Source organism: Oryctolagus cuniculus, chromosome 6, assembly GCF_051225735.1.
Source record: "Oryctolagus cuniculus isolate XC-2025 breed Fujian yellow rabbit chromosome 6, ASM5122573v1, whole genome shotgun sequence".
Taxonomy (NCBI): Eukaryota; Metazoa; Chordata; class Mammalia; order Lagomorpha; family Leporidae; genus Oryctolagus; species Oryctolagus cuniculus.
The window spans coordinates 30,127,434-30,395,817 of record NC_142872.1 but is presented as its reverse complement, the minus strand read 5'-3'; the positions used below and the strand labels follow the sequence as shown (position 1 = coordinate 30,395,817).

Sequence of the window (268,384 nt, the reverse complement as noted above, 5' to 3'; positions counted from 1 at the left end):
TTTCTCCTAACAACGTTCGAAAGATTGTGTCCTGTATGATGGTTCTGCCTAATACTTTGGTGTTTCCGTCATCCCCCAGCATTTCTGTTTACTTGGAAGGTTAATTGTGGCCCTGGTGATGAAAATTAAGTGCACTTTGGAGCATTTCTTCCTACTTACTCTTCCCATCAAGTTAGCATTTTTAGACAATTACTGTTTTTCCCCTAAGTGATCTGGTGAAGCAGGCTGCACTTTGTTCTGTTGAGGAGTCTAACAGATTGCTAGGCACCTTTGGTGGCCCCTGGTGTGATAAATCTATGTATCTAGGAATGCAAGAGCGTGATGCTCAGGCTGTGCTGTCGCCCTTTCAGCTAGCAAAATGGCCTTTCTTTTAAGAGAACCTTGATCTTCCATGCTAATGTCCAGCACCAGAAGTTGCTATCACTCGCTTAGTTAAAATACTGTGATGGTGGGGCCAGCGCTGTGGCATAGTAGGTTAAGCCTCCGACTGTGGTGCAGCATCCCATAAGGGTGCCAGTTTTCATCATATTGCCTTATTTTCTTGGTAAATGTAATTCCCTGCTATTTGTTATTCATCCTCATCTCCAAGATAGCGTTTTCATCACTGTAGAGGCCTCAGGCAGGTCATTATTTTATTACATTGATTTATTTGTTACAAGATGATTTTTCATCTAATTATTTTAATTATGTGGTTAAAAACATCACCTCTTCAGACAGCATGATGAGTGATAACTGATGTCCTGAGTACAATAACTTCTTTGTAGGTTTATCCCTTCTGTCCAGAAGCTTTTTGGACTTGTAAGATTCAAAAGCTAATTGCTGACTCCTCGTCGTTACGCACTGGACGTGGGGAGCATTAGGTCTGTTAAAGTATGAAGTAAATTATGGCAGCTGCAGGCATCGTCAGAACAGTCCTCTGAGTGCATGACAGCAGCAGTTTAGAAAGAACTCTGACTAAAATTAAGTAAAATTTTGTCCAAAAGCTGAGAATTTAATTTTGAAAAATAAAAGTATTCTAGTTAGGATTTGTTTGAGTTTAGGTCTCAAGGCTTGTAATGTTGTCCCAGAACTGCTGGCAACAACAGGTAGTCCCTTTTGAATCACTTTCTTGCTTCAGACTTCAACAGGAGACTATTGTGGGGAGTCTTTTCCTTAAGGACCCAAGGGGCTTTTTCATTTTGCCTGCAATTCTTTTCTGTCCACCAGGGGGCACTCACCCAATTTGAGCTTCACTAATGCAAGTAATCTTTAAAGCTTTTGCAGCTTAACCTTTAAAATCAAAATTTTGTGGCAGCTCAGTGAGTCTCTTGGCAGAAAGATATCTGTCCCATCAATTCCTTATTTCTTCCAAGTGTATAGGATTAAGACCAGGTGTGCTATTCAAATAAACATTTGTTGAGTTTGTTGTCTTTCTGTAATTTATTAAAGATTTGAAAAGTTAAGTGCCAGAGAGAGAGGGGGACTGATACAAAAGAGAGAGATCTTCCATATGCTGGTTCACTCCCCAGATGCCTGCAACAGCTAGACAAGGGCCAGGCTAAAGCCAGGAGCCAGGAGTTCCATCCCGGTCTTCCATGTGGGTGACAGGGGCACAAGCACTTGGACCATCCTCTGCTGCCTTCTCAGTCACATTAGCAGGAAGCTGAATCAGAACAGAACAGCTGGGACTCGAAATGGTGCTCTGTTATAGGATGCTGGCATCGTGGGTGACTGCTTTAACAGCATCACAACACTGGTCCCAAAATTGTGGTCTTTATTTATTGACTTATCTTGGGTTTTGAGTAAGATTAGATTGCTAGTATAAAGCATTTAGGAAGGGCCTTGTGATTTAGTTATACATCTACACCCTCAACTAGGTTTATAAGGAGTCTTGCCCATGGAATAAGTAACATGCCTCCTTCAGGTCATGTCTCTATCAGCGGGGGTGTAAAAAAGGAACCTAAACTACCCTCACCTACTCCTCTACACCCCAAGCTTGCCCTTGCTGCCTGCCATCAGTCCACTGAATTTTACTGTGCCACTGTCCTCAGTTTATGTCACACACTGCAGGATTTATTATTATGGATTGTATTTAATATTGTGCCATTTATCTTGATTTATATCATTCATGACAGGAAGCCCCAGACACCCAGATCACTCTGTCTTCCATACTTTAACCTTCAGAAGGTTCTGTGTATTTTCTGTTCTTTCTCTTCTCATCCCACCTAAGCTCTGGAAACCATTCCACTGTGCCTCTGGAATTCATGGTCCGTTACTAGCAGAATCTCCTATATTGCCAGCTCTGCCTTGTTCCTAACAGGAACCTGGCTTTCCCTCAACACAGTTTTCCGTTTTGCTCTCTCATGTTGTTGTTTTTCTTTGCTCCTGGTAAGCCTCACCCCAGTGGGCCTGATGTTGGGATAGATGGCCTTCCAAAAAGCCAACAGTTTGTCTCATGACATCAAAATTCTTTGTGCTCTCATCCAGTAACACCCCAAAGTACTCCTTATTTTTTAGCCAGTTCAGCTCCTGGCTTATAGCCACTGTCTCTAATACTCCATTGCTACTTCTGACTTAATTTTCAGCAGTTTCTGTCCAGAAGGGTAAAACCGTACCAATATTCTGGCCTCATAATGCTTCTCTTTATCTTTCTTATACCCTGCCTCACACATTCCCTTCTATGTTCATCAATAACAGCCGCCCTGCCATGATGTTTCATACCATGCTTGTTCTTACTGTCTTTTATCTCCCTGTCTTTAGTATTCTGACCCCAGCATTTATCTATCCTGCTGGAATTTCAGATCCATTTTTCCTATCATGTTTTCCACTATCTTTTATCCATTGATGGGACTTCACTTTTCTCAGCCAAAATTCCATGATTAGCCATGATGATAATCATTCCGTTGACTTTTGTTCTATTAACTCGCTCTACTTTTACCACATTTGATTGACAGCACCACAATCCTGATTATGTCCGTCTGTGTGTCCACCTGTACCTACGTGTGTCCCACCTGCACCTACGTCCGGGCGGTTAAACATGGCTCGAAAAAGCTGCCTCGCTGACTTTCTCTTTGATATACTCGACTTTCAGACAGCAGACACCGTTGGTTTTCCTCCTGTCGCTGGCTCCTTTCTTCCTAGGCTCTCCTCTGCAGTTTGCCATACTGTTTGGCCCTTGATGCTGACAGGGAATCGTATTTTAAGCACTTTGAATGCATTTATTGCCTTAGTCCCCCAAGTGATCATTGCACACCTTTTCTGTCCCCAAAGGCTCAGCATCTCCCCCAGCTGCATTCTCAGTTGAGGATGTTTTTTTCTTCTTCATTGAGAAAATGGAAACAATCAGAAGAGGAACTTTAAAGGTTTTAACTGTTACTTTCCAACTTCTCTGTTACTGTGTCCTGTCCAAAGCCAGCATGATAGCCTCATTTCAACACATATATAGAAAACACAAAGTAAAAAAGTCTGCTACCTTTCTCCAGAGTAAGCATGGTTAATGTTAACTATGCCTTTTATATGTGTGTATTTCTAATCAAGAAGTGATGCTTTTCTCCTTTAGATCAGATGAGAAAATGTGGAAAATCATCACATAGCACCTTTGCATACTTGTGTTTCTACACAGCAACTTTTTTTTTCTCCCCAAAGAGACTTATTTATTTACTTGAAAATTAGACGTAAAGAGAGAGCTCTGCCATCCACAGATTCACTCCTCAGATGGCTGCAATGTCCAGGGCTGGGTGAGGTGGAAGCCAGGAGCTTCATCCAGGTCTCCCACATGGATGGCAGGGACCCAAACACTTGCGCTATCTTCTGCTTTTCTCAGGCCATTAGCAGGGAGGTAGATAGGAAGTAGAGCAGCTAGGACTTGAATTGGTGCTGATAGGGGATGCTGGCATTGCAGGTGGCAGCTTAAGCCACTGCACCACAATGCTGGCTCCTTTTGTACAATAAATTCTTCAGATTGCTGGGTATAGGATTGTACCAACTTAGACTTCTGCCAGAAATTTTAGTCTGACCAGTAGTGAGAGTGCTTCATACCCTATTTGCTTATCTGTAAATTAAAATGAACCCAAAGATAAACTTCCCGTCCTAAACTTCTAGTTATCTTATTTTTTCTTTGCACTAAGCCTGTCTTTGGTGTTATTTGACAGCTTTCCAAGCTTTTTAGCTACTTGGTTTGTTTTAGTTTGAGTTTTGTTCAATTACTCTGTGCACCCAGGGTCCAGGCATTCAAAGCTGCTGCTTTCTGACAGACATGCTTTTTTATTTTTTATTTTTTTCTTAGGGTATTGAGCTCAACTGTGGCAAAACTTTTGAAGGTTGCTAATGTAGTTTCCACAGAAGATTTACCTGTGGAGATTTAAGGGACAGTATCATCAGATAAAGATAATTAAACTTTAATTCCCTCTAAACTGGAGTAATCAGATCTTTTATCTGCAGCCATGTGCTCTTCTCCTTTTCGCCACCAGATGGCACATGGATCTCTTGTATTTCAAATGTGTCGTTGCTACGCTGGGCTGTGATGCAATCACGTTAGAGAGAGGCAGCCTCTGTTGCTTTCAGATACAAACTGCTTAGCATACTGCCCTCTACCTGTCAGGAAGTTTATGTGGAGGACTGACAGCAGTAAAATTACAGCAGGAAGCTACAGCTTGCTCTTTTACAAAAAGATCTTGTCATGGTGCTGCTGGTGTTTTTTAAAGAACATTATTACTGTTTTGTTAGGGACTCAGGCTGGAGAATTTTTTTTCTTCATTCAGAGCTTCATAGCTTCATGAAATCATAGCCTTCCTTTCAAGACAGTTTAAAGTGGATTGCGTTTTACCATCTTGATACTTCATTACATACATGTTTGTAATCCCATGATAGCACTTTCTTAATCCCATCTGTCTTAGTTTCTGCTGAAGGGCTATTTCAGGCATATAATAAATTATAATCAGTATGCTGATTATATATTGATAACTAGCCAGAGATTCTATGCTGTATCCATTTCCTGAAAGAATTCCATGGCCCAACTAGAATAGAATATGCTGGTACAGAAAGGTTATACAGTCTTCTGTTGTGTTCACTCCTTATTTCAAGATAACCACATTTGGAGAGCTTTCTAGCCATCCAAATTCTGGTGTGTACCTGCACTATTACTATTTTAGACATACATAGACCAAGACTATTTTTTTTTTTTTTACATTTATCTTATTTGAGAGGCATAATGAGAGAAAGGAAAAGACAGAATTCCCATTTAACTACCTGATCTAAAATGGTCACTGACAGTCCCTGGGTAGGGCCAAAGCCAGTAGCCAGGAACCCAGTCCAGATCTCTTGTGGGAAGCAGGGATCCAGTCACCTGAGCCATCATCTGCTGCCTCTCAGGGCATCCCATCAGCATAAAGCTGTAATGAGAAGCAGAGCGAGGACTCAAACCCAGGCACTGTGGTACTGAGTGCAGGCATCCCAACCAACAGCCTAACTGCTAGGCCAGACACCTGCCTCCTGACTGTATCTTTTATTTTTTTTTATTTTTTTTATTATTTTTTTTTTAATTTTTTTTTGACAGGCAGAGTGGACAGTGAGAGAGAGAGAGAGAGAGAAAGGTCTTCCTTTGCCGTTGGTTCACCCTCCAATGGCCGCCGCGGCCGGCGCGCTGCGGCCGGCGCACCGCGCTGATCCGATGGCAGGAGCCAGGAGCCAGGTGCTTTTCCTGGTCTCCAATGGGGTGCAGGGCCCAAGCACCTGGGCCATCCTCCACTGCACTCCCTGGCCACAGCAGAGGGCTGGCCTGGAAGAGGGGCAACCGGGACAGAATCCGGCGCCCCGACCGGGACTAGAACCCGGTGTGCCGGCGCCGCTAGGCGGAGGATTAGCCTAGTGAGCCGCGGCGCCGGCCCAGACTGTATCTTTTAAACATACAGTGCCATCTACCGTTACTTATAAATTCAAGATAGTTTTGTTTTACAAAATATCGTTGAGATTTATTTACACCATGTAGTAAGGGGGTCAGTATTGCCTAAACTACTGTCACCTTGGTGCAGTGAGACAGATGGGTGCACATACTTAAATACCTGTCTGTAGCAGTGACTCCAGCCTTCAGTATGTGCATGGATTATGCGAGGAACATGTTAACGGTGTAAATCCCTGAGCTCTGCCTCCACAGAGTGCTAAGTTACAAGGACTGTAGAAAGGAACTTTTTTTTTTTTTTTTTTTTTTTTAGATTTAATTATTTGAAAAAGTTACACAGAGAGAAAAGGAGATGCAGAGAGAGAGAGAGAGAGGTCTCCCATCCTCCGGTTCACTCCCCAGTTGGCTGCAATGGCCAGAGCTGTGCTGATCTGAAGCCAGGAGCCAGTAGCTTCTTTCAGATCTCCCATGCGGGTGCAGGGGCCCAAGGACTCGGGCCGTCTTTGCTTTTGAAGGGTACATTTCTAACAAGTACCCCCTGGTAATTTTATTATAGATATGATTGTGTATTTTGAGTTGTTGCTTCACTGTTTATTTTTCTTCTTTCTGTCCTTCCACATTGCTGCAGCCTAGGAGCTGCTTTCTATTTTTTCTCTTCATAATATTTTGATGTCTTGGTCCAACTAGATATTGTGCAAGGATTATCCCTGTTCTTAGGGAGGATGTGTGAGATTGATTAAGAAGCAATTCAATGTATTCATTCTTTTTTTTTTTTTTTTTTTAAGATTTATTTTGTTTATTTGAAAGGAGGATAGGCTGAAGCCAGGAGCTTCTTCTGGATCTCTCACATGGGTGCAGGGGCCCAAAGACTTGGGCTATCTTCTGCTTTCCCAGGTGCATTAGCAGGGAGCTGATTGGAAGTGGAGCAGCAGGACTCATGCTGATGCTGTGGATGGTGGCTTTACCTGCTGTGCCACAGTGCCGGCCCCCAAAATCCTTCTTTTGTCATCTTCTCAGCCAGATTTTATTAGGCATCTTAGAAGGATAGTTTAAAGAAATTCTGTGGTGGTCACTTAGAGGCTGAGTAGGCTGAGAACGGGAAAGGAGGGCCAAGTATTGTGCCTGACTGAGGCTGTACAACGAAGATGGAGTTGAGAAGGTCAAGGAGGTTGTGGTCAGGAGGAAAGTTGCTGCTGTGGGCAGACGTGAGTCCTGTTGAAGGTCAATTACTCTGTTGCCTTGAAGACTTGGAGTTGGAGATCAGAGGGGTGTTTAGGAGGAGGAGGAATGCAGTCCCCAGAAGTGTTGGAGTACGGCTAGACCTTGGGATGTATGGAAGAGTGATGTAGGTTCTCTTGCAACCTAGCAGAGCCCAGAGCTGCTGGCAGAAGGAAAATACAGGGTTCTCAGGATCCCTGAACTTTACTTACCTTTTTTTTTTAAGACTTAAATTATTTATTTGAAAGGCAGAGTTGGAGGGAGAGAGCGAGCTCTTTTGTCCCCTGGTTCACTCCCCAAATGGCTGCAGTGGTTGGGGCAGGCCAAAGCCTGGAGCCATGAGTTTCTTCCCCGTCTCCTTCATGGATGCAGGGGCTTACCCAGGCTACTTTCCCAGCTACATTAGCAGGGAGCTGGGTTGGAAGTGGAGTGACCAGTGGACTTTACGTAGTTGGAATATTGCTGGATCTGATTTGCTGCTGCTTGCCAGGTCTTCTTTCAAACATAAGGCTACAGGAGTCTGCTTGGCAAGGAGTACTGTGGGAGTCTCTATCATAGTGTTTCCTCTGGGGCCTTTCTTTACTATTATTTATTTTTTTGCTTAGATAACATAGGTAGAGTTCAAAATTCAAGACAATATAAAAAGCCTCAATGCTTACCGTACTATTCATCCATCCCATCCTTCTCCTTCCCTTACCCTCTGAAACTATTTTTTATTATCCTTTTAATTTTTTAAAAGGCAATTTAAGAAAATACTAATGTAGTTTCTGTCATCCCTCCCTTTACCAGATCTTTTATGTCTTACTTGTATATCCTAAAGATTCTTCATATTAGTATGTAGAGATCTTCCTTATTTGAAAAAAAATTCTAATTTTTCAGTAAATGTGCATTATATATATATTTATAAAACAAAAATATAGTGATAAAATAATGTGTCCTTTTCTGAAACAACAGCCACAATAGCCTGTACTCTGACTGTGTCTTAGCATGCGTGTGTCCTTCAGTCTTCTGTACGCTCTCTCAGGTAACGAGGGACTGGAGAGGTGGTACCCACTGCAGCTCTACACATGTGTGGCAACTCCTCCTAAAGCCTGACAGCCGTGGTAGTGTGGGAGACAGAGCTTCGGGAAGGTCTGCTAAGGGGACTTGCAGGCATAGCTGCGTCACTGAACCTGACCCTCCAGAGTAGGAGGCAAGGTCTGTGACGCTCATGGAGGGACACTACTCCCCAGTGCTGTCTCAGTTTTTGTTATGGAGAGTCACAGCTCTGAGACTCAGTGTCCTGTGACTGTCCCCTGCCTGAGAACTCTTACCCATGTGTTCTGGAGCTATCTGGAAGAATGCTTGTGATATAGGAGTAGATGGGGAGAGCAGACAGCAAATTGTGAACATCCCTATTACAGTTGTGTTTTACAGAAAAAAATGCAGAAGTAAAAAATTAGAAAGGACTGTACTGGGATACGGTATGGTGCCAGATGTTTTTCCTTTGTCTATAATGGGGTTTCATTATTTTTATAATGAGAAGGACAAGAGGGCTTAGAGGAAATTTGCCAGTGTCTAGGCTGTGGAGAAGGGGCTTCTAGAAGTACTTGGACCTAATTATCTGCAAAGCAAGTGCTGGTATCCAATTCTGGAGAGCAAGTAATTGCACCCTTTGACTTTTCATAGTGATGGCAGCCTACTTTAAGAATTACTATCTCTTTGAAAAATAGGTTCCAGTATAAAAGGCTCTTGGGTTTCTTCCTAAGCTCCTTTGGACAAGGAAGCCTTGTTTTTACAAGGGGCATCTGCAACTTCATTTCTGCTTGCTGGGATGGAATGATGCTTGCTCAGTCTATGGTATTCCCAACTCTGTTCTGAGAATCAGTGATTTCTTTGTATCTATTAAATTAGCAGGTATGTGTATGTGTGTGTTTTTACATTTCTTTTGGCAAGAAAAAAACTGCAAAAATCCTTCCAAGAAACTGTCCTTTTTTCCCCTGTTTGGCTTGCATTTTTCTTTTCAGCCACGGGGTGTGCGCAGTTGAGCTACTTTGGCTCAGGTTCCAGATTGTGAGGTCAGAGACTAGAGATTGGAGGAGAAGATCAGGTGACTTTCAGTAACGGTGATGACGGGCCTGCCCGGTCCCCACCCCTCCTCCCCCCTCATTCCCCACCCTTTCCTGGCTTCCACCTCAGGAACAAAGAAGGGAAAAAAACAGCACTATGACAAAAAGCAGCAGCTGCCTCTGCAGACTCAGGCTGGGGGCTGGGTGTTTCTTCCATCTGTCCTCCTTGTTTACACTTTTAACCCTGCTAGTTCCCTCGCCCTGTTTCAGATGGAAGGTATATTTATAGAAATATATATTTTAGAAATCTGCAGTTTATTCATTATTTAGTTGGGTATAACAGGAGTGAGACAGCAGAGATAAAAATTGCTCTGGAGGACCTAAAAAAAGATGATAATCTTGTCATTGCATTTTATTCATGAATGTCTATTTAATGTCAAATATGTGATAGTGGGATTATTGTTTCTAATTGTTAAACATTTCTATAATATCTCATAGGAACTGGCTATGTTTTATCACCAGGAAGTAGGAAGAACAGAATTAATATGTCCTTTGCTTATTAGGTTCTCACAGTAAATAAATACAAAACAAGATTTTGAGCCCAGAGCTATGTGAGTCTAGCACTTGGTGAAATGGAGTGGCGAGGAGGCAGCCTGTTAGCAAAACCTGAGCTGCCTGCCTCCAGGGGCTGTGTCGTGCCCCCGTGCCAGCCCCCCTCGCTTTTCACTAGTGAACAGTGTCCTGATTTCTTCACTAAATACTTTCCTGGGGGAAATGAGATGGAAGGGAATGTACAGATAAGAGAATTTTAAAAATGTCAGCTTGTGCTGTGCATTATTTTTTTCATGATTTCACAAGCTAAAACAACACATGACATTTGAGACAGCTGGAAAGTGGTGTGATAATAGTATTATGGGCTTTTAAAAATTTTCTTTCAAATATGCACACTGAAATAATTATAGGTGATATTATAAAGTGTTTGGAATTTATAAGTGGGTAGCAACATAGGGAAAATACAGTTGGCTCTGATCTGATGGTTTTTGTAGCTGGGTGATGAAAAAGTGGGGTATCTACAGACTTACTCTGTTTCTGCATGTTTAATTTTTCCCATAATAAAGTATTATAGGAAAGGAAGAGTTACGTGCTAGTCCCTTGAGACCCTTCCTCCTGCCCTGTAGTCTACTGTTCCTTTGTGTAGACCTACCTTGTTCCTTTGCTGAAATACCTGAGTGTTTGCCTGGCCAATGCCTTTCCCTCCCCTCCCCACCCACCTACATCCCAGCGGCAGATCTGCTCTTAGCACTCCCTGAGTCACCATCCTGGGTGTGCTGGGAAACTCTGTGAGAAACTCAATGACTAGATTGTCTTAATGGCCAAATGCTTTGTCAGGTGCCCAGATTTTTAATACCACTTTCCTGCTACCCCTTCACACCTCCATTTGTCCCCTTCTTCCTAACTCTCAGTGCCTGGTTCCTATGGCTTTGGGATTCTTTCTTAGGTTTGTTCTTGTTCAAGTTCAACCATTTCTGCCAGTTTGCCCTGTCCCTCCTTACAGCTGTCATGGCCACGACAGTCTGGTTCTGTGGTATTTAGCACATGGATCTACCCATATGTTTTGGTCAAGAGGTCAGCGAGCCCTCTGGGCAGGGACGGGGAACTGCTGTGCAGTTGCATTGTTTTCTGGGATCTGTGCATGTATCTATGAACAACTCACAAGTGCTGAATATGTCCTTTGTGTGTTTTACAACCACCAGGAATATAAACTGGAAATCTACATGGACAGCCTCTGTTTTAGCACATGATAAGACTGTCTTGGTCCTTCATCTTGGAGAATTTCATGGTTTGTGTAGAGCTTAAGAAACGTGCCATACAGTTTGCTGTGTGGACTTGGTGGTTGTATAACCTTGTTACAGAAAGGTAGATGTTACCGCCCAGAGAAAACACTAAATGCTCAGATTTCTCAACTCTGTCTGAAAGATTGTTTCTTCGCCAGACCTGTATTTCCTCAGAGAGAACTCTGGTGGTACCAGAGGCCACCTTGTTTTTAACTTCCCATTGTGATTCTGTGCTCATGGGTTATATGTTCTGCCATTGTGACCCTTTGGGGACACTGGGTAAACTGGCATATCTGCTGCTTCGCGTTAGCAGAAAATATTAGTGACTAGAAAGTTTTTCCAAATGTTGCTGCGTTTTCTCCTGCGCTCCCTTTTAGTTGTAAGGTACTCAGCTTACTCAAGGGAGAGGTAGCAGAGGATTATGAAGGGTGTTTCCTGTAGTATAAGGACAAATGCTTTATCTTGGGCAGAGCAAGTCATGTTTTGATGCTGAGTAAGTGAGTGAGCATTAATGTTAGGTGGAGTTGCCTGAGCCTTGAAGCCCTGCGGATATAAGAGGCCTCAGAGCCATTCTGTGGTCTCGGGTGTTTTCCCAAGTCCTTTTCCTGATTTATCCCACTTACTCATTCCCACCTGCAGTTCTTAAGAACTTAGTTTCCAGGATGTCAGGCAGCTCCCCACTCCTCCGTATCCTGTTTGGGATTTTCATTGAGAGAAGCCTGTGACAGGAATTCCTGGGGAAGTGATGGCTGTAACTGTGGGACTCCGGGCTGTTAGCTCATGACTAAAGGTGGGGACCAGTGTGCTGCAGGAGGCCCTCCCTTCCCTTCTGTGTGCTCTCAGAAACTGTTACTAATCACAGCAAGGCAGAAGCTGGGCTTCGGGGCTGCCGGCTTTGTGCCTTGATGCTGTTGACTTTAGAAATTCAGTATTTTCCCTTTTTCTGTTCTCTGAATTTTAGAGTTCAATATAGCTAGCAAGAATTGTGACAAAAATTAACTTGAACCCCAACAGGCAGGTTCTTTTGACCAAAAAAAAAAAAGAGTGCAGGAGAAGCAGGGTCCCTGTGTTGAACGGCAGGGGGTGCCCTTTCCCTTCCCTTTACTGCCTGGCACTCCCTACTGCATTCAGCCATTTTAGACAGATCGTTTTTTGCTCTCAGCTAACTCCATTTTGTGTTTGTGACGCAGGAAGAAAAGATTTAGGCAAAGGAGGAGTCTGACTGGGGGAGGGAGAGACAGGCTGAGACTCAGCTGCAGACAGACGCTTTTACTCAGCACTTGCTCCCCAGGGTCCTACCTTGCTGCAGCCTGCCTGCATCCCGAGCAGTCGATGCCACAAGTCTCTGCCTGCTGAGCACAGAGCAGAGTGATGTTTGGCACCTGGACACCTGTTAACAGTGACAGGGTCTGGCTGTTGAGCCTGCAAGCAGGACATCCCTTCTGCTTCACCTAGACTCAGCCTGGGTTTAGATGTTTTTCCTACAGAGATGTTTTTTTTTTATTTTTTTTTATTTTTTATTTTTTTTTGACAGGCAGAGTGGACAGTGAGAGAGAGAGACAGAGAGAAAGGTCTTCCTTTGCCATTGGTTCACCCTCCAATGGCTGCCGCAGCCAGCGCGCTGCGACCGGCGCACCGCGCTGATCCGATGGCAGGAGCCAGGAGCCAGGTGCTTTTCCTGGTCTCCCATGGGGTGCAGGGCCCAAGCACCTGGGCCATCCTCCACTGCACTCCCTGGCCACAGCAGAGGGCTGGCCTGGAAGAGGGGCAACCGGGACAGAATCCGGCACCCCGACCGGGACTAGAACCCGGTGTGCCGGCGCCGCTAGGCGGAGGATTAGCCTAGTGAGCCGCGGCGCCGGCCCCCTACAGAGATGTTTAAGGTGGTAGTCTTAATTATAGCATAAGCTAAGAAGGAAAAATACGCTTTTTAAAAATTTATTTGAAAGGCACAAAGAGTGAAACCACTTCACTCCCAAATGCCTATAACAAGAACCAAGAGCTTAATCCAGGTCTCCCACATGGGTGGAAGAAACCATCACCTGCTGCACATTAATAGGAAGCCAGAATTGGGAGCAGAGCTAGGACTTGAACCCAGGCACTCCACTATGGAATGTGGGTATCCCAAGTGGTGTCTTAACTACTGTGCCAAACTCCTTTCCTCAAAAAGTACCCTTTTGACTTAGTTTTCTGGGAAGAATCTAGTGTCTCAATGACTCTGGGAAAACGATTTTGACTTTAAAACAAACTTTGTATTTTTAAAAATGTTTTTAAAAAAAGTAGACACACACACACACATATATATATATATAAATAATATGAACACCCCGTGCCCATCATCCAGTTTAAGAGCTTACCAACTAATAGCCAGTCTTCTTTGACATAGCCAAATGTTTCTTGCCATCTATTAGTTTGAAGTATATACTAGTTGGTCATATCACTTAATCCTGAAGTAGTTTAGAATGTATATCCAAAAATAAGGTTTTAAAATATATCTATATGATTACAAGGGCTGGCATTCTGGTGTAGTATAGCAAGCTAAGCTTTGCCACCTGTGATGCCAGCATCCCATATGGCTGCTGGTTTGTGAACCAGCCACTCTGCTTACCATCCAGCTCCCTGCTAATGGCCTTGGGAAAGCAGTGGAAGATGGCCCAAGTTACTTGGGCCCCTGCCACCCATGTGGGAAGACCCAGATGAAGCTCTTGGCTTTGGTCTGGCTCAGACCTGGACATTGTGTCTTTTTGGGGGATGAACCAGCAGATGGAAGACTCTCTGTCTTTCCTTTTCTCTATAACTTTGATTTTTTTAAATAAGTAAAAGATAAATACCTTTATTACATGCAAAATGTTCTTTAATATCAGATCTAGTTAGGTTTTAGATTACCCAAATTATCTTGGGTTTTTTTTTTTTTTAATCGTTTGTTCATTGGAATCAGAGCCAAATACATAGTCTGTATGTTGGTACGTTGCAGTCGGTTGATGTCTGTAGGTTCCCTCCCCAGCTTGCACTCTTATTTTTTTTTAAATACTTTATTAATTTTTTAAAGATTTATTTTATTTATTTGAAATACAAAGTTACGGAGAGAGGTGGAGACAGAGACAGAGAGGTCTTCCAACCGCTGGTTCACTCGTCAAATAGCCAGAGCTGAGCTGATCCAAGGCCAGGAGCTTCTTCCGGCTCTCCCGCGTGGGTGCAGTGGCCCAAACACTTGGGCCATCCCCTGCTAGGGAGCTGGATTGAAAGTGGAGCAGCCGGGACTCGAACCAGTGCCCATATGGGATGCTGGTGCTGCAGGCCGGGACTTTAACCTGCTGCGCCACAGTGCCAGCCCCTCTTACTTTTTATCATGCAGTGAATTCACACACTTCATTTTCTTAGGGAAGGAGGAGGATCTGTAGGGTTGGCACTGAGAAGACAGAGCCAACCTCGCCTTCTTCACAGGGGAGAGCTCCTCATCTTTAAAATTTTCCTGAGAGGCTGTTGAGAGAAGGAGCAGTGCCCTGTGCCTTCAGAGGGAGAAGGGGCTGCTTTCTCTGACTTTCCTGCTCACACTGCAGCCTTTTACTCAAAGTCTTCAGAAGAGTTTGCATGTTACTTTCCACAGAGGACATGGCACAGAAGTGGACCATACCTTTTCCTAGAAATTGAAAGAGAACTTTTCATCTTTAGGGTACTGTATTCTACCCACTGTCTAAAAGCTGCATCCCTTACGTGAGTCCAGATGCTCTGCTTTTTCTCCCAAATACATTGATAACTTAAGCAGCAGTCTTTCTCCCTGATTTGATGTGATGTGTTAATGCTTCATGGACCATTTTACAGAAAGAATATTGCAACGTTGCGGGGGTTGAGGGAAATGAAAATTCTCTCCTGACTCTAAGATTATAACATTCTCACTCCTGCTTATGACCTTTTTGGAGATAATCTCTGAGTCTGACTAGGTGGAGGTGGTGACCGTTGCTGGATATTCTTTCTCCCCCTTCTAAAGTGGGTCCTCAGCTCTTACTCTCAGCAGCCATAGAAGGCAGTTCCCTTGCTCCAGGGAAGAACACAGGTTATGGAAGGGAAGTTGTAGGGTCAGTTCCTTGGCAAGGCTGATAGAACACTCATAGTCTGGTCCCTTGAAGACTAGATTGGCCTTATGCCTAGTTTGGAAGCTGTAATTCTCATTAGGCTAAGGGCCTAGAGTCTGTTGCAGGGGTCAGGTTGCAACAGAGAAGAACCCCAGCACTGCCACTTTTTTTTCTTTAAGATTTATATTTATTTAAAATGCTAAGTGACAAAGGGAGAGACAGAAAAAGATGTTCCATCCTCTGGTTTCTTCCCCAAATGACTGCAATGGCCAGGCCTGGTCCAGTCGAAAGCCAGGAACCTGGAATTCCATCTGAGTCTCCCATATGGGTGGCAGGGGCCCAAGTAGTTGAGCCAACTCCTGCTGCTTTCCTAGGCCCATTAACAGGCAATTGAATCGGAAGCAGAGCAGCTAGGATTCAGACCGGTGTTTTGCTATGGGATGCTGGCCTTGCAGGTGGTTTAGCTGCTCTGCTATAATACTTGACCCCCTGCAACACTTTTTTTTTTTTTTTGAAACCAGAGTCATTTCAGTGATAAGGGTATATAAGGGTATATCTTCTGTTGTTGTCTGTAGGGAGTCACAGCCTTTGCAGGTAAAATTCCCCTTCTGCCCTGTGTGCTAAGATGCTTTCTGTACCTAACTCTGTTTTTGTCCCTTTTGAATTTTACACAATTGTATAAACCAGAATTACTCAGGTCTTGGTATCATTTTCAGTATAACACATGGCAGGGATTTTGTTCATAGCTTTCTATCCTTGCTCTGGTGAAAATGGTTTTGAGACCCAAGTATTGCTAAAGTTGCATGTTAAGTGTTAGATTATGAGTTTTTATATGCTAAATAATGTCCCATTCTGTAGCAGGGCCAGGAAGGCTGTTAATGAGAACACCCTGTGGGTTCTACATTTTGACTTTATGTGTTCTGGTTGTTGGTGAGAGTCCTTCCCAACCCATGTCAGAGTGGAACCAGGGATATATCAAAGGAATATGAAAATATAATAGCTAGTACCCAAAGCCATGCCTTTCTTGACTTTCTGACAGTTTTGTGGTGGGTAGCAGTTGTTGACATTTACACACAGTCATGGTTACACGATCACATGACATTAGCAAATCAGTCAGTTGTTAGCATGTGCTGTAGATGAGTTTCATGTGTATGTATCTTTATTTTTCTACCTTATTTCAGGTTGAAGTGTGCAAGTTCTGTGTATGGGCTAATGGGTTTTCATAGAATTAAAAATGAAATTAATATCTAGGTATTCAACACCCAGATGAAGAAACAGGCATCCAGGTCTGACACAGGCTGAAGCCAGGAGCCATGAAGTCCATTCTGATTTCCCACATGGGTGCCAGGTCTCATGTACTTGGGCCATCTTCTGCTGCCTTCCCAGACATATCAGTAGGATATCAGTAGGATATCAGAAGTGGAGCAGCCAAGAATAAAACTAGCATTCTCACATGTGACACTGGCATCATAAATGGCAGCTTAACCCAGTGTGCCACAATGCTGCACCACTCTTTGAGTGTTTTTAAGATAAGGGACTAGGAAGTTTACAACAAACAAAACATCACTTTATTGCTATACATCTCAAATAAAATATAATTCAGCTGATACAAAAGGTACAAAGAGTGATATAGCTTACTGATAACGTTAAGTACCAATAAGATAACATAGCTGTGTATATTTATATACTTCACAACAGTCTCATCGTTCACAAGAACAAATCTGATTAATACAAATTGATATTTTTTTAAAAATTTATTTCTTTATTTGAAAGTTAGAGTTACACAGAGAGAGGAGAGGCAGAGAAAGAACTCTCTCGAGTTCTTCTGTCCGATGGCTCACTCCCCAGATGGCCTCAACGGCCGGAGCTGCGCTGATCCAAAGCCAGGAGCCAGGAGCTTCTTCTGGGTCTCCCACGCGGATGCAGGGGCCCAAGGACTTGGGCCATCTTCTACTGCTATCCCAGGCCATAGCAGAGAGCCAGATCGGAAGAGGAGCAGCCGGGACTAGAACCAGTGCCCATATGGGATGCCAGCGCTTCAGGCCAAGGGGTTAACCAGCTGCACCACAGTGCCAGCCCCCCTAATACAAATTGATATTAAAAATAGAGTACTATGACAGGTAAATTTAGCATCTATCTACTGTGAATGAATAAATCAAAAATTAGTAAAAAGAGAGAGGATTTGCGAAATAAAACTTAATAAGCTAGCTTTCAAGTACACTTTTTTTTAAAGATTTATTTATTTACTTGAAAATCGGAGTTAGAGAAGGAGAGGCAGAGAGAGAGAGAGGTCTTCCATCTGCTGGTTCACTCCCCAATTGGCCACAGCATCTGGAACTGCGCCAGTCCGAAGCCAGGAGCAGGAGCTTCTTCTGGGTCTCTCATGAGAGTGCAAGGGCCCAAGGACTTGGACCATCTTCTGCTTATGAGTGCACTTCTAGTAGTTCATGAAAGAATGGAATTAAAAGATAAGTGTTTCAGGGCTTACGCTGTGGCATAGCGGGTAAAGCTGCTGCCTGCAGTGCTGGCATCTCATATGGGCACCAGTTGAGTTCCAGCTGCTCCACTTCCTATCCAGCTCACTACTATGGCCTGGGAAAGCAGTAGAAGATGGCCCAAATGTTTGGGCCCCTGCACCCAACGTGGAAGACCTGGAAGATGCTCCTGGCTCCTGGCTCAGATCGGCCCAGCTCTGGCTGTAGTGGCCATTAGGGGAGTGAACCAGCAGATGGAAGACCTCTTTCTTCTCTTTCTCTGCCTCTGCCTCTCTGTGACAACCTTTCAAATAAATAAATAAATAAATCTTTTTTAAAAAAAGAAATGTTTTGATGTAAAATAAATTTGAAATCCATGAATAATTTGTCACAACATGCATTTCTCATGAACTTTTCCAATCAAAAAAAAATTTTTTTTAAGATTTGTTTATTTAGGTCGCTGCCGCGGCTCAATAGGCTAATCCTCCGCCTTGCGGCGCCGGCACACAGGGTTCTAGTCCCGGTCGGGGCACTGGATTCTGTCCCGGTTGCCCCTCTTCCAGGCCAGCTCTCTGCTGTGGCCAGGGAGTGCAGTGGAGGATGGCCCAAGTGCTTGGGCCCTGCACCCCATGGGAGACCAGGAGAAGCACCTGGCTCCTGCCATCAGATCAGCGCGGTGCGCTGGCCGCAGCATGCCAGCCGCGGCGGCCATTGGAGGGTGAACCAACGGCAAAGGAAAACCTTTCTCTCTGTCTCTCTCTCTCACTGTCTACTCTGCCTGTAAAAAAATTAAAAAAAAAAAAGATTTATTTATTTATTTGAAAGTTAGAGTTACACAGAGAGAGAAGGAGAGACAGAGAGAGAGAGAGAAAGAGAGAGAGGTCTTCTGTCTGCTGGTTCACTCCCCAGTTGGCCACAACGACTGGAGCTGTGCTGATCCAAAGCCAGGAGCCAGGAGCTTCCTCCATGTCTCTCATGTGGGTGCAGGGGCCCAAGGAGTTGGGCCACCCTCCACTACTTTCCCAGACCATAGCCGAGAGCTAAGTCAGAAGTGGAACAGCCAGGACTCAAACCGGCACCTATATGGGATGTCGGCACTGTAGATGGCGGCTTACCTGCTACACCACAGCACTAGCACCTAAAATTGTATTTTCAATTTTTTTTCTATTTTCTGTTAACTGAAGTAATCTGGTACACATACACATTTATTTAGATTTTAAAAATACATTACAGCGGCCAACACCGTGGTGTAGCATGTTAAGCCTCACCTGTGGCACCAGCATCTCATACAGGTGCTGGTTCAAGTCCCAGCTGCTCCACTTGTGATCCAGCTCCCTGCTAATGACTTGGGAATGCAGTGGAACACGGCCCAAGTACGTGGGCCCCTGCAGTCATGTGAGAGCCCCAGAAGAAGCTCCTGGCTTTAGATTGGCCTAGCACGGCTGTTGGCACCATTTGGGGAGTGAACCGTCAGATGGAAGCACCTCAGGCCAGGGCATTAACCTGCTGCACCACAGTGCCGGCCCCATGGCTCACCTCTTAAATGTCATATTTTGGGGCCGATGTTGTGGAGTAGCAAGTAAAGCTGCTGCCTGCAGTGCTGGCATCCCATAAGGGCACTGGCTCAAGTCCTAGCTGCTCCACTTCTGATCCAACTCTCTGCTATGGCCCTGCACCCATGTGGGAGACTCCTAAGAAACTCCTGGCTCCCGGCTTTGGATTGGCACACCTCCAGCTGTTGGCAGCCAATTGGGGAGTGAACCAGCAGATGGAAGACCACCCCCCCACCTCTCCTTCTCTCTCTGGGTAACTGTGACTTTCAAATAAATAAATTGCTTTAAAAAAAAAAAAGAGCAACCCACCTTTTCTGTTTAAAACAAAAAAAGGTCACATTTCTCCCTTAAACCATAGGTTCTTCCTCCTCTTTGTTTCTCTTGAAAATGATTTGTTATATCATTTGTGATGGAACAAAGGCATAAGCCGCAGCATTTTAGTTCCTTGCCTGAAAGTAAGTCAAATTCCCCATGGACTCCTTTACCCGCTGCATCCTTTCAAGAGACAAATTCAGTCCCACGCCCTATAGTTTTCCCCACTCCACCCTCTGCATTCTTTTTAGGTTTGTTAGTCTGCAAAAACCCTGACAAACCTGTTTGAAGAAACTCACCTCCAATTACTGCCCTCTACCCCTCTCCAGACCCTCAGCCCACCCTAAGATATGTAAGGTCCAGCCAGCTAGAGGACTGTGTCCCCTGCCATGGGTTCAGTCTGCGTGCATGCCAGCAATTGGCCACTTCTGCGAATTTGTTTTCCCTTAAATAAGTTTGTTTTGGCTGTGAGTTTGTATCCTGTCTTCTCTCTGTTTGGCTCTCTTTTTCCTTACAATTTGTCCTGTGGAAGTTCCGATAATCTGGATATTGAAATTGTATGTTTCTGTCCCCTCTGCTTGCTATAGATTGGTGATTGGGTCTGAAGGCATACAGAATTAGACTTTGATTCTTTGCTTTTTGCCAAGACATTTTCATAAATAGGTATTAGGTTCCTCTTTGGAAGAAACACGTTTGGTTGTCCCTTCTCTTATGTTAGCAGCTACTATTTCTCAGTGCATAGACCTGTTAGTTCATTAGAATTGCAAAATGGTGATATTCCATACAAAAGGAATTCTTTATATATTGTAGATACTAATTTTTTGCTGGTTACATGAATCAGAAATATCCTCTTATATTCTGATTTTTCTTTTCACTCTTTTTATGGTGTCTTGATAAACAAATTAATCATTTAAAGTACTTAGATTTATTGATCTTTTCCTTTGTGGTTAGTATGTACTGTGTCTTAAATCCTACAGTTTTGTCTTTCACATTAAGATTTTAAATTGACATGTAATTGATTTGTTTGCTTATGGATACAGTTCCCTTTTTATATATGGCTCCCAAGTTGTGTGGGTTCTGATTATTTGAGCAGTCTGTCCTTTTTCCACTCATCTGATATGCCTATGTTGTCATATCAGGTGCCCATACATGGATGGGTGTTTTCTAGCCTCCTTTGTTAATTATCTTGTTTTTGCCTAGGCCAACACCATATGATCTTGATTATCACAGTTGTATATTATGTGTTTTTCCTTCCCATATTTTGGTGATTCTTGAAAAATGCCCTACTTGGGGCCAGCATTGTGGTGCTGTAAGATAGGCTCCCTGCCATGCTAGCATCCCATCTGAGTGCCAGTTTGTGTACTGGCTGTTCCACTTCTGATCTGAGTTCCTGCTAACATGCCTGGGAAAGCTTGGGCCCCTGCCGCACTGATGGGAGGCTTGGATGGAGTTCTAGGCTCCTGGTCTCAGCCTGGTCCAGCTCTGGCTGCCTGTTGCAGATATTTAGGGAGTAAACCAGCAGGTGGACGATATCTCTCTCTTTGTAACTGTGCCAAATAAATAAATAATAACCTTTTAAAATGCAAAAAAGCACTGGCTTTTTGTTTGTTTGCTTGCCCTTCCTTTCCATGTAAATCTGAGAATCAGCCTGTCAACTTTAAAAATCCCTAGAGGGGATTTGCTGAGTTTATAAATCAGTTTATAAATCAGTTTATAAATCAGTCATAGAAGAATTGACAACATTATTGAGTCTTTTTTTTTTTTGAAGATTTTTATTTATTTATTTGAAAGTCAGAGTTACACACAGAGAGAAGGAGAGGTAAAGAGAGGGAGAGAGGGAGGGAGGTCTTCTATCCGCTGGTTCATTCCCCAGTTGGTTGCAGCGGCTGGAGCTGTGCTGATTCGAAGCCAGGAACCAAAAGCTTCTTCTGGGTCTCCCACACGGGTGCAGGAACCCAAGGACTTAGACCATCTTCTACTCCTTTCTCATAGCAGAGAGCTGGATTGGAAGTGGAGCAGCTGGGAATTGAATCGGTGCCCATATGGGATGCTGGCAATGCAGGCAGCAGCTTTACCCTCTGTGCCACAGCACCAGCCCCACATGATTGAGTCTTTATCTGTAAAGCTATAAATCCACATTTTCCACTTGTCATTTAAAGTACTTTTCAGTAGAGTTACATAGTTTTATATGATTTTTTAATTCAATCATTTTAACTTTTTTTCTAGCCTTCAGAATTTTGTTTCTTCTAGTTTTATTGTACTTGCTGAGATTTTCAAGTAATGTTGAACTTATGATAGTGGATATTCTTCACCTATTTTCAAATGGAAGGCTGTGTGTGTGTGTATGTGTAAGTGGAGTTAAAGAGAAAGGGTGCGGGGTGAGGGTGGGGGATCTTCCATCCACTGTTCACTCCCCAAATGGCTGCAAGTACTACTTGAAATGTTCAGGACTCTTTTGTGTTTTTCATTAATTTTTAGCAAATGCATTGTGATATGTGCTCTTCTTGTAATTTCAGTCTTTAGAAATCTGTAGTTTTGCCTTGTGGCTCCAAATATAGCTAAATATTGTAAATGTCTTACGTGCACATAAAGTTCATGTGTATTTTTCTTCAGCTGCTTGACATGTTCTGTGTATCTTCCTTAGTTCCTCTTTAGTATGTTGTTTACATTTTTTTGTATCCTTACATTTTGTAAGTAGTTAAAATATCCCACTGGGTGGATTTAGCACCTTAGTTCTGTCAATTTTTACATAATATATTGTTTTTTAAATTGGTATAATTCCAGACTTAACAAAAAATTGCTCTAATAGTACAAAAAATTTCTGCATGTATTTCACTACATTCCTCAAACGTACATTTGCCTTATTCTGTGTGTTTGTGTATGAGAGATTTCAGAAGGTTCATGGAAAATGAAACTTTAAAATATAAAATTTGGGGCTGGTACTGTGGCATAACAGGTAAAGCTGCCTGTCACATGCAGTGCCAGCATCCCATATGGGCACCGGTTCAAGTCCCGGCTGTTCCACTTCTGATCTAGCTCTATGCTATCGCCTGGAAAGCAGTGGAGGATGACCCAAGTCCTTGGGCCCCTGCACCCATGTGGGAGACTAGAAGAGGTTCCTTGCTCCTGGCTTCAGATTGGTGCAAACCTGGCTGTTGAGGCTGTCTGGGGAGTGAACCAGTAGGTGGAGGACCTCTCTCTCTCTCTCTCTTTCTCTGGATCTGCCTTTCAAGTAAATAAGTAAATCTTTAAAAATAAAATATAAAACTTTATTTTCAACATAATCTCCATCAAATTATAGACAATTTTGAAAGTGAATGCCATTTACTCTCCTAGGCCAAGGCAGGACTAAGCCACACTTTGAGAGGGATTGCATCTTCCTCTCCCCCATTTGGGAATTTGGGAGCGCCACTTACTCTCTGAAGAACTGAGGCTCTTGGCTTTTTAATTATGTCAATGAAGTCTTGTTTTTTTTTGTTTGTTTGTTTGTTTGTTTGTTTGTTTGTTTTAAAGATTTATCTGGGAGCTGGCACTGTGGTGTAGCTGGTAAGGCCACTGCCTGCAATCCAGCATCCCATATGGGCTCCAGTTTGAGTCCTGGCTGTTCCACTTCTGATCCAGCTTCCTGCTAATGGGCTGGGAAAAAGAGTAGAGGAAGGCCAACTGTTTGGGTCCCTGTACCCGCACAGGAGACCCAGAAGCAGCTCCTGGATTCAGCCTAGCTCAGCCTTGGTCATTGCAGCCATTTAGGGAGTGAACCATTGGATAGAAGATCTCTCTCTCTCTCTGTCTCTTCCTCTTTCTGTAGGTCTGCCTTTTAAATAAATAAATGTTAAAAAGAAAAAAATAAAGATTTATCCATGTATTTGAAAGTCTGAGTCACAGAAAGAAAGAGAGAGCAAGCTCTTCATTTGCTGGCCAAAACAGCCATAGCTGGGCCGATCTGAAGCCAGGGGTCAGGAGCTTCCTCCTGGTCTCCCATGTCCTTGGGCCAAGTCCTTGGGCCATCTTCTATTGCTTTCCCGGGCCAGAACAGAGAGCTGGATCAGAAGTGGAGCAGCCAGGTATCATATGGTGCCCATATGGGATGCTGGCACTGCAGGCGGGGGCTTTTACCCTCTACTCCACAATGCCAGCCCCATCTAGGGTCCAACTTATTTAAAATTTCTGTTGGGGGTTGGGATTGTAGTGTAGTGGGTAAAGTTGCAGCACTGGCATCCCATATGAGTGTCATTTCAAGTCCCAGCTCTTTGACGTCCAATCCAGCTCCCCACTAATGTCATAGGAAAAGCAGCAGAGTATGGCCCACATATTTGGGCCCCTGCCACCCATGTTGGAGACCCAGATGAAGCTCCTGGCTCCTGTGTTTGGCCTGGCCTACCCATCTGGAAAGGAACTCAGCAGATGGAAGCTCTCTCTCTGTTTCTCCCTCTATAACTCTGACTTTCAAATAAATAAATAAATCTTTTAAAAAATTTTTTTTTCCTCCAATGAAAGCTCTGCTGTTTGGGTTAGCATTGTGACATGGCCTGTTAAAGCCACCGCCTGGCAATGCTGGCATTCCGTATAAGCATGGGTGTTCAAGTCCCAGCTACTCCACAACTGATCAGCTCCCTGCTAATGTGCCTGGCCCAGTCCCATCCCTTGCAACCCTTTCAGAATAAACCAGCAGATGGGCAATTTCTTTATATATAGATAACTCTGCCTTTCAAATAAGTATATCCTCATTAAAAAAAAAAGTTATTCTCTTGTCCACAGTTGATCTGGGCACAACAGTTTTGGAATCCATTGAGCAAGGAGTTTGTCTCGCTTTAACTTCTGTCAGTATTGTGTAAGCTGAACTAATTGAGATGTCAGTGCTATTGGCTATTGTTTCTGCTGGTGACTGTTGGTCCTCTCCAATGAGGCACAAACAAGGCTCATTTTTTTTCTTGGAAATTGTGAATGGTCTGCTTATGTGCTTCATCTTCAACATTATCTCATCCCTTTTTAAAAATAAGTTATCCGTCTGTAAACTGCTTCCTCTGGAGCATCAGCCCTGTACGTTCCTCCCAGAGCATCAGTGATTTCACCCTTCTTCCCCCTGAGGCTCACCATCATTGTGTGCGGCCTCTATGTCATTCTTCTTCTTCTTCTTCTTATTTATTTATTTTTTTTTGACAGGCAGAGTGGACAGTGAGAGAGAGAGACAGAGAGAAGGGTCTTCCTTTGCCGTTGGTTCACTCTCCAATGGCTGCCGTGGCCAGCGCACTGCAGCCGGCGCACTGCGCTGATCCGATGGCAGGAGCCAGGTACTTCTCCTGGTCTCCCATGGGGTGCAGGGCCCAAGGACTTGGGCCACCCTCCACTGCACTCCCTGGCCACAGCAGAGAGCTGGCCTGGAAGAGGGGCAACCGGGACAGAATCCGGCACCCTGACCGGGACTAGAACCTGGTGTGCCGGCACCGCAAGGCGGAGGATTAGCCTAGTGAGCCGCGGTGCCAGCTCTATGTCATTCTGATGATGACTCTTTGCAAACTGATGTCTTGTCCTTCGTAGTGCCTCAAATTACATACCATTTAGATAGGATATAACAAGTCATGAACTAAAAAAAAAGTCAATACGACTTTATTTTGGCACAGAAATTTTCAAAAATCCATGCACAGTTTTTTCCCACTATGAATTTTCATAAACTTTTTGATGACCCCCTCATGTGTATGCATATATATATGTGTGTGTGTGTGTGTATCAATTTCTTCTGAACTATTTAAAGATGAGTTATAGACATGATGCTTTTATAATCCTTCAGTGTGCTTTTTAAATTAAATTTTCATTTTATTTGAAAGGCAGAGAGAGAGACAGAAGGTGCAGGGGTGAGGGAAGAGAGAGAAAGAGGGAGCTCTATCTGTTAGTTCACTCCCTAAGTGCTTGCAACAGTTGGGGCCAGGAGGAAGCCAGGAGCCTGGAACTCAGCTTGGGTCTCCCACATGTGTGGCAGGGATCCAACTACTTAGCCATAACCTGCTTCCTCCCAGGGTGTGTGTTAGCAGGAAACTGGAATCAGAAGCAGACTCTAGGGGCTAGAGCTGTGGTGTAGTAGGTTAAGCCTCTGCCTGCAGTCTTGGATGCTCTACATCTGATGTAGCTCTCGGCCAATGGCCTGGAAAAGCACTGGAAGATGGCCCAGGTCTTTAGGCCCCTGCACCCATGTGGGAGACTCGGAAGAAGCTCCTGGCTTTGGATCAGCTCAGCTCTGCCTGTTGTGGCCATTTGGGGAGTGAACCAGCGGATCAAAGACCCCTCTCTCTGTCTCTTCCCCTCTCTGTCTGTAACTCTGCCTCTGAAATAAATGAATAAAAAGAAGCAGACTCAGGACTCAAACCCAGATACTGTGTTACAGGGTACACTGTGCCACATGCCTGCCTCTCAGGGTGCATTTTTTCTTCTTTAATTTTTAAAAATTCATTTAAAAGCAGAGTTAGGGAGAGACAGATCTATCTTCCATCTGCTGGTTCACTCCCCAGATGTCTGCAACAGCTGGGGCTAGGCCATGCTGAAGGAAGAAGCCAGGAGCTTGGGTTTCCTGCGTGGGTGCAGGGGTCCAAGGACTTGGGCCATCTTCTGTGCTGCTTTCCCAGGCACATTAGTAGGGAGCTGATCAGAATCGGAGCAGCTGGGACTTGAACCCATACTCATATGGGATGCCAGCACTGCAGGCAGCAGTTTAACCTGTTAGAGCACAACACTGGCCCCTCAGTGTGCATTTTCTAGCAACAAGTTCATAACCACAGTACAGTCATCAAAATTAGAAAATTAATGTAAATGTAATAGTATTAATTTTTTTTATTTTTTATTTATTTGAGAGAGGGAGTAAGTGTGCATGGTGGCCAGAGTTGGGAGCCTGGAATACAATCCAGGTTTCCCACATGAGTGACAAGAACCCAATTACTTGAGCCAGCACCACTGCCTCCCGGGGTCTGCATTAGATGATTAAGCTAGAGTAGGGATTCCAACCCAGGCTCTCCAGTTTGTAACATGGATGTCTTTACCACTAGGTTAAATACCTGCCTCCACAATACTACTAGTAAATCTACAAACTTTTTCTTTCAAGGTTTATTTATGTGTTTGAAAGGCAGAATGACTGGGGAAGAGAGAGATCTTCCATCTGCTGGTTCACTTCCCAAATGGCTGCGACAGCCAGGTCTGGACCAGGGCAAAGCTAGGAAGCAGCAGCTCCATCCTGGTCGACCACATGGGTAGCAGAGGCTCAGGTACTTGGGCCCTCTTCTCATGCCTTCCCAGGCACATTAGCAGGAAGCTGGATTGGAAGCAGAGCAGCTAGGACTCGAACTGGCACTCTGGTAATGGATACTGGCGTCATAAACAGCTGCTTAACCTGTATTGCCATAACACCCCTAATCTACACATTTTCTTCAGATTTTGTCAGTTGTTGCAAAATGTCCTTTGCAGATAGAACTTCCACTTAGAATTTGATTCAGATGTTGAGTTGATGTCGCCATATACATGACGATGATATGAAATTTTTTTTTTTATCTTAGATAATTTAGGCCCCTGGGTAGAGCAATGCACCAGCCTCTCAAGCAAATTTAGAATGGCTTGAGAGAGCAAGGAAAGGCAAGTGGTATAGGTTTTTGTTGTGGTTAGGAGCTGGGACCTGGGTGAGAGTTCTGCACAGGGGTGACCTTGCATGGTTGTGACTCTCCTGCTGGTGCCAAAGGTGGGACGCACCCTAGACTTAAAGAGTAGATGACCTAGCTATAGGCCATGGGGAAAGAGAGAGGTGAGGCTTAACAGCTGCCAGCAGTCAGACAGCAGAAGATGAAGTTGGAGTCCTCCTCACAGCTACCCAGTCTTTGTCTCTTATGACCCTTAACATGTCCCTCAGTTTGGATTTTTCTAATGTGTGCTTATGATTCAATTCAGGTTATGGATTTTTAGTGCTTATTATATCTTACAGTAATGTTATTAGGTGCACATAAATTCAAAATTCTTATTATAGGGGGCCCCTTTTTCTACACTACTTTTTGTTGACTTTAAAGCTATTTTTATATGATATTAATGTAGCTTCCTTTTAGTTATAATTTGTCTGATACAACCTTATACTTAACACTTTGATTTTAGCCTTTCTATTTTACATATTTCTCTTCTAACAGCGTAAAATGGGGCCTTTTCATTTTCTTCTCTTTTTAAGAAGATTTATTTATTTAAAAGGCAGAGTTACAGAAAGAGAGGGATACATAGAGGGAGAGATCTTCCATCCGCTAGTTCACTCCCTAAATGGCTTCAACAACCTGGGCTGGGCCAAGCCAAAGCCAGGAACCGGGAACTCCATCTGAGTCTCCCACATGGGTGGCAAGTGCCCGAGTACTTGGGCCATTTTCCACTTTCTCAGGTGCACCAGCAGGGCATTGGATCAGAAATGCAGCAGGCAAGAATCGAACCAGTGCTCATAATGGTATGCCCATGTCACAGCCAGCAGCTTTACTCAAGTTGGTAAACATTGAACATGATCCCTGAAATGTTTTTTAAATACACCATTTTATTTCCCAGATGTCCCATTTGACTTATGTGATGTGTTGATTTTGTTCCATTCAAAGTATTTTCTAGTTTTCTGTTGTAATTTCTTTTTTCTTTTCCCTTTTTTTTTTTTTTTTTTTTTTTTTTTTTTTGATAGGCAGAGTGGACAGTGAGAGAGAGAGACAGAAAGGTCTTCCATTTCCTTTGCCATTGGTTCACCCTCCAATGGCCGCCGTGGCCGGCGCGCTGCGGCAGGCACACTGCACTGCTGATCCGAAGGCAGGAGCCAGGTGCTTCTCCTGGTCTCCCATGGGGTGCAGGGCCCAAGCGCTTGGGCCATCCTCCACTGCACTCCCTGGCCACAGCAGAGAGCTGGCCTGGAAGAGGGGCAACTGGGACAGAATCCGGCACCCCGACTGGGACTAGAACCTGGTGTGCTGGTGCCACAAGGCAGAGGATTAGCCTATTGAGCCACAGCGCCGGCCCTGTTGTAATTTCTTACCTGAATCCAGCATGTATTTGTTTAATATTTATATAGTTGATGATTTTCTAGTTCCCCTTTTACTGATTTCTAGCGTAATACTTTGGTAGCCAGACAGCATATTTTGAATGTTTTCCATTCTTTGAAATTTGTTGAGGGTTGCTTTTACCTAGCATATGGTAGTCTGTTAAATGTGCTGTGTTGACTATTTAGAAGAAGTAAAAGTTGTAACAAGGTTTCCATAGGTGAACCTGCAGAAGGATTATTAAAAAAAAAAAAAGTGGTATGTACATGTTTAAATATACTTTGTTCTTGTTTGCTGCGTTGTTAGGTCAAGTTTGTTAGATATGTTTAGACTGTCAGTATCCTCCCCAAGTTTTGTTTGCTTTATTATTATGTAAAATGGTAATACTGTGGTTTGCCCTTTTCTTCCTTCAGTTTTTTTTTTTTTTTTTTTTTTTAAGATTTATTTATGGATTTGAAAGGCAGAGTTACAGAGAGACAGAGACAGAGGCAGACATGTCTTCAATCCACTGGTTCACTCCTCAAATTGCCGCAATGGCTGGAGCTGGGCTGATCTGAGGCCAGGAGCTTCTTCTGGGTCTTCCACGCAGGCGCAGGGGCCCAAGGTCTTGGGCCATCTTCTGCTGCTTTCCCAGGCCATGGCAGAGAGCTGAATCTGAAGTGGAGCAGCCAGGACTCGAACTAGTGCCCATATGGGATGCTGGCACTGCAGGTGGTAGCTTTACCCGCTACGCCACAGTGTTGGCCTCCCTTCAGTTATTTTTTGCTTTGTGTATTTTGAAAGTCAGTATATGCTCTTGGAATTGTTGTATCTTCCTTGTGAATTGCCCTTTTATCATTATGAAATGTGTCTGGCCGGTGCCGTGGCTCACTTGGCTAATCCTCCGCCTGTGGGGCTGGCACCCCGGGTTCTAGTCCCAGTTGGGGCGCTGGATTCTGTCCTGGTGCTCCTCTTCCAGTCCAGCTCTCTGCTGTGGCCCAGGAAGGCAGTGGAGGATGGCCCAAGTGCTTGGGCCCTGCACCCGCATGGGAGACCAGGAGAAGCACCTGGCTCCTGGCTTTGGATAGGTGCAGCACACCGGCTGTAGCGGCCATATGGGGGGTGAACCAATGGAAAAGTAAGACCTTTCTCTCTCTCTCTCTCTCTCACTGTCTAACTCTGCCTGTCCCAAAAAAAAAAAAAAAAAAAAAGTGCTCATGGCAATCGTTAGAGATGACATCTTTGATGTTGACATAGATATCGTAGCTCTCTTTTGGGTACCATTTCTTTTGATCTTCTACTACTTTATCCTCAGTATCAATATATCTGTGTCCCTATTTAAGGTATGTTCCTTGAAAGCAGTACATAGTGACCTGGTTTTGTTAATCTAATCTGATTATTTTGGATGACAGAATAGTGCAGAGTTGATCTGTATTATATTACTGTTTCCTTTCTGTTTTCCTGATGTGTGTCCTTTTTTCTGTTCTTGCCTTCTCATGGGTTAACTTAAATATTTTTTTAATTTCTCCTATTTTTTAAAAATATTATTCATTTATTATTTGAAAGGCAGTTACAGGGAGGCGGTGTGGGAGGCAGGGGGAAATCCTTCCTCTGCTGGTTTACTCCCCAAATCACAATGGTCGGAGCTGGGTCAATCTGAAGCCAGGAGCCAGCAGCTTCTTCTGGGTCTCCCACATGGGTGCAAGGGCTCAAGGACTTGAGCCATCTTCTACTGCTTTCCCAGGCCATAGCAGAGAGCTGGATAGGCAGTAGAGCAGCCTGGACTTGAACAGGTGCCCACATGGGATGCCGGCACTGCAGGCGGTGGCTTTACCCACTATGCCATAGCACCCGCCCCCATTTTTCTTTTTTCTTTTTCTTTTTCTTTTTTCTTTTCTTTTCTTTTTTTTTTTTTTTTTTTTTTTTTTTTGACAGGCAGAGTAGATAGTGAGAGAGAGAGACAGAGAGAAAGGTCTTCCTTTGCCATTGGTTTACCCTCCAATGGCCGCCGTGGCCGGCGCGCTGCGGCCAGCACACCGCACTTATCCGATGGCAGGAGCCAGGTACTTATCCTGGTCTCCCATGGGGTGCAGGGCCCAAGCACTTGGGCCATCCTCCACTGCACTCCCTGGCCACAGCAGAGAGCTGGCCTGGAAGAGGGGCAACCGGGACAGAATCCGGCGCCCCGACCGGGACTAGTGAGCCGTGGCGCCGGCCATTTCTTATTCTTATAAACCTTTTTTTTGTTGTTCTAGTGGGGATGTTAGAAATTACAGCATATATTTTATGCTAATACAGTTATAGTTTTTACCACCTTCCACGTGATATAAGAACTTCACAACATTTTAATTACATTTTTTGCACACCTTCCATTTGAGTTATTGATATATAATTGAATGCTATATAATCTGTAAGCCCCCACTAGAATTTTTACTAGTTTCTGTTCACTTAAACATCTTTCTAGTTATTTTTATTCCTTTGTATTTTAGTTCAAGTCTGCTGGTAATGACTTCTGTTTTTGTTTGTTTAAGATGTATTTTATTTCAAAGGCAGAGTTAGAGAGAAGGAAGACAGAGGCAGAGAGAGAGCTTCCATTGCTGGTTTACTTCTCAAATGGCAGGAGCAGCCAGGGCTGGGCCTGGCTGAAGGCAGGAGCTTCATTTGGGTCTCTTGCATGGGTGCAGGGGCCCCAGGATTCAGGCCATCTTCTGCTGCTTTCTCAGGCACATCAGCAGGGGCCTGGATGGGAAGTGGAGCTGCCAGCACACAAACTGGTCCCCATATGGGCTGCTGGTGTTGCACATTGGCAGCTTAACCCACTGCTCCACAATACCAGCCTCATGAATTCTGTTTCTTTACTGGATAAATCTCTGTTTCATCTATAGCTTTTTATTTTTTAAAAAGCAATTCCAATGCCAGTCTTTCTGCTGTTCAAGGCAGAATGTTCCACCCTCTGCTACTGTGCCTGTTACAAGATGCTAGCAACCCAAGTAGTGGCTTAACTCTCTGTGCTACAGTGCTGGCCACAAAAGTTTTAGTTTTCTTATAAGATTTATTTATTTTTATTTCAAAATCATGAGTTAGAGAGAGGGAGAGACAGAGAGAGATCTTCCATCCACTGATTGTCTCCCCAGATGGCCGGAACCAGGATCCAGAAGCTTCCTCTAGGTCTCCCACGTGGGTACAGAAACCAAAGCACTTGGGCCATCCTCTGCTGCTTTCCCAGGTATACCAGCAGGGAGCTAGATCAGAAGTGGAGCAGCTGGCATTTGAACTGGTGCCTGATATGGGATGTTGGCATTATAGGCAGTGGCTTAACCTGCTACACTATGACAGCTGTCTCAAAAAGTTTTAAATTTTATGTATCAAGTTAGTCTGCTTTTCACTTCATACCATCTTTATTTTGTTTCATTCTTAGGGAAGTTTTCATTTATTAAAAATTACATTTCATCCTTTTTTAATATTTGGATGTTAAATCCATCTGAATTTTTGGTAAATTGCATCAAGTTAGGACCTAACAGAAGCAGCCAGTTGTTCCACCGTTTGATTAGATCAGGAATCAGCGAGCTACACCTAGCCGGTTTTGTGAGGATTTTACTGGGGCCCAGCATTGTGGCACAGCAGACTGACCCCCTGCCTGTGATGCCAGCATCGCATGAGTGCTGCTTCCAATCCAGCTTCCCGCTAATGTACTTGGGAAAGCAGCAGAAGACAGCCTGTTAGGGCCTGTGCCACCCATATGGGAGATTCCAGTGAAACTTCTGAGTCCTGGCTTCAGCCTGGCCCAGCCATTGTGGTCTTTTGGATAGTGAACCAGCAGATGCAAGACCTTTTTCTCTTTCTCTCCTTCTCTATGTAACTCTGCCTTTCAAATAAATAAATTTTAAAAAATTATTAGAACTTAGCCATGCCCATATAGCTAGGATATCAGTAGAGTTGAGTAGATGCAGCAGAAACTGTATGGTTCACAAAGCCTACAATATCATCCAGTCATTTAAAAGAAGATAAAGTGTACAATTCCCTGGGCTAGATTACCCTGTTTTTGTTGATCTCAGTTACTGCTTTAGGATATACTGAATACATCTATTTCTGAAATTTCTTCTGTTTTTTTATTCATAAAATGCATTTTCTCAAAATTATTGGTAAAATTTTTGTAGCTTTAAGCCGTTGTATTTTATTGACCTTGAAAATACAGTTTGGGGCCAGCATTGTGGTATAATGGGTAGTAAAACTACCACCTGTGATGCCGGCATCCCATATGGGTCCTGTTTGGAGTCTTGGTTGCTCCACTTCTGATCCAGCTCCCTGCTAATGGCCTGGGAAAAGCAGTTGAAGAAGGCCTAAGTGCTTGGGCCACTGCTGCTGACATGTGAGACCCAGAAGATGTTCCTGACTTTCAACTGACCCAGCCCTGGCCATTGCAGCAGGGGCTGAGATGGTTGGGCCATCATCCACTGCTTTCCTGCCCCTGCCACCCACGTGGGAGACCCAGAAGTTCCTGGCTTTGGCCTAGCCCAGCACTGGCTGTTGTGGCCATCTGGGGAGTGAACCAGCAGATGGAAGATGTCTATCTTTTATGTGTATAGTTTCTATTAATTTTTTTTTTTTTTTTTTATTTTTTGACAGGCAGAGTGGACAGTGAGAGAGAGACAGAGAGAAAGGTCTTCCTTTGCTGTTGGTTCACCCTCCAATGGCTGCCGCGGCCGGCGCACCGCACTGATCCGATGGCAGGAGCCAGGAGCCAGGTGCTTCTCCTGGTCTCCCATGGGGTGCAGGGCCCAAGCACCTGGGCCATCCTCCACTGCACTCCCTGGCCACAGCAGAGGGCTGGCCTGGAAGAGGGGCAACCGGGACAGAATCCGGCGCCCCGACCGGGACTAGAACCCGGTGTGCCGGCGCCGCTAGGCGGAGGATTAGCCTAGTGAGCCACGGCGCCGGCCAGTTTCTATTAATTTTGACAAACAGCTATGTAAGTGTCACAGTGACAAGATATGGAACATTTTCATCACTTTGCAAAGTTCTCTTGTGTACACTTATCAATCCCCTTTTCTTACCACTAGGTCCTGGCAAATCACTAATCTATTTTCTGACCCTTTAAGTTTGTCTTTTCTAGAATGTCAGATGAATAGAATCATACACTAATGATCTTTTTGGCTATTATGGATCTTCTGGGTTCTTTGACTTAGCCTGATGTAGCTGAGACTTATCCACTCATGTTCAGTCCTTTATATTCCTGAGTGGTAGTCCACTATATGCATTTGCTGGCTGATGGACATTTGGGTTGTATCCAGTTTTTGTAATTATGAATAAAGCCAATAGAAATATTTGCATACTGGCTGTTGTATAGATGTAAATATTTTCATTTTTCTTAGGCTGACACACAGGGACAGAGTTGTTGGAACATACAGTAAAGGTACTTTGAGCATCTTTTCTTGTGTTTACTTGCCATCCATATATCATCTTTGATGAAGTGTCTATCCAAATTTTTTGCCCATATTTTCAAATTGGATTGTTGTCTTATTGAAGCATAGTTGTTGTGTTTTTTTTTTTTTTTTTTTTTTTTTTTTTTTTTTTTTTTTTTTAAAGACATTTTATTTATTTGAAAGAGTTACAGAGAGAGGTAGAGACAGAAAGAGGTCTTCCATCCACTGGTTCACTCCCCAGATGGCCACAATGGCCAGAGCTAAGCTGATCCGAAGCCAGGAGCCAGGAGCTTCCTCTGGGTCTCCCACGTGGGTGCAGGGGCCCAAGGACCTGGGCCATCTTCTACTGCTTTCCCAGGCCATAGCAGAGAGCTGGATCGGAAGAGGAACAACCAGGACTAGAACTGGTGCCCATAGGGGATGCCGGCGCTTCAGGCCAGGGCTTTAACCCACTGCACCACAGTGCCAGACCCGAGGCATACATTTTTTTTAATGTTCTGAATACTACTCTTTTATCAGGTAAATGTTCAAATATTATCTCCCAGTATATAGCTTGCCTTTTCATTTCTTAAGTTTGTTGTAAAGAATGGAAGTTTAAAAATTTTGATCAAATCTACTTTGTCACTTTTTAAAAAAGATTTACGGGGCCAGTGCTGTGGCCACCTGCAACACTGTTGGCACCGGCATCCCTTGTGGGCGCCTGTTGAAGTCCCGGCCACTCCACTTTGATCCAGCTCCCAGCTAATGGTCTGGGAAAAGCAGTGGAAGATGGCCCAATTACTTGGGCCCCTGCACCCACGTGGAAGAACTGGAAGAAGCTCCTGGCTTCAAATCAGCCCAGATCTAGCTGTTTGTGGCCTTTTGGGGAGTGAACCAGTAGATGGAAGAACTTTCTCTTTGTCTCTCCCTCTCTCTTTCTGTAACTCTACTTTACTCTTATTTATCTGAAAGGCAGAATTAGAGAAGGACAGAGAGAGAAAGACAGCATCCATCCACTGGTTCATTCCCCAAATGGCTGCAATGGCCAGGGCTGGGCCAGGCCAGAGGCAGGAACTTCATCTGAGTCTCGCACATGCTGTATGGGCCCAAGGACTTAGGCCATAGTTGCTTTCCCAGGCACAGTAGCAGGAAGCAAGATCAGAAGTGGAACAGCCAAGACTCAAACTGGGGCCCATATGGAATGTCGGCATTGCAGGCGGTGGCTTAACTTGTTATTCTACAAACACTGGCCCATATCATTTTCTTTTCTGTCTTATGTTACTTGCAGTTGCTGCATAAAAATTTACCAGAAAAAGGCTTAAAACAACATAAATATGTTACCCCACAATTTCAATGGATCTGGTGTCTGATTTCAGTCTGTCAAACCCAACCAAAATCAAGGTTCAAGGCAGGTTGCTTGCTAACTGGAGCTCAATGTCCTCTTCCAAGTACATAGATATTTGGCTGAATTTAGATCCCTGTAACTATAAGAGATAGTTCCCTGCTCTCTTGCTAGCCATGACCTCCTAGAAGCCACCCATCACTTCCTGCCAAATCGTCTCCTCCACAACATGAGTTTGCTTCTTTAAAGATTTGCTACAACTTTGACTCTCCAATTTCTCTTATCTTGGACCCCAAACCCTCATTAAAAGGGGCTGATAGGTCAGGACTACCACACACTGCAGGGGGAAGGTGCTATATGAGGCATGCACACTAGGGGTAGGAAACCTGGGGTCAGCTTACAGTTCTGCCGACTACATGGTTTACACTTCTTGTATCCTGTCGAAGAAATATTGCATACCTCAAAGTTGTGAAGATTGTCCTATTTTCTTTTTTTTGTTTTAAGATTTATTCATTTTACTTGAAAGTCAGAGTTACACACAGAGAGGAGGAGAGGCAGAGATAGAGAGAGGTCTTCCATCTGCTGGTTCACTCCCAATTTGCCACAACGGCCAGAGTTGTGCCCATCCAAAGCCAGGGTGCAGGGGCCCAAAGGCGTGGGCCATCTTCTACTGCTTTCCCAGGCCAAAGCAGAGAGCTGGATGGGAAGTGGAGCAGCCGGGCTTCAACAAGCGCCTATATGGGATGCTGGCACTACAGGTGGCAGCTTTACCCGCTATGCCACAGCGCCAGCCCCAAAATTGTCCTGTTTTCTCCCAGAAGTTGATTACTTTTAGGTTTTCCATTTAGATCTATGGTATATATCCATGGATGTATTAGGTTGTTTAAGCATCTATTTGTTGTGTGGAGATAAAGTTCATCTGTTTACAGTTCTGTTTTCTTGTATATTCACACAAAGTTGTACAGTCACTACAACTCTCTAGTTGCAGAACATTCTCATCACATAGAAGACACTGAATCAGTCTGTTAGTTGTCATTCCCTACTTCTTGTTTCCCACAGTTTGACAGCAACTGATCTACAGGGATTTGCCTATAATGGACATTTCATATCAGTGTGATGATAGGTACCCTTAGTGTCTGGGTTTCTTCAGTAATCATGCTTATTACAAAATTCATTAGTGTTGTAGCATTGTTAGTGCTTCCTTCAGTTTATGGATGAATAATATTCTATTGTGTAGATAGCACTTTTTTATTACTTGATATACATTTGAATTGTTTGTACTTTTTCACTATTATTTTTTCCCCAGAAACCTTTTACTTAAGGAATACAAACCTCATGCATATCATAGTTCAACTTTAGGAACATAGTGATTCTTCCCACCACACCCCTCTCTTGCTCTTCCCATTCATAGTTTTCACTAAGCTCTATTTTCAATTAACTGTATACAAATACAATTAACTCTATACTAAGTAAAGTGTTCAACAAATAGAATGGAAAAAGAAACTTCCTTAATAGTTGAGACAAGGGGTATTCAAAGTCATTGCATCTCAGTGTCAATTTAACTTCTATAGATACCTTTTAGGTGGTCTATTATCACAGATCAGACAGAGCATGTGGTATTTATCCTTTTGGGACTGGCTTATTTCACTAAGTATGATGTTTTCCAGTTGTATCTATTTTGTTGCAAATGACAGGATTTCATTTTTTTCTTTACCACTATATAGAATTCCATGGTGTACATATCCCATGACTTCTTTGTCCAGTCTTCAGATGACGGGCATCTGGGTTGATACCATGTCTTAGCTATTGTGAATTGAGCTGTAATAAACATGTTGCTACAGATCACTCTTTCATATGCTGATTTCATTTCCCTTGGGTAAATTCCCAGGAGTGGGATGGCTGGGTCATATGGTAGATCTATATATATATTGAGATTTCTGACATACCTCTATACTGTCTTCCACAATGGCTGTATCAGTTTACATTCCCACCAACAGTGGACTGGGGTACTTTTTTCCCCACATCCTCACCAACATTTTTTGTTTGTTGATTTCTGTATGAAAGCCATTCTAACAGGGGTAAGGGGGAACCTCGTGGTGGTTTTGATTTGCATTTCCCTGATGGCTAGTGATAATGAACATTTTTTCACGTATTTATTGGCCATTTGGACTTCCTCGTTTGAAAAAAGCCTGTTTAGGTCTTTTGCCCATTTGTTAACTGGGTTGTTTGTTGAATTTCTTGAACTCTTTATATATTTGGTTATTAATCCTGTATCAGTTGCATAGTTTGCAAATAACTTCTCCCGTTCTGTTGCCTCTTCACTGTGCTCAGTGTTCCTTTTTCAGTGCAGAAGCTTTTCAATTTGATGTAATCACATTTGTCAGTTTTGGCTTTGATTGCCTGTGCGTCTGCGGTCTTTTTCAAAAAGGCTTTGCCTATGCCAATGTCTTGCAGGGTTTCCCCAGTGTTCTCTAATAATTTGATTGTATCGGGTTATAGATTTAGGTCTTTAATCCATTTTGAGTGGATTTTTGTGTAAAGTGTAAGAGGTCTTGCTCTTCATACTTCTGCATGAGGAGATCCAGTTTTCCTAGCTCTATTTATTGAACGGAGCAAGGATTGATTTTAGCTCCTTTGTCAAAGGTAAGTTGGTTGTAGATGCATGGGTTGATTTCTGGCATTTTATTCTGTTCCATTGGTCTATCCAACTGTTTTTGTGCCAGAATCAGCCTGTTTTCCTTATAACTGCCTTGTAGTATGTCTTGAAATCTGATATTGTGATGCCTTCAGCTTTGGTTTTGTTGTATAAGATTGCTTTAGCTATTTGAAGTCTCTAGTGTTTCCATATGAATTTCAGCATCATTTTTTCTAGATCTGAGAAGAATGTCCTTGGTGTTTTGATTGGTATCATGCTGAATCTGTAAATTGCTTTTGGTAGTATGTACATTTTGATTATATTCATTTTTCTAATCCACAAACATGGAAGATTTTTTCCATTTTTTTGTGTCTTCTATTTCTTTCTCCAATGTTTTGTAATTCTCAACATAGAGATCTTTGATATCTTTGGTTAAATTTATTCCAAGGTGTTGTGTGTGTGTGTGTGTGTGTGTGTGTGTGTGTGTGTGTGTTTTTTGTAGCTATTGTGAATGGGATTGATCTTAGCAGTTCTTTCTCACCATGGCACTGTGTATACCAAGGTTATTGATTGTTTTGTATAGGCTTTATATCCTCCTACTTTACGAAACTCTTCTATGAGTTCTAGTAGTCTCTTAGTGGCGTCTTTTTGGACTCCCTATATAATCATGTCATTCGCAAATAGAGATAGTTTGACTTCTTCCTTCCCAATTTGTATCCCTTTGATTTCTTTTTTCTTACCTAAGGGCTCTGGCTAAAGCTTCCAGGACTAAATTGAATAGCAACAGTGAGAGCCGGCATCCTTGTCTGGATCCAGATCTCAGTGGGATTGCTTCCAACCCATTCAGTAGTATGCTGGCCATGGGTTACTTTTTCGTTATTTTTAATTAATGCTGCTTTGACCCTTTCACTTTATTTTCTTTAAACTATTTAAGATGAAGTACTGACATCATGCAATTCGATCTTTAGTTTCTTCACCATGTATTCTGGAGCAGGCATTTGGCACAGATGTTAAGACATTGCTTGACATGCCTGCATCCCATATCGGATTGTCTATCTGGATTCAAGTCATGGCTTCTCTTCCAATGCCAGCTTCCTTGTACTTGTGCACCCTGGGAGGCAACAGATGGTGGCTCGAGTACATGGCTCCCTGCCACTCATGCGGGAGACCTGGATTGAGTTCCTGGCTTATGGCTTTAGCCTGGCCCAGTCCTGGCTATTGCAGGTATTTAGGGAGTTGAATCACCAGATGGAAGACCTGTCTCTCTGCCTTTCAAATGAACAAAAGTATATATTTTTTAAAAAGGAACATTGTAATTTTTTTTTAAAGATTTATCCATTCATTTGAAAGAGTTAACCAGAGAGAAGAGAGGCAGAGAGAGGGGTCTTCTATCCAATGGTTCACTCCCCAATTGGCTGCAACGGCTGAAGCTGTGCCAATCTGAAGCCAGGAGCTTCTTCCAGGTCTCCCAGGCAGGTGCAGGGTCCCAAGTCCATCTTGTACCGCTTTCCTAGGCAATAGAAGAGAGATGGATTGGAAGTGGAGCAGCTGGGCCTCGAACCATATAGGATGCCAGCGCTTCAGGCCAGGGCGTTAACCCATTGCGCCACAGCACCGGCCCCAAAAACATTGTCTTTATAACCACAGTATAGTTACCACATTCAGGAAAAAATTTTAAAAGATTTTATTTATTTGAGAGGCAGAGTTACACAGAGAAGGAGAGAGACAGAGACAGAGGGATCTTTATTTGTTCACTCCCCAAGTGGGCTGCAACAGCAAGAAGGCTGATCCGAAGTGAGGATCCAGTAGCTTTTCCCACGTGGGTATAGGAGCCCAAGCACTAGGGCCATCTTCGACTGCTTTCCCAGGCCAGTAGCATAACGCTGGATCAGAAAAGGAGCAGCGGGGCCGGTGCTGTGGTGCAGCGGGTTAACATCCTGGCCTGAAGTACCAGCATGCCATATGGGCACTGGTTCAAGACCCGGTTGTTCCTCTTCCGATCCAGCTCTCTGCTATGGCCTGGGAAAGCAGTAGAAGATGGCCCAGGTCCTTGGGCCCCTGCACCCAAGTGGGAGACCCAGAAGAAGCTCCTGGCTCCTGGCTTCGGATCAGCGCAGCTCCGGCAGTTGTGGCCATCTGGGGGAGTGAACCAGCAGATGGAAGACCTCTCCCTCTCTCCTTCCCTCCCTCCCTCCCCCCCTCCCCCCCGCCTTTGCCTCTCCTCTCTCTCTGTGTAATTTTGACTTTCAAATAAATAAATAAATCTTAAAAAAAAAAAAAAAAAAAAAAGAACAGCACAAGATGGCGCCCATCTGGGATGCCAGCACCATAAGTGGAGGCTTAGCCTTCTGTGCCACAGCGCCAGCCCCAGGAAATTTTTTTGAAAATTTATTTAAAAGAGTTAGAAATCTTCTGTCTCCTAGTTTACTCTACAAATGGCTGCAATGGCCAGGGCTAGGCCTGGCTGAGACCAAGGGCCAGGAATTCCATCCTGGTCTCCCAAAAGGGTGGCAGAGGCCCAAGTACATGGGCCATCTTTTTTTTTTTTTTTTAAGATTTATTTATTTGAGAGTTACACAGAAAGAGAAGAGGCAGAGAGAGGTCTTCCATCCGATGGTTCACTCCCCAGTTGGCCGCAACAGCCGGAGCTGCACTGATCAGGAGCCAGGAGCTGCTTCTGGGTCTCCCACGCAGGTTCAGGGGCCCAAGGACCTGGGCCATCTTCTACTGCTTTTCCTGGCCATAGCAGAGAGCTGGATTGGAAAAGGAGTAGCCTGGACTCGAACTGGTGCCCATATGGGATTCTGGCGCTTCAGGCCAGGATGTTAACCTGCTAAGCCATAGCGCTGGCACCAAGAGGACTTTTTATAATGATTTTTCAGAGCCTGTCATAATTGTATGTGCATATGCACATAAAGTACCTTATAACAAAATATGAAATTAAGCAACACTAACAGAAATGAATAGGAAAACAGACAGTTCAGCAATAAGAATTAAAGGAATGAATACCCATTGTAGTTTGTTAGGGCTGGTTAACAAAGTACTAGCACAGACTGGGTGAGTGAACCAATAGAAATTTATTTTCTCATAATTCTGTGTTAAGGACAAAGGAAATCTATGGTTAACCTAAGTGTGCCTGGACTTTCTTGAGAAATATTCACATTCAAGGCACTATATAATGGACATTCCAGAATCTGCCTGCAAGACAAGTACAGAAGGTTATGTTAATGACTTTGTTTGTCCTACAAAGCCTAGGGTGACCTAGTGGGCAACGCAGTAGTTATGTCCAAGATGGCTGCAGTCATGTCAAGCTGAATCCCTACACATGGAAAGTATATGCAACCAAAGAAATTGGACTTCATCAAAATTAAAATCTTTGGTTCTCCAAAGGGCACCATCAAGAAGTAAAAAGACAGTCCAACACAAATAGAGAAAATCATGACAGATAGTAGCCTTAAGGTTTTTTTTCCTTTTTGTATTGTATTTGGTTTGGTATCAGGATAATGCTAGCCTCCTAACACCAAGTGGGAAGTGCTCCTTTTATTTCCTGAAAGAGATTGTGTAAAATCACTGTTAAGTTATTTTTGAGGCCAGCATTGTGCAGAGCAAGTTTAGCCGCTTCCTGCAACACCAGCATCCCACATGGACACCAATCTGCGTTCCTCTGTGCCACAATGCTGGACCCTCTCACATGAACTTAACACAGTAAATTGCCCTCTCAGCATTGCTTTAGCCATGTACCATACATTTTTTTAAGGTTTTATTTTATTTTATTTTATTTTATTTATTTTTTGACAGGCAGAGTAGATAGTGAGAGAGAGAGACAGAGAGAAAGGTCTTCCTTTTGCCATTGGTTCACCCTCCAATGGCCGCCACGGCTGGCATGCTGCAGCCGGCGCACCGCGCTGATCCGAAGGCAGGAGCCAGGTACTTATCCTGGTCTCCCATGGGGTGCAGGGCCCAAGCACTTGGGCTATCCTCCACTGCACTCCCTGGCCACAGCAGAGAGCTGGCCTGGAAGAGGGGCAACTGGGAAAGAATCCAGTGCCCCGACGGGACTAGAACCCAGTGTGCCGGCGCCACTAGGTGGAGGATTAGCCTATTGAGCCACGGCGCCGGCCATGTACCATACATTTTGATGTGTTTATTTTTGCTGGGGACCGCCTTGGCACCATCTTGGCAATCTTCTGAGGTAGGAACATCATACCTGCATCCCTTAGAAGGCCAAGGATGCTGGAAACAGTCCTCTCATGCCTTAGGTTGTGGGAAGGCTCACACCACAGAGGCCTTGGACATCCTATTCCAAGATAACAGGCAAGGGTCTGTGTATCACACAAGATGGTCCAGCCCTCCTCATGAGAGTCTGATGGATACCACCACAGAGGTGAAATGTGTTGTCGTGAACATAGGTACACTTACTGACACAGCAAGGCTGAATGTTATCTGGAGGGAATAAAAGCCACAAGGAGAGGCCAAGAGGCATTCCTTCTCTGCTCTTGAAGAGGCTCCCTCTGGCTGCCTGCTTTGCCATAACCCGGTCTTCGTCTTTATTCATGCTTCTTTGACTCACAACTTAATTAAAAGTTGTTCTTTAGTTTCCAAGTGTTTAGACACTTTTCTGTTGGTGATTGATATTTAACTCCATTATGATCAGTGCATATGCTGTATGACTTCAATGCTATAAATCTGCTGAGGCTTATTTTGTGGTCCAGAGTGTGGTCTTGCTTGATAAATGTTCAGTGAGCACTTGAAGTGTAATTTGTTAGATACTTTATAAATGTCAGATCCTATAGAATGATTGCAGTGTTCGTGTCTATCCACCCATTGCTAAGAGTGGCATGTTAACATCTCCACGTATTAATTGTGATTGGGTTATGTCTCTGTCATTTCATCTCTATAGTTTTTTGTTTGTTTTGAGGCTCTAGTGTTGGGTCCATACACATTTAGAATTGTCGTCTTCCTAGTGGATCAGCCCTTTGTTCATATGTAACGTCTCTATTTGTCTCGTTACTTTTTGTTACTTTTTGTTCGGAAGTCTACTCCTTTGGTATTAATATTACTATTAGTCATTTACTTTTTAAAAAGCAGTGTTTGCATGATAAGTCATTTCTCATCCTTTCAGTTTTAACCTGTCTATGTTTGAAGTGCGTTTCTTAAGGACAGTATATTACTGGGTCCCCTCCCCCCCTTTGGTTAATCCACTGTGCCAGTTTTAATTGGCATGTTTAGACTATTTGTATTAAAGGTAATTATTCTGTGGCTCCCTCCTCCCTCCCTCCCTCCCTCCCTTCCTCCCTCCCTCCCTCCCTCCCTCCCTTCCTCCCTCCCTCCCTCCCTTCCTCCCTCCCTCCCTTCCTCCCTTCCTTCTTCCCTCCCTTCTTCCCTTCCTTCTTCCCTTCCTTCTTCCCTTCCTTGTGTTGGTGTCTTATCACTTTATGTGGTTGTCTTAGATGTTGTTCTAGATATTACAATACATAAAATTTACCCTAGTCTAATGATATTAGTTTTTTAATACATTAGAGCATTGAAACTTAAATTTTCATTTAGTCCCCTTAGCCTCTCTCACTTCAAAAACAAAACAATTTGAAAATAGAGAGAGAGATTGGCTGGCGCTGTGGCTCACTAGGCTAATCCTCCGCCTGCAGCACTAGCACCCCAGGTTCTAGTCCCCGTTGGGGCGCCGGGTACTAGTCTCAGTTGCTCCTCTTCCAGTCCAGCTCTCTGCTGTGGCCCGGGAGGGCAGCGGAGGATGGCCCAGGTGCTTGGGTCCCTGCACACCCACATGGGAGACTGGGAGGAAGTACCCAGCTCCTGGCTTCAGATCAGCGCAGCACCGGCTGTAGCGGCCATTAGGTGAGTGAACCAACAGAAGAAAGACTTTTCTTTCTGTCTCTCTAACTCTGCCTGGCCAAAAAAAAAAAAAAAAAAAGAGAGAGAGAGAATCAATCTTCCATTCCCTGGTTCACTCCAGACATGGCCACAACAGACAGCACTTGGCCAGGGGCTTCATCCCAGTCTCACATGTGGATGGCCGGGAAGCAAGCCCTTGAGTTGTCTCCTGCTTTCCCATGCCATTAGCAGGGACCTGAATGGAAAGTGGAACAGCCGCAGGCGGAGGATTAGCCTATTGAGCCATGGCGCCGGCACCCCGGGTTCTAGTCCCAGTCGGGGCGCTGGATTCTGTCCCGGTTGCTCCTCTTCCTGTCCAGCTCTCTGCTGTGGCCCAGGAGTGCAGTGGAGGATGGCCCAGGTCCTTGGGCCCTGCACCCACATGGGAGACCAGGGGGAAGCACCTGGCTCCTGGCTTCAGATCAGTGTGATGCGCTGGCCGCAGCAGCCATTGGGGGGTGAACCAATGGAAAAGGAAGACCTTTCTCTCTGTCTCTCTCTCTGTCCACTCTGCCTGTCAAAAAAAAAAAAAAAAAAAAAAGGGCGGAATAGCCAAGACACAAACTGGCACCCATACTGGATGCTGGCATCACACGTTCTAGCTTTACTTGCTGAGCCACAACGTCAGCCTCATGCCTCACTTTTTAAATATAATTGTCTTAACTTTCTTTCTATGAGGCTGCTCTATTTTGGTAGAGGTCCGTGTGTGTGTGTGTTTTTAATCTGTCAACCTTACTGAATTATCAGTTCTAGTAGTTCACTGGAGTGTCTTGAATTACTGCAGGTAGTCATATACTCTATAAAATGGCATTTTCATCCCTTCTTGCATCTACTATCTTTTATCTCATTAAAAGCAAAAATGAATTTTATTTTTTCGATGAATGTCTTCATTTTGTCTATAGAAAATGAGATATTCACTGTTCTCTGCTTTTAAGTTTTTGTGTTTCTCCTTCATCCCAAAGCATGCCCTGATCTCAGCACTAGGCATGTGTTACTCGCTCTCCCAGAGATGTGTTTACCGCCTCCTCCCCCTTCCTGGTTCTTGCTCTTTGACCTTCTAAAAGGTCTTTACTCAAATGTCACCTTCCTTTCCTGATCATCTCCTTCAAGTTGTAATCCATACTCCCATCAGATCCTTATTCTCTGCCCTACTCGATGTAGCATATTAGCTATTAAATGGTTAAGCTGTGTCTTAGACTGTGAAACCCCGGAAGGCGGGAATCTTTCTCTGTTTTGTTCACTTGTTTTTTATGGATCGCCCAGAACAGAGACATAATCAATCTTTTTTTGTTTCACATTTTCTTTCCTCTAACTGGTACTACTACTACAGGGCCATACGGGTGAATGTTTTCTATAGTTCTCTGTGCCTTTTGTCATATAACTTGTTTTATTTCTTATTTGTACTAGCAATAATTTTCATCTGGCTTAAAACTCAAACGGTATGAATGGTTTATGTTCAAATGTATTCCTCCCACTTTGGCGCTTAAAGCATCCCGTTCATTTGCTCAGAATCAACTAATGTTGTCAATTTCTTGACTCTAGTTTCAGAGAGATTCCTATAAGGCTTGCTTGCCTTTTTTTTTTTTTTTTTTTTTTTTTAAGATTTATTTATTTATTTGAGAGGCAGCATTAGACAGAAAGGCCTTCTGGCCACTGGTTCACTCCCCAAATGGCTGCAATGGCCGAAGCTGGCAGACTTGAGAAATCGAGACTATATGGCCTGCCAAGCTTGGGATATTTACTGTCTGGTCCTTTACAGAAAGTTTGCCAACTCCTGCAAGTAGATAGGATATAGGCAGGGAAACTATTGATAACTGTTAAAGTAATGAAAATGAGTAATTTATTACAGTTGGGGAGGGGTACTAGAAGATTAGGTGGCTTAAAGAGGTTAGCCTGAAAGGAATGCAATAGGAAGAGCATCACCAGAGAGAGGGAGTAAAAGACCCTTCCAAGCTAGAAAATTAACAGTTAAATCAGGCATGGAAGTGACTTAGCTTTAATCATGCTTTTCTCATCTTTCCCTTGCTAGCCAAGAAGGATCAGGAAGGTGGAGAAGAGAAGAAATCTGTGCAAAAGAAAAAAGTAAAAGAGTTAAAGGTGCTGGACTCAAAGACGGCGCAGAATCTCTGTGAGTAACTACAGTTCCCGGTTCCAGCAGCTATTTGAAAAGTGAGGTAGTTTTAAGGACTGAATTCTATTCAGTCTAGTGTCCCGCCATATGAAGCTTCCATTTGGTGAATTATATTCTATGCCAGGCACTGAATAGTGGGTTTTCAATATATCATTTCCTCTCTTGGATAACGCTGCAAGATTAAGTTTCTAGTTTTATGTCAAGGAAATGTGCTAAGATTTTAGGAATTTTCTGCCTCATGTAAGACAGGTGTGAGCTTTGAACCTCAAAGTTATCTACTGTTTGCACTGTAACCAGAGAAAAGCTACAGCAGATATTCTTTTTAGCTACTGTACCTTTCGTACTTTAACGAAAGCTAAAATTGCTTTGTGATTTAGGATAAAGGAGGAACATTTTTTAAAAAAGACTTATTTATTTGAAAGGCAAAGGTACAGAGGCAGAGGTCTTCCATCTGCTGGTTCACTCCCCCAATGGCCAAAACAGCCAGAGCTGGGTTGATCTGAAGTCAGGAGCTTCTTCCTGGTCTCCCATGCTGGTGCAGGAGCCCAAGCTTAGGCCATCTTCCACTGCCTTCCCAGGCCACAGCAGAGAGCTGGATGGGAAGTGGAGCAGCTAGGACTCGAACCAGCACCCGTATGGGATGCCTGCACTGCAGGTGGCAGCTTTACCCGTTATGCCACAAGGCCAGCCCCAAGTAGGGACATTTAATAGTTCTCAGAGAAGTATGAGTAACAACAGAGTCCTGAGCTTGCTTACTCATAAATTTGGCTTCAAAATTTCAGACCAATACAGAGTTGATTGGGTGTTACTTATTTGATCAAGGTGAATGTTGATTTTTTTGTTGAGCATTTCAATAATTGAGCCATGTACTTTATGCTGAATATTAGAAATATTGGGCAAATATTTGAAGTTCTGCTATGTGACAGGCTGTATTAGGCACACACTAGCACGTGTTCCAGGGATTACAAGGATATTACATTCCATAAAACCGAGAATCTTGTGACATGGTTAAAGTTGAGATGTGACTTAGCCATTTGAATCTAGGGTCCCTCAATATGCAGCTTCCAGTAAATAAAGTAGACATACCCAAAAGTCAGTGATAGAGAATAATCTAAGGGCCCACTGCTCTCATTCTAGTATATGGAATTTAGTGATTCAGCATTAAGTGCCTCATTTGTCGGGTAGAGAAAGAAAGCCAAATAATCACAGCGCAGATAAATACATACTATGATGGAGGTATGTTAGGACACTTCTGAGCATGCTGGACAAAGGAACATCTAAACTACATGGGGCAATAAGAGGAAGCAGTTCCTACAGGACGCTGTGAACAAGGCACTGCTCAATTCCCTAAGAGTTCTTTCAGCTTAGTTTACTTAAAGGGTGGGGACCAGCTGGAGGAGTGGCATCTGCATGTGTGAAGGCACAGGGGCACGAGTTAACAGTCCAGCACAGCAACGCCGAGGATGTCACTCAAGGAATGTAGTCATTTTGAGTCTAGATTGCTAGGCTGATGTAAGACTGTAGGCAGAGAGGTAAGTTGAGTTACTGCTTCAAACTGGCTGAGAAGTGGTCCGGGCCTGGAACTACGAGAGTGAAAATGAAGACAGCAGAGGACATTAAGAAGTTTAAGGGGACCTAAGGATTGAGTGAGTGAATGAAAGGGGTGTTTCTTGGTTTAGCTCAGTGCTGAAGTGGAGCCATTTACTGAAATAGGAAAATTCAGCCAAGGACAGAATCTCTTTGGGCTCCAGGGAGTGATGAATGGTGGGTAGGAGCAGTGATGAGGATGAATCTTACAAAGATAAATGGTTGCCGTCTTTTCAGTGGCTTTGTAAGGACAGAATAAATGAGACTTGTAGAAGTCAGGGAGAAAAGATTATTTTTAGAATGGTACAAAATGAAGAAGAGATGTTGGTAATTAAACAGGAACACTGGGTCAGGAAAGACATTTATTTGAAAGGTGAGTGACAGAGTGTAGTAGAGAGACTTTCCATGTACTGGGCTAGGCCAAAGCCAACAGCCAGAAACTCCATCCAGCTCTCCACGTGGGTTGCTGAGCTTTAAATACTTGAGGCATCGTCTGCTGTCTCCTAGGTGCATTAGCAGGGAGCTGGATCAGAAGCAGTGTAGCAGGAACTGGAACCAGCACTCCAGTATGGGTCAGGACACCCACTCCAGAGGAGGTTATTTTTAGACAGAGCAGAGGCCGGCGCCGCGGCTCACTAGGCTAATCCTCCGCCTAGCGGCGCCGGCACACCGGGTTCTAGTCCCGGTCGGGGCGCCGGATTCTGTCCCGGTTGCCCCTCTTCCAGGCCAGCCCTCTGCTGTGGCCAGGGAGTGCAGTGGAGGATGGCCCAGGTGCTTGGGCCCTGCACCCCATGGGAGACCAGGAAAAGCACCTGGCTCCTGGCTCCTGCCATCGGATCAGCGCGGTGCGCCGGCCGCAGCGCGTCGGCCGCGGCGGCCATTAGAGGGTGAACCAACGGCAAAAGGAAGACCTTTCTCTCTGTCTCTCTCTCTCACTGTCCACTCTGCCTGTCAAAAAAAAAAAAAAAAAAAATAGACAGAGCAGAGGTTTCAGTTGTAGAGGTGGCCATAAGCACCTTTTCCTTTAGCATGTACCCACAGCTGGGCAATTCTAAACTAGTCTTTATCCAAGCCTTTTCTAGCCGGGCTCTAGCTGAAAGCCCCAGTGTTCAGTTGAAAAGTGGCATGATGGCGCCGCAGCTCACTAGGCTAATCCTCTGCCTGTGGCGCTGGCACCCCGGGTTCTAGTCCCGGCCAGGGCGCTGGATTCTGTCCTGGTTGCCCCTCTTCCAGTCCAGCTCTCTGCTGTGGCCCGGGAGGGCAGTGGAGGATGGCCCAAGTGCTTGGGCCCTGCACCCGCATGGGAGACCGGGAGAAGCACCTGGCTCCTGGCTTTGGATCGGCGCGGTATGCCAGCCGCGGCAGCCATTGGAGGGTGAACCAACAGCAAAAGGAAGACCTTTCTCTCTGTCTAAATCTGTCAAAAAAAAAAAAAAAAAAAAAAAAGAAGTGGTAGGATATTACGGAGGAACTGCTGAGAGGCAGAGAGCATGGAATGGGGACCCATATAGGACTGCTGAGCAGTGCCAAGGCCCCAGCTATCATCAAGGCCGCTACAAATTCAGAATATCTGATCAGCATCAGCCTCACTGTCAGAGTAAAAGAAGTGAAATGGCTCGATTAACAGGGGCTCGGAGAAGGTCACCAACTGTAGCAGCAGAAGTCAGCACTGTGGCATAGAGGGTTAAGCTGCCAGCTGCAGCTCCGGATATCCCATAGGGGCCGGTTCCAGCTGCTCCACTTCCAATCCAGCTCCTTGCTAATCTGCCTGGCAAAGTAGCACAAGATGGTCCAAGTGTTTGGGCCCGTGCACCCACATGGGAGATTCAGGAGGCTCTGGATTCCTGGCTTCAGATGGTCTCAGCTCCAGCCGTTGTGGCCATTTGTGGAGTGAACCAGCAGAGGGAAGAGCTATCCATCTATCCCCACGTCTCTTTCTGTCTCCCCCTCTATGTAATTTTGCCTTTCAGATAGAGGAGGTTGAGTGGACCCAATACTCAGAGAAAATGGAACAGTCAGGGGCCTGCCCTGCACTGAGGACAGGATGTGCTTGTTTATAAGGCAGTGGCAGCTGTGAGGATGGAGTCCTGGGAGTGGGGTGGAAGCCTGTGATGTATATAGACAGAGAACACCAAAGGCTGGTGTGTGGAATGTGGTGCTCAGTACAGTACAGCTGGTGTGTGACATAAATGTGGGGAGCGTAAATAGTGGGCTCATAAATTGTAGGCGGTGAGGTTTCTCAGAGAGGTTTGCAGAGTCCTGTCGGGAAGATTATGCAGCGGGGATGGGGGAGACTTGCTGACCATGTGTTTGTGTCTCATTCCTTGGCAGCAATCTTTCTGGGGTCCTTCCGCATGCCCTATCAAGAGATTAAGAATGTCATCCTGGAGGTGAATGAAGCTGTTCTCACCGAGTCCATGATCCAGGTGAGGGGAGAGGCAGTTCTGCCGGGGCTGGCTGCTTAGCTGCACACCTGCCACAGGTCCGGCCTCGAGGAGGAGCTGCCCCTCACTGGAGCTGTGCACGCAGGGCTGCCAGCTTTGGAGAAGCTGCCACTTCTGATGCCATCTCGCTAGCCAACTGTCCCTTCCTCCCTGACTATCCCTTCACACCATGTGTTTCTTTCTGCATGGTGGCCCTTGGGCAGAGTGTGGGACTACCAAGAGTCAAAGTCATTTAAAGTAATTTAGGGTCGGCGCCGCGGCTACATAGGCTAATCCTCCGCCTGTAGCGCCGGCACCCAGGGTTCTAGTCCCGGTCGCCCCTCTTCCAGTCCAGCTCTCTGCTGTGGCCTGGGAGTGCAGTAGAGGATGGCCCAAGTCCTTGGGCCCTGCACCTGCATGGGAGACCAGGAGAAGCACCTGGCTCCTGCCATCGGATCAGCACGGTTCGCTGGCTGCAGCGCGCCAGCTGCAGCAGCCATTGGAGAGTGAACCAACGGTAAAGGAAGATCTTTCTCGCTGTCTCTCTCTCTCGCTGTCCACTCTGCCTGTCAAAAAAAAAAGAAAAAGTCATTTAGGCTTGAGTTGTCAGCACGTTCTTCTCTCTTTTAGAATCTCATTAAGCAGATGCCAGAGCCGGAGCAGTTGAAAATGCTTTCTGAACTCAAGGATGAATACGATGACCTAGCCGAGTCAGAGCAGTTCGGCGTGGTGGTGAGTAGGAGGCCCCTCCTGCCACAGACCCTTCAGGGCCCTTAGCTCTTGGCCCATTGTCTGCCTGGAACCTCGCTCGCTCTCCTGGCCCTGCTCTTAGAACTCTGATGCCACCGTAGGAGGCTCAAGTTGGTTTTTCTGATCCCTCTCTCGGCCTGTCTCCCCCACTAGATGGGCACTGTGCCCCGTCTGCGGCCTCGCCTCAACGCCATCCTCTTCAAACTACAATTCAGTGAGCAAGTAGAGAATATCAAGCCCGAGATCGTGTCTGTCACTGCTGCCTGCGAGGAGCTGCGCAAGAGTGAGAGCTTCTCCAGCCTGCTGGAGATAACCCTGCTGGTTGGAAACTACATGAATGCTGGCTCGAGGAATGCCGGTGCTTTCGGCTTCAATATCAGCTTCCTGTGTAAGGTGAGCCCAGGGGTCAGAGCAGGCCGGGCGGGGGAAGGCTGCAGGCCTGTAGGAGCTTGGGACTAAGTTTTCTCCTCTTCTTACCCTAAGCTTCGGGACACCAAGTCTACGGATCAGAAGATGACACTGCTGCACTTCCTGGCCGAGTTGTGCGAGAATGACTATCCCGATGTTCTCAAGTTTCCAGACGAGCTTGCCCATGTGGAGAAAGCCAGTCGAGGTGCGGCATGCGGCAGGTTGGGGTTCAACTAAAAAAAGCGGTTCTGGCCGGCACCGCAGCTCACTAGGCTAATCCTCCGCCTTGTGGCGCCGGCACACCGGGTTCTAGTCCCGGTCGGGGCACAGGATTCTGTCCCGGTTGCCCCTCTTCCAGGCCAGCTCTCTGCTGTGGCCCGGGAGTGCAGTGGAGGATGGCCCAAGTGCTTGGGCCCTGCACCCCATGGGAGACCAGGAGAAGCACCTGGCTCCTGGCTTCGGATCAGCGCGGAGCGCCGGCCACAGCGGCTATTGGAGGGTGAACCAACGGCAAAAGGAAGACCTTTCTCTCTGTCTCTCTCTCTCACTGTCCACTCTGCCTGTCAAAAAAATAAAATAAAATTTAAAAAAAAAAAAAAAAAAAAAAAAAAACAGTTCTGAGCCCAAGGAAGGGCATGGAATTAGTCTGTAAGTGGAGATGGGTGTGGGCATAAGCGTGGCATCTGAGCCCCACAGGGGAGTGTAAGGCTGCAGAGAGGTCTCCCTGTGTAGAAACAGAAGCACTCTTGCCCTTGGAAGAAAAGCTGCAGAAAACTGACTGGATTGGGGCTGGCGCCACGGCTCACTTGGCTAATCCTCTGCCTTCAGTGCCGGCATCCCGTATGCGTGCCGTGTTCTAGTCCCGGTTGCTCCTCTTCCAGGCCAGCTCTCTACTGTGGCCTGGGAGTGCAGTGGAGGATGGCCCAAATCCTTGGGCCCTGCACTTGCATGGGAGACCAGGAGAAGCTCCTGGCTTCGGATCAGCGCAGTGCGCTGGCTGCAGCAGCCATTGAGGGGTGAACCAACGGAAAAGGAAGACCTTTCTCTCCGTCTCTCTCTCTCTCACTGTCCACTCTGCCTGTCAAAAAAAAAAAAAATTAAAAAAAGAAAACCGACTGGATTAACCAGTCAGGCTCACTGTCGCAGAAGTAGGCCAATAAAATGCAGCATTCAGGAGAAAGAGGGCAGGTTTCTGCCCTCTCTTCTTCTATGTGTGTCTCCCTCCTCTCACAACCTGCTCTCTAAAATAATGTAACTGAGATCTCTGGGGGGGTTGAAAACTCTCCTTAAATTAAACGATGCCTCTTCTGTTCATAGTAATGGCTGCCTTGTGAAGGCTGCAGTCTCAATTAGCAAACTATTTTCAGTCTCAAATGTGAGAAGCAACTAGAGGAGAATACCTAGGAGAATGAAAACAGTTCAGGGCCAGAGAGTGTGTTCAGATCGCAGCTGTGCACTGAGGGGAGAGGGGAGCGGGGACAGGAAGGACTGAGTAAAGCTCGTGTGTCCTGCAGTTTCTGCTGAGAACTTGCAAAAGAACCTTGACCAGATGAAGAAACAGATTGCGGACGTGGAGCGCGATGTGCAGAACTTTCCGGCTGCTACAGATGAGAAGGACAAGTTCGTTGAGAAAATGACTATATCCTTTCTTGAACGGGGGTAGTTGCTCCTGGGAAGAGAAACGTCCCATGGAGGACAGTGGGCTAGCCATGGAAATGTGTAATTTTCTCTTAAATTTGTTTTTCAGTGAATACATAGTTCAGCATTTTTATTGTGGCAGTAGCAACCACCCAGATAAACTAGAATTCCTTGCTGCTTCCCCTTCTGTGCACCCCATATCCACTCCCTCTCCCAGAGGTAACCACTGCCCTTTTAAACTGCGCTGTGTACTCTTTGTACATACTGTGTCTTGTATCCTGTACCCACAGTACTGTATGCGGAACAGTCTCTTCCTGGATTGCCACCTCCTGTGTTCTGGGTGTACCATAGTTTGTTTCCTGTTCCTAGATTTAGATATGTAGATGGCTTCTGTTTGCTGCTGTTAGAAAGAGTCCTGTGCATGCCAGCATCCGTGTTGAGTCACTCTCTGGGCTAGAGAAGTAGCCCGACTTCGTGGTCTTGGCCCTTTACTCCTTGGCCGCACAGCTTCGTGAAGGAGGCCCAAGAGCAGTATAACAAGCTGCGGCTGATGCATTCTAACATGGAGACCCTCTTTAAGGAGCTAGGCGACTACTTCCTCTTCGACCCCAAGAAGCTGTCTGTGGAGGAGTTCTTCATGGACCTGCACAACTTCAGGAATATGTTTCTGGTGAGCAAGGGATGCCGCTGCATCAGTCTTGAGGGGACTTTCTGCCTGGTGGTGGGTGTGCGGGTGCCCACATTGTCCCCATACCACCCCACAGCAAGCAGTGAAGGAGAACCAGAAGCGGCGGGAGACAGAAGAGAAGATGCGGCGAGCTAAACTCGCCAAGGAGAAGGCAGAGAAGGAGCGGCTGGAGAAGCAGCAGAAGAGAGAGCAACTCATAGACATGAATGCAGGTGAGGGCTGCCGCACTGAGGCGGGAGCGGCTCGCGGCTGCGCTCAACCCCACGATCCTGAGGCTGGACTTCACCCCCAGGCCAGCTGCATACACGTTCCAGTTCTTTCACTCTGTCTGAGTGCCACTGTGGTTTTAGTTTTGCTGTTAACATGCTCTTCCCCTCTGCTCTGCCAGAGGTTCCTCTGGCCTCTTTCCCCAAAATGTCATCCTGACCTGATTCTCCTCTTGTCTTTTGGAAGTGGCTTGTCCTCACTCTGCTTATTTCACCAAGTTCTGGGTGCCCAAGATCTTAGCACAGTTAAGTACCCCGCTGGTTCTGTAAATGGATTGACCTTCCGAGAGGGGGCAGAAGGCTGGCCACCCTCCTTGTTTTTTAGCAGCAGCCTGTCTCTGGTGGAACATATGGTCTCAATTACAGGCCCTGTTTCCTGTCTCTGCTGCTTTGCTCTCCTGCTGTTGATTCCCTGCCCCCACCCTCGCTCCCTGGGCAGCGGAAATACAGTGCATTCAGTGTGTGCCACTCGGGGCGCAGAGCTGCTGCCCCCTTCTCTGAACTGCAGGTCTGCGAGCCCTCTGCACGGCCAGGGGTTCTCAGGGCTGTGAACAGTCAGGGCACTTTGCTGAGCAAGGGCTGCTCCGTACCTCTGGCTCCCAGGGACTGGGTGCTGTTCTGGAAAGCAGTTCCCTTGGCCTCACCTCAGTTGTTCAGCCCTGAACTCCACTCCTGTCAGCTGGTAAAGCCCACACCAAGTATCCTGCACCTGCCCTTGGTTTCACCCTCTGCCCCAATTCTCTCTGGGCCGCTAGGATTTGTTGCAGGTACCTGTAGTCCAGGTATCTGCTAGGATGCAGAGGGGGACAGAGAGGAAGGTGGAGTCTAGTTGCCCTAAAAGATGAAGGCTGCACTTGTCAACAGGTGGCGTAGTGGACCTTGCCCTGCTCCCAGTACCCGGGTTAAACAAATGAGGTTGGAATATAGGTCAGCTGCACTGTTTATGTTCAGCCAGCAGGTGGCGCTGGGAACAGTGAGCCCCGGCCTTGGAGCTGGCAGCCAACCAGCTCTTTGGGATTTCACAGTTTCAGATTTCACCATCCTGAGCTGTTGCCATGGAAACTGAGCCAGGCTGGAACAAGGATTCTGCATTAACTCTTTGTCTTCCAGCCAGGCCGCTCCGTTAGATGTAGAGCTGGCTTTGGGAAGCTGCAGTCAGAGGAGGCAATACTTGGGTGAAATGCACTGTTCATCAGTGGTCTCTTCCTCAGCCCTGTTCTGCAAACCTAAATCTGGTGCTCCGTGAGACACTAGAACACAGAGGGAGCAATACAGTTGCCTGTCAATTCCAAAATGGCAGCTTCTTTACCTGTCCTGTAGTTATTCCTGATTACAATCAGGAGGGTAGGGGCCAGCGCTGTGGTGCAGTGGGTTAAGCCACAGCCTGCAGCACCAGCATCCTGGTTCAAGTCCCAGCTGCTCCACTTCCCATCCATCCAGCTCCCTGCTGATGCCCCTGGGAAAGCATTCGAAGGTGGCCCAGGTGCTTGGTCCCTGTCCCAGACAGGAGATCCTGAGGAGACTGTTGTGGCCATTTGAGGAGTGAACCAGGAAGCAGATGCAAGATGTCATCCTGTATCTTCACCTTCTCTTGTCTCTGCCTTTCAAATAAATCTTTGAAAACAATGAAATCGGGACGGTGGCACTGCAGGATCACAGCTCCCAGGGAAGCCTGGGTGGTAAATCCAGTGTAGTGCCATCTTATGCTTAGACCATTTTTAAACAGACCCAGGAAACACAGGCCTGTGAGCCCCCGGGTCTGTCCTGAGCTGCCTGCCACCTTGGGTGAGGGGGGCTGAGCAACAGCAGTGCTGAATACTTGCCCTGCATCTGGCTGACGCCTTTCTATCTCCATCTTTCTTCACCACAGAGGGCGATGAGACGGGTGTCATGGACAGCCTTCTGGAAGCCCTGCAGTCCGGGGCAGCGTTCCGCCGGAAGAGAGGACCCCGGCAGGGTGAGTACGCATGCGGAGCCCAGCCCCGGTGCTCAGGCAGATTTTCGTCTGGGGCTAGCTTCTCCTGAGGCGCCTGCGTGTCCAGTGAATTTCCCAGGCCTCTTCCTCCTAGTTAGTACTGACCATGGGTTTGAGGAGGGACTGACCCCAAGTCCTTCCTGCGTGTTTCCCATTCTTGAAGCAGACATTTGAAACAACAGGACACAGAGAACTGAGTGAGCATTTAACTGTATGAACCAAAGTTGATCTAAAAACCTGAGTAATGGAAAATCTGTCAGAGTCCTCATTCTCAACTTCAAAAGCAGCAGACAGAGAAGTGGTAACAGGAAGTATAAAATACCATGGAGAGGAGGGTAGGCAGAGAGCATCACGCTGCGGCCTAAACGGCCTTGTCCTGGGAGCAGCTATCGCCTCCCCTCCCACCCCTCCTCCAACCTTCACAAGCTGTAAGTGCATTATACTGAGCCAGAGTCCCTGAGAAGAATTACAGAGGCATTAGTGAGGCAAAGGGTTAATGGCCCAGTTTCCCTTAAAGGAAGCTCACAGTGACCAAGAGGCCGAGGCCGCCCCTCAGTGAGGGTGAAGGCCCTCTGGGACTAGGAGCTACTGCTTCTTTCCTGAAGGCAATTACAGAAAAGGCACCACTGCAGGTTTTCACTTGCGCAGAGGCTGAAGGTGTGCTTGCTGATGGTTCGCTCTGCCCTCGGAAGGTCCCTGTGACATGCAGTCGCGCTTCAGAGTAGGGCTCTGACCAGTGCTTACCCACAGTGCCATCGGTGCACCTGGGACCTCTAGGAGACTTAAGGATCAGAGTAACCCAGTGCCCTGGCCCAGACATTCGAGATTGCTCTGGGTTTTCATCTGCAATGGCTGGCTGCCTATTCTGCCCCTGCTGAATCCCTAGTTCCAAGTCTTAGTCTGTTCTGCCATCCTGGTACAGGGTCTGTAAAGGGGAGTATGGAGGCGCTTAGGACTCTCAGAGCATTTAGTCTTATAGAGGGGTGATCTTAGTCTGTGGAGATTCCTGCCCTGGTATTTCCTACTCCGTATAAGGTGATGTGGCTTTGTAGGAAGCATTTGGTAGCCTCTGGTTGTTGGCGACCAGCAACCCTGTGCCAGTCTGCATCAGACTTTTGGTGGGGAATTCCCTTTTAAAAAGCCTCTTCCTGTGGCGCTGTACTAGAATCCCAGATGCTTCCTGCACACAGGCAGCCAGCCAGGAATGGCTTCCCTCTGCTGGGGAGGCCCCGTTCACTCCTTCCAAATGGGAAACACGGCACGAGTGAAGCAAGGATTCTGACGGAACGTAACCTTTCAGCAGAGAGTCTGAATTAGTCAAAGCCCTGTCTCCAAGGGGAAGAGGGAAGAGGAGGAAACCACACTGAATACTGTCCTGAGGAGGAGGCAGCCTCCCTAGTTCACAGCAGCTCCAGCCCATTCTTACCTCAGTGGGCTCTGCGTTCACTGAACACAGCCCAATCTTTCTGGAGCCTCTCAGGTTCAGCATAGTAACTAGAAACCATCCCCTTTTAGGCTTTGGCACATTCACATTATGTGAAGTGATGTGGCCTTACAGGTTTGATGCAAAGCAGCACTAGATGGCAACCAGAAGCTCCAAAGTCAAATCTAGCTCTCACACCTATCCATGTGAGGGTCGGCAAGCTACGGGGTTTCTGAGACTCAATTTCCCCGTGTGTAAAAGCATAGTTGGTGGACTAGGGTCTTCTCTGGCTTTGGCATCATTAACAGGAGGGAGCCACTGCCTGCAGTGCTGGCATCCCTCAGGGGCGCCGGTTCAAGACCCAGCTGCTCCACTTCCAATCCAGCTCTCTGCTATGGCCTGGGGAAGCAGTAGAAGATGGCCCATGCCCTTGGGCCCCTGTACCCACATGGGAGACCTTGGCTTGGGATCTGTGCACCTCCAGCTGTTGCAGCCATCTGCAGAGTGAACCGGCAGGTGGAAGACCTCTAATTCTGCCTTTCCAATAAAAAATAAATAAGTCTTTTCTAAAAAAGCTAGGAGAGTTCATTCTCAAGTACACAGGCATCAGTAACTGCGGGCTCTCCCTTGACTGCTGCCAACTGGTTTTACTGGCCGATTACTTTGAGCCAAAAGACAGAGACACTGTCAAGCATGACTGTCTCCCAGTTCTCTTTCCCAAAGAGGCAGCTGCTCCAAGACACTAGTCTTTTCCCTCGGATTTAAAGGAACGTTAAAATCTTGTGTCCCTGGAGGCTGAGGGACTGAGTAGAATACAAAGCCCCATTGAGGAGCTGCAGGGGGAGACTCACTGTCAGGCGGGCTCACTGGAAGCACATATGAAGTGCTGTGCTGTGCAGGAACAATGAGCTGAGTGTCGAGGGGAGAATCCATGCGATTGTGTCAGAGCTGCTACTTCAGGCCAGGATTGACTCAGCCTTCGTTCCTGTGACTCAGCTTTCATCTCCACGTCTGAACTGTGACCTCTTCCAGGCGGTCCACTTGCTCAAGGGAAGAAAGAAGTTCCTTTCTCTCTCCCTCTCCTTCCCACTTCCCAGCTTCCCTGTCAGAGATTCAGAAGCCTTCTACTTGCTAGTGTTTCATCGCCTGCCCAGGCCTACACGACTGGCCGATTTGTGAACCCAAGTCCAGGCCATTTTACTCATCTGAATGTGCCCAGGGTGTTCTTACATACCTTCCAGCAAGGAGAGCTCTGGACAGGGGCAGCCGCTTCAGAAGGGTTTCTGAGCCTGCCTGTCTAGACAATTACCTGAACCACCACTTCTTTTTTTCCTCCTTTATAAAAACAGGACAGGAAGTAGAATTGGAGTTCTGGACAATAATGAGAATTTAGGGTGGTAATGACTGTCCCATCTGTCCTAGTTTCCCCTTCCCTGAGGAAGTCTATTAAGAAGAGCATTTCCCCTTGGGCAGTAATTCCTAGCCCCGTTTCACAACGGTCTCTCCCCACATCATTAACCTTTTTCTGTCTAATCCAGCTACCTACGTGTTGTGTGGTTAGTTGTCCTGGTGTTTCTATACCCTTGTATACCCTCAACTTTTCGGGATCTGCACGCGAGAGCTCTAATCAAAGGTCTCAAAATTGTTCCCTTTACCTCAGCCTTCGGGACTGTTCAGTGAGTGATCCTCTCTGACCTCAAAGGAGGAAAGAGGTCTGTTTTTCTTGACTGTCCATTCTACTCAACATAAGGGTAGAGGCTGCAACGTCTGAATTCCCAGAAAAGCCTTCCCATCCCTAACCTCAGGCCACGTGGTTTCCATCCCTACTGTACCTACCTTCAAGGATTAAAATAAGGAAACTGTTTTCTCCCTGACCTTCTGTCTGCTCCCAGTTCCCATGAAATTGTTAACACACGGAAAGTTGTGGAGTCTAGGAACATCCCCAAGACCTGTTACACGTGAACCCTGACTTCCGTGCTGGCCAGGGTTCTTGTTCCCAGGGTCTCGTGAGAAGTTTTCAGCACATAAACGAGCCCAGTTGCAGTATTAGCTGCTAGAGGCAGAATTCCAAGGAGCAGTAAAGTGATAGCAAACACAGCCAGTGGGCCCTAGAGAAGAGAGATCTTCAGACAAGAGTGAGACCAAGCAGGGCTAAGGAAGAGAGACCAAAACAGAGGGTGAGAGACGCAGACACAGGTACCCCATCACAGTCACTCAACGTGTGTTCAACCAAGTGAACCCTGGGGCTGTTAGTCAGGGTCTTCACTATTTCTCCTCTTGATAGACACCCCTTTGTGCCCCTGGGATGAGCAGGAGGAAGAGACCTCCAAGTTGGTAACCATGGGCATGCTGGGTGCCCCCTGCCTGACCTGTGGGTAGCATCTGTTGGTGTGAAGACGGGGCACCCTAATCCAGTTTGGCTTCTGCCTCCCTGGTCCCTGGTCCAAAGAAGGCACTCTGTTCATGGACACCTCTGGACTTTGTTCCTGTATGTGTCCCACAGCTGCCCCCCGCCTGCAGTCTTCACTTAGGACCGCTGTGACTGTCCATCTGCTCCTGCTGCTTCCTCCACTTTCCCTGGTCCCCAGGAGGTCTTTTCTCAAGTTTATTTTCTGGGCCGGCATTGTGGCACAGCGAGTTAAGCCGCCAGCTGTAATACTAGCAGCCCACATGAAAACCGTCAGTTCGAGTCCCTGTGGCTTCACTTCCAGTCCAGCTCCCTGCCAATGTCCCTGGCAAAGCAGAAGGTAGCCAGAGTACTTTGGGCCCCTGCCACCCTGCTTCAGCCTGACGCAGCCCATGCTGTTGCAGCTATTTGGGGAATAAACCAGCGGATGTTAGACCTCTCTCTCTTTCCTGCCTGTTACCTTACCTGTAAAATATATTTTTTAGAGACAAAGATCTTCATCTTCAAATGCCCATAAGAGCTGGGGGTGGAGCCACAGTGGGTCTCCTCCTGTGTGTGGCAGGGACCCACGTTCGTGAGCCATTGCCTGCTGCCTCCTAGGGTGCACCATTACCAGAAAGCTGGAGTCAGAAGCAGAGCCAGTGCTGGAAAGAACCCAGACACCCAAATATTTGTCCCTCTTCCCCCCCAGTTGAGCTGTAACTTATCAAAGTATACAAGTAAAGTATAAAATTCATCTAAGTGTACAGTTCTGTGGGTCTTCGTATATTCACAAGATTGCGTAGCTCGCTCCGCCTCCTGGCCCCGGAACATGTTCATCATCCTCAGAAGCAACCCTGTGCCTGTGAGCGGTCACTGCTGATGCTCCCTCCCCTCTGGCGGTCACTCTTCTATCTCTGTGCGTTTGCCCAGGCTGGACCCTTCATGGAAGTGGGCACCTAACACCTGGCCTTTGTGTCTGGCTTCTTCCACCCAAGGCAGCTCTTTTTGCACACAGTCTCCGGTGCTGCTTCTAGGGCATGAGGAGAAGCAAACCTGAGGTGGGCGTGTCCCAAGGCATGTCTTTCTGTTTCAGATACCGGAATCCTAAGTCTGCATCCCATGACTGCCTAAAACAGTCACGGGGACAGGCCCCAGCAGTTCAACACCGGGTTGACTGGTTCTTCTCTTCCTGTTAGAATGACAGCTGGAACTTCATCATCCCTTGGCTAACTGGGCGGAGATGTCTTTGTAGAGAGCCTCTCCCGGCATTTTTTCCCTATTTGAAAATTAAAGCGGTCTATCTTCCATCCTCTAATTTAGCAGCTTCCTGGACTCCGTCAAGAACACAGAAATACTACTGCGTACTCAGCTGTAGCTCATCTAATTCCAGCAACCCTTTGACAACAAAGTAGACTACTTCCTCTCACCAAGTGCAACAGAGCTAATGCCTCCACCCAGTTCTGTGTAGCTGTGTGCAATCTTGGTACTGTTTTCAGGTGGTGAACAAGGACAAGGCTTGCTCTCCTGTTAAACCAGGCTCATACTTGTTGCCACCCAAGGTATACCCCACATGTTGGATCTCTGCCCCTCCTTCAAAAGAAGGGCCTGTGAATAATACAGAATAGCTGTTTGCATGGATTCCAGCTGAGTGTCTGCTGTAGAGTTTGAAATAGCTGAGAAATAAGGCCTTCCATGAACAGTGTCTCATGTCTTCTCTTGTAGGCAATAGGAAGACCGGGTGTGCAGTCACATCTCTCCTGGCTTCAGAGCTGACCAAGGATGATGCCATGACTGCTGTGCCTGTCAAGATGCCCAAGAACAGCGAAGGAGCCCTCGCACTCCATGAGGAAGCCAAGGAGTTGGTTGGCCGTGCAAGCTAAGCTGGGTCGTGTGGCCACAGCAGCTCCTCGAGGGAGCCCCAGACTGCCCTGCCCTGCAGCATGTGCCTAAAGGATCAAGGGGCTCATTCCTCTCGGTGGCCACCCCCACCACCCTGACCCTGTCTTTCTCTCTGGCCTGCTGCTCTCTGAACCATCACACACAGCTTCAGCTGCCTGGAGGCCAGAAGCCAAGGGCAGCATGGGGGAGGCCTGAGCCCAACCCAGCCAGCCCTGGCTCTTGCATTACCAAAGCAGGGTCTGTGTTCGCTGCCTTAACCCTGTGTCCTCGGTTACTCAGAGGGCTTTGTCTCAGAAAGGCCCAGCCTGCTTTCCGCCTGATCTCCCCTAGGTCAATCTTGCTCATTAGTTTTTCTTCTGTGTTTCTTTGGCCCTGAGAACAGCATGGGGCTTATGAACCTTTGGCTCGATCGCTGCTTTCACTGCTCTCTGCTCTGCTCTGCTCTTCCCTCTCCTGGCTTTGGTTATTTATTACTCGTGGTATGGCGCTGGGAAGTGGGGGACACATCCCACCCTTACCCACCTGGGAAAGGCCTCCCACAACACAGAGGATCTGTTCCCATGGTGGCCCTGGCCTCTGGCTGTGGGCAGGTTGGCAGGCAGGGCCTACCCCGGCCTTCTGCCCTCTGCCCTGCTGTGTGCCGTCACCTGTCCAGGCGCTTTGCACCAGCCTCCAGGCTGCTGAGCCAAGGCTCCCTCTCACCTCCCCAGAGCTTGCTGCATCCCATGTGGAGTATGGGCTGCAGTGTGACCATCCCAACACCTAACCCACCCTTCTGTCTCCAAGGAAGCGGGAGGTGGAGCCTCCTGGCTAAGAAATTGTTTTGCAAATGGATCTATTTTTGTATGGAAAAAAAAGGTGTTTTTTTTAAGAACAACAACTCTTCCTTTCCCCTTTGCCCTCTGTAAGAGGCTTTGATGGCGGGTTCCGGACTTCTGGGGTTTCTCCCCACAAGCCTCATCCTGACCTCAGTCTTGGCCTCGGCATTCACCTCTCAACCCTGAGGCCGAGGCAGATTCCTCCTCCCAACATGAGTTCTGGGGCAGAGGAGCCTCTCATCTGGATAAACTGGGCCAAGCCTAAGCGCAGCAGGCGCTAGGAGACGGCCATGTTTGACAAATTTCATCAATTTATCAAGCCACTGGGCAGAGGGGGTGCCCCTGCACACGGCACCCCCGTGCTCCCTTCTCAGTAGTAGACACACTGAACTGCTTGGTGGCCCAGCTTCAGGAAGCTCACCTGTGCCGGCTCAGGTGACACCTGTGCCCCTTTAGCTTCCCAGCCCGCGATACGGGGGAGAACGGTACTGTTAAGGTTCAGCCCAGAGTTCAAGTTGTTGGAGCCAAGGCGAGCTCAGGAAACTGGAGGGGCCTGGCTGGCTGCCAGAGCCTGTGGAGGAAGGGGCAGTGGCAGCTCCTCCGAGCTTTTCTCTGCCAGACTGTGGTGCAGGGGGCCTACTGCTCCCCTGGGTCACCCTCTTTTCCCTGCTAGCTCCCATCTGGGGCGTTGACCCTTCCTTTTTTAATCAACTTTTGCTAAGATTGATTTAATAAAAAAAAAAAAAAAGAGGGGAAACCAAACGCAAACCTACTTCCCTCACCGCTGGGGCTTCTGGGATGTCATCACCGCCAGTTTGTTGGGTTTCCAACTGTTAATAAAGCATTGGAACAGCACGACCTTCGTCTCCTTGGTGAACTTCTGAGCTTTCACTCTGGTCCAGTGCCTCTCTTTTTTCCTGCCTTGACACCTGGCTGACCTGGGGATGAGCAAGATGGAGCTGCTGGCCTGCCAGAGCTGCCCTCGGCCACCTGCCCCGACAGGAGAGTCGGTGCTCAGTTCTTCTCCACGCTGCTTCCTTTTCACTTGGAGGCCCCTCCCCGTTAAAGATTTATTCATTTGTTTGAAAGGCAGAGTAAGAGTTTCTGTCCACTGGTTCACTTTCCATATGGCTTCAATGGCCAGGTTTGGGCCAACTGAGCCAAGAGTATCACCCGCTCATGTCGGTGCAGGGGCCCCAGCACCAGGGTCATCCCCAGCTGCTTTCCCGGGGCTGATTAGCAGGGAGTTGACTCAGAATTGAACCGGCGCCCATGTGCGATGCTGGGGCTGCAAGTAGCAACCTTACCCACTTAGCCACAGTGCCCCCCCGGGAGCCCTTGTCCTGAACGCCCCGGCCGCCCATACCCTGCGATGTCGCCGTCTCCTGTTGCGACCTGTGTGTCTTTTGTTGACAGAACCATCTCCCATGTTCCCATCCCCACCTGTGTTAGTTTTTGATTGCTATAACAGAACACCTAACACAGGCTACTTGGGAGGAAAGCTTATTTCACATTATGGTCCGAAAGATGGACATTCCAAGACTGAGTAGACATCTGGTGAGGCGACAGGGTGCACTAGCCGACTTGTGCTGACGAACAGTAACAGCGAGCCAGGACACAGCAGCCACACCCAACTGAGCCCTTAGAAGCAGCCCTCTCCCGAGAACTACCTTCAGCTAGCACACCTCCACTGACTTGACTTCCCGCAAGGCACCCCAACATCATCAGACTAAGTACCTACCCTCAGTACCAGTAACTTAGGATTTGGGGGTTTAAACACGTATCTGAGGTCAGCAGCTAAATCCTATTCAAACCATGGTGTTCCAGCCCCAGCCCCCACACACATGGCCTTTGTCACAAGTAACACAGTCTCTCCATCACCAACGAACTGGTCCAGAGTGTCAACTTGGTACAGGTCCCGTCAGACTCAAGGCAAACCCCAGTCTACACAAAAGCAAAGTTACATACTCCCAAGATATAGTGGCATGACAGGCGGAAGGCATATGTTTCCATTCCAAAAGGGGGTGACGGTAAAAAAAAATAAAACTGGACAAAACCAAGACCAAAAGCCTGCAAAGCAGGCATCAATCCTCAAGTCCCATATCCAGCACTGGAAGCACACTGTGCCACAGCTGGGCACCCAACAGCCTGGGCAGGGAGCGCCTCCCTCCCCTGCTGACCTGGTGCTCACGGCCCTTGCCCCATTTCTCACAGGCTGCAGTCTCCTCTTGGCACCTGCACCAGGTGTTGCCCTGGTCAGGGGTCCGCAGTGGCTCAGACCACGTATTTACGCTTGGCACTGTGCAGGTGGTGCCCCTGCTACGGGTCTCTGCCTGCACCCCTTCCCAAGGTGTCCAGACATCCTGTGAGATACAGGTGCAGGCTTCTATGCCTCCACAGCTGTCCCCACTCACAGGGCTGTTGGGAGGCTGCACACAGATGTTGCGGCTCTCCCAGGTTCGCATTCCACTTTGCTGGCCCATTTACCTTCCTGGGGAATTCACTCGGCATCACCCATTAGGGGCTCCAGCTCTGCAAACAGCTCTGCCTGGCCTCCCAGGCTTTGACTTGCAATCTCCATGGAAGCCGCCGTGATAACACCAGCTAAAACTAGCGGCAGGTGGAGGCAGATGGTGAGCTCTGCAGCCTGCATAAGCCACACCTGGGCGTGCTGAACGGAGGCTGTAGGGGCTGGGGAGCACCTCAACAGCAAGCCATAGTAGGCGCTGGCCCTGGGTGAGCAGCGTGACCCAGGGGCCCTTTCCTGAAAGGATTGCGCCCCTCCGGATTGCTGGGTCAGGCCTGGCAGCCTCCAAGATCTCCGAAATGACCTGGGGGAGGGGGAGGTCTTTCTCCCATTGTTTTGCCCATTAAGGCCCAAGGTTGCTTTTAGCAGTGTCTTTACCAAATAGTCTCTCTTTCCTGTCCTAAACCAAGGCCTTCGCGGCCCAGGCGGTGAATTTCCCCATCTTGCTCCCGATTCTCACTGTAAGCAGCCGGCAATCCTCAGCTGCCGACAAACATGTCCACCATGTACGCCCAGCCAACCCCACTGCGTGTGGACGAGGACCCCGCACGGCCAGGTCGCCACGGCGTTGTGTCCAGGCTTAGCAGGCGTCCTCAGCCAGGCCTTTCCAAACCACCTCTCCGCTGCACTCTGGGCACTGCCGGCCGGCTCCCGCCAGCGCTCCGCTCGGGCCTTTGAGGCTCCCCCGGCCCCACAAACGCTAGGTAACCAGTTGGAAGCCAACAACCACAGCCCTGTCGGTGGCCCCAGGACACCCTCGGGGGCTTCCCCCGCGATGGAAGCCTTAGTGTGCCCACCGGAGGTCAGATGCTAGATCATACTCCACACGACCTGCCACCCGCAGCCAGCCTTGCCGGAGCACGTCGTGGCCCGCACAAAGAAACCTTGGAGCCACCAGCAGGCCTGGCGCAGACGGGCAGGCCCTGCAACCAGAAATAAAAGCGCCTGAAATAGCCCTGGGACCTGGGCAGCTGCCTCCCCATTGTGGCCGGAGGTGTGGGGGTGGGCTGCCTGCCTCCGCCCTTGCTCTCCTCCAGTGGCCACGCGATTGTGGCTCGGGGCTTCTCAGGCACACATACCAATTAGGGCACGCACCGCAGCTGCTCGCGCGCCCGGCCGGCCGGCCGCTGTGCCTGGAATAGAACCCAGGCGCCGGGCACCCACCCCTGCGCAGCGCCGCCGCCGTCTCGGCAACCGCGCACGCCACCCTTCCTCCCACGCGAGGAAAGTCGCCCCGTGCTTGCTCGGAAGGCTTGGTTTCCATGACAACACACGGGCTGGCAGGACGCGTGCCCCGCCTGCGGAGAGCATCGGCCGCCTCGGGCCCTGCCCGCTGGCGAGCCCTCCCTAACCCTCCCTGCGACTGTGCCGGCCCCTTTGCTTTCTCCTCTTCCGCCCCTCCCCCCGTCGTTCCCGCACAGCCAGAGGGGGCTGGGAGAGAGGAGGGCGGGCGATCTGGGCCTGCGGGCCATCTCATTTCCTGCTCGCTCTCCCAGCCCCCTCCACCTGCGCAAGACAGGAGGGGCCCTGCGATGGCTCTGGTTTTGCCGCAGAGAGGCGGGCGGGAAGGCGACTCCCAGGTCGGGGAACTAAGACCCACGGTACAGACTAGACCATCGCAGCATCCCCTTCCACTCCGGCGACGGGAAAAGGGGGCGTGAATCAGGGAGGCGTCCTCTACCCGCACCCAGCGCTGCACGCGCCGCCACCCCGCCCGCGCCCTCTTCTGCCTGGAGACAGCGGCAGGCGCCCCCCGCACAGCCCGCCGTTCCACGCACGCGCCGCTCTGGAAGCTCCCTGCCCCCGCAGGCCGCCTGCGCACCGCAGAGTGCAGATCCACCCGAGCAGCTACAGCCGACGGCGCTCGGCTCTGCAAGCACGCATAGCCATGGAGAACGGCCATACACGCGCGCGCTCACACACGCAATCCACACACAGGGCTACATGCGCAACAAGGACACGCGAGGCCAACACCGCGCGCCACCCGAATCCTCTCTGCTCCCACCAGGCGCCTCTCAAACCACCACGACATCCGTCTCTTACACAAACGTTCAACCTTTCAGAAGAAACCTTTTTATTATTTTTCGAAGAAAAAAAGCCATATAAATATTAGAGTATAAAACTTGCGTGAGATACAGGAAGGGCGTAGGAGCTACGTGACTATGCGGAGAGAAGCGCTTATAGAAGGCGTCAGTATGGGGTAGGGGCCGCCGCAGCGCGCGGACACAGCACAAAACACAGCACGGGCCGCCGCGGGCAGGTTCAAGGACAGACGGCCGCGGAGCCCGCTGCCCGCTGCCCGCTCGCCGTCACGCAAAAGCACACCGCACTACACTATTGGCTATTCTACACCAGCCAGGGAGGGAGGGGGCACTACTCTACTGTAAGGGCTGGGATGGGGATGGGGGTCTCTCCTCGAAGCCCCGCTATTCGCACGGGACCCCCGGGGGGCAGAAGGGGGTGGGCAGAGGAGGGCCTATGCACAAGGAGGCACTGGGGGACTTTAACCAGGCTCTGGCCACTAGGGGGCGAACTGGGGGCCCGGGCAGTGGCCTTGACAGAGAAGAGATGGCACCTGGCAAGGTGAAAGACTGTGGTTTGAGGAGTCAAGGAGCCCAGAGGGGCAGCCCCATCCTGGGCTGAGACTTGCGGTCCACTTGGTCCCTGTTCTAGCTCCTTGTCTCTCCAACCCAGGGACCAAGAATGGCCTGGCTGGCCCTCCCGGCTGGGGCTGCACAGCCCCCTTCCACAGTGGCACCTGTGGAGTACCCAGCACCCACAGAGGTCCCTGTGATTCCTGGGGACCTGGTCCTAAACCTACTCAGAGCTTCCTTGGACTGAAATGCCAGTTTAAATCCCTTGGTCCTGCTAACTCAGCCCAAATGTGGCTCCCTGGGCTGAGCCTTCTGTGGGAGGGGAGGGTCCAGCCCGGTGCTTGGTCAGGGCTGGAATCTGGGGATCTTGGAAGTACCCTGGGGACATACAGAGCCTCCTACACACCCGGCTGGTCGACGGGTTGAGCTCTGTCCATCCCCCCATCCATGTACACACACTCCCCTTCCTTACCTTCCCACCCCGTACTGCCTCGGAGCATGCAATGGAGTCTCTTGTTGGAGGCGGGTGTAGGAAGTCACAGCATGCAGTTGGAACATCAAACAGTGAAAAACAGAACAAAAGACTGCTCCCCAGGGCTTTGGGAAGAGGCTTGGCAGCAAAATGCCCTCGCTAAATCCAGCATGCGTCAGTACCATGGGGATGGTGACCAGGTCCCCCAAAACTTGGGCACTGGCTCTCAGCCTCCGGGAGGCACCAAACCATGCTTTGGGGGAGACAGAGTTGGAGGAGAGGCCGTGAGCTCATGATGCCTTTCCCAACGCTTAGGTCACCTGGTACCTCAACACCCCAGTGACCTTATTCAGGAGGGGAACTGCTGGAGGCGGGGATGGATGGGCCCGATTGATTTGAAGATGGATTTCAGCTGTAACTAAACTGGGTGTGGCAAATGGTTCTTGGTATCTACACTAACCCCACTACCCCCACGGGACTGTGATTGATTGGATGGGGGTTCCAGCAGAACTCCCTTTGCATATTCAACCCCTTGGGGGCACAGAGGGGGGTTGTTGACTGGGCACTTGTTTCTGTTTCCCAAGGGGAGCATGGCCTTGGCCCCAACCAGTATGCTGGGGGTGAGCCCTGAAATTCTGAGGCCTGGCTACAGGTAGGGGGAGGCTGGGCTGGCTGGGGGTGGGGGAGGCCGCCCCGTTGGCTGCCGGCCCGGCCTCCACATTACTTCTTCTCCTTCTTGCCCGACTTCTTCTTGTTGCCGTTGCCACCCGCTGGGGCCTTGCCATCGCGCTTGCCAGCCGCGTTGGTCAGCGTGGCGTTGCTGCCAGGGATGTAGACGTTCTGGCGGTAGTCAGGCACGTGCTGCAGGGTGAACTGGGGTCCGTAGCGGGCACTCAAGCCCATGGTGCCGGCGCCTCCTCCCAGGGTGGAGCTCCCATCAGCAGCTTCTGCAGACAGACCAAGTTCAGGTCAGATGGTGGGTGCTAACTTAGGGTCCCCCTGAGTCCTCTCGTGCCACAAGGACTTGGCGATGCCTGCGAAGCACCCCAGGCCCCAACCACACCGAACACGGGAGCACAGGGATCACTGACAACCTGTTGGTGGAGGTGAAAAGGCTCTGGGGTGAGAGCCCCTCGGCTGGATCCCTGCGAGTTCCGGCTCTTTTCTTGCTGGCTCTGACCAGGAGCAAGTCTGCCTACGCTCCTTGTCTTCCGACCTGCAGAACAGGGGTGATAGCATCCGCCTGTTCTGGTCTGGCTGAAGGCAGATAAGAAGCTGTATGTGGAGTAGCTAGAATGTGCCTGATGCATGCTAGGTGCTCATAGGCGGCTGCCCTTGTCTGGCGCCCAAACCCTTGCTCTAGTCCTTCTCCAAGGAGCCCCTGGCTTCCACACTAGCCCAGGGCAGCCACCGAGGTCTGTCCACACTCCTGTCCTCTCCAACCAGTGCCAAGTGGGAGTCAGGAGTTCCATTTTCTAATAGCGTTCGACTGCCCACCCTGAGCCAAGCACTTAGCTGGAAGTTTCACATGTAGTCGGTAAGGGATGTGGCAGCAGCCCCACTGCAGATGAGGGAGCCAAGGCTGAGAGACGGTAAAAGCCTAGCCTGAGGTCAGACCCGACGGGGCACGCTATAGAGTGCGGCTCAGCCCTAGGTCTATCTAAACAGACGCGAGAGGACATGGGCACCACTACCACCTCCAGCTTGGACCTCATCCCCACTGTGAGGGTGAAGCGGATGGAGAGGAGACGGGAGAGCAGTGTGTATGAGGCTAAGATGAGGGGTCCAGGGCCAGACATCTCGGTACAGTGCAGGCATGGGCTCAGGGAGCACCCCAGAGCACCTCCAGCCCCACTGCCTGCTATCCAGAAGAAACCAGGGCCTGGTAAGTACTCAGCCTGGGGGCCAGCGCCGTGGCACTCGCATCCCATAGGGGCACCGGATGGTGTCCTGGCTGCTCCACTTCTGATCCAGCTCCCTGCTCATGTGCCTGGGAAAGCAGCCGAAGATGGACCAAGTACTAGGGCCAAACAAAAGGGAAACCTGGAAGAAGCTCTTGGCTTCTGCCTTCAGATGGGCTATTTGGGGAGTGAACTAGCAGATGGAAGATCTCTCTCTCTCTTCCCACCGATCTGTTTTTTTTTTTTTTTTTTTTTGTTTTTTGTTTTTTTTTTTTGACAGGCAGAGTGGACAGTGAGAGAGACAGAGAGAAAGGTCTTCCTTTTGCCGTTGGTTCACCCTCCAATGGCCGCCGCGGCCGGCGCGCTGCGGCCGGCGCACCGCGCTGATCCGATGGCAGGAGCCAGGAGCCAGGTGCTTTTCCTGGTCTCCCATGGGGTGCAGGGCCCAAGCACCTGGGCCATCCTCCACTGCACTCCCTGGCCACAGCAGAGGGCTGGCCTGGAAGAGGGGCAACCGGGACAGAATCCGGCGCCCCGACCGGGACTAGAACCTGGTGTGCCGGCGCCGCTAGGCGGAGGATTAGCCTAGTGAGCCGCGGCGCCGGCTACTTCCCACCGATCTGTAACTCTGCCCTTCAAATAAATAAATACATCTTTTTTAAAATTTTTTTTTAAATTTTTGACAGGCAGAGTGGACAGTGAGAGAGAGAGAGAAAGGTCTTCCTTTGCCATTGGTTCATCCTCCAATGGCCGCCGTGGCTGGCGCGCTGCTGCCGGCGCACTGCGCTGATCCGAAGGCAGGAGCCAGGTGCTTCTCCTGGTCTCCCATGGGGTGCAGGGCCCAAGCACTTGGGCCATCCTCCACTGCATTCCCGGCCATAGCAGAAAGCTAGCCTGGAAGAGGGGCAACTGGGACAGAATCCAGCGCCCTGACCGGGACTAGAACCTGGTGTGCCGGCGCCACTAGGCGGAGGATTAGCCTGTTGAGCCACGGTGCCGGCCAATAAATACATCTTTTTTTTTAAAAATTTTTTTTTTCTTTAAAAGAGTGCTCATCCTGGCCCTAGCTCAGGCACACCTGGGAGCCTGTTCAAAGTGCAGCCTCAGAATCTGCATTCTAAGGCGCTCTGCAGGGGATGTGTTTGCCCATCAAAGGTTGAGAAGCACAGAAGTGCCTAATTCATAGGGCTTCTGGGAGGATTATTTTTTAAAGAGACATTTATGTACTTGAAAATCAGAGTGGGGGGGGAGGATGGGAGGGAGGGGATCTTCACTGTCCTAGGGGCAACAACAGCCTGGGCTGGGCCAGATCGAAGCCAGGAGCTTCGGGTGTGACTCCTAAGGGGGGGGGGGGGCAAGGGCTTGGGCCATCTGCTGCTACGTTTCCCAGGCCATTAGCAGGGAGCTGGATCAGAAGTAGAGCCGCCGGGACTCGAACCCGGTGCCCAAGTGAGATACCAGGGTCGTAGGCGTGGCTTTACCTGCTAGGGTGCAACGCTGGCGCCTCGGGGAGGGCTAAGGGACTGCGCTTTGTGCAGCGCGTACTCTCCGAACGTCAGCAGCTGCGCTCCCTCCTCCAACCTTCGGTCACCTCCACCCCGCACTCTTTCGGACTGGGGGGCGGAGCCGGCGTCCAAGGCCTTAGAGCTCCCTGCTGGAGGCACTGAAATTCTCTTTGGCAGGGAAAGAGTTAAAGCCCCAGGCCTGGCGCTGGCGGGAGAGCTTCCCCCTAGCCTAGCTCAGACCCCACCCTAGACCCTGGGAGACTGTGACCACAGCCGGAGAGGCTGAGTAATCCTGGGACACGAACCAGGGATTGGGAAAGAGACAGGCAGGAAATACTGTCAGCGCCCGCCGGAGGAGGGGGAGGACGGAAGAGAGCGGAAGAGAGGCGCCCGAGGCGCTCAGGTTTCCAGCCCTGCGTCAAGCGCCCGCGGTCGACCCCTGAGCTGGGGGCCTCCCAGGGGCAGGGAAGCAGGCGCAGGCAGGAGGCAGCAGCGGCCACTTCCTTCTCCTCGGCCGGCCCCCTTCCCTCCGCCCTCCCATTCATTCCGCTGACATTTCCCTGTTTTCCCTAATCGACTCCAGGAGGGAGCGGGTCCCCTGTGCCCCGCCCCCCGCCGCCAGGCTTCCTCCAGCCCAGGAATGGGAGGGGGAGGGGCTCAGATCCGGCTTCAAAGCACCAGCATTCCAGAGTGATTTAGGGACAGCCGCAGGGACCTCCGAGGCGCCAGGGAGCGCGACGGAGAGGGCCTCTTTTCGCACCGGGGCTCCTAGAAGAGAGCGGGGAAGAAACGCCTGGAAGCCGGGCGGAGGGAGGCAGCAAGGGCCCCCCATCCTGGGTGCACCCCACAGCTCTGACAAGCACGCCAAGTTGGCCAGCGTGACCACGCCAGCCCCTGGACCTCTCGTGGGCTGCAGTCAAGCTGGGCAGACCAGGAGGGAGAGGAGATGCGGAAGTGCAGGGTGTGGGAGCTACAGATGGCCATGAGGGCTCTGCCTGGCCAGCTCTGCCATCACGGAGCTGTGTGGCCTTGGCCAAAGCCCTGCGTGCCTCTGGCCTCAGTTTCCCCACCTGTAGATGTGAGGGGAAGAAGCCGGGTGCCAGCTCTGGCCCTGTGTGCCATCAATGCCTGTACACTTCCCACCTGAAGACCCATGGTTGGGAAGGGCCCAGGGTCTCTTTGTCCAGGTGAGGGTGCTGCTCACCTCCTCCCTGGTGCCAGCATCCACTGGGGGACTTGGCTATGCCTCACCTGGTTGGGCCTGAGAGGGCTGTGGCGGAGCAGCCGGGGAGGCAGGGAGGCAAGTCAGCTGGCGGGAGCTGGCTGAGCTGCAAACCGCAGGCTCCTTGAGAGCACACCTCCCCCAGGATGTTTATTTAGAAACCTCTTGAGGGTGGCTCTCCCCCTCCACCTTCCCTGCCCCCTTCCGCAGCCCCACGGGCCGGGCCAGGCTCCAGGAACCTCTCTGCTTCCAAGGCTGAGAAGCGGGTGTGAAAGCAAGCGTGACCCTGTCACCCCTACCCCCACGGTCCATCCCCCAGGGCCCAGGCTTGGCCTGGGGTCAGGCCCTGTGTGGGCCAGCAGGGCGGAGTCCTGACAGCAGAGCAGAGTTTTGGGCTATAAATACTGATTGCAATTCTGTTTTTAACATCTGGACTTAGGCTAGCAAGCCTGCCTCCCTGCCCTGCCCCGCCCCGCTCCGCCTCCCGGGCGCAAGGCTGCAGCAGTTCCATCGACCTGTTAGCCTCGCTTGGCCACTGCCCCGCCACCTGCCTCCCTGGACTCGCCTCTGCCTTCCTGCCCTGGGACTGCTCTGTCTGGCAGGGGGCAGCCCCTGCAGCCTCTCAGCTCCTCCCTCCTCCTCTCAGCAGTCACAGGCCCGGCCTCCTGTAACCTCACCTCTGCAGTAGGGCTGCCAGTTTAGAGAAGGAAAATGCAGGTGCCCAGCTACACTGGAATGGCAGGTGGAGGAGGAGTCAGGTTTTAGGACAGTGTGCCTGGAAGGTGCACTTCTGCTGGAACGGGGCTTGCTGTTCACCTGAGACTCCGACAGAACAGGGCTTACCAGGGTGTGGAAGATTTTTTTCTGCCAAGGGCCATTTGGATTTTTATAAGAGTATCCATGCGACAAGCAAAATGATCACACTGAAAATTAGCCTGCTATAGATTTATTGAATTCTGGGTCCTGCCTGCAGTTGCCTTGGCAATGCCAGATGCTATGACCTCATGGGCCTGACACAGCCCCCATCTCAGCTGTACAAAGGAAGCCAAGGCTGCATCTACAGGCAGACATGGGGGATGGCATCGTGGCACAGTGGGGTTAAGGCGCTGCCTGCAATGCCAGCATCCCATTTGGGTGCTGGTTCAAGTCTCAGCTGCTCCACTTTCGATCCAGCTCCCCACTAATGCACCTGGGAAGGCAGTGGAAGATGGTCCAAATACTTGGGCTCTTGCACCCATGTGGGAGACCTGGAAGAAGCTCCTGGCCCCGGGTTCAGTCTGGCCCAGCCCGGGCTGTTACAGCCATTTCGGAGAGTGAACCAACGGATGGAAGATCTGTCTTTCCCTCTACATAACTCTGCCTTTCAAATCAATAAAAGTAAATCTTAAAAAAAAAAAAAAATCAAAGGCCGCCAGGCACTAGGCTAATCCTCTGCCTGAGGTGCTGGCACCCCGGGTTCTAGTCCCGGTCGGGGTGCTGGATTCTGTCCCACTTGCTCCTCTTCCTGTCCAGCTCTCTGCTGTGGTTCGGGAAGGCAGTGGAGGATGGCCCAAGTTCTTGGGCCCTGCACCCGCATGGGAGACCAGGAGGAAGCATCTGGCTCCTGGCTTCAGATCGGCGCAGCACCGGCTGTAGCAGCCATTTGGGGGGTGAACCAACGGAAAGAAGACCTTTCTCTCTGCCTCTAACTCTGCCTGTCAAAAAATAAAAATAAAAATAAAAAAATAAAAGGCCGACATGGCCACTGTATAGGAAAGGATATGGACTTGAGGGTAGAATGGGGTAGAACTGCAACTCTGCAGCTTAAAACTGGGCCCTCTGGGCAGCGGCTTCTCTGTGCCGTCCCCTGTCTGGTGTAAAAATCAGACCTGCCGTGCAGTGCTGCTCAGGGATCAACCGAGCCAGGCCCCTAACATTGGCTTAGCTGTGCCCAGGGTGATCGCAGTGATTACTGACTTCATGTGGGTCTCCACCCGCCAGCCCTCCGTGTGTGCTACAGCCCCAGGGCTCTCCATACACCTTGCAGGGCCAACGCCTTACTCCTCTGCCAGCCTCCCTGTAAGTCCAGGATTTGCTGCTCCAGGCCTTTTTAACAGGCATCATGCATAGGTCAGTAAAGATAATCAAGGGCTGAGGCTGTGGTGCAGCGGGTTAAAGCGCCACATACAGTGCCGACATCCCAGACATCCCGTATGGGTGGGCGCCAGTTTGAGTCCCAGTTGCCCCACTTCCCATCCAGCTCCCTGCTAATGCACCTGGGAAAGCAGCACTATAGGTGGCTCAAGTCCTTGGGCCCCTGCACTCATGTGGGAGATCTGAATGGAGTTCCAGGTTCCTGGCTTCTGCCTGGCCCAGCATTGCTCATTGTGGCCATTTGGGAAGTGAACCAGCAGATGGAAGATATCTCTCTCTTTTTCTCTCTCTCTGCCTCTCCCTCTGTAACTCTGCCTTTTAGATTATTAAATGTCTTTAATTAAAAAAGATAATCAATCAATACAGCCACCGTGTATCTTGCCCTCACTCACTGGCAATTCTGTGCTGAATACCTTATATTTGGCCCTTATCACATCACAGTGAGGGATCTTAATATTGTGCCCATTTTTTAAAAAAAAATTTATTTGAAAGGCAGAGTTACAGAGAAGCAGAGAGAGAGAGAGAGAGAGAGAGAGAGAGAGAGGTCTTTCATCCACTAGTTTACTCCCCAGATGGCCGCAAGGGCTGGAGCTTCGCTGATCCAAAGCCAGGAGCCAGGCACTTCTTCTGGGTCTCTCACGCCAGTGCAGGGGCCCAAGGACTTGTGCCATCTTCCACTGTCTACCCAGACCATAGCAGAAAGCTGGATCAGAAGTGGAGCTGCCAAGACTGGAACCAGCACCCATGTGGGATGCCGGCACTACAGGTGGCAGCTTTACCCGCTATGTCACAATGCCTGCCTCATATTGTGCCCATTTCATAGTAAGTGAAGCCAAGGCTCAGAGGGGCTGAATAACTTATCTAACCAACTACTGGTTGGGGGGCACCAGGACTCGAGTGGCCCGCCTCCTGGGCCTGTGCCCTTGGGTACTGAGGCCAGACAGTGGGGCAGGGAGTCTGTGGGCCCCTCAGACATAGGTAGAACGTCCTTCACAAGCAGGGGTCAGCTGTGGCTGCAAAGCCTGTCTCCAGACCAACTGGCATCTCCCCCACCAATAGCTTCTTGTGCTGCGTGTGCGACCTTGTGGCCTTACATCACACACTCAGAGCTGGCAGAGGCGGGGGCTGAGCCCCTGAGGAGACAGTCTCCAGGAGACCCTTGCTATCTCCACGAGCCCCAATCAACATGCATATGTGACACCCCCTGTCCAAGGGGCACCCCCAGCAGAATAACCCAATGAACAGACAGTAACGCCTTAAAAACCCGAGACACCGCATCAAAGCCAGTGTCCCGCTCGGGCACTCCGCCGGCTCGCCTCTGGGACCAGACGCTTTCTCTGTCACTTGCCAATTGAATAAAAGTTTCTGCCTCTTTGCAAATTGTTTCCTGGCTTTTTATTTCTCTACCAAGCTGAGGAGAACCCGGGAGACCTGCTCCAGCCCCCCCCCCCCCCCCCCCGCCCCAGTGACCGGGAACAGGCACTGACAGCATCGTCCCGCTGGCCTTACCAGACCCTTTTTAGCTCTTTAGAAACCACCGCCACTGGCTGGATCTCTCTTTCAGGTGAGGATCTGGGTCTGGGAACAAGAGAATCCTGCCCTGCAGGGAGGGGGCCGGCTCTCACTGTGTGAGGGCTGCGTGTTCCAGGCTCAGTACTCTGGGCGGTACGATGTCATCTCATTTAATCTTCACAACAACCCCTGGGGGACACTGTCCCCATTTTCTTGGCTAAGGAAAGAGGTTGAGGGAGACTGAGCAGCCCGACCAGTCCCGAGGACAGTCAGCAGCAGGGGAAGGACCCAGCCCGGGCTGTCCCCTTCCAGCGCGCGTCTCACAGGCGCCAGCTGCCCCCTCCCTCCGCGTCTCCTTAATGCCCCTCTCCTAGCTGACTCCCCTCTGCTGCTCCTCACCCCGATTTTATGTCACAGGTGGGTCTCTCAGACCAGCTGAGAGATCCAGTCTCTGGGCCTGGTGGCTGTGGGATGTACAACAGGACCCCCCGTATCCGTCCCACTGCACACAGCACCACTACTTACCGCTGGCCGAGGCCAGGATCATCGCTTGCAGCATCTCGGTGTCAAACTGGTTGTTGGGCCAGGTGCCGGTCTCATCGCCATTTTGGGAGCTGGGGAGAGAGTGGGGTGGTAAGCAGAGTCTCCCCCACCAGCCTAGCTCAAGCCCCAGCTGGGCCCCCAAATCTACTGCCCCTTCCCAGCCTGTGCCCAACACCCACCCCTTTCAGCAAGGTAGGAGGTGCTGACCCAACCCCTGGGGAGCCAGATCCCCAACCCGCTCCCTACTGTCTCAGACGCACTTGAGGACCCCCGAGGGGTTGTGGCAGAGACACCCCTCCCAGAGCCACAGAAAGGGTTAGGGATCTAGAGATGCCCCAGGGAAAAACGGGGGAGACCCCAAGAGACCCTGCAGCAGGGAGAACGAAAATTCTAGAACGCCAATCTAATCTCTGCCTCAGAGTGAACTGTTACCCGGCAAACCAGCGCCTGCCACTCCTGTCACAGGAGCACTCCAGCACGACTCTAGAACATTCTATCAGCAAACCCTCCTGGAGCGTTTCCCTGGTCCTGGACCTCCTTCTTTCCTGAGAAGTCTGGGCAGATGCTGTGCCTTAGAATCCCCGCCCCCAGCCTTTGCCTTAGTCGCACAAATGATATTTATTAGAAGGGATCCCGAGCCCCAAGCTGGGTCAGGTGCTTCTGCTGCGCTCCCACCTCTGGGGCTGCCCTGTGGGCGCTCACCAGGCGCCATGACCGCCATTGCACCTGCTCCTCCCCAACGCTGACCTCTGCCCGCTTCCTCCCGAAGCACCGGACCTGCTGATGACTCTTAGAAGCTCTTTGCCTTTTAAAATGTGAAGTGACTCCTAACTGTAAAAAGCACTCAACTATCAAAGAACCCTAAAGAATTACAACTTAATCTGGAGTTTCCCAAAGTGACAATTTTTTCTTTTTGGACTTTATTTATTTATTTGAAAGGCAGAGTTACAGCCACAGAGAGGGAGAGACAGACAGAAACGTGTTCTATCCTCCGGTCGGCCAAATGGCCACAATGGCCAGAGCGGCGACGATCTGAAGCCAGGAGTTTCCTCCAGTCTCCTACGTGGCTACAGAGGCCCAAGCATCCTCCATTGCTTTCCCAGGTGCATTAGGGAGCTGGATCAGAAGTGGAACACCTGGGACATGAACCGGCACCCCAGGCAGAGGCTTAACCTACTAGGCCACAGAGCCAGCCTCCCAGGGTAACAATTTCTATGGAAGGTTTAGATTATTTTAATTTGCAGGGGGTAGGGCATGGGGAGGGTGCCCTGATGCAGTCTGTCTATTAGAGAGTACAGAGAAGTTCCTCTAGCAATAGTTGTCTAGGTGAGTGGGTAGGGCCGGTGCAGAGGAGGGGGAGGATTGGCGCCAGGGGAAGGCTGCAGGGCAGGCCTTCCAGGAGCAGGAGTGCGCCGTGAGGAGCAGGCACTTAAGACAGGGGCTAACACACTGCGCAGGATGCCCACATCCCCAAGTCCCAGCTCCACTCCAGCTTCCTGCTGCGTGACGCCTCGGGAGGCAGCAGGTGATGGCTCCTGTTCCCGAGTTCCCGTCATCCACAGGGGTGACCTGGACTGAGTTGCTGGCCTCTGGCTTTAGACTGGCCCAGCCTTGGCTGTTGCAAGCATGTAGGGAATGAACTCACAGATTAGAGTTCACTCTTGATTTTTTTCTCTCTCGCAAATAAACAAATGCAAATTCAAAAGTAATTTTCAGAGTATGTATGAATGTTTGCTCACTTTGGGTGAGCACCAACACTTCCTGATGATGTTTGCAGGTTCTGTCCTGGCCTATGGCTTCTTCCACTCTGGGGTTCCCATCCCAAGTAGCTGGGCTTGGTTTAAGAATTCAATAGGTTTGGCCGGCGCCACGGCTCACTAGGCTAATCCTCCGGTTGTGGCGCTGGCACACCGGGTTCTAGTCCCGGTCGGGGCGCCAGATTCTGTCCCAGTTGCCCCTCTTCTAGGCCAGCTCTCTGCTGTGGCCAGGGAGTGCAGTGGAGGATGGCCCAAGTCCTTGGGCCCTACACCCCATGGGAGACCAGGAGAAGCACCCGGCTCCTGGCTTCAGATCAGCGCGGTGCGCCGGCAGCAGCGCGCCGGCCGCGGCAGACATTGGAGGGTGAACCAATGGCAAAGGAAGACCTTTCTCTCTGTCTCTGTCTCTCACTGTCCACTCTGCCTGTCAAAAAAAAAAAAAAAAAAAAAAAAAAATTCAAATAGGGCCCGTGGCTGCAGCACGTCACCTTGGCCTTGTCCCAGAGAACAGATAGGAAAGTTGGGGTTGGAGGGGAAGGGAGGAAACTGGCTTCCCCTCCCAAGAGTGGGAAAAGCTGGAATTCTCTATGCATGTAACAACTATTGAGTAATTGCTGTGGGCAGACACGGGGCTAGGCACTAGGGTAATATCTGTGAACGTGACAAGCAGTCCATCTCTGGTACTCACGGAGCTCACTGAGGCCCTGATAATAAACAGTGACACAGTGTAATTGTCACCGTGACAAATGCACGCAGGCAAAGAGCGGGGCTGCCGCAGCGTGGAAGGGGAGCGCCGCCCAGCCCGCGTCCGGAGGTCAGTCTAGGCTTCCTTGGGGGACTGAAACGAACCCTCCAGGAGCCTTGCAGGAGAAGGACAGCTAAACAAACAGAAGGAAGCACCAAAAGTCACCCCTTGGTAAACACCAGCTAAAAACAGACTCAGGCAGGGAGCCTTGCCAGTGGCTTCTCCCTGAATACCAAAATACTAACTACAGTAATTCAGATTACTCATTAATCACAAATTTTTTAAAGTGTCACAGAGATCTGAGGGCACCACTTTCATGAGGTGAACAAATCTAATGACACTGATAGCAGAACGAGCTAATACTGAGTATCTCCTGGTGGCACAGAGCTCGCGCCGCGGCCGAGCAGGTGAGGCCGCCGCTTGCCAACATTGCCATCCGGCATCAGAGTCCCAGCTGCTCTGCATCCGGTCACCTGCCTGCTAACGTGCCTAGGAAAGCAGTGGAAGATGGCCCAAGTCCTGGGCTCCTGCCACCCATGTGGGAGACCCAGATGAAGCTCCTGGCTCCTGTCTTTGGCCTGACTCAGTCCCAGACCATTGCAGCCATTTAGGGAGTATGCCAGCAGATGAAGATCTCTTTCTGTCTCTCCCATTCTGCCTGCCTTTCAACTAACTAAAAGTAAATGTTAAAAAATAATAAACTGGGACTGACATAGCACGTTAAGCCTCTGCCTGCGGTGCTAGCATCCTGTGTGGGTGCTGGTTCAAGAACTGGCTGTGGGGTCAGCGCTGTGGCATAGGAGGTAAAGCCACAGCCTGCAGCACCAGCATCCCATATGGGCACCCGGTCGAGTCCCGGCTGCTCCACTTCTGATCCAGCTCTCTCTTGTGGCCTGGGAAAGCAGCAGAAGATGGCCCAAGTCCTTGGACACCTGCACCTGTATGGGAGACCCAGAAGCAGCTTCTGGCTCCTGGCTCAGCCTGGCCTACCCCTGGCCACTTCAGCCATGTGGGGGAGTCAAACAGCAAAAGGAAGATCTCTCCCTCTCTCTCCTCTCTAACTCTACCTTTCAAATAAATTTAAAAATCTTTACAAACATAAAGAAATCACCCCTCATGTGATGCAGCGGGAGGCTGTAGTACCACTGCTGGAATACTCCTGCTAAAATTGTTTAACCTGAACCTATGAGTAAACAATCAGCAAATAATGAGAAGCCCAGATTATGGGGCATTTTAAAAGACAATCGGCCTAGGTGCTTTAAAAATATCTATGACATGAGAGCGAGAGAGAGCGCGAGCGAGCGAGACGGGGTGGGGGTGTCTGAGACTAAACTGTGCTCTCGGGCTGAACCCTGGGTTTGTGTAGGATATGAAGAAACAAGTGGCAGGATGTCCTGGGAACATTTACAGCTCCAGGCCGGGGACCGTGTGTCATTGCGTTTGCCTCCTAACACCCTCGCGGTTATCTGGGAGAAGGCCATTGCTCCTAGGAGGCACACACTGCAGTATTCCAAACGTCAGGATGCTCCCAACTTGCTTTCAAACGGTTCAGAAAAAACAATGTGGGTGTAAACGTGTTTGGGTAGAGATGAAATGAATGTGCCAAATAGTAACAGTTAATGAATCTAAGTACAAAGAGTAAAGAGAATTTGGGGGTTGATCACACTATCATTTCTACTTTTTTGATAGGTTCAAAACATTTATTTTCCTTCTTATTTTTTGGGAAACATTTCTAAATAAAAGGTTGTGGGGGAGGAGCGGCACTGTGGTGTAGTGGGTAAAGTCACTGCCTGTGACACTGGCATCCTACATGGGCTCCAGTTCAAGTCCCAGCTGCTCCACTTCCAACCCAGCTCCCTGCTACTGTGCCTGGGAAAGCAGCGGAAGATGGCCTAGGTGCTTAGGCCCCTGCACCCATGTGGGAGACCTGGAAGCAGCTCCCCGCTCATGGCTGTGGTCTGGCCCAGCCCTGTCCTTTGCGGCCATTTAGGGGTGAACCAGCAGACAGATAATCTAACTCTACCTTTCAAATAAAATAAATCTTCAACATGAACAAATCAAAGGTTAAGGGGTCAAACCACGTGTTAGATGAGGCGCCGTGTTCTGGAGAGGCCTTTGCAGGCAGAGCAGGCAGCCTGCCCATGCCTCTGCGGACCAAGAGGAGACCAGAGAAGCTGTCACAGAGGAGCTGGGGCAGCGGTGGGGCTGCAGAGTGGACAGTAAAGTTTCTGTTCTCATCCTAAGCGCTCTGGGAGGCCACAGAGCTGTTCTTTTTATTTAGAATGTTTATTATTTCCATCTCTCTCAAAGAGAGCGAGGGGCCAATGCTGTGCAGCTGTGCTGTAGCAGGTAAAGTCACCACCTGCAGTGCCGCCAGCCCATATGGGCACTGGTTCAAGTCCCAGCTGCTCCACTTCCAATCCAGCTCTCTGCTATGGCCTGGGAAAGCAGAAGATGGCCAACGTTTTTGGGTCCCTGCACCTGCGTGGGAGACCTGGAAGAAGCTCCCAGCTCCTGGCTTTGGATTCGCCCAGCTCTGGCCATAGTGGTCATTTGGGGAGTGAACCAGCCAATGGGAGATCTCTCTCTCTCTCTCCTTCTCTGTGTATAACTCTGACGTTCCAATAAATAAATAAATCTTAAAAGAGAGTGAGCTATGAGAGAGAGAGAGAGAGAGAGAGAGAGAGAGACAGACAGACAGACAGACAGGCAGGCATGAAGTAGGCTGAGGCCAGGCTGAAACCACATGTGCGGCGGGGACCAGGCACCTGGGCTCCATCAGACATAGAGCATCCGGGACTGGAGATAATGCGGGCTCTGCTTTGTATTTACTTTTTTTTTTTTTTTTAATGTAACAAAAGACCTAACCTCTGAACTGCTATATTCCTAAAGCTGTACCTTTGAAATTTGTATTTATTAAATAAAAGCTAAAAAAGACTTAACATGTAAAACCATACATACATGGGCCCTGGCGTAGTGGCATAGCTGGGTAAGCCACAGTCTACGACACTGTCATTCCCTATCAGAGCATGGAGTCCCACTGCTTCGCTTCTCATCCAGCTCCCTACCAATGCACCTGGGAAAGGAGCAGAAGACGGCTCAGGTGCTGGGGCTCCTGCCCTCACACGGGAGACTTTGGATGGAGTTCCAGGCGCCTGGCCTCCACTTGGCCCAACCCCAGCCACTGCGGCCATTTGGGGAGTGAGTCAGCAGATGGAAGATCTCTCTCTCTCCCTCTCTCCCCCTCCCTCCTTCCCTCTCTCTCCCTCTCTAACCATATTTCAAATAAATAAATCTTAAAAAAAAAAAAAAAAAAACAAACAGCAGTTACCTGGGAATAAACCTTCTTGATGTTCCAAGTGTGAATTAGTTTGTGAACAGCTTATTTGGTTCAGATTAAAAAAAAAGGTTGTGGATGTTGTTTACATAAAGAAAAAAGTTTGCAAAGATATATATTAAAATGTTAATGATTCAATGAATAAACTGTAGAAAAACAAAAAGGATAAATTTTTACACTAAAAGGGCTTAAGAGAGCTAAGAGGTATTCAATCACACATACAATGTGGATCTTAAAGAATCATTGAGGTGGGTGTTGATGCAGAGTTAAGCTGCTGCTAGGGTCACCCTCATCCCACATCAGAGCGCCTCAGCTGGAGTCCTGCCTGCTCCACTTCCCATCCGGCTTCCTAGTGATGCACAAGAGAACGCAGCATTCCATGGGTCCCTGCCAGCGGCATGGGAGCCGGGGATGGAGTCCTTGGCTCCTGGCTTAGTCTGGCCCAGCCCCAGCTACCGCTGACATTTGGGGGGAGCAAAGCAGCAGACAGAAGAACTCTGTCTCTCTGCCTTTCAAGCAGATAAATAAATGTTTGTTTTTAAAAGCTGAACAGTGAGATCACTATGCCATTCTCTATGCTTTTGTATGCGTTGGAACTCTCCATCGTTAAAGGAAGTTCGTGCTAGTTCTTAAATTGTAAAATCATGGGTAGGTTTTCTTTCACGTTTATCTTTATTTCTCATGTTTCTGTAATGAATGTGCGTTACTCTATAAGCAGAAAAAGACGCTGCTGTTTGCTCGTTGGACGACTGCCTGAACTGCGAGCGAGCGCGAGCAGCGACAGTGCTTCTCAGAGGAAGCATGGAGGGGCCGGGGCTGAGGAGTGGCAGTGAGGAGCCATCCCAGGGGAACAGGCTGGGGCACAGGAAGCCAAACAGAGACCCCCTTCTCTGTGCAGAGGCTGGCGAAGCTTCGGCGCAGTGCCTGCGATACAGCCCCAAGAGCGAGAAACGACTTGCTGGGCTCAGAGCTGGGGACAACAGCTGTTGGGACCAGAAGCCAAAAGGATGACCTGAGCAGGGCCAGCGGCGGGGAGGAGAGCACTTGGTGGGCAGGGGCCTCAGCATGTGAGTCATTTTTCCTTTTGTCTGGGCAGCGTGTCCCAGCACTGGCTTGAACTAGAATCAGGTTTACTGCAGAACTTAACACTAGCCTTGCCTGCAGCCAGTGTGCCTTATTAGACTGAGCGTGGCGGGCAGTGGACAAGATGGCAGGCAGGGCATGGTAGAGGAGCTGCGGAGGGCTGGAGGCAGGGGTAGACTAAGGGAAACCACCCCCCCAAGCTCACTCCAATGCACTCGTCAGAATGGAAGCTCTGCCATTTCCAGGATCCTCACAGGCCCCACCACAGGGCCTTTGCATATGCTCTTCCCTTCTACCTGGAATGCACTTCCTTTTGCGTCTTCAGCTGGTCAATTCCGGTTCTGAGGACAGCCACGTGTCCCACGTACTAAATGTGAGCAGTACTGCTCTTCCTAGCACTTGTGACCTTGTATTTATTTCTATGATTACTGGTTGATATTAGTCTCCCTCAAAACACTACATACTCCTTAGGGGCAGCAATCCGGTCTGTGCAAACGCCATCTCCTCCAGGCAGCCTTCCCTGACCCCTCCTCCACCACACTCACATCACCCTCTTTGCAGAATTTACTAGGTTTTATAATTACATGTTTTCCTCCTGTGATTTCTTGATAAGTTGTCTGCGCTGCTGGCCTGGAGGCCTGTGAGTTCAGGGATCCCGTCCCTTGCTCACTTTTATGGCCCAGTGTTTAGCACAGTAGATGTTCAGTGAACGTTCGCTGCACGTGTGAACACATGGCTGACTTATTAGACAACCTAAGAGAAAGTGCTGAGGGAAGAGGGGGCCGCAGCCCAAGCCTTCCTTGAGGGGCCTGGTTGGATGTTTCACATTCCTGCAACCAGAGACAGGACTGTGCTCGTCTGGGAGCTGAACCTCTGCCGCCACATCAGGATCTCCTAAGCCCTGGTGGCCGCGAGGGGAGGGCTCAGCTGCTGCTGGGAGGGGCAACAAGGGAGCCCGGCATCTGTCACAGCCGGCCAACGTGGGCAGCAGAGCCCGAGCCTGGAGGAGGTGGGGGAGGCAGCCCAGCCCCCCCCCCCCCCCCCGCCTCCCCAGGCTCCTGGGACCGCTGGCTTCTAGCAGGGAGCCCTGGCCCACGGCCCATCCCACTCCCCTCAGACCCACTGAAGGGCTGCTTCCGCCTCCCTCCCCCACCCCCCATGGGGGTTCCTGTCTCAGCAGGAACTCATTCCCTTATTGAAATGAGCAGCTGGGGCAGCCCGGATGGAAGGGCCCTTAGTGCAGAGCAGGGATCAAAGGCTCTGTGTGTGCAGGGCAGGCGGAGGGAGGGTCTCTCTTCCCCCCACCGTGTGTGTGTGTGTGTGTGTGTGTGTGTGTGTGTGTAGGGTCTCTCCTCCCCCCATCGTGTGTGTGTGTGTGTGCACGGGAGTGCACGCGCTTGCCCACAAGCACAAAGAAATGAGAGACAGACAGGAGGAGGAATAACAGAAGACAAGGACAAAAAGAACCCATGAGGGGAAGCAGAAATCATGGAGGTGAACAAAGGCTGCGGGGAGGGCGTTAGAACACTGGGACCCGATGGAAGGCGAAGACACGGAAAAGAGGTCAAGGACAAGGGCCAGGAGCCAGGGATGGGGAAAAGGAAGAACACACGGGTCCCTTGCACGCATGCTGAGTGCCTCTGCCGCTGGCAGGCGCCGCGCAAGGCCAGGAGGCACAAGCCGTGAGGGCTGACCGGCAGCGCCTGAGACAGAACCTGAGACGGAGATGAGACAGGGAGAGGCAGAGATCTTGATCTAAGACAGAAGCTAAGGAGGATGTGGGGATTTAAAAAAAAAAAAGAAAAAGCAGAGCAGAGACACACAAACTTGAGAGACACAGGGCTGAGACAGAAGGCCCGCCCTCCTCCGGTCCATCTCCAGCTGGGCTGTCCCTGCGGCAGGAGGGAGCCCAGCTGCATTGGGAGGAGGGGACATGGGCCGCAGGTGGGTACGGGCTGCGCTCCTCCACCCAGAGACCAGCTAGCAAACCCTTGGGGGATGGGAAAAAGTGGCTGTGGGGGCCAACAGGGTGGGGGGCGGGCGAGTGTATCAGATGAGCTCAAAATAGTCAGGGTAGGCGTCTCTTCCTTCCAGGACCCTTGTCCCAGCCCCCAGCGCGCCACTGTGGAGGCGCGGAGCCCTCCCCCCTCCTCCCACGTCATCGCTGAGAAATGCCGCAGGGTGGGAGCCGTCACCTACCCGCTGGTGCCGGGTCGCTGGGCCTGAGAGAAGCGCCAGTCCGTGTTGGGCGGGGCTTGCTGTGGAGAAAACAGAGGGACAGGAGCTGAGTACCCAGGCGAAGACGGGTGTCATGAGAGCGGGGGAGGGGAGGGACAGGCACTGGGGTAAGATGTCGCCAAAGACAGAGTGCACCTCAGGTCTCTGAGGTCCGAGTGCCAGGGGTCAGGGAGAGCACCGAGTGTTACTGCGACCCCAGAGAGCAAGCCCAGACTCCTGTGAAGAAATGGTCCCTTCTTCTGTCCCCATTCGCCGAGCTTCTGAGCCAAACCCGGGCACTGGACGTGCCCACCGCAGGGAAGGGGTGTGGCGAGGGCCCCTGCCAGGGCCCGTGGAGGCCTTTAGAGGGGATCTCCCAGGCCTGCGCCGAGCTCGCCGGCTCCGGAGCTGGGGACAAAGCATCCTCAGCAGCAAGATGGCTGCGGCTCCCAGTAACCCTTCTCGCGCCAGGACACCTTCCAGGGACGCCTCCTCCGCACCCTGGCTCCCCGGGAGCTCTTCCCACAGCTACATACATTATTAATTTAGGAGTCGCGCCAGCCGGGGCCTTTGCAGGGCATCCAAGCCCCGGGACACGGCTCACCCCCAGGGACTCCTTGCCAGACAAAGCCTGGGACTGAGGAGGAGGAAACTAGGCTGCTCTGTTGGGACGCAGAGCGTGGCTGGTAGCGAGCCCAGCAGGATCAAACTCCCACAGCTCGGTTTCCAGGGTCCCCAGGGGGCCCCTCTGTAGCTCCGTCCCAGCCCCGCCACTCCTGAGTCGCTCCCAATCGTCCCATCACACACGTCTCACAGAGCACCCCAGAGCCGCCATCTCACCAATTCTGGGGTGTGCTGGCAACTCTCACCCTCACTCCCAGGAGCAGAGGGTACGAGCGGCTCAGATTACACTGGGGAGAAGGACCGGCCAGCCAGAGACTCACACTAGGGCTCACAGAGGACAGAGAACGGAGCAGAGCCCAGAAACCTCCCGAGGGGCACCAGCGGTTGCCAGCACCATTGAGGCTGCCTGTGAAAGGCACAGGGACACCAGCACCCTTGGCCGCCGTGTATTCTAACACAGAGGACGCAGGCAGGGGTGGTAACTTGCTGCAAGATAGGGAGCCGGGCGGAACTCAACCAACACCAGGAAGGCGGGTCCGAGGGTGCTCAGTGAGGACTGCTCAGGGAAGGGAGCCCAGAATTTTCGCCCCAAGGAACATCCTGAAAGAGAAAGAGCCCCACCCCCAGCCCAGCCCAGCGGAGGAAAATCTTCTCCCCCGACCTCCAGCTTCCCAAGGGCCAAAATTCAAAGCACCTTCTCCGGACTCCGACGGCCCTGGTTCGACTCCTACCACCGCTCACCCTGAACTTGAGCAAGTTATTTGATCTCTGGGAAACTCAGTTCCACTTAGGCAAAGAGGATGCAGGTCCCTCTCCAACAGCGGGGGTGAGACAAGCAAATGAGGTCTGGTACACTAAGGCTACTTCAATCAGCCGGTACAATGCCCGCAGCCAGGCGCTTCAGAACAGAATCCCGGTTCGGTAGGGGCCCAGAGAGGCTGGAAGAAATCTTCGAGGGTTGTGGAAAGGTGCGCCTGTTACCCCTTCCCCACAAACGAGGGCACCTGGCATCTAGCACAGCTGTGGCTTTCCATCAGCCACAGGAGCAAGGACCTGCCAGAGCCTCAAACACTGTGGTCACCCCCAAAGCCCTGACCCTGGGTTGCTGGGTACACTGTGGTCACGACCGAGTCAAGAGCCCGTTTGCTTCAGTCCCCCACTTCCCTGCGAGAGGAAGGGCCCCAGCTACTCACTCCCTCCTGGCCATGCGGCGCCCCAGCCTGCCCAAGGCTTCCGGGCTGAAAAGGTCTCCGGCCTCAGCACTGCGTTCCTGGCCCTGAGTCCCTGAGTTCCGCGCCCAGGACGCCCCGAGTCGCCCCAGCGCTCCAGGCGTCACAGCAGGCTCAGGCCCGCCCGGGTTGCGGATGATAAGAAGTCTAAGCCTCGGCCTGCCCCTGGGGGCAGTCGCGACCTGGGGCCCTCACGTCTGACGCCGGCCACGGCAAAAGCCTGAGTGCGTGGAGGCCCGGGTGCGAGGGGCAAGCGCGCACAGGTGCTGGCCCTGCGTCGTGGCTCCCGTGGTGTGGTCTGCGCACGCGCCTGGGCCGGCCCGCAGGTGCGGCTAGCTGAGGTTGAGGGCAACACCGAAGTCACAGGTGGCGGAAATAGGACGTGAAAAAGCCTCCGCGTGGGAGACTGACTCCACCCCAGACCCCAGCCCCGCGACTGTGGCCATAAATTCACCAGCAGCTCAGCGGACCCTCAGCCTTCCAGTCCCACCTCCCATCGCTCACAGTCCCCACCGCCTCCCAGTGCTTGGAGCCCCACCCGGGCCTCGGCCATGCCTCTGGCTCCGCGCACTAATAAGTCTAAATAGTCCCGAAAATCTGGTGGAGCACAGCCAGCCCTCCTGGGGGCCCGTAGCTGCTTCAACGCTGCCCGCAGGGGTCGCCCCCGGCGGCGCCGAGCCCTCACCTGGCTCAGCTCCCGCAACGTGTTAGCACGGGACCGGAAGGCCTCGGGCTCCAGCGCCAGCGCTGAGGGCGGCTGCACGCTGAGCGGCCTCAGGAAAGTGAAGTCACTGCCATCAGAGGCCGGGGAGAAGCACGTGCGGTAGCAGTGGCTCTGTGAGTCCGTGGGCCGCAGCGTCACCTCCATGTACTTGAGCGTGCCGTCGGAGCTGACCTGCAGGTTGGGACTAGACTGCTTATAGAATTCCCCCGAGGGGGAGTCCTGGCGCCGGCAGCACCGGCCCCCGCCCCCATCCCCGTCGGCCTGCCCCCGCAGGCACTTGGCGGACAGAAAGGTGAAGGTGGCTAAGGATAAGAGGCTGGTGGCTGCGAGGGCCACGATGAGGTAGAGGGTAAGGTCTGAGCGCTCGGGAGGGTGGGTAAGGAAGTCGCTGGATTTGGGCATTTCCTCCGGGTCCTCATCCACCAGGAGCAGCAGCACAGTGGCGGTGGAGGAGAGGGCAGGGTCGCCATTGTCCCGCACCAGCACCACCACCTGCTGCGTGTTAGCGTCGTCCTCCAGTAAGGCTCGGGCTGTGCGCACCTCGCCCGTGTGCGCGGACACGAGGAACAGCCCTGGGGCTGTGGACTGCGGCAACATCGAGTAGGACAGCCACGCGTTGTGGCCCGCATCCGCATCCACAGCTGTCACCTTGGTGACCAAGGAGCCCGGTGGGGCAGATCGAGGGAGGCGCTGCGGGGCGGAGAGCTCCCGGCCGGGCCGTGGGTGCAGCACAGCCGGGGCGTTATCATTCTGGTCTAGGACAAACACATGCAGTGATGTGTTGGCGGAGAGTGGGGGAGAGCCTGAGTCTCGAACCCCAACCACGATCTGTAGCATCTGCAGCAATTCGTAGTCAAAGGTTCTCTGGGCAAAGACCCGTCCATCCTCCGGGTTGACATACACAAAGGAGGATGCTGGGGCTCCCTGAATCTGACCCCCTACAATTGAGTAGGTGAGGCGGGCGTTATCCCCAGTGTCTGGATCCGAGGCTGCCACGGTGCAGAGGAGGGAGCCTGGGGGCCGGTTTTCTGGGATATAAGCGGTATAGAGTTGCTGGCTGAAGTGGGGCGCATTGTCGTTGACATCTGAAATGTTGAGCCTGATGGTGAGATGCGTGTGCAGAGGCGGTGAGCCGGCATCGCTGGCCAGCAGCTCGATGCTGTAGTGGGCTGTGGCCTCCCGGTCCAAGGGCTTGCTGGTTAGCAGGGAGTAGTGATTCTCAGAAGGCTTAATCTGAAATGGCAGGTCCGGAGGGATACTGAGGCTCACTTCACCGTTTCTGCCCGAGTCTCGGTCCCGCACATTAAACAACCCCACCACCGTGCCCACTGGGGTGCTCTCCGGGACGGGGTTGACCAAAGAGGCCAGCAGCACCTCTGGGGCATTGTCATTGGCATCCCCCACATCCACCTGAATCACACAGTGGCCTTCCATGGCCGGCTGTCCCTGGTCACGGGCTCTTGCATGAATTTCAAAGAAACTCGACTCCTCAAAGTCTACAGGACCCAACACATGGATCGCTCCACTGTTAGGGTCCAGGCCAAAGAGATTCCGCACTGCCTCTGATGTATGGTCTCCGAAAGCATAGTCCAGCTGGCCATTGGAGCCCTCATCTGGGTCGGTGGCATTGAGACGGAGCAGCAGCGTACCCACGGGGGCATTCTCCGGGAGTGCCACACGGACGACTGAGGACTGGAAGGCTGGAGCGTTGTCATTGATGTCCAGCACGATGACGGAGATGAGGCTGGTCCCTGAGCGGGCCGGGGTGCCCCCATCCACGGCAGTGAGCACCAGCTGATGTCTCGCCTGGGCTTCCCGATCCAGCTGCTGCTCTAGCACCAGCTCTGGGAACAGCTTCCCATCTTTGAGGGTCTTGACATTCAGGGAGAAGTGGCTGCTGGGGCTGAGGGTGTAAAAGCTCACGGTATTGGTGCCCACGTCCGGATCCTGGGCACTATCCAGTGGGAACCGTGCCCCAGGTGCAGCCGACTCTGAGATGCGCATCTCTCGCTCAGGGGTGGCAAAGCTCGGAGAGTTGTCGTTGAGATCCAGGATCTCCACCTCAACCCGGATCAGCTCCAGGGGGTGTTCAGTCACCACCTGCACTGGCAGCAGGCAGCTGGTGCTGGCTCCACACAGGCTCTCCCGGTCAATCTTCTGATTCACAGCCAGAGCGCCACTCACCAAGCTCAGGGAGAAATAGCGCCCGTTCTCTTCCGAGCCCAGCCGCAGGCGGCGGCTCAACAGATCTGTCACCTTTAAGCCCAGATCCTGAGCAACATTCCCCACCAGCGTCCCAGGCTCAGACTCCTCCACGGATGCATAGCGAAGCTGCCCAGACACCCAGCCCCAGGAGCACAAGGACAACATGCACAGCACTTGCCATCTCCCAGCGAGCTGCGGGGCTGTCTTGGGCCCCATGACCCAGAAGTCCCTTCCTGCAGAGCAACTCTGTGCTGTCCTGATCCAGGGCAGACCCGGGCCTTAGAATGCAGCGCTGAAATCTCTTATGGCTCCTTCCAGCCCCTTAAAAACTGCTCTGAGCTCTGCCTGCCTGCAGCAGTTCTTCTTAGTCACCGAATGGCGGGGGTGGGCGGTGGGGGGGGAGGGGAGTTAAATCCGAGTGGAGCTGGGGAGCTGGAGGAGGAGAGGCGGGCAGGAAGAGCAGATCCCCCACCTCACTTCTCAGTCTGATTGGCCAAAAAGTCTGTCTGCTCTCAACCAATTATGAAGTCTCCTCAGTCCCGGAAAGCTTGGGAACAGCCGCTGCCAACGTGTGTCACACAAGCCTCCCACCGCCCCACTCCCTTCGTGCCACAGGTTCACTCGGCCCCCTTGGCAGCGGAGTTTGACAGCTCAGATGGCACTCAACAGGGGAGACAAAGTGGTACACGGTCCTCAGGGCTCTGTCCCAGCAGCTTCCCAAAGGACTTCAAAGGTTTCCACTGCTCCACCTGAACCAACGGCATTTTTCCTCCAGGGAGAGGCAGAGCCCAAGTGTTCCCCTCCATCCCCTGCCCCGCCCAGTGCTGCTAAGGTGAGAGTGGTTGTCTCTTTGAGTTCCTCAACTGTACACCAGTTTTCTGACGCTGATTTCACTGGCAGCTTTGTCCCCAGCAGACAGTGCCCCCTGCTTCCAGTCTCCTGCATCTGGTTCAAGTCCCAGCAGGGACCTGATTGGGCTTCCTAAAGACCTGGCCCAAAAGATCCCAGCTACCACTTTGATCTGTGCCTCTTTATTCCCTTGGCTCTGCCTGCCCACCCCCACTTTTTTTTTTTCTCACTCTGCTATGGTTCAAATAGAGTTCCCATCATAGTGGGTTAGGGAGTACTAGATAATGTGAGGCAAAGGTTTTTAGCTCCCCTCAATCCATTGGAAAATGGTGATCCCTTGGGAACTGGACCCTGCCCCCATTCCAGAAGAGTCCAGAACACCGCTCTGGATATAGGGGATTGCCTTGTGCACCCCACCTTTGTGTACTTCAGCCTCCTAGGATCTCAGATTCTGTGCACATGCTCCCAGAGCCTGCCTCTTGACCACCAACCAATCACTTCCATTTCTTACTCTGAGGTAGGCGTAGCCCATCCCCGACGGCGGGTCTGTGACAGCTCCCTGGTTAATTCACAAAAGATGTCTGAAGCACAGCATCTACCACACAGTTAGCACTCACAATGACAGGGACATCCCTATGGGCTATTTCAGGGAGGCCAGGGCTCTCAGCGGCACGACCGACCCAGACACAGGCCTGGATCCCAACACCCCTCAAGCATCGACTGAGCCTGCCAAGATCTCACCTCCAGCCCATAGAGAAGATCAGAGGGTGGGCAGCTGGGGCGAACAGGCTCCCCGGCCACAGGCGCACTGGGTGACTTCACCATCATGAAGCTATCGCTCCGAGTGGGTGCAGAAGCCAGGGGTGTGCAGCCGTGAGAGTGGCCTCCCACATCAACAAACTTGATAGGATCATCTGACCCTAGCTGGATCCGGAGGATCCCATTGGAAGGAGGAAGCCCCTCCCTCCTTCGGGATCTGCTGAGACAGGCACAGGTGCCAGCAGGAAAGCAGGTCACTCCACAGGCAGCCCCACGCAAGCACTTAGAGAGGAGTGCCACGAAGGAGCCAAAGGAAACAAAGCAAATTGCCACTAGGGAGACAGCCAAGTAGAGGGTCAGCCGGGATTCTCCTTCCCTGGGCGCCGAAGACTCCCGAAGATCAGGGACGACTGGGTGAGTGTCTTCTTCTAAGGACACCAGGAGAGTCACAGAGGTAGAAAGCGGCGGGCTGCCGCTGTCCTTCACCACGATGACCAGCTTCTGTGGTGGGAGATCAGCCGGAATGGGGACTGCCGTCCGCACCTCCCCTGCGTAGCGGGAGACTGCAAACAGGCTGGGGTCGGGGGCCTCCAGGAGCTGATAGGAAACCCAAGCGTTGTAGCCAGAGTCCAAGTCCACAGCGGTCACCTTCGTGACGAGGTGGCCGGCACCCACTGATGGAGGCAGTGCTTGGGGACATAAGGAGCCAGGCCGGGCCCGAGGGCGCAGCACAGCCGGGGCGTTGTCATTGAGGTCCAGCACAAATAGGCGCACCGTCACGGTGCTGCTGAGGGGCGGGGTGCCCCGGTCCCGGGCCTGCACCTCAAACTGCAGTGTCTGGGTTTGCTCATAGTCAAAGGACCGGGTGGCATGGACGGCTCCTGTCTGCGGGTTCAGAGAGATGAAGGAGGAAGCTGACACGTCGCGATTTCTGGGCTCCAGGAGAGAGTAGGAGATGAGCGCATTCAAGCCAGAGTCCGGGTCAGAGGCTGCAAGGGAGCAAAGCAGGTCCCCGGGGCGATTGTTCTCAGGGACAAACACCTCATGTGACCTCTGGAAGAAAGAAGGCGGATTATCATTCACGTCTGAAATATTCAGGAAGATAGTCCTGTGGGTACTCAGAGGAGGGCTCCCGGCGTCAGAGGCAGTGACCATGATGTCATAGCTGGATTTGGCCTCTCGGTCCAAGGGCCCTGCTGTCACCAGGGAGAACTGGTTCCTGAAGGCAGACTTGAGGGCAAAAGGCAGGTGGTCAGGGATACGGAGGCTGACGTCCCCGTTGGACCCCGAGTCAGGGTCCTGCACACTGATGAGTGCCACCACGGTACCAGGCTCCGCGCTCTCAGGGAGAGTCCCAAGCTCCGAGGTCACCGTGATGTGGGGGGCGTTGTCATTGACGTCCAGGAGATCCACCCGGAGGCTGCAATGCTGCTCCATGGCTGGGGAGCCCCCATCGCGGGCTCGCACATCAAATTCGTAGTAATTCTCGCTCTCGAAGTCCAGGGGTCCCTGCAGGGTAAGCTTTCCGGTAGTGGGGTGCAGGCTGAAGAGGTTTCTCACGCGATCAGGGGTGTGGCCACTGAAGGAGAAGGTGACGTTCCCGCTGGGACCCAGGTCCGGGTCGGAGGCATTGAGCTGGATGAGCACCATGCCCGCGGGCGCGCTCTCCGGCACGCTGATCCTGTAGCTGGATTGCTGGAAAGCCGGGGCGTTGTCGTTGACGTCCAGCACCGACACCCGGAGCTCCGCAGTGCCGGATCTCGGGGGATTCCCTCCATCCACAGCCGTCAGCACCAGGCGGTAGTCCGACTGCTTCTCGCGATCCAGCGGCTTCTCCAGCAGCAGCTCCGGGACCAGGCTGCCGTCGCTCCGCTTCTTGACATCCAGCGCGAAGTGCTCGTTGGAGCTCAGCCTGTAGCTGCTGATGGAATTGCTCCCCACATCTGCATCCTGAGCCTTCTCCAAGGGGAAACGCTGTCCTGGAGGGGCGGCCTCCCCGATTTCCAAGTCCAGCTGCTGCCGCGGGAAGCGGGGGGCGTGATCGTTCACATCGACGATCTCCACCTCGGCTCGGTACATTTCCAGAGGCCCTTCGGTGACGAACTCTAGGGGCACGATGCAGCTGGCACTGAGCCCGCACAGTGCCTCTCGATCGATTGGATTCTTGATGAGCAGGGCTCCACTGTCCAAATCCACACGGAAGTGTCTTTGGTTCACCTGTCCGGCGACCTGCAGCCTGCGCGCCGACAGACTCTCTGTATCCAGCAGGAAATCTTGGGCGACATTCCCTACAAAAGTCCCTTCCTGTGACTCCTCTGGGACCGGGTAGCGGATCTGCCCACAAACGTAACCCAGGTGGCAGAAGAGGAACAAAAGGGTAGCCCCCCGCCAGATTGCCAGCCGGCTTCTCACCTTGCAGAACATTGCTGCCGCCCGCTAATTCTCCGCCTGGTCCTGCGAAGCGGAAGAAGCCGACCCGCCCCAAACGGCCACAGCAGCTGGAGACACCTATCCCCTTTGCCCGCGCCAGCTCTGGCGCCGCTCCGCCGGCGCGGCAAGGGTTACGCGCCGTTTTTTGCTGGTGGCGGGGTAGATTTGTCTGCCTTTCACCACCCGATTGGCAGACAGCGGCTCCTGGGCTCAGCCAATAGGCTGAGCAGAGAACATCCCAATAGCAGCAGGGTTAATGCGTCGCAGCATTGGGGGGAAAAAAAGCCCACCAAAAAAAAAAAAAAAAAAGGTTTCCAAAAATTATAATCATAAAATAAACCCCACTCTCTTTTCGCCTCCTTCCTGCACAACAGCATTTCTTGCCGCGATCCCTACCTCTGCAGGGAGGCAGACAACAGATATGCATTTTTTTCCTCTAACACACCAGCTCACCCCGCCCCTTTTCGGCTGGGAAAACGGCTCTAGCCTGAGCCCTAGCAACCTGCAGCCCAGACAGGGAGTAGCCATTTGAGACTGGTCACTTTGTCCAAGCCAGTGTTGTCATCAGCCAATACTGTAAATGAGTAGCTTCTCAGCCTGGTGGTATTAGGGCAACAGCTAATTGGCAGCGCTGCCATATACTTAAAAGTCTGCCCCTCTGCAGATTATTCAGAAATGTATCCATCGCTTTGCAGAGAAGGCTTACACGTAACGTAGCCAATTAAATTTATGCAGTGCCTGTTTTTATTGTAACAGGAGGCACGGGGGGAAACCAAACCTCTGTTATTCAGACATTTGCTAGTGATACACTAAATTGCCATTCATTGATTTGGAGGACGGTAATAAAAGCAGGGTGGAAGCCAAGAGAGAAAGATGTTCCAAAACAGTAAAGAATCCCTGTGTCTGGGAGGTGCTAAGGACTAGATCTCATTACCTGGCAGCATGCTAACGATCACAGATTTAACAGCCTCCTTGAGCGACTGGATCAGCTACCAGTGGCACTGTGCCTACAAATCTCCTTTATTTGACACCACAGCATTCTTGATATGTTGTTAATTACCAACAGAGACGTTTCAAAAGAGCAAGCTTTTTACTTAGCCCCAGGGGGCCTTTTGTAGATGGAGACTTGATCTCAACCCACCCCCACCCTCATCCAGACCTCCCAGTAGCCTGGCTACTGCCTTGCACAAGCACAGACGCACAATACATTCTACTATAAGTACCTGCAGGCTGTAACCTGAGTGACAAACACACCAGAGCACACAGAAAGAGAAAGATCCAAGATGATCTGATCTGGACAGAAGGGTTTTTTTCTTTTCTTTTTTTCTTTCTTTTTTTTTTTTTTTTTTTTTTTTTTTGTCTAAACTCAGCCAAGTCCTTTCCTGGGTTTATTGCTGGCAGCCAAAGCTAGCAGCAAAAACTGCTGTTCTTATCCTCTCCCATTTTTTTCCCCCCAAAACCTTGATCTTCAGGAATATCCTGTTGACTACGGTGAGATCAGCTACCAAAATTTCAGTCTCAAAGGGAGGGAATCTGACTTTTTGTATTGTACTAAAAAATCTAAACTTCTTTTCATGGGAATGAGGGAGGCACAGTATACAAGCCAAACCTCCAGAAGTGTTTGTGGCAGAGTTCATTATCTTGGCAAATGGCACCATCATCCACCCAGCTGTCAGAATTCCCTGGGGGTGGGGTGGAGAGATCATCGTGGATTCATTCCTGTCGCTCACTTTCTATAGCAGGTCAATCAGCAAATCCTGATGATTTTATTGTCATCATCTCCCTTCCTCAGCACCACCACTGTGCTGGCTCAAGCATTTATCAATCTGCTCATCAAATAAAGCAATCACCTTCTCTCTGCTCTCTTTGTCTCCAGTCCCAATGTCCCCAAATCCATTTTACTTATGGCTGCCAGAATAGCCTCTTTGAAACAAAGCCTTGAAGACATCACATATGTCAGTTCAACATTCTGCAGTGACCATCATCCATACAGAATAAAATAAAAGTTCGCTGGCACGGCCTAAAGGTGACTCAGTGTGTAATCCCCACCTTCTTGCTCCACCCGACTCCTGCACACTGTTTTACACACACACTCTAAGATTCGGCAGTAACGAAATGCCATTAGCCCTCTGCACAGTATTTTGTGTAGTGGCTCCTTCCAGCCCTTGTACCCTTTTTACTATTTGACAAGCTCCTGCTCCATCTTAAGTGTCTAGCTCAAGCATCGCCACCTCTGGGAAGTCTCCCTGATTCCCCCAGCTGCCAGGAGCATTTCTTCCCCTTTGCTCCTACTGCTGCTTATACTATGCAGATCTCCATTACCTTTGCTCTGTCTCCTGTGGCCGTACTCAGTGTACCATAAAGGCAGCACAGTTGTCTTGTCATAGTTTACAGTGTCTGCTACATAGGGGTGCTAATGAGTGGGGAAGGTTGATGTTACCTTTATTAGCCTAACAAATATTTATTCAACACTTACTATGTACAGGCGCTTCATATGTATTCCTTTTGACTCTCACAACAACTTTGCCAAGCAGATGCTATCTTCATTTCATAGATGAGGAAACTGGAGTTCAGAGAGGCTAAGCAATGTGCCGAAAGTTAACCCAGTAGGACGGGCAGCACTACTCTTGCATTTGGAAGTTCACACCAAACCAAGCAGGCACACAGCCTGTTTCGCTAGAATCGAAGCCCAATAATGCCTTGATCGTGTATATCCCTGACTCCATCTTTGTGTGCCAGGTTTGCGCTTCTCTGATCTCTAGACTTCTTGACAACTTTATCAAGGTGCAATTCACATACCATACAATTCACCAGTTTCAACAGTACCATTCAATGTTTTTAAGTATGTTCCTCTTTACTAAACTGGTGCAATCTTCACCAGAATCTCATGATAGATTTTTTTTTTTTTTGTCACTCAAAAGAAACCCAATACATACTAGCCAGCTCCAGACTTTTAAAGAGGAAATGCCCAGGTACCAGTGGTTTAGGAAGGTGTTCTCTTTAGACAGCCGAAATACTGTCTTATCTCTTCCTTACAGTATAGAGCTATTCCGTGTAATGATTCCAGCTTGGGAAATGACATTATAGCACTTTTTCGAGAAAATTGGGCCTGGCCCAATAAAGCTGACTCCTGGTTCTGTGAACATCAGAATAACACTCGGCCTAATTAATATGCTGAATGACGGACTGGCAGAATCTAGGGCAATGATTTTCAAACCTGTCTGTAAGTTAGGATCACCAGAGGATTGTCAAGAAACACTGTCGTCTCTGTGCCACCATGAGAGCAGGTGTGTTCCCTAGTCTAGCGTGCCGGGGACCCTGGGCGACTCTAACGTGCGATCAGCTTGGAGGACGCTGTCTGCGACAAGAACCTCAGTTCTTTCCCAGGCTCTTTGGAAGAGCAGCAATGCTTGCCTCTGGCTGTCACCCTTCTTTAACCTTTCCAAGTTATCGACTTCATCATCTTTAGTTGCTCTCACATTTGCTCATTTCCAAGGTGTGTTTAAGATTTTGGGTGGGCTGGAAAACTAACAAAAATAACCATAGAGGCTGCTGGCTGCAGCACTGGCATCCCATACGCTGCTCCACTTCCAATCCAGCTCTCTGCTGATGCGCCTGGGAAAGCAGCAGAAGATGGCCCACGTGCTTGGGCCCCTCCCACCCATATGGGAGGCCCAGAAGAAGCTTCTGGCTCCTGGCTTCAGCCTGGCCCAGCCCTGGCTGTTGCCACCATTTTTGGAGTGAACCAGTGGATGGAGGACCTTTCTCTCTCTCCCTACCCAGCCCCTCTCTGTAACTCTGCCTTTCAAATAAATAAAACGATTCTTAAAAATATAACCACAGCAATGACTAATAATTTACACAGCAATGACTAATAATTTGCAACAGTCATAATATGCCATGCCAGGCCCTGTGCTGAGCGCTTTCATGAAGTATATCATCACTTAATCCTGAGACGCCCTTGCTCTTCCCTATTTGCTATCAAAAAGACTGAGAAAGGAGATCTAGCAACTTGACCCAGGACTGCTACTTGCTACTCATTTGTCTAACTGCCAAGTCCAAGAGCTGACAGCAGTCATGCCTGGGCGTCAACATCACAATGGTAAGGATGTGTAAGCTTCTCTCCAAGGCAAAGGCCTGTGGTCACCTGCATATCATCCTGACTGAGTGGCTACTTCACCTTTCCCAGGGTATACACTCACCTACCTTTCACGTTGCGTGTAGACCTAAGAAAAGCCGTGCTGGAAGGACAGGGAATAACGCTGGAGGTGCATCGAGAAGGACTGCCATGTCGTACTTGATGCTCATTTGGGTTGTCTAGATTTAGTTTTGGAATCAATTACTTTTGTAATTAAATGTGGCTCTTTTGGGCTGTGGGGAATTAAAGTTGGATGTAATTTTTCTTTATACCTTTCTGTATTTTCTGAATTTTCTATAGTGAACATGCATCATGTATGTATATATATGACCATATAGTCTATGTATGACTATATATGTATGACATCAAAATATCTGGTAAGTAACATGAGCATGATTTCTGGTAGTGTCCTTGAAATAAACTTAAAGGACGCCTAGAATTTCACTCATAGAAAGTTATCTGGGAATGAGGCACAGGATCTGTGCAGGCAATGGAAAAGTATCGGAAAGTCATTTTTAACGCAGATGTAGCAATGATTTGGAAGATGGGAATGGGGGTAGTTTTTATATTCCTAGCAGCTGCTAATGTTTAGCGTATCCAGCAACTTGCTCCCAAATGCAAATTATATCACAGAAGCTCTAAACACTGAGAACCTGGGTCACAGCAAAGCCACCCCTTAGCAAGACTGGTTAGTTGTGATGGCAATGAGTGCTGAGGGTGTGAATCGGGTCCACAGACTGAGTGAAATAACCCCATCTTGAAACGGAGCCACAAGCCACCCTCCAGCCAGCCACCTTCCTCCCAAAGTTTCCTCTAGCAAAGACCAGTGGAAAGTGTGGCTGCACCATCAGAAAAACGTCTTCATCCTGAAACTACTGCTGCATACCTTCCTGAACATGGTGCAGCATTGAGAGAAGCATTGACAAGCTTCGGGGATGACCTGCTACCCCTTACCTGTCCGGGAGGGGCGCTCTCTGCACCCAGCACCTGCCTATAGAATGCGGGATCACAGCTCCGCAGCGTGTTCTGGCGGCTGGCCAGGGGGCTGGCCGCCCCGGGTTTCTTCAGCAGCGGGTCGCTGCGGCGCGAGTCCGTGGTCAGGTACATTTGATGGTAAAGGTGCGGCGGCATGAGGCCGCCCCGCACGGCGTCTGCGTGCAGGGAGGGCCCCGGCGTTCGGTACAGGGAGCTCACCGGGGCTCGGTACAGGTCCCTGGACTGCTTCCACTTGTAAACTTTGAATATGATCACTCCCAACACCACGGCTGCGAACCCCACTGAGACCAGGATGAGGGAGAGGAGCAGATAAAACGTGAGGTTTTTATTTTGCTCCCGGGGGGCAGAGCCCAAGGGGAACTCTGCCCGGGCTTCGGGAGCCTCCTCCGTTAGGGACACAGTCAGGGTGGCGGTGGCGGACAGCGACGGCTCCCCGTTGTCTCTGATCAGGACCGTGAGGGTCTGCCTGGGGGCGTCTGTGTCCTGCACTGCGCGGGCGGTGCTGACCTGACCCGTGTGGAGCCCCACGGCAAAGAGGCTCTGGTTGGAGGCACCCAGAAGGCTGTAGGAGAGCCAGGCATTGTGGCCTGCATCTGCGTCCCAGCCCACGACCCGCGAGACCAAGTGGCCGGAGGCCGCGGCCCGGGGCAGCGTCTCCACAGAGCTCTGGCCGGGCCGGGGGTACAGGATCTGGGGCGCGTTGTCATTGCGGTCCGTGACGAATACGCGCACGCTGATGTTTGTGGCCAGGACGGGAGTGCCCCCGTCGCTGACATGAGCTGTTAACTCGAACTCCCGCCGGTCCTCGTAGTCCAGGGGCACCAAGGACGACAAGACGCCGCTGTCGCGATGGATCGCGAAGTAGCGGCCGGCCAGCCCCGCGTCCGCGCCGTGCTGCTCCAGGAGGAGGAAGGAGAGGCGCGCGTTCTGAGGGGCGTCGGGGTCCCAGACGCTCAGGTTGAGGATCGGAACCCCCGGGAGGTTGTTTTCCTCGACGTAAATGTCGTAGGCAGACTGGGATGCCTGCGGGGGGTTGTCGTTGATGTCTGACACCTGGACCCGCACGGTGGTCACGGCCGACAGCGGGGGCGCGCCTGCGTCTCGGGCCGTGACGCTGAGGTTGTACTCTGACACTGCCTCGCGATCCAGGCCCGCGCTGGTCTTCAGGGTGAAGTAGTTCTTGAGGGAGGAAGTCAGGCTGAAGGGGAGGCCCGGGGGAAGCTCGCACGTCACCAGTCCGTTCTCGCCGGCGTCCAGGTCAGTGACGCTGAGCAGGGCGACGACGGTCCCCACGGGCGCGTCCTCGGGGACTGGGCTGTACACCGATGTGACCGCGACCTCCGGGGCATTGTCGTTCACGTCCACCACTTCCACCAACACTTTGCAGTGTGCGCCCTCGGGATTGGCGCCTTTGTCTTTGGCCTGGACGTAGATCTCGTGCAGTTTCGTGTCTTCGAAGTCCAGGCGGCCCTTGATCGTCAGCACCCCCGTGACTGGGTCTAGGGCGAAGAGCTCCCGGACGCCGGCGCGGTTGTGGCTGCCGAAGGAATAGACGATTTCGCCGTTGGGGCCTTCATCCAGATCCGTCGCGAGGACCTGCACCACGCGAGCGCCGGGGGGTGCATCCTCCAGGACGCGCGCCCGGTACAAGGACTGGTTGAAGGCAGGCGCGTTGTCATTCGCGTCCAGCACAGTGACGCGAATGGGGAGGCTGGCGGAGCGGGCCGGGGTCCCTCCGTCCAGCGCCGTCAGCACCAACTGCACACTTGGCTCCCGCTCCCGGTCCAGGGCGCGCTCCAGGACCAGCTCCGCATACTTGGTGCTGTCCTCCCGCGTCTGCACGCGAAGCGCAAAGTACTCGTTCCGGCTCAGCTCGTAGGTTTGGAGAGAGTTGCTGCCCACATCGGGATCGTGCGCGCTCTCGAGCGGAAAGCGCGTCCCCGGCGCCATGGCCTCGCTAATCTCCAATTTCATTTCCCCGGTTGGGAACGCGGGGTTGTTGTCGTTGATGTCCTGGATCACCACCTCGGCGCTGAATAGCTCCAGCGGATTCTCCACCACCAACTCCAGAGTTACGGTGCAGGAAGGCAGCGTCCCGCACAGCTCCTCCCGGTCCAGACGGTCGTTCACCAACATCTCCCCGGTCTCCCGGTTCACCTCAAAGAACCTTCGGCTGGCTCCGGACACCACCCGGAGCCTGCGGGCGGACAGGCTGCCCAGAGCCAAATCGAGGTCCGCGACCACGTTCCCCACAGAGAAGCCCTTCTCTCTTTCCTCCAGGATCTCATAGTGAATCACGGTGGAAGCCTTGTTCAAGGCGCCGAGCAGAAGCAAAACTCCCACCACTCTCCCGGTGCTTACCAGTCCGCCCCGCCAGGCCTCTGGGACCATCGCACTGGAGAGCAGTTCCTCCCCGCGGGATCCAGGGTGCCCCGGAGGTTTCGCGGAGAAACTTTCAGCGGCTTAGCGCTTGGGCGCTGGGCGCCGAGTCGGACATGGCTTTCTGGGTGCCGCTGATTTGCTCGCTGGCTGTTCAGTCTCTGCCTCATCCCGGGGCGCCGAAAGGGGACGGGCCGGGGCCAGCTCTCCAGCGTCTTCATTGGCCGACAGCGGCACACAGAGTCCCAGCCAATAACTGCACGAAGAATGCGCTAGCGCCGGGCTTTTGGAGCTGGGCGCGCGCTAGCGCGGGGAACTTCTCTTCCCGCTGGCGGCCTTCCGGAGCCCGCGGGCTAGGCGCCTTGCCCGGGCCCGCAGCGGAAGCCCACCTGACTCTGGAAAGCAGTGTAGGAGGCGACGGAGCTGGCGGGGCTGCACGTCCCCAAGCCAACTCAAGGCCTATTACGGACTTTCATGGCTTTCTTTGCCCAAACCATATGGAAAACGACATAATGTTTTCTGGAAAAATAACAACAAATCCGGTTGCCTGGAGGGTGGACGAGTGGCCAGACTCTATTTATGAGGACAGAGTAATATCTTGATGGAGCTAATACTTTTATCTTTACCTAAAGAGATTCTAGAATTTTCTGTCCCTTCCCCGGTAGAGCAGATCAATAGGTGCTACTATGTTTGGTTTAAGTCCCTTATGAAATTTAAAATAAAGCTCAGATTTTAATTTTTTTAAAAAATTGGATGTCATCATTTAGCTCATTTTCCTAAGAACCAGGGAGCCAAGTGAAATTTCCTGACCCTGTGTTTCCCAGGGCACACAATCTTTCTGTTTTTCTAAAGATTTATTTATTTATATTTATTTTGAGAGGGAGAGAGAAGGATAGGGAGAGAGGTCTTCCATCCCTGGTTCATTCCCCAAGTGGCTGCAACAGCCAGAGCTGGGCTGATCCAAAGTTAGGAGCCAGTAGCTTCATCCAGGTCTCCATGTGGGTGCAGGGGCCCAAGGACTTGGGCCATCCTCTGCTGCTTTCCCAGGCACAGTAGCAGGGAGCTGGATCAGAAGTGGAGCAGCTGGGACTTGAACTGGAGCCCATATGGGATGCCCACGCTGCGGGTGGCAGCTTAACTCAGTGTGTCACAGCCCAGGCCCAGAACATAATCTCATGATGCTTCCCTTGATCAGTGTTTTTCTCAAGATCTTGGGTTCACATGCTACAAGAAGTTGCCTTGCTAATAAAGAATTACTCCCCACCCCACTCCGGAATAAAAGAGGAAGAAAAAAGAAAACAGCAGGTCTATTTACCACCTAGGACCTTCATAAAGTGGCTGCAATAATGGCAACAAAGCTCCAGAGAGTCTTCAGGGCAGCCCAAAGCCCTGAGTCCCAAAATAAAGAACTCGAGAGTTTTCTGCATTTAGGATCATAGTCACCACACAAATAATGATCAGGATAATGAATGAGAGGGGGCAGGCACTGTGGAGGAACAGATTAAGCCACTGCTTGGGACATCTGCATGTCATATCTGAGAGCCTGGTTAGAATCCCAGCTCCTCTTTCCAATCCAGCTTCCTGCTAATGCACCTGGGAGGCAGTGGAGGATGCTGGAGTACTTGAATTCCTGCCACTCACATGGGAAACTCATGGAGTTCCTGGCTCCTGGCCTCAGAGTGGCAAGCATCTGGGGAGTAAACCAGTGCATGGAAGGTATCTCTCTCTCCCTTGCAAGTAGAGTAAAATAGATAAATAAACATAAAACGAAGATGAAATATATTTAGTTTTTAGAATAAACCCAGTCACTTCCCACTCCAAGTGTGAGGACCAGGGGCATTAAGTGTCACTTGGGAGATTCTCAGAAATGAAGCCTAGAAATGCACAGGTGCACATAACTGCCCAAACTGGCATCACCTGCTGCTTTCCTCGACGCATCAGCAGGCAGCTGGATTGGAAGTGAAGAAACTGGGACTCACACTGGCACTCTGATAAGAGTGTCACAAGCAGTGTAGCAAGCCACGGCTTAACCCACGGAGCCATTCCGATGACTACTTGTGTCCCTTGTGCCAAACACAGGAGGCACTTAATGCTTTCTAACATACATGTGGTCATGCTAATGGCATAGCAGTCTTAACACACACTAAGGACTATGTGTACATGATCTGTGCCATACACATTCTTTCCCGAAGCAAGTACTCTTGGTAGATACATTCACTCCTTCAAGCTACGAGTGGGCCTAAGGAAGCTGCTTCTTACCCCTACTGCTCTGAAGAGAGATTACTGTTTATCAAAGAGTCAACTAACACAATTTACAGGTGACAAAATCGAAGATGCCCACACTTATGTTACCTAAATCCAGAGGAGAGTGAAGTATCAGTGTACAGGATCAATGGAACTTTCCAGTCTCTATTTTTCCTCTCTTCTATAATTTCGAGAGATGCTGACCAATGACATGCACCAAATATAACTATTTTAAAAGAGAAAATGAATGTGTTACAGCAGTCAAGAGTGGGGCCCCTGTGTCAGAGTGACTCAGCTTTCAATCCTGGATATCGCACTTGTGAGCACGTAACCATGGAACTTCTGTGTGTAAAGTAGAAATAACCGTACTGGTTGGTGGCACCAATGATCACAATCATGTCTGAAGTCTTTGCTGAGCTTCGTGCTGACCGTATCATTCACCGGTGCTGGGAGAGGATTTCTAGTGGATCTGTGCAGCCGAGGACCGACACCATGATGCAGTTTCAGATCCCCACCGCCCTCGTGATTTCCCTCCTGCCTGTCAATCATCCATTCTTGCTGTTATGCTCAGTCCCCAGCACTGATCTACTTTCTATCCGTGTCGTTCTGCCTTTTTCACAAGTTTTATCAAAAAGGACTTAACATCTGTGGTCTTTTATGTCTGGCTTCCTGCACTTAGCACAATGTCAAGCCCAGCTCTCAACTCCACCTTCAGATCTGTTCTCTCTCCAACCCTGCCCATCTGGTCAGAAAATCAGAAATCATTTTTAACATCTTCTGCATCCCCACATGCACCTCATTTCAGATCCAAACCAATGGTTACCACCTCCAAAATAGATCTTGAAATTGTCCATTACTTTCCTGGCTTCTGTCATCACCTAAACCAAAGCATCCTCTCTGGCATTCTTACTTTTCTCAATTTCTCTATCATCCATTTCACATATGTTAAATGGAAGCATCTTTCAAACAAGTACATTAGATTATATGCCCTCCTTGTTGAACGTAGTAACTGATAAACATAGCACTAGGACTGGCTATATAATTTGTGTGGCTAGTACCAAATGAAAACTGGGGGCTTGTTGTTAAGAAATGTAAACATTGTCAAGGTGGTGACAGCATAGAACTAACTAATGTAGGGGCCCTACTAAGCAAGGGGCCCATCAGAGTGACTGCCCAGGTCATATGCCAGTGAAGCTAGGCCCGCATGGCCCAGAGGAGACTCTCAATAGACATTATCCAATATTATCTTTTAAATAAATTAATATTCTTAGACGGCCAGTAACATCAGGAAATTCTATTCAAGATGCTACTAAATTACTGCACATAAGGAACACAAGAAAGACACATACATACATTCAATATATACAAATATATGTATATATAATCCCCTTAAAATCCTAAATATCATCTAACAATCATTCCATTCGATCAAATTTGGACAGGATCAACCTATCTGGACAGCACCCTAAAGTCAAATTAAAGGTTTGTTTGAGGAACATGGGATAAAGACACATAACAAACAGATTTTTAAAAAACATGTATCCCAATTTAGACAGGTGAAAGATTGAAGGATTTGGTAAAGAAGTTGAATGGTTTAATATTTATCTAAAGCCTACCTGAATATTTTGCATACTTTGATTTGAAGAGATGATTTTTAAGTCTGTAAGAATAGGTTTGCTAAGAGCTGCATCTGATCTGCCCTTCAAACAAGAAGAAACTGTCTCATCGGTAAGTGCATGAGCTGTCGGCTGTGATTTCGAAGTCACAGACACAAGGAAACAACGTTTACCTTCGTCCATCTGAGTGCTGTTCTTTTCTAGTCTCAGTCACATTATGCCTTCTCACTGTTTAATATGTTACAAAGCTTAAATGTGTCAGGAAACTACTTGCAAAAACATTAGTAAATTTGTCTATATGAAAATATTCCAATAGAAGGCAGATGTTTGGTCTAGCAATTAAGACATTGGTTGGGGCACTCACATCCTACACTGGAGTGCCTTAGCTCAAATCCCAGCTCTGCCCCTGATTCCAGCATCTTGCTAATCTGTACCCTGGGAGGTAGCTGGTGATGGTTCAAGTGGGTGGGACCCTGTCATCCATGTGGGAGATATGGGTTGGGTTCCTGGCTCCTGGCTTCCAGCCCAGCCCCAACTGCAGCCATTTTGGGCATGTGAGGGGCTAACCAGTGGGTAGGAGTGCATTCTCTTTCTCTGTGTCCTCAAATAAAATAACTTTTAAGATTTACTTATTATTTATTTGAAAGGCAGAATGACAGAGAGAGGAAAAGAAGTAGAGTGTGTGTGTGGGGGGAGACATCATCAAGCTACTGGATCACCCCCTAAATCTGGGTCTGGACCAGAATGAAACCAGAAACCTGGTTCTCCATCCAGGTATCCCACATGGTGTCAGGGGCCCAAGGGCCCAAATACTTGGGCCATCATCCACTGCTTTCCCAGGTTCATTGCCAGGAATCTAGATGGCAACTGGAGTGGCTGCGACCGGAACTGGTGCTCCAATATGGAATGCTGGCATTTAGGTGGCAGTTTAACCCACTGTACCACAAGGCTGGCTATTCAAACAAATAATTAAAAAACCAATCTCCCAGGGCTGGTATTGTAGCACAGCGAGTCAAGCCACTGCTTGTGACACCAGCATCCCATATAGGCATCTGTTCCAGTCTTGGTTGCTCCACTTCGGATCCAGCTCTCTGCTAATGTGCCTTGGAAGGCACTGGAAGATGGTCCAAGTGTTTGCCGCCCCTGCACCCACGTGGAAGACCTGGAAGAAGCTCCACACTCCTGGCTTCGGCCTGGCTCAGCCCCGGCAGTTGAGGCTATTTGGAGAATGAACCAGTGGATAGAAGATTCCTTTCCCTCTCTTGCTCTCTCTCTGTAACTCTGCCTTTCAAGTAAAACAAATAAATCTTTTTTTTTTTTAAAAGAAAGGTTTCCTTCCAGAAAAAAAACTTCCAAGAGAACTAAATTCTCCTCAAAAATAGAATGTTTCAATTTTGTCCCAGTATCTTGCTATTATATTGCTAGCTAAAATATTTTAGTCCTCACCAAATGGATAGCTATGTATGGCTTAGATGTTTATTTTTTATAAATAAAAAACATTCACTTCAATATATACTGGTAACTTAAAGGAAGAAGGAAGTATGTTTTCTGACCAATAAGACACCATAGGAGTTTAGTACATTCAAGGGTTTGATGAAGAAGCTAAATGGTTAAGCCTTACTAGTCATCTGAAGTTTACCTGTATCTTTCACATACTTGATTGGAAATGGTGATTTATGAATCTTAAGGATAAGGATGTTGGATCCAGCGCTGTGGTGTAGCAGATAAAGCTGCCACCTGCAGTGCAAGGGCACTGGTTCGAGTCCCGGCTGCTCCATTTCCGACCCAGCTCTCTGCTATGGCCTGGGAAAGCAATAGAAGATGGCCCAAGTCCTTGGGCCTCTGCACCCATGGGGGAGACCTGGAAGAAGCTCCTAGCTCCTGGCTTCAAATCAGCCCAGCTTTGGCCATTGTGGCTATTTGGGGAGTGAACCAGTGGATGGAAGACTTCTCTCTCTCTCTCTTTCTATCTGCCTTTTGAATAAATAAGTAAATATTTTTTTAAAGAATAAGGATTCTGTCTCACATCACTGGGACAAAGCTGAAATTTTTAATGACTGCTATTGGGACAACAGGATAGCCACTTGGAAAAAGAGATACAAATTGATCACACTTCTGCACATGCAAGAATAAAGTCTAAATAGATCAGGGATCTAAATGTGAAAACTACAAAGTGATTCAAATCTTAGCAGAAAATATGGATGAGTGTTTCCATAACCAAGGTGGGGGAAACGCTTGGGTACTATGACTTGAAACTAATTATAATACAGGAAAAGATTGATTCACTTGTTTACATAAAAACAAAGGGAAAAATAGTGGCATTGCCAACAAATGTCACAAGCACATGACACAAGTGGGATAGATATTTACAACTCGTATTTTAGACAGGGAGCTAAAATTCCTAACACATAAGTAACTTTTTACAAATTTAATATAAAACATTTAAAAATATCTAGTAGGAAAATAAACATAAGAAACAGACAGTTCAATATAAGATTCAAACTGGCTCTTAAACATAGGAAAAAGCTATTTAACCTCACCACAAAGAGAGTGAAATTCTAATTCAAACTATTTTGAAATCTCCCTTTTTACTCATTGGATTGGCAAAAATTAAAAGCTTGACAACAATCTCTGTGATGAGCCTACGGGATATTAGGTGTTCTTGTCCATTTTTAGGAATACACAGTGGTACAACTTCTGTGGAGGGAAACAGTCATATCTAACAAAACTACACACACATCTACCCTGGGACTCACATAGGTGTTTACCCTATGATCCAGCAACCACGCTATTAGGAAGTTATCCTGAATTTACACCTCAAAAATTAGAAAAATCTATATACAGAAGGTTATTCATTAAAGCATGATCTATAATTGCTAAAATATGGAAACTACTTAAATAGCAAATTATATGTTTGTTGAACAGATGATGAAATGTGCACTTACAAAGAATTTTTATGAAGTTGTTTAAAACATGAAGGGAAGGCCGGCGCCGTGGCTAATTAGGCTAATCCTCTGCCTTGCGGTGCCGGCACACCGGGTTCTAGTCCTGGTCGGGGTGCCGGATTCTGTCCCGGTTGCCCCTCTTACAGTCCAGCTCTCTGCTGTGGCCAGGGAGTGCAGTGGAGGATGGCCCAAGTGCTTGGGCCCTGCACCCGCATGGGAGACCAGGAGAAGCACCTGGCTCCTACCATCGGATCAGCATGGTGTGCCGGCCGCGGCGGCCATTGGAGGGTGAACCAACGGCAAAAGGAAGACCTTTCTCTCTGTCTCTCTCTCTTACTGTCCACTCTGCCTGTCAAAAATAACAAAACAAAACAAAAAACAAAAACAAAAACAAACAAACAAACAAACAAAAACAAACATGAAGGAAGCAGGCATTTGGCATCCCGAGTCAGGCAGCCTGGGACTGAGTCCCGACTCTGCCTTCTCACCCAGCTCCCTGCTAATGTGCCTGAGAGGCAGCACATGAAGACTTAAGTATCTGAGTCCCCACCACCCACGTGGAGATCTGTTTGGAGTTTCTGGCTCCTGGCTTTGGCCTGGCCTAGCTCTGGCTGTTGCTGACATTTGGAAAGTAGACCAGTAAATGGAAGAACTCTCTATCTCTATCCCTGTTGCTCTGCCTTTAAAATAATTTTTTTTTTTTTTGACAGGCAGAGTGGACAGTGAGAGAGACAGAGAGAAGGGTCTTCCTTTGCCATTGGTTCACCCTCCAATGGCCGCCGCGGCCGGCGCGCTGCGGCTGGTACACCGCGCTGATCTGATGGCAGGAGCCAGGTACTTATCCTGGTCTCCCATGGGGTGCATGGCCCAAGCACTTGGGCCATCCTCCACTGCCCTCCCGGGCCACAGCAGAGAGCTGGCTTGGAAGAGGGGCAACCGGGACAGAATCTGGCGCCCCGACCGGGACTAGAACCCCGTGTGCCAGCGCCACAAGGCGGAGGATTAGCCTAGTGAGCCGCGGCGCTGGCCTACTAAAATAATTTTTTAAAAAGATTATTTATTTGAGAGGTAGAGTTACAGACACAGAGATGGAGAGACAGAGAGAGAGGTCTTTCATCTGCTGGTTCACTTCGCAAATGCCACAATGGCCGGAGCTGAGCCAATTTGAAGCCAGAAGCTAGGAGTTTCTGCCAGGTCTCCCACCCAGGTGCAGGGGCCCAAGCACTTGGGCCATCTTCCACTGCTTTCCCAAGTAGTGAGCTGGATTGGAAGAGGAGCAGCCAGGACATGAACTGGTGCCCATATGGGATGCCAGTGCCACAGGCAGAGGCTTAGCCCTACTATGCCACAGCAACAACCCTCTAAAAATAATTTTTTAAAAAAGACTTTATTTATTTTCAAAGTCATTGTTACAGAGAGAGGGAAAGATCTTCCATCCACTGGTACACTTCGTAGATGGCTGCAATGGCCAGTGCTGGGCTTGGTAGAAGCCAGGAGCCAAGAGCTTCATCTGGGTCATATTCTACTGCTTTCCCAAGGCACATTATAAGGGAACTGGATCATCAAAAGTGGAGCAGCCAGGACTCAAACTAGCGCCTGCCCACATGGGATGCCAGCATTGCAGGCCATGGCTTTGCCCACTAGGCCACAATGCCAGTCACTCAAAATAATTTGAAAAAAGGACTAATTTATTTATTTGAAAGTCAGAGTTACAGAAAGAGGGAGAGAGAAAGGGAGATGAAGAAATCTTCCATCCACTGGTTCATTCCAGGGCTGTACCAGGCTGAAGCCAGGATCCTGGAACTCCATTCAGTTCTCCCATGGAGGTGATAGGGACCCAAGTACTTGGACATCATATGTCGTCTTCCCTACTACAATAGTAGGGAGCTGAATTGGAAGTGAAACAACGAGAACTCAAACTGGCTCTCACATGGGATGCCAGCATTGCAGGTCAGCTTAATCCACTGAGCCACAATGCTGACCCCTCAAATAAATATTTAATAAATGAACAAACATTTAAATTTTTAAAAATTTAAAAATAAAGGAAAGCTTTTGCTTCCAACCATGTACTACTAGCCATAGCACTATAAACACTGAGAAAACTTAACAGACTGTGTGGGAAAATGTCGTGGCTCAAAAGGCAGTGTCAGACTGTAAGCTAAGAGAGAAGGGAGGCGAATGAGTATATCCAATTCAGACCATCTGGCAGGAAAGGGGCGATAGAGGAGTGACACCACAGGCTTGCTGCACTGAGGAATAGAGATTAGAGTTATGGGAGGCTGAACCGGCCGCAGCCTGTAGAACAGAGCAGCTGTACAAAGAGCTCCAGAAGGGCGGGCATGCGGCACATGGTTTGGGGGACCGGGTTCAAGTGCAGGCTGCTTTGCTTTAACCTGGCTCACTGCTAATGCATGCTCCGGGAGGCAACGGATGATGGCTTAAGTTCTTGGGTCCCTACCATCCCATGTGGGAAGTCTGGATTGAGTTCCAGGCTACTGGCTTTACCTTGGTCCATCGCAGGCATTTGGGGGGTGAACCAGTGGATGGAGGATGTCTCTCTCTGCTTTCCAAATAAAATGGAAATAAATAATTAAAATTTTAAAAACCAGAACCCCAGAGGTCTGGATAAGGATCCCCTCATGTCTTTGGCTGGATTTAGTCTGAGCAGGCACAGGCTGACATTGTTCTAAGGCAAACAGCATTTGAATTCTTGGGGATCAAACAGAGCTGGGAAATGTTTGAGTTCTGTTCTGCTAGAATAAGGAGATCCTGGTGAACATTCAGAGCAATGAAAAGTTAACATTCAGAAGTACAAGTTTATTTTTTTTTTACTTATTTTTTAAATATTTATTTATTTCGAAGGTCAGAGTTACAAAGAGAGGAAGAGAGAGAGAGAGAGAGAGAGAGATTGAGAGAATCGAGAGAATCTTACATCCACTGGTTTACTCCCCAGATGGCTAAAACGGCCAGGGCTGAGCCATAGAGGCCCAAACACTTGGACCACCCTGTTCTGCTTTCCCAGGCCATTAGCAGATAGCTGGATCAGAAGTGGAGCTGCAGGGACATGAACCAGCACCCATAAGGGATACTGGCATCACAGGTGGTGGCTTTACCTGCTACGTCACAACAACATTGTCATGCGTAGTATTTAGTAGGAAAACACTACTATAGACCTGTCTTAACACAGCTTTGAAAAAAATCAATCTGATGTGCAAAAACTTAATCATCTTCCAGAACAAACCTCAGTACTTCCTAAAGAAAGATAACAAGGGGCAGGCATTTGATGTATCAATTAATACATGCACATCCCATATCAAAATACCTGGGTTCAATACCTGACTCTGAGCCCAGACTCCACATTCCTGAGAATTCTGTCCCAGGAGAGTAATGGTGACGGCCCACGCCAGCTTCAGCCCCATCCCAGGAGTTGTGGGCATTTGAGGAGTGAAACAGTGAACAGGAGTTCGCTCTCTGCCTATCTCTGTTTCTCTCTGCCTCTCCAAAAAACAAATAAAAATATTTTTTAAAAGTTCAGAAAAAGAGGGGTGGGCACGTGGCATAGTGGGTTGGTTAAGCTGCTGCTTGGGACACCCGCATCCCCAATCAGAGTGACCATTAGAGCCCTGGCTCCTCTGCTCCCCAGGCAGCTTCTTGCTGATGTCCACCCTGGAAGATAGCAGGTGATGGCTTACGTACTTGGGTCCGTGCCACCCACATGGGAGATCTGAATGGGGTTCCAGTTCCAGGCTCCCAGCTGTGCCCTGGCCCAGCCTCAGCTGTTGTGGACATTTGGGGAGTGAACTAGTGGATGGACAATCTCTCTCTCTCTCTCTCTCTCTCTCTCTCTCTCTCTCTCTTTCTCTCTTGTTCTGCCTTTCAAATAAATTTTTAAAAAATTTAAAAGAAAGAAAAATCTAAGCACTCAACAATGTAACATGTCTGCCATCCAATGAAAACATTACTAAACATGCAAATCAGTAGCAAATTGAGACCCCAAACCAGGCAAGAAATCACCACTAGAAATGATAGTGGTGATGGAACTAGCAAACAAGAACTTTAAAGCACTGATATAAATGTGCTCAAGGGTTTAAAGGTAAATAAGAAGATAATGAAGAGAGAGATGAAAGAATCAAAGAAAAATTCTAGAAGCAGAAAACATATGAAGCAAAACCTTTACTGGATGATATTAGCAGCAAGACTAGAAACTAGACAAGAAAAGATCACTGAACCTAAACCCAGCGAAAGACACTATTCAAACAGCAAAGCGTGGAGAGAAAAGACTAGAAGAACAGTGAACAGAGCCCCAGGGCTAACCTAAGTGAAATATGAGTCCCATTATTATGAAGGAGGAGTGTGTGCATCAGAAATATAAAAAATGAATTTTGGGTCACTACCCAAAATTTCATAAGTTTGAAGAAAATTTTAAACCACAGAAGAAAGATGCTCAATGAACTCAGAACAGGATAAATAAGAGGAAAATACATCAACATCATAATAATTAAATTGCTAAAAAAATTAATGTGGAGAAAAACTTAGAAGCAGCAAGAAGGAAAGAAACAGTAAACACGGACTAAAGGTAGGAGACTGTAGACTTACCATCAGCAAAAGAAAACAAGGCAGAAGAGAGAGGACGTCTAAAGTGAGAGAGAGGCTGGCGTTGCGGTGCAGCAGGTGAAGCTCCTGACAGCGATGCTGGCATCCCATATCAGAGCGCTGGTTTCAGTTCAGGTACTCAGCTTCCTGCTGATGCACTTAAGAAAGCAGCAGAAGACGGTCCCTGCTACCCATGTGGGAGACCAGGATGGAGGTCTTGGCTCCTGGCTTCCGCCTGCCCAGACCTGGCTGGTGCAGCCATTTGGGAAGTGAACCAACAGATGGAGGATCTCTCTCTCTCTCTCTCTCTCTCTGTTACTTTGCCTTTCAAATAAGTAAATATGTATATATACTATATATATATATATACTATATATATATATTTTAAAGTACTGAATGGAAAAAATAAGTCAGCTTAGTTTTCTATATCCAACGAAATTACCTTTCCTTTTTTTTTTTTTTTTTTTTTGACAGGAAGAGTTAGTGAGAGAGAGACAGAGAGAAAGGTCTTCCTTTTTCCATTGGTTCACCCCCCCAAATGGCTGCTAAGGCCTCTGCACTGTGGCCAGTGCGCTGCGCCGATCCAAAGCCAGGAGCCAGGTGCTTCCTCCTGGTCTCCCATACAGGTGCAGGGCCCAAGCACTTGGGCCATCCTCCACTGCCTTCCTGGGCCACAGCAGAGAGCTGGACTGAAATAGGAGCAACCGGGACAGAATCCAGCGCCCCAACTGGGACTAGAACCCGGGGTGCCAGTGCCACAGGTGGAGGATTAGCCAAGTGAGCCGCGGCACCAGCCCGAAATTACCTTTCAAAAATAAAGATGAGGGGTGGTTAAGTGCCGCTGTGACAGCTGCATCTGATGCTGGATTAGAGTGCTTCTGTTAAAGTCTCACCTCTGCTCCCATTCCAGCTCCCTGCTTATGTGCACCCTGGGAGGCAGCAGGTGATGGCTCAAGTACTTGGGTCCCAGCCACCAGCATGAAAGAAGTGGACGGAGTTCTGGGCTCCTGGCTTTCTCCTGACCCAGCCCTGGCTGCTGCAGGCTTATGGCAAGTGAACCAGTGGATGGAAGATGTCTCTCTCTCTCTCTGTCTCTCTCTCACTAGTGCTGTGCTTTTCAAATAAAATAAACACTTAAGTAAACATTTTTTAAAAATGAAACTGAAATAATTTTCAGTGTTCTCCCCACACACAAATGTGTGCGCTATTGCATATGTTACACAGTTTGATTTAGCTACTCCACAATGTATACATATGTACATCAGGTTGCACACCATAAATATATAGATTTTTTTACTTGTCAATTAAAAACTACATTTAGGGGCCAGCATCGTGGTGTACAGGTAAAGCTTCCACTCATGACACCAGCATCCCATATGGACACCAATTTGAGACATGGCTGCTCCACTTCTGATCTAGCTCCCTGTTAATGCACCTGGGAAAGCAGTGGAAGATGGCCCAAGTATTTGGGCCCCTGCACCCATGTGGGAGACCAAGAAGAAGTTCTGGGCTCCTGGCTTTGACCCCTGGCTGTTGGGGCCATTTGGGGAATGACCAGAAGATGGAAGCTCTCCCTCTTTCTGTCTCTCTCCTCTTCTCTCTGTAATTTTGCCTTTCAAATAAATAAAAAATAAATCTTTAAAAAATACATAAATTTGGCAAATGAATGTAAATTAAATTCTTTCAGATAAGCAAAAGTAGGGAAAATTTATAACCAAAAACCTGCACTGCAAGAAATATTAAAGAAGCTCTTTAATGTGAGGGGAAATGACACCAGATGGAAGCTTAGATCCACAGAAAGTAATTAGTGGAAGAAATGGTAAAATTGTAGATTAAAAGCTAAATACTTTTCACTTTTAATTTTTTGAAATATAATTTATTATTTAAAGCAAAAATAGCAACATATTGTGGGGCTTAAAATATAAACAGAAATAAAGTGTTCAACAATGATAGCACAGATGACCAGAGAGAGAAAAGTCTGTTATTACAAGATGCTTACATTATATGTGAAATGGTATAATATTATTTGAAGGCAGAAGGTGACAAATTAGAGATGTTTATTGTAAACTCTAGAGCAACCAGTTAAGAAATTAAAGAGGGTACCTAGTAATCTAATTCTAGTGACAAAATACAATGCTAAACTATACCCAACCTAGAAGAAGGCTGGAAAAAAATAAAAGGACTGAGCAACACATGGGATAAGGTGCACCCACAGAAAATGGGTGTACATGGGTGGACATAATCCCAACAACGTCAGTGTCCCCTTGGATGTAGGTGGTCTGTACGTTTCAATTAGGAGTTGACAATTTTTCAAACTGAATGAAAAAACAAGACTCAACCATATCCTTCTACATAAATGTACTTAATATAAAAAGGGGTGGAGGCGGCCAGCGCTGTGGCATAGCAGGTAAAGTCACTGCCTGCTGACTGGCATCCGATTCAACTCCCGGTTGCTCCACTTCTAATCCAGCTCCTTGCTAATGGACCTGGGAAAGCAGCAGAAAATGGCCCAAGTCCCTGGGCCCTTGCACCCATGTGGGAGACCTCGAAGAAGCTCCTGGCTCCTGGCTCCAGACTGGCCCAGCTCCGGCCATTACAGCTACTCGGGGAGTGAACCAGAGGATGGAAGATCTCTATCTCTCTCTGGCTCTCCCTCTCTCTCTCTGTAACTCCCCCTTTCAAGTAAAATAAATAAAGCTTTAGAAAAAAAGGAGTAGAGAAAAATACTCCACACAAACATTAATTACAAGGGAGCAGACGTGGCTGTATTAATATGAAAAAGAAGTAGGCCTTAGTGGCAATCTTTGTCATGGAGTGTGAGACATCCCGCACCGGAGCACCTGGGCTTCTGTCCGCACTCCGCTTTCAAGGCTGACTTCCTGCGGTAATGCGCACTAGGAGGCAGCAGGGTGCTCAACTACTTAGGTCCCTGCCGTCCAGGAGGGAGATCTGGACTGAGTTCCAGCTTCCTGACCTGGGCTGCGAGCAGCTTCATCTGATGTGGGCGTCTGGGAAGGAAGCAGTGGAGGTCTACCTTTGTCCCTCTATGCCTTTCAAAAAAGAAAAAAAAAAATAGGCCATTGGACAAGATACATCAGCAGGGTCAAAGACATTTCAAAATTACGAAAATGTCAACTATCAAGTATCAAGAAGATTTAAAATCTGAAACATCTGCCCACCCCAAAAGATTACCAGGGACAAAGAGGGAAATACAAACTGATAAAAGGGCTAATCCACCAAGAAGACATAAAAATCTTAAATGTATGTGTATTAAACATCAGAACTTCAAAATACATGAAGCAAAAGCTGGTAGAACTACAAGGTGAAATAGACGCATCCACCATTATAGTGGGAGACTTCAACAATTTTAATGATAGAATCATTAACGAGGATATGCGAGTAGAAGAAGTGAATAACTGACAAAATGTTCTCTTGACAACTGACAGCACTACTCAGAAGACAGGAGCAGCACTGTTCACTAACAGAAGCTGACGGACACTTACAGACATTCCTCCCAACGATGGGATACATACTCCTTTCAAGTGTCCATGGAACATTCTGATCAAATCCAGGGACAGAAAACAACTCCCCCAGTTTAAGAGAACTGAAACATCGAGAATGTGTTCTTTTACCGTACTGGAATTCAACTAAACATCCATAACAAAGATAACAGGAAATCTCCAAACACCTGGAAGTAAAACCACACAGTTCTAAAAACCCACGGGTCAAAGGAGCAGTCTCAAACGAGGTTTTAAAATATATTGAACTGCAGTGTGGGTGACGGGCGAGCCGTCCCCTGGGTCAATGTCCGTGGCGCCCACGGCGTGTTCAGCATATGTAGAGAGTATCTCAGCAGAGTATTTATGGTGTAATCGTCCCTTGTAATGAATGAATGGTTTAAAGCTGTTAACACTTGGTTAAAGTTTTTACACTATAGCATTTACATGATCGTTTACAAATCACGAATTATTTTTTATCAATATGGAAATGATTAAAACTAAAAAATATATTGAACTGAATTAAAATAAAGATGCAACATATCAAAATTTGTGGGATGTGAATAAAGTTATCCTGAGAGGGAAAGATGAAGCATTAAAACCAAGAAAAAGTGGTGTAGTAGGGGAAGTTGCCGCCCGCGATGCCAGCATTCTGTTGTGTGTTGGTTCGTGTCCTGGCTGCTCCACTTCTGGTCTCTCTCCCTGCCAATGGCCTGGGAAAGGCAGCAGAAGATGGCTCAAGCGTTTGGGAGACTGGAACGAAACTCCGGGCTTCTGCCTGGTCCTGCCATGGTCATCATGGCCGCCTGGGGAGTGAAGCAGCAGCAGCAGAGTTCTCTCTCTCTCTCTCTCTCTCTCTCTCTCTCTCTGTCTTTCCCCCTCTCTCTGTAACTTTGACTTTCAAGTAAATAAATAAACTTTTTAAAAAAGGGGTCTCAAATCAAGAAAAAATGATCCTACCTCAAGAAACTAGAAAAAGAAGAGCATAATAAGCACAAAGCAAGCCGAAGGAAGGAAATAAATGTAAGAGCAGAAATCAAAGAAGCTGAACTGCTAGGTACATAACCAAGAGAAACCAAAAGACGTCTTCATACAAAGACTTGAAAAAATGTTCAGTGCAATGTGTTTTATGATAGCCAAAAAGTGGAAACAACCCAAAAGTCCATCAAAGGGAGAATAGACAAACAAAATGTGGAATAGCCATAAAATGGAATATCATTCAGCAAAAAAAGGAACAAAGTACTTATACATGATACAACTCCGATGAATTTCAAAAATATGCCATGCAAAAGAAAATAGAAAGAAAAAGTCACATACTGTATGGTTATATTTATATGAAACTTCCAGAAATGGAAAAACTAGAGAGAGAGAAAATGTATCAGTGGTTGCTTGGATGTGAGTGGGAACTGACTGAAAACAAACGCAAAGGAAATCTTTGGGGTGGTGGCCATGTTCTAAGGCTGGATTTTGGGGAAAGTTGCACAACTGTACAAATTTATGAAAGCTTGTCTAGCTACATCCTTAAATTTAGTTATGTTTGGGGCGGGTGTTTGGTATAGCGGTTGACGCCCCTGGAGACATCCACGTCCTGTCCTGGAGTGACTCACTCTGCTCCGGATTCCTACTGATGCAGACCCTGAGAGGCAGCAGATGATGTTCAAATACCTGGGTCCCTGCCAAGCCACAGTGGAGACCTGGACTGGGTCCCTGGCTCCTAGCTCTGGACTGGCCATCCCTATCTGTTGTGGACATTTGGGGAGTGAGCCAGCAGAAGAAAGATCTCTCTCTCTATCTCTATCTCTATCTCTCCCTCTCAAATTTGTCACTGTTCCTTTCAAATAATAAACAAATACACCTGTACTTAACATTTTATAATTTTTTTTTCTTTTAAAGATTTATTTGGGGCTGGCACTGTGGCATCACAGATAAAGCCACCACCTAAGGTGTTGGCATCTGATATGAGCACTGGTTTGAGTCCCAGCTGCTCCACTTCTGTGATCCAACTCCCTGCTAATGCGCCTGGGAAAGCAGTGGAAGATGGCCCAAGTCCTTGGGCCCCTGTACCCATGTGGGAGACCTGGAAAAAACTCCTGGCTTCAGATTAGCACAGCTCCAGCCACTGGGGGCATTTGGGGAGTGAACCAGTACATGGAAAACCTCCCCCCGCCCTTTTTGCTCTCACTTTGCTTTTCAAATAAAATAAATCTATTTATATATCTATATCTACATATCGATCTATAATAAATTTATTTTAGTTATTTGAAAGGCAGAGAGAGTTCTTTCAGCTGTTGGTCCGCTCCCCAAATGGCTGCAAGGGCCAGGGCTGGGCCAGGCTGAAACCAGGAGCCAGGAACTCCTTCTGGGTCTCCCACATGGATGGCAGGAGTCCAGGTACTTGGGTAATCTTTTGCTATTTTCCCACATCATTAGTAAGGAGCTGGATCAGAAGTGGAGCAGCTGGGACATGGACCAGAGGCCATACAGGATGCTGGTGTCCCAGGCAGTGGCTTTACCTGCTGTGCCACAATATGGATCTCAGTAAATAAATCTTTAACAAAATAAGAAAATGGGAAAAATAAATAAATTTCTCACTGAAGAAGATATGTGAATGACAAATAAGCATCAGTCATTGTAGATAAGCAAATTAAAACTGCAATGAGATATCGCAAATCTATTTAAACAGCTAAAATGAAAAACAGTGACAACACCAAATGCTCATGAGAATGTGAAGAAACTGAATCTTTCGTATGCTGATGATGGGAATGCAAAATAGTGCAGCCCTGTGGAAGATGACTGATAGGTTCTTGTAAAACTAAGTATACACTCGGCATGTGACAGCAACGGCTCTCCTAGGCAATAATGCCAGAGAAATAAAAACTCACATCACAGAAACTGACATACAATGTTCATAGAAGCTTTTTTGTAATAATCCCAAACTGGAAACAACCCAAATGTCTTCTAAGAGGTGAATGGCTAAACCAATTTTGGTATATCCATATAATGGTATATTACTAAATTAAAAACAAATAAACTCTTGATATCTAATGCAATTTTTAATAAATTTCAAGAACATTCTACTGAGAGGGAAAAAGGCCAATCTGAAAATATCACACAATGCATAATAGCATTTATAAAATTAAGACTATGTAATTATAAATTATGAGAACAATGAACTGAGTAATTGTCACCAGGCTTAGGTTAGATATGGCACGAAGGAGTTGTTTATAGTGTTGGAATAGTGCTGTGTTTGATTATAGTGGTAGTTAAACATAGCTATAAGTGTGATAAATTTACATAAAATTACTCATGCATACACACAAATGAAAGAATATGAAATTGTTGAAATCTAACTGAGGCCTATGGACTGCAGAAATGTCAGTTTCCTGGTTTGGATATGTGCAGCCATCATAAGTTGTTACTACTGGGGAAAGCTGGGGGTGGATACACGGAACATCTCTGCACTGTTTTTGCAGTTTCCTGGGAGCATACTATGATTTTAAAATGCACAGAAAGGGCGAGCACTTATTACCACAGTCTCATACATGAGAAAATATATGAAACAAGAACTGATAGAACTGAAGGGGGCAGAAAAAAATCCATATTTGTAGTTAGAAATTCAGTTTTCCTCTATCAGGGATGGATAGAAAAGTAGACAAAGAATCAGTAAGGAAAGGAAAGCCTGAACAACATGATCAACTAACTTGATCTAGGTGACGATTAAAGGATACAACGGCCATTAATAGTAGAATGCATTTTTTTTTATTTGACAGATAGAGTTAGACAGTGAGAGAGAGAGAGAGAGAGAGAGAGAGAGAGAGAGACAGAGAGAAAGGTCTTCCTTCCATTGTTTCACCCCCCAAATGGCCACCATGGCCGGAGCTATGCTGATCCGAAGCCAGGAGCCAGGTGCTTCTTCCTGGTCTCCGACACGGATGCAGACGCACAAGCACCTGGGCCATCCTCCACTGCCCTCCTGGGCCACAGCAGAGAGCTGGACTGGAAGAGGAGCAGCCAGGACTAGAACCCAGCGCCCATATGGGATGCCGGCACCACAGGCGGAGGATTAACCAAGTGAGCCACAGCACCGGCCCCAGAATGCATGGTTTTTAAGAATGTAAGGAACATTTATCAAGATAGATCCCGTTTGTGCCATAAATCAAATTTTAACAAATTGAGAAGACTAGAAGCCATGCAAAACATACACTTGAATCACAATAAAATAAAATGAGAATTCAAGACACATATATATTTGGATTAATCCTCAAATACTTGAAATTAAACAACATGTTTTAAAGTAATCCATAGCTCAGGGCCGGCATTATGGCACAGAAGCTAAAGCCGCGCTTGCGATGTCAACATCCCGTGGGGGTACAGGTTCAAGCCCTGGCTGCACCACTTCCGATCCAGCTCTAACACACAGTGGAAGATGGCCTAAGTACTGGGGCCCCTGCCACCCATGTGGGAGACTCAGAAAAAGATCTGAGCTCCTAGCTTCAGCCTGGCCCAGCTCTGGCTGTTGGGGCCATTTGTGGAGTGAACCAGTGAATGGAAGATCTCTCCCTCTCTGTCTTTCCCTCTGTCATTCAGTAAACTCTGCCTTTCAAATAAATAGCAAATAGATCTTTTTTTCTTTTTTTAAATCTATGAGTCAAAGAGGAAATTGCAAGGTGAAGTAGACAACACTTTTGACTGAATTATAATGGAAACACAACACCCCAAATCATCTGGATGCAGCTAAGACTCAGAGCAAAATAGATTCACTTTTATGTTTATGTGAGGACAAAAGGTATGAAGTAGTGATCTAAACTATAGCTATAAAGACTAGAAAAAGGGCCGGCACTGTGGCTTATTAGGCTAATCCTCCACCTGCGGTGCCGGCACTCCAGGTTCTAGTCCCGACTGGGGCGCGGGTTCTGCCCCGGTTGCTCCTCTTCCAGGCCAGCTCTCTGCTGTGGCCTGGGAAGGCAGTGGAGGATGGCCCAAGTGCTTGGGCCCTGCACCCCATGGGAGACCAGGAAGAAGTACCTGGCTCCTTGCTTCGGATCGGTGCAGCGTCGGCCCTAGCAGCCATTTGGGGGGTGAACCAACGGAAGGAAGACCTTTCTCTCTCTCTCTCTCTTTCACTGTCTAACTCTGCCTGCCCCTCCCCCAAAAAAAAGAGAGAGAGAGAGACTAGAAAAAGAAGAGTAAATTAAACATAAAGGAGGTAGAAGGAAGGGAACAATAAGATGAGAGTGGAAATCAGTGAAATAAAAATGGACAGAAGCGGGGTGTGCTGTAGCGGATTAAGCTGCTGCTTGGGACCCGCATGTCCTGTATCGGAGTGCCTGGGAATGACGACCACCCCTGCTTTGGATCCAGCTTTGAACGTGCCTGGGAGGCAGCAGGCATTGGCTCAAGTACTTGGGTCCCCACCATCCATCTGAGAGACCCAGGCATTTGCAGGCATCTGGGGAGTGAACCAGTGGTTTGGAAGGTTTCTCTCTGTTGCTTTTGTCTCTATTGCTGCCTGTCTCTCTGTCATAAGCAAAAATAGTTTTTTTTAAATCCAGCAATATTGAGAAGGATAGTGTATTATGACAAAGTTGGGTATATCTAAAAAGTGCAAGGTTGATTAAATATTAAAAAATCAGTCTGTGTAATTTACCTTATTAACAGAGCAGCATAGAAAAGCAATATGATCATCTCGATATATGTAGAAAATCATGTGGCAAATTTTAGCATTCATTCATTATAAAATGCCCAAATCATAAATGGTGGAATGTCCTTAGTCAACTACAAGGTGTCTGTGAGTCTTAAAACTGAATATTTTCACCAAGAAAAGATCAGAAACAAGGCAAGAAAATCATCTTTTCTATTCAATTTTGCCCTGGAATTCCCAGCCAATGCAATAAGCAAGTGAAAGAAATAAAAGGCATACAGATTGGAAAGGAAGAAATAAAACTGTCTTCAGTTACAGAAAACGTGTTGGTGATTCCAGAAAATCCCAAGGAATCCACAAAAAAGGCTCCCACTCTGTAAGAACAGTATTCTATCTTTGAGTTAAGATAATAAGCCACTTTAGGGGCTGCTGTTTGGGCATAGTGGGTGAAGCCATGCCTGCAATGCTGGCATCCACATGGGTACCAGTTAGTGTCTCAGCTGTTCCACATCTGATCCAGCTCCCTGCTATGGCCTGGGAAGAGCAGTGGAGGATGGCTCAACTGCCTGGGCCCCTGCTACCCACGTGGGAGACCTGGATGAAGCTCCTGGCTGCTGGTTTTGGCCTAGCCCTGCCTTGGCTATTTAGGCCATCTGGGGAGTAAACCAGCAAATGGAAGCTCTCTCTCTCTCTCTCCCGCTCTCTCTGTAACTCTATCAAATAAATAATTAAAAAAAAAAAAAAAAAAGGAAAACAAAGTCGGACAACTTACACTACCTGATTTCGGGACTTTACTGCCACACTGCAGTAATGGAGATCATGTGTGTCTGTGTGCACACAAGCACAGAGAGCCTAGGAAACGACTCACACTTACAGACACACATAGCCATGATTTTTGATCAAAGTGTCAAGATAATTTAATGGGGGAAAGGATAGGCTTCCCAGTAAATTTTTTCCAAAGAGACAGTGTCTGTCTCATTAGAAACATATGAATCTTTACCCTTACTCACAACATATACAAGTATCAACTTAAAACACATCATGGTCCAGGCTCTAAGTGGTACAATTAAAAAATGGCAGAGCCGGCGCTGTGGTGCAGCAGGTTAAGCCACCACCTGCAACATGTGCTTCTGGCTTTGGCCTGGCCCAGTTCTTGACATTGTGGTCATTTGAGAAGTTAACCAGAGAATGGGAGCACATGCCTTCTCTCTTTCTCCCTGTGTCTATCTCTAGCTCACTCTCTCTGCCTCTCATATAAATAAGTACAAATATTTTAAAAGGATATATACAAGGGGCCAGCGCTGTGGTACAGTGGGTTAAGCCACTGCTTGGATACTGGCATCCCATATGGGCACTGGTTGAAGTCTGCGCAGCTCCATTTCCAATCCAGCTCCTTGCTAATGCACCTGGGAAAGCAACAGAAGATGCACCAAGTGCTTGGGCCCCTGCTACCCATATAAGAGACCATGATGTAGTTATGGTTCCTTGCTGTGGCCTGGTGCAGTTCTACGGTTCCAGCTGTCGTGGTCGTTTATGGAATGAACCAGCAGATGGAATCTCTCTCTCTCCCCCTGTCTTTTTAACTCTGCATTTCAAATTAGTAAATAAATCTCATAAAAAGAATATCTACAAATAGCCAACAAATATATGAAAATGGCCGGCACCGTGGCACACTAGGCTAATCCTCTGCCTGTGGCGCCGGCACACCGGGTTCTAGTCCCGGTTGGGGCACTGGATTCTGCCCCGGTTGCTCCTCTTCCAGGCCAGCTCTCTGCTGTGGCCAGGGAGTGCAGTGGAGGATGGCCCAAGTGCTTGGGCCCTGCACCCGCATGGGAGACCAGGAGGAAACACCTGGCTCCTGGCTTCAGATCGGCGCAGCTTGCCGGCTGTAGCAGCCATTTGGGGAGGGGGGTGGTGAACCAACGAAAGGAAGACCTTTCTCACTGTCTCTCTCTCACTGTCTAACTCTGCCTGTCAAAAAAAAAAAAAATTCTCTCTCTCTGTAGTTCTGCCTTTAAATATATATATATATATATATGAAAATATGCTCAATTTCTTCAGTCAACAGGGAAACACAAGTTGAAGCCAAATGAGATAGTACTACACAGCCATGAGAATACCTGGCATTCAAAATCTGGTAAGGCTATGGAACAAGTGGAATTTTTTATACCGTGCTGATGGGCTGTAAAATTACTTTACCACTTTGGAAAATATGTTTGATTTTGAAGTTAAACATGTATTTCTGGATGAAGAGGCTGAGACAGAAGCAGGAAAAAAAAAAAAACCCACAGGTAGACAACTTCTCATATCATGTGGCCCTGCTTTTAGGTATTTATCCAAGAGAAGTAAAACACATGTGCCCAGAAAAGGCTTGGACGCGACTGTTCTTATCACCCCCATTCAGAATAGCACCAAACTGGGACCAGCTCAAATGTCCACCAGCAGATCAACACCTAACAGACTGTGATGTATCCGTGGGATGCAACACTGCTCACCAATCGAAAGGAACGAGCCCAGGCAGGCACATGGCCAGCAGTTAATATGCCCATTGAAATGCCTGCATCCATACTGGAGTGCTTACATTTAATTCCTGGTTCTAGTTCCCGATACGTGGCACCTGGATTGAGTTCCCAGCTCCAGTCTCAAACCCAGCCATGTCTACCGTGGACATGTGAGGAGTGAACCAGAGCCTAGGAGCTCTCTCTGTGTTTCTCCTTTGTTGCCTCTCAAATAAATAAATACATTTTAAAAAAGGACTAAATTATTGGTCCATGCAACATGGATGCATTTCAAAGACATGTTGAGCAAAAGGAGGCAGACACAAAAGGGTATCTTTATAGGAGTCTGTTGAGATGAGATTTTGGAAGAAGCAAAACTTATCTATAGTGACAGGCAGCAGATCTGTTGTTGCCTGAAGCTGGGGACGTGGGAAATCAATGGTAAAACAGCACTGGGGAACTTTTGAAGGTTATAGAAATGTCCTATATTTTGGTTGTGGTGGTAATTACACAGATGTAAACATTTCCCAAAATTCATTCAGTTATGTAATTTTAAAAAGTAGATTTTATTGGATATCAATTATACCTCAATAAAGCTGATAAGGGTTTTAAAAATTATCCACTTGTTTTATTTTAAAGGCAGAGAGAGACACACACAGAGAAACAGAGATAGAGAAAGGGAAATTTCCCACTCCCTGGTTCAGGCCCCAAATGCCAGCAACAGCTGGTGCTAGGCCAGACCCAAGCCAGGAGCCAGGAACTCAGTCCAGATCTCCCATGTGGGTAGCAAGGACCCAATTACCTGAGCCATCACCTGCTGCCTCACAGGGTGCACAATAATAATAATAAGGCAGAACCGGGGCTGGCGCCACAGCTCACTAGGCTAATCCTCTGCCTGTGGCGCTGGCACCTTGGGTTCTAGTCCCAGTCAGGGCACCGGATTCTGTCCCGGTTGCCCCTCTTCCAGTCCAGCTCTCTGCTGTGGCCCAGGAGTGCAATGGAGGATGGCCCAGGTCCTTGGACCCTGCACCCACATGGGAGACCAGGAGAAGCACCTGGCTCCTGGCTTTGGATCAGCGCAGCGCGTCGGCTGTAGCAGCCACTTTGGGGGTGAACCAACGACAAAAGGAATGCCGGCGCCGCGGCTCACTAGGCTAATCCTCCACCTAGCGGCGCCGGCACACCGGGTTCTAGTCCTGGTCAGGGCGCCGGATTCTGTCCCGGTTGCCCCTCTTCCAGGCCAGCTCTCTGCTGTGGCCAGGGAGTGCAGTGGAGGATGGCCCAAGTGCTTGGGCCCTGCACCCCATGGGAGACCAGGATAAGCACCTGGCTCCTGGCTCCTGCCATCGGATCGGCGCGGTGCGCCGGCCGGGGCGGCCATTGGAGGGTGAACCAACGGCAAAGGAAGACCTTTCTCTCTGTCTCTCACTGTCCACTCTGCCTGTCAAAAAAAAAAAAAAAAAAAAAAAAAAAAGGAAGACCTTTCTCTCTGTCTTTCTCTCTCACTGTCTAACTCTGCCTGTCAAAAAAATACATAAAAAAAAAAGAAGGCAGAACTGAGAGCGGAGTGAGGGCTAGAGCCCAGGCGCTCTGACGTGGGATGAGGGCATCGCAAGGGGCATCTTTACCCACTGTGCCAAGCACCTGCTCCATGCCGGGAACTTTTAAAATCATAAAGCGAAAAGGAGTTTATGCAGCCAGTACTCACTTTGCACAGTCACACAGGACCTTAACATATTTGTGCAAGCTATGGCTGTGTAAAGTGATGGTTAATAATCAACAGGACAGGGGCCGGCGCTGTGGTGTAGTGGGTAAAGCTGCTGCCTGCAGTGCCGGCATCCCATATGGGCACCACTTCGAGTCCTGCCTGCTCCATTTTCAATCCTGCTCTCTGCTATGGCCTGGGAAAGCAGTAGAATATGGCTCGAGTCCTTGGGCCCCTGCTCCCATGTGGGAGACCCAAAGGAAGCTCTTGGCTCCTGGTTTCAGATTGGCACAGCTCCGGCCATTGCGGTCAACTGGGGAGTGAGCCAGCAAATGGAAGACCTTTCTCTCTGTCTCTCTGCCTCTGCCTCTCTGTAGCTCTGCCTCTCAAATAAATAAATAAGTCTTTAGCAACAACAACAAAAATAATCAACAGGACATTCACGGTTCTTCTGTGACCTCCAAACTTTTTTTGTCAGAACACTAACAACTTTCTTACTCTTGGATTCAAACTTATATGGGGAATAAAACAGTAAAACTAATATTTATGTAATACAATGTACTTTGAAACTTTAACCTAGTGTTAAGGAGGGGGGGCATCTGTGGAGTGCCTGGGTTCAAGTCCCAGTTCCACTCCTGTTCTAGCTTCCAGCTAATGCTCGCTCTGGGAGGCAGCAAGTGATGGCTCAAATGTTTGGGTCCCTGCCACCCACTGCGAGACTCAGATGGAGTTTCCAGCTCCAGGCTCTGGCCTAGTTCAACCCTGGCTGTAGCAAGCATTTGGGAAGTGAAACAGGAAAGAGAAGATCAAGACCTTTCTCTCTCTCTCCCCACCCCAACTGAGTCTCTCTGCCTTTCAAATAAAAATAAAAATAAATAAATTTTTAAAAGCCCTGAGTTCACATTAGTATCTCCAGTGCAGGGACTTCATGGTCTTCCCCTGCACCATCTTTTAAAAAAATTATTTATTTGGAAGGCAGAGCTAGAGAGAGGCCGAGGCAGAGAGAGAGGTCTTCCATCTGCTCGTTCACGCCCCAAATGGCTACAATGGGCAAGAGCTGGGCCAATCTGAAGCCAGGAGCCAGGCGCTTCTTCCAGTCTCCCGCGTGGGTGCAGGGGCCCAAGGACTTGGGCCATCTTCTACTGCTTTTCCAGGCCATAGCAGAGATCTGGATTGGAAGAAGAGCAGCCAGGACTCAAACGAGTGCCCATGTGAGATGCTGGCACTGCAGGTGGCAGCTTTACCAGCCTTTCCTCCACCGTCTCTGAGGTTTTCTTTTCTAACATTAAGACTGCTGGATCCTGGAGCCAGCACTGTGGTGTAGCTGGTAAAGCGGCCACCTGCAGTGCCAGCATCCCACATGGGCGCTGGTTTGAGTCCCAGCTGCTCCACTTCCAATCCATCTCTCTGCTATGGCCTGGGAAAGCAACAGAAAATGGCCTAAGTCTTTGGGCCCCTGAAGCCACCTGGAAAACCTGGAAGAAGCTCCTGGCTCCTGGCTTTGGATCAGCACAGCTCTGGCAACCAATTGGGGAGTGAACCAGTGGATGGAAGACCTCTCTTTCTCTCTGCACCTCTCCTCTCTCTGTGTAACTCTGACTTTCAAATAAATAAATAAAAATCTTTAAAAAATGCTGAATCCCAACATTATGAATATTCGTGTATATATGTATGTTTATTCTTGTATTCAATCCTGAAATATGCAAAGCAGCTTCAGAATTGCTACATCCTTACCAATTAGAAAACCAAGTATGGAGTTCAAGTTTTACTTGCAATTGGTTGTTTTTAAACTGAGAATATACAGTGAAAGTATTGTGTTCAAAATTACTTGCATGGTATGTGATTCATTTGAAATGCACTTAAGTTTGTTTCTACTGTATTTAATTCCAGATTATTTTCACATCATTGTTATTAGTACTTTTTTGAATATGTAAAACATAAACATAGTTAAAATTGAAACCATTTTTTGTAAGTATATTCAGAAAATTGTCATTCCTCCCTTCCCCCCTCTGCCTCACTCATGCCAAATGCCCACCCTGAACGGATGACTTCAAGGGTGTGTTTCTGTGTGTTTCTGTGCGTTTCTGCTGAAAAGGCTGAGAAACAGCGACGGGTCCATTAGCAATGAGCACGCACAGCATCTCAGTCTTATTCCTAAACTCTATTCCCCACTGAAAGGCAGCAGGGATTGTGGATAAACGGTTCATCTCAGGGCTACAGCAGGGAAAGCAGAAGATGGGCCTGAATTGTCTTATGGCAGAAGGTAGGAAAGGTTCAAGAAAATGATGGTGGAATGGCATAAGGACTTAGAACCAGCTTGAAGAGGTTGTTATTGGCAAAATCTAGAACAATTTGAGATCAAAATTTAAAATGCAATAATGGAATATAACTTATGCATAAAAACATAGGAGGCACCCATGAAGCAATGCAAGAGAAGAGAAAGTGCTGAGTGTACAACACCAACCATTGCATGTCCACGTTCTGTTAAGGGAGTTAGAAAGTCACCTTCCCTTGGTGCAGGATTTTGTTCAGTGGTTAAGATGCTACTTGGGGCACCTGTGTCCCATATCAGAATGCCTGGGTTTGCGTCCTGGCTCACCTAATCCTAGCTTCCTGCTAATGCTCACTCTGGGAACCAGCAGGTGATAGCTCAAGAACCTGGGTTCCTGACACCCACGTGGGAGATGTAGATTGAGTTCTAGGTTCCTGGCTTCTGCCTGGTCCAGTCTCAGCTGTTGTGGGCATTTCAGAGAGTGAATCACCGGTTGAAAGATCTGTTTGTCTCTGTTTCTCTGCCATGCTAAATAAATACACAAATAAGAAAGAAAATCATCTATCCTCTAGTGTGGGTTGGCCCAAGCTACTTTGCTTCTAATGAACTGAACACTGCAAAGTGACGACATATGTCACTCTCAGAATTACGTTTACAGAAAGACTGTGGCTTGCAGCACATTTGCCCTTCTGACTCTCTTGCTTTCTTGCTCTGATGGAAGCCAGCTGTCATACTTTGGGCTGTCCTAAGGAGTGCTCCACAAGGCAAGAAACTAAGGTAGGCCTACAGCTAACAGCCAACAAGAAACTTGAGCTTTCCAACAGCCGGTAACAACGAGAGAGACTGGAAGTGTATCCTTCCTCGTTCAACCCTTCAGATAAGACAACAGCCCTGGCACACACACTAATTACAATTTTTTGAGATACGTTGGGCAGTCTCATCTAGCAAAGCTCTACCCAGATTCCTGATCCACAAAACTTAACAGATAGTAAATGTTTTAAGAAAACAAATTCTGGATGGGGCCGGCGCTGTGGCGTAGTGGGTAAAGCTGCAGCCTGCAGTGCCGGCATCTCACAGGGGCTGGCCCGATCAAGTCCCAGCTGCTCCACTTCCGATCCAGCTCTCTGCTATGGTCTGGGAAGGCAGTGGAAAATGGTCCAAGTCCTTGGGTCCCTGCACCTATGTGGGAGACCTGGAAGAAGCTCCAAACTCCTGGCTTCAGATTGGTGCAGCTCCGGCCATTTTGGCCCTTTGAAGAATGAATCAGTGGATAGAAGATTTCTCTCTCTCTCTCTCTCTCTCTGCCTCTGCCTCTCTTTAACTCTGCCTTTTAAATAAAAATGAGTCTTAAAAAAAAAAAAGAAAAGAAGTTTTGGGGAGCATTTAGCCTAGTGGTTAAGGTGTTCACCTCCCATACCAGAGTACCTGGGTTCAATACTCTGCTTGGGCTCCTGACTCCAGCCTTCTGCTGGTGAGGGCTCTGGAAAGCTGTGGTGATGGCTCTAATTGCTGGGCACCTGTCAGCCATGTGGGAGACTTGGATTGCTTTCCTGGCTCCTGGCCTGTATGGTCCTGGCCCAGATTCTGGCCATTGTGGATATTTGGGGAGAGAACAAGTGAACAGGAGCTCTCTCTGTCTCTCTCTCTCTCAAATAAATTAAATGTATATATAATAAACATAGATCTTTTGTGATAATTTGTTACACAGCAAGGATAATTAACGTACTACCTAAATTGCCTAGTTTAAATACAAGCATGAGAAAAACCTCGAACAAATACAAATTAAGAGCACTACAAAAAATAAATGGCTTGGGGTGGATGTTCTGGCACGGTGGGTTAAGGTGCTTGGGACAATGGCATCCTATATTTGAGTGCCAGTTTGAGTCCTGGCAGCTCTGCCTCCATTGCAGCTCTCTGCTAATGCTCCCAAGAAGGCAGCTGATGATGGTGCAAGTACTTGAGTTCCTGCCACCCCCTTGAGAGACTCACAATAGAGTTCTCGGCTCCTGGCTTCAGCCTGGCCCACTCCTGGCTGTTGGGAGCAACTGGGGAATGAACCAGAAGATGTAAAGATCTCCCTCTTTGTCTCTCTCTGCCTTTCAAATAAATAAATAAATAAATCTTTTAAAAAATAAATGCCTTATAGTCTTTAAAAATGTCAGTTTCAAATAAACAAAGCAAGAGTAATGAACTGGGGCCAGCACTATAGTGTAATGGGTAAAGCTGCTGCCTGCAGTGCTGGCATCCCATATGGGCACTGGTTCACGTCCTGGCTACTCCACTTCTGATCCATCTCCCTGCTATGGCCTGGGGAATTAATAGAAGATGGCCTAAATTCTTGGGCCCTGCACCTGAGTGGGAGGCCTGAAAGAAGCTCCAGGCTACTGATTAGCCCAGCTCCGGCCATTGCAGCCATTTGGGGAGTGAACCAGTGGATGGAAGACCTCTCTCTCTCTGCCTCTGCCTCTCTCTGCCTTTCAAATAATAAATAAATCTTAAAAAAAAAAAAGAATAACGAACTATTTCAGACTAAAGGGGACCAAAGAGACATTGCTAAATGCAGTATGTGATCCTAGACATGAAAAAATTAGTATAAAGTATTCATAAAATTTGCATATAGACTATAGATTAGATAATCATTGTATCAAATTATCTTTTACACTATTGAAACTCATTTATTTAAAACAGTTTTTAGGAAAGAAAACAAAGTGTTTTTAATAAAGGGTGAGGTCTACAATTTACTCTCAAACGGGTCACAGAAAGTGAAAATGTGGAGCCAACACTGGTGCAGTGGATTAAGATGCCATGTCCCATACTGTGATGCCCATGTCCCATACTGCAGGATCAGTTCGAGTCCTTCCTGTGCTACTTCAAATCCAGCTTCCTGCTAATGTGCCTGGGAAGGCAATGGATGCTGGCCCACATATTTAGCCCCTGATACCCATGTGGTAGGCCATGATGGAGTTCATGGCTCCTGGCTTCAGTCTGGCCCAGATCTGTTTCCTGCAGCCATTGGAGGAGTGAAGCCACAGATGGAAGATCTCCCTGCCTCTCCTTCTCTGTCACTCTGCCTTTCAAATAAATAAATATTTTTCTTTAAAAAAGTAATAATGAGTATACACACATATAAAAATGCATACACAAATATACACATGCATATATAAATTAAACTGCACACTGCAGGCTCTGCACCCATGACTTTATGTTCACAGATTCAACCAACTATGCACTAAAAATAGCATTTAAAAATTGCAGCTTGGGGGTCGGCACTGTGGTGTAGCGGGTAAAGCCACTGCCTGAAGTGCCAGCATCTCATATGGGAGCCAGTTCCACTCCTGGCTGTTCCACTTCCAATCTACCTCTCTGCTATGGCCTGGGAAAGCAGCAGAAGATGGCCCAAGTCCTTGGGCCCCTGCACCCATGTTGGAGACCTGGATGAAGCTTCAGGCTCCTTGCTTTGGATCAGTCCAGCTCTAGCCACTGCAGCCATTTGGGGGAGGGAATCAGTGGATGGAGGATCGATCCCTCTCTCTCTGCCTCTGCCTCTCTGTAACTCTGCCTTTCAAACAAATAAATAAATCTTTAAAAAAATTGCACTGTACTGAACATGTACAGATTTTTAAACTTGTCATTATTTCCTTAACAGATTATAACAACTATTTAAATTGAATTATAATTTATATAAAGTCAAGCATAAGTATCTTAAATTCAATGACTTATGAAAAATGTATATACCACGTAACCCACCCCATCAAGAAATGGAAATTTTCTATCTTCCCAGGGAGAAGTTCTCCCACTATTAATAATTTTGGTTTCAACTTTAAAAAGCTGAGGACTGAGGCTGGCGTTGGGGCACAGAGGATGAAGCCGCTGTCTGTGATGCCAGCATGCCAAAGGAGTGCCACGTTCCAGTCGCGGGTGCTCTGCTTCCACCCCAGCTCCTTGCCAATGTGCCTGGGAAGGCAGCGAAAGATGGCCCAAGTGCTTGGGTCCCTGCACCCACACAGGAGACCTGGATGGGGTTCCAGACTCCTGACTTTGGCCTGGCCTAGCCCTGGCCATTGTGGTCATTTAGGGAGTGAATGAGTGGATGGAAAATCTCTCTGTCTCTCTTTCTCTCTGTCACTCTGCCTGTCAAATAAATACATAAATCTTTTTAGAAAATGCAGAAGACTGATGCAGGCACTTGGTGCAGCAGTTAAGATGCCACCTCAGATAGCTTCATCCAATATAAGATGGCTTAGCTTTGAGTCCTGCCTCCAGTCACTCCCCATTCCAATTTCCTGCTAATGTGCAGGTGATATTTAAGTAGCTCACCCATGTGGGAGAGCCAGACTGAGTTTCTGGCTCCTGACTTCAGCCTGGCCCAACCCCAGCTGTTGTGCACATAATGAACTGGTGGATGAGATTTCTCATCTCTCTGTGTCTCTCTGCCTTTCAAATAAATTAAAACTAAAACTTTGAAGACTATAGGATGCTAAAGTATGTGTGAACATACAACCTTCCAAGTGTACTCAGAATATTAAACTCCAACACTTTTGTTACGATTGCTATGCATCTTTTATCCTAAACATCCCTTCTTTGTAATTTTACTGTTTACAAGGCAAAAACAGATGGTGAAGAAAAGCTGAGATTACCAATTTTCAAGGAGAAACATACACTCATGTGGAAGAAAATCCAAAGAACCATATGGAAGGCCTGGTTCTGGAGAGTAGGGTGAGCACAAATTGACTACAGTGAGGTTCTCTGGGTGCTGAATGTTTCTTGCAGTGAAAAAAGAGACCAGGATGAAAAGTGAAACAGGTGCCACTCAGTCGTGAACTCAGAAACAAACCTGTGTAGAGCTGTCAAGACACTAATGCTCAGCTGAGTAAGGAACTCTCCATCTGAGAGGATTATCCAATGAAATAATGGTCACCAGTGTGAACATTTGACGTAGCAGTTAGGATGCCCACATCCCACAGTAGAATATCTGGAGATTCTCTGGCTCCTGATTCCAACTTCCTACTAATGAAGTCTCTGGGAGACAGCAGGTGATGGCTCAAGTAGTTGAGTCCTTGCCACCCACACACACATTGGACACCTGGATTGAGTTTCTGGCTACAACTTCACTCCACCTCACACCTCTGCTGTTTAGCTGTTTGGGAAATAAACTAGCAGATTGGAGCATGCTCTCTCTCCCTCTCTCTGCCTCTCAAATAAATGACATTTAAAAAATGGTGACCATATGTCCTACCACACACTTGATACTTGCACTGGGATGTTTCTCAGAATCTCAAATTGAACATGTCCACAGCTCAACTCTGGATTTCTCTACATTGATCCTTCTGTAGTCTTCCATGTCTTACTACGTATTATCTTTGTCTATCCTGTTCCCTAATTTAGGAACCTAGAAGTCACTCTTAATCTCCCCTTCACCCACTGTAATTATTCACCCAACAATATTTTATTGAGGATCTACCTACCACTTGCTAGGCAACAATCCTGCCACACACTGAGGAATATACTGATTAACAAAATAGTCCTGATCCCTTGGAGCTTGTATTACACCACATCATTGTTACCTCTTAGTGAATCTATTCTCTGGATATATCTCCAATCTATTTGTTTCTATATCCAATGCATCCCCTGTAACCCAAGCCAGCACCATTTTGGAAACATTGCCATAATCTCCCTACTGTTCTTCCTATTTTTGTTTATAGCCCTCACAAATCAATTCTCCATACAGCAACAACCCCTAAATATGAAAGTACTTAGAATAAAACCCAGAATGATTAATACGGTTTACAAGATTCTGCCTATCTTGTTAGTCTTATCCACTTATTTTCCATCTCTAGCCTCCCTATCTGTATCTATTTGCTTGAGTCAAACCTTTATTTTTTTAGGACCTTTACACATGCAATTCCCTCTGTCTGACAACTTTTTGTTTACTCTCCTTGATCCCTAGCTAACTTGTATGGATCCTGTAGATTTCACTATAAATCTTACTTCTCACAGGAAGTTTTTCCTAATCTTCAGGCTAGGCTAAGACTCCCTATTATAAATTCGCTTGGTGCTTGTTTTTTTTTTTCTCCTTGAAAGCATGACCAGACCTGTAAAGGACCATGTATTAAAATGGGGCCCATTAAGGCAGGCATCGTGTCTGCCTTGTTCATTGCTACATCCTTGGTGTACAGGACTGTATCTTTCATGTGGCAGTAAATATAGTATATTTGCATAAACATAATAAATAACTTACATAAATGAATGAGCCACAACTGTTACACTTGGGGATACACCAATATTTACTATTTCTGGGTGGGTTCCCCAACTTACACACTGAAGAGAACAGAAGCCTGAACTTACACAGAGGTGGTTTAGGCTTATAATACAATCCTGCACATTATATTCTTACACAATTCAGTGTGAGAATAGAGCACCCCATGCCTCTTATTTTCTAAAAGCATATTAAATATACAAAACATTTCTATACAGTAGCCATAAACAATCAGAAAACAAAATAACTGTAATACCCCTCAAATTTGAATATGTAGGGATAATCCAATAAAAGACACATAAGACCCCATACTGAAAACTAGAAAGCATTGCTGAGAGAAATTCAAGAAAATCTAATGAAATGGAAATATATACCATGTTCATGGATTGGAAATCTCAATACTGTCAAGATGACCTCCTAGTCTCCCCATCAGAACTATAAATTCACTGCAAACCCACTCAAAACCCCTGAATGCTTTGTCCCCCTAGAAACTGACAAGATCATTTATTTTGAAAAAAAAAATTTTAAGACTTATCTACCTGAATGTAAGATTTATTATAAAGCTACAATAATCAACAGTGTAGTATCAGCTAAATGATAGATGTATAGATCAATGGAATGTGTATATAGTATAGAAACAAAACCACACAGATCAGTGAAGTAATTTTCAACAAGGGCATCAAAGCTATTCAATTTTAGAAAAAGATATATATTTTAAACACATTGTGCTAAAATATCTGGAAAAAAGATCCTCAACCCCTACCTCATTGAATTGTTACCTTATACCGCATGGAAAAATCATTTTAAAAATAAGATGAAAAAGGGTCAGTAAGTGTTAAGTAAGTAGTGCCCCTTTCCACCAGAAATATTGTCTCCCCAAATGCACTGCTAGAGAAAAATATTTTACGAGATACATCCAGTTCATGCAAGTGACACATATTTGTTGAGATGCCTATTCCTTCTTGATTTTCAAGTTTTGGCAGTCTTCAAGTAAGTACAGAATCCAAATTTTACCTGATTTACTGAAATCCTTCACCTGGGTCACATTTATAAAAAAAATTACCATAGCTTAGACAGCTCGCAGATTCCATGGCAATATAATAATAATAAATAAAACTACTATGAAGAGCCAGACATACTTTTACACATTTTCTTACTAAAATTCTTTTTTCTTGACTCATAATTCTCCTTTCACTCTTTTCAGAATTTCCATTCTACCCATTTCACTTAATTTTGCTTTCCAAAGATAACCATTTCCCCTCTTAGCCCTATCCTGGTTATATTTTAGATACTAAGCTTCTAATTTACTGACAGTGAAATATTTATATACTGGAGAACTTTATAGGCAATGTGATGATGTAATTTTTGAAATGTTTTTAAAGTGCTAGCTCACTGAAGTGCTGTGCTAACATCTAGATCCATGCAATCACCTGAACACAAAGAATGACCACATCCAGCATTCTGTACTAGTGGAAATTCACTTACAGCATTTGAATTGCCCTGATTTCCCAAGCTTCAAACAGGTGGCAGGGAGAGATGCTTTTTGTACTGCAGAGAATGATGGAGTGGACATGGGTTAGGGAACAAAATGCAGTCTAACTTCTGTTTGTGCTAATAACCTAGCTTCAAGAGCTCAAGGTTCAAAATTAGGAGGACACTGGAACATTCAAAAGACACTATTCACTGAAACAATAAATCTCGAGATTTAGGCCTACTCAGTGTTAGATTTATGGGAATGATAGTCTAACTTTATCAGCCAGAATATCTTTTTGCAATGAGAGAAGTTTCTCAGATAGACAGAAAACAAAATCATGTGTTGAATGAGAAGTGATCAACAGCAATTCTGAGTTGGGAATGTGAATCTTTAATAGTACAATGACCAAGCTTTGCCCCTCTTCTTTGGATCAACACAACTTGCATATTAAAGTTATAAAATATAACCAAATAAATATAAAATATATATAATCAAAACAAATTACCCGCCTGCAAGGCCCTAATGCTGCATCTGATAACTCTATCATGTCCATCACTGTTCCTAAAGTCCACCACCCAAATACTTCTCACTTCAGGGCCTTTGCTGTAGTCACCAGAAATGTTCTTCCCTGAGATCTTTGAAGAGATTACATCTTGGAAGAAAACCTCCCTTTGATTAAACTTGTCATCATCAGGAATTTCCCACTCCACTAGCAATGTCATATGAACGCTGGTTGGTTGAAGTCCTGGTTGCTCTGATTCCTACGAAGCTCCCTGCTACTGCACCTGGGAAGGCAGCAGAGGATGGCTCAAGCCTTTGGCCCCTGCCACCCATGTGGGAGATCCACATGGAGTTCCTGGTTCCTGGCTTCCACCCAGCTGCAGCCACTGGGGAGTGAACTAGGGAATGGAAGCTTGTCTCTCTCTCTCTCTCTCTCTCTCTCTCTCTCTCTCGCTGTTTCAAATAAATAAATCAAAATTTAAAAAATAATTTGTCCCCTTGGAGAGATTCTGGGCCAAGTACTCAGAATCATCCCTTTTCCAGGCTCAAGGGGGCTCCTGTAGTGAGAATGCTGGAGCCCAGAAGAGTGAGCGGAGCTTAAAAATCAGGAGGTCCATACTCAGGAGCAGCACACATCTGTCAGGAATTTGGTGTCCTAGACCTACAGCTGCCCTGGAACTTGGATCTGGGGCAGATCTGTGTAGAAGCAATCCAATTCTTGGCATTTCAACATCAGAACAAACAGTACAATCGGGAAGAATAAAAAAAGAAACTAAAGCTAAGGCAACGAGCAGATAGAAGATACTTTGGCTTCAAAGAGGGATTTTTTAGAGATCCCTGCAATGCCTCCGCGACGATCAGGTGTTGAGAGGTGACTGTCCGCCGTCGCACATAGTGACCAAAAGGCGCTGACAGCAGTGTTCCTGTCGCTAAGGCCTGCAGCACGTGGTAGGACAGCCAGGCGTTGTGCCCAGAGTCGGCGTCCACCGCCACCACCTTGGTGACCAGGTAGCCGGGCTCGGCGGCGCGCGGCACCGTGTCGAAGAGCGCCGAGCCGTCGGGCCCCAGCGCCGGGTACAGCACCCGCGGCGCGTTGTCGTTGCGGTCGCCCACCAGCACGCGCAGGCTCACGTTGGCGCGCAGCGCGGGCGAGCCCTGGTCGCGGGCCTGCAGCGTCAGCTCCAGGGCGGGCAGCTGCTCGTGGTCGAAGGCGCGCTGCGCGAACACCACGCCGCTGTGCGCGCTCACCGACACGTAGGACGACAGCGCGCGCGGCTCCAGGTCGCTGGCCACGATGGAGTAGGACACCTGGCCGTTGGGGCCCACGTCGGGGTCGGAGGCGCTGACCTGCGCGATGGAGGCTCCCGGGGGGTTGTTCTCGGGCACGTGGACCACGTAGGCGGCCTGGTGGAAAACCGGAGCGTTGTCGTTGACGTCTGAGATGTGTACAGTGACGCTTACGCTGGCGGAGAAAGGCGGCTGGCGGTGATGCGTGTAGTGATGGTGACCTACTCCGTATATGTTGTGGTTCCAAGGTCCGCATCTGTTAACAGCTTGTAATTACTGTAGGAAGTCGATTCTGAAAGGCGATTTTTCTTGTATTAAGTAAGCACATGACCTCCCCATTTTCTTTCGAATTTGAATCTTGTATTTTTTTTTCATATGTATATATGTGTATGTGCATATATACTTGAAAGGCAGAGTTGGCAGGGAGGTGGTAGATCTTCCATCTGCTGGTTCACTCCCCAAATGGCTGCCAAGGCCAGGGCTGGGGCAGGCTGAAGCCAGGGAGCCAGGAACTCCATCATGGTCTCCCAAGTGTATGGCAGGGGCCATCCTCCACTGCTTTCCGAGGCCTCGTCAGGGAATTGGATAGGAAGTGGAGCAGCCAGGGCTACCTGCCTATACTATGCGGTAACTTAACCTACCATGCCACAACGTGGGCCCCTGAATCTTGGGTTTTAAAACAAGCTATTGCTACTCAAGGTGCAGAATCTTTGGGGATCACTTTGGAAATGACATCTGGGATGCTGTCCTTATTGTGTAGACTTTCCATCTCAAGGATACATTGTGTAACCAGTCTTCTGTCTGTTGCTTCCAAAACCATGGACTATTTTTACTTTCTTGGGAGTCCAATGTACTGAAGTTTTCATTTATCCACTACTGTGATCAAGACCAGATGAGATATGGGTATTCCAGGTCTCTGCGTTCATGCTCTGCGCCAGGTGGGCCCGGGAGTGTGTCTTCCCAAGGCTGACCTTGTACACCTGCTGGCTGGACACCAGGGGTAATCCTTGATGCTAAGCACTTAGATCAGGATCTCAGCACAGGGTTCCCACCTTCAGAGGTTATCAGCTCCAAGTACTGGGAGCTCTGCTTTCCCATGTGTAGTGGTTTTCCTATCGCAAGTTCAACACAGTTCTTTCCACTGTTGCTCTCTTTTATTTGGAAGATGTAGTGTTGCTGCTAAGGTGGTAATTTTGTAAGTAATAAATTGCTTCCAAAATCAAGATCTACAGCAGCTTCTGTGGTTGGGTCAACTGAGAGAAATTTAACTTAGTGACATTCCTACTGAGCAGGGGGGCATTATCATTTACCTCCTGAATCTCCATATTAATGTAGGGGATGTTTAAAGGATTTAAACTACCACTTTCTATATTTCTTAACATTTAAAAACATTTTTAATCAGTATATCCTAATTATACATATTTATGGGATACATGTAAACTCTCTAATGATCAGATTAGGGTAATAAGCCTATCCGTCACCCTCAGACATATATTATTTCCTTGTGTTGGAAAAACTCAAGCTATTTTAAACTATTAAATTAATTGTTGTCAACCATTGTCACTTACTGTGCTATAAAACATCAGAATTATTCCTCCTATCCAGCTGTCCCTCTGTATCTGCTAACATTCTCTCTCCACAGCCTCCACCCACCATTCCCAGTCTCTGGTGACTGCCATTCTACTCTCTACTTCTACGATATCCACTTTTCAGCTCCCACATATGAGGGTGCCTGATGTGTTTCATGTAACACAAGATCCTCCATTTCCATCCATGTTGCTGCAAACGTTAGAATTTTTTTTATGACTGAAAAGTATCCCATTGTGTAGATACACCACAATTTCTTGTTCATCCATGATGAGCACTTAGGTTGATTGCATATCTTGCATTTTGTGAATACTGCTGCAATAAACATGCAAGTACAGTTTCTTCAATACAGATTTCATCTCCTCTGGATACACACCCAGTAGTAGGACTGCTGGAACCTATGCTAGATCCATTTTTAGTGTTTTTTTTTTTTTTTTTTTGACAACTGCTGTTTCTTAGTGTATATACAAGCTATATTTGGGGAGTGTATCTGCTCCTGACCATCGTGGTAGTTCTCCACTTTCTTCAGTCACTGTGAAGTATTCCTTTTCCACATTTAACCACAGCTTCCATGCAAGTAGTTCTGGACATTGATCCTTGGCAAGAGTTCTAAACAATAAATTCTTGGCCAGTTCCTTCAGGATTGAACAGTGGATCTGCTCAGAGGATGTCCAGCAGGGCAAAACCAACAAGCGGGGAAGCAATATTTGCTGTGGTCCCACTTGGCCCATAGTACAATGCTGTTTGCTATCTCTGTCAGGATTGCTGCTGCTGTAGCAGCCAGAGAAGACTTTGTCAACTACTTTCAGATTATATAGTCTCCAGCCAAGAAGAAGCAGAGCTCACCGCTGGTCAATGTGTGTTCCCAGTTGAGATTTGTAGAACTAGGAGCCACAATAAGAATGTTCCTCTTACGTGGCTGGATTTGCATTCCAGTTGATTTGGAAAGGCACTGAGTGGGAATATTGGGGGTCCGGCTCATTTCTGTGTTTCTGCAGTGGCCAACAGTGGTGGTCTGATTCCTTCCTCTAGAACTACAGCCTGAAGGCCTGAGATTGCGAGCTTCCAGAGAGTTGAGAGCAAAGAGAAAGATGTTTCCCACTGGGATTCGCATGTTGAAAGGTGGCAGTGCAGTCCTGCTCAAGCAATTCAATGTTCCTAGGAACTTGTAACTTCAGTGAATTCACACTAAGTCTAAGTGATGCCCTTTTAAAAATTTCTTCTTGACTCTGAGTATGTTTAAGCTAAAACTCTTCCTACCTCAGGCTTTACTTTTCTCATGTAATACAGTCTCAAGATGAACTGATGGTGGAACCTTCATCTGAATACACACAGGAAGCTTCTATGAGGTTTCACAATATGGAAATCTTATAGATTGTGGCACTTATTTTGATAATTTAACCAATGCCCAGGTCATTAGCTTTGTAACATAGATCAGAGGGTAATCCCTTATTGGGTGTTTGATATAGAGGGGAAAGCATATATAAAATGATTGGATTTGCATTATGATTCTATTTTTCCAAGAAACTATTTTCTATCATTGAACTCAAGCATTTTTTCTAGGTGTGCAAACCACTATGTAAAATGCTTCAGAGACTTAATGAACTAAGAAAATATATTTGCCTTCAATCATATTACAAATAGATCTTTGTATGATTTCTCTAGTAGAAATTATAATGCTACCAGCTTCTTTTACATATCAATAACTTATTTTGTTTGACAATTTCTGCACACTTTCCCAAACCAGATTTCCCATATGGTATTCAGAAACCTCATACTCCTTGAGACAATTTTTCCAGTTATTTTTGCCAAAGACCATCTTTTATCATCAGTATTTTTAAAGTCGAGAGAGAGAGAAAGAGAGGTATCTCCCATTTGTTGGTCTACTTTGCAAACATTCACAACCACCAAGAACTCCATCCCATATAGGTCTCCTACATGGGTAGCAGAGACCCGGCTGCCTCCCAGGGTCTGCACTGACAATAATCTGGAATCTGAAGTTGGACATCTAACCCAGGCACCCTGGTACAGTTGTGAGTGTCTTAATCCAGCATCTTAACCACTAGGCCAAACAATCACCCCAACTTCAATTCTTATATGGCCAAAAATAAATAACTCCAGTCTTCAGGTTTGGGTGATCCATTTTCTAGTGAAATTATCCACAGTCACACTGTAAGAGTCTTCTCTTTTAAAATAAGAAGTTTCACAGGACCCTTGTTTATATCACATTAGTCAGAAAAAAACTATCACAAAATTATCAAATACCCAACTATCTTTTCCCACCTTTTGTGGCCTAAAACTGCAGCTTCTTATCTAAGAACATGTTGAGACACTTAAGATTTTTAAAATAGCTTCCCAAAAGCTTTTAGAACAGTTTTGTTTCTACCTACAGGTCATCAGAGACAAACACACACTCATTATTTCCAAACAGAATATCAACAATGCTGGCATTGAAAGCATGCGTTATTGTTTTTTCCCCTTGTCCACCATAAAAAAAGGCTACACTTCATGAACTACATCCTATGAACCCTATGACTTGCAAGTGTCCTTAATCCCTACCAGAATCTTCTAATTAGGTATTTTCTCTATTATGTTGAGGCTCAAATAGATTAACTTGTCAAAGGTGACACAGTTAGGAAGTGACCTAATTGCAAAGCTGCTGTCCTTCTAGGATACCACCTCTGAAAACCCAAAATATTGGTAACAGGCAATCCCCAGAGCACATTCATTTGCTGATTCATTCACTCATTGAACTACTTTTTAATGAAGCCTATACAACTGAAACTGGAAGTGTGGTTGAGATAAGTGATATCTGAGGTTCACTCTAAGCCGTAGCTCTCAATGATTTTTCCCCAAATCAAGTTAGGTGAACAGAGACCACAATTAGACCATGTTTAGCTTCCCAAATGATTTCAGTTTTTCAGTTACATCATTCACTGATTACCATTTGAAACCTGGCCATATGATAAACACTTTGATCACTTCTACATGACAGGAGAGAATCCCTGCTCTGTATTACTTAGAAAATACAAGTTTTGTACTTTTAGATAAGCTCAAGGGCTTCCTGTTTAAAAGGCACACAAGTAGAACCACACAGTACAGGTATACGTAGGTCCTGCTTGTCATGTAGTATAACTGACATCAGTAACCGCCTTACTTGAGAGCTATTTGATTACATCCTCCCTCTAGGTGGCTTCCAATCTCTTTCATAAGTCTGGGCTTTAACTATCATATTTCTGAAAGAAGATAGGTAACAAATAAAGAAGGAAAAATAATTTGGATGTTATGGTTCCCTGCCCCTTTACAGAATGACCAAAAGCAACCAGGCAATGTTTTCCCAACAGTGATCTATGCTGGCATTCGAGTTCTGTGAAACACTCTGCATTAAGCCTAAGATTCTCAGGACACAGTTAGCATTTATACATTTTCCATGTTTGTAAAAGTTATGGGAAATTTCATGTAGGAAGTAGAAAAAATTACTGCAAATTTTCCACAATAATAAAACTGGGCCCCAAACCCATTTTGTTAATTCTGATTTTTTTTTTTACAAAGTCATCATTAACAACACCAGTGAAGATAAAATGGGCAAAATAAATGTCTATCTTGGTGACACATTATTTTACTAAAATGTGCAATAAGATGGAAAAATAATCTTTTAGGTTTTCACATGAAAACTTCTGCACTATATATTTCAGTGAGAAAGTCCCAGATGTGTAAGAAATAAACTTATCATATTAGTAAGTGTGTGAATGATTTAAAACCAAGAAATGAATCAGGACTCTGAAAACGATGAATGTATGCATCCCCTATGGCCAGAAAAAATTACTGCACTTTAAAAGAAATTAAATGCACTTTATGATTTCAATTGTAGTTAAAAGCCACTCTATAGAAATCTACTAATCTTTTCCCTTTATGCTTCCCATTCAGTTAGATTCCACCCCTCGATAAGAACCTGTGTTCTTAACGGACAAATTGGTATCAGATGCTCCACAAGAAAAATGCTGCACGGTCAACGGGAAAAAAATAAAAGCAGGAAGAGTATTAGAGTTGGTAAATTAAATTAGAAGGCCGTATGGACTATTAATAAAGTGCTTCACGAGCTGTCCATAAACAATCTATTAGATATAAACTGCTAAAAGCAAGCATGAGGGAAGGTGAGCAGGCAGCTGTTGGTTTCTACCACCTACATATTTGTTGGCACCTCCTTTATACATTTCAGATAGACACGAATTACCTATCCTAAGGGTTATTTCACTGCATTCCCAGAGAACATTTGACCTGGACTCACCTGAAGTGAGGCGCGATTGTCTTTAGAAAGCATGGGATCACCTGACAGCAATAGAGGCTCGCTTTTCCCACAGCTCCCCTGGCTGAGGAGCGTGTCCGCGTAGTTGGGCTGCGGGAAGATAATATGGCTCTTCCTTGAATCTGCAGTAAGGGACACCTCGTGGGAATAGGTCTGCAGGAAGGCGCGCACCCCGTCCACGCCCACAAAGTGCGGGTCCGTCAACCCACCACCCACAGCCTGGAGCAAGTGTGACTTGTGCCAGCGCCGCAGCCTGAGCGCCAGCAGCACGATGACGAAGGCCAGGAAGACGCAGGAAACCGTGGCCACCGCCACCACCAGGTACAGCGTGAGGCTCGAGGTTTCAGAATGGGTGGGAGACTCGAGACTGCCTAGGTCCGCCAGCACGTCGGGGATGCTGTCGGCCACGGCCACGGTGAGCGTGACGGTGGCCGAGAGCGGGGGCTGGCCGTGGTCCTGGACGGCCACCACGAGGCTCTGCTTGAGCGCGTCTCTGTCCAGCAGGCCGCGCGCCGTGCGCACCTCGCCCGTGTGCAGCCCCACGGAGAACAGCCCCGGCTCGCTGGCCTTGAGCAGGCGGTAGGACAGCCAGGCGTTCTGGCCTGAGTCTCTGTCCACCGCCACCACCTTGGTCACCAGGTATCCGGGTTCTGCGGCGCGGGGCGCCAGCTCCACGCCTGTGGAGCCGTCGGTGGGGAGGGTGGGGTACAGGATCTCGGGGGCGTTGTCGTTCTGGTCCACCACGAACAGGGTCAGTGACACGTTGCTGCTGAGCGGCGGGTCCCCGCTGTCGCGCGCCACCACTTGCAGCTGCAGGTCTCGGAACTGCTCGTAGTCGAAGGAGTGCAGGGCGTACAGGACGCCGGTGTCCGAGTTGATGGAGACGTAGGAGGACACGGGTACCCCCTGCGGGGTTTTTTCGGCCAGGGAATACGTGATCTGGGCGTTTTCATCACAGTCGGGGTCTCGGGCGGTCACGGAGACCAGGGAGGCCCCTCTGGGGTTGTTCTCTGGGACGTGGGCGGAGTAGGAGTCCTGAGGGAAGGCGGGCGGGTTGTCATTGGTGTCTGCCACCTCCAGGGCGATGTGCGTTTCCGTGGACAGGGGCGGACTTCCCCGGTCGGTGGCGGTCACGGTGATGTTGTAGCTCGGAACCTGTTCCCGGTCTAAGACCGCGTCTGTAACTAAACTATAGTAATTTCCGTAAGATTTGTCTAATTTAAAGGGCAGGTTCCCTGGGATGAAACAGGTCACCAGTCCGTTTTCCCCGGAGTCCTGATCATTTACATTTAAAAGGGCTATTAAGGTCCCTCTGGGGGAGTTTTCGGGAACGGAGCTGGCGAGGGAGGTGACGACGACTTCAGGGGCGTTGTCGTTCACGTCCAGCACTGTGATCCGCACCTTGGCTCGTGCGGAATACCCTGCGTGGTCCATCGCTTGCACTTCCATCTCGTAGAAACCCGACTCCTCGTGGTCCAGCTCCCCGACAGTGGATATCGTCCCCAAACGACTGTCCAGCTGGAAGACTCGGGCCGCCCTGTCGTCCACGTAGCGGAAGGAGTACAGCACTTCCGCGTTGGCGCCTTCGTCCGGGTCCGTGGCGTTGACCAGCAGCAGCTGAGTGCCCACAGCCACGTTCTCCGCCACGCTCACGTGGTACTCGGGCCGCGCGAACGCCGGCGCGTTGTCGTTGACGTCAACGACCACCACGCGAATGCGCGCGGTGCCGGAGCGCGCCGGCTCGCCCCCGTCGCGCGCAGTGAGCACCAGGAGGTGAGCGGCCTTCTCTTCGCGGTCCAGGGCTCGCTCCAGCACCAGCTCCGGGTACTTGTTACCGTCCGCTCCGTTCTGCGTGTCCAGGGAGAAGTGAGTGTTGGCGCTGAGCTCGTAGCTCTGGAGAGAGTTCTTCCCGATATCCGGATCCCAAGCGTGGGGAAGGGGGAACCGCATCCCAGTGGCTGCATTTTCGCTCATTTTTATTTCTAATTCACTTTCACGGAAGTAGGGGGCATTGTCGTTAATGTCCCTCACTTCTACTTCCACCCCGTATATCTTCGCTCTGTCCTCCATCAGAATCTCTAGGTTTAGCTGACACTTGATGGCCCCCATACAGAGCTCCTCCCGGTCTATCCGGCCTGCGGTGACCAAGCCGCCGCTGCGCGCGTTCAGCGCGAACAGCTGCGTCCTACCTCGGGACACGATGCGGACTCCGCGCTGCGCCAGCTCCCGCGGCTCCAGCCCCAGGTCCTTGGAGAGGTTGCCCACGAACGAGCCTTTCTCCAGCTCCTCGGGAACTGAATAGCGTATCTGGGTGCATCCGGTTTCCCACAGGATCCCCAGGAGGACTCCCAGCAGGACCAGCCCTTTGCAGCTCTGGTGCAGTAGCGGCGGAATCATTGTCGCTTTCTTGGAGGATTATTTCCAGTTTTGCTCTTGACCGCCGAAGTCAGGATCGGTTCTTCAGCCGTGCCTGGAATCGGACCCCTGGGGGGTCAAGAGGGGCTCCCCGGTCGGGCTCCTGGAGTCAGTCTCCGCTCTGAGATGGTTCGCTTTCATCTATTCGTGCTTTGTGCTTTAGGCGCATGCAAGGCGGCAGATCTGCGCGCCTTCTCTCTCGGATTGGTGAACAGCGGCGCTCAGAGTCCTAACCAATTACTACACAATCTTGAATTCCCGGGAAAGGATTTTTGGGTTTTTATACCTTAAATAGCTCCACCTACTGTTCTTCAAATAGGGACGGAAGACGGGTTGACTAAGCCAATAGCATTTGTGTTAGCAGAAACTTAGCGAGTTTCTTTTTATTTCTCTAGAACTTTCCATATAGAGCCACTTTTCTTCCGATTCTTCTCTGTAGTTGCCTGTGTTTTCTGAATTTTCCAATGAGCTTTTAAACCAGTTTGAAGTTTTTAAAAACAGTAATTTTGGTGCACCTGCTTTATCACTCTGTCCCTCAGCACACCTATAATGAGCACCATCTCCCTAGGAGTTTCCCATTTTGAGAAATCATATAAAAATTATTTAAAATTTTTGATTCAGCTATAATGTGAGGCAACATTTTCCATAATAGATTCTTCAATAGATTTTCCAAGTGGAAGAATTATTTTAACTAGTGATTGACATTTAACACTTAAAATTTTCATGATATGGAAATCTAAAAATGAGAAATGTGATTGTGCACATTATGAGAATCACACCTGACAAGACATGAATGAAGAAGACACATTAATATTTTTAGAATAAAATGGAAGGGGCCGGTGCTCTGGCCTAGTGGATAAAGCTGCCACCTGCAGTGCCGACATCCCATATGGGTGCTGGTTTGAGTCCTAGCTGCTCCTCTTCCAATCCAGCTCTCTGCTATGGCCTGGGAAAGCAGTAGAAGATGGCCCAAGTGTTTGGGCCTCTGCACCCTTGTGGGAGACTTGGCTTCTGGCTTTGGTCAGCTCAGCTCTGGTTGCTGCAGCCATTCCGGAAGTAACCAGCGGATGGAAGACCTCTCTATCTCCTTCTCTCTCTGCCTCTGCCTCTCTGTAACTCTTTCAAATAAATAATAAATTTTTTTAAAAAGAATAAAATGGAAGTATTACAACTTGTATTGACTGCAAATAATGGTAGTACTTCCACAATTCTACTAGTATAGTATATTTTGAAATAATGTTTAGTGTTGGGGAAGAGTTAAAGAGAAAGAACAATCTGAAGAATAGGATACATTTACATTTTCCTGTGTAATTAACTGAATTCCAACTTTTGAGGTTTACTATTAATACATTTGGAAGCCCATCAAAACAGAGAGAAAAATTATCTCTGTGATAACTATCTACTGTACGTTCATGAATATAAATATTTAAATTCTGAAGATAAGCACGTTTCATATGCGTAAAACAAAACGATACCTTTAAAACTGGAAGGAAATCTACAGGTAGCTGTGAGAAAAGATCAGACACAAAATTCATCTACATGGTGCGATTCCAAGATTACCTTTTCAGTTACCTTAAATATTATCAAGTCATTGCCAGATCATTATTTTAAAAAGACCATTCTCCTGAATTACCTCTCAATGTATTTTAATAAAGTCATATATTTAAAATATTTATCTCCCAAAGAACACCATAGAAAGAAAAAAATTACTGTTTAATTAAAAATATTTGAATGGCAGCAGCATCATAACACTTCTCATAGTAGGTTTTTTGTTTGGTTGGTGTACGTGGATAAAGAATAGCTCAGGCGAAACTGTCAAAATAGTCCAGAATACCTTAAGGCTAACACTAGTTACTGGCCCAAGGAGAAGGGAAAAAATACCGAAAGTGAGAGTGAGCGAGAGAGCAGCAGCAAAGTGGAAGCAATAGTATGTTTTAAAATTTTCTTGCCAAAATATTGGTTTGAAAATTAATCCAAACCATTTTTTAACGAAACTCACCTGAGCAGGAGCAACAGCGTCAGAGCTTATCTTGTTATTCTCCTCATTGACACTAATTACTAAGGAAGCTTCATTAGAAAGATCTTGTGGGGGAACCATTTCTGGAGTCATGGTGAGAAAATCAAACCTTGTTTTTCGAGAATCAGAAGCAACGTACAGATTGTAGGAATAAGGCAAAGTCCCCTCATTGTAGTTGAGAGAACCACTTGGTCTAGTCTTAGAACAGAGAGCGGGCTGGAAGCAGCCCCAGGCGGCGGGGCTGGACGAGTGTCGCAGGCGCAGGCCGATGGCCAGGATCACCGCCAGCAGGAAGAGCACAGAGATGGCCGCCAAGGCCACCACCAGGTAGAACTGCAGCTCGGCCTGAGGGTCAGAGAGCACCGGACGATCCGTGAGGTCGGGCAGCGCCTCTTGCAAGCTATCCGCAAACACCAAGAGCAGGGTGGCGGTGGCCGAGAGCGGCGGCTGGCCGCCATCGCGCACCGCGACCAGCAGGCGCTGGCGCGCCGCGTCCCTGTCGCCCAAGGCGCGCGCCGTGCGCACCTCGCCCGTGCGCAGCCCCAGGCTGAAGAGCCCGGGCTCGCTGGCCTGCAGCACGTGGTAGGACAGCCAGGCGTTGTGCCCAGAGTCGGCGTCCACCGCCACCACCTTGGTGACCAGGTAGCCGGGCTCGGCGGCGCGCGGCACCGTGTCGAAGAGCGCCGAGCCGTCGGGCCCCAGCGCCGGGTACAGCACCCGCGGCGCGTTGTCGTTGCGGTCGCCCACCAGCACGCGCAGGCTCACGTTGGCGCGCAGTGCGGGCGAGCCCTGGTCGCGGGCCTGCAGCGTCAGCTCCAGGGCGCGCAGCTGCTCGTGGTCGAAGGCGCGCTGCGCGAACACCACGCCGCTGTGCGCGCTCACCGACACGTAGGACGACAGCGCGCGCGGCTCCAGGTCGCTGGCCACGATGGAGTAGGACACCTGGCCGTTGGGGCCCACGTCGGGGTCGGAGGCGCTGACCTGCGCGATGGAGGCTCCCGGGGGGTTGTTCTCGGGCACGTGGACCACGTAGGCGGCCTGGTGGAAAACCGGAGCGTTGTCGTTGACGTCTCCGATGCGCAGGGTGACGGTGGAGCTGGAGGAGAGGGGCGGTTGGCCCCCGTCGGTGGCGATGATGGTGACGTTGTACTCCGAGGTCTGCTCCCGGTCCAGGGTGCCATCTGTTACTAACTTGTAGTAATTACTGGCAGAAGATTCGATTCGAAAAGGAACTTTTTCTTTTATGAAGCATGTGACCTGTCCGTTTTCTCCAGAATCTTTATCATGTGTTTTGAAGAGAGCGATCACTGTCCCTGGTTTTGCGTCCTCTGTTATGGAATTCGACACAGAAGTAAAAACCACGTCTGGGGCATTGTCGTTCTCGTCTAGAATTTCTAGTATAATTTTACATTCTGCGGCCATGCCGCCACCGTCCATGGCTTCCACACTCAGGGTATAACTGCTGCTGACTTCAAAGTCGATGGAGTCTTTGGACTGAACTTCTCCAGTGTGCTGGTCTATCATAAACATGTTTCCAACATCATCCCGCAGGGTTTTGAAGGCGTAAATGATCTCCGCATTGATGCCCTCGTCCCGGTCGGTGGCTGTCACCTTTACCACAGAGGTGCCTCTGGGCACATTTTCCCTAAGGCTGACTTTGTACACATCCTGGCTGAATACCGGGGCGTTATCATTGGCATCAGTGACCTTGATATGAATTTGAGCTGTGCCAGATAGGACCGGATCGCCCCCATCCACCGCTGTCAGCACCAGGAGAAGAGAGCTCTGCTGTTCTCTATCCAGGGGCTTCTCCAACACCAATTCTGGAGCGTTCTTCCCTTCAGCCTTGCCCTTCACCGTCAGAGAGAAGTGCTTATTGGAGCTGAGTTGGTAACTCTGGAGGGAGTGAGACCCTACGTCTGCATCTATAGCAGATTCCAGGCCAAACCGAGTGCCTGGAATTGCAAGTTCATTGATTTGTAAAGCAATGCTATTTTGCGGGAAATGGGGCGGATTGTCATTTATATCTTCTATCACCACATTTATGTGAAAAACATTTAGAGGATTTTCTGCTACAATTTCCAGGGGCACGACACACAGAGGTTTTTGGGAGCAGAGCGACTCCCGATCTATTCTGTCACTCACAAGCAGGTTCCCATTCTCCACGCTCACGGTAAAGTATTCTTTGTCTGCACTAACTCTGAGGTTGCGGGTCACTAAATCCGGAACCTGCAGCCCCAGGTCCTGAGCCAGGTTCCCCACCACCGAGCCCCTCGGCATTTCTTCCGGAATAGAATATCGGGTCTGCTCTGAGAGAGCCCCGCAGAACAAAGGCAGCAGGAAGGGAAAGAGTACTTGCCGCCGCCGCCGAGTCCGGCTCCTCTCCTTCACCCTACTCCCCATCGTCACTGCAGCCTCGGATGCTCAGAGGAGACGCTTCACCGGGTAGAAAATCCACTTCTCCCAATTTAAGGGTATCTCAACCCCTACAAAATCAGATTTGCCAAGCAGAAAACCCGAAACCCGGCGACTATCCTTTCTAACTTGCTTCTGTGACTGCGCAGTTTCACCCGGGTGGATCGCGGGCTCCAGCTCTTGCAGCACATTGGTCAACAGCGGCGCTCGGAGTCTATTTAGAAAACTGCAGTCAGAAGGCTTTGCAAATTCAATGGGATTTGGTTTTCCTATAGATATACTAGACTGATGTATGGAGAACTAGGCAGTTCACTAGTGTTGAGTGTGTCTGTTTCCCAGTGTTTACCACCAAGGAAGGCTCCTTAGACATGGGATCCTATAGAAGAGCCATTAGCCCAGTAATGAGAGGTTAAAGCTAGTCTTTTTCTAATCAGAGGCAATGCACTTATTGGAAGAAGCAGTCACTCTTCTCTCCAGATATAGGACAAAGATCACGTGGGAAAAGAGCCCCACCAAGTGGTAGGGGGAAATTTTGATAGATATGAAATGACATCCAGGATTGTCTTCAATCAGATGAGCAGATACTTTTCCTTTTTTCAAAGCTACCTAAGTCATACTCAGAACAAAGATGGCCAGTGCCATAAAATATTCCTTATTGCTTAAAATAGAGATCTATGAAGAGCATTAATTGTTTTATACTTTCATCATAAATATAAAGGTATAACTTAGTAGGTTTCTGTAGGAATTTAATGACAGGAAATGTGAGAGCATTCTATTTTTATCCTCTTATTTAATTGGACTATAAGTCATAACAGTACTTTAGCACTACCTTGAGTAACCCTATAAATATCAAGTTTCAAATTCAACCTTCCTTTTTTGTCCTCCACTACTTTTTTTGCCTCCTAACTAGTTCAGTATAGTTTAGTGCTTAAAAATATGGAACAACCTCTGTCTCACAGTCAAACCCCTCATATGCTTTTTTAAAATCTAATTCCAGTTCAAGTATACAATGCCTTAACTATTTTTTTCTTAGTTTGGAAATGTCATAAGCATGATTCCTATTGCTAGATGCTCAAAACATGCTAATATTTTCTTTTCTTCGAGACAAATTTAGGTAGCTATTGAAAGAATTCTCTTTCCTACAGATGAAATTCTTCTTGCCCAAGTCCTAGATACTCAATATGCAGTTAATTATACCAAGGTCAATTCTTACATAAGAAACATAAACTTGAAATTGAATGTGAATGTGTAAGCAACCTGGGCCAAATATCTAGAAGTGATGAGAGTGCTGAGCTGGACTGATGGGGAAAATTATTCTTGTGATCAAATACCCTAGATAAGTCCCATTTACTCACCTGTGTTCCTAGGCTTTATGTCATGAATGTCATTAGGTAGCCACCAAGCCTTTGATAACAAGTAGGCTTTGAACACAGTAATTGAGTATACTTCTATGTACTACAAAGTGAGTCTATGATGAAATGAAGGAGGAATCGATGACTCCTAGGTATACTGAAAATCAACAGAAAGTATCCAGAGGAATACCAGTGAAATCAGTCTCAGTGCCTACCTCCATTGTTTATACCTTAGCTATGCTGTATAAATCTGAAAAGCACAGGATCTTCAGCAGATTTTAAAATAATTTTTTGAGAAGCACTGGATCAAAATTGTTAATTCTGTATGTGCATTTACTATATTAAAAAGCTTTCTGCATAGACACTAATGTAAAAGAATAAAAGTAAATAACACCAGTTCAATAATCCAATTACTTCTTCTTCAGAATACTGGTATCACTATATAATAGAAAAGATATCTGGAACTTAAGGAAAAAATTTGACCTACATTCCTCTCACCCAAAATGTCCTGTAATTAAATGCTAAAAAGTACATCTCTTTGGATCAAGACGAAGCAATGAGATAATGTTGAAATAGTCAGCAGTATCTAAACACATTACCAGCCATTAAGAATCAAGATAGAACTATTTCATGCTCAGAAAAAAAGCTTACACAGTGTGTGTGTGTGTAGATAAACTAACGAGAATGAAAGTTAATGAATCAATAAGATCGCATTTGGGCATTAGAAGTATTAGAAAACAATGGTAGAATATACCTGCAAACCAGCATAGGCAACAAGAAATCGAAATAGGAAATAGGTGAAATCCTTTGTTAATCATTGATTTGAGTCATATTCAGTTTATATGGAGAGCCACAGACACTGATGATAGAAAAATAATACTACAATTCAACTTACTACAAAGTAGGCCAACTGGTCACTTGAAACAAAATATACCGGGACTTTTAAAATGACTTTCACAAGAAATTCCTGCAGAATGATGGGAATCTGATGAAAGGTAAAGTACACAGCATGTGCCACTCTAAATATGTATGAAATAAGGATGCCCCCAAAAACACGGCGAGAAAAAAAGTCCTCTAAAAGATTTGTGCCAAGACACCAACAATCAGAAGACCAATAGAACTCACCTGATTATTTATCGGATCACATTTGCCTAAAATAGTAGCTGAGTCTTCACCTATTAAGAGTGGCTCGCTTTTCCCACAGCTCCCCTGGCTGAGGAGCGTGTCCGCATAGTTGGGCTGCGGGAAGATAATATGGCTCTTCCTTGAATCTGCAGTAAGGGAGACCTCGTGGGAATAGGTCTGCAGGAAGGCACGCACCCCGTCCACGCCCACAAAGTGCGAGGCCGGCACGCCCGCCAGCCCGCCACAGCCCGACGCCCGCAGCAGGCGAGAGCTGTGCCAGCGCCGCAGCCTGAGTGCCAGCAGCACGATGACGAAGGCCAGGAAGACGCAGGACACCGCGGCCACCGCCACCACCAGGTACAGCGTGAGGTCCGACTCGTCCGCACTGGCGGAAGGCTTGAGGCTGCCCAGGTCCGCCAGCACGTCGGGGATGCTGTCGGCCACGGCCACGGTGAGCGTGACGGTGGCCGAGAGCGGGGGCTGGCCGTGGTCCTGGACGGCCACCACGAGGCTCTGCTTGAGCGCGTCTCTGTCCAGCAGGCCGCGCGCCGTGCGCACCTCGCCCGTGTGCAGCCCCACGGCGAACAGCCCCGGCTCGCTGGCCTTGAGCAGGCGGTAGGACAGCCAGGCGTTCTGGCCCGAGTCTCTGTCCACTGCCACCACCTTGGTGACCAGGTATCCGGGCTCTGCGGCACGGGGCGCCAGCTCCACGCCTGTGGAGCCATCGGTGGGGAGGTTGGGATACAGGATCTCGGGGGCGTTGTCGTTCTGGTCCACCACGAACAGGGTCAGTGACACATTGCTGCTGAGTGGTGGGTCCCCGCTGTCGCTGGCTGTCACCCACAGCTGCAGGTCTCGAAACTGCTCGTAGTCAAAAGACCGAAGTGCATACAGGACACCAGTGTCCGAGTTGATGGAGATGTAGGAGGATAGAGGTGCCCCTTGGATGGTATCTTCCATCAGAGAGTAGGTGACCTGTGCATTCTCTTGGCTGTCTGGGTCAAGGGCAGTCACCGAGAAAACAGAGGCTCCTCTGGGGTTGTTTTCAGGAATGTAAGCGTAGTAGGAGGAGTGAGAGAAAGCTGGAGGGTTATCATTGTCGTCTGCAACGTTCAGCGTGATGTAAGTTTCTGTAGACAAGGGTGGAATCCCCTGGTCCCTGGCTGTCAATGTTATATTGAAGCTCTGGACCTGCTCCCTGTCCAGTGGTCTGTTTGTTACCAACTTGTAATAATTTCCATAAGTCTTTTCTAATTTAAAAGGCAGATTGTTAGGAATGAAACAGGAGACCTGTCCATTTTCTCCAGAATCTTGGTCTTGCACGTTTAAAAGAGCAACGACTGTACCTGGAGGCGAATTTTCCAGCATGGAGTGAGTAGCAGAGGTGATGGTTATCTCTGGAGCATTATCATTCACATCCACAAGGGTGACCACCACCTTTGCTGTGGTCAGAAGACCTCCACCATCTTGGCCTTGAACTTCCATCTCAAAGGATCTATACTTTTCAAAATCCAGGGACCCCCGTACTAGAACCTCTCCAGTCTGAGGATTCAACTGGAATATTCCGGAAGCTTTGCTTTCCACATTCCCGAATGAATACATCACTTGCCCATTGGCTCCCTCATCTGGATCTGTTGCGTTTACCACGAGCACCCGAGTTCCCGAGCTGAGGTTTTCGGGAACGCTCACTCGGTACACAGACTGGGTGAACTTTGGGATGTGGTCATTTACGTCGAGGACCACCACACGAATGGGAATCGTGCCCTTGCGCACGGGCTCCCCTCCATCGAAGGCTGTGAGGAGCAGCAGGTGCGCAGCCTCCCTCTCCCGGTCCAGGCCTCCCTCCAGCACTAGCTCCGGATTCTTGGCCCCATTTGTTTCGCCGCCTCGCACTTGCAAAGTAAAGTAGCTGTTAGGGCTGAGCTGGTAGCTCTGGAGGGAGTTCGCGCCCACGTCCGGATCCCTGGCGCTGGGAAGGGGGAACCGCGATCCAGGGGCTGCGTGCTCGCTAACTTTTATCTCTACTTCCTCTTCCCGGAAGCTGGGGGCGTTATCGTTAATATCCAGTATTTCCACCTCCACTCCGTAAATCTTCAAGGTGTCTTCCACAAGAATCTCTATATTTAAAAAACAGGAGGACACCATCTCACAGAGCTCCTCCCGGTCTATCCTGCCCGCCGTGACCAAGCCGCCGCCTCGCGGACTCAGCGCGAACAGCTGCGCCCTACCTCGGGACACGATGCGGACTCCGCGCTGCGCCAGCTCCCCGGGCTCCAGACCCAGGTCCTTGGAGACGTTGCCCACCAAGAAGCCCTTGTCCGTCTCTTCTGGCACCGAGTATCGGATCTGCCCGGCCCCGGACTGCTGCAGCGTCCCCAGGAAGATGCACAGCAGGGCCAGCCCGCTGCGGTTCAGGCGCTGTGGCCGATTCGCCATGGCAGGGTCGGAGGCGGTATTCCGCTGTTTCTTGAGCCGGTTTGTTCTGAACCAGCTTTTGTTTCTGCGAGATCTCAGGCCGTCCACATCCAAAATATGTTAGAAAACGAAGCAAAGTACTCTCAAGTGTCCGGCGTCAGGATCTGTGAGTATCCATCTCGTTCGGCTTTGTGCCGGCGCGGTGGGGAAGGGAGGGGCTCCATGCGCGCGCCTTCCCTTCCCCGACTGGTGAACAGCGGCGCCTAGAGCCCACTCTTATTATTGCAACGACTAAGAAAAAACCAATGTGCTGGTTCCGATAGAAATGATTACCCACCTTTTCGTGAATCGCAGCTATTTGCAAAGCTTAAAACTGCAAACAATAGTTACATAGGGTGATGCCAAAAGTCTATTAAGGGCTCTATGGAAGGACTATTTATTAAAAAGGTCTGCTTAGTTTAAAAAAAGCTTTCAAAATACGAGTGGACTGAAAACTTTCAGATTAGATTTGGTTCTAAGTGACTTTTAACTGACGGCGAGTGTAGCATTTGCAGATGTGAAAATAGCACAATTCCAACGACATCATCAGGTAGGACGCATGGCAAATTATCTTACCAGTGTTTTCTGAGTGAAATAAGCCGTTTAAGAAAAACTGAACAGCATAGAGTTGCCATCTAGGATGTCAGGACATAACCTTCCAAATCCTTAACCAACAAGTGTTTCGCCCGCGATTTCCCATGCATTTTTTTTAAACCTTAAAATGCCTTTGCATTGTACAAGGATTGAAGCATTGTAACCTTTTAACGACGCCTATAGTTTTGATCTACACTTGTTTTAAAATCTTTACAACAAAGTGATCTAAAGTCTTGAAATAGCAGTGCTATATGGGAATACACTGGCATACTGGAATATAGGAGGCATTATTTTAAATACGTACCTTTTCAGTCTTCTCATCTGTTTCAACGCTAGGAGCTAAAATGCTTGCCAATAGCATAGAAGAGCTTTCTTTGTTGAGAATATCTTGTGTGGCTGCACAGTGATCAACAGAGGCGAGAAAGTTAAATTCTGGCTGACTTTGAGCCCCAGATACGCAAAAATTATAGGCATAGGGCAATGTGCCCTCACTGTAGATGGGGGGAATCACGGGTCCAGACTTTGAGCACAGAACAGACCCAAAGCAGCCTCCCGCTGCCGGGCTGGAGGAGTGTCGCAGGCGCAGGCCGATGGCCAGGATCACCGCCAGCAGGAAGAGCACAGAGATGGCCGCCAAGGCCACCACCAGGTAGAACTGCAGCTCGGCCTGAGGGTCAGAGAGCACCGGACGATCCGTGAGGTCGGGCAGCGCCTCTTGCAAGCTATCCGCAAACACCAAGAGCAGGGTGGCGGTGGCCGAGAGCGGCGGCTGGCCGCCATCGCGCACCGCGACCAGCAGGCGCTGGCGCGCCGCGTCCCTGTCGCCCAAGGCGCGCGCCGTGCGCACCTCGCCCGTGCGCAGCCCCAGGCTGAAGAGCCCGGGCTCGCTGGCCTGCAGCACGTGGTAGGACAGCCAGGCGTTGTGCCCAGAGTCGGCGTCCACCGCCACCACCTTGGTGACCAGGTAGCCGGGCTCGGCGGCGCGCGGCACCGTGTCGAAGAGCGCCGAGCCGTCGGGCCCCAGCGCCGGGTATAGCACCCGCGGCGCGTTGTCGTTGCGGTCGCCCACCAGCACGCGCAGGCTCACGTTGGCGCGCAGCGCGGGCGAGCCCTGGTCGCGGGCCTGCAGCGTCAGCTCCAGGGCGCGCAGCTGCTCGTGGTCGAAGGCGCGCTGCGCGAACACCACGCCGCTGTGCGCGCTCACCGACACGTAGGACGACAGCGCGCGCGGCTCCAGGTCGCTGGCCACGATGGAGTAGGACACCTGGCCGTTGGGGCCCACGTCGGGGTCGGAGGCGCTGACCTGCGCGATGGAGGCTCCCGGGGGGTTGTTCTCGGGCACGTGGACCACGTAGGCGGCCTGGTGGAAAACCGGAGCGTTGTCGTTGACATCTCCGATGCGCAGGGTGACGGTGGAGCTGGAGGAGAGGGGCGGCTGGCCCCCGTCGGTGGCCTTGATGGTGACGTTGAACTCCGGGGTCTGCTCCCGGTCCAAGGTGCCATCTGTTACTAACTTGTAGTAATTATTGGAAGAAGAATGAATCTTAAATGGAACGTCTCTACTTAAACTACACGTGACTTTTCCATTTTCCCCAGAATCCGGGTCCCGTGTTTTGAAGAGGGCCACAACCATTCCTGGGGCCGAATTCTCCAAAATCTGGTCCGAGAGGGAAGTGATGGTGATTTCCGGGCTGTTGTCATTTATGTCTAGAATGTCTACTATGACTTTACACTGTGTGGAGAGCGAGCCGCGGTCCTTTGCCTCCACATCCATTGTGTATCTTTTTACTTCTTCAAAATCCAAAGGCTTGTGAGTTACAATGTTTCCTGTCGTGGACTCCAGAGAGAACACGTGCTGGGTCTTGTCAGAGGCCGCGAGGAAGGAGTAGGTGACCTCCGCATTGACGCCCTCATCCTGGTCCGTGGCCCTCACCCTCAGAACGGTGGTGCCAGGCGGCGCATCCTCCCGGAGGCTGACCCTGTAGACGTCCTGGCTGAACACGGGGGGGTTATCGTTGGCATCCACCACCAGGATTTGGATCTGCGCAGTACCGCTTCTGGCCGGATTCCCGCCGTCCAGTGCCGTCAGCACCAGGTGGTGAGTGCCCTGCGTTTCTCGGTCCAGGGGCTTCTGCAGCACCAGTTCCGGGGATTTGTCATCATCAGGATTATCTTTCACCACCAACGAGAAATACTCGTTCGGACTTAGTTGGTATTTGCTCAGTGAATTCACACCAATATCGGGGTCTTTTGCAGACTCAAGCACTGTTCTCATGCCCGGGCTGACGGATTCGCTTATTTCTAAGTTTATTTCATCTTTACGGAATTGAGGCGCGTGGTCATTAATATCCTCAATCACGACAACGACATGGAACACATTCAAAGGGTTTTCCACCACGGCTTCCAGCTGCAGCTCGCACTGCTTCCGCTCTTTGCAAATCTGCTCGCGATCTATTCGGTCCCTCACTAGCAGGCGCCCGGTGCGCGCGTCTACGTGGAAGTGCAGCCTCTCGGCGCTGACCCGCAGCTTCCGAGCAGACACATCCAGCACGCTGAGCTCCAGGTCCTTAGCCAGGTCGCCCACTACCGAGCCCGCGGCCAGCTCCTCGGGGATGGAGTAGCGGATCGGCTCGCAGAGCGCGGGGCAGAACAAAGGCAGCAGGAAGGCAAACGGTACCTGCGGGCGACCGACCCGGCGCCTGTGCGCGCAGCTCCCTCCCATGGCTCGCGCTACTGCTCGCTCGGTCCGCGTCCTTCCAGTGGCAAGAGGTGCATTCGGCCCGGGAAGGGCAGAGTCCCCGTCGTCCCCGGGGTGGGGATCCTTGTATGCCGGGCAGGGTGTGAGCCGCCGGGAGCTTCTGCGGGCGGAGTGTTTCCTTGTGTCTGCACTGGTGGCTGTGCAGGAAAACCCAGGCTGGAGGCTGAGGATCCCTGGCGTCAGCGCCTGCTCTGTACTGGCCGACAGCGGCGCCCAGAGGCCCCTTGTGGAACTGCACCTCTTTAAGGGGATCTCTTTTTCTTTAATTGATAGCCAAAATATTTGAATCTCACTCCGCACTGGTTCCGTTTTCATACCGAAATATATATTTGTGTGGTCATAACTATAATTTTTATATGTTAAAATTTACACTGACTTTGAATAGATGAAAATGTTTCTTTTGAAATTCAAAAGGGGACAAAAATATATATAGTGAAGAGTCTATACGTTTCCTATCCCATGACCTGCAGCTTTCCAAATGTTCCATCAAGAGGCTATCACTAGGGGCCGGCGCTGTGACGCAGTGGGCTAAAGCCCCAGCCTGCAGTGCCGGCATCTCATATGGACACCGGTTCGTTTCCCGGCTGCTCCTCTTCTGATCCAGCATGTCTGCTATGGCCTGGGAAAGCAGTAGAAGATGGCCCAAGTCTTTGGGCCCCTGCACCCGCGTGGGAGATCGGAAAAAGCTCCTGGCTTCGAATTAGCTCAGCTGTGATCGTTGTGGTCATTTGGGGAGTGAACCAGCAGACTGGAAGACCTTTCTCTTCTCTCTCTCTGTTTTTCAATAAATGAAAAATTTTTTTAAAAAAAGAAGCTATCACTGTTGCTCCCCCCCATAATTAGGATAATTATCCATGAAGCTGGAAGTAATGAAGATAAGTAAGACAGTCTGGTCTTCCTTTGTAGCCTATATTGCTTAGAAAGTAGTTATCCTTTCCTCCCTATCTACATACTGGAATACAGCCATTGCCATAGTCATAAACCATACAGAATTCCAGCACTGCGTTACATTTGAAAGCTTTTGCTTATAGTGCCTCTGATGTAAAAAGAGTAGGTCTTTCTTTTTTTCTTTCTTTCTTAAAAAGAACTTGCATTTTTCAAAATAGTCTTGTTTGAGATGGAGACACAGCAATTGGTGCTCATGGACAGAAACTGAATAGATTCCGTGATTTAGCAGTCAATAGTTATGGCCCGAAGACGCATGCTGCCCTTCCACAGACTTATGATTGAATAAATGCTGACTGACATGAATAAAGCCATGGTCTCAGAAGTATTTTGAGATGTTGTAGAACACTCTATATGTTCCAAGTTCAGTGGACATTTATGGTGCCTAGAGTATTTTTAATAAATTAAAAGAGGTCAAACTACATCCATCACTGCCTTCACTGACTGATGAACACATCCCTGCCTCCAGGGATCAGGTGTTTGAAGAGTTTGTGTTTGTTGCAGAAACAGAAGTTCTTGCTTGAATCGTCTGTTTTGACTGAGAGTTGCGAGTTCTTAGAGTTTCAGTAAGGTTTCCTTCCATGTCATTAGAGAGCCACTGAAATATACTTGCCACAGGGCCTTGCTCTTGTTCTTGTGGACCTGTACAAATATATCTCTCTCCCCAATTCATATTTATCTTCAGCCATAGTGATTGGCAAATTTAACAAAACTGACAAAGTGAAAAGAACCCAAAATTTCCTTACTTTAACTCTGTAGACTTTTTAGACTCCCTGTTGGGCAAGGTGAGTCGAATTAAAATGCTGTATCTATCAGCTATCAGTATGAAATTAGACAATACAGAAAGGATGCCACAGTGTCACTAGGTATGATTACAGTTGGAAAACCATAAGCATGCATTGCTGTGAATTGCTAACTGAATATCAGTGAAAATGTAGAAACACTCTAGGCAGTGTATTCAAGTTCAAGAACCACAACAAGGTAGAGTTTGAGAAATACCAGCATGACTACAAGTCCTATATATTGCCCATGTCCCCCAGAAGAACATGGAGTAACCATGGTTTGGGTTATGTTTCCAGAGAGGCTAATGCATTTGTTTATGACATCTATGTACTACTATAGACCTGCCTTCAAAACAAGAGCTAGGGTTGTTTAAGGGGCTAGGATTTCAGCATGTGGTCACCAGGAGAAGGTACACATTGACAAGCACTTCTGAATGGACCTCTCTTTTAGGGCTTGTTTGCACTCAGTAACACTACAAAATAGAAGTGTCTGCAAAGCTAATCGGAAGAGCCTTATGACAACAGGCCTTTATAGAGACAGTTCTACCAGAAAGTTTTTTTAAAGGTCAGCCTTAATCATCAAATTCTAATCTTCAATGTTTAAGCAAAAATGCAAATGTCACTGAAACCAAAGCCATAATAAAGATTAAAATTCACCATCACCGTGCTGCAAACCCAAAGATAAATCTAATCATCATGAACAGAAAAAGTAAAAGTGTAACTCACTGGAACCAAAGGAGCATCTTCTATAGGAAACTTTGAATCATCTAACAAAGACAGAGGATCCTTTTTCTCACAGCTCCCCTGGCTGAGGAGCGTGTCCGCGTAGTTGGGCTGCGGGAAGATCACGTGGCTGCTCCGCGAGTCTGCCGTGAGGGACACCTCGTGGGAATAGGTCTGCAGGAAGGCCCGCACCCCGTCCACGCCCACAAAGTGCGAGGCCGGCACGCCCGCCAGCCCGCCACAGCCCGACGCCCGCAGCAGGCGAGAGCTGTGCCAGCGCCGCAGCCTGAGCGCCAGCAGCACGATGACGAAGGCCAGGAAGACGCAGGACACCGCGGCCACCGCCACCACCAGGTACAGCGTGAGGTCCGACTCGTCCGCACTGGCGGAAGGCTTGAGGCTGCCCAGGTCCGCCAGCACGTCGGGGATGCTGTCGGCCACGGCCACGGTGAGCGTGACGGTGGCCGAGAGCGGGGGCTGGCCGTGGTCCTGGACGGCCACCACGAGGCTCTGCTTGAGCGCGTCTCTGTCCAGCAGGCCGCGCGCCGTGCGCACCTCGCCCGTGTGCAGCCCCACGGCGAACAGCCCCGGCTCGCTGGCCTTGAGCAGGCGGTAGGACAGCCAGGCGTTCTGGCCCGAGTCTCTGTCCACCGCCACCACCTTGGTCACCAGGTATCCGGGCTCTGCTGCGCGGGGCGCTAGCTCCACTCCTGTGGAGCCGTCGGTGGGGAGGGTGGGGTACAGGATCTCGGGGGCGTTGTCGTTCTGGTCCACCACGAACAGGGTCAGTGACACGTTGCTGCTGAGCGGTGGGTCCCCGCTGTCGCTGGCTGTCACCCACAGCTGCAGGTCTCGAAACTGCTCATAATCAAAGGAGCGCAGTGCATAGAGGACCCCAGTGTCGGAGTTGATGGAGATGTAGGAGGACAGTGGCGCCCCCTGGATGGTGTCCTCAGCGAGGGAGTAAGTAACTTGGGCATTCTCCTTACTGTCTGGGTCAAGGGCTGTCACGGAGAAGATGGAGGCACCCCTGGGGTTGTTTTCTGGGATGTAGGTAAAATAGGAGATGCGAGAGAAGCTGGGCGGGTTGTCATTGATATCTGCCACTTGCAGAGTCAAGTGAGTTTCCGTTGACAGAGGTGGACTTCCCCCGTCTGTGGCTGTTACTGTTATGTTGTAAGACGATATCTGTTCCCTGTCAAGGGCTCTGTGTGTCACCAACCGATAATAACTGTCGATGGACTTTTCTAACTTAAATGGTAGGTCCCCTGAGGTCGAACAGGTCACCTGTCCATTCTGCCCAGAGTCTACATCATGCACATTTAGAAGGGCGATGACAGTTCCGGGAGCTGAGTCTTCCCTCACTGGACTGAACAGGGACGTGATCGTCACCTCCGGGCTGTTGTCGTTGACATCTTCCACTGTAATTAGCACTTTTGCGGTTGCGAGATATGCGCCTCCATCTTCCGCTTGTACTTCTATCTCATAGAAGCCCGTTTCCTCATAATCTAGGGGTTCTGATGTTTTTATCTCCCCGGTTTGTTTGTTGAGTTGGAATTTCAACAACTGCGTGTCGGGTAATTTTCGGAATGAGTATGTTACTTCCCCATTGGCACCTTCGTCCTTGTCCGTGGCTGTGATGGTCAGCAGCTGAGTGCCTACAGGCAGATTCTCTGGAACACTCACTCGGTATTCAGACAAGGTGAAGACGGGCGCGTTGTCGTTTGCATCGAAGACAGTCACACTGATGAGGACAGTGCCAGACCGGAGAGGGTCACCCCCATCCGAGGCGGTGAGGACCAAGTGGTGGACGGCCTCTTCCTCTCGATCTAGGGCGCGCTCCAGGACCAGCTCCGGGTACTTGGCGCCATTGGCACGGCTCTGAACTCCTAGCGAGAAGTGCTTATTGGGGCTGAGCTGGTAGCTCTGTAGAGCGTTCACGCCCACATCCGGATCAACAGCTTCCGGGAGAGGAAAGCGCATTCCGGGAGCGACATTCTCATTAATTTTCACATCTAAAGTTTCTGCTTGGAATTTGGGGGCATTGTCGTTGATATCAATCACTTCTATTTCTATTCCGAAAAGTTTCACTCTATCCTCGACTAGGACATTAAAGCTCACCAGGCACGGCGCGCTCTGAGCGCAGAGCTCCTCCCGGTCTATCCTGCCCGCGGTGACCAAGCCGCCGCTGCGCGCGCTCAGAGCGAAAAGCTGCGCCCTACCTCGGGAGACGATGCGGACCCCGCGCTGCGCCAGCTCCCGCGGCTCCAGCCCCAGGTCCTTGGCGATGTTGCCCACGAACGAGCCTTTCTCCAGCTCCTCCGGAACGGAGTACCGGATCTGCCGAGCTCCGCACTCCCACGGCATCCACAGGAAAAGGCAGAGGAGGACCAGCTTGCCGCGTTCCGGGAGATTCCTTTGAGCGGCCATTGTTGCCTGGTGGCAGAATTCTCCCCAGGTCGCCCCTGGAAACCTTGTGTGTTTCAGCCGGTTCCTTTTCCTTTCGGTGGCTGCAGCGTCTCTGCAGCCTGGACGCCTTACATTCCCGGCGAGTTCCGCTGCAGCCCAGGAGCCGACTGTGGGAGCTGGGGGCTTTGTGCGGCTGGAGCCCTGAGAATCGGGTTCGCGCGCTGGCGGCCTTTCTCTCCTAGCGGGCGAACAGCGGCGCTCAGAGTCCTAAGCAGTTACTGCACCCACCGGCGTATATGTGCCACGGACACAAACGCTACTCTGTCCCTTTAGACCATTTTAATTTAGATTGTTTCTTTGATTTCCTCACTCATACGCCTAATTACTCATCATTTGTAGGTTTCTCATTGGGAGTGGGATAAAGTGGTATGAAAATAACATCAAATAGTAAGTGATAATATTTACTTAGGTGTATATTTGCAATGCATTTCCCCAAAAGAAATGTACCCACTATGAAAGGTAAATAATGAATATTTTATATCCTATGAGCTTTTAGCTAGTCACAAGTTTTACAATTCTATTTGAAACTGAGATTTAAATGTGGTCAATTGTGTTTAGTGTACACTTATATACAGATTATGTTACAAATACTTCTTATGTGATAATTCACCTTGAAGTCTTTAAATTTTAGATGTAATTAATATGTTTAGTTTGAAACTGTGTAAGAAGTTTTCAAAATATTTATTTTCAAAATAGGTTCATTAAGCCTTAATGAAACTTTTTTGAAAAAATATACTTTTTTGCAATAGGTGTATCTTATCAGAAATTAAGTGGACCTCCTTAAATGAATTGAGCAGGTCAACACAAACTAGAAGGAACAAGTCACAGATGCAGATTAAGATGCATTATGATGGAAAGAAATATGTACAAGAAACTGAAGTGCAAAATTGAGTTATAGTGTTGTAGGTTTGTAATAAAAAATTTTCATGCCAAGTGATTTTCCTACCAGGGCCACTATGAGTAATCCCTTCTTTGGGCCATTTGTGTGGCAGCTCAAGTAAAGTGGTTCACACATCTTCAGCTGTGTCTTGTTCTTTCTCCAAGGTGTGTGAGTGATATGGAGCCTTCACACGGAAAACAGGTGTTCATTAGTGTTTCCATCACCATGCCTCCAAGAATGGAATGCTTCAAAGACTTTTTCTTCTTCTGAGATCTTAAACCGGAAAATCAGAGAGACTGACAGCAAATGCAACAGCATCCATGTGCTTTCTTGAAAACTTCTTTTTCTTACCAACAAAAGGTGGGGATCATAAATATGGAAGAAAGCCATACAGGCCAAAAGTAGAAGGGAAAAGTCTCTCTAGGGTAGTTGGTATGGAGTTTTGGGGACCACAGAAGCCTTTCAAATATAACCCTGTTTTGAATCTTCTCCCACATAAAATGCACACATCTTTATTTTTACATACAATTTCAAAGTTGCAAGATCTATTGGCTGTACCCCCCCCCCCAGATACTTAGTTTAAAAAAAATAAACAAGACAGCTAAAGACACTTGAGAGATTATTTGCAATGGATGACTCTTTGAAAAGTACATCTGTTTTGATATTTAATGTACTCCTGAATACTTTCAAGCATTAAAAACATACAGGATTTGTAAAATTCATTTGAAGACTTGGTAAATTTGAATATATGGGTTGTGGGGTCAGTGTTGTGGCATAGTGGGTAAGACTGCCACTGCCTGCAACACTGGCATCCCAGTTTGTGTCCTCTGCTGCTCCACTTCCAATCAAGCTCACTGCTGATGTGCCTGGGAGAGCAGCAGAAGATGGCCCAAGTGCCTCGGCCCCTACACCCTGTGGGAGACTTGGAAAAAGCTCTGAGCTCCTGGCTTTGGCCTGGTCCATCCATTTGGAGAGTGAACCAGTGGATGGAAGATCTCTCTCTGTTTCTCCCTCTATCTGTGTAACTCTGCCTCTCAAAAAATAAATCTTTTAAAAAGATGAATATACGTTATTTATTTGGTCAGAAGTCATGACTACCGGTTCTGTTAAATAATCAGTTTGAGATACTTTTCCACTGAATTATAGAGCACCATACTAACCAAATTAAGTCTTGACTCCAGTTTTTGGCTAATGCAGACCCTAAGAAGCAGCAATGAAGGCTCAAGTGGTTGGGTTCCTGCCACCCAATGAGGGACCTGGATTGAGCTCCAGCCTTCCGACTTCTATGCAGTCCAACCACCACTACTGTGGGCATTTGGGGAGTGAACCAGCAGATGGGAGAGTTCTCTCTCTCTCAAATATAAATTAAAAATAAATGGAAATATCATTTAGATATGAAAACAAAGTACTTATACTTTCGTTATGAAAAACCAGAATATTAAAGACAGAAAACGCGACTCACCTGCGGTGTCAGAGCCTGAGGCTGGGACGGCGGTTCATCCCCGTCAGGAAGCGGAATTAAGGCTCCAGGAGAATCACTGAAAAGCATGTCTTCAGTGGAATGCAAGGGCGCACTGTATTTGAGGAAATTAAACTCTGCCACACCTGTATGCACACGGCACATACTGGAGGAATAAGGTAACGTCCCCTCGCTATAGTTCGGGGGAACTCTTGACCCAGACTTAGAACAAAGAGCGGGCTGGAAGCAGCCCCAGGTGGCGGGGCTGGAGGAGTGTCGCAGGCGCAGGCCGATGGCCAGGATCACCGCCAGCAGGAAGAGCACAGAGATGGCCGCCAAGGCCACCACCAGGTAGAACTGCAGCTCGGCCTGCGCGTCAGACGGGCCGGGGTCGTCACTGAGGTCCGGCAGCGCCTCCTGCAGGCTGTCGGCGAAGACCAGGTGCAGCGTGGCGGTGGCCGAGAGCGGCGGCTGGCCACCGTCGCGCACCGCGACCAGCAGGCGCTGGCGCGCCGCGTCCCTGTCGCCCAAGGCGCGCGCCGTGCGCACCTCGCCCGTGCGCAGCCCCAGGCTGAAGAGCCCGGGCTCGCTGGCCTGCAGCACGTGGTAGGACAGCCAGGCGTTGTGCCCAGAGTCGGCGTCCACCGCCACCACCTTGGTGACCAGGTAGCCGGGCTCGGCGGCGCGCGGCACCGTGTCGAAGAGCGCCGAGCCGTCGGGCCCCAGCGCCGGGTACAGCACCCGCGGCGCGTTGTCGTTGCGGTCGCCCACCAGCACGCGCAGGCTCACGTTGGCGCGCAGCGCGGGCGAGCCCTGGTCGCGGGCCTGCAGCGTCAGCTCCAGGGCGCGCAGCTGCTCGTGGTCGAAGGCGCGCTGCGCGAACACCACGCCACTGTGCGCGCTCACCGACACGTAGGACGACAGCGCGCGCGGCTCCAGGTCGCTGGCCACGATGGAGTAGGACACCTGGCCGTTGGGGCCCACGTCGGGGTCGGAGGCGCTGACCTGCGCGATGGAGGCTCCCGGGGGGTTGTTCTCGGGCACGTGGATCACGTAGGCGGCCTGGTGGAAAACCGGAGCGTTGTCGTTGACGTCTCCGATGCGCAGGGTGACGGTGGAGCTGGAGGAGAGGGGCGGCTGACCCCCGTCGGTGGCGATGATGGTGACGTTGTACTCCGGGGTCTGCTCCCGGTCCAGGGTGCCATCTGTTACTAACTTGTAGAAGTTAGTCGAAGAAGAATAGATCTTGAAAGGCAGGTCTCCTTCTATATTACACGTGACTAACCCGTTTTTTCCGAAGTCCCGGTCCCGTGTTTTGAAGAGCGCCGCAACGGTTCCCGGAGGGGAATCCTCCAAAATCTGGTCCGAGAGGGAAGTGATGGTGATTTCCGGGCTGTTGTCGTTTTCGTCCAGGATTTCTATCACCACTTTACAGTGAGCAGAGAGACCGCCACCGTCCTTGGCTTCCACTTCCAGGGTGTACCTTTCTACCTCTTCAAAATCCAACGACCGGTTGTTCTTAATCTCACCGGTCCTCTCGTCCAGGGAGAACGTGTCCCTCGCGCTCTGCGCAGCGCTGCTGACGTAGTATTTTATCTCTGCGTGGGGGCCTTCGTCCTGGTCAGTGGCTGCTACCCGCAACACGGAGGATCCTGGGGGAAGACTTTCTCTGACGCTGATTCTGTATTCGTCCTTGCTGAACACAGGGGGGTTATCATTGGCGTCCCTGACCAAGATTTCTACACGGGCCGTGGCGCTCCGTGGCGGGTCCCCTCCGTCCCAGGCAGTCAATGTCAAGCGGTGAGATCTCTGCTCTTCCCGGTCCAGCAGTCTCTCCAGAGATAACTCCGGGTATTTGCCTCCGTCAGAATTGACTCTCACCATCAGTGAGAAATAAGGGTTCGGGCTGATCTGGTAATCTTTAATGGAGTTTGTGTTTATATCAGGGTCGGTGGCAGGATCAAGGGGCATCCGTGCACCAGCGGATACAGATTCAAGGATTTCTAAATGTATTTCCTGTTTATCGAATTGAGGCGCGTGGTCATTAATATCCTCAATCACGACAACGACAGGGAACACATTCAAAGGGTTTTCCACCACGGCTTCCAGCTGCAGCTCGCACTGCTTCCGCTCTTTGCAAATCTGCTCGCGATCTATTCGGTCCCTCACTAGCAGGCGCCCGGTGCGCGCGTCTACGTGGAAGTGCAGCCTCTCGGCGCTGACCCGCAGCTTCCGAGCAGACACATCCAGCACGCTGAGCTCCAGGTCCTTAGCCAGGTCGCCCACTACCGAGCCCGCGGCCAGCTCCTCGGGGATGGAGTAGCGGATCGGCTCGCAGAGCGCGGGGCAGAACAAAGGCAGCAGGAAGGCAAACGGTACCTGCGGGCGGCCGGCCCGGCGCCTGTGCGCGCAGCTCCCTCCCATGGCTCGCGCTACTGCTCGCTCGGTCCGCGTCCTTCCAGTGGCAAGAGGTGCATTCGGCCCGGGAAGGGCAGAGTCCCCGTCGTCCCCGGGGTGGGGATCCTTGTATGCCGGGCAGGGTGTGAGCCGCCGGGAGCTTCTGCGGGCGGAGTGTTTCCTTGTGTCTGCACTGGTGGCTGTGCAGGAAAACCCAGGCTGGAGGCTGAGGATCCCTGGCGTCAGCGCCTGCTCTGTACTGGCCGACAGCGGCGCCCAGAGGCTCCTTGTGGAACTGCACTCTGGCTTTTCCTTTTGAATTGTTTATCTAAAATGTATATATTGCTCTTCGAAAGGTGTACGAACCTCAAGTTTTAGTCTCACCATAGCACCACAGCGGATACTTATATATTCATTGTTTTAAAGAAATTTATTCTGGGTAAGTCAAAATGGATGCAACAGTAGAAATATGTGTTATACCCTTCACCCAGTTGCAATAGTGATCCAACCTTTGTTCACTAGACTGTACTCCTCCCATTACTTTTGAGCAGAACCAAGATATGGCATTTCAATTAACACTTCTTTTTGAGTTGAAGCATGAAGATCAAGAATTGTTATCTTTCAGCCTATTGTGTAATCTGTTACCAATGTACAGTAAGTCCTACCTAGTTTGAGAACACTAGGATTCGACTTTTCCATATTCGGTACAGTCACCCATCCAGTGAGGCCTGTGTTCTGGTTTTGAATGCAAGTGATATTTTTGTAGAATACTATTTACCCACCACTACATTTATCACTATACATGTTGGGTTCCCAAATGAACATATTTAGGCATATCAAGTATAAAGGCTACTCCCAAGGACAGGGATTTTAGGTTATTTTCTTCCTATTGCAGAGTTAGAAATAAGATTCCACAGGCCACTTTTCTTTTTTCCCTATTAGCTTAAGGAAAAAAGAATGTTTGAAATAATTTAAATGTCTTTATGTAACAACAGATTCCTAGATATGTTAGTCTGTACTGTCTTATAAGTAAGACAAAAGGAAATTTAGAAAAGTAATCACAAAGACAAACTCATTCTCCATTTCCTGAGAATGACCATAGTCATCAACTTATGTATAGATCCCATTATATAACAGAACTTTGAATCAACTTCAAAGCTTAGGATCAGATAATCTCATAGGATGTCATTTATTACTGAAAACTTGACATTTTAAAAAAAGATTTGTATTTACTTATTTGAGAGGTAGAGTTACAGTGAGAAAGGTCTTTCATCTGCTAGTTACTCTCCAAATGGCCGCAATGTGTAGAGCTATGCCAATGCAAATCCAGAAGCAAGGAGCTTCTTCTGGGTCTCCCACCTGGGTGCAGGGGCCCAAGGACTTGGGCCATCCTCCACTGCTTTCCCAGGCCATGACAGAGAGCTGGATCGGAAGAACAGCCAAGACTCGAATCAGTACTCATATTGGGTGCTGGTGCCAGAGGTAGAGGCTTAGCCCACCAGGCCATAGCACCAGCCCCCCTCTATTTGTTTTTAAAGATTTATTATTTATTTGAAAGGCAGAGAGAGAGAGAGAGAGAGAGAGAGAATGAATGAATCTTCTATCCACTGATTTTCTCCCTAAATGGCTACAACAGCCAGAACTGGATCAGGACAAAACCAGGAGCCAAGAACTCTATCCTGGTCTCCTACTTGGATACCAGGGGTACAAGCAGTTGGGCCTTCAACCATTGCATCCCCAGGCACATGAGCAGAGAACTGGATCAGAAGTGGAACATCGAGACTTGGACCATGCAAACTGGCACTCCACAGGGGATACTGGCATTGCCAGGGTCAGCTTAACCCATGTGCCACAGTGCATGCCTCAACATTATGTTTAAAATCATGCTAAATAATGCATTGTTTTTAAGTAAAATAATCTTAGAATATCCCTAGCAGTTCCTAGGAAATACTTTCCTAAATTATATCCTTATCCAGATTTGTTTCTAGGTTCAAATATTAGTCAAATAATGCACAGCTGAATAATTTTTAATTACTTTGTCCTTTCCTAGTGTTCAGCCTTAGAAACCTCCCTTGAGCGAGCATATACTATAGGCATTCAGAGGGTTAAACTATTTCCCATGACATCACAGCATGAGAAAATGAAAACGTTTGAGGATACAAGAATAAAGGATGCTACAATTGTCACCATTAAGAGAATGAAAAGTGCTTCACTAGCGTTTGGACATAGAGAACTGAAATTAGACTATCTTCCTCAGAAAAGACCTTTAAACACAAGCAAACTCTACAAAACTGTGAAAACATTACCTCACAGAGGTCTTTTCTGGACACAGAAGTCAGAAGAGGAGAGGCAATGAATCAAGGATTTCTCTAAAAAGGCATTTACTTTCTTATCACTTTGCTCTGACACAGAATCAGCCACAAAGTTGGTATAGGAGAGATTTTCCCAATGCACGCACTGAAGACACAGTGATCAATACATTTCAGAAATGGAAATCCAGCCAGAAAATTAGTAGTGAACCATTCTAACCAGCAAGGCAACCCCACCCACAGAGCCCATATGGACAGAGGACAATGAGAGCTGCCCGATGAAAAATGGTTTCTATTCCCACTGGATAATTATTATGAGAAAATGAAAATTGTATCAGCAGTGTAATCAATAATTTCCTCCTTATGATATTAGAGCAAAACCTAGCTTTCATGAGAATTTAATGGGTAACAAATAGATTCATATCAACTGATTCAATCTTAACTGCAAGTACCTAAAATCGAGAGCCAACCATAGCATAAAGTAAAGGCAAAAAAAAACAAACAAACAAACAAAAAAAATTGAACTCACAGGAACCAAAGGAGCATCTTGGCTAGGAAGCCTGGAATCACCTAAACTGCACAGCGGCTCGTTCTTCTCACAGCTCCCCTGGCTGAGGAGCGTGTCCGCGTAGTTGGGCTGCGGGAAGATCACGTGGCTGCTCCGCGAGTCCGCCGTGAGGGACACCTCGTGGGAATAGGTCTGCAGGAAGGCCCGCACCCCGTCCACGCCCACAAAGTGCGAAGCCGGCACGCCCGCCAGCCCGCCACAGCCCGACGCCCGCAGCAGGCGAGAGCTGTGCCAGCGCCGCAGCCTGAGCGCCAGCAGCACGATGACGAAGGCCAGGAAGACGCAGGACACCGCGGCCACCGCCACCACCAGGTACAGCGTGAGGTCCGACTCGTCCGCACTGGCGGAAGGCTTGAGGCTGCCCAGGTCCGCCAGCACGTCGGGGATGCTGTCGGCCACGGCCACGGTGAGCGTGACGGTGGCCGAGAGCGGGGGCTGGCCGTGGTCCTGGACGGCCACCACGAGGCTCTGCTTGAGCGCGTCTCTGTCCAGCAGGCCGCGCGCCGTGCGCACCTCGCCCGTGTGCAGCCCCACGGCGAACAGCCCCGGCTCGCTGGCCTTGAGCAGGCGGTAGGACAGCCAGGCGTTCTGGCCCGAGTCTCTGTCCACTGCCACCACCTTGGTCACCAGGTATCCGGGCTCTGCTGCGCGGGGCGCCAGCTCCACGCCTGTGGAGCCGTCGGTGGGGAGGGCGGGGTACAGGATCTCGGGGGCGTTGTCATTCTGGTCCACCACAAACAGGGTCAGCGACACGTTGCTGCTGAGCGGCGGGTCCCCACTGTCACTCGCAGTGACTCTCAGTTGTAAGTCCCTGAACTGCTCATAGTCAAAAGAGCGCAGGGCATAGAGGACTCCAGTGTCAGAGTTGATGGAGACAAAGGAAGACAGAGGAGCCCCCTGGATGGTGTCCTCAGTGAGGGAGTAAGTAACTCTAGCATTCTCATCATTATCAGGGTCATGGGCAGTCACCGAGAAGATGGAGGTGCCTCTGGGGTTGTTCTCAGGGAGGTAGACTGAGTAGGCTGTTTGAGAGAAGGCAGGTGGATTGTCGTTGACGTCGGCTACCTTCAGTGAGACACGAATCTCAGTGGACAGGGGAGGGGTCCCTCTGTCTGTGGCAGTCACGGTGATGTTATACTCAGAGGCTTTTTCTCGGTCAAGAATTTGGGCTGTTGTCAATCTGTAATAATCCTCGACTGAATTTTCCAATTTAAAAGACAGATTGTCCTGGATGGAGCAAACAACTTGACCATTCTTCCCTGAATCTCGGTCATGAGCATTGAAAAGAAGGATTACTGTTCCCTGGGGAGCATCTTCCCTCACTGGGCTGAACAGAGATGTCACGGTCACTTCCGGTCTGTTGTCATTTACATCTTCCACCGAAATAAGTATTTTGGCTCTTGCTTTCAGTCCTCCACCATCTTCAGCCTGTATTTCCATTTCATAGAAGGAACATTCCTCATAATCCAGACTTCTTGCCGTCGATATTTCCCCAGTGGTTTCATTAAGCAGGAACAACGGAGATTGTTTCTCATTAATTTTCCGGAATTTATAGGCCACTTGTCCGTTGGCTCCCTCATCTGGGTCGCTGGCTCTAACCGTGAGCAGCCGGGTGCCCTGGGGCACATTCTCGGGGACTTGGACTCGGTAGGTGGGCTGCGCAAACACCGGGGCGTTATCGTTGGTGTCCAGCACCGTCACACGGATGTGCGCCGTGCTGGAGCGCCGAGGGTCGCCGCCATCCGAGGCGGTGAGGACCAGGTGGTGGACGGCCTCCTGCTCCCGGTCCAGGGCGCGCTCCAGCACCAGCTCGGGGTTTACAGCTCCATCATCACCGGTTTGCACGTCCAGGGAGAAGTGCTGATTGGGGCTGAGCTGGTAGCTCTGTAGGGAGTTCACGCCCACATCCGGGTCAACAGCTTCCGGGAGCGGATAGCGCGCTCCAGGAGCAGCGATTTCATTAATTTTTATTTCTAGATTCTCTGCCTCGAATTTTGGGGAATTGTCATTGATATCAGTTACTTCGATTTCTATGCCGTAAAGTTTTAACTTGTCTTCAATCAAAACTTTAAAGCTCACCAGGCACGGCGCGCTCTGAGCGCAGAGCTCCTCCCGGTCTATCCTGCCCGCCGTGACCAAGCCGCCGCTGCGCGCGCTCAGAGCGAAGAGCTGCGCCCTACCTCGGGACACGATGCGGACTCCGCGCTCCGCCAGCTCCCGCGGTTCCAGCCCCAGGTCCTTGGAGAGGTTGCCCACGACGTATCCCTTCTCTGTCTCTTCAGGCACCGAGTAGCGGATCTGAGTCGCCCTAGCCTCCCCCAGCATTCCCAGGAACGCGCACAGCAGGACCAGACTTCCGCGGTGCAGGCGCGTGCTTGGAGCTGCCATTGTGGCTTTGTTACGGAATTTCCTTAGAACGTTTTCCATGCTTGTTGACTCTTTAGGTTCTTTCTTACCTCCTGCGTAGTATGGTAATCTTTTCCCTCAGGAGAAAGCCGGAGAGCCCCTGCGTTGAGAGGGCGAGTTTCTTTGCAGCCCGGGAGGCAGTCCGTGGGCTCTGCGCAGCTTTGCGTAGTGGCGGAGCTGAATAGCCGGATGCACCGCTTACTGGGTTTTTCTTGGGGAACAGCGGCGCTCAGAGTCCTAAGCTGTTACTACATCCACTCACACATGCATCTCTTGATTCCAGATGGCTGATAAAGATAAGACTGCTCTATTCTAACTATGATTTTAGATTTTGCATTGTTTCTTGCATTCATATTTCAAAAGCAGTCACCCTTTTTGACGTCTGAGTTGTAAATGAAGTGAAAAGGAATTTTTGTAAGTATGAAATCAATTTTTTTTGCTTAATGTTAGATTATTCTTGGTAGAATTATAACATTTTTATATTTTTAAAATGTGCTTCACTTTTTTCTGTAAGTATCAAAGTTCTGAAATCCTTGTGATGTGAAATATTCTTTGGAAATATGTTGATACATTCATAATTTTCTTAACTTTATACCCATATTATATATTTATATTACATAATTGTAGCATATTAATATGTAGATGGATTCTTCACATTGAAGTTGTCTTGTGAAGTTAATTTATTTTGATGGCAAAAATGGGGAAAGGTTTTTAAAAATTTTATCCAATAAACTAATTTTAATTAGCCAAAACAGTAATTGATTTTATTACCTGAAATTGCTAAATTTTAACAGGATTAAGGTTTTAAAAATTCACATTTTTGTCATTGTTGAAACTGTTCTGCTACCTGTACATGTGGACACACATGAACACATGGAGCATGCATAGGTAATGGCATTTGGAAGATGCAGTTGAACGGTGAAAAGCAAGTATCTTATTCTGTCCTCTATCAAGAGCTCACACAACATTAACTTGATCTTCACTTCTTGTTTTAAGGGTTATGTACACTTATATCAAAATTTAAGAAAGAGAAGACTAACCATAGAATAAAGCATAAGTTCTAAAAAGTAAAAACCAAGTGGCACTCTAAGAAGTCTCTTTCAGTAGTTTGTAAGAGTCCATTTACTGAAATCACTTGCTAAGGTAAACCAAGCAAAAGACTCAGGTTATGTCATAGCAACACTGTATTCACAGGAGACTAGTGGTTTTTGCCTTGGAAGTGGAACAGCCTCCCTCCATCCCAAAGGAAGATGCATGAACATCTAGTCACTTATAACTAGGGCTCCACATGATAAGACAATGCCTTTCTGCGTTCTTCAAAGATTCTATGTCAAGCATCAGAGCAAAAAGAAACACAGGCAGTAGCACTTCCCTTTCTTTTAGCAAGTTTCTCCTTCTGGCAACTAGTTTAAAGGAAGAGGAGGAGTTTGCATGCAGGAAAACCCTAAGCAGCTTAAACACTGACTTGGCCAGGCGCATCCAGGGAGTCTCTGCCTCCCACTCTCTCACTCCACTCTTCCTTACACACACAGTGCACACGGTATTTTTTCATATAACTTTAGGGAATTCAAAGAATCCATGAATACATTAGGTAGGAGTAAGGAGCTCAACATGAGGAATAAAGACAAGGAAATACTGGAAACTACCAGTGAAATCAGTGAAGGAAGTACCTACCTGTTGGCAGTTTCCTTACATTTAAGTGAGAATTAAATGGTCCTCTTCTTTACTTACATATAATAAAATTTACATGTAAAGAATGAGAATCTGTAAATATGACTAGTTGGTTTTTTTTTTTTTTTTGACAGGCAGAGTGGACAGTGAGAGAGAGAGAGACAGAGAGAAAGGTCTTCCTTTGCCGTTGGTTCACCCTCCAATGGCCGCCGCGGCCAGCGCGCTGCGGCCGGCGCACCGCGCTGATCCGATGGCAGGAGCCAGGAGCCAGGTGCTTTTCCTGGTCTCCCATGGGGTGCAGGGCCCAAGCACCTGGGCCATCCTCCACTGCACTCCCTGGCCACAGCAGAGGGCTGGCCTGGAAGAGGGGCAACTGGGACAGAATCCGGCGCCCCGACCGGGACTAGAACCCGGTGTGCCGGTGCCGCTAGGCGGAGGATTAGCCTAGTGAGCCGCGGCCCCGGCCTATATGACTAGTTTTGAAAACACAGGCAAAAGCTGCCTAATCCTTTTGTGATAAAAACTAGGACACACTTTCATGACTTTGCAAATCTATAAAACTACCTCCAATTTATGTCGCATACCAACCACAATATACCACTCACTTGAAGAATACAAGTACAGCTTTCTTATAATATAACTTCCAAAAAGAAAACTCACTAGACCTGAGAATGTAATGTATTTGAATATAAATATAGAAAATTAGGTGGATGATGAAAAGGGGAAAACCCAGAAACGGAACTCACCGGTGAGAGAGTCTCAGGATGCGAGGCCGAGTCACAGGAATTACCCAGTGGAAACAAGGCCCCTGATGGATCACCGCAAAGGATGTCTTGTCCTGAACTCAACGGCTCATTACATGCTAGGAAATTAAACTCCGTCTTTCCTGTGTGGGCAACGCAGAGATTGTAGGAATAGGGCAGAGTCCCCTGGCTGTAGTCGGGGAGAACCACGGGTCCAGACTTGACGCACAGACCGGGCTGGAAGCAGCCCCAGGCGGCGGGGCTGGAGGAGTGTCGCAGGCGCAGGCCGATGGCCAGGATCACCGCCAGCAGGAAGAGCACAGAGATGGCCGCCAAGGCCACCACCAGGTAGAACTGCAGCTCGGCCTGCGCGTCAGACGGGCCGGGGTCGTCACTGAGGTCCGGCAGCGCCTCCTGCAGGCTGTCGGCGAAGACCAGGTGCAGCGTGGCGGTGGCCGAGAGCGGCGGCTGGCCACCGTCGCGCACCGCGACCAGCAGGCGCTGGCGCGCCGCGTCCCTGTCGCCCAAGGCGCGCGCCGTGCGCACCTCGCCCGTGCGCAGCCCCAGGCTGAAGAGCCCGGGCTCGCTGGCCTGCAGCACGTGGTAGGACAGCCAGGCGTTGTGCCCAGAGTCAGCGTCCACCGCCACCACCTTGGTGACCAGGTAGCCGGGCTCGGCGGCGCGCGGCACCGTGTCGAAGAGCGCCGAGCCGTCGGGCCCCAGCGCCGGGTACAGCACCCGCGGCGCGTTGTCGTTGCGGTCGCCCACCAGCACGCGCAGGCTCACGTTGGCGCGCAGCGCGGGCGAGCCCTGGTCGCGGGCCTGCAGCGTCAGCTCCAGGGCGCGCAGCTGCTCGTGGTCGAAGGCGCGCTGCGCGAACACCACGCCGCTGTGCGCGCTCACCGACACGTAGGACGACAGCGCGCGCGGCTCCAGGTCGCTGGCCACGATGGAGTAGGACACCTGGCCGTTGGGGCCCACGTCGGGGTCGGAGGCGCTGACCTGCGCGATGGAGGCTCCCGGGGGGTTGTTCTCGGGCACGTGGACCACGTAGGCGGCCTGGTGGAAAACCGGAGCGTTGTCGTTGACGTCTCCGATGCGCAGGGTGACGGTGGAGCTGGAGGAGAGGGGCGGCTGACCCCTGTCGGTGGCCGTGATGGTGACGTTGTACTCCGGGGTCTGCTCCCGGTCCAGGGTGCCATCTGTTACCAATTTATACGAATTTTTGGACGAAGGGATTATCTTAAAAGGGACATCACCTTCTAACCGGCAATTAACCTCCCCATTTTCCCCGGAATCTTGGTCATGTGTTTTGATCAAAGCAATTAGCGATCCCGGCACGGAGTCTTCCAGAATCATTTCAAGCACTGAATGGAATGTAACTTCTGGGCTGTTGTCATTTTCATCTTGAATTTTAATTTCCACTGTACATTGGGCAACCAGTCCTCCACCGTCTCTACCTTCCACCACTATGGAATACTCCTTGATGTCTTCGTAATCCAGTGCTCTTTGAGTAGTAATTTCCCCAGTTTGTGGATTCAGATAGAAGACTTGCCCAGGTCTGACGAGGGAATAGGTAATTTCTGAATTGATGCCCGCATCCCGGTCGGTGGCTGACACCCTCAGCACAGCGGTGCCCGGGGGCAAGTTTTCCCGAAGGCCGACTCTGTACACGTCCTGCGTGAACACAGGGGGATTATCGTTGGCATCCGTGACCTGGATCCGGAGCTCAGTGGTACCGCTGAGGGGTGGATCTCCGCCGTCCAAGGCAGTCAGGATCAAGCGATGATAACTTTGTTGTTCCCGATCTAAGGTTTTCTCCAGTACCAGTTCTGGGTATTTGCTACCATCTTCTTTCTCCTTGTTTATTAATGAAAAACTAGGGCTAGGCGAGAGTTTATACTTCTGTAGAGAGTTTAAGCCAATGTCTGCATCTTCCGCTACATCTAAAATAAATCGCGTGCCTGGTTGTGCTGACTCACTTATTTGCAGCTCAAAGGAATTTTGGGTGAATTTGGGCGCGTGGTCATTAACATCCTCGATCTCCACGCTCACGTGGTAAAAGTTCAGTGGGTTTTCAGCAACGACCTCAGATTCCAGCGCACAGGCGGGCTTCCTCCCGCAGATCTGCTCCCTGTCCAGCCTGCCGCTCACCACCAGCTCCCCGCTCTCCGCGCTCACGCTGAAGTAAGGCTTGTCGGAGCTGATGCGCAGTTTCCGAGCCGGCACCTCCTGGACACTGACCTCCAGGTCCTTGGCGAGGTTCCCCACTACCGAGCCCTCGGGCAGTTCCTCGCGGATCCTGTAGCGGATCTGCTCCGCGAGCGCCGAGCAGAACAAAGGCAGCAGCCAGGCAAAGAGCAGCGGCCGCCGGTGCGCGCGGCCCCCCGCCCTGGCGCCGCTCCCCATCCCTCCGCGCCCCTCGGCTCGCTCACCAGCCTGCGGACGCCGGGACTACCAATAACCTCTGGAGAGCGGGTATGCGGAGCTCCGAACGGACCTGACTTCCGGGTGACGGTCGGGGACTCCTGTTTTTCGGAACGGGAAGGCGTACAGAGGCTCTCGCCGGCGAGTCTGCTGTAGGGCTGCCCGGGAGAGCCCGGAGCGGCTGCGCGAGGAGATCGCGAGCGCCCAGCGCTCCACTTTGGCCAACAGCGGCGCCCAGAGTCCACACGAGGAAACTGCAGCCTCTGCTGCTTCGGTTTATCCAGAGCAGTAACTAAACAAGCAGTGTTTTTACGTTCATGTATTTAATAACACATCATCTAGCCCTTCTTAAATCATATACTTTATTGTTTTCAAATGCTTAGAAATTTTACTTTGCTTTTTTATGCAAACCTATAGATATCGCTTAATTGCTTCATCATTCTAGAAACATACACTGAGCTCTTCTCTAGAGTTAAGTTTTGCCCTTGCACTAAAATAATGAAGAGTAGATCTTGTTCTTAGAGACTCCACTATCAACTGATTTCACAAATCCATTTCTCTTTGGTAGCTGTTATGTGTTCCAAGAATTTCTGTCCATCTGTTGTTGATCCCTGTAATTCTCCCTCGGTATATCCAGGTCATTAATAGTTTCCTATCACATTTATTGGGTAGCATCAATACTTTTGACAATTATTTTGTAACATTGTGCCATTTTCTACCACCTGCTAAACATCTCTCTCCCTAATACCAACACCTGCTTTATAAAAGTAATTCTCCTTTACGATTTGACTCCTTCAGGGAATACTCATTCTAGATAGGATATATTCACTGTAAGATTTAGCCAAGAGATGAGATACTCTTCCAAGTCCCTCTTCTTCATGTGTCAGAGTTACTTGGCTTATATCTTTCCATTTATTCTCTATAAATCCATCCTTAAAAGTTACTAGAGGAATGCTTATCTATTCTACACTACAAAGCCACAAGCAGTGTTTCAGTATACTGCATCATTTCCCCATCTACACTCCCACATCATATTGCAGTAATGACTTTGAAATTGGAGAATGAGCTCATGACATGTATAGTTACACAAAATTGTGGCTTATCATGACATCTTGCCCAACTTTCTACTCCATTTGTTAAATTTAAAGGAAAATTAGATAACATTTTTAGGGAAAGTAAGAATTTTCTTTTATACCAGGACAATTTTGTTCACACTTTAAAAAAAAGATTTATTTGAAAATCAGAGTTACACACAAAGAGAGGGAGAGGCAGAGAGAGAAAGAGAAAGAGAGAGAGAGAGAGAGGTCTTCCATCTGCTGGTTCACTCCTCAATTGGCTGCAACAGCCAGAGCTGTACTGATCCAAAGCCAGGAGCCAGGAGCAGCTTTTGGGTCTCCCATTCGGGTGCAGAGGCCCAAGGACATGGGCCATCTTCTGCTGCTTTCCCAGGCCATGGCAGAGAGCTGGATCAGCAGTGGGGCAGCTGGGACTCAAATCAGTGCCCATGTGGGATGTCAGCACTTCAGGCAAGGGCTTTACCCATTATGCCACTGTGCGGCCCCTGTTCACACTTTTAAAGCTGTAAAATGTGACTAATGTAATTGTCCCTCACATGACTGTGCACCCAAATACTACAGAGAGTGAACTCTCACCCTTCTGTATATGCAACATAGGATGGAACACTGTGTAATTCTTGGGAAATATCCTTTTCATTAATAATAAATGACTTGGGTTATGGTGCTGTGGCATAGCAGGTAAAGCCGCTGCCTGCAGTGCCAGCGTCCCATATGGGCACCGAGTCCTGGCTGCTCCACTTTCTATCCAGCTCTCTGTTAAGCCTGGGAAAGCAGTAGAAGATGGCCCCAGTGCTTGAGACCCTGCACCCATGTAGGAGACCCAGAAGAAGCTCCTGGCTCTCAGCCTTGGGTCAGCCCAGCTCTGGCTGTTGTGGCCATTTGAGGGAGTGAAGTAACAGATTATAAGACTTCTCTCTGCCTCTGGCCGTCTGTAACTCTGCCTTTCAAATAAATAAAAAAAATCTTTCTTTAAAAAATGAATTATCATGGCTTCCACTTTAACCTGATAACAATCAAATCAGAGGTGTTGGTGAGAGCTGTGGCCCAGTGAGTTAAGCTGCTGCTTGGGATATTCCCATCCCATATCTGGGTGCCCTTGGAATCAGGAGTTCCTCTGCTTCTCATCCAGCTTCCTGCTAATGCACCAGGTAAGGCGGTGGATGACGACTCAAGACTTTGAGATCCCTGCCACTCATATAAGGAGACCCAATGGAGTTTCAGGGTTCCTGACTTCAACTGGCCTAGCCCTGGCTGTTGCAGACATTTGCAGGGTTTATCAGCACATGGGAAATTTCTCTGTCTCTCTGTCTCTGTCTCTCTTTCTGTCCCCTCCCCTTTCAAATGAAGAAGAATAAACATTTTTTAAAATGGAAATTTGGGTACAAGAATTTTGTTCTTTTTAAAAAATATTTTAGGTCACTGCTGTGGTGTGGTGGGCTAAGCCTCCTCGCATGGCAACAGCATCCCATATGGGCGCTGATCACCCAGCTCTCTGCTATGGCCTAGGAAAACACTCACGTGGGAGACCCAGAAGAAACTCCTGGGTCCTGGTTTCAGATGGACTCACTCCAACCATTGAGGCCATTTGGGGAGTGAACCAGCAGATGGACGACCTCTCTCTCTCTCTCTCTGTCTCTCAAGTAAATAAATAAAATCTTTAAGAAACATTTTAATTCTATTTGAAAGGCAGAGACAGATTTCCATCCACTGGGTCAAAATATATCCTATATTTTACAAAAGTTGCTTTCAACAGTTCAAAATGACATTTTATTTCCACATCTGATTTGTTGCATTTTGTTTGAAGTGGGGAGGAATGGCCATTCTGGGCTTTAGATTCTATGTTTCCATCGATACAGGCCCAGGTGACCACTGTCACTCACATTTAACATTTAAAGACCAGTCTCACCCCCACCATGATCATTTGCCTACGTTTTGAAAGATGGCAGAAAGTAGTAAAGTTTAGATGGGCAGTGATAGAGAGGCAGAGCCCAGAAAAGAGGTGTGAAAGTGAAGGAATCTTCAAGAGTCTAGTTACATCTTCAAACCCTAACCATAATAATAAAGTTGTGAGATGTGCTTTACTGAGTTAACACAAGAATGTAGTGGTTACAAGGGCTTTTCTGCAGTTCTAACAGCGCTCGCGCGCACACTCACACACACACACACACACACACACACCCCAAACTTTCCACATATAGGTGGGTAACTCCTAAATGAATGGGTCATGATAGAAGTAAATAGAGGGAGGCTTCAAAAGGTTGAAAAATATTGTCCAAGCCTTTTGAAAGCAAATGAAGCAACAACCAGTGTCTATTAGAGTTCAATTTCACAGTATTACACTAAAATAGACTAAGAACCCTGAGTGGTATGCCTTAAACATTATTTTCAGGTATCACCTAAATGTATCAAAACACACAAATTCCTAGCATAAGATTTTCCTGCAAGATAAACAAAACACCGAACTCACCTGAGCACAAGCATCTTTGTCTTTATATTCATGAAAATCTACAGATGTTAACAGAGAAGCGTTTTTCTCACAGCTCTCCTGGCTGATGCTGAGGAGCGTGTCTGCGTAGTTGGGCTGCGGGAAGATAATATGGCTCTTCCTTGAATCTGCAGTAAGGGACACCTCGTGGGAATAGGTCTGCAGGAAGGTACGCACCCCGTCCACGCCCACAAAGTGCGAGGCAGGCACGCCCACCAGCCCGCCACAGCCCGACGCCCGCAGCAGGCGAGAGCTGTGCCAGCGCCGCAGCCTGAGCGCCAGCAGCACGATGACGAAGGCCAGGAAGACGCAGGACACCGCGGCCACCGCCACCACCAGGTACAGCGTGAGGTCCGACTCGTCCGCACTGGCGGAAGGCTTGAGGCTGCCCAGGTCCGCCAGCACGTCGGGGATGCTGTCGGCCACGGCCACGGTGAGCGTGACGGTGGCCGAGAGCGGGGGCTGGCCGTGGTCCTGGACGGCCACCACGAGGCTCTGCTTGAGCGCGTCTCTGTCCAGCAGGCCGCGCGCAGTGCGCACCTCGCCCGTGTGCAGCCCCACGGAGAACAGCCCCGGCTCGCTGGCCTTGAGCAGGCGGTAGGACAGCCAGGCGTTCTGGCCCGAGTCTCTGTCCACTGCCACCACCTTGGTCACCAGGTATCCGGGCTCTGCTGCGCGGGGCGCCAGCTCCACGCCTGTGGAGCCGTCGGTGGGGAGGGCGGGGTACAGGATCTCGGGGGCGTGGTCGTTCTGGTCCACCACGAACAGGGTCAGTGACACGTTGCTGCTGAGCGGCGGGTCCCCGCTGTCGCTGGCTGTAACTGTTAACTGTAAGTCTCGTATCTGCTCATAGTCAAAAGGCTGCAGCGCATAAAGGACCCCAGTGTCAGAGTTGATGGAGACATAGGAAGACAGGGGCACTTCGGAGATGCTATCTTCCACCACAGAGTAAGTGATCTGTGCATTTTCCTGGCTATCAGGGTCTTGCGCAGTCAGCGAGAAGATGGAGGCGCCTCTGGGGTTGTTCTCTGGGACATAGGCTGAGTAAGAGGCATGAGGGAAAGTGGGTGGGTTGTCGTTGGTGTCGGCCACTATCAGGGTGATGTGGGTGTCGGTGGACAGAGGCGGGTTTCCTAGATCTGAGGCTGTCACTGTGAGATTGTAGATAGAAACTTTTTCTCGATCCAAATATTTCCATGTCACCAATCTGTAATAATTATCTACTGACTTTTCTAATTTAAAAGGTAAATCATCACGTATATAGCAAACAACTTGACCATTCTTCCCTGAATCTCGGTCATACACGTTCAAGAAAGCAATTACTGTCCCTGGAGGAGAACTTTCCAACACTGGGCTAAACAGAGATGTTATGGTCACTTCCGGTCTGTTGTCATTTACATCTTCCACCGAAATCAGCACTTTGGTCCTCCCCAGGAGTGCCCCCCCATCTTCAGCCTGTATTTCCATTTCATAGAAGGAACATTCCTCATAATCCAGACTTCTTGCCGTCGATATTTCCCCAGTGGTTTCATTAAGCAGGAATAACGGAGATTGTTTCTCATTAATTTTCCGGAATTTATAGGCCACTTGTCCGTTGGCTCCCTCATCCGGGTCGCTCGCCCTAACCGTGAGCAGCCGGGTGCCCTGGGGCACATTCTCAGGGACTTGGACTCGGTAGGTGGGCTGCGCAAACACCGGGGCGTTATCGTTGGTGTCCAGCACCGTCACACGGATGTGCGCCGTGCTGGAGCGCCGAGGGTCGCCGCCATCCGAGGCGGTGAGGACCAGGTGGTGGACAGCCTCCTGCTCCCGGTCCAGGGCGCGCTCCAGCACCAGCTCGGGGTTTACAGCTCCATCATCACCGGTTTGCATGTCCAGGGAGAAGTGCTGATTGGGGCTGAGCTGGTAGCTCTGTAGGGAGTTCACGCCCACATCCGGGTCAACAGCTTCCGGGAGTGGATAGCGCGCTCCAGGAGCAGCCATTTCATTAAATTTTACTTCCAGATTTTCAACCTGGAATTTTGGATTATTATCGTTAATATCAGTAATTTCTATTTCTACCCCAAAGAGTTTTCCTCTATCCTCCACTAGGATGTTAATATTTACAAGGCACGGTGCGCTCTGAGCGCAGAGCTCCTCCCGGTCTATCCTGCCCGCTGTGACCAAGCCGCCGCTGCGCGCGTTCAGAGCGAAGAGCTGCGCCCTACCTCGGGAGACGATGCGGACTCCGTGCTTCGATAGCTCCCGCGGTTCCAGCCCCAGATCCTTGGAGACGTTTCCCACGAAGAAGCCTTTGTCTGTCTCCTCTGGCACGGAGTAGCGAAGCTGTCCTGTCCCGCTCTCCCACAGCGTCCCCAGCAGCGCGCACAGCAGGACCAGCTTGCGTTGTCCTCCGCGATCCTCCCAAGCGGCCATTGTTCTTCAGCTGCAGAAGTCTAGCAGAATCTTGGCTGGGAGTCTATGTCTTGTTTACCTTTGTGCTGCAGCCTTGGAGATCATAATCTTAGGGAACGCTGAAGCGCCCCCAAATTAAGCAGTGAGTTACGCTGCAGCCCAGGAGCTGGCTGTGGGGTTGTCCTGGTCTCTGTGTGGTCTGAGCCCGCGAGTATGCGGTGGAGTCTCGGTTGCATTCTTTCCCAGTAGGTGAACAGCGGCGCTTAGAGTCCTAAGCAGTTACTGCACTTAGATACACATGGATACCTAACACTACAGCTAGATAGCTGAGGAAAACGCCACTCGTTTTTTATTGTTTTGTTTGGGAATACTTAAGTTGTCCCCAAGCTCATATTTAAAAAAAAATTAACAAGGAGTGTTCTATGAAGTGAAGGGAAGGCTTTATGAAGTATTATGGAAGGATCAAATTTTTTGGGGGGTTAGCATCATATTAAACTGTATTTCTGTAATACATTAGCTCCTCTAAGAATAAATATGAGGTTTACTTCCCATGTGTACTAAACTTGAATGTAAATATCTTTCATACTAGTTACCAAATAAGGAAGAACTCTAGTTTTTACTGGAAATGAATTCATTTTTATACTAAAATAGTTATTGAAGATGATAGGTTTAGTTTTATTTGGTTTAAATTAATCACCATAGTAACTTTTTACAGATTTACTGATTTAAAGTTTCTTTCTAAATGCCACTCAATTAAGCATTGATAAAGTTTTTGAATTAAAATTGTGAAAATTTAATGGGAGATATACTCTTGCAATTCAATTTACTCAGAGATCATATTGTGCTGTCAGTTTAAATTATTTATATTTTTCATCTGAATAGGAAATACTTGAAGAAACCACTAATAGCCAGAGGAAATAATCTCTCCTCCTTCCCAGTAGAGAGAGCTGACTACATTTTAAAGCAGATCTGGGAGCTGGCATTGTGGCACAGTGAGCTGAGCTGCCACCTGTGATGCTGGCGTCCTGTATCAAAGCACCAGTTCCAGTCCCAGCTGCTCCACTTCTGATCCAGCTTCCTGCTGATATGCCTAGGAAGGCAAAGGAGGATGGCCCATGTGCTTGGGTCCCTGCCACCCATGAGGGAGACCAGGATGGAGACCAGGCCTCTGGCTTCAGCCTGGACCAGCCCCAGACATGATCCTTTGGGGAGGGAACCAGAGGATGGAAGATCTATTTCTCTCTCTCTCTCTCTCTCTCTCTCTCTCTTGCCTTTCAAATAAAATAAATAAGTATTAAGCAGATTTAATTTTTTAAGTTATACACATAATATGGTTAATGGGATCTTCATTAACACTTTGATTAAAAAATCACAAAAAGTATGGAATGCACAACTGCACAATTACGGATAAGAAGTCAGGCATAAGTTCCACCACGAAGTCTCTTCCCTTCAGTAGTTTGTAGACTGGCCAGCAGATGTAAGGTAGCATCAACAGCTAAGCGATACCAAATGGCTGATATGATGTACTAAGTATAACCTTTGCATGCACATCAGATTGGCAACTCTGCCTAAAAACCTGAAAGATTCAAGACTGAATTTCTCACTTAGGGAAAGCAGAGTGATTAAGGGATTTCTAGCTGTTAGTTCAGGGCTGCCAAAAAATGCAGTTAAAATTATGCTCTAGGAATACGTGAGAGCTACAAGAGATGTAGCACACTATTTGAGTTCAATTTGGATTAATTCTGAAAAACCAAGTTCAAGTAAGGAGAACCTGCTTGTGAGCTTCTGATGAGCATTGTAGGCCTTCTGCTACATAAATCTCTCTCTCTCTCTCTCTCTCTCTCTCTCTCTCTCACACACACACACAGAGTATATTGCACACAATTATGAGACCTATGGACATAAAACCCAATTGAGATAATTATTCTAAAAGCTTTTGCAACAAACGGGAAATTAACATGCCATAAATAGCAGAGTAGTATGAAAACATACCAGTCATATTAGTTAAGAAAATATCTAATTTCATCTGGAAGGATTTGTTTAAATGACTTTAAAGGATAATTCAAATGACTACTTCATTTTATATTTATGATATGTCCAAGCTAAAAAAGGTATTCATCAGTGCCCACTGTGTGTGGATAAAACTACAGAGCTTTCTTTGCAAGACCCAGTATAAGCCACATGCTAGCCCCTTTTCCATTCCTCTTTCCAAGAACAGCCTGACCACGTTTGCACTGAATGCAATTTTCTTATCTCACGAGATCTGAAACTACATTATTTCATGTGCAGATGGAGAAGGGTAGTGGACAAGAAGTATGTTATCCTTAAAGGAAACTTACCTGATGCGAGGCCGAGTCACAGGAATTACCCAGTGGAAACAAGGCCCCTGATGGATCACCGCAAAGGATGTCTTGTCCTGAACTCAACGGCTCATTACATGCTAGGAAATTAAACTCCGTCTTTCCCGTGTGGGCAACGCAGAGATTGTAGGAATAGGGCAGAGTCCCCTGGCTGTAGTCGGGGAGAACCACGGGTCCAGACTTGACGCACAGACCGGGCTGGAAGCAGCCCCAGGCGGCGGGGCTGGACGAGTGTCGCAGGCGCAGGCCGATGGCCAGGATCACCGCCAGCAGGAAGAGCACAGAGATGGCCGCCAAGGCCACCACCAGGTAGAACTGCAGCTCGGCCTGCGCGTCAGACGGGCCGGGGTCGTCACTGAGGTCCGGCAGCGCCTCCTGCAGGCTGTCGGCGAAGACCAGGTGCAGCGTGGCGGTGGCCGAGAGCGGCGGCTGGCCACCGTCGCGCACCGCGACCAGCAGGCGCTGGCGCGCCGCGTCCCTGTCGCCCAAGGCGCGCGCCGTGCGCACCTCGCCCGTGCGCAGCCCCAGGCTGAAGAGCCCGGGCTCGCTGGCCTGCAGCACGTGGTAGGACAGCCAGGCGTTGTGCCCAGAGTCGGCGTCCACCGCCACCACCTTGGTGACCAGGTAGCCGGGCTCGGCGGCGCGCGGCACCGTGTCGAAGAGCGCCGAGCCGTCGGGCCCCAGCGCCGGGTACAGCACCCGCGGCGCGTTGTCGTTGCGGTCGCCCACCAGCACGCGCAGGCTCACGTTGGCGCGCAGCGCGGGCGAGCCCTGGTCGCGGGCCTGCAGCGTCAGCTCCAGGGCGCGCAGCTGCTCGTGGTCGAAGGCGCGCTGCGCGAACACCACGCCGCTGTGCGCGCTCACCGACACGTAGGACGACAGCGCGCGCGGCTCCAGGTCGCTGGCCACGATGGAGTAGGACACCTGGCCGTTGGGGCCCACGTCCGGGTCGGAGGCGCTGACCTGCGCGATGGAGGCTCCCGGGGGGTTGTTCTCGGGGACGTGGACCACGTAGGCGGCCTGGTGGAAAACCGGAGCGTTGTCGTTGACATCTCCGATGCACAGGGTGACGGTGGAGCTGGAGGAGAGGGGCGGTTGGCCCCTGTCGGTGGCGATGATGGTGACGTTGTACTCCGGGGTCTGCTCCCGGTCCAGGGTTCTGTCTGTTACCAATTTATACGAATTTTTGGACGAAGGGATTATCTTAAAAGGGACATCACCTTCTAATTTACAAGTAACTTCTCCGTTGGGTCCTGAATCCTTGTCCCGGATTTTTAGCAAAGCAATGTGTGTTCCCAGCTCAGTGTCTTCCATGATTAGGTCGCGTAGAGACTGGAATGTCACTTCTGGGACGTTGTCATTTTCATCCAGGACTTCTATCTCCACTGTGCACTGCGCAATCATTCCACCACCGTCCCTTGCTTCCAAAACAATGGAATATTCTTTGACGTCTTCAAAATCTAAGGGACGCAGAGTACTAATTTCCCCGGTGTTAGAATTCAGTTCAAACGGAGTGATCTGGCCTGCTTCGCTGAAAGAGAAGGTGATCTCCGCATTGACACCCTCGTCCAGGTCAGTGGCAGTCACCCGAAGAACGGAGCTTCCAGGGGACACCTTTTCGGAAACGCCCACCCTGTATACGTCCTGGCTGAACACTGGAGGGTTATCATTGGCATCGGTCACTAGCACGTGTATCTGTGCTGTGCTGCTGAGGGGTGGATCCCCCGAATCCAAGGCCTTCAAGGTCAAATGGTGAGATTTCTGTTTTTCCCTGTCTAAAGGTGTCTTCAATACCATCTCAGGGTATTTACTACCATCGGATTTCTCTTTATTTACAAGTGAGAAGTGATCATTGGCACTGAGCTGGTAATTCTGCAGAGAATTTTTACCAATATCCGCATCAAGAGCAGATCCTAAGATAAATCGTGCCCCCGGCTTTGTGGACTCACTTATTTGCAGCTCAAAGGAATTTTGGGTGAATTTGGGCGCGTGGTCATTAACATCCTCGATCTCCACACTCACGTGGTAAAAGTTCAGTGGGTTTTCAGCAACGACCTCAAATTCCAGCGCACAGGCGGGCTTCCTCCCGCAGATCTGCTCCCTGTCCAGCCTGCCGCTCACCACCAGCTCCCCGCTCTCCGCGCTCACGCTGAAGTAAGGCTTGTCGGAGCTGATGCGCAGTTTCCGAGCCGGCACCTCCTGGACACTGACCTCCAGGTCCTTGGCGAGGTTCCCCACTACCGAGCCCTCGGGCAGTTCCTCGCGGATCCTGTAGCGGATCTGCTCCGCGAGCGCCGAGCAGAACAAAGGCAGCAGCCAGGCAAAGAGCAGCGGCCGCCGGTGCGCGCGGCCCCCCGCCCTGGCGCCGCTCCCCATCCCTCCGCGCCCCTCGGCTCGCTCACCAGCCTGCGGACGCCGGGACTACCAATAACCTCTGGAGAGCGGGTATGCGGAGCTCCGAACGGACCTGACTTCCGGGTGACGGTCGGGGACTCCTGTTTTTCGGAACGGGAAGGCGTACAGAGGCTCTCGCCGGCGAGTCTGCTGTAGGGCTGCCCGGGAGAGCCCGGAGCGGCTGCGCGAGGAGATCGCGAGCGCCCAGCGCTCCACTTTGGCCAACAGCGGCGCCCAGAGTCCACACGAGGAAACTGCAGCCTCTGCTGCTTCGGTTTATCCTGAGCAGTACTTTAAATTGTGTCCATAAGTGAACGAATTAAGTCGACTTGGATATTTGTTTCATGTTTAAAGTAATACTATTAGAAAGGCCTCCACCCCAAGTTTCCGGGTTTTTAGAGAAATCACGTAGATCTGATAGGTAAATATATATCTCTTGACAATCATTGCAACCTTCAAATTTGCACCACTAGTAAAAAGATGACTGTACCGCTGACTTGACCTAGACCGGCTAGGTCACAATGCATTTTCATCCTTGTTTATTTCTGCAGTGGATAAACGCTAACTTTCTTGTCCCCATCAGCTTCCTTCTTTTTTTTCTAGATACCTGCAAGCTGACTCATTTCAGTTCTTTCCCTAGAACATCAACAACATTGACATTCATCTTGAAGAAAGTGCTATTTATGCTTATCTCCAAACACATCTTTTTTTCCAAAATAGATCCAGAAATTTCCTTATGGTAACATTATTCGGTCCTCATTTCTATCATTGCAGGTAATTTCGGGTGAGAAAATGACATAGCCTGAAAGGAATCAGCGGATTCTTCATTCCCATGACACACTTATTCTCCTGATTGCAAAATGTAATGTGAATCTTCAGTGACCAGGGGAATGACATTTCACCTCGCAACACAACATCTCTGAGGTCTGCTTTGCTGCAGCACTGGATCTCCACCTCTACACTTACTTTATGTCACACAGTGACCTCAGAATGGAAGGAAACAGCCCGGGAACATTCACTTGTAATGGCTCACTGAGGCTCATAACAATCTCTCCCCTTTGTTTAAAAATATTTTTAAGCATCCAATACATTTTGGTCGGTGAATTCTTTTCCAAAATGCCTAATAGCCATAATTTTACAAGAAGGCCTTTCCTCACAAGATGTTGGTAATATTGTTTCTCTCCAAGTAATTATACACCCGAACACTGCAGAATGTGTGAAATAAACTCCCATGCTATTCCTTAGTCCACTATTAGCAAAATATTGCCAAATACATAATCATGCTGGAAAAATGCATCCTCTTATTAATACTCAAAACATCCCAGGGATCAAGCCTACCTTGTCATCCACCTCTCACAACAGACAGATCAAGTATTCAATTTTACTGAAATGCTATTCAAAAGAATATGGAAGTAGTTCATCCTAGGTTGGGTTATTTAAAACAGATTTTTTTCCCAGAAGAATCTGTGAATAAAATTGATCATTGCCTAGAATTTGAGCACATAAAATGGTTGTTTCATAAAGCCAGCGTGCCCAATCTTCCCCTTGAAGAGCCTACAGACACACTTCACATGGTATTGCCAGTAAAACAGCGCATAAGAATCTGTGTTAAAACATGTGACTGCCTAATTCACAAGCACCAGTTCCAACACTCCAAATGATATTCCCGTTGACTGTGGCCAATCTCCTTTATTGTGGCATTAACCTCCCTGCTTGTCTTTGATATAGATCTAAGTGAAGCTTCAACACATCATCCTTTAAAGCATCAATCTAACCTCCCACTAGCACCCCAGCTTTAAAAGATGATTATGCTTTAAATAAATGGAAAGACCAAAGATATTCAGGGTGGCCAAGCTGAAGTACACGAAGTCAGGAGCAGGACACAGAAAAGGACTTCTGAATGAACAAATCTACAGCTCTTCCACAGGTCTGAATCCTACAGAGAATCCTAAGAAGGTGGCTGAGGTGTGTTGCGCTCTTCCCAACCTAGCATGCCGCGAAAGATTCACCAATTCATTTTTATAAAATACACAAATTAACAAAGCTAAATGAAAAGTAGGAGGAAGGTACAAAAATGTGATCCTCTACAATCCCTTCTTGCCCATAAGATCTCACTAACAAGATGATACTATCACCTACCTGTTCCTTGTTAAAACATGACCTGTGAAATCAACTGGTAAATCTGCTTTTACCTCTTTAAAGTCCCCCCCCCCATCTTCAAGATGCTTGCTTTGCAAATAGAAGCATTTTATGCAAAATGGAACTCTGTGTGGAAATAAAGGCAGTATGGGACTCACCTGAACACTTGAGGGTTCATCCTTACATGCATTAAAATCTATGGATGTCAACAAAGAATCACTTTTCTCACAGCTCTCCTGGCTGATGAGCATGTCCACGTAGTTGGGTTGAGGGAAGATGATGTGGCTCTTCCTCGAGTCCGCAGTGAGGGAGACCTCGTGGGAATAGGTCTGCAGGAAGGCGCGCATCCCATCCACGCCCACAAAGTGTGAGGCAGGCATTCCCGACAACCCACTACCTGAAGCCTGCAGCAGGCGTGACTTGTGCCAGCGTCGCAGCCTGAGTGCTAGCAACACAATAACAAAGGCCAGGAAGACACAGGAGACTGTAGCCACTGCCACCACCAGGTAGAGTGTAAGGCCCGAATCATCAGAATCAGCTGTAGTCTTGATGCTGTCCAGGTCAGCCAGGACGTTGGGGATGCTGTCGGCCACAGCCACCGTGAGTGTGACGGTGGCCGAAAGAGGGGGCTGGCCATGGTCCTGGACGGCCACCACGAGGCTCTGCTTGAGCGCGTCTCTGTCCAGCAGGCCGCGCGCCGTGCGCACCTCGCCCGTGTGCAGCCCCACGGCAAACAGCCCCGGCTCGCTGGCCTTGAGCAGGCGGTAGGACAGCCAGGCGTTCTGGCCCGAGTCTCTGTCCACTGCCACCACCTTGGTGACCAGGTATCCAGGCTCTACAGAACGTGGTGCCAGCTCCATGCCAGTGGATCCATCAATAGGGAGGGTGGGGTACAGGATCTCAGGTGCATTGTCATTCTGGTCCAGAACAAATAGATTCAGTGACACATTACTGCTGAGAGGTGGGTCCCCACTGTCACGTGCACTCACTCTCAGTTGCAGGTTTTGAAACTGCTCATAGTCAAAGGAACGCAGTGCATACAGGACCCCAGTGTCCGAGTTGATGGAGATGTAGGAGGACACTGGCACTCCCTGGATGATGTCGTCGGCCAGAGAATAAGTGACCTGGGCGTTCTGGTCACTGTCCGGGTCCTGTGCGGTCACTGAGAAGATGGAAGAGCCTCTGGGGTTGTTCTCAGGAATATAGATGGAGTAAGAGGAATGGGGGAAGGTGGGTGGGTTGTCATTGGTGTCGGCCACATGAATGGAGATGTGAGTTTCTGTGGACAGTGGAGGGGTTCCACCATCTGTGGCTTTCAGGGTAACATTATACACTGAGAACTTCTCCCGATCCAGGTTTTCCGCTGTCACCAATCTGTAATACTTATCTATGGACTTTTCTAATTTAAAAGGCAGGTTTTCTGGAATAGTGCAGGTCACCTCCCCATTTTCCCCGGAATCTCTGTCTTGCAGGTAGAAAAGAGCGATTACTGTGCCGAGAGGCGTGTCTTCAGGGACTGAGCTGCTTACAGAGGTTACAGTCACTTCTGGAGCATTGTCATTCACATCTAAAACTGTGACCAGGACTTTGGCCTTTCCCAGGCTCCCAGGACCATCCTGAGCCTGAACTTCCATCTCATAGAAGCTGGCTTCTTCATAATCCAGGCCTTCCAGAGTGGATAACTCTCCCGTCAGGGAATTCAGATGGAATAGCTGTAGGCGGTTGGGAGTTATTTTCCGAAAAGAATATGTCACTTCCCCATTGACTCCCTCATCCAGGTCAATAGCATTTATCGTGAGGAGCCTCGTGCCCGCCGGCACGTTCTCAGGAACAGTCACTTGGTACTGAGGCAGAGAGAAGACTGGGCTGTGATCATTCACATCCACCACCGTCACCCGGATGTGGGCGGTGCCGGAGAGGGGCGGGTCCCCACCGTCAGAGGCAGTGAGAACCAGGTGGTGAAAGGCCTTTTCTTCCCGGTCCAGCACCTGCTCCAGCACCAGTTCTGGGTACTTGATTCCATCCTCTCCACTTTGCACAACCAAGGAGAAGTGGCGATTGGGGCTGAGCTGGTATCTCTGCAGGGAGTTGGTGCCCACATCTGGATCCGCAGCCTCGCTTAGCGGAAACCGCACCCCAGGAGCCGTGTTCTCCATTATTTTTACGTTTATTTCTTCTGTTAAGAATCTAGGAGCGTTGTCATTAACATCTATGATTTCCACTTCTATAGGGTAGAGATTCATTTTCTCTTCCATCAAGACGTTAAAGCTCACCAGGCACGGCGCGCTCTGAGCGCAGAGCTCCTCCCGGTCTATCCTGCCCGCGGTGACCAAGCCGCCGCTGCGCGCGTTCAAAGCGAAAAGGGGCGCCCTACCTCGCCAGACGATGCGGACTCCGCGCTCCGCCAGCTCCCGCGGTTCCAGCCCCAGGTCCTTGGCGATGTTGCCCACAAAAGACCCTTTGTCTGTTTCTTCCAACACGGAGTAGACAATCTGTCCCGCCCAGGCTTCCCACCAGGTCCCCAGGAGAAAGGAGAGCAGGACAAATCCCCTGCAGTCACCGCTCTGTCGCGCCGCCATTGTCCTGCTGACCTCGCGTGGACACCGAGCTTTCTCCGAATGTGCTTCTAAGCGCAGGTGTGTCCGCGTGGACCCCTCTGCGTCCGGAAAGGAAACCAGAATCCAGCAAGCAGAGGCTTGCTTGAGTTTGGTGCCGATAGGAAGAGAGCTTGTTTCAATCTGTGCTTTCTCTGTGCTGTGAAACTCGGAGACCCTGCGGGATCGCTCGCTCCATTTTCCCGACTGGTGAACAGCGGCGCTCAGAGTCCTTACTAAGTTACTGCACCATGCTGAAGAAAAATAGATTGCGCGGACGACCGTTTTATTCTTCAAAATTTCCTTGTTTACTTAGATTTCTTCACGCCAGATATTTCTGATACAGTCTAAAAATCCACTTGAAGACACTGAATTATTTCAGTTGTGTTCATGGGTGGGTGTTTGATAATTCTAGATAATTTTTAAAAATTTCTGCTTCACATTGCAACTCGAAGTCTCCTTTCTTCTCTTTTGGGTACTGACTCACACATTATCACACATGGAGAAGAACCAACCATTTCAGCTAACAGGGTAAATTGCGTGTGTCTCTGAATAATATATATGTATTATTTAAAAACTCATTTTCCTACAAACTTTTTGAAGCCTCTTTGAATATTTAGAAAGTAAATTCGTTATCTTTAGTATTCAACTTATCTAAGTTATTCCACAACATAAAACTAAGTATGAATCTCTACCAGACAACCAAGATATGCTTAATAAAATAAAATATAAACTCGAATTATCAAATAGAAATAATTTTATAGTTTCAGAGGGACTACATTATTATTGATTGATTTTTGTTGGGAAGAATACCAACCTCCATTTATTGACTTGCATTTCTAAAAATTCTGTCAAATTTCTATTTCATTTCCCAGGCACTGAATTAATTCTTTTCTCCCATTTCTTTATGAACATTTTTCTACTGAAGAGCCACTTGTTTGGAGTTCAGTTTAGTTCATTCCCAGGTGAAGATGTAGATATTTTCCAAGGGTTCTCTCAGATGTTGCTTCTTACCCTTTGGCAACTGTCACTTCGACAGAAGTTTGACCAGAAATGGATGGTTTATGCAAATGATAAAATAGCCCAATAACTTATTACATGTTTTTTTCTGATGCGTCAAAATTCAGTATTTTCTTAAAACCTCAGAAGACTATCTTAGTGTTAATGATCTGTATGGTGGGTAGATCAGAGAGTTTCATTTAATGAAAACTTAGCAAATTCTGTAATTGCCAGGATGTTAAACAGTTGATCAGTCCACATGTATGAACTACTTTCGTGAGAGTAGAATCCAATAGTTTTTTCTATTAGTGAAAATTTTTTAATGAAATAGTCCACAGGTCACTCAGAAAAGAGAATAAAATAAAATAGCCTACTGTCCGTGAATCTCAGTGAGTACTGCCTATAACAATGAGTGTTTAAGATGCGGCTTCAATGACCAAAAATTGGTGATACAGTAAAACAACATTCCTACTGTCTGAGTGCATAAAACAAACAATCATATTTGTACAAGAAACCATTGTATTCACATGGCTAATACCAAAGATTCAAGTTCTTTAAAATTGTAATTTACTACTAAATTCTGGATTAAAATTATCAAAGAATTATATCACAAATGTTCAAACAAATTAGATTTGAATATGTAGATTGGTGGACTCTCTTGTTAGGAATAAATGGTTGGAAACTTGAAATAAGTAATTCTACAATAATTGCTGAAGTACAAATATCACAACATTGGATTAGAGAAAAATGTAGTAGGGTCCTGGTGGCCACTGAGGCTCTCTGAACTTTGCAGTGTTAGCCAAGGATGAAAAAAGGAGAGACACTGGAAAGCCAACAAAGGCCAATAAAACCCCGTGAAAAAGCCTGAGTTGAAGCCCCAAATAATTAGCTTAAAGTCTAAATTTGAGACAAGCTCAACAACCTAGTTTTCTTTGGCAAAGCCACTTCTGATAAACTCTGTAAGGAGGTTATAACCCTAGCCATGGTATCTGAGAAACTAAAGATTTGCTCCTCCCTGGACTTCAAGAACTTATCAAACTGGTTTCAAATCACAATCAAGGAATTCACACCAGAGATACCGAGGGTGAAGATGCCCAGTGGCTGATGAAGGAACAAGTCCAACCAACTGTACACTTGAACAGACAACTTATTAAATAGAAAAAAGAAAAGACAAGTATTACTCTTATCACCTTATTTTAAAAACATCAATTAAATGTTATCTTTATGAAGACTGACAAAGACTACAAAGAAGTTCTCACTCATTTTCAAGATATCACCTGAATTAAATTTTTTTCTCTCTTGTGCATAATGAATTTAAATACACTAGTGGCTAACACTCTACTTTCAAGTCAAGGACTCAAACTTGATTGCAAAAGAAATGCTGACTGTAATTTTAAAAACTCATCAAATCACATGACCCCTGTGTTCCGTTAATTCTAAGGCTGGGCCTGGCCTGTGGCTCACTTGGCTAATCCTCTGCCTGCGGTGCTGGCATCCCATATGGGCACCAGTTGCTCCTCTTCCAGTCCAGCTCTCTGCTGTGGCCCGGGAGGGCAGTTGGAGGATGGGCCAAACCCTTGGGCCCCTGCACCTGCATAGGAGACCAGGAGGAAGTGCCTGGCTCCTGGCTTCAGATCGGCACAGCGCCAGATATAGCGGCCATTTGGGGAGTGAACCAACAGAAAGAAGATCTCTCTCTCTCTCTTCTCTCTCTCTCACTGTCTGTAACTCTACCTGTCAAATAAATAAAAATCTTTTAAAAAAATTCTAAGGCCATGAACCTACTTCAAAAGAGTGCCAATAACAGGGTCTCCTACCTCCTTAGAATGCACTTCCTATTAGAACAACTTTGACAACAAAAAACTGCTCTTTTCTGAAACAGGCATTTAGTCTATCAGTTAAGATTCCTGTCTACCTCATTGGCATGTCTGGGTATGATTCCTGACTCCAGCTTCAGACACCAGGTTCCTGCTAATGTAGACAATGGAAGGCATCAATGATGCCTCAAGTAATTGGATTCCTGCCACCCACGTGGGAGACCTGGATTAAGTTCCAGGCCAGGGAGTGAACACTAGAAGATGAAAGCTCCCCGTCCCTAACTGATTAATTAAAATTTCACTCTTTTCTACTCAACCAAATCATAATTTAATTTGTACCTCTAGGGCATAATTAATGAGATAAATCATTCTTCTAAATGATAACCCTGGGGGAGGTATTTGGCACAGCAGGTTAAATCACTGCTTGGGATGCCCACAGGTCATACTGGAGTGCCAGTTTGAAACCTGGCTGCTCTTCTGCAGATCCAGCTCCCTGCTGATGCACCTTGGAAGCAGCAGATGAAGGCTCAAGAACTTGAGTCCCTGCCACTCACTTGGGAGAGTAAGATGGAATTCTTGGCTTCTGGCTCCAGCCTGGCCTACCTCTGGCTGTTGCAGCCTCTTGTGGAGTGAATCATCAGATGGAAGAGAGATCTCCCTCTTTCTCTGTCAGATAAATAATTCCTTAAAAAATGATAACCCCTTCCCCTTCACTATTTGAATAAGGAGTTCCTATATGATACAAACTTTATTTTCTTTGGGTTGACAATGCCAAATTAAGGGCAGGTAGTTGAACTACAGGTTGCAACTTGGGACTCCTGGATCCCACATCACAGTGCCTGGGGTTGACACCTGGCTCTGCTCCAGACTCCAGCTTTCTGCTAATTCATAACCCAGGAGGCAGTAGGTAATGGCTCAAGTAGTGAGGTTCCTGCTACCTATGTGGGAGAACTGGATAGAGTTCCCGGCTTCCAACTTTAGCCTGGCCTGTTCCTGGCCATTGTGGGAATTGGGAGAGTGAGCAGATAGTAGATCTCTCTCTTTCTCTCTCTCTCTTTCCCCAAATAAACAAAAAATTTAACTCTATAAAAGGGATAAATCATTTCAACTTTTATTTGAATTCTATTGATCCTTCATTCTTGAATATATCATTCAAGTCTGTTTTTAGAGACATTTCCTAAAAATGGACACTACTGAAAACATGTTATACATCATTTTCACTTCTAAATACTATTAAGTATATAATATGCATGAGCAAATATAGCAGGACACAGCACCAGGTGTCCATTTAGTAATCCAATAATTATAACAATGCTGATTACAAATATTTGTTCACCATACTGCTTTAGTATTTAAAATAAGTTTCATAAAATTATTTTCTCAGAATTTGTGTGAGGTAGATAAGTTAATTAGTTAACTATTTGCACAAGGTAGATAGTTTATTTATTTTTATTTATTTGAAGCATCTGCTGACTTATTTCCCAACACAAAAGCTGGGACTGGGCCAAGCTGAAGCCAGGAACAAACATCCTGGATAACATCTCAAATGTTACACCAAAAACCAGCCCCAAGGTAAGTTTTTTTACTTAAATTTTTAATTAAAAATTTTCAATTTTAATTTAAAATCAGAAGTTGTGACTAGCCCATCTGAACGACAGTTCTAGGAATATTATTCATGTATTTTTAACACCAAATGTTGAGTATTTCCTCCTCCAGGTATTACTGATGTTTATCTTTAAAAAAAAAGGAAACTTGGAGAGGGCAGACTTGTGGTTCAGCAGATTGAGACATTCCATGTCGGATGGCCTGGGATTGAGTCCTGCCTCCACTTCCATTCCTGCTTCCAACTAATGTGAATCCTGTGAGGCAGTTTGGGATGAATTAAGTATTTGAGTGCCTGCCACCTAAATAGGAGAACTGGATGGAGTTCCTGGCTCCTGGCTTCAGACTTTAGCTCTCACTACTGGGGAAATTTGGGGAGAGAACCAATGAATACCTTTGAAACAAACAAACAAACAAACAATCAGTAACTAAGTATTAAAGGTGAAAAATATCTTTCATGAATCTACCTTGTTTAGAAAACATTAACAATTGGGGCCAGCACTGTGGTGTAGTAGGTTAAGCCCCCGCTATGTCGGCACCCCATGTGGGTGCTGGTTGGAGTCCCAGTTTCTTCATTTTCAATCCAGCTCCCTCTAATGACCTGGGAAAGCAGTGGAAGTCTGCACTCATGTGGGAGACCTGGAAGAAGCTCCTGGCTCCTGGCTTTGGATCGGCCCAGCTCCAGCCATTGCAGCCATTTGGGGAGTGAACCAGCAGATGGAAGACCTTTCTTTCTATAACTCTGTCTCTCAAATAAATAAACTCTCCCTCCCTCTGTCTGTAACCCTGCCTCTCAAATAAATAAATGTCTTAAGAAAGAAAACTAACAATTATTTAACAACATTGAGAAAAAAGTCAGTCTTATTTAAGAGGCTACAATTCAGTTTCTTTCCCTGACATTACAAAAAGTGGCTCTAACAAATGTCTCGTGATTGGGAAAAGATGAGATGTATGAAATCCAAGAAACAGTTTGCCCACAAGAGAAAGGAGGAGAGGCTCACACTGTGGTGCAGTAGGCTGGGCTGTTGCTTGCAATGACAGCTTCCCATATGAAAGTACCAGTTAATGGCTGGCTTCCTCGCTGGCAATCCAGCTTCCTGCTAATGCCCCTGGGGAGAACAGCACATGATGACCCAGGCACTTGGGCCCCTGTCACCTATATGGGAGACCCAGAAAGAGTTCTGGGCTATTGGCTTTAGCTTGGCCATTGCAGACATTTGTGGAGTAAATCAGCAGATGGAGATTCCCCCCACCCCAGCCAGTCACTTTGCCTTTCAAATCAACAAGTACTTTAAAAAAGAGAAAGGTAAAGAAGATCTAGGGTTTTATGAAACATGAGAAAACCTAGATTTAAAATTGTGTGATTTACTGCAAAAGACAAGGAACTGATCAAAGAGAATTTTAACATTCTGTTGGAAAAGCCATGAAAAACATTAATCTCACCTGAATAAAGGAGTCTTCCTCTTTACAAAAACCTGAATCTGGCTGTATTAAAAGAGGCTCGCTTTTCCCACAGCTCCCCTGGCTGAGGAGCGTGTCCGCGTAGTTGGGCTGCGGGAAGATCACGTGGCTGCTCCGCGAGTCCGCCGTGAGGGACACCTCGTGGGAATAGGTCTGCAGGAAGGCCCGCACCCCGTCCACGCCCACAAAGTGCGAGGCAGGCACGCCCGCCAGCCCGCCACAGCCCGACGCCCGCAGCAGGCGAGAGCTGTGCCAGCGCCGCAGCCTGAGCGCCAGCAGCACGATGACGAAGGCCAGGAAGACGCAGGACACCGCGGCCACCGCCACCACCAGGTACAGCGTGAGGTCCGACTCGTCCGCACTGGCGGAAGGCTTGAGGCTGCCCAGGTCCGCCAGCACGTCGGGGATGCTGTCGGCCACGGCCACGGTGAGCGTGACGGTGGCCGAGAGCGGAGGCTGGCCGTGGTCCTGGACGGCCACCACGAGGCTCTGCTTGAGCGCGTCTCTGTCCAGCAGGCCGCGCGCCGTGCGCACCTCGCCCGTGTGCAGCCCCACGGCGAACAGCCCTGGCTCGCTGGCCTTGAGCAGGCGGTAGGACAGCCAGGCGTTCTGGCCCGAGTCTCTGTCCACTGCCACCACCTTGGTCACCAGGTATCCGGGCTCTGCTGCGCGGGGCGCCAGCTCCACGCCTGTGGAGCCGTCGGTGGGGAGGGTGGGGTACAGGATCTCGGGGGCGTTGTCGTTCTGGTCCACCACGAACAGGGTCAGCGACACGTTGCTGCTGAGTGGCGGGTCCCCGCTGTCGCTGGCTGTCACCCACAGCTGCAGGTCTCGAAACTGCTCATAGTCAAAAGAGCGCAGTGCATAGAGGACCCCAGTGTCCGAGTTGATGGAGATGTAGGAGGACAGGGGCGCCCCCTGGAGGGTACCTTCAGCCAAGGAGTAGGCCACTCGGGCATTCTCCTCGCTGTCAGGGTCGAACGCATTCACTGAGAAGATGGAGGCGCCCCTGGGGTTGTTCTCAGGGAGGTAGACAGAGTAGGAGGATTGGGGGAAAGTGGGCGGGTTGTCGTTGGTATCTGCCACCTTTAGGGAGATGAGCGTTTCTGTAGACAGTGGCGGTGCTCCTTTGTCTGTGGCTGTCACAGTGATGTTGTACAAGGACACCTGTTCCCGGTCGAGAACAGCATTAGTCACTAATCGATAATAATTGTCTACTGATTTTTCCAATTCGAACGGGAGGCTTCTGGAAATGGAGCACGTTACCAGGCCGTTCACGCCAGAGTCTCGGTCGTAAGCTTGAAAAAGAGCAATGACCGTCCCCACAGGGGCACTTTCTGCCACCGTTCTGCTGCCGGACGTAATGACCACTTCGGGTGCATTATCATTCACGTCCAAGACAGTAATGGCCACTTTGGCTCTGCCTCTGAGACCCGGCCCGTCCCGGGCTTCCACATCCAGCTCATAAAAGCTCACGTCCTCATAGTCCAGGTTTGCAGAGGTAGAGATTTCTCCAGTCAGAGCATCCAAGCGGAAAAGCCGTGAGATCTTCTCTGTGATCTTCGCGAAGGAGTAGCTTACTTGCGCATGGGCTCCTTCGTCTCTGTCTGTGGCATTCACCGACAACACCGGCGAACCTACCGGCAGATTTTCAGGCACGCTCGCTCGGTAAACAGACTGAGTAAAGACAGGAGCGTTGTCATTCGCGTCGAGGACAGTTACCAGGATTCGGGCCACACCTGAGCGGACAGGGTCGCCACCGTCCGTGGCCGTGAGGACCAGGCGGTGAACGGCTTCTCCCTCGCGGTCCAGGGCGCGCTCCAGCACCAGCTCCGGGTACACGGGCCCGTGGGCTTCGCTTTGCACGTCCACGGAGAAGTGACTATTGTCGCTGAGCTGCAAGCCCTGGAGAGCGTTCATCCCCACATCAGGGTCAAAGACCTCCATCAGTGGGAAATGAGAGGATGGAGCCGCGTTTTCGTTTATTTTCACTTCGAATTCTTCCCTTAAGAATCGGGGTGCATTGTCATTAATGTCCACGATTTCCACTTCCACGGGATAAAGATTCAGTTTATCCTCGACAAGGACGTTAAAGCTCACCAGGCACGGCGCGCTCTGAGCGCAGAGCTCCTCCCGGTCTATCCTGCCCGCCGTGACCAAGCCGCCGCTGCGCGCGTTCAGAGCAAACAGCTGCGCCCTACCTCGGGACACGATGCGGACTCCGCGCTCCGCCAGCTCCCGCGGTTCCAGCCCCAGGTCCTGGGCGATGTTGCCCACAAAGGAGCCTTTGTCCAGCTCCTCGGGAATAGAGTAGCGGATCTGCCCAGCTCTGGCTCCCCGCAGCGCCTGCAGGAGCGTGAAGAGCAGGAGCAGCTCTCCGCGGTGCCGGCGCCCCCGCAGAGCCGCCATTACTGGCTCCTTAGGGATTTCCCTGGGATTCTCAGCGGGAAGAACAGATCCGCATGCCGTTTGCTCCCCTCAACATTCGAAGTGAAGCTCCTTAAACAAGCGGAGACCAGATGCGAACCGTTTCAAGTCAAAATGTCTGCGCGGCTTTCCTGGCGGTTGGAGGATATAACGCGAGTTCCCGAGGATTATTTTTTCTTTTGCCCGAGTTGGTGAACAGCGACGCTTAGAGTCCTAACATGGTACTGCACCACTTTGCGAAACTATCACTCAGGATTTTGCTTCTGTTAAATCTGTAGGGATGACATTCAGATTTCTCTCCCCCCAAAAGCGAAGTATTTGAAAAAATAAAAGATATTTCAAATAATCTTACATGAGTGGGGCTTACCACTCATTGTTTTGAAAATAATACCCAAGGATCTTGGAAAACAAAAATATTACTTTTTTTTCCGGTAAATCTTGAATTATCACTCCACCATCATTTACCTTTCAATAAGAGTATCTAAAACCACAAACACATTTTGACCCAAGCGATTATAGCACCAGCCATAGCAGTTAACAATTTTTAGATGCTATTATCTGTTTTTAATCAACAGATAAATTAAGGACTGCCTTGATGTGGGAAAAAATCTGTATACACTTCCTAAATTATTTATCCTCATGATTAGGAAGGTATTTACACACACACACACACACACACACACACACACAGAATCTTCTATTCACTGGTTCACTTCCCAAATGTCCACAGTAGCTAGGGCTGGCCCAGGCCAAAGCCAGGAGCTGTCAGATCATTCTGGATCTGCCACATGGGTAACAGGGATCCAAGTACTGGAGCCATCACCTGCTGACTCTCAGAGTGTGCATTAGCAGGAAGCTGGAATTGAGAATGGAGCCAGGATTCAAACCCTGGCGGTCTGATAAGGGTTGCAGGAGTTATAAACAGTGTTTTAACTACTATGCCAAAAGCTCCAGTGTATACGTTTAAGCATATGCAAAGAAAGTGAAGATATATTAATTTTTAAAAAACATTTACTGTATATATTATATAATATATAATGCATATCTATAAAATATATATGCATTTCAATACACTTTACGATTCGCTGCACTGAAATTATGAAAACCATGTAATTGCTTAGATTTGTATTTGATTCAAGAGACATTAAATATTAAAGATATTGCTGATTACATTGTTGTGGGAGTAATAAAAAGTCCAAGATCACCACAAGAATATGTATGAAAGAACAACTGCTTCACAGATAAGACCACAAAGAATTTCCCAGTTCTACACTTTGTGCTGAGATACATCAACACAACACAAGAAATCAGGGCATTTCAAAGTTGTATACTTTCTATCTCGAGATTAATGAATTGAAACTTAATCATGTCGGGAAGGAAAGGTTTGAGGAAACTCACCTGTTGCAAACTGGCTGCGTTAGACGTCATTTTTGGAACGTCATTGCTGCTACTTTCAAACCAAGAAGCTCCATCGCATAGAAGATCCTGCGGTGGAGCATTTTCCGGGTTTATATTAAGAAATTTAAACTCAGTCTTCGAGGAATGCGAGGCAGCACAGAGATTGTAGGAATAGGGCAGAGTCCCCTGGCTGTAGTCGGGGAGAACCACGGGTCCAGATTTGACGCACAGACCGGGCTGGAAGCAGCCCCAGGCGGCGGGGCTGGAGGAGTGTCGCAGGCGCAGGCCGATGGCCAGGATCACCGCGAGCAGGAAGAGCACAGAGATGGCCGCCAAGGCCACCACCAGGTAGAACTGCAGCTCGGCCTGCGCGTCAGACGGGCCGGGGTCGTCACTGAGGTCCGGCAGCGCCTCCTGCAGGCTGTCGGCGAAGACCAGGTGCAGCGTGGCGGTGGCCGAGAGCGGCGGCTGGCCACCGTCGCGCACCGCGACCAGCAGGCGCTGGCGCGCCGCGTCCCTGTCGCCCAAGGCGCGCGCCGTGCGCACCTCGCCCGTGCGCAGCCCCAGGCTGAAGAGCCCGGGCTCGCTGGCCTGCAGCACGTGGTAGGACAGCCAGGCGTTGTGCCCAGAGTCGGCGTCCACCGCCACCACCTTGGTGACCAGGTAGCCGGGCTCGGCGGCGCGCGGCACCGTGTCGAAGAGCGCCGAGCCGTCGGGCCCCAGCGCCGGGTACAGCACCCGCGGCGCGTTGTCGTTGCGGTCGCCCACCAGCACGCGCAGGCTCACGTTGGCGCGCAGCGCGGGCGAGCCCTGGTCGCGGGCCTGCAGCGTCAGCTCCAGGGCGCGCAGCTGCTCGTGGTCGAAGGCGCGCTGCGCGAACACCACGCCATTGTGCGCGCTCACCGACACGTAGGACGACAGCGCGCGCGGCTCCAGGTCGCTGGCCACGATGGAGTAGGACACCTGGCCGTTGGGGCCCAAGTCCGGGTCGGAGGCGCTGACCTGCGCGATGGAGGCTCCCGGGGGGTTGTTCTCGGGCACGTGGACCACGTAGGCGGCCTGGTGGAAAACCGGAGCGTTGTCGTTGACGTCTGAGATGTGCACTGTGACGCTGATGCTGGAGGAGAGGGGCGGCTGGCCCCTGTCGGTGGCCGCGATGGTGACGTTGTACTCCGGGGTCTGCTCCCGGTCCAGGGCTCCATCCGTCACCAACCTGTATGTGTTTTTCGTATCTTGAATTATTTTAAATGGAAACTTTCCTTTGAGTTGGCACACGATTTCCCCATTAAGTCCAGAATCCAGATCGTGTGCTTTGATCAGAGCCACAGCAGTTCCCAGCTCAGCGTCTTCCTGTATAAGTTGGGACTCAGAAGCCAAAGTCATCTCTGGGGCATTGTCGTTGTCATCCAGGACCTCTATTTGTATTTTACAGTAAGCAGCGTGACGGCCGCCGTCCTTGGCTTCCACTCCCATTGTGTAGCTCTCTCTCACTTCGAAGTCCAGTTCTCCAGCTGTGGTGAGCTCCCCCGTCTTACTGTCCAGATGGAACACCTGTCTCACCGCCGTGCCCGCACTGACGAAGGCGTAGGTGATCGCAGCATTGACGCCCTCATCCGGGTCAGTGGCCATCACTCTCAGCACCGAGGAGCCAGCTGGCAGGTTCTCGCGAATACTCGCCTTGTACACGTCCTGGGTGAACGCCGGGGCGTTGTCATTTGCGTCTGCGACAATCACCCTGATGTGGGTGGTGCAGCTTCTGGCCGGCTCGCCCCCGTCCACGGCGGTGAGGACCAGGTGGTGGCGGGACTGCTCCTCCCTGTCCAGGGGTGCTTTCAGCACCAGCTCCGGGTACCCGCTGCCATCTGGGCTCTCCTCCTGGGCCAGAGAGAAGTGTGGGTCGGCGCTGAGGAGGTACCGCTGCCGCGCGTTCGCGCCCACGTCAGAGTCTTGCGCGGATTCCAGCGCGAAGGTGGCTCCAGCCGGCGCCAGCTCGCTGATTTCCAGCTCAGTGATGTTTGCGCTGAAGGTGGGAGGGTTGTCGTTGATGTCCTGGATCAGCACCACGACGTGAAAAAAGTTTAAAGGCTTTTCAGCAACCACTTCGAATTCCAGAACGCATGTCGACTTCTTGCCACAAACCTGCTCTCGGTCTATACGGTCGCTCACAAGTAAATCCCCGGTATCGGGGTTCACGGTCAAGAATTTCTGCTCAGCGCTGACCCGGAGGTTCCGAGCGTGCAAATCCCGTGCGCCGAGCCCCAGGTCCCCGGCAAGGTTCCCCACCAGCGAGCCCCGGGCCAGCTCCTCGGGGATGACGTAGTGGATCCGCTCCGGGCGCGCGACGCAGAACAAAGGCAGCAGGAAGAGAAATCGCATCCAGGCCCGCCCCGCCGGGCCCCAGGGTCTGGAGCCGCTTCCCATCCCCTTTGCCCTTGCCCTTGCCTTTCCGATTTCGGAGAGATGATCCTCGGAGTTCTCGGAGCAGGGGCGACTTCTAGCTTTGCCGTGGCGGTGGGATCTCTGGTGGGAATCTCCGCGGCAGGGAGCCGGCGAGAGCGCGCGCTGTTCTTCCCAGGCAGCCGGCTTCTGGCCGGTCGGCCGCGGCAGACCCGTTGCCCAGCACTAGCCAACAGCGCCACCCCGCGCCTAGGCTGCGGAACTTCAGTAGCGGTGACGACCAGCTCCAAAGGAGAGGGTTAGGAGAAAATTCGGGCATATACTGGTACTGATATTCATTCTTCCCATTTCACCAGGCCTTTTTACATTTTAAGTATTCACTCTGTGTTCATTCTCGCTGTCATTTCCTTGAACTTGAACTTTACCCGTCCAGATATAGTACTTTTGACTCGTCAAAGAGCAGAAATTTGTTCAAGTTGTTTACAGGCATTGTTGTGCTTTTGGTTTTCAAATTGAAGACCAAATAAAATGATGTATAGGCAAGTATATAAATGATAGTGTTGATGATGAAGACATAGCATGAAAATTCTTGAAATATTAGCTTGATGTACAGTTATTCCATTCTATTTTTTCCTAATTTAAAAAAATTATGACTCTTGCTTTCTTATGTTTCATTATCTTCTACCTTTATTATTTTTCCATCAAAAGAAGTGGTGTAATAGGTAAGCAAGAAGACTTATAGTCCTTATGAAATAAAGGTATGGTGCTGGTAAGAAGAGATCTCTTTCCTCTGGTTTCCAAGTGTCCACTTTTAATTGAGTATGGTTAAAAAAACTATTTTACAAATGATATTTCCCATAGTAGCTTACAATGGTCCTAAACTGGGCTGTTTCTTTGCAACTAGCTTAACAACAGTGAGATATCTTGATTTAGGGGGTCAAGTATGGTTTTTATAATTACTCAAGGGGCTACAAGAGGCATGGATAGATGGACTTAATAGGTAACATGCCTCTTCATGAAGTCTTTGGAACCTCCTCCTATATTCTAAGGAAAGTAGTCTATGCTGTCCAATTTCCCTTGATACCCAGGTTACTAAACAATCATCTGAACCTTTCGTTATTGGCACTCTTCCTTTGTCAATAAGCAGTTCAATTTCCATGCTTCTGACAAGTATTTTAAAGTTTTAGCTTCATTTCCAAACTAGAAGATCTTCAAAGAAGGTATCTTTAACCCATACAATATATTGTTATTCTAAAACTTGGCAGGAGTGCAGCAGTGTGAACTCACCTTGTAACAGAAACCATTAAACTGTTCATTGTGTCTAGGATTCTAGTCAGCCACTATGTTTTAATTTATGTTTTAATTTATAAAACATAAAAAATTACTCATTGAAGACTTTGCTACAGAAAATGCCTATGCAAGTGCCTTTCCACCACTGTGTGAACCCTTCAATTTGTAAGAACAAGCTATCTTTTCAGAGTACAAATGAAATTAAAGATGTAAATATTTTCAAAAGTACATGGTAAATATAATGAGAGTGTGTGGGTCAAACATTTTAAAATGTAATATCTGTTGATCATTTGTAGAGGTTTAAATCATGTTTCTATTGTGCAAAGAAGTTAACTCAGGATACCTACCAAAATCTATAACCCTTTTTTTAAAAAACAGTGGAAAAGTTTTCACGTTGCAGTAGAAGATGTCATATAGATTCCCTTGTCACTCATTGGGTACTTTCACTATTCAGTGAATCTACATATTTTGCAGTGATATCAGAATTTCATAGGCATTTTAACGTCCTTTAAATAAATGTTCAAACAATAAAAATGAGGTGGCCATCAGTTTCCAAATGTATCAAAACCCTTCCATCTGGTTGAGTTTTTGAAGCCTCTTATCTCATTAACAATATTCCATTACCATTACCCCCCCTTTGTAATTTGTAGTTGGCACTCAAGGTGTTGAAATTATAAAATTTGATATACTGATAAATATTTGAAAAAAAAAAGTACCTGAAAAACACCGTGAGCAAGTCAGAAGTAGAAAATGAACTGGGTAGTCCTTACATTACACAACACATGTTCCTAGAATTTGAGACCCATAGACCAGTATTTCATTAAGGAAAATCTATTAAGATGATCATACCTCTCAGAAATGAATTTCCAGATTTCAAGCCCTTCTTATATTGAATTGATTTTCCTTTTAAAGGCAGCATTAAGACTCAACACATCTTTCCTTCTCAGCCTTTTTTTTTAAAGAGTCAATTTTTATTTGAAAGGCAGAGTGACAGAAAGAGAGGTAGAGGGAGAGAGAGACACAGACACACAGGAACCTAAGTACTTGGGCCATTGCTTGGGCACAATAGCAGGAAGTTGGATTGGAAGTAGAGTAGTACAGCCGGCGCCGTGGCTCAATAGGCTAATCCTCCACCTTGCGGCGCCGGCACACCGGGTTCTAGTCCCGGTTGGGGCGCCGGATTCTGTCCCAGTTGCCCCTCTTCCAGGCCAGCTCTCTGCTATGGCCAGGGAGTGCAGTGGAGGATGGCCCAGGTGCTTGGGCCCTGCACCCCATGGGAGACCAGGAAAAGCACCTGGCTCCTGGCTCCTGCCAGGATCAGCGCGGTGCGCCGGCTGCAGCGGCGGCCATTGGAGGGTGAACCAACGGCAAAGGAAGACCTTTCTCTCTCTGTCTCTCTCTCTCACTGTCCACTCTGCCTGTCAAAAAAAAAAAAAAAAAAAAAAAAAAAAAGGAAGTAGAGTAGTAGCCAGTACTCCAAACAGCACTCTAACATGGAATGCCTGCATCCCATTCAGTGATTTAACCTGTTTTGCCACAATGCCTGTCCTATGAACTCGTGTTTCAAATACAAATCTTAGATTCTTGTAAAAATGCAGAATTGTACCTACAGTGCTGAAATGCAGCCATTTCAGAAGACACTAATTCTGATGAGTGAAGGACTACCTGTAACTGGAAGATGCCAGATGTGCAACAGATGTTTATTGAGTGTAGCAGAATCTAACTGGAGTCTTTATGTCACAGAATAAAACACAAATTCTAAGGTTCCTTCTCAGAGATTTCTTCTCTCATCAAATACACATATCCAAATCATTACATGACTTAGCCCAAACGTTTCAAATTTTAGAATGCTGCAAATATTATCATCACTATAAATTTAATCTACTTCTCTGATATTTGTTGTGCTGAAGTTTCTGGTACTCTCCTGCTGATTTATGCAAGCATCATATATTATTTCCTGGTGCAAACTTCACACATACTAAAATATTAATCCTGCAAAATGTCCCTTCCAGAGCACATTAAGTAATGGTGTTGAGACAAATTTTCAAAAGAAAACAATGTACTTAACAACTTGATCTAGTAAAACCACTATCCTATTAACAGGATAGCAGTTCCAAAGTTACAAAATCCTTGGATAAAATGGTTGTGTGCCACTTTCTTTTAAGGCATTTTTTACTTAGAGTTAGATTTTCTAAACCACATATTGCATAAAGAAGACATGCAGCCCAAATAGAATTAGGAGACAAATCAAGGAAGCATTGCTTATCAGATAAAATCAAGTTAATAGAGCAAATAGTAATTACTATGTGAATAATTAGCTGATACTGAATGTGGTGGAAAATGATTAATGAAATAAATGAAAAGAAAGTGCTCACCCTTACTGAAAGAGAAAACTGACCTGAACAACTCCGGGTTCTTCTTTGTTGGCATTTATCTTATCAGATACCAGGAGAGGCTCATTTTTCTCACAAGCCTCTTCACTAATAAGCATGTCTGCATAGTTGGGCTGGGGGAAGATCAAATGACTTTTCCGGGAGTCTGCAGTAAGAGAGATCTCGTGGGAATAGGTCTGTAGGAAGGTGTCCACTCCCACAAAGTGGGAGGCTGGTATGCCTGCCAGTCTGCCTCTTGAAGCCTGCAGCAGGCGTGATTTGTGCCAGTGCCTCAACCTGAGTGCCAGCAGTATGATGACAAAGGCTAGGAAGATGCAAGACACAGTGGCCACCGCCACCACCAGGTACAGCGTGAGGTCTGAATCATTGCCATTGATGGGGGTTTTGATGCTGCCCAGGTCAGCCAGGACATCAGGGATGCTGTCGGCCACGGCCACGGTGAGCGTGACGGTGGCCGAGAGCGGAGGCTGGCCGTGGTCCTGGACGGCCACCACGAGGCTCTGCTTGAGCGCGTCTCTGTCCAGCAGGCCGCGCGCCGTGCGCACCTCGCCCGTGTGCAGCCCCACGGCGAACAGCCCCGGCTCGCTGGCCTTGAGCAGGCGGTAGGACAGCCAGGCGTTCTGGCCCGAGTCTCTGTCCACTGCCACCACCTTGGTCACCAGGTATCCGGGCTCTGCTGCGCGGGGCGCCAGCTCCACGCCTGTGGAGCCGTCGGTGGGGAGGGTGGGGTACAGGATCTCGGGGGCGTTGTCGTTCTGGTCCACCACGAACAGGGTCAGCGACACGTTGCTGCTGAGTGGCGGGTCCCCGCTGTCGCTGGCTGTCACCCACAGCTGCAGGTCTCGAAACTGCTCATAATCAAAGGAGCGCAGCGCATAGAGGACTCCAGTGTCAGAGTTAATGGAGATGTAGGAGGACAGAGGTGCTCCCTGAAATGCAGAATCAGCCAAGGAGTAGGTGACCTGAGCGTTGTTACCACTGTCTGGGTCGTGAGCGGTCAGAGAGAAGATGGAGACACCCCTGGGGTTGTTTTCCGGGAGAGAGGTATGATAGGAGGTGTGAGGGAAAGTGGGTGGGTTGTCGTTGACGTCCGCTACTTTCAGGAAGATGTGGTTTTCTGTAGATAGCGCTGGAGTCCCACGATCAATGACAGTCACTGTGATGTTGTAATCAGAAGTCTCCTCTCTGTCCAAAGCATTTGTTGTTAACAGGTGATAGTAATCATCAACAGACCTTTCCAATTTAAAAGGCAGGTTCCCCGGAATAGAGCATTCAATTTCACCATTCTCTCCAGAATCGCCATCATGCACACTGAACAGTGCGATTAGGGTTCCAGGAGGACAGTCTTCGGCAACAGAACTGGTGAGCGAGGTGAGGATCAGTTCTGGGGCATTGTCGTTCACGTCTTGTACAGTGATCAGCACTTTAGCACTGGCAAGAAGGGCGCCTCCATCCTGAGCTACCACTTCCATGTGGTAGAAGCTGGCTGTTTCATAGTCCAGCGATTGCATAGTTGAGATCTCCCCCAGGTTGGAGTCAAGTTGGAAAGTCTCTCTAATTTTGTCTTCTTCGTTGCGAAAAGAATAGGTCAACTTCCCATATACACCTTCGTCTGGGTCCGTGGCAGTCAGCGTGATGAGCCGGGTACCCACAGGCACGTTTTCTGGAACATTCACTCTGTACTCGGATCGAGCGAACAGGGGCGCGTTGTCGTTTGCGTCGAGGACCACCACGCCGATGCGCGCGCTGCTAGAGAGTATGGGGTCTCCACCATCTAAGGCCGTGAGGAGCAGGTTGTGAACAGCCTCTTTCTCGCGGTCCAGAGGCTGTTCCAACACCAGCTCCGGGTATTTCTGCCCATCACTTCCGCTTTTCACTTCCAGAGAGAAGTGCGGATTGGAGCTGAGCTGGTAACTCTGGAGGGAGTTCACACCCACATCCGCGTCCCGCGCAAAAGGAAGCACTAACCGCGTTCCCACAGCCGCATTTTCATTAATTTTTACGTTTAATTCCTCATCCCTGAATCGCGGGAAGTTATCATTTATATCAATTATTTCTACTTCTACTCCATAAATTTTCATTTTATTTTCAACCAAGACGTTAAAGCTCACCAGGCACGGCGCGCTCTGAGCGCAGAGCTCCTCCCGGTCTATCCTGCCCGCGGTAACCAAGCCGCCGCTGCGCGCGTTCAGAGCGAAGAGCTGCGCCCTACCTCGGGACACGATGCGGACTCCGCGCTCTGTGAGCTCCCGTGGCTCCAGCCCCAGGTCCTTGGCGATGTTGCCCACCAAAGAGCCTTTGTCTAGCTCCTCGGGCACCGAGTAGCGGATCTGCCCAGATCCCGGCGCGCCCAACGTCCCCAGAAGCATGACAAGCAGCGGTAGCTCTCTGCAGCTCCAGTGCTTCAGTGGCTCCGCCATTGCCTTCTCTCTATACAGTTTTTTCTTAGTCCTGGTTCACTCTGCCGTTTCGCTGTTTTTCTAAAACCGAGAGGAACGCATTCCCTGGCTAAAACGGCAGTGAGGGCATGGACGCGCGGCTCTCCCCAGGAATTTGTCTGGTCTGTGTTTGGTATGGAACGGAAGACAGCCGGGTCCCTTCTGCTACAGCTTCTCTCCCACCTTGGTGAACAGCGACGCTCAGAGTCTTAACCAGTTACTACACCAATTCCATTTTTTAAAATTTCCCTTAAGTTTAATTATATTCTAACTTTCACTAATGTTTGCCATATCCTAATGTGTTATTGTGTGACTTCGTTCACATTTCTTAAGCTTTCATTCATAAATAGTGGAGGAGTTCTACACACCCTTGAGGTTAATGTAACGATTATATTCTTTTTACTTCCCTAGAAAAGTTTTATTTAATGTACCATTGAGCCTATGTCCTTTAGTTTCTGTCTTCCTCTATTGAGTCCAATTAGTCAGGACATTGAAATTCTTACCTTTGCAGTATCCAAGTGTTGATCTTTTCCCCCCAGGATATATTTATGAAAATGTGCCCATTTGTACATAAGAATGCCAAAGAAGGGTGGGAGGGTGGGTATGAGGGGGAAAAACCACTATAATCTGAAAGTTGTACCTATGATATTTATATTTATTAAATAAAAGCTTTCTTAAAAATAAAAAAAGGATTTGGAATAAAAAAAAAAAAGAATGCCAAAGAAATAAATCTAGCTCTCAAAGTACCTTTGCAAAAAAGAATTACTGACTTATGCAAATTGTACTACCTCTCATGTGCAGAATGAATAAAGACTTCTGTTGTTTCTTTGGCTTTTTAGAAAGTGCCTAGAGTTTCTGTCTAAGAACATGGCAGCTGCAGTATCTTATGCTGAAAGTCTGATTTGCATTGTTTATATATGTCTTGTAACCATATTCAAATACTTGTAGTCAGAGGTTGTACAGTGACCAGCTACTGGTGGCTACAGGTACAGTGATGGCGATCAGGGTTCCAGTTCATAAGAGCAGGAAAGCGTGCCTCTCATACTCAACAGCAAGCAGCAATGTGTGGAATTTTTATGTTGTGGCAGAAAAGGAATGCTATCACCTCTGTGTAACAGTTACGAGAAAGCCCTCGTAACTGAAAAGGATTAAAGAGCTCATTAAGTGGGAGAAGTAATTTTTACCTAATAATATCCTCATAAGAGACATTTTAAAATGAAGATATTTTGTGTCCATAATTTTAAAAAATCAAAACCAAAGTTTTAAGTAGTACTTAGCAGAAAATGTGAGCACAAGTTGCAAAATGTTTTCTCAAATGCATTTTTTCTCAAGAGCTGCTATTTGTTAACATGCAGAAGAGGAGTCATTTCTCACATTTACTATATACACTCTTCATAGAGGACACATCTGACCTCAAACATTACCCATTCTTTAAAAACAGACTTGGGCTTCCCAGATCCCTTAGCCTGCAAAGGTCCTAGTGTAGGTCTTCAGGTTAGTACATGATGTCCTTCCCAAGTCTGGTTAACCAGCCGTGACTCTGGGCAAACTCTTCCTTCCCTTGGTTTCCACAACCTAGTAAGATGAGGACTCTTTACTCTTGAGTATTATGAGTTTGAGAAGAAATAGAAGGGGGCAAGTGCTGTGGTACAGCATGTGAAGCTGCCATTTGCGAGACTGGCGTCCCATGTGAGCATGGTTCAAGTCCAGCTGCTCAACTTTTGATCTTGCTTCCTCCTAATGCACCTGAGAATGTAGTACAACACTGTCCAAGTACTTGGACCCTACCACCCACATGGGAGACCCAGATGGTCCAGTCCCGGCCATTGCAGCCATTTGGGGGTGTGAACCAGCATACAGAAGAGTTTCTCCCTCCCTCTCTCTGCCTTTAAAGTGAATAAAACAAATCTTTCAAAAGCTACCGTTATTTAAAAGAGAAAATAGAAGTAAAATTTGAGTAATAAATACATTGAAAGTGAAAGGAATCACACAAGGTCTCAATGATAATGAACCTTCAAAGGGAAGGAATGCAAAGATGAGGAAGAGAAAGAAGTATCTCACGTAGTAAAGGCTTGCAATTACAGACAAAACTCACATTTTAGATATAAAACCTGCACTTATGATTTGGTTAGGTGAGATAAAGATAATTAAGGAGGAACATTGCCCAAACCTGACTCACAAGGCAATGAAATCTGAATGGAACTTCCTACTTCAGGTAGATGATGTGCTAAGAAACACTGAAATTCGGAGTGAAAACAATTAAATTAAAGCTCACCTTTAAAACAGTATCCGAGGCAGATGGGACCTCTGCATCTTCATGATTTGCACTTGGTACCCAACAGGCATCATCACAGAGGAGGTCCTGAGAGGGAACCACTTCCGGGGTCACAGTGAGAAAATTAAACTCTGTCTTGGCAGATTGTGAGGCAACGCACAGATTATAGGAATAGGGTAACGTTCCCTCACTGTAACTGGGTAGAACTCCAGGTCCAGACTTGGAGTTAAGCCCAGGCTGGAAGCAGCCCCAGGCGGCGGGGCTGGACGAGTGTCGCAGGCGCAGGCCGATGGCCAGGATCACCGCCAGCAGGAAGAGCACAGAGATGGCCGCCAAGGCCACCACCAGGTAGAACTGCAGCTCGGCCTGCGCGTCAGACGGGCCGGGGTCGTCACTGAGGTCCGGCAGCGCCTCCTGCAGGCTGTCGGCGAAGACCAGGTGCAGCGTGGCGGTGGCCGAGAGCGGCGGCTGGCCACCGTCGCGCACCGCGACCAGCAGGCGCTGGCGCGCCGCGTCCCTGTCGCCCAAGGCGCGCGCCGTGCGCACCTCGCCCGTGCGCAGCCCCAGGCTGAAGAGCCCGGGCTCGCTGGCCTGCAGCACGTGGTAGGACAGCCAGGCGTTGTGCCCAGAGTCGGCGTCCACCGCCACCACCTTGGTGACCAGGTAGCCGGGCTCGGCGGCGCGCGGCACCGTGTCGAAGAGCGCCGAGCCGTCGGGCCCCAGCGCCGGGTACAGCACCCGCGGCGCGTTGTCGTTGCGGTCGCCCACCAGCACGCGCAGGCTCACGTTGGCGCGCAGCGCGGGCGAGCCCTGGTCGCGGGCCTGCAGCGTCAGCTCCAGGGTGCGCAGCTGCTCGTGGTCGAAGGCGCGCTGCGCGAACACCACGCCATTGTGCGCGCTCACCGACACGTAGGACGACAGCGCGCGCGGCTCCAGGTCGCTGGCCACGATGGAGTAGGACACCTGGCCGTTGGGGCCCACGTCGGGGTCGGAGGCGCTGACCTGCGCGATGGAGGCTCCCGGGGGGTTGTTCTCGGGCACGTGGACCACGTAGGCGGCCTGGTGGAAAACCGGAGCGTTGTCGTTGACGTCTGAGATGTGCACTGTGACGCTGATGCTGGAGGAGAGGGGCGGCTGGCCCCTGTCGGTGGCCGCGATGGTGACGTTGTACTCTGGGATCTGCTCCCGGTCCAGGGCCCCTCCTGTCATTAGCTTGTAGTAGTTCTTCGAGGAGGATTCCAATATAAACTCGGGATTTCCCAAAACGCGGCAGTAAACCTCTCCATTTTCTCCAGAATCTCTGTCTCTGGTTTTTATCAAGGCGACCACTGTTCCTGGTGGTGAATCCTCTGGCAGGGGGGTAAATACTGAAGTCACAATCACTTCAGGTGCACAATCGTTCTCATCTAGAATTTCGACCTGGACCCTGCAGTGGGCGGCTAAATCTCCGGGATCCTTCGCCTCTATACTCAGAGTGTAACTACTAGCAACTTCGTAATCCAAGTCATCCCTGGTCGTGATTTCTCCTGTTCTTTTATCCAAACTGAAAAAGCGTTCCACGGACTCGTCCACATTATGGAAGGAATAGGTGACGTCCGCGTTGACACCCTCGTCCAGGTCGGTAGCCGTTACTCGGAGCACCGAGAAGCCCGGTGGCACGTCCTCCCGCAGGGTGACCCTGTACACATCCTGGCTGAACACCGGAGAGTTATCATTGGCATCGGTGACTTGGATTTGGATCTGGGTGGTGCCGCTTTGAGGAGGGTCCCCGCCGTCCACAGCTGTGAGGACCAAGCGGTGGCCATCACGCTCCTCTCGGTCCAGAGGACGCTTCAGAACCAACTCGGGGTATTTACGCCCGTCTGGAGTCTGCTTCTCTGCTAGCTCAAAGTACTCGTTGTCGTTAAGGTGGTATCTCTGCAGTGAATTAGGACCAGCGTCTGAATCCAGGGCTGGGTCCATGGGAAATGCTGTACCTGGCTTAGTGGATTCTCCAATTTTTAAATCAACCTTACTCTGCTTGAAGAGCGGAGTATTGTCATTCATATCCAGCACTGTTACTGCTACGTGGAAAATACTGAGTGGGTTTTCAGCGACAGCATCGAAATCCAGAACACACAGCGCCTGCTTCCCGCAAAGCTGCTCTCGGTCTATCCTGTCACTCACAAGTAAGTCCCCGCTCTCGGGGTTTACAGCGAAATACTCCTTCTCTGCGCTAATCCGCAGCTTCCGACCTGGCAAGTCCCGGACGCTGAGTCCCAGGTCCTTAGCTAGGTTTCCGACCACCGAGTTCTTAGCGAGCTCCTCGGGAATTGAATAGCGAATCTGGTCTGGCAGAGCCCCGCCGAACAAAGAGAGCAGAAAGGGCAACAGTACCTGCAGCCATGGCGCGGGACCGCGCCTTTCTGCGCCCAGCCTCATCCTCTCGGCGTCCCTCTCTCTGCAGATGCCCTGCTTCTTTGCCGGTGGGAGGAATAAGCCCTCCGAGGATGGCAGAATCCGGGGTTGAGCTACTTCTTCTGCCTTTGGTTTCTGAATCTGTACTGGCCTCCTCTCTGTGTTGGCTTGAGCAGGAAGTTACCCTCCCAGAAGCTCCCCAAACGACTCGGATATCGTCTCTCTTCATTTGCCCTACAGCGACGCCCAGGGGTTTTTTCAGGGAACTGCACCCACGACTTCTAACTGCAAAGAACCTTTCTTCTTCTTCTTCTTCTTTTTTTTTTTTTTTTTGTATTATAAAAAGTATTTACTTGTTTTAAAACATCCAAATGCAAAAGGTGCATACAGCATAGGTTCTCCTCATCCCTGCTTTCAAACGAGTGGCATGTTTCTTGTGTAATCCTTCCAGAGCTATGTTTTGTGTACTGCAGATGATAAAAAATGCTCTCCCTCCCTTCTTTGCAGAAATGTAGGCACACATTATAGCATACTCTGCACTTGCTTTTAAAAAATTTGTCATATCTCTAAGAACATTTTGTACCAGTTCTTAATGAGATTTCCCATTTATTTCTTACAGCCATGTAGTAGTCTACCATATGGATATATGAGTATAATAATTAACCTAATTAGAACACAATTTCTAAAGGAAATAAAGAGTACATTAAGCCAAAATATATTTTACATTTGATATTAGTTTATAAATTAATTACCTTCTGCTCTCATAGGCCTTTAAGACATGCACTACTCTAGTTCTGGAATTTATTCCTGATGCCAGTTTCTGAATATGTTTGACACAACTGCAAGGCCAATTGAGTCCATACAAATTAGTTTTAGGGCTTCAGTATTTTAAATATTTCTCCTTAGATATGAGTTGTCTCTCAATTCATTTTTATTTCTTTTTCCTCTCCCCAAGCCAGTTAAATGTATCCCATTCCACTTTATTATATTGTTCCACAACTTCCCATGAATATGAAACCATGTAGACATGAAAACTCTTTTTAAAAACTTATTTGAGAAAGAGAGAGAGAGAGAAAGGAAGAGAACATTTCAATCTGCTGATTTACTCCCCAAATGCTCACAAAGGCCAGGGCTGGGCCTGGTCAAAGCTAGGAGCCAAGAACTTAACCTAGGTCTCCTGCATGAATGGCAGGAAACGCATCACTTGGGCCATCACTACTGCCTCCTTGGGTCTGCATTAGAAGGAAGCTGGCCCCAGGAGGTGAACCCAGGCACCCTGCAGGATGCAGGTGTCCTAACTGCCAAGCTAAGTGCCAGCTCCTAAAATGCTCCTTCTTATGCTTCTATTGAGTCATATTCCACAACCATCACAAAACCTGCCAGTCATCAAAAAAAGCCAATGTGGGTAGCTGTAGACATCCACAAATTCAGAAATAACTGGCAAAACCAAATGAGGGCACGGGGAATGGTGTTGCATATTTCTCGCATACATTTCTCTCACGTCAGGTCATTCCAGGGCCACAGTGACACAGATCTCTCAGAGTGATTTGGGGAGATATTTTTAAGGCCAACTTACTAAGTCGTGTGAGTCATATCAGCCCAGAATCCAGGAAAACTAACAATTTTAAGAGACCCAAAAGAAGAAAAATGGATAAATTCATTATTTTTCTTAGAAATCAAGAAATTTCAATAGTGATGCCATGCTAATCAATTTAGAAATTATTAAAATTACTCCTACAACTTACTGCAATATGAGTGAAATAAAATGAGTAATATTTTCAGTAATCACAAAAGTATAAAGTAATCACATACGGTCATTGCTGGTGCATTTCAGAACAGAAACAACAAACTATTTGACAAACATCAGTCTGTTAAGAAAATATCCCTGTTAAGAAAATATCCCTATTTGTCTAAAAGTTAAGTTCATAAATTTCAGATATTCATAAATCATCACTGTCTGACTATATTGGAAAATATCCTTTCTAAGAAAGAAAAGTAGGGCCGGCGCCGTGGCTCAATAGGCTAATCCTCCACCTTGCGGCGCCGGCACACCGGGTTCTAGTCCCGGTTGGGGCGCCGGATTCTGTCCCGGTCGCCCCTCTTCCAGGCCAGCTCTCTGCTATGGCCAGGGAGTGCAGTGGAGGATGGCCCAGGTGCTTGGGCCCTGCACCCCATGGGAGACCAGGAAAAGCACCTGGCTCCTGGCTCCTGCCAGGATCAGCGCGGTGCGCCGGCTGCAGCGGCGGCCATTGGAGGGTGAACCAACGGCAAAAGGAAGACCTTTCTCTCTGTCTCTCTCTCTCACTGTCCACTCTGCCTGTCAAAAAAAAAAAAAAAAAAAAAAAAAAAAAAAAAAAAGAAAGAAAAGTAAACTTCAAGCAAACCTTGGTAGAGTGTGAAAAGAGGAACTTTGAAAATACTCAATTCAGGTTCAACAATAGTTTCATGAGGAAAAAGTAGTGCAAGTATGAAATTACACAGCTCTTTCCATTTTCACAGGTCTAATCTATTCTTTCAATAATGTCCAAAGGCAAATGAAATTTAAAGATGGAGGTGGTTTACAGGCATAAAACGGAGAAACTTTCGCTGAAACTACACTTGAAAGAACAGAACAGACGTAACACTATCTTCTCTGCACGTAGTAAATGGTATTGATCAGGACTGAAGGACCATCTGCTCCTCCCCTTAGAAACAGAATATTAACAAAGAGGTGCCTCTATCTGGTACATTATTCAGTTGGAGACATACAGTTCTCTGCCTGATTTCAGTGTGTTAAGATCTATCATAACACTGACTCACCTGAAGACTGGGGTCTCCTTTCGTTTCAAGTAAATCCTGAGATATCAGAAGAGGGTCGCTTTTCCCACAGCTCCCCTGGCTGAGGAGCGTGTCCGCGTAGTTGGGCTGCGGGAAGATCACGTGGCTGCTCCGCGAGTCCGCCGTGAGGGACACCTCGTGGGAATAGGTCTGCAGGAAGGCCCGCACCCCGTCCACGCCCACAAAGTGCGAGGCCGGTACGCCCGCCAGCCCGCCACAGCCCGACGCCCGCAGCAGGCGAGAGCTGTGCCAGCGCCGCAGCCTGAGCGCCAGCAGCACGATGACGAAGGCCAGGAAGACGCAGGACACCGCGGCCACCGCCACCACCAGGTACAGCGTGAGGTCCGACTCGTCCGCACTGGCGGAAGGCTTGAGGCTGCCCAGGTCCGCCAGCACGTCGGGGATGCTGTCGGCCACGGCCACGGTGAGCGTGACGGTGGCCGAGAGCGGGGGCTGGCCGTGGTCCTGGACGGCCACCACGAGGCTCTGCTTGAGCGCGTCTCTGTCCAGCAGGCCGCGCGCAGTGCGCACCTCGCCCGTGTGCAGCCCCACGGAGAACAGCCCCGGCTCGCTGGTCTTGAGCAGGCGGTAGGACAGCCAGGCGTTCTGGCCCGAGTCTCTGTCCACTGCCACCACCTTGGTCACCAGGTATCCAGGCTCTGCTGCGCGGGGCGCTAGCTCCACCCCTGTGGAGCCGTCGGTGGGGAGGGTGGGGTACAGGATCTCGGGGGCGTTGTCGTTCTGGTCCACCACGAACAGGGTCAGTGACACGTTGCTGCTGAGCGGTGGGTCCCCGCTGTCGCTGGCTGTCACCCACAGCTGCAGGTCTCGAAACTGCTCATAATCAAAGGAGCGCAGTGCATAGAGGACCCCAGTGTCCGAGTTGATGGAGATGTAGGAGGACAGGGGCGCCCCCTGGAAGGTGTTCTCAGCCAGGGAATAACTGACTTGGGCATTTTCTCCACTATCAGGGTCCTGGGCAGTCATGGTTAAGATGGAGGCTCCTCTGGGGTTGTTTTCAGGAATGTAGGCTGAGTAGGAGGCATGAGAGAAGGCCGGGGGGTTGTCATTGATGTCCACCACATGCAATGAGATGTGAGTTTCTGTAGATAATGGCGGGGTTCCCTGATCCGTTGCAGTGACAGTGATGTTATATTCTGAGACTTCTTCCCTGTCCAGAGTCCTCTGTGTCAGCAACCGATGATAATTTCCATATGCCTTTTCAAGTGTGAATGGCAGACTCTCTGGAATGGAACATGTGACAAGGCCATTCTCCCCCGAGTCACTGTCGTGCACGTTGAAAAGCGCAATGACTGTACCTGGTGGAGAAGTTTCTTGGATTGAATTGGTGAGAGATGTCACCGTCACTTCCGGAGCATTGTCATTTACATCCAGAACTGTCACCAGCACTTTAGTTCTGGCTCGAAGACCAGGTCCATCATGGGCTTCGACATCAATATCATAGAATCCAGAGTCTTCATAATCTAGGTCTCCCAGTATTGTTACATCCCCACTCAGAGAATTCAGCTGGAATAGTTGGGATATTTTGTCTCTTACTTTCCGGAAGGAATAAGTCACTTCTCCATTGGCTCCTTCATCTGGGTCAGTGGCTTTTATGGTGAGTAGCCGGGTGCCCACAGGCACGTTTTCCTGAACACTTACATGGTACTCGGGCCGAGTGAATACCGGGGCATTATCATTGGTGTCCACAAGTGTTATGTGAATCCTGGCCGAGCCAGAGAGAACCGGGTTGCCTCCGTCGAAGGCAGTGAGGACAAGCTGGTGGAACGCCTGTTCCTCACGGTCCAGGGCCCGCTCCAGCACCAGCTCCGGGTACTTAATCCCATCCACCCCGCTTTGTACGTCCAGGGAGAAGTGACCATTCGAGCTGAGCTGGTAACCTTGCAGGGAATTTACTCCCACATCTGGATCAAAAGCCTCCGGAAGAGGAAATCTTGTCCCTGGAGATTCATTTTCAGCCACTTTTATTTCCCTCTGCTCTGAACCAAAGCTGGGCGCATTATCATTAACATCGAGTATTTCCACTTCTACTCCTAAAATCTTCACTTTGTCCTCTAGGAGAATCTCTAGGTTTGCCACACATGTTGGAGCTCGGTCACAGAGCTCCTCCCGGTCTATCCTGTCCGCGGTAACCAAGCCGCCGCTGCGCGCGTTCAGCGCGAACAGCTGCGCCCTACCTCGGGACACGATGCGGACTCCGCGCTCCTCCAGCTCCCGCGGCTCCAGCCCCAGGTCCTTGGCGATGTTACCCACGAAGGAGCCTTTCTCCAGCTCCTCAGGCATAGAGTAGCGGATCTCTTCAGCCCAGATTTCCCACAGGGTCCCCAGAAGAACGCAGATCCGGATCAGCCGGCTGCAGCCTGAGCGATGAGGAGGAGCCGCCATTACAGCCCCGCTGCAGAAGAGCCTGCTTGGGTTTTCCTGGGAGGACAGCTGGCGAGCCCTAGGATCTTTGGGGTCCAGGATAACGTGCCTTCAACAATACCTGTGGGAGCTCTCGGGGGTCCAGGCTGAAGCTTCCACAAAGTCCCGGAATCATGGTTTCGTGCTGAAAAAATCTTGTTGAGATTGAATTTCTGGTTGTCTTTTTTCCCCTGATTGGTGAACAGCGACACTCAGAGTCCTAATCTGTTACTGCAATATTTTTTTAGTAACTAGAGCATCACTTTTATATACCTTTCCCATATCTAACCCTACTTTCACAAAGAAGAACAAAAGTTGGATTCCAGTTGCTTAATTTACAATGGAAATCTAGGGATTATCTAAAGCTTCCAGTTCAGTACACTTTTTTACATTGTTTATTTTCACAGAGAAAATACTATGGTAATTTTGACTATTTTCTACATTTTTTTCAAAGATAGCATTATTCATCCCCATAGCCCACTCTTAGTATAGTGTGTTGTGTGGGGACATAGTCATCCTCCTAAGAAAAAGTGTGGACTTGAAGAATAAAGGAAAAAGGTAGTTGAAATAACAGTGGCCAGCAAGGTGGAGCTTTAGACCCAACCTATACAGGAAGAAGTTTTCTCATGTGAGCTGACCTTTAGGGCCTGGGACAACTTTTCAATCCCATTGCAAGAAATGTATGTTGTTCAAGAGATAATCTTACCCCCTTTGTAAGTAAGGTTGGCAAACAGTGATTTTAGGCCACAAGGTATGCCTGTGACTATCTTGTTCACAGTATGTCCTCAAGCTGTAAGACAGCAACTTCCACAGAGCAGGCACTCACGTGTTTTCCATGTTTAATGAATGGATTGCAAAGGCAAAGAGTAAAATAGTAGGCCATAAATCTGGTGATAAAAATAACTAAGAGGCAAAATCAGAAAAGTTGGACTTAAACCCTGGAAGAAGCAGATATTTCTTTGATTTTTTCATGTAAGACACATCCAATATTATTTTGCCATTATTGCTAAGTTTACTTTAGCTTTGATTTTGGAAGCAACCAGTAAATGGAAATATTTTAGTTGTGCATGCATTATCAGTGCATGTTTCATCACTTAATTATTCAAGAACGCTTACTTTACTAGTCTGAGATTTGAGATAAAGCATCAAGTTACCAGCTCTTTAGATTATTCCCCACTTAACAATTAACACCTAAAAATGATTCATAAATTTTAAAGAGGCACAAAAGTCCATGAACTATACATAAGTTTTGCATCTTCAGACTTTGAAAGAGTAGAGTACAGGTGTTTTACAAAAGCCTCAAAGGAAGTTCCTGAGGGGTGAGGATAAAATGAGATGCTTGGAAATAAATTAGACAATATGTGCAAGATATCCCAAAACATGTGCAGATTTGACTTATTTCTCAGAGATCTATATTAAAGAAACAAAATGACATATATAAAAAGGCCTTATAAATAAAAATTATTAATTACAATGTGACAAAGCAGTGATGAAGTAGAAAGAGAATAAACATAAATGACTAAAGAATGGTTAAGAAAACCATCTAAGGGGCCAGTGCTATGGCTAACTGGTGCAGCATATAAGCCCCTGTCCACAGCAACGGCATCTCATACGGGCACCAGTTCCAGTCCTGGCTGCTGCACTCCCCATCCAGCTCCCTGCTATTTAACCTGGTGGGGAGGGCATCAGATAATGGCCCAGGCACTTGGGCCCCTACCACTCAAATGGAAGACCAGGATTAACCTCCTGGCTCCTAGCTTCTGCCTAGCCCAACCCTGGCCATTGTGGCCACTTGAGGAGTGAACAAGTAAATGGAAGCACTCTTTCTCTCCTTCTCTCCCTCTCTCTCTCTCCCTTTCTCTCTCTCTCCCCTTTTCTCTCTGACTGCCTTTTAGACAAAGAAATCTTTAAGAAAAAAGAAAACTATGGAACATCCTTGAAATTATTTTAAAAGATTTATTTATTATTTATTTGAAAGAGTTAGAGACAGAGAGAGAGGGAGAGACATATATTCCATCTGCTGGTTCAATTCCCAAGTGGCCACAACAGCTGGAGTTGGACCAGGTGGAAGCCAAGTACCTAGGAGCTTCTTCTGGGTCTCCCACGTGGGTGCGGGAACTCAACCACTTGGGCCATCTTTTGCTGCTTTCCCAGACACATTAGCAGAGAACTGGATCAGAAGTGGAGCACCTGGGTCTTGAACCAGCACACAAAAGGAATGTGGGGCATTGTAGGTGGTGGCTAACCCATTAATCCACAATGCAAGACCTCTTGAATGAAATGACAAATGAGGATGGTATTTACCTAAAGATTGTGATTCAAATGCAAAGTGTGAAAATCTTAGCTACTTGTGATAAGACAAATAGGGAGGAAGAGGCTTTGTTATTGAAAGTTGGTGTTAAGTACACATGTTGGTGTGAAGAGGTAAACAAATAGGATGTAAGGGATGAAGGTGAACATAAACTTTAACGCCAGCAGAATGATCTGTCAACACATTTATAAAATGTTAACCATAAGATTACTTGAAAAAAAAAAAACCAGTATCAATTAAAAAGGGCACTGTTATTACTAAGAGTGGTGGCATCCAGGAAACATTTTTTTTTAGCAAGAATTATCAACCACACAGAAATGCCATCAGTAAAGATTGAAAATTAGTAATCAAATAGCTTAGAAGAGTCCTGAGTATCCAAGAAACCAATATCCACCCATCTAATATACACCAGCTTTCCCAGACACCATGACCAAAACCACAAAAACGACCAAAATTAACTATGCACGACTGAGCGATTGAGAGGCAGAAATAATATAGAAAATTTAAATAGGTTTGCAGAAACTCACGTGAGAGGAAAAAGAAGATTCATCAGCGATTTGGGGACCTTCATTATTGGCACAAACAGCCACAGAAGAATCGCCACTCAGGAGATCCTGAGGGACAGCCACTTCCGGGGTCACGTTGAGAAAATTAAACTCTGTCTTTGCAGAATGGGAGGCAACGCACAGATTATAGGAATAGGGCAAAGTCCCTTGGCTGTAGTCGGGGAGAACCACGGGTCCAGACTTGACGCACAGACCGGGCTGGAAGCAGCCCCAGGCGGCGGGGCTGGGGGAGTGTCGCAGGCGCAGGCCGATGGCCAGGATCACCGCCAGCAGGAAGAGCACAGAGATGGCCGCCAAGGCCACCACCAGGTAGAACTGCAGCTCGGCCTGCGTGTCAGACGGGCCGGGGTCGTCACTGAGGTCCGGCAGCGCCTCCTGCAGGCTGTCGGCGAAGACCAGGTGCAGCGTGGCGGTGGCCGAGAGCGGCGGCTGGCCACCGTCGCGCACCGCGACCAGCAGGCGCTGGCGCGCCGCGTCCCTGTCGCCCAAGGCGCGCGCCGTGCGCACCTCGCCCGTGCGCAGCCCCAGGCTGAAGAGCCCGGGCTCGCTGGCCTGCAGCACGTGGTAGGACAGCCAGGCGTTGTGCCCAGAGTCGGCGTCCACCGCCACCACCTTGGTGACCAGGTAGCCGGGCTCGGCGGCGCGCGGCACCGTGTCGAAGAGCGCCGAGCCGTCGGGCCCCAGCGCCGGGTACAGCACCCGCGGCGCGTTGTCGTTGCGGTCGCCCACCAGCACGCGCAGGCTCACGTTGGCGCGCAGCGCGGGCGAGCCCTGGTCGCGGGCCTGCAGCGTCAGCTCCAGGGCGCGCAGCTGCTCGTGGTCGAAGGCGCGCTGCGCGAACACCACGCCGCTGTGCGCGCTCACCGACACGTAGGACGACAGCGCGCGCGGCTCCAGGTCGCTGGCCACGATGGAGTAGGACACCTGGCCGTTGGGGCCCACGTCGGGGTCGGAGGCGCTGACCTGCGCGATGGAGGCTCCCGGGGGGTTGTTCTCGGGCACGTGGACCACGTAGGCGGCCTGGTGGAAAACCGGAGCGTTGTCGTTGACGTCTGAGATGTGTACAGTGACGCTGATGCTGGAGGAGAGGGGAGGCTTGCCCCTGTCGGTAGCTGTGATTGTGATATTATATTCTGAGATCTTCTCCCGGTCAAGAGTCCTGTCAATCACCAACTTGTAGTAATTCTTGGAGGTGGATTCTAATTTGAAGGGAACTTCTTCCTGAACGTAGCATGTCACTACACCATTTTGCCCAGAATCCCGATCTCGCACTTTAATCAGGGCTATTACAGTTCCAAGATCTGAGTCCTCTGGGATCTGGCTAGAAAAGGACATGAATGTCACCTCTGGGGCATTGTCATTCACATCGCTGATTTCAATCTGCACATTACAGTGAGCTGTGTGCACCCCTCCATCCTTGGCTTCTATACCCAACATGTATCGATTCCTTTCTTCAAAGTCCAGTGTACCATTGGTTGTGATCTCTCCAGTGTTTGGGTTGAGACTGAAGAAGAGGCCGGTACTCGTTGGGGCCTTGAGGAAGGCATAAGTGATCTCTGCATTTACACCTTCATCCTGGTCTGTGGCCGTCACCTGCAGCACGGAGGTTCCCCAGGGCACGTTTTCTTGGAGGCTAACTCTGTATACATCCTGGCTGAACACTGGGGCATTATCATTGGCGTCAGTGACGTGGATCCGGATCTCAGTGGTGCTGCTCAGAGGAGGGTCTCCGCCATCCACAGCAGTCAGGATTAGGCGGTGGGAGCTCTGATGTTCCCTGTCTAAAGGTTTTTCCAGCAGCAGTTCAGGGTATTTACTTCCATCAGGACTTTCCTTCGTTGACAGAGAGAAGTATTGGTTGGGGCTGATGGTATATATCTTCAGAGAGTTACTTTCTACATCTGCATCTTGTGCAGAATCCAGAGAGAATTTTACCCCTGGTAAGGCTGACTCGCAGATTTCTAAATCAATGTCTTTTGTAAGGAAACGTGGTGCGTTGTCATTAACATCTTGGATTGCAACAGTCACATGGAAAATATTCATTGGATTTTCTGTGACCAGTTCAAATTCTAGTGTACATTCAGATTTCTGTCCACAAATCTTCTCTCGGTCTATCCTGCCACTCACCAACAAATCCCCGCTCTCCGCACTAACGCTGAAATAATCCTCTGCACTAACCCGCAGTTTCCGAGCTGGTAACTCTCGGACACTGAACCCCAGATCCTTAGCAAGGTTCCCCACCCGTGAGCCCTTGGCCAGTTCCTCTGGAATTGAGTAGTGGATCTGTTGGGAGATGACCCCGCCGAACAAAGACAGCAGGAAGAGAAACAGTACCTGACTTTTCATCTTCTCGGCTTCTCTGGCACTCCTCCACATTGCTCGAATTCTCCACGAAGCGTCTTTTCAAGGTTTCTCCGGGATCTTTATTTTAAAAATGAGTGGCGGCACCCTAGACGTTGAGATTTGAGGGTAGGACTTTTTTATTAGGCGCTTGAGGGTGCCCGGAGCAGCCTCCGCGTTCTGATGCGCGCCGACAAAGCAGGATTGCTCTCCGCCAGACCACTGCGCAGAACTGAGAGCCCTTCTTTTCCTTTTGGTCGACAGCGGCGCCTGGAGGTTGTCTTGAAAAACTGCATACTAGCCCAGCTATTTGTCTTCGAAGTATAAATTCTTGAATCTGTGAGCCTACGTTATCTTTTAATTTAATGGAGAGAACTAAATAAACATTGTACACATTTTTGTTACTTTCCTGTTTCTTATCTCACTAGCAACATCATCATTTCACATTCTTTTGTTTCACAAGACATACAGCCATTCTTTTCAGTTTGGGAGGCAAAAAGACCTTCAATGATTTCAGCGTGCAGTATTTATAAACTTTGATGTGAATGGTTTTTTACCCACATTTTTAATGGGCTATGATCCTTTCCCATCTGTAAATTCACTGTAATGACTTCCTTTATTTAGTATTATAAACTTTTCCATATATACTTTATCATGTCAATATTACCTTTAAAAGACATGAATCTTGGCAAAAATGAAGGAGACAAGGCTCTACAATTATTTTAATGTGCTGTTCTTCTTTATAAAAAGAGCATTTCCTGGCTAGTAGCATGGATATTTTGTTAAAAGAGTCAATTTATTATTTGGGCCCACATGTGCCTTCATACAGTTGAATCTTGTATAAGCCATATTCATTTTTATGAAACTGAGGATTCCTTTGTATATTAATGTATATGTGATCCTCTTTAATGGCAGTTCTTAGCTTCAACCAACTTATACAATTAATTCCTGAAATAAATTTCACTTGATCTCTGGTAAATCTTGGTGAGGCATTGAAGTTTCTTAAACATTCCATTTTAGAATTTATCCTGGTACTCACACCAATCCTTCTATTTTGAGTGCATTATCATAGATGCTGCTGTAGTTTGAATGATCCACCATTTCATGTATTGGAAACTTCATTCCACAGTACATATGTTAATGATATTTGGAGGTAGGACTTTTGAGAGATGACTGAGTCATGAGGGTTCTGCCCTCAGGAATGAATTAGTCCACAACTGATCTAATGTACATCACAGGAGTGGCTTTGCAAATAAAGCAGCTCTTTCTTGGTCAGTCTCAAGACTCTCCCTGTCTTGCCAAGTGATGGTGCACGAAGACCCTCAGCAGGTGCTGAGTGGACGCAGGCACTGTGCTCTAGCACTTCCCAGCCCCCAGGACTGTATTCTAAGTACACCTCTATTCTATGTAAATTACCTGGTGAAAGGTATTGTGCTATAGCAACAGGAAATAGACTAAGACAGACAAAGACTCAGCCATTTTATTTTACTGTTTTGCAGTGTTGATAATACTCATCTCATACTCCAGTTAAAACAGACCATTATTTGTTTTCCTAAGACAGACAGCCTTTATACTTTCTATTCCTTTTATTATGAACTTCTCTTCCCTTTCTCTTGTAATGAATTTATGCAATTCCTTATTTCAGGAAAAAACACTATTTGTAGTGAAAATAGGATATCAAGATCTCTCATTATGTGTACAAGCAAATGGAAATTATACTGCTTTTGTACTCAGAATATTTTCATGACATACTTGTAGACAATGCCTCACATGGAATACATAGAGAATTCTGTTTGAGCATCCAAATTTCCCCTGAGATTAGCCATTTGTTGTTTTTCTCCTTACAAGGAAATGGATATAAATACTATGAAGATTTTTCCTTACAAAATATATGGCAAAAGTTATGCATCTTTCAAACATTTATTTGGGGGCCAACATTGTGGCACAGTGTATTGTACTGAGCCTTCCAATACCTATTTCTTGCATGCTCTGCTTCAAATCAAGCTTCCTGCTAATGCTCTTTGGAAGGCAGCAGAAGATGGCCCAAGTGCTTGCACATCTGCATTCACATGGGAGACTTAGTGGAGCTCCTGGTTCCTATCTTCACCTTGGCCCAGCCCTAGCTTTTACCTCCATCTGGGAAAATGAACCAGTGAAAGGAAAATATTTCTCTCTCTCTCTCCCTCTCTCTCTCCCCCCTCTGTCACTTTGCCTTTCAAATAAATCTTAAAATTTTGCTTTATTTTTATTTGGAAGGCACACACACACATACACACACACAGTTTCCATCTACTAGTTCACTGCCCAAAGGAGGCTGGAACTCAATCTGGATTTCCCATGTGGGTGGCAGCACCCAACTACTTGAGCCACCATGTGCTGCAATAGCAGTAGCTAGAACTAGAAGTGGAGTCAAAATTGGAGCCCAGGAACTCTGATATGGGATGTGGGCATCCCAGGTGGGGACTTAAACAGTGTTCCCAATGCTTGCACCAGGTTATGAACTTTTTTTATTCCATGATGAATTTGAAAGTTTGAGTGAGAATACACCTTTATTTACTTACCATTTTCTTCAGATCCTGTTGTTTCTTGTGTTTAAATGTGCCTTTTCTTAATATATCGAGGGACAGATCTAAACTTTTTCTTTCTTTGTTTTTTTTCTCTTTAAAGATTTATTTGTTTGTTTCAAAGGCAGAGTTACACACAGAGAGAAGGAGAGACACAGAGAGACATCTTCCATCTGCTGGTTCACTCCCCAAATGGCCACAACAGTCAGCACTGGGCCAGGATGAAATCAAGAGCCAGGAACTTCTTCCAGGCCTCCCATGTGACTACAGGGGACCAAGCACTTGGACCATCCTCCACTGCTTTCCCAGGTGCACTATCAGGGAGCTGGATCAAAAGTGGAGCAGTTGGGAATATGGGATGCCAGGGCTGCGGGCCACAGCATCCTGCTGAGCCACAGAGCCAGTGGCCCCAAGGGATCTATTCCTCTGTTTGAGTTCTATATATGAAATATATTTTGGTCCAATTTTGGATGACTCCTTTGTGACTTCATGAATAAAAGTAATTTTATAAATTTCAGAATGGTCCAACAAGCTATAGAGCATGAGCAGGAATCCTAATAATTGTTAGGGGTGGTCTAGAAATTTGCAGATATTCAGACATATCCCTCTACATTTTAATCCTTCTCAAAGGGCAATAAATATAACTCCAAGTCTCATGATAGTTTAAACCCATGAACCTTTCCACCTTCAGACAAAAAGCTAAAGGCAATATGAACACACATACACACACACACACTCTTTAGGTACTATAGGTAAAATCATTTGATTAATGTCTACCTTTTTAATCTACCACTTTTTATGTCTTTGTGATGAAAAGTGTGTGGCCTGGCTTGGACAGAGTCAAATATAACTTTATGGGAGCACCAAACAACTTGTATCAGTACATTGTTAAGCTTATTTATATCAGGACAGGCTGAGTCGACTGGCTTAACACATTTCAATTCATGAAGATTTAAAATGCAAAAGGTCTATTCCTCATAGATATACAGAGCAGTGTTGGGCAACCACAGGCTCTTCTCATCGTAATGACTCAAGGAAACTGGTAGAAGAAGCAGTCACAATTCTAAAGAATAAGTTACAGATGAGAAAATTCTCAAAATGGCAACAAGAGCTTCCTAGGAGAAGTGACACATGTGACTTCCACTCACAGATTCATTGATCAGAACCGGCTACACAGGCCCCTCAGCTGTAACCAGGCCGGGAAGTGCCATTGGAAACCCGGAAGGAGACAGGGACAAATATTTAGAGATCAGCACTAATGATGACTTTGCTGCTTTATTTTTCAAACAGATGTGTGTTAACGATTTATAACAATCTCATTGGCATGCTTGTTTTCATAATATTGGGAAAAAAAAAGAACTCACCAGAGGTAGCTTGGTGTCTTCTTTCGCTTCAGTTAAATCCTGAGAGATCAGAAGAGGGTCGCTTTTCCCACAGCTCCCCTGGCTGAGGAGCGTGTCCGCGTAGTTGGGCTGCGGGAAGATCACGTGGCTGCTCCGCGAGTCCGCCGTGAGGGACACCTCGTGGGAATAGGTCTGCAGGAAGGCCCGCACCCCGTCCACGCCCACAAAGTGCGAGGCCGGCACGCCCGCCAGCCCGCCACAGCCCGACGCCCGCAGCAGGCGAGTGCTGTGCCAGCGCCGCAGCCTGAGCGCCAGCAGCACGATGACGAAGGCCAGGAAGACGCAGGACACCGCGGCCACCGCCACCACCAGGTACAGCGTGAGGTCCGACTCGTCCGCACTGGCGGAAGGCTTGAGGCTGCCCAGGTCCGCCAGCACGTCGGGGATGCTGTCGGCCACGGCCACGGTGAGCGTGACGGTGGCCGAGAGCGGGGGCTGGCCGTGGTCCTGGACGGCCACCACGAGGCTCTGCTTGAGCGCGTCTCTGTCCAGCAGGCCGCGCGCCGTGCGCACCTCGCCCGTGTGCAGCCCCACGGCGAACAGCCCCGGCTCGCTGGCCTTGAGCAGGCGGTAGGACAGCCAGGCGTTCTGGCCCGAGTCTCTGTCCACTGCCACCACCTTGGTCACCAGGTATCCAGGCTCTGCGGCGCGGGGCGCCAGCTCCACGCCTGTGGAGCCGTCGGTGGGGAGGGTGGGGTACAGGATCTCGGGGGCGTTGTCGTTCTGGTCCACCACGAACAGGGTCAGCGACACGTTGCTGCTGAGTGGCGGGTCCCCGCTGTCGCTGGCTGTCACCCACAGCTGCAGGTCCCTAAACTGCTCATAATCAAAGGAGCGCAGCGCATAGAGGACTCCAGTGTCAGAATTGATGGAGACGTAGGAGGACAGGGGCGCCCCCTGGACGGTATCCTCGGTCAATGCATATGTGATGCGGGCATTACTGTCGCTATCTGGGTCCTGGGCGGTGGCGGAGAAGATGGAGGCTCCTCGGGGATTGTTTTCAGGAACGTAGGTAGAGTAGGAAGCGTGAGGGAAGGCGGGCGGGTTATCATTAATGTCTGCTACGAGCAGAGTGATGTGAGCTTCCGTGGACAGAGGCGGACTTCCCCCGTCTGTGGCTCTCAGACTGATGTTATATTCTGGCACTCGTTCACGGTCCAGCGACTCGGCTGTCACTAGGCAATAATACTGGTCTATTGACTTTTCTAAGGTAAATGGCAGGTTTTCCAGGACAAAAACCGTGACTTGCCCGTTCTGCCCTGAATCCCGGTCGTGCACATGGATAAGGGCAATTTCTCTTCCAGCAGAAGCCTCTTCCGGGACTGAGCCTGTGAGAGAAGTGACTGTAACTTCTGGGGCATTGTCATTCACATCCACGACTGTGACTAAAATCTTGGCTTTTGAAAGAAGACCAGGTCCATCTTGTGCTTCAATTTTAATTTCATAAAACATCGCATCCTCATAGTCTAGACTTTTTAATATTGATATGTCTCCAGTCACTGAGTTGAGGTCGAAAATCTCAGCGATCTTCCCAGGCATTTTATCTAGGACATAGGACACTTGAGCGTTAAATCCCTCGTCAGGGTCTGTGGCATTGACCGTGAGAAGCCGCGTACCCACTGGCACGTTTTCTTGAACACTTACCCTGTACTCGGGCTGTGTGAACACTGGTGGGTTGTCGTTTGCATCTAGAACAATCACTTGGATGTACAAGTTGCCTGAGCGGACAGGGTCACCCCCATCAGAGGCAACGAGGACAAGCTGGTGAACCTCCTGTTTCTCACGGTCCAGTGCGCGCTCCAGAACCAGCTCCGGATACTTGGCTCCATCAGACACGCTATTCACAGCCAGGGAGAAATAGTCGTTGAGGCTGAGCTTGTAGTCCTGCAGGGAGTTTGCGCCCACATCTGGGTCAAAGGCTGTCTTAAGAGGAAATCTGGTTCCAGGAGCTGTTAGTTCAACAATTTTTATTTCCAATTCCTCTGTTAGAAAATTTGGAGCATTATCATTGATGTCTTGAATTTCTACTTCTACTTCAAAAATTTTCAATTTGTCCTCAACCAGGATGTTAAATTTTACCGCGCATCGCGCGATCTGCGCGCAGAGCTCCTCCCGGTCTATCCTGCCCGCGGTGACCAAGCTGCCGCTGCGCGCGTTCAGAGCAAACAGCTGCGCCCTACCTCGGGACACGATGCGGACTCCGCGCTGCGCCAGCTCCCGCGGCTCCAGCCCCAGGTCCTTGGCGATGTTACCCACGAAGGAGCCTTTTTCCAGCTCCTCCGGCACGGCGTAGCGGATCTGCCCGTATCCTGTCTCACACAGCGTCCCCAGGAGCGCGCCCAGCAGAGCCAATCCCGCGCAGTCTCGGAATCTCAGACAACTGGTCATTTTCCTCCTTGGTGAATTCTTCTCTCTGAAATTTGTTCCCATTTCCCGCCACGGATTCCAATCTTATTTTCCCAAGACACTCAGGCTTTCATGGTCCTAATTCCTAGGTCCCAGAGCTAACTGACCTCCGGGGTGAGCTTGGTAGCCGCTGGGGATCTTCTGAGACTGAGGTGCGGGTTCTTTGCGTTTTAGAAGCAAGGAAATGGAGGACTTGCTCTCCAGCTTTTTTTCCCTTGAGTGGTCAACAGCGACGCTCAGAGGCCTAACCATTTACTGCACCCTCGCTAACAATTCTAAGTTTAAGTTCTCAGAAGTCTGAAATCATTTTTGTCAAAGGTAATGGGCCTGGTGTTGATTCCACACAACTGAATTGATAGTGTGACTTTGGTTACAGTTCCTATCAAGTCATGCACTAACATAACTTCACCCATATTGCTTCAAACATGGTGGACTTGGTGTTTCCAAATGTTCAGTTTAAGGATCACCCAGAAATACCAGTTGTTTTTGAATGTGTCCTTAAGAGCCTGACACTCTAGTTTTAATATTTGCTATTTAACCGGTTTGAGCAAGCACAAAACCGGGTTCCAGACAATATGTCTGTCTGGGGTGTTTAGGTGAATGACATAGCCACAGCCTCTTCCTTCACCAGGAAAATAACTGATGTGATCACTACACTGGGGAGAATGGGCAGGGAGAATGGGCAGGCCTCCAACCTGGCCTTGGAGGTAAGCAAAAGGCTTTCCCAGCAAACATGAGAGGAGTAGATCCTTGAAAGGCTTGGAGGTGAAAAGAATGCTTGGCAACATCTAGATCTGAGAGAGAATCACAGGCCTTGGGGTACTGAAAGAGGCTCATCTTTCCTAAATCTGGAGTGTGCCAGTGTTTTCTAAAAACCACCACTAAAATCGGAAGGGATAAATTCTTGTTTTGTTCCAGAATCCTTTTGCTTGTATGCCTGACTCTCCATGCACAGAGATAGATACACAACATATTTCTCAGTTTCAGTGTGATGCAGTACGCACCTATCTATAAAGGCACTTATTCTCCCAGGCCCCACACACTTTAATAGGAACCCTGTCTTTAGCTTCCTCTATTCATACTTTATTAATTACAAGTAAAGCTGTTATGGCAGTTTATTCCAGAGTTAGTTCCAATTTTACCTCATAGATACTTATGTAATATTAAACACAATGGAATACATTGTATCAAATTTTTCCTTGTCAGATGTGTTTAAATACAATAAAGAATCATTGAATTTGTGAGATGAAAAGCCAGTTTTTGCAATCTCAGCTATTATGTGTGTTTACTCTCCAATCAAAATTAAGAACAATCCCCGTGATGTAGAAAACATGTGTGTTCACTGTCCTCTGTTATTAAAGATATAAACAGCATAAAAAGCCAACATGGAAAGAGGAACGGAGAAGGAAAACTGATGGGAGAGGGCCTGGGACATTTTTACAGCTGCTATGAGTTGGGAACTTTGAGAAGACAGACGTACACAGAGGACCTTCGGGGGAAACTGTATGCTGTGGCCTCTGAGTCCCTGTATCTTTTCTTTAAACAAAGGCATAATGAAGATATACATTATTTTTAAAGATTAGAAAGACAATGTGGTTTCTTGAAATGAAAAACAAAAAATAACACAGAAGAAAAATCTGTTTATAATCATTCTACCAATTTATTATAGAGCAAACGGTAATATTTCTTTAAGGACCACATTACTAATGGCAGTTTTTTATATAAGCAGCGATAATTCTTTTTAAAGACTTATTTATTTGTTTATTGATTGATTGTTTTGAAAGGCAGAGTGACACAGAAAGAGAAGAAGAGTCAGAGAAAGAGATCTTCCATTCACTAGTTCGCTCCCGAAAGGGTCACAACAGCCAGGTCTGGACCAGGTGGAAGCCATCCTGGTCTCCCACATGGGTGGCAGAGGGCCAACTCCTTGGGCCATCCTCTGCTGCCTTCCCAGCATATTACAGGGAGGTGGATTGGAAGTGGAGCAGCAGGGACTCCAACCAGTGCTCTGATAAGGGACACCAGCGATGCAAGCACCTGCCTAACACTCTGCGCCACAATGCCAGCATCAGAGATAATTCTTGAAACACTGTGAGATGTGTATTTCTGAATTTCTATCTGTTTCATAGGGAAAGTTATGTAATTTAAGAAAAATGAAGAATGACACTGCCAAACAATGGGGGAAATATTAAGACTGAGTGAGGAACAATGAACCAACTAAGGCACTCATCTATTTATACACGACTTAAACACAAAGCAAACGGCACACTGGAAAGGAGGAAGGGACCCAGGTACAAAGTGCCTCCTCCATGCTCTTAAGATGCAACTCTTGATCCAGGTAGATGAGACAATTTGCAGGAGGGTGAGGAGGAAACCAGGCAGCACAGTTCTTAATGCAGTGCCCTTTTGTAAATTTCAATATCACCTTCACCAATTAACTTTGATATACACTCATTACACAAGGATTTAGCTGGTTCTATCCCTTACACTCTGAGCACTTAAAATTCCCTAGAAATAATTCACCAGAATTCATTTCCTAAAAATGAACATATTCCTAAGGAAATATTGGGAATAAAAGAAATATAGCAAACAGTGGAAGCAATTAGGTAAATAGGTAAATTTGTTGATTTTAGCAAAATAAGTATGAGAAAGGATGGTTTACCTGAGCAGATGTTGTTTCTCCCTTGTCTTCCAGGAGAGACTGCGGTGCTGACAGAAAATCCTTTTTCTCACAGCTCTCCTGGCTGATGCTGAGGAGCGTGTCCGCGTAGTTGGGCTGCGGGAAGATCACGTGGCTGCTCCGCGAGTCCGCCGTGAGGGACACCTCGTGGGAATAGGTCTGCAGGAAGGCGCGCACCCCGTCCACGCCCACAAAGTGCGAGGCCGGTACGCCCGCCAGCCCGCCACAGCCCGACGCCCGCAGCAGGCGAGAGCTGTGCCAGCGCCGCAGCCTGAGCGCCAGCAGCACGATGACGAAGGCCAGGAAGACGCAGGACACCGCGGCCACCGCCACCACCAGGTACAGCGTGAGGTCCGACTCGTCCGCACTGGCGGAAGGCTTGAGGCTGCCCAGGTCCGCCAGCACGTCGGGGATGCTGTCGGCCACGGCCACGGTGAGCGTGACGGTGGCCGAGAGCGGGGGCTGGCCGTGGTCCTGGACGGCCACCACGAGGCTCTGCTTGAGCGCGTCTCTGTCCAGCAGGCCGCGCGCAGTGCGCACCTCGCCCGTGTGCAGCCCCACGGCGAACAGCCCCGGCTCGCTGGCCTTGAGCAGGCGGTAGGACAGCCAGGCGTTCTGGCCCGAGTCTCTGTCCACTGCCACCACCTTGGTGACCAGGTATCCGGGCTCTGCGGCACGGGGCGCTAGCTCCACCCCTGTGGAGCCATCGGTGGGGAGGGTGGGGTACAGGATCTCGGGGGCGTTGTCGTTCTGGTCCACCACGAACAGGGTCAGCGACACGTTGCTGCTGAGCGGTGGGTCGCCGCTGTCGCTGGCTGTCACCCACAGCTGCAGGTCTCGAAACTGCTCATAATCAAAGGAGCGCAGCGCATAGAGGACTCCAGTGTCAGAGTTGATGGAGATGTAGGAGGACAGGGGCGCCCCTTGAAGGGAATCCTCTGCCAGGGAGTAGGTCACATGGGCATTGTCGTCGCTGTCAGGGTCTTGAGCCAACACCGAAAAGATGGAGGCTCCTCTGGGGTTGTTTTCGAGAATGTATGTGGAGTAGGACGCACGCCCGAAGGCGGGAGGGTTATCGTTGACGTCTGCCACCTGCAGAAAAACGTGGGTGTCCGTGGACAGGGACGGATCCCCTCCATCTTTAGCAGTCAGAGTGATGTTGTAAGAGGAAGCCTGTTCCCTGTCCAGTGTTCTGGATGTCACCAGTCGGTGGTAATTGTCCACTGACCTCTCTAACTTGAAAGGAAGGCCCTCGGGGAGTGAACATGTGATAAATGCATTCTGTCCAGAGTCCCTATCGTGGACATTGAACAGTGCGATCACGGTTCCAGGAGCCGAGTCCTCAGCAACCGAGCTCACAACAGACGTCATGTAGAATTCTGGGGCATTGTCGTTCACGTCGAGAATCGTGACAGTAACCTTGGTTCTGGTCAGAAGTCCAGGACCATCCTGGGCTTCAATGTCAATTTCATGGGATTTGGCATCTTCGTAATCTAGATTTTTTACGATTGTTAAATCTCCAGATGTCGACTGAAGCTCAAACACCTGTGAAGTCTCTCCAGGGGTTTTCTCTCGAAAATACGCCACCTGGGCATTGTACCCGTCATCTGCGTCAGTAGCAGACACCGTGAGTATCCGCGTGCCCACAGGAACGTTCTCCGCAACACTGACGCGGTACTCAGGCTGTGTGAAAACGGGAGCGTTGTCGTTGGCGTCCAGGACATTCACGCGGATGCGGGAGGTGCCAGATCGCACAGGGTCGCCCCCGTCGGAAGCGGTGAGAAGCAGGTGGTGAACCGCCTCTTCCTCCCGGTCCAAAGCGCGCTCCAGCACCAGCTCGGGGTACTTGTTCCCTTCGGCTCCGCTTCGCACGTCCAGGGAGAAGTGGTCATTTGGGTTGAGTTCGTACTTCTGCAGGGTGTTCTCTCCCACGTCCGGATCATGCGCGCTCTTAAGAGGAATCCGGAATCCCGGGGTAGTGGTTTCACTGATTTTTATTTCCAGTTCCTCTCCTCCAAAGCGAGGGGCATTATCGTTAATATCTGTGATCTCCACCTCTACAGAATAAATAGTCAATTTGTCTTCCAGTAGAATATTAAAGCTCACCAGGCACGGCGCGCTCTGAGCGCAGAGCTCCTCCCGGTCTATCCTGCCCGCGGTGACCAAGGCGCCGCTGCGCGCGTTCAGAGCGAAGAGCTGCGCCCTACCTCGGGACACGATGCGGACTCCGCGCTGCGCCAGCTCCCGCGGCTCCCAACCCAAGTCCTTGGCGATGTTGCCCACAAAGGAGCCTTTGTCGACCTCTTCCCGCACAGAGTAGCGAATCTGCCTGGCTGCCGCCACTCCCAGGGCGGCGAGGAGAAGTCGCAGCAGGACCAGCCCTGCGCTGCGTGGTACCTTCTGCAGAACCGCCATTTCCCTTCGGCCGCGGTGTTTTCTCCCAGCCAACTCCGGCCTCCAGTGCGGGATTCCAATCTTTATGGTTCAGGGTCTGAGATGATCAGCACTCAGAGGGCCCAGGCCACTGCGGAACTTGTGGACTGCGGGACTGAATTTCTTTGCCGCACCGAAGTTTGCGGGCCAAACGCTCAGCCCCCTGCGTTGTGGAAGAAATCCGGTTGGACTGGGCGTCTCGCTGCCTTAGGTGGTCAACAGCGACGCTCAGAGGCCGCACTAGTGTCTGCACCCGCCTAGACATAACCAGCTTTTTCTTGTTTATGTTCGCCTTAAATTGTTTTCAAGGATCTTAATGGTTTTAAGATACTTTAAGAAGTAAATCTTCAGGGTAGGAATCATTTTCCCCCACAAAAATAATACGAGTTGTTTAAGTAAATGTGACCTTGGTAGTATTACCGAATGCTGAAGTCATTAATCCACAAGCTGCCCTTGTTCCAAACACCTTCCCCCTGCTTATTGCACATCCAGAGACACTAAGATTATGAAACATCAGTTTTTCTAAGGCTACATATTCTGTATTCCTGTGCTTCACCGTTTAGTACTGACCTTCAAAACCTGTATTTAAACTACTGAATCATCAGTCGAGCACATGTGCCTGGCACTTGGCTTGACTGAGGCTGGAGACAGAAATGGTGAACCTGATGAGCACAGGTCCTGCTCCAGGAGGCTTGCAGGACGGAGAGGGGTGGGAAGTAGAGAGAGCAGGCTAACCAAGTGCGACCGCTGCTGCGATATCAGCTGAGAAATACTTGCTGATGTGGGGATCCCTAGGAAAGGTTTCCAGCCTGGATTTGAGGATCAGGAAAGACTTCCAGGTCATCACTGAAGGCGAATCCCAAAAGGTAGGACTGGATCAAGAGAGACTAGAGCTGTGTCCCAGAACCTCAGAACAAATGCTCGGAGGTGAGAAGCACCATGGAACACTGTAGAAACTTAAGGTGATTCTTTCGAATAAAGCTAGAACAGGAAGAGCTTTTTTCAAAAATAAATTTTGAACTATTTCAAATGTAGAGAATTATATAGCCAAACTTTTTATTTAACTTCATTAAATCTCAACATCTTGCTATATTTAAGTGAAATCAGTTTTTAAATTCTTATTTTAAATAATTTAAGACTTATGGGAAAACTGCAAATATAATACAAAGAATTTTCATATATTCTTTGCCCATATTATCCCAAAGTTTTCCTGGTCTCTTTCTCTCTCCTGTTGCAGAGTATGTTGCAGGCATGATGCTCCTTTACTTTAAAATACTTTAGTTCATACTTCTTCCTACATTTATTTATTTTGAAATTCAGAGAGAAAGAGAGGAAGAGACAGAGAGATCTTTCATCCACTGGTTCACTCCCCAGATGGCTGCAGTGGCCAGGGCTGAGCCAGGGCTAAGCCAGGCCAAAGCCAGAAGCCTCATCCAGATCTCTCAGGTGGGTGGCAAGGACCCAAACACTTGGGCCACCTTCCACTGCTTTTCCCAGGCCATTATCAGGGAGCTGGATTGAAAGTGGAGCAGTCAGGACACGAACCTTGCATATTTCTTAAAGTCAAGACCATTCAGCACCAAAATATAAGCACCAGTAAATTAGCACTGACATAGTTCTGTCATTTAATCTACATATCTTAATCTAATTTTTCCAGTTGTCACAATAATGTCTTTATAACAAAAGAAAAATATGTTCTGGTCTAAGATCCAATACAGGATCATGCATTGCATGTAATCATGTCTCTTTGGTGGCATCTCATCTCAAAGAGTTCATCACACTTTCTTTATATTTCATGACTTTACTTTTTTGAAGAGTACTGGCCAGTTATTTTGTAGAATGTCTCATTAGGGTTTGTATGTTTTCCTGACTACATTAAAATCATGTTGTTGGCAGGAATCCTACAGAAATGCTGTTGTATCCTTCTTGGTAAGTATTATCAGGAGGTACATGGTGTCTGTCCCATTTCTTCTACCCTTCATATAATTTATAAGAATCTGTGAGGTACTTTGAAACTATGTAAACGTTCTGTTTCTAAATACGATTAAGCTTTCACTATTGATGATTCCTCCTTGAAACAGTTACTGTTATGGTTTGCCAAGTTCAAATTTTTAAAACAAATGCACAGGAAGAGACGAGTCCTTCTGGTACCCTCTATTAATTACAGTTCTCTTCCTCTCTCCCTAGAGATAATCAACAGCCAGAATATAATATAGCATTTATTATTCTTGTGAATTATTTTACTGTATTTGTCTATAATTTTTTAAAGATTTATTTATTTATTTGAAAGGCAGAGTGATAGAGGAGGGAAGATACACACACACATACACACACATATCTTTCATCCACTGGTTTTTCTCCTCAAGTGACTGCAACACCCAGATCTGGGCCAGATTGAAACCTAGAGCCAGAAACTCCACTCTGGTGTCCCATATGGGTTATAGGGGTCCAAGTACTTGAGCCATCATCCACTGCTTTCCTAGGCATATTAGCAGGAAACTGGATCAGAAGCAGAGCAGCCAGTACTCCAACCAGCACTATAATATGGGATGCTGGTGTTGCAAGCCACAGCTTAACCTGCTGCACCACAACACCAGCCCCTACAATTTTCTTGCTCATTCCAAATTAACATGCTAGTAACATGCTATATTTATTATCTAATTCACTCTTTCCCTAATATTACATTTTTCAGTTATATTGACATTGTGTATTTTAACTACTGTACAGCATTCTATTGTGTAAAAAATACCTATATATATATATATATTTGTTTTTCCTTTGCTTTTCTTCCCCTTGTCCCTCCCTCTTTTCTTTCTGTTTTATTACAGAAAATAATGAACATTGCTGTACATATTTCCATGTGTTACATGTTTATCTAGGCCTATGTTTTTTTTAAAGATTTACTTATTTATTTGAAAGGCAGAGATACAGAGAAGAGCAGAGGGAGAGGGAGAGGGAGAGAGAGACAGATCTTCCACCTGCTGGATCACTCCCCAATGGCTGCAACAGCCAGGGCTGGGCCAGAACAAAGGAGGCAGAAGCTTCTTCCTGGTCTACCATGTGGGAGACCAAGTATTTGGGCAATCTTCTGTAGTTTTCCCAGATGCATTAGCAGGGAGCTGTATCAGAAATGGAAAAGCTGGAACTGGAATCAGTGCCCATATAGGATGCCAATACCACAGGCAGAGGCTTAACCTTCTATGCCACAGCACCATAGGCCTAGGATATTAACCTCAAAATGGAGTTTCTGGATCAAACTGTATGCACGTCACTTCAGTTACATTTACTGTATAAAATAAACCATCCCCAAATTTAATGTCTTAAAATAACTTGGTTTCATGTATACAGTAATCTTCAATTTGGGCTGACAGCAGCTGTTTCTGCTGTTATGCAGGTCTTGCTTGTGGTTCCTTGGGGAGCACTGGCTCAGGAGTGGGCTCAGCTAATGTGCTGAGACAGTTAAGTGACTGTAGTACCTTTTTTTTTTTTTTGACAGGCAGAGTGGACAGTGAGAGAGAGAGACAGAGAGAAAGGTCTTCCTTTTGCCGTTTGTTCACCCTCTAATGGCCGCCGCAGCCTGCGCGCTGCGGCCAGCGCATCGTGCTGATCCGAAGCCAGGAGCCAGGTGCTTTTTCCTGGTCTCCCATGCAGGTGCAGGGCCCAAGCACTTGGGCCAACCTCCACTGCACTCCTGGGCCACAGCAGAGAGCTGGCCTGGAAGAGGGGCAACCAGGACAGAATCCGATGCCCTGATCAGGACTAGAACCCGGTGTGCCAGCACCGCAGGTGGAGGATTAGCCTATTGAGCCGCGGTCCAGCTTAAATTTGACTACTCTTAAGAACCTCAAATAAGAGGAATCACACAATGTTTGTTCTTTTGTGATTGGCTTATTTCACTTAGCACAATGTCTCCATGGCTCATACATGTTGTAGCTTGTGTCAAAACTTCCCTTGTAAGGCTTGACAACACTCCATTGTGTGAACAAAATAGCTTTTGTTTACCCATTCATCTGTCAATGGACACTTGGACACTTCCACCTTTTGGCTATTGTGAATAATACTGCTATGAACATGGGTGTACGAATAAATATTTCTTTTTAAAAATTATTTTATTATTTATTCAAAAGGCAGAGTTACAGAGAGAGAGAGAATCTTCCATCCACTGGTTCACTTCCTAAATGGCTGCAATGGCTGGAGCTGGACTGATCCAAAGCCAGGAGCTGCTTCTGGGTCTGCCACATGGGTGCAGGGGCCCAAGCACTTGGGCCATCTTCTGCTGATCTCCAAGGCATATCAGCAGGGAACTAGATTGGAAGAGGAGCAGTCAAGACTTGAACAGGTACCCATATGGGATGCTGATGCTGCAGGTGGAAGCTTAACCTTCTATACCACAGTGCCAGCCTGAAATAAATATTTCTTCAAGTCCATGCTTTCCCTTTTTTGGGGTATATACAAAGATGTGGAACTGCTGGATCATATGATAATTCTGTTTAATTTATTGAGGAATCAACAAATCATTTTCCAAGCATCATTTTGCATTCACACCAGCAATGTTAAAGGTTTCCAATTTCTCCATATCCTTACCAATAGTTGTTATTTTGTTTTTAAAAAACAATAGCCATCCAAATGAGTGTGAAGTGGTATCACAGTAAGGTTTTGATTTGCATTTACCTATTGACTAGTGATGTTGGGTATCTTTTCATGTGCTTATTGGTCATTTGTATATTATCTTTGGGGAAAATGTCCATTCATGTCTCTCTCATTTTAAAATCCAATTGTTTGTTGTTATTGAGTTGTAGGAGTTCTCATATATCTTGGATATCAATTCTTATCTGATGTGTGCTTGGAAATATTTTCTCCATTTTGTTGGCTGCCTTTTAACTATGTTGAGACTGTCCTCTAATGCACAAAGGTTTTACATTTTTAAAAAATATTTTCTCTGTAGCTTTTTAAAAAAAGATTTATTTTATTTGAAAGACTAAGTTGCAGAGAGAGAGAGAGACAGACAGACAGAGATCTTCCATATGCTGGTTTACTCTTCAAAATTTTTATAAAATCCAACATTTTGTGTTGTTGACGGCGCTTTTGATGTCATGTCCAAGAAATCATTGGTGAATCCAAGCTATGCTTTCCTCCTATATTTTATTCTAGGAGTTGTATAGTTTTTGCTTTTATATTTGGGTCTGTGATCCATTTGAGCTCATTTTTTGTATAAGGAATAATTTCTGTTGTATATGGAGTAAGGTAAGGCTCCAACTTTTTTTTTTTTTTTTTTTTTGGTGTATGGATATCCAGTTTTCTCAACATTTGCTGAAAAGCCTGTTTTTGCCCAGTTGAATGGTCTTGGAATCCTTGTGAAAAATAATTTGATTATATGTGAGAGTTTATTTCTGGGCTGTCAATCCCACTGGTTTCTGTTTGTGTTTATGCCATTACCACACTGTTTTGATTATTGTAGCTTTGTAGTAAGTTTCCAAATCACAAATTTTGATACCTCTGATGTTATTCTTCTTTTGTCAGTATTGTTTAGGATATTTGGGGTCCTCTGAGGTTCCATATGAATTTTAGGATGGAATCTTCTATTTCTGCAAAAAAATCTCATTAGAATTTTGGTAGAGATGGCATTGGATCTATAGAATGTCTTTGGTAGTCCTGTAAGTTATTAATAGATATTCTATCAAGATAAGAAAATTTCCTTAGATCACTACATTGATTAACCATTTTTATTACATGGTGAATGTTCTCAAGAGCTCTGTCGTGACGATATTGAAATGAGCCTGTAGGGGCTGGTATTGTGGCATAGTGAGTAAGGGCGCTGCCTGCAATACTGGTATCCCATGTGGGTGCTGGTTCATGTCCTGGCTGCTACACTTCCAATGCAGCTCCCTGCTAATGGCTTAGGAAAAGCAGCAGAAGATGGCCCAAGTATTTGCGCCCCTGCAGCCATACAGGAGACTTCAATGAAGTTTCAGCCTGGCCCAGCCCCGGCCATTGCGGCCATCTAGGGAACAAACTTGTGGTTTCTTATTGAAATCCTTGCATCCCTGAAATAAGACCTATTTATTCATAAGCTATAAATGTTTTCCTTTAAATATGTAGAGGGTAGTATCTGTGATATCTTAATTAAGATATTGAATCACCATTCATAGTAGGATTGCCATTTGTGGTTTCACTTCAGTCTGTTTGTCTTTTCATTCTTTCCCTGTGAAGTTTTTTCATGTTTGATTCATTCCTCTAAGAACACTGATGAAATTTTTCTTGGCAATAATTGATATCAACTCATCATGTTTTCTAGCACAGCCTCTAGTTTGTTTTGAAACCTTTCATCAATATTATTTTGATGCTTTTGAGTCTAATTAAAAAAAAAAAAAACTCCTTGAGGCCAGTGTCGTGGCATAGCAGGTTAGGTTGCCGTCTGCAATGTCGGTATCCCATACAGGCTCTCCTTCATGTCCTGCCTGCTCCACTTCTGATCCAGGTCCCTGCTGATGTGCTGGGAAAGCAGCAGAGGAAGAGCCGAGTGCTTGGGTGTCTGCACCCACATGGGAGACCTGGATGAAGCTCTGGCTTCCTCCTGATCCAGCCCTGACTATTTTGGCCATTTGGGGAGTGAATCCGCAGATGGAAGAGCTCCTCCCCTCCCACCCCGGTCTCTCCCTTTTTCCTGTAACTCTGCCTTTCAAATAAGTGCATAAGTCCTAGAAAAAAATACTTGGCTTTTAAAAACAAACAAAAACACTCCTCCTCGCAGTTCTATAGAGATTCACGTGCTCCTTCACCTCTGACAATATCTGCCTTTACTCTTCTCACTTCCCACTCCTGATTTCTTGCTTCATATCAAGCTATTTTGTTTTTTCCAAGGTTCTCTTGCTTTTCCTTCTTTTTCATTTTCTCCAGGTTTTTGTCTGTGATCAGAATTTTGAACTTTCTTTTAGGATATTTGTGAAGATTTTAAAAAAAAGATTTATTTATTTGAAAGGCAGAGTTAGAGAGAGAGACAGAGAGAGAGAGAGAGAGAGAGAGAGAGAGAGAGAGAGAGAATATCTTCCATCCACTAGTCATCTCCTCTAATGGCCAAAGTCAGGAGCCAGGAACTTTTTGGGTCTCCTGTGTGGGTGGCAGGGACCCAAGAAGTTGTGTCTTCTGATTTTCCAAGGCATTTGGATGCCAGGGCCTCACTCTCAGTTCTTGCTTGTAAATCAAGATCAGAATCCCCATGGCTTTAGATTGGCTCATCACTTCCTAATCTGTTTAGATACACATGTTCACCTGTACATAACCTTGCTTCTGCTTTCCTCTTTTTGTTTTTTATGCACAGTAATCAAAGCATAGACTTACTTCCCCTATAAAATACCTCTTCTTGTGAAGAGTTAACACATGATAAAGTGGAGTATATTCTTGGATTTTGTTAGTCCTTTTCATGCCAGGTATGTGTAAGTCAGGAGGCTTCAAAATTATTTCTCAAGTCACATAGGAAGTCTGTTGTTCATTTTGTTATCTCATTTCATATTCACACAGATGCAGTCTTCACTATGCACAAAATACCTCACAATAAAAGACTAAACCAAGGGCTAAGATACTCGACAATAATTTAAAATTGCAGATTTTATACCTTCCTATAATTTCATATTAGCAAGACAAAAAAATAATACTTCACACCTTCAATTCTTCAAAAGTCCCCAAATAAAATAGCACAGCACACCGACAGATAGCATATGCATTAAATAAAGAGGTAGTTGGGTAGGTACTTATGACTTCAGGCAATTTGAAACTACTAAACATTGACAATTTTTTTTTCTATTCAATCCAGATAAGAGGATAGTAAACTCAGAGTAATGGAATAATTTGGCAAGAGCCAAGCCAAAAAAAAAAAAAAAAAAAGTATCAGAAGATCGGAAGCCAGACCTCCTGGTTTCTAATGCTGTCCTCTTTTCAAAACGAAGAGTACCTCACATATACTCTTCATGCCAACCACCTACATCATTACGTTCTTTTCAATCTCACACATTTATAAACATGCCTAGATATAAACACGTAGATTCACTTGATCAAGACTTTCCAGCACTTGTCATAGAAATCTGTCCTAGACGTGGGGGATAAGACTGTGTAGTAGTCATGGGGAGAGTGAAGGCAAGTCAGTGAAATCATGAGTGATTTTTATCAAGACAGTTTAAAATTCACTACGAAAGTTTACCTGAGAAAGCGCTTCCTTCCTGTCCTCCAGGAGAGACTGCGGTGCTGACAGAAAATCCTTTTTCTCACAGCTCTCCTGGCTGATGCTGAGCAGCGTGTCCGCGTAGTTGGGCTGCGGGAAGATCACGTGGCTGCTCCGCGAGTCCGCCGTGAGGGACACCTCGTGGGAATAGGTCTGCAGGAAGGCGCGCACCCCGTCCACGCCCACAAAGTGCGAGGCCGGCACGCCCGCCAGCCCGCCACAGCCCGACGCCCGCAGCAGGCGAGAGCTGTGCCAGCGCCGCAGCCTGAGCGCCAGCAGCACGATGACGAAGGCCAGGAAGACGCAGGACACCGCGGCCACCGCCACCACCAGGTACAGCGTGAGGTCCGACTCGTCCGCACTGGCGGAAGGCTTGAGGCTGCCCAGGTCCGCCAGCACGTCGGGGATGCTGTCGGCCACGGCCACGGTGAGCGTGACGGTGGCCGAGAGCGGGGGCTGGCCGTGGTCCTGGACGGCCACCACGAGGCTCTGCTTGAGCGCGTCTCTGTCCAGCAGGCCGCGCGCCGTGCGCACCTCGCCCGTGTGCAGCCCCACGGCGAACAGCCCCGGCTCGCTGGCCTTGAGCAGGCGGTAGGACAGCCAGGCGTTCTGGCCCGAGTCTCTGTCCACTGCCACCACCTTGGTCACCAGGTATCCGGGCTCTGCTGCGCGGGGCGCCAGCTCCACCCCTGTGGAGCCGTCGGTGGGGAGGGTGGGGTACAGGATCTCAGGGGCGTTGTCATTCTGGTCCACCACGAACAGGGTCAGCGACACGTTGCTGCTGAGTGGCGGGTCCCCGCTGTCACTCGCAGTGACTCTCAGTTGTAAGTCCCTGAACTGCTCATAGTCAAAAGAGCGCAGTGCATAGAGGACTCCAGTGTCCGAGTTGATGGAGATGTAGGAGGACAGGGGCGCCCCCTGGATGGTGTCCTCCACCAGGGAGTAAGTGACCTGTGCATTCTCATTGCTGTCAGCATCATGAGCCTTTACAGAGAAGATGGAGGCACCTTTGGGGTTATTTTCAGGAATATAGGCAGAATAGGAGTCCTGATGGAATTCTGGGGCATTGTCATTGATATCCGTCACTATCAGCAAAATGTGAGTTTCAGTAGACAGAGCAGGAGTTCCCTGGTCTGTTGCTGTTACTGTGATGTTGTACCCAGTGGTAAGTTCTCTGTCCAGAGTCCTTTCTGTCACCAATCGGTAATAGTTATCTACTAGCTTTTCCAATTTAAAGGGTAGGTTTCCAGGAATGGAGCATGTGGTGTGACCATTGTCTTCGGAGTCCTGGTCATGCACATTGATTAGAGCAATTACGGCCCCAGGCGGGAAGTTTTCTGGGACTGCAGGGGTGACAGAAGTGATGCTCACATCTGGGGCATTATCATTTACATCCAGAACTTTGACTAACACCTTAGCTCTGGCCATGAGCCCAGCACCATCCTGGGCTTGAATCTCCATTGGGTAAATTTTGTATTCTTCGAAATCCAGCGGCTCTTTATTTGATATTTCTCCTGTGTAGGAATGCAACTGGAATATCTGGGCTACTTTGTGATCTATGTTGTGAAAAGAGTATGTTACTTCCCCATTGGCTCCCTCATCTGGGTCGGTGGCATTGACCACAAGCAGCCGAGTGCCCAGTGGCACATCTTCCGGGACACTTATGTGGTATTCTGCCTGAGTAAACGCTGGAGGGTTGTCATTCGCATCCACCACCTGAACTCGAATGCGCAGAGTCCCTGAACGGACTGGGTTGCCCCCGTCAGAAGCGGTGAGGACCAGGTGGTGGACAGCTGCTGCCTCTCTGTCCAGGGGCGTTTGCAGTACCATCTCTGGGCGTTCGGGCCCATCAGGTCCCTGTTGCACATCCAGGGAGAAATGAGGGTTGGAGCTGAGCTGGTAGCTCTGGAGAGAGTTCACACCCACATCAAGGTCTTGCCCAAAAGGCAGAGGGATCCTGGTGCCTGGAGAGGTTATTTCATTCATTTTTAATTCCAGTTCTTCTAACTGGAATCGAGGGGTGTTGTCATTAATATCAATTATTTCCACTTCGACAGGGAAAAGCTTCATTTTCTCTTCCACAAGGATGTTAAAGCTCACCAGACAGCGTGCGCTCTGAGCACAGAGGTCCTCGCGGTCTATCCTGCCCGCCGTGACCAAGCCACCGCTGCGCGCGCTCAGAGCGAAAAGGGGCGCCCTACCTCGCGAGACGATGCGAACTCCGCGCTCCGCCAGCTCCCGCGGCTCCAGCCCCAGGTCCTTGCTGATGTCGCCCACGAAGGTACCTTTGTCTGTTTCTTCTGCCACCGAGTAGAGAATACTCCCGGCCACGGGGTCCAATCGCAGCTCCAGAAAAAGGCACAGCAGCGTCAGCCCGCTACACCCAGTCAGCTTTGCCAGAATCGCCATTGCTCTCTTGCTTCTTAGTTTTCTTCCAGTCCGGTACAAAAGGTAGTGTTTCTCTGCCTTTCTGAGCCCAAGTTAACCCAGTTTTCAGGGCAATTCCGAGCGGAGAACCGCCCAGAAACAGGATTTGGGCTGCTTCAGGGAGACATTGCTCAGCCAGCCCGGCGGAGATCAAGCTTCTAGGAGGCGCAAGGGTCTTTTTTTTTTTTTTTTTTTTTTTTTTTTTCCCATTGCGTGTGTGTCACTGCCGGTATCGCCCAGATAGGTGAACAGCGGCGCCCAGAGTCCTAAGCAGTTACTGCACGCCTAAAAAATAGTTCCTAACCTGATCTTTCCGGAAGTTATTATTGTCAGAGAAACAGTTAATCCTTCTGCTATATATAATTTTCTTTATGGAAAAGAAAACTACTATGTGCATTTACTTAACCATGTCAAGAGGTTGCTAAATTGCAGTCCCCTAGAGAATCCTAGTATCCCCAAGCTATGTGGTTTTTCTTTATGCTCTTCAGGAAATTGGAGCAAAGAACTCGTTAATACTTTATGGAGGACAGTTCTGTACCTGCTCTTTTTCTGTAGTACCTTGATTACTTGCTAATTTCCAAGTTTTAGTAGAGGATAAAAAATTGGAAGAAAAAAAAAACCATTTAGAATGTAAGCTAGACTTTCCAAAAAATCGGACCATCCCATTTCCTTCCACTGTGCTTTATTTACCAGAAATTTTGTGATTCTGAAGAACATGTGTTTCTTTTTAAAGTAAGGAATGTAGTTTTTCCTCCAATCATTTGCAAACTAATAAGGAAAAGGATATACCAACATAATAGTTTGCTGTACAAGACTACAATCTTAAGAATTTGTACATGTATCATGTAGAACATTTTAATTCCTAATTTATACTTTCAAAGATATTTTATAATATACAAAGAATAGTGAGTTACAGGTGGTGTTTTGTATTATGGTTTATTATAAAACTTTATCATGTAGCAGGATCACCATTTGGAAAAATCAGCATTGATTCTATAATGGTCATCAGGATAAATTCTTAAGCCTGAAGAAAAAGTTGCCTTGGTGCCATGGCTCCAACGCCATGTGTAGTTTTTACTCCAAAGCCTTGTGTGGTTTCTAGTTCTGATTGTGTAGTCATTTTGAAGCCAAACAATTTAAGCAGATTGGCAGGGGACACTGGAGGACCTGTTGTACTCCTAACATCTCTAAGAGATGTTTGGGCACCTACCAGTTGTATCCTTCTAGCTGTGCCTCTTACTTACTTACAATGGGGCCTCTAGGTCATTCCATGATGCTCAAACAGGGTTCCTCTGGTAAACAAGACCCTCTTCCCATCAGTTAGACTCTTCTGGAGGGTGAGGAAAAAGCAGCTGTTGGTAGTGAAAAATGGCTTCATTTCTTTAAACATTTTCCTTTTCTTTTTCTGGTTTTGAAGGCTCAGCAGATTATCTTTTTCTCTATCACAGCACTGTTTTTAGAACATCTTGATATTTCTTCATCAGACTGAGAAACATCTTGATGTAACCTGAAGAACAAGTTTTTAAGGTTTTCCTCTTTTCTGAAACGTCTCTGTATTATGTGGGTTTTAAAGTTGTTTTTTTTTTTTTTTTTTTTGACAGGCAGTGTGGACAGTGAGAGAGAGACAGAGAGAAAGGTCTTCCTTTGCCATTGGTTCACCCTCCAATGGCCACCACTGTTGGCGCGCTGCGGCCGGCATACCGCGCTGATCCGATGGCAGGAGCCAGGTACTTATCCTGGTCTCCCACGGGGTACAGGGCCAAAGCACTTGGGCCATCCTCCACTGCACTCCCTGGCCACAGGAGAGAGCTGGCCTGGAAGAGGGGCAACCGGGACAGAATCCGGCGCCCTGACCGGGACTAGAACCCGGTGTGTCGGCGCCGCAAGGTGGAGGATTAGCCTAGTGAGCCGCGGCACCGGCGGTTTTAAAGTTTTTAAAAGTCACTCAAATCTATTTTGAAATAACACTGGGATCTTGGAAATTCATCAGAAAAATATCATATGAATATATAATTTAAAGTTTAAATTTAAGCCCAAAGAGGTTATGCTATTAATTCTTCATAACTGAAAAGGAAAAAGCCACATTTTTTATTTTTAGTCTGTTGGGATGATATGTGTTCATACAATGACACTATCTTCTGAGAGAAGTTGGTTTCTTTTTTTATTTATTTATTTGACAGGTAGAATTATAGACAGTGAGAGAGAGAGACAGAGAGAAAGGTCTTCCTTCTGTTGGTTCACACCCCCCCTCCCCCAATGGCCACCACTGCCAGTGCTATGCCCATCCAAAGGCAGGGGCCAGGTGCTTCTTCCTGGTCTCCCATGAGGGTGCAGGGGCCCAAGCACTTGGATCATCCTCCACTGCCTTCCCGGGCCACAACAGAGAGCTGGACTGGAAGAGGAGCAACCGGGACTAGAACCCAGTGCCCATATGGGATGCTGGCGCCACAGGCTGAGGATTAACCAAGTGAGCCACGGCGCTGGCTGAGAAGTTGGTTTCTTAAGCAGCAGTATTTTTTAACTAGGAAGATAAGGCCACAACCATCCTTCTTTTTCTCATTGCAATGTTTATTAATAAAAGGTTACAACTAAAATGCCCCAGGTTTAAGGTATTTATCTTTACCCCCAAATTAGAGAACTGTGCTATCTGCATTCCAGAGTCTGACATTTTCAGAAACAATTTAAGCCAGATTGTGGCAGTCAACCAACCTATGAAGATCATGACTGAGAAAGGTTCAGAAAATGAGGAAAGAATCAAAGCCCACAAGAATAGTTCTTGGACAGAAAATTGTTTTTGTATAACTAAATCTATAGTTTTTCAGCTTCTCAAGGACAAATACAAGTATATGCAATTCAAGGGTAGAATTTAAAGATGCAATTAACTTCCTTCACTATTGTCAGGAAGGGACTATTTAATAGGAAGCATAACCTTTCCAAAAATCTATTACTAGGCACAGCTTTTCCCCAAAGGAACTGTGACCTAAAGAGAGAGATAAAAATATACACAAAAACCACCCAAGAAAACTCCCCTGACAAAAAAGCCAGAGGATTTATAACAGGATGATATGTATAAAAATTAAAAATGTTAAAACTCACACGAATACATTTGAATCCAATGTTAACATTTAATGCTTCATTGCTGGCTTCCCAGAGAATATCCAGTTGAAACACTGTTAGCATCTGAAGCCAGGCTAACTGTAGGAACAGTTCAGATCCTCCTTCTTTAAGTTGGGAACCACTCCACATCCAGGCTTGGACCAGAGACCATGCTGAAAGCAGCTCCCAGCAATGAAGCTAGAGGAGTGTGCAGCAGGTACAACGTGACGGCCAGAGTCATTTCGAGGAAGATGAACACAGAGTTCAAGGCCAAGGTGATCATCTCGTAAAACCGCAGAGCTTGGCTTGCCTTTTGGAATGTGCCAGGGTTGTCAGGAAGATCTGGCAGCAACCCTGATAACTGTTGGCAAAGACCAGGTGAAGCATGCGGACTTGCCATCTCACACAGCAACCAGCAAACCCTGGAGGGCTGCATGTTTTATCACCTGTAGCAGCCCTGTGTACATGTAGCTCATGTGCATCTCTAGGCTGAAGAGCCAGGTTAGCTGCCTTGAAACACATGAAATGGCAGCTGGCAGTCACGCCCCAGTTGGCATCCACGTGCATGACCAGGTAGCTGGGTTGCACTGTGTGTGGTGCAATGTCAAGTAAGTAAGTCTTCGCCAGGTTGCAGCTCCCAACACGCGGTCTTTCTCGCATTCTTGTGGTGGTTGTGCCCAAGCCAGGCAGGCTCAGGGTGACACTGAGCCCATCAAGTTCTGGTCAGCGGCACAGTTGGCGCAAAGGCAGTCTCCCCAAACACAGGGCACTCTGTGCTGACCCACACACAGATGGCAGCGCCTGAGGTGCCAGGTCACTGGTCAGGGAGTAATCAGAGGCTTTCAGGGCTGAAAGCATTGAAGTGCAATAGAGGCGTGGGTGGGTGTCCTGATCGTCGGATCAAACAGGCGGTCTGATGGAAAACAGGAGCGGTTTTGTTGATTCGGCTGATATCGCAGTGGTGCCTGTGCTGGAGCAGAGGGACAGCCTGTCCTTGCGGGTGTCTCTGATGGTGACATATTTCAGGGTCTGCTCCCCGTTTAGCTTTCCAGCTCTCAGTAGCTGACAAGAGAATTATTTAGCAATTCTTGGAGGTGAAATCTTTGCCAGTGAGATTCTTCCTGTCCGCAATTATTTTCACCTACTTTTGCAGAGCAGGGCTTCCAGTTCTGTGGTTTTGTGGGGGCAACCACAATGCTTACTTCTGTTTGGACTAGACACCTGGCTGCAAGTCACCTGTACTACAGTTCTCAATCTCCACTTCCACCAGGACTCTGAAATGGGTCCTAAAACAGCTTCCCCTCTTCTCTTCCATGGTAAAATCAAGGACTGCTATAGTCACTGGACAGCAGATAGATTCTGTATGCCTGTGAGACTTGTGCAAAGTGCAGAGAACTCTGCTCTACCTTAAGGAGGTCATGGGAGCCAATAAGGACCGCATGAAGAATGCAGAGGAGCTGCAGGAAGGGAGGCTGACTGCTATACACATGAGGCGGGCTATCCAAGGACCGGCACTGGCATCCATGGCTGTGTCTTGTACTGAGCTGATCGGCTCCCTTCCCACCACCAAGCTGCGGCCGCTCTGCTCCTCTGGTGCAGGGTTTCAACAGCTACTCAGGAGTATTTACTGCTCTAGTACTCTCCTTACATTCGGGAGGGGAGAGAGTTATATAAACTAACCTGATAAATTTGTAGTTATTGCCAGCGTCTAAATCTACTACGGATTTAAGAGTAAATGCTGCCCCTATTAAGACGTTTCCCAGAATTTCTGAAACAAAACGTGCCAAATGTCACCACGCTACTAAATATATCCAGGATGATTACATGTATACGAAAAACTTCTCGTATGATTTCCAGTGGTTTCAAATTCAAACGGCCTAGGGACTTCCCTTGGCAAACCTGCTACATTAATCCTGTCATTTTCAAGTTCGGGTGGGAGGCTTCTCACACTCACCCGCTGTTTCCGGCTTTCTGCGAGATTCTCCGCCTTTAGATCCCCAGCGTTCTCTTCCGGAATCTGGAAGCGCTTCTGCCACGTAGTTCTGCAGGCAGCACAACGGCAGCAAGGAGGGAACAGCGACTGCTCCGCTCCGCTCCCCCGAGGTGCAGGGCCTCTCTTCCCGCGGCCTCTCGGAACCCAGGGCGCCTCGCCACGCTTCCGGACGACGAGAGCCAGCTGGAGGAAGGTGCAGCGCCTCGCCTGGAGCCATTAATTTCTGCCCAAGATGAGATTGCGAGAGAGGACGTACCGAGTCTCCCGGTATGCGGGGTCCGCTGCGTCACAGTTGCCCAAGGATCGCTTCGCTTTCGCTCTGGCAACGGATTGGCCGACAGCGGCACCCAGAGGCCCACTGTGGTATCGACCGCATGTTACTTCGGAAGTCCGATTGCGCTTTACTTCCCGGGACTGTAGAATGAATACCAGCTGCTTTAGCAAGAAGGGTGAAAATCATGGTTTCTTCTTGACGTTTTAATAAAAGGTCTTTCCACAAAACTTGAATCAAATGTTTTAATTTATTCAAGTTGATCCAAATTTAAGAATTCTTACAGAATTCTTCTCGAAATTTCCTTTTCAAGAAGATACACTATCGAAATTTTTTATTAAAAAAAAAGTGGGGTAAGGAGTTATCCATTGTAAAAAGAATTTTTAATTGTACAAAGGAATTCTCACTAAATCCAATAACGTACAAAATAAATATCTTTGTAAAGAGAAAATACTGGTAAAAATCTAAAAAATCATCAGTAATTACATTGTATGCTTACTGATTTAATTTAAATATGATGTCTCTCCACACTTTTCAATACATATATACTTCTGTAATTCCAAAACCAATCTGTTCTTTCATGGATGTTAATGGTTGCCCACCTGTTTTCCTCTCTTCTAATGCTTCTTTGTAGCTTAAGTGTGGGTAGTACTTAGGAATTATAGGCTCAAAAAGTTAAGTTTCGGGCTGGCGCTGAGGCTCAATAGGCTAATTCTCCGCCTGCGGTGCTGGCATCCCATATGGGCACCAGTTCTAGTCCCGGTTGCTCCTCTTCCAGTCCAGTTCTCTGCTGTGGTCCAGGAGTGCAGTGGAGGATGGCTCAAGTTCTTGGGCCCTGCAGCTGCATGGGAGACCCGGAGGAAGCACCTGGCTCCTGCCTTCAGATCAGCGTGGTGTGCCGGCCGCAGCGCGCCAGCAGTGGTGGCCATTGGAGGGTGAACCAATGGAAAAGGAAGACCTTTCTCTCTGTCTCTCTCTCTCACTGTCCACTCTGCCAAAAAAAAAAAAAAAAAAAAAAAGTTAAGTTTCAGGTAGGTTTCTCAACCTTGGTATTATTTTGAATCTTTGTCATTGGGGGCTGTTCAGTGCCTTGCAGGATGTTTAGCAGTAACGTAACTCCGGTCTCTACCCAACAGATGCTAGTATATCCTACCCCTACAATTATGACAGACATGACATATGACATATGACAGCTCAGAATGTCTGGACGTTGCCAAATGTCACTCTCTCTCACCCACTTTGAAAACACAGGCTTATGTCATTTTCAAGGTATTACTGAGCAAGGGACAGGTACATAGCCTAAGTCAGTTCAATCATATGGAAAGACAGACTTTAGTTGGGGAGAGCCACTTTTTTAACCTGATGTGGACAAGGAAGGAAGTTCTCTAGTTAGTGTAGGCAAGTATCTTGTGACTGTATAGCCTTTGGAAGTTCATAAGGAGAGAGGGCACACCTTAAAGAATAATGAAAAAGGATAAATGTTTGTTCTTCAAAACTGGGAAGAGAGAAATAATTTGTTCTAGGCCATGACTGTATCATATCTGGAGACAATTACACTTCCAGATTCACACTCTCTGGTGTAGTAATCACCAGCCGCATGTGGCCACCAGATCAAATTGAAATGTACTGTTAAGTGCAAAACAGCATTAGATTTTGAAGACACAACAAAAAAGATGAATGTAGGGGCAAGTATTTAACCTAGCACTCGAGACATCTGTTAAGATGCCCACTTCCCACATCAGAGTGCTGGCGTTGACTCCTGGCTCTGGCTTCTGACTTCAGCTTCCTCTAATTCAGACCCTCGGAGGCTGTGGTTGAGGTCCTGCCACCCCTGTGAAGACCTGGATTCACTTCCCAGCTCCCAGCTGCAAGAATCCTGGCCTTTGTGGGCATTTGGGGAATGAACCAGCGGATGGGTAGCACAGCACATTGTTTCTCTGACCCTCCAATAAGTAAAATTTTTAAAGAGAATGTAAAACGTATTGGTAAGAGTTTTTAAGCTGATTCCATGATACAATTATATTTTAGGGAAATTGGATTAAATAAAATTACTGAAATTAATTCCACTTGCTTCTTTCTGATATTCTAATGTGGCTACTAGAGATTTTAAAATCATACCTGTGACTCACATTGTATTCCCACTGGACACAGCTGCTCTAGACTACCTGGTTTTTGAGATAATATTCTTCAAACCAGTGTAAGTTAGGTTTTGATTTTTTTTCCAATAGAAAGCATTTTTTAGTACAGGACCTGTGACACATTTTTAGTTAACTTGCTTTTTACTTTACAAATATATGATGACATAGCAGTGCATAAGCTTACTTTTTAAGAGTGCTTCCTCTTTCCTCAGCTCCATAATTTTCTTCCTCTAAAATTTAATTAGAACTTCTCACATCACCCATATTTATTTTATCCTCCATAATATAAGCAGTCTTTTTAAGTAATTTCATAGCTTATTAAAGGGATTTTTCAAACATACAGCATTAGCAGCAGTGACTGCAATACTCCTTAACCACAAGTAATGCTACCACACTGGAAAATTTTTTGCTGTCCCCAAATCTTTGGTTCACTCCTATTACAGATACTCTACAGAACATCCACAGGGGTAAAACTCTTTCACTAATTTAGAGTTTTTCTGTATGTCTAATGAATTTGAAAACAATCACAACTGGTGATATAGCAAAGATTTCAGTTGTAGAATCAGTATAACCCATATCCCCAAGTGAAAAACCAATAACTGGAAAATGTGTTAAATTCAAAAGCAAACAATATGTTTCAAGATTGTAGTAGGTAGTACTTTGGGAAAACTGGTATCAATCCTTTCAGTTATCTCTGATAATCTTCCATTTAGAGGTCTGCTAATTAAAACAGTCTTCTGGCAAATCAGAATTGCATACAATTCATGTCAAATTACCTTCTATACAAGTATATTTGAGCATCATGAAACACATGGAGAATTAAAATACAAAGTAATATTTGGATTATTTTCATATATGAGCATGGTCTTATATGGCTAAATAGAGCACTATGCAGAGAATAAATGCTTAAATTTATAAAATAAGTAAAAGCAGGTAAAATCAAAGGCCGACTAAAAATATCATCTTCAAAAAACAGGAAATAGATTATCCTGGAAATTACTGATGAATCAGCCAACATTCTTCAGCATATTATGGGACAGAAATAATGTGGTTACACGGAAGGACATACTTTCTCTTTAAAATGAACCAAAAAAGCAAACCTGTGCCAGCTCACTTTCATTTCCTCACGGTTTCACAGTTCGTTTGCACCACACTCACACCCTCTATTGGTAAAAACACTGTAACAACTGCTGCCATCCTTGACTAGAAAGGGAATGAATGTACTATAAAGTGACTCAAACTCGCTTTAAGTGACATAGAATTTATTTTCTCCAGCAAATTACTATATTTTTAAGACTATGTTATTTCTAGATGAGTCAACTGTTTCATTCAATTATCGAATTATTTTTGTGTGTCTCCAATATTCTGGTACTAGGCCCTGGGATATAATCTGGTGTAAGGAGGACAATCAACAAGTACACAAAGAAATAATGCAAATTCTAGAAATGTTAATCACTTTCTGGGAGTTCTCTTAAATTTAATTTGTTGTTAATATTTTAGAGGGCGTAGGTTAAATGACCTTGATGCTCTACCAAACGGATCCTACTAAAAAATAAATGGAAAAGAACAAAAATAAGTGGAAGCTGTTACAGCTGTGCCAAAGAACCACGAATATGCGGTGAAGAATCCCTGAGAATCCACATACGAGATAAGCAGAATACAGCAAAACAGTAGATGGAGTGGAAAAAAATTCCAAAGTAATTTAAAAATTACTGGTACGTTCCAGGCAGTAAAAATTCCTCATTTACACATTCTACTTTAGCCACAGCATCTGTCCACAGGTCCTAAGGACCTGTCTATTCTGTTTAAAGATTTATTTGAGAGGCCGAGCTACAGAGAAACCTGCTTACATTTCTATCTATGCCAACTACGCCAATGAGAAATCACCCCTGGCCCCCTGGAGAGCTCCCAAGCAGAAATAAACCCAGAAGCACGGTCCCCCTCCGGGCACTTTCATAATTAAAATACACACAGAACCACACAGTGGACAGCATGCTCTCCTTACGCCATTGATTTGGGAACTTTTAAATCCACTTTGTGGTTAGTTACAAATTCCTGCACCGACACCAGAATGGGTAACTCCTGGGGAACACGCGAGACGTTTCCCGAAGCAAAACGCTTTCTGCAAACATGCCCTGACCCCCGAAGTCTAGACGCTATCTCGGCGCTTGCCGGTCCGGTACAAATGCTGTCTCAGCAGGGGGAGGCTCTGTGACCTTCCTGCAATCGTTATCTCTTATTTTCAAACTAGGTCGGCAGGAAACTTCATTTTCACGCCCTAAAACAATTCCCCTGGATCCAGAGAACGAGTCCCGGCCGGAATCGCAGCGCCGCGACTGCGTCTGCGCGCGCTCGGGGCGGGCCGTCTTTCCGCCCGGCCGTGCTGTCACTCACGGCCGCTTCCCGCCCCGCGCCGTGACGCAGCGCGGCTTTAAAGCCAGCTCTGCAAGCGGCTGCAGGCAGACGCCTGCGGAGCCTCCGGTGTGTGGCTCTGCGCAGCGCGTCTCGGCGAAATTTCGCGCTTCCCGCCGGGACCGAAGCATTGGTAATCAGTAGCGGATCACTCAGCTGAGCAGCAGGAAGAACAAAGGAGTCGGCGAGAGAAGAGGCTCCCCGCCGCTTTGCAGCGAGTGGCTTCCTCCCCCCGCCGCCTGCGCCCGGCGCGAAGCTGAATTTATAACCGTCACTGGATTGTAAGTACCCGAGGCAAAGGCAGCTCGCTGCGTCCCGCTTTTTCAGTTATGCTTGTTTCGGGAGGGTTTGGGTCGGTGTTGACTGCTTGTCCTAATTTTGTGCCGTCTTCATTCTGCAGGAGCCGCCATTTGCTTTCCTGCTCGCTCGCTCGCCCGCTTGCTCTGTCTGCATTGTCTGGAGGCGGCACCTAGAGGCTGGAACTCGGCATTGCAGCTCCAGGCTTTAAATGGACTTAATTCTCTGAATAAGCCAGTGTGTCGGTAACAAACAGCGGGTGTGGAGTGCAGCATATTTAGAGAAAAGATTTGTGGCTTGATTAAAAATTAAGACAAAACAGATGCTTAGCTACTGTTCTGCATAGAACCTTCTGTTGTTAGATTTTAATTCATAAGGAACTGGTCTTTTAAATTGTTGCAGTAGCTGAAACTTTTCAGTGCAGCAAGTGTTTATTAGGAGAAGGGAGTCAGAAAGAAGTGAAGATGAGTAAGAGCAAAGATGATGCCCCTCATGAGCTGGAGAGCCAGTTTATCTTGCGCCTGCCTCCAGAATATGCTGCTACTGTGAGGAGGGCAGTGCAGTCGGGGCATGTCAACCTGAAAGACAGACTGACCATCGAGTTACACCCCGATGGGCGTCATGGAATTGTCAGAGTGGACCGGGTCCCTCTGGCCTCAAAACTGGTGGATCTGCCGTGTGTTATGGAAAGCTTGAAAACCATCGATAAAAAAACCTTTTACAAGACTGCTGATATCTGTCAGATGCTCGTGTCCACAGTTGATGGTGATCTTTATCCCCCTGTGGAGGAGCCAGTTGCTGCTGCTGACCCCAAAGCAAGCAAGAAAAAGGATAAGGACAAAGAGAAAAAGTTCGTCTGGAACCATGGAATTACTCTGCCTCTAAAGAATGTCAGAAAGAGAAGATTCCGGAAGACAGCAAAGAAAAAGTATATTGAGTCTCCAGACGTGGAGAAAGAAGTGAAGCGGTTGCTGAGTACAGATGCGGAAGCTGTCAGTACTCGCTGGGAGATAATTGCTGAAGATGAAACAAAAGAGACGGAGAATCAAGGCCTTGACATCTCTTCCCCAGGAATGTCTGGCCACAGGCAGGGCCAGGACTCCCTGGAGCACGATGAGCTTCGGGAGATATTCAATGACCTCAGCAGCAGCAGCGAGGATGAAGATGACACCCAGCACCAGGACGAAGAAGATATAAACATCATCGACACTGAGGAAGACCTGGAGAGACAGCTGCAGGACAAGCTGAATGAGTCAGATGAACAGCACCAAGAAAACGAAGGGACCAACCAGCTGGTTATGGGCATTCAGAAGCAGATTGACAACATGAAAGGCAAGCTCCAGGAGACCCAGGACAGGGCCAAGCGACAGGAGGATCTCATCATGAAGGTGGAAAACCTGGCTCTCAAGAACAGATTTCAGGCTGTGCTGGATGAGTTAAAACAAAAGGAAGACCGAGAAAAGGAGCAGCTCAGCTCTTTGCAGGAAGAGCTGGAGTCACTCCTAGAGAAGTAAGAAGAATTTTGATCATTTTGAACCTGATGGTTCCACACTAAGAAAATCTTCATCACTTTTTCTGGATTTTAAGATTTTGCAGTAGTTCCCGTTCCTTCTAATGCTAGAAGTTCTTTTTAAATTATCTTGTTTTCAAGAAGCACTTTGCTAGGTGTTCATTCTATAGAATTAGGATTGACTAGGCAGTAATGTAATTGTTAGGAAGTTGTAGGGTTAGTGGAATGAACAGCTGAACCCTAATATTCACAGCTGCATTGCAGGACTTTGCTGCTGTTTCCCCATTTCCCGGAAGCTGCTATTGCTGCCATGTGGTGCCTTCTGAGATAGGTAAGAACCTAGTGTAGAGGCAATGAAGTTGGTTTGCATATGTTTCCCTAACTATTTTCTCAGTTAAATCAAAGCAGTTTCACACATGTAGAGATGCAAATAATTTCATAAGGTTTCTAACATAAATAAAAGCGACTAATTTTCAACTTATGTGTCTTGATTTTTTCATTGGTAATAGGAGTCAGATAATCTTTTGAGGTGGTTTCTCGGTAGAGTTTAATGATTGGTCAGTTTGGTCCTGCTTTGCAGGTAAAGAAGCAGTTGTGGGTTAAAAAAAAAAAAAAAAAGGAACATAGCAGAAATTGGGAAATGTCATCTTTGCATTCTATTAAGGTTCTAATCCACCTGCTCCATCAGGAGGCTGGAAAACATGAGATACAGAGCCATTCTAAACTACTCTAGTATTTGTAGATGAAGGCCTGCTTTACCCTTTTTTTTTTTTTTTTTTTTTGACAGGCAGAGTGGACAGTGAGAGAGAGAGAGAGAGAGAGAAAGGTCTTCCTTTGCCGTTGGTTCACCCTCCAATGGCCGCCGCTGCAGCCGGCGCACCGCGCTGATCCTGGCAGGAGCCAGGAGCCAGGTGCTTTTCCTGGTCTCCCATGGGGTGCAGGGCCCAAGCACCTGGGCCATCCTCCACTGCACTCCCTGGCCATAGCAGAGAGCTGGCCTGGAAGAGGGGCAACCGGGACAGAATCCGGCGCCCCAACCGGGACTAGAACCCGGTGTGCCGGCGCCGCAAGGTGGAGGATTAGCCTATTGAGCCACGGCGCCGGCTGCTTTACCCTTTTTTAAAAGCACTGTTTTTACCTGCAGAAAATATTGGGAATAAAAACAATGGCTATCAAGTGAAGTCCAATGAACCACAGCACTGGTTTGGATTAGATTATGTTTCCAATTATTTTTATTTTAATTCCACAGTTATTTAATATCCTGATAAGTGATTTAGCCACTTCATTTCACTGAAATCCTTAAGGAAGTCAGTACCATAGTCTGGCATTACAAAATTTCTTTTAACAGTTTTCATACTCTCTTAAACTTCCCATGCCCTTAAAGATAATTTAATGCTTTACACTTGATCTGTTCTTGAAAATCAGTGATAAAATTTATGAAATGCAGTGTTATATGCAATTCACTTTTGACAGCTTTACTTGCCTAAAAAATGGTTTGGTTTTAAAATACTAGCCTCATGAAGTAAACATTTCAAGCCCATTTAAAATTTCTGTTTGATAGGAAACATGTTAAAACTAATTAGAACCAAAGTAAAATGAATGCTGAGACTTTGAGACTTCACAAGGGTAACTTTTTCCCCTACAAGATCATTTTTAATTTACAAAAACATTTTCAGAACTTGGGAGGTTTTAGTGTGGAACTTGTAGGGTTAAGCAAGGTTTCCCTCAGTGTCTGGAATTTGGATTATTTTTTGACATTTGGTAATACAAAGCAAATTTCCTCAATGTGTTTGGGTGTTGGTAACAGATTCTCCTGTTTTAGTACATATGACTGCAGTGATACCTGAACAGCTCCCCCCATGCTGGGTTTTACAGTAGAACACTTGCCAAGTTTTTTTTTTAAGAGTTATTTACTTATTTGAAAGAGTTACAGATCTAAGGGGAGAGACAGAGATCCTCCATCTGCTGATTGACTCCATAATTGGCTGCAACAGCCAGGGCTGGGCCAGGCTGAAGCCAGAAACGTGTCCAGATCTCCCAAGTGGGTGCCAGGGGCCCAAACACTTGGGCCATCTTCTGCTTTTCCGAGGACATTAACGGTGAGCTGTTTGGAAGTGGAGCAGCATGGGCACTAACCAGCTATGCCACAGTGTCAGCCTCTCAAATAATTTAATCAAGATCTCAGCATCAAAGATAGCTGAGTTCCCTCAGCAATGGAAAAGAAGTATGGTAGATACTCTAACAAAACAGCCTGCTGCCCCCATTATTACTTTTTTAATTATTAGCTCTGTGCTGAATCTGAGGTCTCCATTAATTATATTTGAGGCTCAGAAGAGAGCAGGTTTATTATTCACCTCTGTACTGGAAGCACACTTGAAACATCCTTCAGGAAACTCGACAAAATAGAACACTTCCTCTCTCAAGAAACTTGCTTTTCCTTCTGAGTTTCTGTGAAAATAAATGGTACTACATCTTCAACTCCTGAAGCTAAAACTTGAGCCATAACTCTTTGATTTCTCCCTTCACTTAACCACTTACGATTTCTACTTCCAAAAAAACTTCAATTACTACTTCATCTGCACCCCACTGTCCTAATGCAAGCCACTGTTACCTTGCCTGGCAAGTGATGGTAGCTTCCTAACTGGTGTGTATAAATAAACATTTAAAAAAATCTTTTTATTTGAAAGAGCTATAGAGAGGGAAGAGACAGATCTTCCATTTACTGGTTCACTCCCCAAATGGTCACAACAACCAGACCCAGGCCAGGCAGAAGCCAGGAGCCTGTCCAACATGAGTACAGGGGCCCAAGTGCACCATCTTCTGCTGCTTCTGCTGTTTTCCCAGGCACATTAGCAGGGAGCAGGATCATAAATAGAGCAGCCAGGACTCAAACCGGTGCCCACGTGAGATGCCACTGTTGCAGGTGGTGGCATAGTCTGCTGTGCCACAATGCTGGCCCCATGTGTAAACCTTGTTCTTTACAATGTAATTTTTTTGACTGCCACCAGTGATCTAATCATGTCTTAGAATTCTTAAGTGATACTCACAAACCTCAGGATTAAGTTTATATTTCTGAAAAAGGTGATTCACAAGATTATGTGATACATAAGATTATGAGTGATGCAGTTCATCATTTCCCAACACTAATGGTTAATATATCCCAAGCCTGTTGGACATTTCTTTGAGTTTATTTTTCTTCTGGGCCTAGAGATTTTTAACAAGCTGTTCCCTCTACCTAGGAGGTTTTCCTTTGAGAGTCCTTCTTAATTTATGTTTCAACCTAAATGTCACCCTAGCAAGGCTTTCTTGATTAAGCAACCCTATTATGGTTTTCCTTGTACTCTGTACTTCACGCTCTTATTCATTCTACAAATACTGTCCAAACAAACGGGATACTTAAAGTACCAAGCTAAGCATTCAGAGTCGGTTATCACACACTGTACAGTCTACTGGAACATGCTAATTTACTAACGTGTAAATATTCCGCTGCTCCTATCTCCCACTAGGCTGTAATTTCACTGGGAGACATTTTTCCAAAAGCTTGTTAGTCACTGTAAATTTACTGAAGAATAAAGATTAAAATTTCAGGGCTGGCACTGTGGCATAGCAGGTAAAGCCACTGCCTGCAGTGTCAGCATCCCATATGGGCACCGATTTGAGTCCCACTTCTGATCTAGCTCTCTTCTATGGCCTGAGAAAGCAGTAGAAGATGACCCAAGTTCTTGTGCCCCTGTAACTGCATGGGAGACCCGGAGGAAGCTCCTGCCTCCTGGCTTTGGATCGGCACAGCTCCGGCCGTTGCAGCCAGTTAGGCAGTGACCATTAGATGAAAGACCTTTCTCTCTGCCTCTCCTCTCTCTGTGTAACTCTGACTTTCAAATAAATAAATAAATCTTTAAAAAAAATTTCAAGATCAGGAAATATTATACCTAGGTTTGTATCCTAGTTCAGTGACCTATTAATTGTGTGACACTGGTTAACTTTATTACTCATTTGAGAGGTATAGAGAGATGTTTCTCCCAGTGGTTCACTTCCTAAATTGGGAACTGGGAACTCAATCTGGGTCTCCCACATGGGTGGCAGGGACCCAGCTACTTGAGCTGTCACCCACTGCCTCCCTGAATGCACGTTAGCAGGACGCTGGAATAGGGAGTGGAGCTGACGCCTGAACCCAGGCAGTCTGTTTTGGAATGTGAGCATCCCAAGCATCCTAACCACCAGACCAATGACCGCCCTCATGGACAGGTAACATAATTTATTTGCCTATTCTCAACTCTAAAATGGAGGTGATAACTAACTCGTGGGGTTGTTGGCTATTGTCATATAAAGGACTTCCTTAGAACAATGTCTGAGATATAGTAAGTGAACATCAAAGACAAACATTGCCTGCTTGCTAAGATATAGACCACAATAGCAATTAAATAATTATTTTAATTAAAGAGTGAACAAATGGTAGAAAGTATAAACAGTGGTTTTAAATATGCATGACTGATTGCAAATTTAAGAAATTTTCTAAGTGAAAGCCTAGAAATTAGCTTATAGCAGAAACAATTTACTTCAACTATATCTGTGGTATACAGATTACACAGTTTAGTACAGCAGCTCTAATATTTACTTGGTTGATTTATGTATAGCTTCTCATTAATATTAAAAGACATCATAATAGAAGTAATTATCTGTCACATGAATTTCAAAAGCAAGAGATGTAGGTCTGGGATCCCACTAAGTCCCAAGTTACCATAAATGACTTATTTTCTCACAGCTCCCTTGACTAATGAGTTTGTTACATGGTTGGACTACACTTTTCAGTATTTCTGGGTTCATGAACAGAAATTTTGAAGAACTTTATAAAAATGAATGTTTTATAATATTACAGAAATAAAAGACTCCATGAAAAACTTTAGACAATGTAGGGATTTTACAAGAAGTAAAAGTTATCCCTCTCACATCAACTTTCTAGGGTAAACTCCTTATCCTTCTGATACATGTTAATCCATGCTTTTATCTGGCATTTAATAAATTAAATACATGTGTGATCATATAAAGCAGAAGAAACAGGATTTTGTTATAAACACTATCCTGCAAATTACTCAGACATTATCTGAATCCTTTATCAACATTTATAGGTATTTTTTCAGAGTTTTTTTTCTTAATTTTATACATTCCCCAATTGTTCCATTTTTCATTTGATATTACACAGAATGCTGCAATAAATATTCTTCTGTAAGAGGCCTCCAGTAAACAATTTTTAATTAGTCTATTTTTAGAAAGATCTATGTATTTATTTGAAAGAGTGACAGAGAAAGAGACCTTCCATCTGCTGGTTCATTCCTCAAATGGTTGCAACAGTCAGGGTTGGGCCAGGCCAAAGCCAGGAGCCAGGAACTCTATCCAGGTGTCCCTAAATGGTGGCAGTAGCCTACGTATATGGGCTGCCATCCACTACCTTCCTAAGCACATTAGCAGGAAACTCTCCAAAGCAGAGTAGCCAGGACTCAAGCCAGGACTCAAACCAGCACTCCATCATGAGATGTGGCCATCTCAAACAACAGCTTAACTAGCTGCACCACAATGCCTGGTCCCTCCAGGAAGAATTTTAAGTGAAAACATAGACTAGTGAGACTGTGCACTACCAAGCAACCCCGAGCCTTTCTATACTTCAATGTCAAGCTCTTTCCTCCTGCAGAACAATGGCTACTTACGGTTCCCTTTTCTTGGAACAGTCTCCAGGTATTTTCAAGGGTCCCTTTTTGTCACTGAGGCCTCAGTTCAAACCTTAATTTCTCTAGTAACTGTTTGGCCTCTGAATCTAGTTGCTGGGGAGTATGTCATTTGGCTATTTCAGCTTATCAAGAGTGGTGGTCTTGGGGCTGGCACTGTGGTACAGCAGGCTAAGCTGCCGACTACAGCACCAGCATCCCATATGGACACTGGTTTAAGTCCCAGCTGCTCCACTCCTGAGCCAGCTCCCCACTAATGCACCTGGGAAAGCAGTGGAAGATGGCCCAAATTCTTGGGCCCCTGCAACCATCATGGGAGACCAGAAGAAGCTCTTGGCTCCTGGCTTCGGCCTGGCCTAGCCCTGGCCGTTGGGGGCATCTGGGGAATGAACCAGCTGATCCCTCCCTCCCTCCCTCCCTCCTTCCCTCCCTTCCTTCCTTCCTTCCTCCCCCCCCTTCTTCAAATAAATAAAATAAATCTTTTGTTTTTAATGAGTAGTTGTCTTCAATAAACAGAAATTCCTTCACCCTTATTTTCTAGTATGTATATTCTGGAGGACATGTGCTTAAAAGCAGAAAAAAGTATTTCATGGAACTTGACTTCTGCTTCTGTTGTTTGTAAAACTGTATTTCAAACTCCATCCAGGTCTCCACATGGGTGGCAGGGACCCAAGTACTTGGAACTTCATCCACTGCCTTCCCAGGGCCACTAGCAGGAAGCTGGATTGGAAGCCATCTGATGTGGGATGTGGGTATGCCA

The 268,384-nt window shown here is 48.1% G+C and overlaps 4 protein-coding genes across 25 annotated transcripts; 3 read left to right on the top strand and 1 right to left on the bottom strand.

Annotated features, from left to right (window-relative positions):
* The first annotated feature begins 45,257 nt into the window (after positions 1–45,257).
* Positions 45,258–52,635, top strand: LOC149126084 (protein diaphanous homolog 1-like). Its single transcript, XM_089335997.1, has 6 exons — positions 45,258–45,786; positions 49,708–49,802; positions 50,430–50,531; positions 50,703–50,942; positions 51,033–51,162; positions 52,472–52,635. The coding sequence occupies exons 2-6, from the start codon at positions 49,731–49,733 to the stop codon at positions 52,618–52,620; spliced, it is 693 nt and encodes a 230-aa protein (XP_089192123.1). The 5' UTR covers positions 45,258–45,786; positions 49,708–49,730; the 3' UTR covers positions 52,621–52,635.
* A 433-nt stretch (positions 52,636–53,068) lies between these two features.
* On the top strand, positions 53,069–62,908 carry LOC138850166 (protein diaphanous homolog 1). The gene is made up of 4 exons (XM_070076244.2): positions 53,069–53,265; positions 53,360–53,495; positions 55,420–55,506; positions 61,059–62,908. The coding sequence occupies exons 1-4, from the start codon at positions 53,146–53,148 to the stop codon at positions 61,214–61,216; spliced, it is 501 nt and encodes a 166-aa protein (XP_069932345.1). The 5' UTR covers positions 53,069–53,145; the 3' UTR covers positions 61,217–62,908.
* A 3,729-nt stretch (positions 62,909–66,637) lies between these two features.
* On the bottom strand, positions 66,638–260,498 carry LOC100353508 (protocadherin gamma-C4). Of its 22 annotated transcripts, XM_089335983.1 has the most exons (6): positions 260,387–260,498; positions 253,284–256,538; positions 247,740–251,694; positions 85,584–85,642; positions 76,445–76,533; positions 66,638–68,593 (listed from the first exon to the last, which is right to left on the bottom strand). In XM_089335983.1, the coding sequence occupies exons 3-6, from the start codon at positions 250,167–250,169 to the stop codon at positions 68,367–68,369; spliced, it is 2,805 nt and encodes a 934-aa protein (XP_089192109.1). In that variant the 5' UTR covers positions 250,170–251,694; positions 253,284–256,538; positions 260,387–260,498; the 3' UTR covers positions 66,638–68,366. The 22 variants fall into 22 exon arrangements, with proteins under 22 accessions (XP_089192109.1, XP_069932330.2, XP_069932341.2 ...); XM_070076229.2 differs by lacking the exons at positions 247,740–251,694; positions 253,284–256,538; positions 260,387–260,498 and adding an exon at positions 237,095–239,708; XM_070076240.2 differs by lacking the exons at positions 247,740–251,694; positions 253,284–256,538; positions 260,387–260,498 and adding an exon at positions 231,988–234,429.
* On the top strand, positions 260,147–262,381 carry TAF7 (TATA-box binding protein associated factor 7). Its single transcript, XM_002710263.6, has 2 exons — positions 260,147–260,378; positions 260,498–262,381. Exon 2 carries the CDS (start codon positions 260,859–260,861, stop codon positions 261,906–261,908), a length of 1,050 nt encoding a protein of 349 aa, XP_002710309.1. The 5' UTR covers positions 260,147–260,378; positions 260,498–260,858; the 3' UTR covers positions 261,909–262,381.
* The last annotated feature ends 6,003 nt before the right edge of the window (positions 262,382–268,384 follow it).

Excerpts from the sequence above, each read along its gene's own strand:
- LOC100353508 (XM_051844318.3), bottom strand. The coding sequence starts at position 174,445 with ATGGAAAACGTTCTAAGGAAATTCCGTAACAAAGCCACAATGGCAGCT. Across the intron at positions 85,643-171,979 it reads AAGATGCTCCTTTGGTTCCT|CAAGCCCCGCCCAACACGGA; the intron begins GTGAGTTCAATT and ends TTTTCTCCACAG. Across the intron at positions 76,534-85,583 it reads CAGCGACCCGGCACCAGCGG|CTCCCAAAATGGCGATGAGA; the intron begins GTAGGTGACGGC and ends CTCTCTCCCCAG.
- LOC138850166 (XM_070076244.2), top strand. The coding sequence starts at position 53,146 with ATGCATTCTAACATGGAGACCCTCTTTAAGGAGCTAGGCGACTACTTC. Across the intron at positions 53,266-53,359 it reads ACTTCAGGAATATGTTTCTG|CAAGCAGTGAAGGAGAACCA; the intron begins GTGAGCAAGGGA and ends ACCACCCCACAG. Across the intron at positions 53,496-55,419 it reads ACTCATAGACATGAATGCAG|AGGGCGATGAGACGGGTGTC; the intron begins GTGAGGGCTGCC and ends TCTTCACCACAG.
- LOC149126084 (XM_089335997.1), top strand. The coding sequence starts at position 49,731 with ATGCCCTATCAAGAGATTAAGAATGTCATCCTGGAGGTGAATGAAGCT. Across the intron at positions 49,803-50,429 it reads TCACCGAGTCCATGATCCAG|AATCTCATTAAGCAGATGCC; the intron begins GTGAGGGGAGAG and ends TCTCTCTTTTAG. Across the intron at positions 50,943-51,032 it reads ATATCAGCTTCCTGTGTAAG|CTTCGGGACACCAAGTCTAC; the intron begins GTGAGCCCAGGG and ends TCTTACCCTAAG.
- TAF7 (XM_002710263.6), top strand. The coding sequence starts at position 260,859 with ATGAGTAAGAGCAAAGATGATGCCCCTCATGAGCTGGAGAGCCAGTTT.